General features: G+C 49.9%; 1 protein-coding gene and 2 long non-coding RNA genes across 14 annotated transcripts; 2 read left to right on the top strand and 1 right to left on the bottom strand.

The window, feature by feature from the left end:
• Positions 1-8,938: 8,938 nt before the first annotated feature.
• Positions 8,939-190,964, top strand: CDK5RAP2 (CDK5 regulatory subunit associated protein 2). 12 transcript variants are annotated; one of them, XM_044940525.2, is made up of 38 exons: positions 8,940-9,161; positions 18,952-19,019; positions 22,380-22,447; positions 38,579-38,689; positions 42,518-42,594; positions 52,987-53,110; positions 55,975-56,129; positions 61,547-61,709; positions 62,821-62,874; positions 63,699-63,818; positions 66,522-66,614; positions 74,725-74,943; positions 97,010-97,180; positions 97,737-97,877; positions 108,155-108,252; positions 113,951-114,081; positions 115,986-116,095; positions 118,205-118,333; positions 124,239-124,334; positions 126,133-126,320; positions 132,591-133,023; positions 138,420-138,651; positions 141,648-141,836; positions 145,326-145,902; positions 148,244-148,476; positions 154,892-154,940; positions 157,515-157,687; positions 161,699-161,818; positions 166,192-166,308; positions 168,739-168,928; positions 169,815-169,936; positions 170,973-171,221; positions 173,724-173,801; positions 174,836-175,101; positions 177,520-177,663; positions 187,263-187,389; positions 190,414-190,460; positions 190,874-190,964. In XM_044940525.2, exons 1-38 carry the CDS (start codon positions 9,106-9,108, stop codon positions 190,943-190,945), a joined length of 5,790 nt encoding a protein of 1,929 aa, XP_044796460.2. In that variant the 5' UTR covers positions 8,940-9,105; the 3' UTR covers positions 190,946-190,964. The 12 variants fall into 12 exon arrangements, with proteins under 12 accessions (XP_044796463.2, XP_044796469.2, XP_044796460.2 ...); XM_025282332.3 differs by having other exon boundaries at positions 190,869-190,964; XM_044940528.2 differs by lacking the exon at positions 177,520-177,663 and having other exon boundaries at positions 8,939-9,161.
• Positions 90,848-94,233, bottom strand: LOC123332969. The gene is made up of 2 exons (XR_006550192.2): positions 94,107-94,233; positions 90,848-91,068 (listed from the first exon to the last, which is right to left on the bottom strand). It is a non-coding gene; the product is annotated as an uncharacterized LOC123332969 (long non-coding RNA).
• Positions 190,965-230,436: 39,472 nt separating the features above from the next.
• On the top strand, positions 230,437-232,797 carry LOC123332447. The gene is made up of 3 exons (XR_006549238.1): positions 230,437-230,572; positions 232,206-232,342; positions 232,427-232,797. It is a non-coding gene; the product is annotated as an uncharacterized LOC123332447 (long non-coding RNA).
• The last annotated feature ends 7,214 nt before the right edge of the window (positions 232,798-240,011 follow it).

Below are 240,011 nucleotides of genomic sequence, written 5' to 3'. Positions count from 1 at the left end.
TGAATGCTGGGTCCTGTCCTCTCTCCCTTTTATTTAGAAGGCCTTCAATTAAGGCATTACCCACTCCCCCAAAATGCAGTGTTCTTCTTTCACCGTTGAGTAGTACCAGGTGGCTTATTCTCTGAACAGAAAACCAACCCATAGACCAGTATTGGAGGAAGGCCACTCCTAGGTTTTAGGTATCTTTGGAATGAAAGGAGATACTTCTCTGAGCTGAATCGCTGCTGTTTCTGTGCTGTGGTGGGTGACCCGGGACCAGGGGGCCATCCACAGGGGGCTGGAGCAGGCAGCGTGGCATCTTGCAGCATTCCTGTGCTTCAAGGGGGATTCATGGAGTTGGTATGTTTGCCTGCGGGAAAGAGATGGGAAGTGAGTGCTGGGGAGTGGGGAGAGTTCAGGCCTTGGAGTCTGCTCCTAACAGGCTGTAATCTGTGCTCTGATTTTACACAGTGAACCAGGGCAGGCCATGGATCCCACCAGTTCTCAATATTTCCATCGATACATCCTAGAGATTGAGTTAAATGGTTTCTGTGAGAGCCTTTTTTCATTCCTCTATTCTGTTAGGTAGAGAAAAAAGTGTTTGGGACAAGATCACTAATTCTGATAAAGATTTATAATTCATTCTTTCACCAACATTTATTAAACACCTATTATTTGCCATGCACTATAAGAGATCTTTAAAATCCCCCTTCTCCAGAGGATCTTCCCAGCCCAGAGATTGAGCCCTGGTCTCCTGCATTGCAGAGTAGTTGGACAAAAAAAGAAGAAGAATCTAAATTGGAAAGGAAGAAGTAAAATTGTCACCATCTGCAGATGACATGATGTTTTACATAGAAAATTCTAAAGATACCAGCAAAAACCTACTGGAGCTCATCAGTGAGTTCAGTAAAGTTGCAAGATACAAAATAAATACAGAGAGACCCCTTGCACTTTCTGTACAGTAAGAGTGAGCTGTCAGAGAAATTAAGAAAACAAGCCCATTTACAGCCACACCAAAAAGAGTAAAGTACGCCGGAATGAGTCTAAATATGGGGGAAAATACCTGTATTCAGAAAACTATAAGACCCCCTGGAGTAGGGAATGGCAGCCCACTCCAGTATTCTTGCCTGGAGAATCCCAGGGATGGAGGAGCCTGGCGGCTACAGTCCACGGGATCGCAAGGAGCCGGACACGACTGAGCGACTAAGTGCATGTAATAGACCTTAGGGTATAGAATTAAAAGTTCCCATTTTCAAAGGAAGCCAGGCACAAAAAGTGTACATACTATAATGCCTGGTACATGAAGCTCTAGAAAAGGCAAATCTTTAATGCTAGAAAGCACACCATGGTTTCCTACATGAAAAAACAAACTTATGGTCTCCTTAGGGAGAGAGAGGGGGAGGGCCAAATTAGGAGTATGGGATTAACACATTCAGACTGAATATAGAAAATAGATAAGCCGCAAGGACCTACTGAATGGCACAGGGACTTACACCCAGTATCTTGTAGCAACCTATAAAGGGATATAATCTGAGAAACAAAACAAAAGTGAATCACTCTGTTGTACACCTGAAACTGTAAGTCGACTGTACTTCAAAAAAAAGATAAAAAATTTAAAGATTAAATTCTTCATTCCCATAACCACATCACCAGGGTTCAATAGCCACACATGGCCTGTGGCTGCTCCGTTGGACAGTGCTAATTCAGAACATTTCCATCGTCTGAGTTCTTTTTCAGAGCACTGTTCTGTATCTTGGTTGTGGTGGTGGTTACCTGGGCATATACATTTGCCAAAGCAGGTCAGAATGTATACTTAAATCATCTGTGTGTTACTGTATGTAGATATATCTCGGTGAAATTGATGGACAGGGAGGTCTGGTGTGCTGCGGTTCATGGGGTCGCAAAGAGTCGGACACGACTGAGCGACTGAACTGAACTGAAAACTGATGTAAAATAACATCCTGTTCTCAAGGAGCTCAGTCTAATTGAGGAGACAGGCAAGTTAGTGGATGAGTATAGAGCTGTGTTAGTGCCATAAGTAAGACCAGGGTACCCTGGAAGTTCAGAGGCGCGGCAACTATAGAGAAGGTGGCCCAGAGCATTCTCTTAAACTGTGGGTGGGGAAACTGGGAATTGGGCCGAGAAGGGGAAGGAGAGGGATTCTAGGTTCTTCAGAAGCACTAGCACACCGAGCCCCTTTGGGAGTTAGGAAAAGATGCCCCTTCTTTGGAGTGGACTCAGCGTGGGAAGTGGAGCCCCCAGCCTGGCAAGCAGAGCGTGGGCTGGGCTTCAAGTCTCTGCCCGTCCTTGGCTGGGCGTCCTCAACAGGGCGCCCGCTGTGCAGTCAAGGGGAGAGGCATATGCAGGGACACAGGTCCTTCACATTCATCCCTTTGAGGAATCGGGTCCTACAGCCCTTCCTTGTGGTCCTCCTTCATAGGTCCTGCCTGTTCTCTTATTAGGAATTCACCACATTTAAGGGAGAAGCGACGTGTACCACCCCATCCTGCAAATCGTGATCAAGACATTGAGATTCTTTTAATCTGCAAAATGTCCAGAAGATTGATTAGCTCAGTTTCCCATCTTTGCCTACAGCTGTTGCTGTTTTACATATTCAAGTGTGCAGCTGGGAAGAATGCTTGGAAGCTCTCCCTGGTACCTTAGGACAGTTTTCCCAGAAGTCTTTGACTCGCTTATAGTCAGACTCTGGCTTTGGCTGCATGGGGATCTGGCCATGGTACTGAGCATGATCAATTTAGGCAGGGAGATCTTGATTTGAGATGCCTTCTGTAAGTTTCACACACACACACACACACACACACACACACCATGAGCACCAGCTTTTGGCAACGAGAAAACTTGAGGTCCAAGTTTCTTCCTCTGTGACTAGCTTACCGTGTGACCTGGGAAAAATGAGTTCTTGTCTCTTGGGACTCAGTTTCCTTATTCATAAAGGACAGCAAACTTGTTAGAATTATGAGACAGCATCAAGGAAACTGACATGGGCTTGGTAAATGGTGCTGCATCAAACAGCGGTCTTCTTTTATTTCTGGCAAGTGCCAGTTTCTCCTCTGCCTTTGCAGGGCACACATCTTGCTTATAAAACACCTTTACCTCTACCTCTCAGTCCGAATGACTCATCTGTTCTCTCTGTGCTCCTAGAATCTTACTCTTATTAATCTTATACCAACGAAGTATTCAAGATGTTTTATTTTGGTTTATAATACTTATCTGCATTTTAACCAGCTTAGTGACTGCAGAGATAACAGCAATTCAGTGAAAGGCACAGTGGCATGGTTTCCAAAAGCCTGGGCTGTAGAATAAAATCTGGGTTCAGCTCCCAGCTCCACCACTTGGCTGCTGAGTGACCAGACAAACCCCTCTCCTTTCTAAGCCTCAGTTGTGTCAGCTGTAAACTGGAGCATAATCGGTCCCTGTTTCACGTGGTTACTGCGAGGATTGAACGTAAAGTTTTAACATAGTGCCTGGCAAAGAACTCAATGCATGTTAATCATGCATTGGTGTTAATCAATGGTGATTAACATTCATCATTTATGGAAGGGTAGAGCTGAGGGGAGCCTCAACGTTTAATGCACTGAATTTACAGATGAGAAAAGAAGCCCAGAGAGGTGCATTGGCAGATCTAAGGCCATATGATGCTGGTATGTGTTACCCTCTGGAGCCCAATAATCGACATGCTATCCCCTCGATACTGAGTGTTTCTCACCCCTCTCCCCATCTGGAGAAGAAAATCAACTGGAGTTAATTTGACAGACTGGCACTGAGCACAGCGCACAGCGTGGGGCCAGGCATCCGTCCTGGAGGACAGCACTGGTGAGGAACCCAGCATCCTGTGGGGAGACGGGGGGCACTGACCGGGGACTGGTCAAGGACTGCCGCTGGCGAGGGCTGGCTGGGAAGAGAGCTGTGAGCAAGGGGGCAGGTCACGGGCCAGGAGTACTGCGGACCTGGGGACCAGACAGACCTGGGTTCGAATCTTGGCACGCCTCTGTGTTCAAAGGGCGACCTGGTCAAATCTAGGACAATTTGTGTAACAGAAGAAAGAACGACGGTGATATGTTCTAACCCACAAGGTAAAACAAAGATCCACGAGTCCATCCTGATTTAAAGAAACAAACTGGATAAATGCGGGAGGAGAGAAAGCTCTCCCTCACAGTGGAACTCCAACGAGTAAAGAGAGAAGGGATGATGAAAACGTGACGGCATCGATGGACGAAGCACGCTGTGAGATTCTCAGTAAGAATTATCAATGGGCGCTGAAATAAGCGGGTGAAAATCTGATGAAAAATGGGGTATTTATGTAGTTTCAAATATCACTATGATTTTTATTAATTTTAAAAAATAGCAATTTTATCACAGAGAATCCTCGCAGACATCACCTTACTCAAGAAAACAGAGTTAACAGCACCAACTGAAGGGACATATTAACATCATCTACCTCCTGGGCTTCCCAGGCAGTGCAGTAAAGAATCCATCTTTACTGGTGCAGATGATAAAGAATCCATCTGCCAATGCAGAAGATGCAGGAAATGCAAGCTCAACCCTGGGTCGGGAAGACCCCCTGGAGAAGGAAATGGCAACCCACTCCAGTATTTTTGCCGGGAAAATCCCATGGACAGAGGAGCCTGATGGGCTACAGTCCGTGGAGTCGTAAAGAGTCGGACACAACTGAGCGACTGAGAACACGCACATGCCTCCTGGTACCCGAGGAAGGCACAGCATCACTTGTGTGGCACTTTTGCTGAAAGTGCACGGCCTCAATGTTATCATGAGGAAACACCACATGAGCCCAGATCACTAGCAGGAACTTTCCTCAAGTGTCAACATCATGAAAGACATGGACAGAGCAACATGGAATCCTGGATGGCTCCTGGGCCAAAAAAATGGCATTCATGGGAAAACTGATTAAATGTAAATAAAGTCTGTGGTGAATCATATCATATCAATGTAATTTCTTATTTTTGACAATTGTGTTATGGTTAGGTAAAATATTAGTGTTTTAAGAAGCTGGGTGAAGGTTATATAAGTAAATCTCTGTACTCGTTTTGCAACTTTTTCTAAGATTGAAATTATTTCTAAATGAAAAGCTAAGAAAGAGAGAGAGAAAGGAAGAAAGTGTGGCTGTTGGCAACTCTCTTCCCTTCCCTGAGCCTTACTTTCCTAACCTGAAGAGCAAGACAGCATCCTAACCTTCTTCACAGTGTTGCAGGGATAAAATGCAACAGAGCAAAGTAGCCGTGTGCGTGAACTGACGCTGTGAGACTTATTTTCACTGCTAGTAATGGCAGTGCCTGTGTCTTGAGGGCTCACCCTAATGAGAAACATCTGGCTGCAAGCGACTTCCTCCCAGCCATTCGATATGGCCTTGCCCAAGGAAATAATAATGCCAGCTTTGTGGCCGGGTGGCTGTCGTCAAGGAGATGGCGCCAGATAGCCCAAACAGCTGGTGCTAGTGACGTCACCTCCAGGCTTGGCAGAAAGAAAGGCCATGGTGAGACAGAGACGGGGCAAAGGGCTTCGTCCCTGACCATGAAAACAGGAAAAACAACTTTCCAAATAGTCCATCTTTTGTGCAATTGATTCTATTTTCAGTTTCCAGGTTCACTATCTCTTTAGCACACAAGCCAGGGATATGGCCATTTGCTGAACAGGCAGGAGATTCATCATAAGGAGAACCCCTCCGGCTCTTTCTTCTTTAGCGTTTCCAACGTATCTAACGTAACCGTGTCAGCTCAGCTGGCCTGTCCCATTTTACACACAGGAAAATCAAGGAGGAGCCAGAGAAAGAGACCCAGGTCCCAGGATAAGTTGCACAACCTTCCAGAGTCAGGATCCCGGCACCTAGACTTCCGGTCCTGAGTTGCCCACATCTAGATTCATCTCGGGGCCGCCTGGAAGCAGGTGTCTAGGTTGTAGAGTCTGGTGGACATATCTCTGAAATACTACTGTCTAAATGTAGACCTCACCTCTCAGTCCCAAATTCTAAAGTGGAGAGAAGCAAATCAAGGGGACAGGCTTCCTGAAACCATTAGAGCCTTCAGGAAGGGTCAGAGGGACCTGGGCTCAAGTCCCAGCTTTACCACTTACCAGCAGGGAGACCTCAAGAAGGTTAATTTTATCTCTTTCAGCCTCAGTCTTCCCATCTGTAAGTGAAACGGGGATAACAGTAGCACCGTATCCGGAGGGTGGTTGTGTTGGATGCAGTAGCGTTTGTGATGTCCCTAGCACAAGTGTCGTGTAAGCAGCATCAAAATGTACACAACCCCTGCCTTCTTTCCCTTCTCAAGAGCTTTCATCTGCTGGATGGAAAGTTAGTCCCTTCATTCGGGAAGTAATGATTTGTAACTCAGCCCTCCACACCGGAACAGAGCTGGCTGTGCATTAGAAGCTTTGAAATCAACACAAAGAAATCTCCTCTAGATCTGTGAGGTCTTGAGACAGCCATCCAGTCCAATCCTCCCATTTAACAGCTGTAGGAACTGAGGCCCAGAAGAGGAGCGGTCTGCCGAAGATCACAGGGAGTCAGTGGCGGAATCACGGCAGGAATCCTGACACCCCAGCTTCCCTGCTTTTGGACATGCTCATCTTATTGAACTGTTGGTTCCAGGGAATCGAGGACTGCCCCTTCCCTGTGTGCCCACTGGTTCCTGCCCACTCTCTTTCAGGCTGTTATTTTATTGCTGATTCTGGAGGTGGGTGAAGATCTGGGGATGGGAGAGGGACAGGGGCAGTGATCTGTCGCCTTCACTAAGGGGTGTGTGTGTGTGTGAGAGAGAGAGAGTTGGTGGGGGGTGTGGGAGGGAGAGAGATGGGATTACCATTGACTAGGTAGTAAAGGAATCTGAGGTCATCTCCAGATTGTTACAAAAACCTTGCGGGATAAGATGCAAACTATTGTATATAGAATGGATAAACAACAAGGTCCTCCCATATAGCACTGGGGACTATTCAATATCCTGTGATAAACCATATGGAAAAGAATCTGAGAAAGAATATTATAAGCGCACGCGCGCGCACACACACACACACACACACACACACACACACACACACAAACACGCATGCTCAGCTGTGTCCAACTCTTTGTGACTCCAGGCTCCTCTGTCCCTGGAATTTTCCAGGCAAGAATACTGGAGTGGGTTTCCATGTCCTCCTCCAGGGCATCTTCCCGACCCTGGGATTGAACCGTGTCTCTTGTGTCTCCTGCATTCGCAGATGGATTCTTGACCACTGGACCACCAGGGAAGCCCATATACATACATACATATATATATATAGTGTTTGACTCTTTGTGATCCCATAGACGACAGCCCACCCGGCTCTCCCATCCCTGGGATTCTCCAGGCAAGAATACTGGAGTGGGTTGCCATTTCCTTCTCCAAAGCATGAAAGTGAAAAGTGAAAGTGAAGTCTCTCATTCGTGTCCGACTCCTAGCGATCCCATGGACTGCAGCCTACCAGGCTCCTCCATCCATGGGACCTTCCCGGCAGGAGTACTGGAGTGAGTTGCCATTGCCTTCTCTCTCTCTCTCTCATATATATATATAGGCTTCCCTGGTAGCTTAGATGGTAAAGAATCCACCTGCAATGCAGGAGACCTGGGTTCGATCCCTGGGTTGGGAAGACCCCCTGGAGAAGGGGACAGATACACACATACATACATATATTCAACTGAATCACTTTGCTGTACAACAGAAACTAACACAGCATTCTAAGTCAATGATACTTCAATAAAATAACTTGAAGAAACCTCACAGGATAATATTAGCCCCATTTTCCATATTGAGTGAACTATTCATCAACATATATATTTAAACCCCTGCTGGGTGGCAGGCAAAGTGCTGGGTGTTGGAGATACAGCCCTGAACAATTCTGAACAGTCTCTGCTCTCACAGAACTTCGAGTCTAGTGCCGAAGACATAAAAAAAAATTATATACAGAAGTATGGAATTGCAAAATGTGGTAAGTGCCACAAAGGGGAAAAAAATAGATTGCTAAGAATACATAAAGGGTTTGATGTAGATCAGAGTATTAAAGAGGCCTCTTTTGGAAAGAATGAGGAAACTGAGGCTGAAGGAGGATGGGTACATCTACCCAGTTATTCATCTTTTCAAGTTATTTTTACCCGGCTCTCTGAACTCTCCTGACAGTCTGCAGAGGAGGGTAGGAACACCAAGATGAGGAGAAGGTTGCTTTCACAGGTCAAGCTCTGCCAAAATGATCTAGTGATTGCTGTGTGCTTTAAGAAAGGCGGCCAGGGCTAGCAGAGAGCTCGGATATACTGATAGTCCGCAGGATCCACGGGATCTGTCCTGTCCACAGCCTTCCGGTGCATGGGGTTAGGCGAGTCTTTCCCCTCATTTCGCCTCAGTATAGTGATCCCAGGTGCATAATTCGAGCCCTACAGGTAATAAAAGTTCACTAAGTGAGAGGCTGGAGAGGGAGTGTCCCTGACCACTAGGCTTATAGGGATGCGCTTATCTATTTCAAACCAAGTGTGCAAATTACTCGAGTTGGGAATATGTAGGTAGGATTTTTCTAAAGCGAGTCCCGCAACCGATTAACGGAGTTTCAGTTCAAGACGGAAGCCTTTGGAATGCCCAGACCCTCAGGTTCGGAGTATACACTTGATTAGGAGTTATGCGGATCCCAAGAAGTTGGTGCTGAATTCCCATCTCCCGCTTAAATTAACGGCCCAAATCTGGTTCAGCCCTCAACAAAGATGGCACCTGCGCTAGCCTCGGCCCGCGTGCCCTCACTAAAAATGGCAGCCCAGCTCTCTTTCCTTTGGTCTTTCTGGTACAAGTGCAGGCGCTCTGCCCTTAGTTAAGATGGCGTCCCGCCAGCGCTTCCCTGCCCGGTCTCCTGTCCAGTCCGGTTGGCTTCACCGCGCGCGCTTCGGCGACCCCGCCTCGTTTCCGTAGGAAGAGGCTCCGGGAAAGATGGCGGCCGCTGCGGTTTGAATTCCAGCGGCGCCGCCGGAGTCCGAACAAGAGCTGGGTTGGAGGGGGCGGGGACCTGGGGAGCCGGGCGGGTCGCGATCCCGTGGGGGAAGCAGTGGCGCCGTCGCTAGACACCAGCGCCACCACCTCCTTTGTGTCCACGATGGACTCGGTGTTGGAAGAAGACGTCACCCTCCCCGGGACGCGTAGCGGCTGCAGGTGCGGCCCGGGCTTTGTGGGTTCGCGGTAACCGGGCCGGGGTTCCCACGGATGGGGGTTCGCTCCATCCGAGACTCGAGGTTTGCTCCTGATGGGGTTTGAGGGTTCCTGACGTGGGGAGTGTGTGAGATGGATTTCTTCGGGGGCGATCTCTTTGGGGACCCGCCCACTGATAACTGAGTGTAGGTGGTTGAGGGTCCCTACCTGCATCGCCCCCTTGTCTCGTTTTGGGACATACTTTGAAGAGGAGATGAGGGACAAGTAAGGGGTTCTCTGAAAGAGAGGGAGATGGAACGTCTTGGAGTGTGCAGTTAGTGAGGGCTGGTTGAGGGACGGGGACCTTGAGGGTACTTGATGCCTCTTTGTGGTTTGGGGGTTTGCTTTCCTTGTCGGGAGTGTAGTTGGTCTGTCCAGACTTTGCTTATGATTCACATAGTGGCCACCAAGACTCAGGCCATGGGGTGCAGTGGTTAAGAACCTCGGCTGGAGTTGAACAGAACAGATTCAAGTCCAGTTCTTTAACTAACTAGCTGTGTGACTTGGATGAAATGACTTAATCTACTTTCCCATCTGTTAAATGGGGCTGGTAGTAATATCCACCCAACAGAGTTGGGGTGAGGATTAGATGAGAAGATGCTTGCCCAGCAATTTGCTTGGCAGGTGTAGTGCCTGGCGTATTGCTGCTGCTGCTAAGTCGCTTCAGTCGTGTCCGACTCTGTGCGACCCCATAGACGGCAGCTCACCAGGCTCCCCTGGTCCCTGGGATTCTCCAGGCAAGAATACTGGAGCGGGTTGCCATTTCCTTCTCCAATGCATGAAAGTGAAAAGTGAAAGTGAAGTTGCTCAGTCGTGTCCGACTCTTAGTGACTCCATGGTCTGCAGCCTACCAGGCTCCTCCGTCCGTGGGATTTTCCAGGCAAGAGTACTGGAGTGGGGTGCCATTGCCTCCTCCGGCCTGGCATATTATCAGTGCTTTAAAAATGATTTGGTCCCGCCATTATCACCACCACCATCGTTGTGGTCATCAACGACAGTAGTACAAATTGGGGGATAATGGCCGAATGAACCTGTCCCAAGAGGCAGTTGGAGTCCACTGCCGGTGGGTTGGGGTCTCTCTTGGGAGGAAGGCCTGAAAAGGTCCCGCACTGCTATGGAGTTGGGCCCCTTTGCTTGTCCTGGGCTCCCGGTTGGGGAGAGGGTAGAAGGACTCAGAGGACAGCCCAGAGAATCTGTGGCATTTGTCCAGTTCTGCCAGGAACATGCTGCCTCTTTTGGTCAACAGATCCTAGCTGAAAGGGTGACATGTTATTTGTTGTGTGCATATCTGGATGCTTTTAAGAGTCAAATGGACACAATTCCTGAACAGCAGACATAAACAGGTCCTATCTTGGCCAAACCTGGACAAATGGTTGCTCTGTTTATTGAGAGCCTAACAGAGAAACCATTTATATGGATGACAGAGGATGAGATGGTTGGATGGTATCATCGACTCAATGAACATGAGTGTGAGCAAACTCTGGGAGGTGGCGAAGGAATGGGAAGCCTGGTGTGCTGCAGTCCATGGGGTCCTGAAGAGTCGGACCTGACTTAGCGACTGAACAATTTTATCAGACACAGAGTAAGGCCCTTTGAAGCTCCTGCTAGTTGAATCCAGAGGTGATTTGTCATGTTCCTTTCTCATCGTCTTTCTGCCACTGCCTGGGTGTATTGTGGGTTTCCCTGGTAGCTCAGTCGGTAAGTGGTATATCACCCCTCACCTGGATTGTCCTGGTTGCCTTCACACCTCTGATAGCCTTTTATACTACAGCTCAAAAGCGCATTTTAAAAGTACAAATCTGATCATCACAGTCTGCCACTTTATATGTTTAATGCCTTTCACTGCCATTAAGGTAAAGTCTGCTATTACTCAGGGCTTCCCAGGTGGCTCAGTAGCAAAGAATCTGCCGGCCAATGCAGGAGACTCAAGAGCTATGGGTTTGATCCCTGGGTGGGGAAGATCTCCTGGAGTAGGAAATGGTTAACGCACTCTAGTTTTCTTGCCTATGAAAATTCCATGGACAGAGGAGCCTGGAGGCCTGCAGTCCACAGGGTTGCAAAGAGTCAGGCACATCACTCTCTCAGGCAGCTTTTCACATCTCAGTACCAGTTTTGGAACCTTGTTCAGTTGCTCAGTTGTGTCCTACTCTTTGAGACCCCGTGGACTGCAGCACACCAAGCTTCCCTGTCCATCACCACCTCCTGGAGCTTGCTCAAACTCATGTCCAGTGAGTCGGTGATGAAATCCAACCATCTCGTCCTCTGTTGTCCCCTTCTCCTCCTGCCCTCAGTCTTTCCCAGCATCAGGGTCTTTTCCGATGAGTTGGCTCTTTGCATCAGGTGGCCAAAGTATTGGAGCTTCAGCCTAGACCTAGCTGGGTTTCCATCCCAATTCTGACACTTAACAATCATGTGACCTTGGGCAAGTCACCCTCTGTGAGCCTCAGTTTTCATCATCTGTAAAATGGATGAGTCTAAAATAGTTTAGCCCAATGTCTGACCCAGGATAGCAACTGAACAAAACATCAAATATTTTCCTTGCACTCCTTTCCCTGCCTTTGCTGGTAACCCTGGTGCTGCATACATTCCTGAGCTAATCTCTTACCTGCTTAAGACTCTCCCTGGCTCCCTTCTGCCCTCAGGATCAAGTTCTTTAATGTGGCTTCTGAGCTCCTTTGTACTGTGGCCCCATCCACCTCACTAGGCTCCTGTCTTCCCTCTCCCTTCCCTGTCTCCTCTCCAAGCCTGTCACCCCGCTGGCTGCCAAACTGTTATGAATGATCTGCCTTGTTCTTTCTGCTGCTGGGCCTGGGTGCTTGCTGTGCCTGCCGCCTGAATTGCCCTCTCTCTTCTGCTTTGCTGCCTTATTTTTCACGTCTCGGTTTAGATGTCACTGCTAGGAATCCTTCACTGACATCCCCTCTCCCCACCTGGGCCCTCTATTCTCCTTTAGTCCCCCATCACTGATGTATTCACAGCCCTTATTGACATCACTGAATTTTCTCTTTTTTTGACTACATCATGCCAGATCTTAGTTCACTGGCCAAAGATCAAACCCAAGTCCCCTGCAGTGGAAGCTCGGAGTCTTAACCACTGGACTGCCAGGGAAGTCCCATGACTTCACTGAATTTTATCGACTAATGCAGTCCAATCAGTATATAATTTGAGCCATGTATGTAATTTAAAGTTTTCTAATAGCCACATTAAAAGCATAAAAAGCAACCGCTGAAATTAATGTTAATAATGTTTGTTTAACCTAATATTTCCATATATTATCATTCTAACTTGTAAACAAATAAATATCAGTGAGCTATTTTGCTTTCTATCTGATCCTACTGAGTCTCTGAAGCCCGGGATGTGTTTCACAGTTACCGCCCTTCTCGATTTAGAGGAGCCGCGCCTCAGGCCGCAGCTGCTGCGTGCACTGGCCGCCGCAGGCGCAGCTGTCCACTTGTCTTTCCCCAGACTCGACTCTGACCTGCGTGAGAACAGGGGCTGCATCGTGACCATCTTTGTGATGCCGCCTCCTAACGTGGTCTCTGGTCATGGTAGGGGCTCAGTACCTGTCTGTTAATTCCCTGAATGAACAGTGGTCCGGTGAGGTGACGATTTTATTCACTTTTTCCAGGTGAGGACACTGAGGTTCAGAGAGGTGAAGTGAGCACCCCGAGATCCCACCAAAAAGTATGTGATCAAGCCAGGATTTAAAATCCAGCTACATATTCCAAAGCCTGGCTCTTGGTGCCCTATCCTGCCTTCCAGCTAGTTCTCTGAACCGATTCTGAGAGGATTCTGGGAGGATTTTGTGGAACTGCTGTGGGCTGGAACTGGCCCTCAAAGAGTCAGCTTCTCCATCAGGTGGTCCGAGTGGAGGAGAGAAACCCCTGGAACATGAGGAATCTTTTTATGCTGATATGGATACTCTCCTGCTTGGTAATCTCCAGGCCCCGGTTGTAGAGACTGAACTGAAGTCCGATTGTCCTCGGCCTTCTGTTGCGTTAGGGCAGCGTGCCCTCTCGAGGCTTGATCACCGGTGGGTGCCCCAGGAGCTCCGGCTCTGTGAGGTTTAGGCCTGGATCCTGGTCCCTGAGGCCCCTTCATTAGGTCCCACCCGATGGTGTCGAAAGGACTGGCTTTGTACGCAGGACGCCTGCGTCAGAATCCTGCCTCAGCGGGGTACTAGCCATGTTGCTGGAGTTTTTCACATAACTCTCTTAATCCTTAATTTCTCTTCAGTGACAGTTTCTGTTTTGTTGGGTGACTTTTTGGATGAAGCAAAGTTGTATGTTTTAAGCACCTAGAACCGATGGGGGAGTACGTTCAGTGTCGGCTGGTTTTTGTTGAGCGATTACCGTGTTGTACCGTTTTCTGGACAAAGTCCTCTGTGCCCACTCCCCCGGGTTCACCCCTTCGGTTTCATGCCCAGGATTCTGCCTCTGCCTGTGAGTTTCCGAAGGCCTGGCTCAGGCCTGCTCATCTATGGGTTCCTTAAGCATATGGCCATTGAGTGCCTCCTGCCTGGTTAGGGGCAGACCAAAAAAAATGTCTCCTGTAAGTTTGTACACAGTTTGTACTTTCTTAGGCAAAGGATACCTTCGTGGATTTTGTAGAAGGAGATTGAGAAAGAGGATGGCGGGATGAAATTTCTGGTGAAGGCTTGAAAGCTTGATCCAAGGCCGACCTCGGACTAGAGGTACCCCTGGGCTGTGAGGTTTGGGGAGACGCTCCCGGTCGCCAGGGTTAGCTCAGCAAGGGCAGGGAGCTGTGTGTGGCTTCTTCCCGATTGGATCTTTAGAAAGAACGATGTCTGGTACATAGTATAGGCTCAACAGTTATTTGTTGAATGAATCAATTTTGTTCAATCTCTATTTGAAAAGATAAATACCGTGAATATAGGCTCCCTATTTTGTAGTGAAATGCTGCTTTATAATCACTGCGTGAAAAAGTGCACAGCAGAGTGTAAATGGTACAACTTGTTGGAACACAGTTTGGCATTAAAAATGTGCCTTGTGTTTTTTTAACAGCTTTACTGAAATGTGATTTATATGCCATAAAGTTTACCCATTTGAAATATACTATTCAGTGTTTTTTTTCCCAGTATATCTACAGAGTTGTGCAATCATCACCATAATCTTAATTTTAGAACATTTTCATCATCCAAAAAAACCCTGTGCCCATTAGCATTTACTTCCAGTCTTAGCTTGGGCTGCTGTAACAAAAAACTGTAGACTAGGTAACTTACTGACTACCTGCGTGCATGCTCAGTGGTGTCCAACTCTTCACACCCCCATGGACTGCAGCCCGCCAGGCTTCTCTGTCCTTGGAGTTTTCCAGGCAAGAGTACTGGAGTGGGTTGCCATTTTCTACGCCAGGGGATCTTCCTGACCCAGGGATTGAAGCCATGTCTCCTGCGCCTCCTGCTTGGCAGACGGATTCTTTACCACTAGCACCGCCTGGGAAGCCCATTATTGACAACAGAAATTGGTTTCTCACAGTTCCTGCGTCTGCAAGTCTGAGGTCAGGGTGCCAGTGTGGTCAGGTTCTGGTGAGGACCTCCTTCTCACTGTACCCTCACATGGTGGAGAGCAAAGAGAGGAGGCAGGAGCTCTGGAAACGCTTAAAGGCGCCAGTGCCATTCCTGAGGGCTCCGCCGTCTCCAGCGCATCTGGTCTTAATCACCTCCCCAAGGCTCACCTCCTAATACATCCCGCAGGTGGGGGCTGGGTTTTATCACATGAATTCCAGGGGGCTCGTTCAGTCTACCACACTCCCCGTTTCCACTCTCTGCCCCCTTCCTGCACCCTGCTGCTGCTGCTTAGTCACATCAGTCGTGTCCGACTCTGTGCGACCCCATAGACGGCAGCCCACCAGGCTCCCCCGGCCCTGGGATTCTCCAGGCGAGAACACCTAGGCAACCACAATCTACTCTTTGTCTATTGGTTTGCCTGTTCTGGCAATGAGACACTACAATATGTGGACTCTTGTGAGATCCCTCTGTGTTGTAGCCTGTGTTAGTACTTCATTCCTCTCTGTGACTGAGTATTCTGTTATAAACATGTACCCGTTTTTGTTTGTTCATTGGTTGCTGATATTTAGGTTGTTTCTGCTTTTCTGGCTCTTTTGCTATATAAACATTTATGTGTGTACAAGTTTTTGTGTGGACATAAATTTTCATTTCTCTGGGAGTAGGGTTGCTGAGTCGTGTGGTCTCTGTGTATTTAGCATTTGGAGGAACTGCTCAGCTCTTTTCCACAGTGGCGGCACCATCTCACACTCAGCATCCTACGCTGTGTGAGGACCCTCATTTCTCCATTGCCTTGTCGGCACGTATCACTGTCTGGCTTCTATTGTAGCCATCCTGTGGGATGTGGCATGGCATCTCACTGCGGTACTGATTTGCATTTCCCTAACAGCTGACCACGTGGGACATTTTTTCATGTGCTTGTTAGCCACTTGTATATTTTCAGATCCTTTGCCCATTGAAAAAATGTAAATGTATTTAGATACGGCAATTCCACTTGTTATCTATCGAAAAATCCTCCTGCTTGTGGACAATGAGACCCATATAAGGAGATACAGCATTGTTTGTGAAAGGAACAATTTGGAAAGAAATTGAGTTTCCTACACGGTACCTGGTAAATAGACATCCTTTTGAGAGGTCTCTTTCAGACTGTGACCCGTGTCAACTTGTGAAATTCGATTTAGTAGGTTGGAACCAGAATTAAGCAAAAAAGAAGAAAGGAACAGAACAGGAGGCACTTGAAGAATGAAGGCTAATGTGTTTCCTTCTATTGGTTGGGGTCAGTGAAGTTTGAAAAACGCTGCTGTAGAATGCTCTGCAGGAGTTAAGAACGCTGCTGTGGATCTGTTTGTACTGTCATGAAAACATCTTGACACATTCAGCGAAGACGCTGCAGAATAGTGTGCACTTACACACGCAGAGAAAGGTCGGGAATCTTACTGACGAGAGTGGTTCCTTCTTCTGGGAGACCAAGATGCGAGTAGTAGTCAAGAAGAACTCGTCCGTCTCTTGCATTTATATGTAGTTTTGTCTCATTAGGAACAGATGACCTAGAGTGAAAAGCAAGCTGTTGAGAGACAGACCGGCGTGTACTTGGTGTGCGTTTTCTGAATGGGACGTGCGGTCTGATCCAGGGCGCTCACAGCCCTTCGTCGGTTAAACGCTTTGGGGCCCTCTCGTGGACGGCCGCTGGTTGGTGCCGCCAGGGCAGGCCCCGTTGGCAGCGGCTGAGCGAGGCGGGGCGGCGGCGAGGTGCAGGGGTGTCGGTTCACTTGCCCGCGGGGCTGAAGGCCCTGCCTCGGGGCGCTGGGCCCTCACCGCGGCCCTTTAGCCCGCGTGGGGCCGGGGTGGTACGCAGGCGAAGAGCATGGGCTGTGCAACCAGGCCGGCTGGGGTCTTTCAGCGTAGTCACTCTGCCCCGCCTCCCTTTTCCTAACTTGAGAAAACGGCAGCACTGAAAAAGGACCGCGGAGCCCAGGAGAGCTGTGGTGAGGAGGCGGCGCCAGGCCGCCCGTCCCTGGGCGCGGGGACCGTCTGTGCAGGCGCCCCTGTGGGTGGCGGCCGTGGTTACGCTGGCCCTGACCAGGTGCCCTCTGAGTAGGAGCTGAGTGCCTGGACTGGGCCCTGAGACGCCTGGATTTTGGCCTCAACTTTGCTACCCAGCCCCGTGTGATTTGGAGCAAATAAGTTCCTTCCCTTCCCGGAACTTGGTCTCCTCCATCCACACCATGATAAAGTCTCATCTCAGCCCTCTTCCTTTGCCTGGGTTTGATTTCGGATGGGGACCCAGAAAGCCCCAACCTAGGCCCAGAGTGAGGGATCGGAATGGATACCTAAAGCTGAAGGCTTGAAGCTGGAGGTGTGGCTGGAACCGACAGAGAGCCCTGATGCCCGAGGGTCACGACGTTTCAAAGGGGGCGCAGGTAAAGCCCACATGGAGGTTTGATGGGAGCCAGGCCGGAATTTCTGCGTTAAAGAGCGGTTTCTTCTAAGAGTTGCAGTGTCAAATGGCATTTTTCATATTTTGCCTCTTGGAAACTTGTCTAAGACCAGATTCGTTGGCTTTGCCTGCCACGTGGCTTTCAGCCGTGATTGGTCTTGGCTTGAGTCACTGATGGGCCATTTCCTCCAATGGTAGCGAATTAATGGCTGTGATGGAGAGAAGCCTAGACTTGGGGATGTGGAGACCAGAGTCGGCTGAGCTTCCCAGTAAGCTGTGTGTGTAGTTTTGGGGCCACTGAGCCACCAACTGCAAAGAGTGGTGGCAAACTTTTACAGTTTGTTTAGAAAATGGAGTTTGTCCTAGTGATACTGGAGGGAGTTAAGAATTATAAAGAGTTAAAAAGGAAAATATTGAATATCTCTCCTTTTCCTACAAATTATGCTTTTTAATACTTCACTTGTTATGTGTACTTTATAGCCCCCTAGTTTGCAGGAAGGATTTGAGGTGACTTTAGTATACATGTGTTTTTTTTGTCTTTCAGTAATTGAAGGCATATCCTACTTAAGTTTGCTTTTTTTTTTCCCTCTGGATATCCTCATAGCAGACACATTTTAAGTAATCATTTTCCTGATGCTGAAATTTTATGATATCTAATTTTTTTGCTTGATTCTGATGTTGAAGTTTCATTCCAACTGCAGAGTTTGATGATCAGACAACACTGTCCTAGGAACAGGATGGATCTGTATTTAGAGGCCTGGAAAGAGCAAATTGCCAAGAAGTCAAGCTGAACTGCCATCAGCTCCTAGTTTACAGCTTGGGACAGGGAGGCATTGTTGGGTTTTAGACATTAAATACTTGGATTCTGGACTTGGTTCTCTGACTAACTGCCCTGCGACTGGCTAGGCCACTGAAATTATCTTCCTTTGTAAAATGCATAGACCCTCAGGGAATTGGCCAGTTCTCGTGAAGGTAGATCATTTACAAGTTATAGAGCATCGTATGTTTCATGGTGACGAGGGCACTTTGCTCCCAGTTATGGAACACTCACAGTGTGCAGGGCACCTGCTAGATCCTAGGTGTCTTGTTTAATCACCAATTACTCCATGAAGTAGCTGCTGTTCTTTTGCAGATGAAGGAAGCGGGGCCGGGAACAGGTACATGGCGGAGTTTAGAACAGGATTCAGGGAACTGCGTTTTGTGTTGAACCACACCTCCTATCATGGTTTAGTTCTTAGTGCCTCCAGACCTCCCTGAACCTGCTTGTATAATTTAGCCAGTAAAACTTCTGGAATCAGTGAATTTTGCATTTTTGTCTGATGTTCTTAAAGCATCCAAATTAGTACCTGATACTTTTAAGCTTATAGGCATATTGATAATGATAATCGTAGCATTGACAAAAACAACGGTCGATGCCTCTGCTGGTCGCTTCCTGTGTGCTAAGTGTTTATATGCACTAGTTTATTTAATCTTTACAGGTCGAGGGGTGGTGTCCCTGTGTACTGAATTAATACGAAAGTATAACTCAAGAGCATCAGGAGCTTATGTTTGGCCTGGTGCCTCCGCACCCGGCCCCTCGATGGCACACGGAACACTTGCTGTGTGAATGAATCCCTGACTGAGCACCCTTACTCGGGTGTGAGCCACAGCCCAGCCCCAGAGCCTGGGTTCCTCACTTGCGCACTGCCTGCCCTCGGGCTGGTTCCAATGCCGGTCGGGTGCAGTGCAGGGGGTCCGGCAGGCTCTGCTGTTCACATGGTGATTCTTCTTTTGTCACCCGTGTTCTCTCCTAGTGGCCTTGCTCTCGGTGTGCCAGATGACCCGGAAGGCATCAGCCCTGATCCTGGTTCGGGAAACGGTGGTAAGTACACAGAATAAGACCAGGGGAAGTGGATGCTTGGCCGTGAGGGCCGTGAGCCCTTGAGCTGGGAGCCTGGGCCTGAGCTTCAGTGGGTCCAAGGCCCAGCGCTCCCCTGGCGTGGCTTGGTGCTCCCAAGAAGGGCGTGGTGTTTAATGTAAATGTTGACGCGCTCCTCACCTCCTTTCATAAGCACCAAGCTAGGGGACTGGATGTCCTTTGGGCCACACTTCGTGAGTTTCATTTCTCTCTACCACGCTTGCATAGGGGGTTCAGCCAGTGTTTGCTGAACTGAATGACCAAGGGAGGTTGGGTGTTGAGTCGGTGACTTGGTCAGGTTCAAAGGCTCTGTTGGGTCCTGCTCCCGGATGGCTGGAGGCCCTGGAGGGCTGCTGTCCAAACCTGAGCGTGCCAAGGCCTTCCTGGCAGGCTGCTGGGTTCCGTGTGCTGGCTGGGGCCTGGCATTCCTACACGGGCCTGCCCTTCGGAGACACATAGTTGGGTAGACCACAGGAGACGGCGCTGAGCAAATAAGCAGTCTGCTGGGTTGAAGCTGGATTATGAGGAAACTTTCTGTTCTGCAGTTCGAGCCTTCCTCATAATTTTTGTTTCTGAAAGAAAGTGGATGCTCTCATCAGTATCTGTGGGAAGTGCTAATAATTTGCCTTGTTGAAATATCTTAGAGATATTTCCCCCATCTCCAGAGTAATGAGATTACGGGCAGAAAGAAGGAGTTTTTAGAGCAGATAACCTAAGTTTCATACGGTGAGAATATGTTAATTCTCCCTCAGGTTTTCCTTTAGAACCTGGCAACTTTTACTTTAAGCATGCAGTGCAACAGTTCTGGTTTTTCTGCCTTCTGCCCTGAGGCCGTTGGGACCAGAGACTTGATCGGCCTGCTCCTTAATTCAGCCCTGGTGTGCTTCCTGCCAGGCTCGGGGCTCCGCTCCGCACTGGGGTTCAGCTTGGATCATGGCTCCGATCATGCCTGGAAGGCAGGCAAAGAATGGTCGCGCAGCCAGCTGGGGGTTGAGGAGCTGGGCGATGGGCTGAGAAGCAGGTTTCCCCTCAGGAAGGAGTGGGGCGGCCGGAGTGTCCCTGGCAGGGGACCTGGCCTGGAGACCTGGAGGGTGAGGGGCCCTGGGCGGGGGCACGTGGGTGATAGAGCCCGCCTGTCTGAGCAGCAGGCAGGCAGCCGTGTGCCCCCGGCCTGGCGTGCGGGGCCTGCTGGCCGCCCCTGCCAGCTCCCAAGCCTCTTCTCTGCTGAGCCCCGAGCGCCATGCCCTTGCCATCCTATGGCTTTCGCTCCCCTCTACCGGCCACCCCCTGAAGACTCAGCTGCAGCCCACGCTTCCCCGGCTCTCCCCAGGCTGCCGTCCCTGCGCTCTCCTCTCCGAACCTTGCATTTTCACTGCAGTTCATCGCTTTTCTTCGTGTTGGCCACTTTAGGAGTATCCCGAATCGGACTGCTCCTCACCCGCCTTCCTTGGCCTAAGCACCGTGACCTCTGGCCTGGATTCTCCCGGCTTTCTCCTACCTGGTCTCCTCGTTTCTCTTTCAGCGCCTTTCATAAAGATCTGTTCTTAGCAAGGCAGCCAGAGGGAGCCTGTGGAAACCGAAGTCCCCCACGCTACCCATGAGCTCGTGTTCTGAGAGGCCCTACTCAGCCTGTCTCCCAGCACCTGCTCCCCCCTCTTCTGCTGTCCCCCCCTTTATTGCTCTCCCATCCATTGGCCTCTTGGCTGGTCCTCAGGTCCCCTAGGTCCCTGCCACCCCAGGCCTCTCTCTGGGCCCTGTCCGAGTCTGCCCAGAGGTCAGCCCTTCCTCAGTTTAACCCCCTTATTTGTTTGTGTTCTTTTTTTTTTTTTTTTGCCATGGTGTGCAGGATGCAGAATCTTAGTTCCCTGACCAGGAATCCAACTCGTGCCCCCTGCATCTTGCCCTTGCACTGGGAGCGTGGAGTCTTAACCACTGGACTGCTAGGGAAGTCCTTAACCACCTCATTTCAAACTGCAGCCCTCACCCCTCCCTTGCTATTGGCGCGTCCTGTCCTCAGCCACGGTATTGTTCTCCATAGCATTTATCACCCTTGGATATGCTCTGTAATCGCCCTCGTTTATCGTCGGTCCCTTCTTTCTGGACTGTTGGCTCCTTCTATTTGTTTTGTTTCTACACTGGCACTGGGCAGAGAGTAGGCCGCCAGCGCCCACTTGGGGGAGGAGTGAATTCATCCATTCACTCAGCACACACCTTGTCAGCGCCTGAGCACTGCCCGGCACTTGGGCCACGCGGAACCGCCGCTCACGCGTCCCCGTCTTGCCTGCTGGGCGCACGATCGCCGTTGCTTTCACCGTCGCCACTCTTCCGCCACTGCTTCCCCAGCACCTCACCTGGCGCTTGGCACGGTGGAGTGGTCTAATAAATGTTTGTCGAATTAGAGATGCTGTGGAATGATTTGGGTTTTGGCTGAGTCTGGAATCGCCCTGAAGCAGCGATCGGCAGTTTCCGACCGCGGCCTGCTTTTGAAAGAAAACTTCTGTTGGAACACAGCTGCTCGGCTTTTGAAGCGTCGGTGGCTGTTTTGTGTTGAGTGGTTATGACAGCGGGGGGCTTTGTGTCGTCTGGCCAACAGAACCTGAAATATTTATTGTCTCGCATTTTAAGAAAAAACGTGCCAACCCCTGCTGCCAAGTCAGACAGGCTTTGTTTTAATTGCCGACGTATGAAGATGCCATCCCAGCCGACCAGCAGGAGGCGTAGGTGTCGTGGCGGTTCTGCTTTGCTGGCTGCCTGCCCCTTTGGGTCCATCTTCTGATGCTTAACGGGGGGAGTCCCTGGTGGTCAGACAGTAAAGAATCTGCCTGCAATGTGGGAGGACGTGGGTTGGATTCCTGGGTCGGGAAGATCCCCTGGAGGAGGACATGGCACCCCACTCCAATATTCTTGCCTGGAAAATCCCATGGACAGAGGAGCCTGGCGGGGTACAGTCCATGGGGTTGCAAAGAGTCAGACATGACTCAACAACCCACACCTTTTTACATTCTTCTGACATTTACATGGTTACATTGGGGCCAGTTTAAGTAATTTTTAAATATTTGAAATATAATGACTTAACGGAGAAGGCAATGGCATCCCACTCCAGCACTCTTGCCTGGAAAATCCCATGGACGGAGGAGCCTGGTGGGCTGCAGTCCATGGGGTCGCACAGAGTCGGACACGACTAAAGCGACTTAGCAGCAGCAGCAGCAGACTCAAATCACAAGACAGAATATAATGTGGAAGCTATCCTTTTTCCCCCTTGTAGGGGTGTGGGGCCGTTTGCCTGTTGTGATGTTTTCCTGTGTCTGTTTTGCTTTTTTATAGTGCTCCCAAACGTGTCGGAAGAAAAGGTGTCTCCCACCAGAGCGCGGAACATGAAGGACTTTGAAAACGTAAGTATAGACACTGTATTAGCATCCTTTACAGCTCATGTCTGTGCCCGCTGTCCAGCAGACCCACAGGGAGCCTGGGTTTTCGAGAAGCATTCAAGCAGGATGAGGCAGAGTCTGGAGGAGTGCTGGGGCTTGTGGGCTCTCTCTGGAGCACTGTGGCATTCCTGCACGGCTGCCCCTTGGCACACAGGCCAGTTACGGGTTCTGACGGTATCAGTGATTTGCAGCCTCGGGGAGTTTGGTGTATTTCTGGCGTCCTGAAGGTGAAGATGTCACCATGGAGCACAGTTGAGAGGCGCTAAGGTGTTTCACGGGCTTCCCCGGTAGCTCAGCTGGTAAAGAATCCACCTGCAATGGAGGAGACCCCAGTTTGATTGATTCCTGGGTTGGGAAGATCCCCTGGAGAAGGGATAGGCACTCCAGTATTCTTGGGCTTTGCTGGTGGCTCAGGTGATAAAGAATCTGCCTGCGGTGAGGGAGACATGGGTTTGATCTGTGGGTCGGGAAGATCCCCTGGAGGAGGGCATGGCAACCCACTCCAGGATTCTTACCTGGGGAATCCCATGGACAGAGGAGCCTGGCGGGCTACAGTCCAGGGGATCGCAAAGAGTCAGATACGACTAAGTGACTAAGCACAGCACAGCAGCAACATGTGTCAGGAGCTTCCCTGTGATGGAGGGCGTGCTGTTCGTGGTCCCCTCTGAAGCTGTCCTGTGACTGAGGTTTTCTGAATTAGCCGCATTTTACAGGTCAGGAGTCTTCAGACCAGGAGAGCCTCACTCACGGCCACATAGTGCATGAGCAACAGAGCTGGAATCTGAGTTCGGGTTTCTAATGACTCTAAAGCTGTTTGTTCTCTCTACCACGTGGTGCGGCCTCTTTGCGTCTTGCAGGCTGCATCTCTGTTGAATGAAACGTGAGCGATGTGTTCCCAGGTTGCTGTGGTAATTGTCTGAGAATGGATTGCTCGGCGATGGATTTGACTTCAGTGCTTTCTGTCTGCCAGCATCTGCGTTTCATTTGTTAGTGGATGGGGTCTGTTGTCAAGTAACAGGAAAATAAGGTTATTTCCCCAATTCCAATTCTGCTTAACACGTTACCTGCTCAGCATGCTCATTTATCATGGGAAGAATTAGACCCTTCTTCATTTGTAACCAAATGAAATCCATACTATGCAAGACATGGGAGGTATTTATCAGGGAGAGGGCGCAGGACGCAGAGGGAAGGACGTTCCTCAACCATGTTTCTCTCTCCCCAGTGGTCTTTCCCGAACAGGACGGGACTGTCTCTGGATTTAATTTAGAACACTCATTACTGCTAATAGTTATCTGTAAACCACCAGTGACCAATTGAAGAAATGACTTGTCAGATCTCTAATGGAAACAAGTAATTCTGGAGCATTGAGTTGTTATAATTTCAACTGTACAACCTGATATATGCTGTGGGGTCTGGGGCCTCAAACAAATGAGATTTGATTATTCCACATCGTGTATAATTAAAATGTGCTCCACTATTAAATGGTTGTTCGTGTTTTATCATAAGAGTAATAATAGCTACTGTTTATTGAGCTCTTGCTCTGAGCTGGGAACTATAAGTGTTAAGCTCTTCGTATATATTACTTTAATATTGAAGCAGCTCTGCGAGATACAGAGTTATTTAATTTTTGAAAGGCACAGCTTTGATTTTTGTTTCTAGATGGAAAAACCTAACAATCTTAGAGATTTAGCTTCACGTGTTGTCACTGCCTTTTGAACTGGGAGAGATCTGAGAATTGAATCCAGCTCCCTTTTATGGACTGTAGCCCACCAGGCTCCTTCATCCATGGAGTTTTCCAGGCAAGAGTACCGGAGTGGGTTGCCATTTCCTTCTCCTGAGGACCTTCCTGACCCAGGGATCGAACCCGGGTCTCCCGCATTGCGGACAGACGCCTTACCGTCTGAGCCACCAGGGAAGCCCCTCAGGAGAGAGGAGAAACGGAGGCCGAGAGACGAGATGGCAAGGCCGTCCTCAGGCGCGGTTTGTGCCCAGGGCCATGGCCTCGGAAGCCAGACCGCCTGCCCATCCGCTTCTGCTGGGTGACCTTGGGTGACCTTACCCTCCCTGCACTTTCTTTGTCTTTAAAATGGGCATGTTATAGTTTCTGCCTGCCAGGGCTATTGTGCAGGTTCCTGAGGGAAGCTGTGTGAAGCGACATGCCTGGCACTGAGTCCGTCCTGTGTGTTAGGCGTTTCTCCTCACGGTTATGGTTATATTTATTGTTACTGTTTTTCTACTCTGTCACGTGACTCACATTTCCCTTTCTCAGGTGTGTTCTTGATGACCCAAATACTGATTTTCATAAAGGCAAGGAAGAGCCTTCTATGCCAGCATGTTTTAGGATTTATGTTTTGGCTTTATGACTGTGCTCCTTTGGCTGCTGTTAGGGTTTTTTATTTTTTATGACATTAATATTTTTTATTGTAGCACTTTCAAGAACAAATTCTGCAGTTGAAATTGAAATGACAGCATGGTTCTCGTTGTCTCCCTTTCAGGTCTTTATAAGTCACTGAAAATCCTCATCTGGCCTGAACTACTAAATGCAGCGTCTCTGTGTTGGGATGCTTATAGGAAATGCTCTTGGCATCTAATGCTGATTTTAAAGTTCACATACATATTAAAGAGAGGGCCACAATACTGTGGACTTAAAGGGGAAACTCGTGATTTCTTTTATCCTAGTCTTGGATTACGGATATCTGAACATCAGAGTCTGGTAACGACGGTCTAGCAAAATACAGGCCTCTTGGTTTTGCTTGGAGTTTAGCCATTCATCAGTGAATCTTTTCAAATCCATGTCCTGTGACAGGGGCTAGGGAATTTGCAGCAGATTAAGTGCCCATCAGGAGACTCACAGTCTGTTTAGGGAGATGGATAGGAAAATCATGCAGTAATTGAGGTTAAGTCCAGGGCGCTGTGGGGCGTAGAGCGGGGGCCTGGTCCTGGCCCAGGGGACTCTGGGCAGCCTCCCTGGAGTGGGTGTTCTTGAGTTGGGTCACCAAGACTAGTAGGGATTAGCCAAGGTGGGAAGACTGGGAGATGACCCTAGGTAGAGGGACTCACACGTGCCAAAGACATAGAGAGAGCATGACAGGGCATGACGAGGCTGGGAATCCAAGTGCCCTTTGGTTGGAAGAAGGCTTAGGGGGTGCTTGAGAGAAGTGGGGCTGTTGAAGCAGGCGGGGGTCAGATTCTGCAGGCTCTTGTGTTACACTGCTTTGAGTTTTGTGCTGAAGATGAAGGGGCGTCAGTGGTAAGTTTTAATCTGGGGAGGGAAGTGACTGGAGTCACTTCACAGATGAGCCAGGCTGGGTGCCCTGAGGCCGGTGGTGCTGTGATCAGTAAGGAGGTGCAGTGAGTGGTGGGGTCTGGAGGCGTGGAGAAGAGAGTCAGAACTGCAGTGCTAAAAGAGCTCCCGGGATCGCCTCATCCAGGCCCTGCATCTGGCACAGGGGCCTCGAGTCCAGAGACGGGCAGGGACTTACATGGTCTTTGAACCCAGGCCTCTGTCTTTCTGCTGCACTCGGCGTTCTGTGTCCCTTCTCACACCTTCTTGTGAGTCTGTCATCTGGGGATCTGCTGTCTGATCCCTTCCTCAGCTGGGCTGTCGTCATCTGAATGGCCGGCCTTGTGGTAGGAGGCTGGCAGATCAGTGTGGTCTTCAGCGGGAGCCTGCCTCGTCGGTCCTTCTGGGTGAGAACGTCATGGGGAGTGCCCCGGACCAGAGGAGGCTGGGCTGAGCAGCGTTCTGTAAAGGACTCTGCTTCTCTGGTGTGACTGGTTCCAGGGACTACTCTCTGTCTCTCCCTTTGTCTCTCTCAAAATGCTGTGAGTGAGTGGGGAGACCCAGAATCTGGTTCAGCGTGTCCAGTCCGGGTAGCTGTTCTTTATTCACAGATAGAAGCGTTTACTTCTGGCTTTTACTGTGACATGTGTAGCTTTCTGTCTCTGTTGATACAGGTGGATAGTATTATTTAATGGCCATCTTAAGTTCATAAAGACGTGTGCTAAAAGGGGTGGGTTGAACCGAAATTTACGTAACCTCTTCCTGTGCGACGTTCAGACTGTGTCTAATTCCTCACTGTGATAAACAAAGCAGTGATGAGTGTCCTGGTCCCGTGTCTTTGTACACTTACGTGTTTTTTTCCCCTTGGGACAGGTTCTGCTGCTCTTGTCTCCAGCCCAGCTGCCCTGAGGTTCTGGTGTTTGTATCGGGCGCTTATTCCGTTTTGTTGAAAAGTCTTGGTCTCAGCGAGGCAGTTGGTCAGCTTTGATGTTTTATCTGTGCCACGGCTAGGAGTTTGCCTCTCCAGGTTTGCCCTGTGGCCTCTGTGTGCTGGGTGTCTTCCTGCCAGAGGTGGTTCCCCTGCCCCCGACCGCACCCGGTGTGCGTGGCCCTGAAGCTCTGAGGTAGCGGCGTGCGCGGATGTGGCGCGCACCTGGAAGTGACCAGAGGTGGCTGTTAGGTCTGGCGCTGCCACATTGGCAGGCCTGCGACCCCGTTTGTCCAGGCTGCTTCCAGAGCCTTCTCTGTAACGCGGGGCTGGATGCGGTCTTCCACTGAGAACTGGTGGCGAGGGCTCCGTGAGTCCTGGTGTGGAAGGCCCCTCGCTCGGTGCCTGGCGCGGCCCTCAGTGCCCGCTCCGCTCTGTCCCGAGGACCCTGCTGCAGCCAGCTCCCCCGCCTTCTCCTCGTCCGTTGTCAGTCTCCGCTGACCCTGCTGTGATGTTTCTTTGACCTTGGAGCAAAATCCCTAACTGCTTGCCGTGGCCCGTGTGGCCCTGCCCTGTGTCACCGGCTGCGGCCGTCTCCCATCACGGCCTGCTCTCCAGCATCTGGGCTGACCTTCCTCAGCCACGTGGTCGGGCCTTCAGCGTGCTCCTCCCTCTGCTGGCACTGTCCTTTCTCTTCCTCCTGAGCGTCAGGATCCTTGAGCTCCATGGCTTAGTCTTTGCGTGACTTTGTAGAGAGGCCGTCCGTAACTCCCTTCCCAGGTTTGCTAGGGACCCAGCACTCGGCATGCAGTGTTTTCCTCCGTGAGTCTTATGACTGTTTGCAATTATGTATTTTATTGGTGTGATTGCTTAACTTTGTCTCCTCTACTGTGTCCTTCGTGCTCAACAGCCAGCTGAACAAGATGGTAGTCGATAAATTCTTATTGATAAAAATAAATGTGTTACCTTGTAAGCTGTAAATTTTGGTTGCCTTACCTGTGAAATGGGAAAAGTAATATTTAACGCCTAGGGTTGTGGTGAGGATTAAGTAACACATGCCAGGACAGTGCGTGGTATGCCGGGTCTTAAGCCGATGGGGGTGGCTGCTATGTTCTTGTGAATCAGGTGGCTGGAGCAGTGTAGCAGGAGGGAGGGGCATGCAGATTCCCCCCAGAGTCAGGAGAGCAGGCAGTGATGAGGGTCAGGGGAGGCTGAGAAGGAGAACGGGGCGCCTTTAGAACCAGGCAGGAGAGCAAGAATCATATGGGGCGCAGGTGGGCAGAAGTGGAGGAGGACACTCTGGAGCTGCAGAGTGACTGTTACCGGAGCTCTGTGGTTCTGGCTCTGCAGGAGATGGGGCCCATCAGGGCCAGAGGTCTTGGAATCAAGTCTGTAAGTGTTCAGCGCAGAGGCTCATCTGTGTAGTAGGCTGGTCTCTTGCACGCTGGGTCAAATGCTCTGAGTGCTCAGGCCTTTGAGTGTCCTGGCCATGCCCTCTGCAGACCTGGCCAGGTGGCGGCCTGGGCAGTGTAAATTTTTACAATCTTTTTAAAGGCCATTTGGAAAGAGATTTTGATGGTCATAAAAATAATATTACTCTTGAGCCCGATAATCCATCTTGGGGAAATTCATCCTGAGGAAAGAACCAGCAGAAGAGAAAAGCTGCGCGCCTGAAGGTGTTGTCACACTGCGTGTGATTGTGAAAACTCGGGAACGACGGAGTTCTGGTTTACATCTGTCATCTCTCTGGCTTATTGCAACAAGCGTGTGACGAAGGTGTTTCCCAGGTGAGGAAGCTGAGCTTGAGATTCGGTGATTCACTCAGGAGTTTAGTGTGGTCGAGAAACAAAAAGAAGGCCAAATGCACAGCTGGTCTTTCTGGTCAGAAAGCCCGCAGGCATTCTTCCGGAGCACACTGAATGCGTGCGTGCTCAGCAGGGAAACGGTTAAGCAATTGACTGTGAATCAATTCAGTGGAGTTCAGTGCAGTCATTTTAAGTGATAATTATGGGAATTCTGTAGCAACATGAAAATATTTAAGACATGTTAAGGGAAGCAATGGATTATACAAATTCACTTATGTTACAATTTTACCAAAAATGTGTATTCATGAGCAAAGGCTGAAAAGAATATATAGAGAGTAGATTTCGTAAGACAGTTGCATTCCGGGTGTTGTTTGGGTTCACTTTTAAAATCCTGTTGTTACTCCAGTATTGTTGGTTGATGAATAGATGTTTGCCTAGCAACAGTTTTCTGGGTGTTTTGAGGACACTGGGAGCGTACTGGAATCAGAAGCGAATCCCAGGGTGTCTTCTTCGTCTTCCTAACCCCACTTAGTTGCTGCTGGCAGAACTATCTTACGTGCGGTGTTATTTACCAGAAATGAACTCTGGGCAGCAGGATTTCGTGGTTTTTGTGATGTCTGGGTGAATGGTCTAACAGTTTTTGGACTTTCAAAGACGATAAAAAAAATTACCGGTCGCTCCAAGGTCTGCGTATTGAGGCTTGAGTGAGGAGTGGATTCGTTCTGAAAGTGCTCCTGTGTTTTCTGCTCGCTCGGTGCCAGGCTCTGCCAGGCTCTGCCAGGTCCTGTAGGTCATGTGGTTGTCACAACGCCTCCGTGACTTTGATCCTCTTTTTATTGATGAGCAGACAGGGACTCAAAGACACGCAGTGGTTCCCCAAGGTCACGTGGCTCACAGGTGACAGCGTTGGGAGTTGAGTCCACTTCCGGCTCCGCTGACCTCGGGGCCCCTACCCTCGGTCCTCGTTGCCTGCAGTCCAGACGTGCCCTGGTGGCTGAGCCTCCTCTGTGGAGTCCCAGGCCCTCGAAAGCCGCTGAAACTGATGGCCAGGTCACCAGAAGCTCGGCTCCTGGCTGAGAGTTTGGTTGGTTGGAGTTGCCCCGATTCTTTTTTATGTTGTTGGCTTTCGTCTTTCTTCCCTTTCTGATGGTGCCCTAGGTGCGGAAGGCCTTTGACAGGGAGTGGGAGGAAGTCACGATGACCAAATAGAAGCCTCAGAGAGTGTCCTGCCACTGAGCTGGGACCGAGCTGGGATGGTTCCTCTTTCAGAGGCTCCAGCTCCGTGGTCCCACTCGGGTTGCCAGGGCTGGAGCCTGGCGAGTACAGCTCTCGTGTTCACCTACTTTTGAGTGCTGAGTTTCTGAGTCATATTTGGTGGATTTTCAGGTATTTATTCCTATTGTATGGTAAGCTATTTTCAGTGTTTCCACTTTTTTTTTCATTTCTTGAACTTCAAGTGTAGATGAAAAGTACAAATGAAAAGAATATTAGTGTTTTCAGTTCTTACTCTGTGTCAGGCACAATACTGAACATCCCCATTCATTTCTTTTAATCCTCGTAATAGCTCTCTGCAAGGGGCATTATTATAATCCCATTTTTATAGATAAAGGAGCTGAGGCACACAGAATAAGGAACTTGACTAAACTCACTCAGCTCGTAAGGTAGCTTGGACCGGCTGACTCATTCATTCAACACATGTTGACGGAGTGTCCCGTGTCCCAGATACTGTGCTACAGATCTCAGGGGAAACAGCCATGAGCAGATAGATTGCAAAGGTCCCTGCCCTCCACAAGTGGATGATCTTTGTATAGCAGGCGTGATAGCAAATAGTACATGTGTAAGGATCGAAGGTGGAGGCAGGTTGTGGCAGCTTCTAATAAGAAAGTAAGAGTTCTGCGTGAGAGAGCGACTCGGTGGAGGTAGTGGAGGTGGCCCTCTTTGGAGCCAGTAGTTAGGAAGGGCCTTTTGAAGGCTCTGACGTTTAAGCTGAGATGGAAGCCTGAGATGGAACCTCCCTGGCAAGGGCTGCAGGAAGAGCTGTGCGCGCAGACAAGGCCCGGCTTATGTGAGGACTGGGGAGGTTGGAGCATTGCCAACGAGGGGTAGGGCACTTTACGGCCGAGCGTAGAGCCAGATCACACAAATCTGCGGCCACGGCACCAAGCTTTTTTAAACTTTTGCAGCCCCGTGGACTGTAGCCTGCCAGGCTTCTCTGCCCATGGAATTTTCCAGACAAGAATACTGGAGTGGGTTGCCTTTTTCTCTCCAGAAGGTCTTTCTGAACCAGGGATCAAACCTGCGTCTCCTACATTCCAGGTGGATTCTTTACCATTGAGCCACCGGGGAAGCCCAAGAAGTTTTGTTCTAAGAGTGATGGAGGAACTTCCTTGGTAGTTCAGTGGGAAAAACTTTGCTTTTCAATGCAGGGGTTGCGGGTTTGATCCCTGTTGGGGGAGTTAAGATCCCCCATGCCTTGGGGCCAAAACTTAAAAACAGAACAAAATCGATCAAAGACTTTAAGAATGGTCCACATTTTAAAAAATCTTAAAAAAGTGATAGAAAAAAGCAATGTCTGTCTGACTCTGAGGCCTGTGGGTCTCTCCTTGCATCACGTGGCCTTCGAGAAATTGGTAAATACGCCCTGCCTTCTGACCGTTCCGTTGTTATTGTGTATTAACGACTATCTCTTCATGTTGTAGACTAAAATACAAAAGAGGATATGGTTCCCCATCTCTTAGAGACGGATTGGGTAGAAAGGAAATCACCCGGCTGGTAGACTGCAGTGTGGTAGGCTGCTGTGTAAAGAAATGAAAGGGTGTGTGGGAACATCCAGGAGGACCCCAGGCCAGCTTGGTGATGAGGGCTCCGGCGTTACGCAGAGAACGAGACTGGCATTGTTGCAGAACAGTTGGTGCCTGCATTTCATTTTATTCATTGGGGCTTGGCTGGCGTTTGCAATGACCTTCTGAAGGCTTATTTACCTTTTCTCATTAAAAAAAGTTCTTCACCTATAAATAGAACAAGTATTCTTTCAAGTGTTGCTGAGAATTTTAGCAGCATGCACAATGTGGGCATTCTCAGCAACCTCCATAAATAATTTATTGGTAGCCGAGTAATGGAATAAGGTTTCTCTTTATAGGAAGCATCTGGCGGGGTAGACTTTTTGTTTGAATGAATGTTTTATGTGCTGTTTCCTGAAAACATTTAAAAGGGAGGCTTTAATGAATCTATCAATAGCTCGTTGCTCTGTTCTTCTTAGCCACAAAATTGAAACTTTAAGTGTTAACAAGGGGCCAGGGCTGGAAAATTTGGAATGTACTTGATGTAGAGTATGCTTATCATTTTCTTTTATCAGTTGTAAAAGTATTCAAAAATTTATTAAAAGGAGTATTATGTGCTATTACCAATTATTTTTTAAAATGTTGAAGAAAAGCCCCAATGAATATGTATTTATGGTGATGTAGTAACATTCAAGGACAGCTATTAATATTTTGCTATATTTTATTTTTGTTGTCGTTGCTCAATCTCTAAGTTGTGTAACCTCAGGGACTGTAGCACGCCAGGCTCCCCTGGAGTTTGGTCAGATTCGTGTCCATTGGATTGGTGATGCTGTCTAACCATCTCATCCTCTGCCACCCCCTTCTCCTTTTGCATAAAATAAACCCCTGCAATTTTAAGTGTTGGCTAAGTTTTGACATACGTATACTCCCTTGTAACTTTTGTCATAATCAAGAAATTATTTATTTGATTTTTTTTTTTTTTTTTGGTATATGTGTATATAGTTGTAGGCTCGTGTGACTGTCAACCACAATCAGAATGTTCCAAAAGGCCAGAAATCCCCGAGTGTTCCCTGTCTGTGGTCAGACTCTTCACCCAGACCTCTGGCAGCTGTCCCTCTATTCCCAGGCCCTGTAATTTTGCTTTTTCCAGAGATCATATCCACGGAATCATACAACTTGTAATCTTTTGAGGGTAACTTCTTTCCCTCACCGTAATATCTTTGAAATTCATTCACGTGTCGTGAGCCCCAGTGGCTGATGCTTCTCCACCGTGTGGACGTGCGCTTCATTCATTCACCTTTTGAAGAGCCTTTGAGTTCTCTCTCTGTTTTGGTGATTATTCATAAAGCTGCACTAAGCATTCCTGTATAAGTTTTTTTGTGTTTATGTGTGTGGGCATGGGTTTTCACTTCTCTAGGGTAAACACCTCGAACTGGAGTCGCTGAGTCATGTGGTAAATGTAGTTTTTTTTGGTAAGAAACTGCCAAACTATTATTCAGAGTGATTGTACCATTTTGCACTCCCATAAGCAGAATATGAGAGTTTCATTTGTTCCACATCTTCATCAGCATTTGGTATTATCAATTAAAAAAATTTTTTTTGGCCATTTTAATAGATGTGTAGTGGTATCGCATTATAGTTTTAATTCACTTTTTCCTAATGGCTAAAGATGCTTAAAAATCTTTTCTTGTGCTTATTTGTCATCTGTGTATCTTCTCCTGTGAAGTGTTTTTTCAAATCTTTTGCATGTTTTGTTTTTTTTTTACATTGAGTCGCTTCCTAGCAATGACATTTTGAGAGATATTTATGTATTCTAGATACAGTTCCTTGGAAAAGGAAATGGCAACCCACTCCAGTGTTCTTGCCTGGAGAATCCCGGGGACGGGGGAGCCTGGTGGGCTGCCGTCTATGGGGTCGCACAGAGTCGGACACGACTGAAGTGATTTGGCGGCGGCAGCAGCAACAGATACAGTTCCTATGTTGAATTTGTGATTTGCAAATGTTTTCTCTCACTGTGTAGCTTGTCTTTTCATTCTCTCAGCTCTGTGTTTTTCTAAAGCAAACTTTTAAAATTTTGATGAAGCTCAATTTATTGATTTAAAAGAAAGGTTTCCAATTCATGAATTTGGTAAGTCTCCTCACTTATTTAGGTTCTTGATTCCATCAGACATACATAATGTCTTACTAGATTTGTTCTTAAAAAATTTCCTTTTTGGAGATATTGTAAATGGTATTTAAAAATTTTTCAGTTTTCGATTGTTTATTGCTAGTATATTGAAATACAGTTGATACCTGTATGCTGACTTTGCTAAACTCACTTAATGAATTCTGGGAGCTTTTTTGGGTAGATTCCTTGGAATTTTTTGTTTTCATGTTGTCTGCACATAAGGGTGGTTTTACTTCTTCCTTTCCAATCTGGAAGCCTTTTATTTTTTTCCCTTGTTTTATCACACTGTCTGGAACTTCAAATACATTTTGAATAGGAATCATAAGAGCCAATAGCCTTTCTTTATTACTGATGTTAGGGGAATAGCATTTCGTTCTTCATCTGTAGTAAATATGTTTTTTGTAGATGTGTGATTTTTTTGTATATGTCTTTAGCAGATAAAGGATGTTTTCTTGAGTTCCTGGTGTGCTGAATTTTTGTCTTGAATGATTGTTGAGTATCTAATGGATTTTCTGCACGTTTTGCTATGATCATATGTGTCTTTTTCTTCTTTGGTCTTTTAGTTTGGTGAATTACATAGACTGACTCTGGAATATTGAAGTAGGGTTAGATTCCTGGGATGAATCCCACTCATGATGTGTGACTATGTTTCCAGTTTTCCAAAGAAAGGCAGCACCAAGGAGTGTGCAAACCACTGCAGGACGGCACTCATCTCACATGCTCACAAGCAATGCTCAAAATTCTCCAAGCCAGGCTTCAACAGTATGTGAACTTCCAGATGTTCAAGCTGGATTTAGAAAAGGCAGAGGAACCAGAGATCAGATTGCCAACATCCATTGGATCATAGAAAAAGAAAGAGAATTCCCAGAAAAACATCTACTTCTGCTTCATTGACTACACGAAAGCCTTTGACTGTGTGGATCACAATAAACTGTGGAAAATTCTGAAAGAGATAGGAATACAGACCACCTGACCTGCCTCCTGAGGAATCTGTATGCAGGTCAGGAAGCAACAGGTAGAACTGGACATGGAACAACAAGGAAACATGGAACAATAGGGAAAGGAGTACGTCAAGGCTGTATATTGTCACCCTGCTTATTTAACTTATATATAGAGTACATCATGCGAAATGCTGGGCTGGATGAAGCACAAGTTGGAATCAAGATTGCTGGGAGAAATATCAGTAACCTCAGTTATGCAGATGACACCACCCTTATGGCAGAAAGTGAACAACTAAAGAGCCTCTTGATGAAAGTGAAAGAGGAGAGTGAAAAAGCTGGCTTATAATTCAGCATTCAGAAAACAAAGATCATGGCATCCGGTCCTATCACTTCATGGAAAATAGATGAGGAAACAATGGAAACAGTGAGAGACTTTATTTTCTTGGGCTGCAAAGTCACTGCAGTTGGTGACTGCAGCCATGAAATTAAAAGATGCTCATTCCTTGGAAGAAAAGCTATGACAGACCTAGACAGCATATTAAAAAACAGAGACATCACTTAACTGACAAAAGTCTGTATAGTCTAAGCTATAGTTTTTCCAGTAGTCATGTATGGATGTGAGAGTTGGACCATAAAGAAAGCTGAGCGCCGAAGAATTGATGCTTTTGAACTGTGGTGTTGAAGATCTTGAGAGTCCCTTGGACTGCAAGGAGATCCAACCAGTCCATCCTAAAGGAGATCAGTCCTAAATATTCATTGGAGGACTGATGTTGAAGCTGAAGCTCTGCATCTGATGCGAAGAACTGACTCATTTGAAAAGACTCTGATGGTGGGAAAGATTGAAGGCAGGAGGAGAAGGGAACGACAGAGGATGAGATGGTTGGATGGCATCACAGACTCAATGGACGTGAGTTTGAGCAAGCTCTGGGAGTTGGTGATGGACTGGGAAGCCTGGCGTGCTGCAGTCCATGGGATCACAAAGAGTTGGACACGACTGAACAACTGAACTGAACCGAATTTTATAAAATTTAGTTGAGGATTTTGAGTCTATCATTTAGAGGATTGTCTGTAGTTTTCTTATAATATTTTTGTCTGGTTTTGTGAGGGTAATGCTGCCCTCCTAAAATGAAGTGGGAAAGTTCCCTCATTTTCTATTTTCTGGAAGAGATTGTATAAAATTGGTAGAAATTTAAATATTTGGTAGAAATTGCTACTGAAATCATCCTGGAATTTTCTTTCTTGGAAGGTTTTAATTACAAATTTAAGTTTTTAAATAGCTATAGGAGTGTTCAGTTTCTCTTAATTTCTTCTTTGGTGAATTTTGATAATTTGTGGCTTTGAAGGAATTGTGTGATTTCATCTAAGCTCTCCAGTTTACATGTATAGATTTGTATCCATTATTCTCATATTATCTTTTTAGTAACTATGGGATCTGTAATAATTCCTGTTTCATTCTTGATATGGGTAAGTTATGTCGTCTCTTTCATTTTATTTATTTTTTTACCACTTTGGCTAGAGGTATAATTAGTTTCATTAATCACTTGAAAGAGCCATCTTTTAAAAGTGATTTTTCTTTGTTGTTTTTCTCTTTTCCTTTTCACTGATTTCTGCTCTTATGTTTATTATATTCTTCATTCTTTTTGCTTTGGATTTATTTTGCTCTTTTCATGGTTTCTTAAAATAGAAGCTTAGATTATCGATTTGAAATATTCTTTTTTAAAAAGTTATTTTTATTGGAGTGTAGTTGATTTACAGTGTTGTGTTAGTTTCCGCTGTACAGCAAAGGGAATCACACACATATACACAGAGAACACATATAGTGATTCTACGTGGGGAAAGAATCACTGAGGTTCATTACAGTGCTGAGTGGAGTTCCCTGTGCTGCACAGTAGGTCCTTGTGAGTGAAGTCACTCAGTGGTGTCTGACTCTTTGCAACCCCATGGACTATACAGTCTATGGAATTCTCCAGACCGAAATACTGGAGTGGGTAGCCTGTCCCTTCTCCAGCGGATCTTCCCAACCCAGTTATCGAACCAGGTAACCCACCTGCAGTGCAGGTGGGTTCTTTATCAACTGAGCTATCATATATAAAGTGTATATTTTTTTTTTCTAAAGCATTTAATAGTATAAGTTTCCCTCTAAATATTACTCTAACTGCATCCAACAAATTTTGATTTATTTTCATTTTCATTTATTCAAAATGTCTTTTTTTCCTCTAGTATCTATAGATTGTTCAGAGATGTGCTGCGATTCATGGGGTCGCAAAGAGTTGGACACGCCTGAGCGACTGATCTGATCTGATTTCAATTCTAAGTACTTGGGAATTTCCCAGTTTTATTTCCGTTACTGATTTCTAAGTTTATGTCCATTATGGTCAGGGAATATAGTTTGATTTCAGTTCTTTTAAATTTGTTACATCTACTTTGTCTCTTTTCCTCTCCCTTCGCCCTCATTAGGGCGCTAATTGCAGATACTATGCCCGCAGCCTTGAGAACGCCAGCACGAGTCTCTTGCTTAGCACATTCTCTTACAAACTCATAATACCATTGCCTGCTGGAAAGCTGTTACTCAGAGTCCCCCAGCTGTCTCCATATAGCGTAAAAGGATTTCAGGAGTCACTGTATGATTTTATTGTACTTCGTAGTCAGGCCTCTGTTACTTCCATTCATTTAGGAAAGTCCCCCAGCCCTTTTTGTCTTGAGAGTGTCATGAAGATTTCTGAAGAGTCCGACTCTGTTGTTTGTAGAGCGCCCTTCATTTTGGATTTGTTTGATTGATGACTCTTGATTAAACATTTTAAGAAAAGCTGTATTCATTTGTGGTTATTTCTGGCTGCCCTGGGTCTTCCTTGCTGCGTGCAGGCTTTTTTCTCTGGTTGGCGGCGAGCAGGGGCTGGTCCTTGTGGAGGTGCGAGGGCTCCTCACTGCTGTGGCTTCTCCCGGCGCGGAGCACAGGCCCTGGGTTCATGGGCTTCAGCTGCTGCCGGCTCAGGCTCAGTAGGCGTGGGCTTAGTTGCTCCATGGAGGGTGGAAGCTTGCTGCACTAGGGATAGAGCCCGTGTTCCCTGCACTGGCAGGCGCATTTTATCCACTACGCCACCAGAGAAGTCTGACAACTCTTGACTAGTTGTAGGTTAAGGGTTGTAGGTGTTTGGGGAATTCCTTGGCAGTCCAGTGGTTGGGACTTGGTGCTTTCACTGCCAGGGTCCAGGTTCAGTTCCCTGGTTGGGGAACTAAGATCTCACAAGCCGTTAAGTTGCCCCCCCCCCCCCCCAAAAAAAAGAGAGAGACAGAGAGAGAGAAGATTATAGGTATTTTAGCATTTTTAAATGAAATTCTTACTTTCAGTGACTTAGTTCAGGAGGCACAGCATGTCGGTCTGTCCTACCAGGGGTAGTAGTAATATATTTTGTTGATTAGGGTGATGTCTGCTAGGCTTCTAAATCGTGACGATATGTTTCCCAAATGATAAGCCATCTATGGGGTGACCATCGTGAGACGGTGGGAATGCACTCTTCCCCCAGTGCGTTTGTGTGCTGATCTCGGCCCGAGTCATTTATTTCTACGTGTGTGTGTGCGTGTTAGTTGAGTCTAGCAGTTGTATAATGGTGGGTTTCTCTTCCTGCTACTCTCTACATTTATTAACTTGATTTCTTTTGTAAAGAAGAGCTTCCCTTTTTCCTTTCCTTTCCTTTACTAACTTGCTTTCAGTGTGGAGTCATGAATTCTCTCTCTGCACTCAGTCATCATTCATTTCCGTGCTCAGACTGTCCTGCATCTGGCTCTTAATCCTGGGTTTGTGCGGTTGTAGCAAAGCTGAGCGCACCCCACTCCAGTACTCTTGCCTGGAAAATCCCATGGATGGAGGAGCCTGGGAGGCTGTAGTCCACGGGGTCGCTAAGAGTCGGACACAACTGAGTGACTTCACTTTCACTTTTCCCTTTCATGCATTGGAGAAGGAAATGGCACCCACTCCAGTGTTCTTGCCTGGAGAATCCCAAGGACTGGGGAGCCTGGTGGTATTCCGTCTATGGGGTTGCACAGAGTCCGACACAACTGAAGCGACTTAGCAGCAGCAGCAGCAATAAAGCTGAGCTCTTACTCCCTTTGTAGCCCTGGAAGCTATGGGTGTCACGCAGGTCTTGTCCCTCAGACCTTATTTTCGATAACCCATCTTTGCTTATTTTCTAGCAAATCACTGAACTGAAGAAAGAAAACTTTAACCTAAAGCTCCGCATCTATTTCCTCGAGGAAAGCCTGCAGCGGGAGCGTGGCGGCCGCACGGAGCGTGCCTGCAAAACTGTGAGTGCCCCGCTCGGCGCTGCCGCGCCTGGCGTCTTTCCTCGTGGCCATTCGAAGCAGCAGTTCGATTAACGTTTGTTCTCAGACTTGGCACGAATAGATAGCACTGCTTTCCTTTTATTGGATTGATTACAGGGAGTGTAAAGATAATAGAATGACCTTAATACTAAGCAAAGCGATACAAGATTAATTTTAAGGGAGTCTTTCTCTCTTCTTACAATGGAATTCTGACTTACCATATCTCAGTTGCCGTTTTCTCATTATTTAGAATTGAGACAAAGGGTGAAATGGTGGCATGTCTTTGGAATTGAATCCTGTTGTCGCTCACTAGCTTGTGTAACTGTAGGCAGGCAAGTCCCTTCCGCTGTCTGGGCTTGCTTCCAGAGTTAAGTGATAACCCCTCTGTCCTGGGGTTATTTGTGTGGATTAAAATGAGTTGGTAGATGGAAAGCCTCAGCACACAGTCAGCCCTCGCCAGTGATCGTCACTGTCTTGTTGCCCAGAGTTAGGGTTGTCATTTTTTTCTGTGATAACGACTCTCCTGTATTCCTTGCGTGCTTGCTTATAACTGTCAGGAAAAAAGCCTATTCCTATCTCAAGTCTTGACCCAGAGGCCTCTGCCTGAAAACAAACCGTGGTTCTGGGAATTGAAAAAAGAACTTGGCTCTCTTGAAAAGGCAGGAGTACAAACAATATTTTAGTGCCCCTTTCTTGACTTCCTCTAGGAGATTAGCCCTTGGCCTGAGACTTATTCCATTTTTTTTCCTCTTCTGAAGTTTGCACCAGTGGAAACTTTTGAAGGAGGAAAACGAACCCTCCTTGAGTTTTAGTGGGTGGACTTAAATGGACTTGTCTTAAAGATTGATTGTATTGTACTTCTGAGCCTTCTCAAGAATTAAAAAGCTCCCTTGTCCCTCAAGACCCAAATTTTTTTTCCCTTTATTGTGGGAGAGAAAGATGATGAGGATTTTTGGGAAAGAAGTGGTGATGCAATCAAAATTTTAAAGAAAAGCCTGCCACCTAAAATATTTCCTACTTATGTATGATTGTCATGTACCTCAGGACAAATATGGGTGTTAGGAAATCTAAAAGAAGGTAACTACCTCCTCTTGGTCAGGCACCTGTCTTGGGTGTTTGTACCTTCATCATCTTCTTTTAATTCTCACCACAGTCTTGTCCCGTGGAAATGATCCTTATCTTGCAGGAGAGGAAACTGAAGCTCAGGAGAGATCAGTAGCGCGCTTGATGTCGTGTAGCTGCACCGTGAGGTGGGCTTTGAGCCTGGGTCTGCCTGCCTCACTGTGCCATGTGGTTTCAGCTCCTCTTTTTCCACTGCTTGGCTAGATGGCTTGATTGGATTGTACTTTTATTTAAATTTTAAGTTTTTGGATAGATGTACATGGTTCAGAATCAAAAAGTGTAGAAGATATACGCTGGAAAGACTTTCTTCCATCCTTGTCCCCTGGTTCCCTAGATCTAACCAATATGATTAATTCTTCAGGCAGAGAAGTTTTATGTGTATGCGAGCAGCCATCGCGCGTGTGTATATTATGAATCAGAGCCCTTTTCACATAAACGTGAGCATGTTCTGCTTTGATGTTAACAATATCTTGCATATGTTTCCTTAATAGTGGTTTAAGAGCTTCTTCATTCTTTTTTATAATGATATTCCATTTGATACTTAAATGGTCTCTTGATTTTCGGTTTAGAAAATTTGATCACCATATATATAAGTTTATAGCTTGAAGTATCAGGCTTGCAAAGAATAATCTCGCAGACATGTTGGCCATGTAGTCTTGTAAATTCGCTGGTCTGGGGCTGCCAGTTGGTTCATCAGAAAGCAGACCACTTAGAACATATGATGTCACCTGTTATGTAGAAGCTCTCTGCCCTTTGGAGCGCTGGAAGAGGACTCTGCTCTTTGAAGGGGTTTCTACAGTTTTCCCAAAACCACAGTTGAGGACGTTGTGCGCTGACACCCAGTGTGCTTTATGCAGAGATCAGTTTTCTAGGAAAAGTTCTGCAGACATGGCTTCCTGAGTCTCCGTTGTTTGGTGGTGAGGAAAACAGCGCCGCCTGAGCCCTGTCTCCTGCCTCAGCTCGTTTGTTAGCTCATCCAGCCCTTGAATCCAGCAGGGCAGCTGGGCCTCGTGTTTGCCGTGTGACCCCCTGAGGGATCTGAGAGGGCAGTAGGGACTGTTTCTTCCTTTTCTTTTCTAAGATTTCCCCCCACCCGCTTTGTGATGAGAGCTCTTTTTTTTTCTTTTAACGTTTATTTATTAGTCTGCGTCTTGCGGCACACGGGCCTTCACTGTTGCGCGGGGGATCTGTATAGTTGCAGCATCCAAGATCTTTCATTGTAGCTTGCAGGCTCGAGTTCCCTGCGTTGGGAGTGAGGACTCTTAGCCACTGGACCACCAGGGAAGTCCCTTGGGCTTATGTTTCTGAGGTCAGTTCCAGGCTCCCTCTGCTGCCTTCGTGTTGGATATGAGCAGGAAGGCAGGGGCTGTGTCTGCCTCGCCTGCCACGGCGGCCTCGACGCTTAGCCGGTGCTCGGTCTGTCACAGGGGTCGGTGTGTGTCTGCCATGTGAAGGAACGAGTGGACGAGCATCCGCTGACTCAGCACGGTTTCTGCCCAGTAAAGAGTGGAGACAGAATTTGAAGCCAGGTCTGGCATCGTTGACTCAATGGACATGAGTTTGAGCAAACTCTGGGGCATAGTAAAGGACAGGGAGGCCTGGCTCCCCGTGCTGCAGTTCACGGGGTTGCAAAACGTGAGACATGACCGAGTGACTGAATAGTCGTCGAGTCCCAAGGCCTTCCCATTCTGGCAGACTTCTCAGTCAGGGGTGCTCTCCCCTTTGGGGCCGTTTGGCTGAAAGGAGGGAGGCATGTCCTCTGAGATTGTAAATCGTACTGGACATGTTATTTTTATTTACAATGATACACATGTATTAGGGAATAGAATGTCGGTTGGCATACGTTATTAGAATAAAGCAGGCGCAGGATTAGGGAAATCTGGGATTTGCAGCAGCCCTCCGCAGACCACACACTTGGACCCGCCTCTGTGCTGGGTGAATTCGTCTAGTCCGTCTAAGGGCACTGGTTCTCAAAGCCCACCCCTGCCCCACAGCCTCATGCTGTGATCCATGTGCCAAAGGTCCTGCCTTTGGGTTGTCACAGGAGTTGCAAGCCCAAGGCCCTGTGGGTCTCCTTTCGTTTCGGTCACTTAAGAGTAAGCAGGCGGGAGAGCCCTGTGGCGCCCCCTCCAGGCAGCGGGCCCCGTGCAGTCGCGGCTCTTTGGGAAGGGGGTACCCCGAAATCTCACACTGAAATGAGACAGGCAGTGATGTGGCTTCCCATCCGCATGTTTTTTTGAAGCAGCAGCACGTTCCCACTGCTCCAACCACCACATGCGTGATTGTAAACAACCAGAAGTAATTGCCTCGGAATGGGAAAAACAAACTGCAGAATTGCTTGTGAATTTGCTTGGCGGAGGGCAAACAATTGTTAAATCAGCCTCACTTGTATGACATTTATGCCTCAATGTTTGAGTGCTCTGGCTGTTAGGTGCTTGGAAAATTTACATAATTGTTCCAAGCCTTGAGAAATCCAGGGCTTTCTTCGGAGCCCACCAGTGTTTAATAACCCCCTTTTCCCTGTGCCCCGAGGCTAATGAGGGTTTGAATCTAACATCTGCCCATTAAGAGCATCGTCTCCGTTAAGAGCATCGGAGCCAGTTCATGAGGAAGGTGGGTTCCCCACTGAAGGCATTCGGATGGCCTGTGTTTCACACGTTTCTTTTCTCTCCTGATCTTGTCCCGAAGAACATCGAGCTCAAGGTGGAAGTAGAGAGCCTGAAGCGGGAGCTGCAGGAGAGAGAGCGGCTGCTCATCAAAGCCTCGTGAGTACCTGTCCTCATCACCCGGGCTTGGTGGTGGCGGTGGCTGGTCGAGCTAGGAGGAGAGAGCCTTGTGTTTCTAAGCCAGTTGCTCTCAGTACCCTGAGGAGGTTTTCATTTTTATTTATTTTTCAACAAACTTTTAAAATGTGATATTGTTGTTGTTCAGTCTGCCAAGTCCTGTCCAACTCTTTGCAGCTTCATGGACTGCAGCATGGCAGGCTTCCCTGTCCTTCACCATCTCCAGAGTTTGCTCAAACTCATGTCCATCAAGTTGGCAATGCTCTCTAAGTATCTCATCTATCTAACCATTTCCTATAAGTATGTTACAAAAATGTGACATAGGAAAATGCGCCGATGGTAAGTGTACAGTGTGATGCTGTTCATGGAGCGAGCACGACTGGGGCCACCGTCCAGACCACAGACCGGAAGGTCGTCAGGTGCCTGGGCGTTGCCTTTGTGCTCTGGGAACTTACACTCCTTCACAGAGATCACCTCTGCGCTCACCGCTAGCACCCGCATCGCTCAGTCCTGCCTGTTTTTGAACTTAGAGAACAGGAGTTGTCTGCTGCGCTCGTGCTTTTGTGTCTGGCCTCTCTCCTTAGGGATGTGTCTGTGCGATCCAGCTATATTGTCAGTTACCTCCGCAGCTCGTTCATCTTCATCACTGTGAAAGGCCAAGGGCCTTGGAGTCTTAGAGGGACCCCCTGGGTGGGTGAGGCTCGGGGGCGGAGTGTGGGGCTTGACCCCCGGGGTGGGCGAGGCTCGGGGGCGGAGTGTGGGGCTTGACCCCCGGGGTGGGCGAGGCTCGGGGGCGGAGTGTGGGGCTTGACCCCTGAGGTGGGTGAGGCTTGGGGGCGGAGAGGGGGCTTCAGCCAGAGTCACTAGTTTCTGTGTGTGTTTTCTGTACTAGGTTCCCTTGTAGTATTTCATAAAGGAAGGGCTCTACTGCATTAAACAAATCGAAAACTATTATTTTAATCAATTAATCAGTTAATTAATTTAAATATTTATTGACCAGCAGTCACAGTTCAGAGAAGAGTCTGTGTCTCAATTGGTTATTCATTCATTCATAAGCATTTCTTAGGTAAATGTGCTGCGGATTTGAAAAGAGACTTCCCTTTACTCAGCGCATGGGCAGTGGTGAGCATGTAAGCGGTTGTGCTGGGGGCGCATTTATGAGTACGGGCCGACACGAGAGTGCGCTGAGTTTCACTTGAGAGATGCTGAAGACTTCCTGGAGCTGACCCACCGAGGGCCCGGCTGGAAGTTCGTGTGGTCATGCTTTGGCGGTCCTGGCGGCGGAGCTCCACGGCGGCCTGGGGCACAGCTGCACTGCGAGGGCTTCCGCAGTGGCTCAGTGGTGAAGAATATGCCTGCAAGGCGGGAGTGCAGGTTCGATCCCCATGTTGGGAAGATCCTCTGGAAAAAGAAATGGCAACCCGCTCCAGCATTCTTGTCTGGGAAATCCCATGGACAGAGGGTCCTGCTGTCCATGGGTCACGGAGAGTTGGACATGACGAGCGGCTGAAACACGCCCACAGCTGCGCTGCGCTGGGCCGGGCTCCACGGTCCCTGTTGCTGTGTCCCAGACAGCAGCCAGCGTGGACGGCTGTGGGCTCGGGGGAGGCTAGAGGGCCCCGGTCCAGGCTTCTCGGGGCTGCACTGACCTTTTGCACACGTGCTGTCTTCTCAGTGGATGAGTGATGGATGAATGAGTGAACCAGACTAACCCATTGGTGGTGGCGTTTGTTTCTGCCTGTTCTCTGCCGTGTGGCTTGCGGGATCTTGGTTTCTCATGGAACCCGGGCCCACGGCACTGAAAGCACCGAGCCCTAAGCACTGGGCTGCCAGGGGCTCCCTAATACGTTGTTTTCGTTGGTTGCTTTTGTCATTGTTTGGAAGCAACATTGTTCTCTGGGCAGGGAGTCAAATCGACTTTACCAAGCCGGGAAACCAGTAGTAGAATTCGGTCTGTTGCATGCTCAGCACCCTGCCTGCTGCGGATCTTGGCCAGGACTTGTTTCTAGCCAGGCGTGTGTACATGGAGACCCAGATTCACAAAGGCTACATGCATGCCTCCATACCAGCACACCGGGCTGAGCGTTCCATGGCTGGTGCCCGCGTTTGTACGCATCGATTCCCCAAGTGCCTAGACTGGAGTTGGGGCCCTTTCTTCATCTGATCAGCTTAATTAATTTATTCAGAAAATATTTCTCAAGCAGTTGTTATGTGCCGTACTGGCCTAGGTTCCTGAGAATAGAGCGGTGATCCAGACAGACAGGTGGGGCTTACATTCTGGAAGCAGTGATGGGGATCAAGTACTTGGAAATATAGATCTGTAAATACAAATTGGGAAAAGAGCTCAGAGAACAAAGGGCGCCATGAGAGTAAGCTCGGCGGCCGTACGTGTGTAACTAGAGGTCTGTGGCTGGGAAGGCAGCATTTGCAATGAGACCTGGGGATAAGTAGGCCTTAACCAGGGGAAAGAGGGGAGAGTCTTGAAGGAGACGGGAGTGTGTGTGTCTCAGGTGATCCAGAGTGCCTCGGGGCTCAGGCTCGTCTTTCAGGGTCTTGAGGCCACGCCAGAGATTTTGGTCTTTTTATCCTGAGATCCCATGAAAACAGTCATGAGTTTTAAGCTGCTGATACAATCAGGGCTTTGTTTTTGTTTTTAAAAAGATCACTCTGGAGGCCGAGTGGGGAATGTTCTGTGGGGGGAGCCGGGGTGGAGGCAGGGAGGCGAGTTCAGTAGTTGAGCTGAGAGACTCGTGATGAGCTGTTGGCGGGGATTGGGTGGACGTTTGGGAAGCACAGTCCACAGGGCTGGGTAAGGGGTGGACAGGGTGATGTCAGGGAAGCCTCCCAGGGCAGAGTTTCTACGTAAGGATATTCACAGTGAGTCCACTGCGCCAGCCTGCTCTCCACCAGCGCCTCGTCCCAAATGGCGCGCAGATACTAAGCATGCCCTGCCCCTGCGGCTCTGCTTTGCCCTGGCAGGACTCTCTGCTTCCCCATTCGCTGCCGGCCCCGGTGACTCTGCTCTCGCCTCCCCGCCGTAGAGGCCCAGGCTGAGTCCCGTGGCTGCCTACGGGCCCCATATCAGCCCCTCCGCAAACTCCTCTGGCGACCGTGATGAGCCCATATGCACGTCACACGTCACCGTTGATAAGATGCTTTCAGGCTCATTCACCTTCCATCATTATCCTGGGAGCTAGGCAGCTTTCTTGGAAAAACCTCCTTTTCCTCGAGGAGGGGAATTCAGGTCTGGAGAAGGGAAAGAGCGCAGCAAAACTGCTTAGAAAGACCAGAGCTGGAATTAGGACTCGAGTCCCTGACTTGTATCCCAGCGCTAGGTTTTGGGTACTTGATTTTCCTGCGTGTGATTCTCGCTTCTCCAGCATGACTGTACACCTGGTGAGGCCCCGAGGCTGCTCCCCTACCTGAGTGGAGGCGGGGCCCGTGGAAAGGGCAGGGGCCCTGGCCAGCGGCCGGGTCTTTGGCTTCTGAGTCTTAGCTTCTCCGCTGTTCTTGCTTCCTGGGGCCTTTGTGTGGATCAGATCAGATTAGTCGCTCAGTCGTGTCCGACTCTTTGCGACCCCATGAATCGCAGCACGCCAGGCCTCCCTGTCCATCACCAACTCCCGGAGTTCACTCAGACTCACGTCCATCGAGTCAGTGATGCCATCCAGCCATCTCATCCTCTGTCGTCCCCTTCTCCTCTTGCCCCCAATCCTCCCAGCATCAGAGTCTTTTCCAATGAGTCAACTCTTCGCATGAGGTGGCCAAAGTACTGGAGTTTCAGCTTCAGCATCATTCCTTCTAAAGAAATCCCAGGACTGATCTCCTTCAGAATGGACTGGTTGGATCTCCTTGCAGTTAGAGGGACTCTCGAGAGTCTTCTCCAACACCCCAGTTCAAAAGCATCAATTCTTCGGCACTCAGCCTTCTTCACAGTCCAACTCTCACATCCATACATGACCACAGGAAAAACCATAGCCTTGACTAGACAGGGCTTTGTTGGCAGAGTAATGTCTCTGCTTTTGAATATGCTATCTAGGTTGGTCATAACTTTCCTTCCAAGGAGTAAGCGTCTTTTAATTTCATGGCTGCAGTCACCATCTGCAGTGATTTTGGAGCCCAGAAAAATAAAGTCTGACACTGTTTCCACTGTTTACCCATCTAGTTCCCATGAAGTGATGGGACCGGATGCCATGATCTTCGTTTTCTGAATGTTGAGCTTTAAGCCAACTTTTTCACTCTCCTCTTTCACCTTCATCAAGAGGCTTTTTAGTTCCTCTTCACTTTCTGCCATAAGGGTGGTGTCATCTGCATATCTGAGGTGATTGATATTTCTCCCAGCAATCTTGATTCCAGCTTGTGTTTCTTCCAGTCCAGCGTTTCTCATGATGTATTCTGCATATAAGTTAAATAAACAGGGTGACAATATACAGCCTTGACGTACTCCTTTTCCTATTTGGAACCAGTCTGTTGTTCCATGTCCAGTTCGAACTGTTGCTTCCTGACCTGCATACAGATTTCTCAAGAGGCAGATCAGGTGGTCTGGTATTCCCATCTCTTTCAGAATTTTCCACAGTTTATTGTGATCCACACAGTCGAAGGCTTTGGCATAGTCAATAAAGCAGATTTTGAAATAGATGTTTTTCTGGAACTCTCTTGCTTTTTCCATGATCCAGCAGATGTTGGCAATTTAATCTCTGGTTCCTCTTCCTTTTCTAAAACCAGCTTGAACATCTGGAAGTTCATGGTTCATGTATTGCTGAAGCCTGGCTTGGAGAATTTTGAGCATTACTTTACTAGCGTGTGAGATGAGTGCAATTGTGCGGTAGTTTGAGCATTCTTTGGCATTGCCTTTCTTTGGGATTGGAATGAAAACTGACCTTTTCCAGTCCTGTAGCCACTGCTGAGTTTTCCACATTTGCTGGCATATTGAGTGCAGCACTTTCACAGCATCATCTTTCAGGATTTGGAATAGCTCAACTGGAATTCTGTCACCTCCACTAGCTTTGTTCGTAGTGATGCTTTCTAAGGCCCACTTGACTTCACATTCCAGGATGTCTGGCTCTAGGTCAGTGATCACACTATCGTGATTATCTGGGTCGTGAAGATCTTTTTTGTACAGTTCTTCTGTGTATTCTTGCCATCTCTTCTTAATATCTTCTGCTTCTGTTAGGTCCATACCATTTCTGTCCTTTATCGAGCCCATCTTTGCATGAAACGTTCCTTTGGTATCTCTGATTTTCTTGAAGAGATCTCTAGTCTTTCCCATTCTGTTGTTTTCCTCTATTCCTTTGCATTGATCGCTGAAGAAGGCTTTCTTATCTCTTCTTGCTATTCTTTGGAACTCTGCATTCAGATGTTTATATCTTTCCTTTTCTCCTTTGCTTTTTGCTTCTCTTCTTTTCACAGCTATTTGTAAGGCCTCCCCAGACAGCCATTTTGCTTTTTTGCATTTCTTTTCCATGGGGATGGTCTTGATCCCTGTCTCCTGTACAGTGTCACAAACCTCATTCCATAGTTGATCAGGCATTCTATCTATCAGATCTAGGCCTTAACAGGCACTCTATCTATCAGATCTAGGCCCTTAAATCTATTTCTCACTTCCACTGTATAATCATAAGGGATTTGATTTAGGTCATACCAGAATGGTCTAGTTTTCCCTACTTTCTTCAATTTCAGTCTGAATTTGGCAATAAGGAGTTCATGGTCTGAGCCATACTCAGCTCCCAGTCTTGTTTTTGCTGACTGTATAGAGGTTCTCCATCTTTGGCTGCAAAGAATATAATCAATCTGATTTCGGTGTTGACCATCTGGTGATGTCCATGTGTAGAGTCTTCTCTTGTGTTGTTGGAAGAGGGTGTTTGCTATGACCAGTGCATTCTCTTGGCAAAACTCTATTAGTCTTTGCCCTGCTTCATTCCGTATTCCAAGGCCAAATTTGCCCGTTACTCCAGGTGTTTCTTGACTTCCTACTTTTACATTCCAGTCCCCTATAATGAAAAGGACATCTTTTTTGGGTGTTAGTTCTAAAACGTGTTGTAGGTCTTCATAGAACCGTTCAACTTCAGCTTCTTCAGCGTTGTTGGTTGGGGCATAGACTTGGATTACTGTGATATTGAATGGTTTGCCTTGGAAACGAACAGAGATCGTTCTGTCGTTTTTGAGATTGCATCCAAGTACTGCATTTCAGACTCTTTTGTTGACCATGATGGCCACTCCATTTCTTCTGAGGGATTCCTGCCCACAGTAGTAGATATAATGGTCATCTGAGTTAAATTCACCCATTCCAGTCCATTTCAGCTCGCTGATTCCTAGAATGTCGACATTCACTCTTGCCATCTCAAACTTGTTTGACCACTTCCAATTTGCCTTGATTCGTGGACCTGACATTCCAGGTTCCTATGCAATATTGCTCTGTACAGCATCGGACCTTGCTTCTATCACCAGTCACATCCACAGCTAGATATTCTTTTTGCTTTGGCTCCATCCCTTCATTCTTTCTGGAGTTATTTCTCCACTGATCTCCAGTAGCATATTGGGCACCTACTGACCTGGGGAGTTTCTCTTTAAGTATGCTATCATTTTGCCTTTTCATACTGTTCATGGGGTTCTCAAGGCAAGAATACTGAAGTGGTTTGCCATTCCCGTCTCCAGTGGACCACATTCTGTCAGATCTCTCCACCATGACCCGCCCATCTTGGGTTGCCCCTCGGGCATGGCTTAGTTTCATTGAGTTAGACAAGGCTGTGGTCCTAGTGTGATAAGATTGACTAGTTTTCTTTGAGTATGGTTTCAGTGTGTCTGCCCTCTGATGCCCTCTTGCAACACCTACCGTCTTACTTGGGTTTCTCTTACTTTGGGTGTGGAGTATCTCTTCACCCCTGCTCCAGCAAAGCGCAGTCATTGCTCCTTACCTTGGACGAGGGGTATCTCCTCACCACCGCCCTTCCTGACCTTCAACGTGGGATAGCTCCTCTAGGCCCTCCTGCGCATGCGCAAGCGCCTTGGATGCGGAGTTGGTCTTCCCGCCCCCGCCCCTGGCCTCGGGCTTAAGGGCGTGGGGTATCTCCTCCCTGCTGCCGCCCCTGACCTCGGACTCGGGTAACTCCTCTCGTCGCCGCCCCTGACCTCGGGCGCTGGGTATCTCTGCTCGGCGGCCCCCCCCCCCCCCCCGACCTCGGACGCGGGGCAGCTCCTCTCCGCCGTTCCTGTGCCGTTGCAGTCTGGCAGTCTCGGCCGCTGCCCGACCTCGGACGTGGGGTAACTCCTCTTGGCCGCCACCCTTAGGGCATGGGGTCCTCCTGGCTTCTGCCCCTGACCTCGGACGTGGGGTAGCTCCTCTCGGCTGCGCTTGGCGCGCTGGTCGCAGCCCTGCCGTGGCTCTGTGCTGCGTCCACTGAGCACCTGCTGAAGGTACCTGTCCTGGCCCTGAACTGCGCAGCATCTGTTACAGGAAGAGGCCTTGCTTTTCCTAAAGAACCATAACTAGGATAGAAAGAATCAAGAGGAAATGTTGAGGATTAAAAAGGATAGGGAGGGTGGTGTTCCCAGAAAAATTCTTTCTTGTATTGGGTGGAAAGCTGGGTTAGAGCCGCTTCTCTAAACCCTTTCTCTCCTTTGGTCTTGGTGTCTGTCTCATCTCTTGCACCAGATTCTGTAAGGAGAAGTTTCTATAAAGAAAGGAGAGAACTAACATTTTTTTAAAAAGTGTATTTTTAATTGGAAGATAATTGCTTTAAAGTGTTTTTGGTTTCTGCTGTACAGCAGTGTGAATCAGCTGTAAGTTTACATGTAACCCCTCCCTCTAGAGCTTCCCTTCTACCTTCCAAGAAGTAACATTTATTGAGGTCCTACTGTGGCCCAGATCCTGGCACTTGACATGGGTCTGGCACTTGACATGCTTTATCGCATCGGATTTTATAACAGCTATTTGAGGCAGCCAGTATTCCCATTTGAGTGAAGAGAAAACTGAGGCTCAGTGGATGGGAGGACTTGCCCAGTTCTTCTGGCAGCAGAACTGGGGCTGATCATCTCTGGAGCTTGCTCCACCTTGCCATGCAGTAAACATATATGTTTTCTGGCTTTCTATTATTATATTTCTCAGTTACAATAAGAGAGCATTAAGAGCAAAAGCAGACATATTGTCAAGAGTAAATTTTATCTCTGTGGCTTTAAAACACAAACAAAAATAATAATTCCATTAGTAGGGGAAAATTGCACCATACTGCCGAGTATAAATTTTATTGCTATAGTAACTGTAAAATACAAAGATGATAAATGAAAAGTTGGAACATTTATTATTGGGAATACATTTTAGTGGCATAACTAAAATGCACCCAAATTGAATAATGCCAGTACTTGTTAAAAATTGTAGTCAGCCTCTTGACCACGTGTATGATGCAGACTGCAAAACACAGACATTTGATCGTGGCTGGTATTTGCACTTGCTGGCTGTCGGGGGAGGTGGCGCAGGGTGGAGGGGAGGCTGGTGGAGCCAGCGGTTTTCTAGAGAAGTTCCTGTAAAACTGAAGGGGTAAAACATTTGTGGTAGTCAGTGGAAGTTGGGGACTGGAAAAATACTGTGTTCAAGGCTCAGGAGGGGAAAGCTTTTAAAACAGAAATCTTTCAGCCGTGTATAATGCCTCTTGAGGAGTGAATCCCAGACAGTCCTGATCAGGAAATGATGGAGGGGATTGGGCGGGGTCTGAGGACATCTCATGGCATTAATTGGGAGGTGGCCATGGTGGCCTTAGTCCCAGCCCTCGAGGATCTGTTCTTAGCTCAGACACCCGCCGAGGCGGGCAGCGAGGCCGCTCGGAGCCGCTCAGCAGGGGCCAGCACCGCCGTCCTCAGGGACATGGGCTAGCAGGCAGCACTCAGATCAGAGGAGCGACACGCGTGTTAGCACGTTTGTTCTAAGAGGTAATCATTTCATTTGTCAAATGAGGAAACCGAGATGTAAGAGGTAGTTTAACCAGAGTCACACTGAGGACATAATAGAGTCAAAATTTGGAAGCAGATCTGTTCAGCCCCAGACCCCCTGCTGTTTCTTTGCAGTTGTTCACATTGAATTCCATTAAAATGATGTCATGACACGGGGTGGGGGGCTTCCGAAGGCCTGTTGGTAACAGGGAACAAGATAGGAATGGAGTCTGTATTTGCAGCGACTCGTGTCTGAGACGTGGATGGCAAGCATGGCCCTGTTGACTCTCCATTGTTCTCAGTCAGAAACGCACGTGGCCTGTGCATGAGAGTGTCTGCTCACGTGGCTCCTGGTTGGAAAAATGTTATATACCCTTAAAGTAGGGCATGGGAGGCTGGCGATGAATAGATTTATTCTTTTGTCGTTTTTCTGAAAAACGAGCTTTAGGTGGAGCCGTTTCCTTTATTATTCTGCCTTCCGGAAATCTGCAGTCACTTTGGAAATCCGAAGAGAACTGCTCTGAGTCTGTGTCTCAGAAATTCACATCTGACCCTGTTTTTCTCTTTTGAGAACCAAAAGGAAAGGCCATCAGTGGTGGCGGCCCCGTGTCCGGTTCTGGAGCGCCAGCCCCACCGCCGCTGGTCAGGCCGAGCGGGCACCCCGTGATGCCCAGCGGCACGAGCTCGGGGCTTTGTGTTGGAGGTGGGGGGGGCGCGAGGAGCGGGTGACCCCCTCCCCTTGGGCCCGCAGTCACTGCTGGTGCTCACAGAATGGTCGTGCTGGGTTTGAGACGCTTTCCCTCCAGTGGCCGACCTTTGCCCTCAGGTTTGTTTTCTTTGCTTCCTGACCCCTTTTCTTTCTTTTCTCTGTGGCTGCACCAGGCGGCATGTTCGGTCCCTGACCAGGGTCTGAGTCTGTGCCCCCTGCAGTGGCCGTGCAGTGTCTCAAGCACTGGGCCGCCGCAGGAGTCCCCTGCATCCTGCTCCTTGCACGCTGGTTCTCACACCTGCTCTCCGCCTTTCCTGCCAGTGGTGGAGGTGTGCTTTATCGGAAGTTCTGTGGTGGGGAATTTGGCAGTAGCTGTCAGATGTCTTGAAAATGCGCTTATCCTTTAACTTAGTAATTCCGTGTTTAGGAATTGACCCTAAGGAAATCACTGGATAGTATACAAACCACATATAAACACATACACAGATACCACATATAGGTGTTTTAATTGAAACATAGTTGGCATGTGACATTGTGTAGGTTGAAGGTGTACTGCATGACTGGTTTAATACATTTATGTATTACATTATTTCTGCTTGTGAATTACAAATATTAAAGAAAAAAAGCTCAGCACAGGTCTGTGGGAGAAGGGACCAGCAAATACTCTTTGTCTCTTTGGAGCCACTGGAATCACCATCTGACCGTCACGCTTGTGCATTTTACGCCTTTGCTTCTTTTCACAGCAAAGCAGTTGAGAGCCTCGCCGGAGGGGGCGGCTCTGAAGTTCAGCGGGTGAAGGAAGATGCTCAGAAGAAGGTCCGCCAGGTCGAAGATGTCCTAACCAAGAGGATACACCTCTTAGAAGAGGCGAGTCTGTGAGCCCTGAGGAGACTGTTCGTTACAGTGGGTTCATAACAGAGGGAGCAGAATCTTGTTCCTTTTCCTCTTCTCTGTAACCTGTCAGGGTGTCAGCAGAAGCAAGAGCCACCTCCTGCGTGCCTCCTGGCTGCAGCCCTGCTCTGGGCGCTGTGTGTATGGAATCCGTACCTGAGCACCTTGCCCGCCGCCCTTGACCGTCTGTGTCCTGTAGATGAGGGCACGGAGGGACAGAGAGAAACGCGAGTCCAACCTTAATCCCCGGTTGGACGTTCTTGTTGTTGAGTCTCTAAGTGGTGTCCGTCTCTTTGTGACCCCCTAGACTGTAGCCCGCCAGGCTCCTCTGTCCATGGGATTTCCCAGGTAAGAAGACTGGAGCAGGTTGCCATTTTTTCCCACTCCATGGGATCTTCCCGACCCAGGAGTCAAACCCGTCTCTCCTGTGTCTCCTACATTGGCAGATGGATTCTTGACCACTGAGCCACCAGGGAAGCCCATTTAAACTTACAGCTGCTGGTTCTAAAGCCTGTGTTCTGGCTGCCACACTACCCTTCTTCTCCTCTAGTTCAGTCTCTTTGCAGAAGGGGAAGCTGAGGCCCAGCGAGGGGAGGGCCCACCTAACACAGCTCAGCCCAGAGCTGGGCTTCCTGACTCGCGTGGCCGCATGGCCCCAGCCCCCAGAGCCCAGCCTCCGGCCCCTACTCTGCCTATGCTCCCTGACCCCTCTTCTCGGGGAGCCGCTCGTGTGGCCCCTTCTCCCACCAACTCTCAGCCAAGTGCTGCCTGTGACTGGTGGGAGGCAGGAAGCTTCTTGGCCAAAATATATTGTCTCCTAGATGTTAGAAAGTTTTCCTCCATGTTAAGCTAGTACTGAGAAATAATAGCAGTTCCTTCATTCTTGGTCTTTGAAGTCTGTCGTTTCATCTCACTTTCTCTCCCTGTAACCTTGATTCTTCTGAGCAGGTAAGAGGGGAGATGACACCTGGATGGAAACAGCAGATCCGCTTGCTCTGTGCTTTGCGGTCGATAACGGTCTTTTCCGTTCTTCCTGTTCACAGCAGCCCCAGGGGGGTGTGTAGGTCCAAAATACAGATGAGGAGACTGGCTCAGAAGGGTGGGGAACCTAGTCTGGATCATAAGCAGCTGAGCTGAAAGCAGAAGGAGAGTCTTTCGAGCACGAATTCTGAAGTTAAAACGTAATTCTGAGACTTCGGGAAACTTCACCTCTTGGCTCAGTTGTCTTGGGTTTCCCAGTTTTGTGCTCCGTTTTAGGGAAACAGCGTGCCTGGCGTGCGGGGTTGAATTCCTGCTCAGTCACTGCTTTGTCACCATGGAGAAGACACGTGCCCCTTGAGGCTCATCTGCCTCGTTTGTGAAATGAGGCCGAAGGCGCCTGCCCTGCAGTGATTGTAATAAACAGCAGTGAACCAGCGATTTATGGGGGGCTTACCATGTCTGAGATACCACATGTCACACCTAAGAAGGGTTTCTTAGCCTTTTCATACACGGATTTCGTTCATCCCTTCAGTAGATGTACGAGGTAACTCCCTCTTTGAGAACGAAGCCCGGGGCCGCGGGCGCAGAGCGGGTGCCGGGCGGGTGCCGGGCGCTCTGGCTGCGGCGCTTCCGGCTGAGCTGCCCCAGCCTGTCTCTCAGGCTGTAATTCCTGGAGTTGAGTGAGGATCACAGGTGATACAAATGAAGCTCCTTGCTCAAAGCCCGGCATCAGTAGGCACTCAGCAAATAATAGATTCTGCTGTTTTTTGTCTCAGAACATTGGTAAGTTTTCCCCAGCTGCCATCGAGATCGCCAGGCTCTCACCCTCTTGGGAAGGCGGTGGTGGAGGACACGCTGTGGGGGGAGGCAGGGAGGAGAGCCAGCATGTGTGGTCTCCTGGGATGCAGCAGGCATGTGACAGAGTCTCCAGCAACTCTGGAGAGATGGTGCTTATTTGTTTTCTGTTTTTTGTTTATTGTTTATTTGGCTGCACCAGGCCCTAGTTGAGGCGCGTGGGGTCTTCAGTTGTGGATGTGGGCTCTGGTTCCCTGCCCAGGGATTGAACCCCGGCCCCTGCACTGGGAGCTCGCAGTCTTAGTCCCTGGACTGCCAGCGAGGTTCCTGTCCCTGTCTTATAGGTTGGGAAACAGGCTCAGGGAGGTTAAGGGGCTACATGAGGTCACCCAGTGAGTAAGTGGGAGAGCTGGGTTTTGAGCCCGGTTTGATCTGACTTTCCTCTGTGGCGCAGTCAGAGGCTGCTGGCCGAGGGCTTGCAGATTGAGACCCACCGTCAGGCCACTTGCCTCAGCACCAGGACCTTTTCCCTCACACAGACGCTGCCCACGCCATCTAGACAGTTTCTCTCTGGCTTCTCTGAGCTCTCAGGAAGAACATAGAGTTTCTCACCACCTAAATCACCTTGGAGGTTTAGAAAATGTACTTTCGAGTCGTATAGTCATTATCCTAAAAAAAAAAATAGTGAGGGGGCAGTGGGGGTGGGATGAACGTGTATGGGGCTGATGGTGACTCTTAGGAATTATGTATGTTTAGGTATTGAGAAGCACATTTCTCTTCGTACTCATTGAAGCTGTAAATATTGATCCGATTTTTCAAAACCCCAAATACGGTTCTTGTAGAGTCTTTTCCACTGGAAATGCCTATTACTCTTCAGGATATAAGAGGGGGAAAATGGCTGGTGAATGTATTTATTACTGATTCTCCCCATGTGTAGTACAATTCAGGGAGGGGAAATGTGCCGGAGAAAAAGTCATAAATATTTATGTTTTAATCCAATTTCCTTTCAAAATGTTCCCAATTGTATTGAAAAATTGCATCAAATGCATTTAATTTAACTCTAGGATGTGAAAGCCGCCCAAGCAGAAATGGAAAAGGCCTTTGCTGGGACAGAATCAGAGAAGGCTCTGCGACTGAGCTTGGAAAGCAAGCTTTCAGAGATGAAGAAGATGCGCGAGGGGGACCTGGAGATGGCTGCGGTCCTGGAAGGGAAGGACAGGTGGGCTCGCACCCCCGTGAGGCTCCGATGTCCATTTGTCTGGCCGCGTGATCCACTACCGGGCCTCCCAGCTGGTGCTAGTGGCAAAGAACCCACCTGCCAGGGCAGGAGACACGACACATGGGTTCCATCCCTGGGCTGGGAAGGTCCCCTGGGGAAGGAAATGGCAGCCCACTCCAGTGTTCTTGCCTGGGGAATCCCATGGACGGAGGAGCCTGCTGCGCTGCAGTCCATGGGGTCACAAAGAGTCGGACACGACTGCAGTGTCTTAGCATAGCACGGCATGATCCAAAACAAGGGAAGGAGTTACCCCCTTCCTATCCTTGTTCCCTTCTTTTTCTACTTGGTCCCCACAGTGAGAAAACCAGGGATAAAATTAGGATGAAAGGGAAAGGAATAGGGTAGTGATATGAGGACAGAGGTGGGGTTAGTAGACAGAAATCCATGCTGAAAAGTTCTGCTTATACTAAATTTAGCATCCAGGTTTTGGCCATAAGCTTCCTGGTAGCCAAAGGAAAAAGGGAAAAACAATCTTGGAGGGCATAGACATATTGCTCACGAGATGAAACAACCTAGTGACTCAGGAGACGCAGGTGCAGCTGTCTCTGGGGGAGGGGCCGCCCTGATTTCCGCTGGCCCTGCTGCGGCGCTCCCTGTGGCCTCTCCTGGGGCTGGAGCCAGTGTGTTCCCTCCCCGGAGGTGGGCCTGCCCAGGAAGCTACGCTGAGGTCAGAGGTGAGTTCCAAAGCACAGAGCTGGATGAACAGGGCTCTGTGGTCCTGCCCTGGTGAGGTGGGTCCAGATCTGTCACGTGACCGGCCGCCACTGAGCAGAGCCCTCCCTGGGAGGACCTCGCTTGTGTCCTGGGTTCCCACCACCCTTCTCAAAGGTAGGTGATCTAGCCACTTGATTTCCTTCAATCTGACCTTACGTCTAGTCTGTGTCTCTAAGGTAGTGGGCCTGGAGGAGCCCTGCAGGTCAAATACGGCCCACAGACACTTACACTTGGCCTACACAGTATTTTGATAACTTTCAATTTGTTGCTAACATTAGGAAGAAAAAGTCTAATTTCATGTGAAAGTCTAGATTTCCAGTTTCTCTTAAAAACCTGCAAGGCGTGGCAGCAAAACTTCACACCTCTGAGCGCGACTTTACTCAAACCCAGCTAAAACCTAGTCTGGGATCTGAACCCACCCTCTTTCAATTAGAATCACTCACCTGGTGTCTGGACTTACTGAGGCTCAGGTTCTTTGTGTCTCAGCTCAGAAGGGGTTCAGCGAGAGGCAAAGTGATAGGCAAGAAGTAGATTTATTAATATAAGACACTTGTGAGAGATGCAAGTGGTCAGGCAAGAGGGCTCTGTCCCGAGGAATAAGTGGGCTACAGTTTTGTAATCAAAAGAGAGTTGGAGGCGGGGGAGGGGAAAGATCGCTTTCCTCCTCATTCCTCCAGTAAAGGTCAGGCTGACATCACTAGGCCCTCCTTTGTTTTGGGGAGGAGAGTGTCTGACCCTGTGAGGTCAAACCAGGACTGTCATCACTGACTTTTCAATCAGCAGAAGGATGGCGCTGTTTTTCCTCTCTGGGTGGCCTGGGGCGTATTTTGCGCTTCTATTTTGGCAAGCAGGCCTGTGCTGCGGTAGCTCCCTTGAGCTGCTGTCAGCTGCAGTGGCCTCCGAAGCTTCCCTAGGCTTCTCTGTCTGTGTTCCCTAGTGGCTCAGTCAGTAAAGAATTCGCCTGCAACGTGGGACACCTGGGTTTGATCCTTGGGTTGGGAAGGTCCCTTAGAGGAGGACATGGCGACCCACTCTACTATTCTTGCCTGGAGAATCCCATGGACAGGGGAGCCTGCGGGCTGCAGTCCATGGGGTCGCGTGGAGTCGGACGCGACTGAGTGACTAAGCACAGCACAGCACATAACCCCCTACTGGGACTTCTACAACTGCCTGTATAATCATCCTGTTCTGTCCCGAGCAGCAGGGCTGGGCCAGGACCTTGCTGGACTGAGGCTGCCCCCTTAACGGGGCGGGGGCTCCGGGTTGGCCGCAGTCTGCTCCTTTTCCGTCCCGGTCTGGAACTTACTTTAAGGTAACTAGAAGGTGACGTCGAATCCGACTCTTGGTGACCCCGTGGACTGTAGCCCACCAGCCTCTTCTGTCCAGGGGCTTCTCCAGGCAAGAATACTGGAGTGGGTTGCCATTTCCTTCTCCAGGGATCTTCCCAGTTCAGTTCAGTTCAGTTGCTCAGTCGTGTCTGACTCTTTGCGACCCCATGAATTGCAGCACGCCAGGCTTCCCTGTCCATCACCAGCTCCCGGAGTTCGCCCAAACCCACGTCCATCGAGTTGGTGATGCCATCCAGCCATCTCATCCTCTGTCGTCCCCTTTTCCTCCTTGAGTGCAGCACTTTCACAGCATCATCTTCCAGGATTTGAAATAGCTCAACTGGAATTCCATCACCTCCACTAGCTTTGTTTGTAGTGATGCTTTCTAAGGCCCACTTGACTTCACATTCCAGGATGTCTGGCTCTAGGTCAGTGATCACACCATCGTGATGATCTGGGTCTGAAGATCTTTTTTGTGTAGTTCTTCTGTGTATTCTTGCCACCTCTTCTTAATATCTCCTGCTTCTGTTAGGTCTATAGCATTTCTGTCCTTTATCGAGCCCATCTTTGCATGAAATGTTCCCTTGGTATTTCTAATTTTCTTGAAGAGATGTCTAGTCTTTCCCATTCTGTTGTTGTCCTCTATTTCTTTGCATTGATCGCTGAAGAAGGCTTTCTTATCTCTCCTTGCTATTCTTTGGAACTCTGCATTCAGATGCTTATATCTTTCCTTTTCTCCTTTACTTTTCGCTTCTCTTCTTTTCACAGCTATTTGTAAGGCCTCCCCAGACAGCCATTTTGCTTTTTTGCATTTCTTGTCCATGGGAATGGTCTTGATCCCTGTCTCCTGTACAATGTCACGAACCTCCATCCATAGTTCATCAGGCACTCTATCAGATCTAGGCCCTTAAATCTATTTCTCACTTCCACTGTATAATCATAAGGGATTTGATTTAGGTCATATCTGAATGGTCTAGTGGTTTTCCCTACTTTCTTCAATTTCAGTCTGAATTTGGCAATAAGGAGTTCATGATCTGAGCCATACTCAGCTCCCAGTCTTGTTTTTGCTGATTGTATAGAGCTTCTCCATCTTTGGCTGCAAAGAATATAATCAATCTGATTTCAGTGTTGACCATCTGGTGATGTCCATGTGTAGAGTCTTCTCTTGTGTTGTTGGAAGAGGGTGTTTGCTATGACCAGTGCATTCTCTTGGCAAAACTCTATTAGTCTTTGCCCTGCTTCATTCCGTATTCCAAGGCCAAATTTGCCCGTTACTCCAGGTGTTTCTTGACTTCCTACTTTTACATTCCAGTCCCCTATAACGAAAAGGACATCTTTTTTGGGTGTTAGCTCTAAAACGTCTTGTAGGTCTTCATAGAACTGTTCAACTTCAGCTTCTTCAGCGTTATTGGTTGGGGTATAGACTTGGATTACTGTGATATTGAATGGTTTGCCTTGGAAACGAACAGAGATCGTTCTGTCATTTTTGAGATTGCATCCAAGTACTGCATTTCGGACTCTTTTGTGGACCATGATGGCTACTCCATTTCTTCTAAGGGATTCCTGCCCACAGGAGTCTTCCCAACCCAGGGATTAAACCCTGGTCCCCCACATTGCAGGCAGACGCTTTACTGTCTGAGCCTCCGGGGAAGTCACCTTAAGGCAGCTAAAGCAGGTCAGTTTTATTGAAGTATAAGTTACATGCGGCACAATAAGTCCGTTTTAAGTGCAGTTTGATGACTTTTTGCCTCTCCAGTTGACTGTGTGATAATTTCAGGTTGGAACCCCTAGAGAGCAGTCTTACTCCTCTTTCCAAGTTTTGGGGGGCATTGCCCCCAAGCTGCCAGTTCCCGCTGTGCTCAATTATTTTAGTCCTTTTGGGGTGCCATAACAAAACATCACAGATTGGGCAGCTTACGAACAATAGAAACTCACTTCTTAGAGTTCTGGAGGCTGGGAGTCCGAGAGCCAGGTGCCACCATGGTTGGACCAGGGTCCTCGTCGGGGTCTCAGGCTTCTCGTTGTGTCCCCTGGCTCCCCGGCCTACGGGGTCTTTCTGCAGCTCCATTCATGTTGCCGCTCAGGAAGGTTCCAACCTCATGACTTCAGCTCTTCCCAAAGGCCCCACTTCCTAATCCCATCACCTTTGGGGTTAGGATTTCGGTACAGGACTCGTATAGGTGGACATGAATTTTCAGATGCTCCAATCCGCATTGCTAGGTGCTTCAGCTGCGTTTACTCATGCCTCCCCTTTACCTCCGGCGCTCAGGAAGCTCTGAGACTTCCAAGCCGTTGTTCTTTTATCCTACCGAGGTGCTTTCTAGGCTTAGCTAGAAAGACTCTTCTGAGGGTCCGCCAACAAAATGATAATTGCTGAATGTTTTTTTTTTTTTTAAAGTAATCATAGCCACTGTTGTTTGTCGAGGTCTGCTGTGTGCCTGGGGTCATGGAGCATTTAAATAGCTTATTTCATTCCACAGAAGCGAGTTGTCCCCACTTTATAGCCGAGGGAATGCAGACTCAAAGGTTAAATAGCTTGGCTGAGGTCAGGGAGCAGTTCCTACAGGGTAAGGGGTAATTCGGTGACCCAAAGAGGGATGTGCTCAGCTCTACCTGAGGGGGCCTGGCTGACCATGGGCGGTGAATGGGTGGGCGTCCATCAGGTGGGGGTGGGACCAGAGCTGTGAGGGGGTTCCAGGTAGACGGAGTGTGGTGGGGCCTTGAGCCGCAGGACAGAGGTCCCTGGAGAGGCCCCGGGGCGGAGAGGGTGGCCGTCAGCAGGGCCGCCGGCTGCCTTGGCCCTTAAGCCAGGGCCTCGAGTGCCTTGTTGAGGAGCTGGCCCTTTGCCTTGGCAGCCAGTCTGTTCACACGTTGCCCTGAGAAGCCTTGGAAGACGCCCTCCTTGTGTTCATGATCACTGCAGCAGCTGAGCTCTGTTGCTCCTGTTTCTTTAGCCTCACTGCCAGATTTCCTTGGGAGAGATTTCCCGCTCCACCCCCCGCCCCGACCTGGCCCAAATTCATAATCCATGGCCGTCGCTAGTGGGGGCTGATGAAAGTCTTTGAGGAGGAGGGTGACTCGATCTGGCCATAGTCTGGCTGCTCAGGGGGTGGATTGGCCATGACTGGGCTGGAGGAGAGGGCACCGCTGATGCCCTGTGAATTCTGGCCCTTAGTCTCCCACCTGCAAAACGCAACTCTTCAGTCCTGGGACATATCTCCTTTGAAGGTGTCTGGCCCCATTTCCTACCTCCTCCTGCTCCACTGAGCTGAGGGAACAGCTTAGAATTAATATTTAACTTGTGTTCTCTTTCAGACTGATTGAGGAGTTGAAGCTGTCTTTGAAGAGCAAAGATGCTTTAATTCAGTGCCTTAAAGAGGAGAAATCTCAGATGGCATCTCCTGATGAAACTGTGTCGTCTGGAGAACTCCAAGGACTTTCTGCTGCTCTGAGGGGAGACGGGGAGGGCGAGGCTGAGGTGAGGCACGGTGGGGTGGGGGCTTTAATTACCCGACCGGACCCCCCGTGGGATGAGTGCATATTCAATCCCCACAGTCACATACTCTGGCCTTCAAAATACCAGGTCCCTGTCGTGAGCTGAGGAATTAGCAGAAATCCTCCTTTGCCAGCGGCCCTGGCGGTTTTTTTCTTTCTAGTCTCGGGTGTTTGTAGAGTTGGTTAAAAATACAGTCCATACCCGAACGCCTCTGTTTTACCATATGTTAATATGCTGTTGCCTGGGAACTTTGTTTTCATCTATCAGGTTTTTTGTAGGGTGGTGTCATGGTATGTACCTGTTTTGTCGCTGGCGTCAGAGGCGGGCTTGAGGCCAGGTCTGGTCTGAAGCTTCAGAGGCGGTGGGGAAAGGAAGTAACTTGCCTCAGGGCCTGGCTGTACTCAGAGTGGGGGTGGTCAGCGTTCCACCTTGGTTAATCTTGGCACCTTGTGAGGCGCAGCTCATGGTCCCCTCGCTGAGTGTAGAGACACACTCAGAGAGTTGTTCTGTTCTCCCCGGCTCCAAGAGGTGGGTCGCTGGTACAGACCCTGCAGCCCCCGGACCCCCTGCCCTATGCCTGGGGCTCCCACGGCCGCAGGTGGGCAGGCCCGACGGTGCAGGCAGCCCCGGCGGAAATCTTCTGGTTCTGGTTGGACCCAGGGCGGCTGCGGGTCCGTTCATGCCCGGGGACGCTTTGGAGTGCATGGAGCGTCTCAGTCTTTCTGTGGAGCAGGCTCGTCTTTGTCCCGACCCAGCCGTGAGCCCTGTAGCCTCCCTGGCTGCCTTTGGCCGTGATGGGCCTGCGTCCGCCCCTCCCTCTGGCCCCTCTTGCTCCCTGCGAGCTGTGCGGTAGTGGCTTTTGCCCCTCCCTGCACTCCTTGGTTCGTGCTCCGGTCGTCAGCCGGTGGGGGTTACTTGTCTTTGCGTTCTTCCCTTGGGTGGACTTCAGGTGAGACGTAAGGAGTGGATGCTTGGGTTCATGAGAGCTTCAGCAGCGGGAGACAGAAAGTAAATGGAGCACTCATTCTCACTGTTCTGGGGGAGCTCCTGGTTCGTGGGTTCCTTCTGGGCACCAATGAACGCCTTTTCTTAGGCTGCACAGATGGAGCGGGAAAAGGAGAGAAGTCGCTTTGAAGAGAGAATCCAGGTATGTTGATGCCGTTTTTGAAAGTGTCTTGAGGATGTCCTTCGGCTTTTTCCCGGGTGCAGCAGGTAATGCTGTGTGACAGCGGGTTAGTCACTGAGCGCCACCGCCTGCCAGTTATGCCTTAGGCGTGTGAGAGAGGGTTTGGTAACCTTGGCGATGACTTGGTGGAGTGGACCTTCCCATTTTGCAGATGGAACCCATGAGGCTCAGAGAGGCGAGGTCCCATCCCCAGGTGCAGCGAGGATTCAGACCCACCAGTCTGGCTGCAGAGCCCCTGCTCCGGGGTCCCCCAGTCGCAGCTGCCCGCATCCGAGTCCTGCCTGCAGCAGAGAAAGCGCTTTCATGTCCATCATCTCATTTGATCCTCATAACAGCCCGGGAGGGAGGCAGTGGTGATTAGAAATGAACTCAGACTCTAAATGCATATATTCAGTCTCCATCAAACTAAATTCTCTGCTAGCTTTTGAGGCATTAAGGAGTGAAATTAATGATCTGTTATTTCCCCCAAATAACCCGGTACGGTTTCCGAGGCTCTGCTGTGACTGAATTCAGGCTCCAGAAGACACTGGAGTCCTTCCCATGGGACTAGCTGTCACCATCCTAACTGATTTGATCCCCTTTCTCCACCCATCCCCGTCGCCGTGAGCGGCAACGCGGTAACTGGGAGCTGATGCCGCGACGCTCAGCGCTGCTTGGAAACATTAATCACAGGTTGACAGGAGGAAGACGGAGCAGCTGCGTTTGAGTTGCTCTTAGAGATGTATTTACAGTGCGTTTTGGTTAGAACACGTCAACTTAGTGAGTCTGTTTCTAATCTAATTTAGGCACTTCGGGAGGACCTGAGGGAGAAGGAAAGAGAAATCGCTACGGAAAAGAAAAATAGTTTAAAGAGGGATAAAGCCATTCAGGGTCTAACCATGGCATTAAAGGCGAAGGAAAAAGAGGTATGTCGGATACACCCGAAGTGAGATTTTTCTTTGTTAGCTTCTGTGACTGGCCTGTCTTACCCTAAATTTTTAGCTTTAGGTAAAAAGTTTATAAGAGAGCTGAGATGAGTGTGGAAAGTAGGGGAAGGGTTGTATTGTCCGTTAGAAGTTCTTCTGTAGAGGCTAATCCAGGGGTGTCCAGTATGAATATAATGTGAGTTACAGATGCAATTTAAAATTTTCTAGTAGCCACATTAAAAGTAGTAAAAAGAAACAAGTGAAGTTCGAACGTTATCCTTTGACCATGTAAGCCAGAAAACAAAAATAATAATGAGGTAGTTACCATTTTTAAACTCCGACTTTTGTCTTTGAAGTCCGAATAGGCTTAGCACATCTCAAGTCAGACAGACCACATTTCAAGTCTCCAAGAGCCCAAGTGGCTAGTGGCTACCATGTTGGAGAGTAGGTCCAATCCTCTGAAAGACAATAGAAAATTGAGATAACGGTGTTTTGGGAGACAAGGCCGTGGCTGTGACGCCTCACCTGGATGGTTCACAGGCTCCTCCGCCGTGGTCCTTTCTAATCAGACTCAGCCCCTCCCTCGCCGCCGCTCACCCACCGTGATGCTGCGTTTTCTCTTGCTTTTGTCTGCGTCCGTGGCACCACCGTATCCCCAGTCACACCAGCTGGAAGTCTCCCTTGACTTTCGCTGCCTGGCTCGCTGCCCTGGGGATCCAAGGTGGTGCCTGTGTTCTTCCTGTTGTGAGGATCGTGATCTCTTATGTCTCAGTCACTGCTGGGCACAGATAGTGGAGACAAAGTCTAGTGGAGACAAAAGGCAGCATGAGGGGTTGTGACTGAGGGGCGCGCAGGCGGCTGTGACGTGGAGGGAAGGGGGCCTGGTCCCGCTTAGAGTGGATGTGGGAGCACCACCGCGCTCACCCTCAGTGACTTCTGGAGCTTCTGAGCAGCTCGGTGGAGCGCTTCCTCTGGGAGCAGGTGTCCGGGCTGAATCTTAGAGGGGGACCAAGAGTTAGCTGGGGGGCAGGTGGAGACGTGGAGCCGCCTTATGCAGGGAAGAGAATGCTGGCCGGAGCATTCAGTTAGGAAAGAGCTCCTTGTGTGTTTGCAGAAGCAAAACAGTTGAAGCCTGTCAGAGCGTCACGTACAGAGCTTAAGTGAGGCAAGAGAAGGAGCCAGCGAGGCTGCGTATGGCAGCGGTGGTGGAAGTGAGTTTAGCTGCTTGGGTAGCAGGCTCTGGACCAGGAGGGGTGTGATTGTACTCACCTTCCGAGGGATGAGACTGTATCCAGATGGGATGGCGGGAGGGAGAGGATGGAGGCAGGGAGGCCAGTGCTGAGGTGAGCCCCCAGCCCCCCTATTCAGACAGCCCGAGTCAGCAGTGATCACAGCAAGTAGGAGGGGAGGGCTGGGGCTTATTCAGGAAGTCAAATTGGAAATAATGAAAAATGAGAAATGAATCTGGGGGATTTGGTGATCAGATGCAGGACTTGAGAGGAGGAGCAGCGCGGGGCGGCTTCTGGCCGCACGCCCGGGGCTGTGGGGCTCCCACCAGCCCCTTTACAAGCGCGGGTCGCGGAGGGCCACGGAGAGGCGGGGCGGCCCTGGGGGTGGTGAGCCTATCTGTGGTGCTGCAGTCATTAGGTCGTGTCTGCCTCTTTGCGACCCCGTGGACTGTAGCCCGCCAGGCTCCTGTGTCCATGGGATTTCCTAGGCAAGAATACCGTTTACAAGGTACCAACTCGGAGGAGCCCCTGGACTGTTCAGGTGAGAAGTCCAGGAGGCAGTCGACATGCCAGTCCCAAACTTGGAGAAGGCCCGGGCCTGAAGGTGTGGATCTGGGAGTCAGTCTTCTACACGTGTGAGTGAAATTCTGAGAGCTGGTCTCCTTACCCAAGGAGAGCATAGGGTGGGCAAGAAGGCGGAGCCTTGGGCTGCAGGGGTTGACAGTTCCACAAATAAGCAGAGGAAGGTGGCCGCAGGGGCAGGATGCTAATAACCAGGAATCCGGGGTTGGGGCAGCCAAGGAGGCAGGAGTGTGAGTAACCACTGGTGGCAGCCGCAGCGGAGGCTTGGCTCATAATTGCAGTCCGTGTCCGTGTTGCGTGTTGGGAGCGTGGGACCCAGCTGAAGGCAGAGCTCGCCGCTGTGCAGGGCCCCGGGTGGTGGAGCAGGTGCCTTCTCGCAGAGGCCAGGGGCCGGCTGGGGAGTTCGTGGCTGAGTCTGGGCCGTAGGAGAAGGTCACTGGAGGCGGTGGAGTTCTGGGAGGAGCCAGGCTGGGTGGTGTGGTGGGTCATCTCTGTGAACAGTGCTATCGGGTTGGCTGAAAAGTTCGTTTGGGTTTTCTGTAGGATGGTTAGAAAACCCGAAGGAACATTTTGGCTAACCCAATAGTAACCCTCAGCGTGAGCGGGACATTACGTTAGCACCTGTACACATCACATGGTTCAAGCCTAACAGTGCTTCGGTGGGGTGAGTGTGGCATCCTCGTGTTGCCGTTGAGGGGGTGAAGTCTCAGAGAGGTGAAGTGCCTGTCCTAACGTCGTCCAGCTAGTGGCCAGTCGCACGAGAAGTCCCACTGTTCTGACTACAGAGCCCTCGGTGATAAGGGCTCCCAGTTCAGCGGGAGTGGTGTCTGGGCCATGCACAGAGAGGAGACCCCAGTTGCACACTTGGCTACTCTTCTTTATTTTTACCCAGGTTGAAGAACTTAACTCTGAAATCGAAGAGCTCAGTGCTGCCTTTGCTAAAGCCAAAGAAGCCCCCCAGAAAGCACAGACCCAGAAATTCCAGGTAAGTGTTGGCTTTGTTTGAAGTGGTCCTCCCTGTGAGCCTTACCCCTGCGAGGTCAGGACCGTGCCGCTAGAAGGAGCCCAGGGAGCTCCGAGAGGTCGTGAGAACAGAGTTGGCTCAGCCGATTAGAGGAGCTTCTCCCGCAGCTGTGGGCCGCTCGCCAGCCCCCTCGTCAGTCTGACATGAACGGTGACAGCTGCGGCCAGCGGTGCGAGCGGCGGGCTCAGGGCCGGGCTCAGGGCCGGGCGGCGGGCTCAGGGCCGGGCTCAGGGCCGGGCTCAGGGCCGGGCGGCGGGCTCAGGGCCGGGCGGTGGGCTCAGGGTCGGGTGCCGGGCTCAGGGCCGGGTTCCGGGCTCAGGGCCGGGCAGCGGGCTCAGGGCCGGGTTCCGGGCTCAGGGCCGGGCAGCGGGCTCAGGGCCGGGCTCAGGGCCGAGCGGCGGGCTCAGGGTCGGGTGCCGGGCTCAGGGCCGCGGGCCGGGCTCAGGGCCGAGGGCCGGGCTCAGGGCCGGGCGCCGGGCTCAGGGCCGAGGGCCGGGCTCAGGGCCTGGCGGTGGGCTCAGGGCCGGGCGCCGGGCTCAGGGCCGGGCTCAGGGCCGAGTGCCGGCTCAGGGCCGGGCGGCGGGCTCAGGGCCGGGTGCCGGGCTCAGGGCCGGGCTCAGGGCCGGGCAGCGGGCTCAGGGCCGGGCGGCGGGCTCAGGGCCGAGTGCAGGCTCAGGGCCGGGCGGCGGGCTCAGGGCCGAGTGCAGGCTCAGGGCCGGGCGGCGGGCTCAGGGCCGGGCTCAGGGCCGAGTGCCGGCTCAGGGCCGGGCGGCGGGCTCAGGGCCGGGCTCAGGGCCGAGTGCAGGCTCAGGGCCGGGCGGCGGGCTCAGGGCCGAGTGCAGGCTCAGGGCCGGGCTCAGGGCCGGGCTCAGGGCCGAGTGCCGGCTCAGGGCCGAGTCTCAGGGCCAGGTGCCGGGCTCAGGGCTGAGCGCGGGCTCAGGGCCGGGTGCCGGGCTCAGGGCCGGGTGCAGGCTCAGGGCCGGGCTCAGGGCTGAGCGTGGGCTCAGGGCCGGGCGGCGGGCTCAGGGCCGGGCGGCGGGCTCAGGGCCGGCGTGCGGGCTCAGGGCCGGGCGCCGGGCTCAGGGCCGAGTCTCAGGGCCAGGTGCCGGGCTCAGGGCCGAGTGCCGGGCTCAGGGCTGGGTGCCCGGCTCAGGGCCGAGTCTCAGGGCCGGGTGCCGGGCTCAGGGCCGAGCGCCGGGCTCAGGGCCGGGTGCCGGGCTCAGGGCCGAGTGCCGGGCTCAGGGCCGAGTGCCGGGCTCAGGGCCGAGTGCCGGCTTAGGGCTGAGCGCCGGGCTTAGGGCCTAGTGCCCTAGCTTGGGAGTTGGAGTAGACTGTGAGATGTGTGGATTATCTCATCTAACCTTCACAACCCGGTGGGGAAGCCAGTTTTCACCCCCCACCCCGCTTGTATTTGAGGGGTTTTTGAAGTTTCAGCAAGGGTACGCAGCTGATTCACTGTCACACAGCCTTGCGAGGGCCAGGACTTACATGCAGTACTTGCTGATCCTAACAGCTGGCCTCTGTTGAACATGCTCTATGTGCCAAGCACTGCGCCATGTGGATCAGCTCAGTGAGTCTGCCCAGCAGCCCCCTGAGGGGGGCACCGTTCCTATCCCTGTTCTCTGCTGAGGACATCCAGGTTTAGAGGATCAAGTAGCTTGCTCAGGGTCACCGTAGTGGAAGGAGCTATGATGTGACCCCAGAGTCGGTCTCACGCCCCAGCCTGTGCTCTTCCCTGTCCCTCCCTACCTCCCCTCTGAGCCTGGCTGTTCTGGGCTTCCTGCTCCTGGGCAGATATCTGTTCCAAGCCTTGGTTAGTTGACCTGCCTGTCCTCTTTTTTCTCTCCAACATGGGCCTGCAAGGACTCGTGCTGGTCTTCCCCTGGTCGCCCGTCTCTCTTGTTAATTACGCTTCTGTATTTGGAATTAGCATTTTCTTTCCATGTTATACAGTGTTTACCTGTTACTAATAACTGGTTAATCGATAAAGGTCCATCATCTGATGAAGCCCATACCACCTTAAAACTCTCCCCTCCCACGTCTCCCGCTTACGTTGTTTTTAGTTATAAAGTAGAAGTTAGGAGTTAAATCTAATTTAAGACTGCTTGGTCCCTAAGATTCATATCCCATGCCTTATCTTTTCAGAGCCTTGGTTCACAGTAAGAGTAACTGAAGTAATTTGGTTTCAATCCTGGTGTATTGCAAGGAGAGATACATTTCTGTTTTGGGACTTTCAGCCTTGCCTTCCCAACTATTTTGGTGGCGGTTGATGAAATGGAGCCAAGATTATACTTTGCACTGAGTTTTTCGTTTTTTTTTACTTGCTTAGAAATTAACAGGCCTTAAAAGCTGAATTCTCAGGAAAACCATCCATATTACCCATTCCTTAGGGAAAAAAAATATATGTTGGCAATTGATAAGCAAAGACCAGATATCCTTATGAGAGCTGTGATATTTTACTTGCTATTGGCCCTCGATGGGTAGAAAAGTCTTATCCATTTAAATGTTACCCTGACTTTTTACGCGTAGTTGTTAGTTTCATAACCCTCAGTCCTAAGGACTGTCAGAGTGATTTTTGAGGTCTTGTAGTTTGGTGTCAGCCAGGTTTCTCATCTTGAGAAGTGTGAAGAGCAGACACTGTTGAAACGCCTCAGGTTCTGCCTGGCTTGTTGGCTGTTCAGAGAGCATTCGTTTAATCCTTAGCCATTAAGGTAGAGTGTTCCCCTGTTTGACAGGTTGCTAGTACTTCAACTCGAGTCTGACTTCCAAATCTGTGCTCTTTCCATTCTGATCATATGTGTGAATAAACGCATACCAGACCCCTGTATTGGCTCATTAATTACAAGGTGTATACAATGTGAATATTGCACAGACCCTTGAAAATGCATTGTCTTTGACATTTGGGGACCTTTGGGGATGTTACATGATTTGAACTAACGGTAGCGTCAGAGCCAGAGCTCACAAGGCTGGCGTTGAGCCTGGCCGTGGCGTGGCGGGTAGCGGTGTTCAGGCTCTGGGTTCTGGCCACAGTGCAGGGACGAGAGTCCTAATCACAGGGTGACTGAGGGCTGCGGCGCAGCCTGGCTGTGCCGCCTCTGAAGCCGTGTGAACAGCGTATCTTCAGATTGGAAGCAGTGTTATGTCTCCTCCACCCCCTGCATGGCTTTATAAAAGTAATATTGCACATCACAAGAAATTCATAAAATATTTAAAATGGTGGAAAGAGGTTGATAAAAGTCACCAGTAAACTCACATCTGAAGATATTCACTGTTAACACCTTAACTCTTTCAAAGCGCATATATATATATATATGTATCATCTTTGAAAAATTAAATAGCATTATCATGTATTTTGTTCTATAATCTTGTTTTCATTTAACATTCTTGCCATAGCAGTATATATAGATCAACGAATCCTGATTTTTTTTTTTAGATCTAGCCAATCTTTAAAAAAAACCAATATTTTGAGATAATTGTAGATTCACATGCAGTAAATTTCTGCCTGCTCTTTACCTAGTTCCCCTGCAGCAAGCGTCTTGTGTGACCGCAGGACTGTGTCATGACCAGAATATTGGTGCTGTCTGCTGACCTCACTCAGATTTCAGCAGTTTGACATCACTCGTTTGTGAGTGGGTGCGTGTGTGTGTGTGTGCTTTTTATACAGTCTTTTTAAACAGCTGCATATAGTACATTGTATGTATCATATTATTTTCATTGGGAAGAACCTGGGGTGGGACATGGACTTGCGTCTGACTCTGCCTCGCCAGCTGGTCTCATCTTGGTGAAGGTATTTGCACTCTGCAGTCTGCCTACACATCATAAAATCCAGATAGTCACACTTACGTCCCCTAATCCTTATCAGGGTTAAATAGAATGTGTATCTGGGCCCAGGTAGTGACTCAGTAAACGTTAACTCATTCTTAAGTTGGGTGATGTAGTTCTGGCGTAAAAATATAGTAGTGTTTATTTTGGTCTGTTTTCAGATTCTGTTAATGACATACACGTAGCTTTTAGCTTGAGGGAAGTCTCCATATTATCTGTTGATTGAAAGATAGTAGAGTAAGTGACGGCAGAGGGGGCCTGGATTTATTTATCCTGCCCCAGCTGAAACAAGACTGTATGTTATCATCTTTTACCTTTACAACAATCCTGTGAAATAGTGATCAGTCTCACAGGTAAGATAACGAACTTTACAGAAATTAACTTCTCCCTGGTCACACAGTCAGAACTGGCCTTGGAACTCTGAGCCTTCTGCTCTTTTTAGCGAACTCATCATTTTTACACTGTGGAGAACAATTCGTGTGATATCATTTGGGCTGTAGTTTCTGGCCATGTCTCACTGGGCCCGATGTTGCCACCTGCTCATTAGGCGCTTGAGTGATGAAATGGAATCCAGAAGTCAGGCTGTCCTGCAGGAGGACGTTAAGAAAACAAAGACAAAAAGCAACCTCTCCAGGGAAGCTTTCCACAGGGCCATCTAAGAGGAAATTAGCATGGGAAGTATTTTCATGGAGTGAATTGGTTGTATGAATTTGATTTCTTTGAACTTAGATTTTTTAAAGAGGCTTTGTGTTGTTATTTACATGGTTTTCCCACAGGACTTTGATCACTTTATTAATATCTATTATTTAAATAAGAACCATTGCTGCGCTATATTTAACAAACTCTGAACTGGTATTCTTGTCTCTAGCCTTCCCCCATTGAATTCAGTCTTCTTGTTTCAATTTTTTGTAGTTTATTGGTGTTAATTGGAAACTTCCCTGGAATGGGTGAGGTGGAAAATGCCCTGGAAAGAGCAAAGGCCCTGGAGTCATTTGAATCCCAGGTTTAATCCCTTATGGTCTGAAGACAGGCCAGTCATTTAACAGTCTGAGCCTTAGTGACTTAAAGAGGGATGATAACGTGTATTTTGTAGGGTTGGTGTGCTGCTGCTGCTAAGTCGCTTCAGTCGTGTCCGACTCTGTGAGACCCCATAGATGGCAGCCCACCAGGCTCCCCCGTCCCTGGGATTCTCCAGGCAAGAACACTGGAGTGGGTTGCCATTTCCTTCTCCAATGCATGAAAGTGAAAAGTGGAAGTAAAGTCGCTCAGTTGTGTCCTACTCTTCCTGACCCCATGGACTGTAGCCCACCAGGCTCCTCCATCCATGGGATTTTCCAGGCAAGAGTACTGGAGTGGGGTGCCATTGCCTTCTCCAGCGTTGGTATGAGAGACAGAGATACAATACTTGTAAAAGCGCCTGGTTTAGATATTCATGTATTACCAGTGCTTACTTAATAAAAGGTAACTGTGAAAATTGTTCAAGGTGAGCATTTCCCCAAATCATTGTTTATCTTCTTTTTTGAGTTTATTTAGATAAGCATTGCCCCAGTTCCTTTTTGGGGTGAGGTGGAATGTGGTCTAGGTTTTCGCATTTCTCTCATTTATTTCAGTTTTAAAGGAAACGGAAAACAAAAGCCTCTGAAGCCCACGCTGGAGTCTGACTGGCGCTCTCCCTCCGTCTGTGGCGCCGCGTCCTCGAGAATAGTTGGGGAAACGTGGGACCAGGCGGCTTGGCTGCAGGGGCCCACGAACAGCAGAGCCCCTGCACCTCCAGAGTGAGTGGCTGCAGGCCACCTCTGTGAACAGCTGGGCTTTTCTGTGGACGGAGGCGGAGCTGGGTTTCTTGGGAAGGCCCAGAGGCTGGGGCTCATACCTCTGTGCTACAGTGTTGAGACCTTGACAGCTCAAGTGTCCCTTGCTCTAAAATTTTTAATCTTGTCCTCAGTCTAATTCAAAAGACACATTTTAGAAAGAAGTTTATTTTCTTCCATTACAAGTAGTATATAATTTTATTCCCAAAGATTAGAAAGAAGGAAAAAAAGGGAAATCACGTAATCACCCAACCACTATTAATACTTTAATGATTCTCCTCCTTGGTTTTCTTCTGGCATAGCTTTTATTTTTTAGCTCGTTTGCAGTTTGATTTTGGGGTTGTCTTTTTTTATATAACATCATGACTTAGAAATATTCATATATTATCAGTTCAGTTGCTCAGTCGTGTCTGACTCTTTGCAACCCCATGGACTGCAGCACGCCAGGCCTCCCTGTCCATCACCAGCTCCCGGAGCCTACTCAGACTCATGTCTGTCAAGTCGGTGATGCCATCCAACCATGTCATCTTCTGTCATCCCCTTTTCCTCCTGCCTTCAATCTTTCCCAGAATCAGGGTCTTTTCAAATGAGTCAGTTCTTGGCATCAGGTGGCCAAAGGATTGGTGTTTCAGCTTCAGCATCAGTCCTTTCAGTGAATATTCAGGACTGATTGCCTTTAGGACAGACTGGTTGGATCTCCTTGCAGTCCAAGGGACCCTCAAGAGCCTTCTCCAACACCACAGTTCAAAAGCATCAATTCTTCAGCACTCAGCTTTCTTTATAGTCCAACTCTCACATCCATACATGACTACTGGAAAAACAACAGCTTTGACTAGACAGACCATTGTCGGCAAAGTAATGTCTCTGCTTTTTAATATGCTGTCTAGGTTGGTCATAGCTTTTCTTTCAAGGAGTAAGTGTCGTTTAGTTTCATGGCTACAGTCACCACCTGCAGTGATTTTGGAGCCCAAGAAAATAAAGTCTGTTACTGTTTCCACTGTTTCTCCATCTGTTTGCCATGGATTGATGTGACTGATGCCATGATCTTTGTTTTTTGAATGTTGAGTTTTAAGGCAGCTTTTTCACTCTCCTTTTTCACTTTCATCAGGAGACTCATTAGTTCCTCTTCACTTTCTGCCGTAAGGGTGGTGTCATCTGCATATCTGAGGTTATTGATATTTCTCCCGCCAATCTTGATTCCAGCTTGTGCTTCATCCAACCCAGCGTTTCTCATGATGTACTCTGCATATAAGTTAAATAAGCAGGGTGACAATATCCAGTCTTGATGTATTCCTTTCCCAGTTTGGAACCAGTGTATCTACCAGTTCCATGTCCAGTTCTAACTGTTGCTTCACATGTTATCAGCTCTTTGTAAATAATGGTTTTAAGGTTTTATTGTGTGGCTTTGTCATATTTTATTCATTTTCATATTTTGCACACTTAGGTTGTTTCTTATTTTTTATTCTGTGTAATTCTGTGATGAATGACTGTATATAAAGCTTCCCCCCCCAGTATATTTTGAATTCTCCTCCTGAGATTGAATCCTAGGAATGGAATTGCGGGGCTGGTTGTGAGCCTCTTTGCACGGTGTGCTCGCGCGTGGTGTCGGGGACCTGTCCTCAGGGAGTCCTGTCCGTGTACAGTCCTGTCAGTGCATCCTCGGCTTCTGGACGCTTGGCCAGTCTGGAGAGGTGAACGTTGATCGTATCGTTTCACAGTGAGCTCGCCAGCACTGGGTAGTCTCATTAAAACAATCTCCCTTGTTATATGAAAGGTCGTTTTTAATTTGCTCTTTTTGATTATTGGTGAGTTACGACATTTTTTCGTATGCTTGATAGTCACATATGTATTTTCTCTGCTGAACTGCATTAATGAGATAAACCTGTTCTTGATGCGTATAGCCATCTGACTCTGCTGAAGCTAAAGCCTCCCATTCCCTTTTCTCTGGATGACTCTGGATTGGAGCCATCCTAACAGAGATGAGCATTGCTTGTACTTGACTCCATCTCTGCCTTTTAAATAAAATTCTTTATCTTCTTTTAAAAATAACAATTTTTAAAGCTATTATAGAAATAACATGCTCGGTAACCCTATATTTGAAAATACAGAGAAGTAAAGAAAAAAATCATGTGTTCACATCCCACTTGAGAGTTATGAACATTTGTGCTTTTCTTTATCATCTTAAAAAAAAAAGTTCTTTTACACAATAACTGTAGTCTTCCCCCCCTTAATACCAACATCAGATCATAAAGGATGCCCTGTGTTATTTAAAAACATTCATATAATTTTTCTTTGGGTCCTGAATGTTGTTTATGTTTGTTTCCATGCCCCCCACCCCCCACCCCCCAGCCTGAGGGTGACCGAGGAGCACCTGTTTCTTGGTTTGTTCACTGAGCTGTGATAATCAACCCAGCTCCCCTCCTCTCCTCTTCTTCTAGGGGTCTGAAGATTACGAGGCCGCTCTGTTAGAAAAGGCAACCCTTTTGGCTGAGCTGCACTCAGAAAACCTCAGCAAGAGCACAGAGAACCACAGACTGCGAAGGAGCATTAAGAAGGTCACCCAGGAGCTGAGCAACCTGCAGCAGGAACGGGAGAGGCTGGAGAAGGCGCTGGAGACAGCCCGCCAAGAGAGGAGCAAGGGAGACCACACCATCCACGTGAGTACTGCCGCTGGCCCTCTGGAATAGGGGGCAGCAAGCCTGGAGGCTATGTGGCTGGTCTTGGTTTTAGGGAGATAGATATTCATCGCTGAAAACGTAGAAAAACACCCAAAATAGAAAATATTTCACTTGTCTTCTCATCACCTAGAAATGACTGGTCTTAACTGTTTGACGTTCTAGTCCTTTTATCTCTGTCTCTCACAGACACGGACACGCACGTGCACGTTATTAGTATCGAGCTGAAAATGCATTTTTAAAGTTTTTTGGCCATGCGGCAAAAAAAGTTAGTTCTCTGACCAGGGATTGAGCACGTGCCCCCTACATGGGAAGCACAGAGTCCTAACCGCGGGATCACCAGGAAAGTCCCTGAAAATGCATTTTTGTATTCTGTTTTGCTTTTTATTCTTTTATTTTGGTGTGTGGCCATTAAGAGTTTTCTTGAGAAACTTTTTTTTTTTTAAAATATGTGAACACAGTAGTTCATCGCTTGAATGCGCTTATTTAACTAGTCCTTACTGTAGGATGTATAGTTTTTCATTTTGTAACAAGTCCTGTAAGAAACATCATTGTACATAAATACTTATCAACTGATTATTTACTGATAGAGGTGTAATTACTCGGTCAAAGACTATGCATGTTTTTAATGCTATTTTATAGATTCAAATTGTTCTCCAGAAAGATTATACCATGCTCCCTAGAGGAGAGTGATCTTTTTAAAAGACTGCTCTATTTAGCATTGAGTGTTAGTATTTTAAAAAATTCTCTCTGAATTTGGTAGACAAAAATTATCTCTTACAGTTTCTATTGTATTTATTTTTTTGAGAGATGTACTCACCTGGTGTTATATAGCCGTGTTTTGTTTATTTTCACTGCTGTGTACTGCTTTAGTATGTGAGTTTATGGTTACTTATCCATTTACTGTTGATGGAAATTTGGGCTGGACCTTGTCTTTGGCCATCGTAACTGACAGCCTGTTGAGGCAAACACATGTGTTTTCTATTGTGATTTCTATTACATCTAAACTTCAGTATTCAGCATCCTTGGAGCAGGACATGGCAACCCACTCCAGTATTGCTGGGAAAATTGCACGGACAGAGATGCCTAGCAAGGGACAGTCCATGTGGTCGCAGAGTCGCACACGACTGAGCACGCACACGTCATATTTCACATTCAGCATCCCGAGAGTCACATCCAGTTACAAAGCCTTGGTGCGGTCGGGTAGGATGGGGTCTGAGGCAGACTGATCACTGACACTTAGGTTCAGTGAGTTCCCTGCATGGGGGCCTGGGAAGGTCGAGTCATGGGAGGGCTCCAGGGAGAGCCCACAGGTTCCAGGGTCCTCTGGTGGCTGCCCTTAGCCGGGATGGGATGTCAGGATCCATAGTTTGAAGTCCTAATGCTGACACCAACAAGGGGAGTGAAATACCAGCCTTGTCTATTTTAACAGAAATCCCAGGAGAGGGCAAGAGAGCAGTGATGGAAACGTGAAAGTGAAGTCGCTCAGTCATGTCCGACTCTTTGCGGCCCCATGGACTGCAGCCTATCAGGCTCCTCCGTCCATGGGATTTTCCAGGCAAGAGTGCTGGAGTGGATTGCCATTTCCTTCTCCAGCGGATCTTCCCGACCCAGGGATTGAACCCTGGTCTCCCGCATTGCAGGCAGACGCTTTACTGTCTGAGCCACCAGGGAGTGGAAACTTAGGAAAATAAAAAATTTCACAACCCTCCTGAAGTATCACCCTTCAGCCCTGCTGCATGGGGGCCTGGCTGACTCAGACTGCGTGTTGTTTGGTCGCCTGCTTCACCGTGAGCGTCTCCCCTGTGCCTTTCTCTCTCATGGCCATTTCAGCGTGTTGTTTAGGCTCCAGAGCAATCCTGCTGAAGGGTGCATACACTTCATGAAGTAGATTTCACATGATTTACTTGATAATTTCCTGCTCTCTTGGACAGTTTGCCTGTTTCAGTAATACTGCAGTGCATGTCTTTGGGCTGTAGGGCATTGTTTTCTTGAAATGCCAAGGATCTGAGGAGTGAGATCACTGGGCCAGATGATACAAATATCTGACACTAGTTAATCATGCTGCCAAGTTATTTGTTCAAAGGGCCGGATTAATTTATGCTTCACCGGCAGTATTGGAGTCTACCAGTTTATTGCATGTTATTAAAAAACCTTTTTCTCATATCTATGCAGTGTTATTGAGCAGCAAATGTATCTGGGCTAGATGCTGATGGAAATATGTGGCATGACCTCTGAATGTTTTAATTTTTTCTTAAGGGAGATGAAAATGTTATACATGGCAAAATGCGAAGCAGTGGAGGCCCAGCGCTAATTCATGCAGCTTATGTATTCAGCGCAGAAGATCCTTGTGGGAGAGAGCAGTCAGGAAAACTTCCTAGGACAGCGGTCCCCAAACTTTTTGGCACCAGGGACCAATTTTCCTGGAAGACAGTTCTTCCGTGGACCAGGGGTAGGGAGGATAGTTTGGGGATGAGTCAAGCTCACTACATTTATCGTGGACTTTATTTTTATTATTGTAACATCAGGTCTGCCTCAGGTCATCTGACATCAGATTGAAGGGGTTGGGGACCCGTGCTCTCAGAGGAGATGACACTCAGGTTGAGTGAGCAGTGTGAGATTTGAGTCGTGTGGCTTTATAGATGAGTGAAGAAAAAACTGGCCAGAAAGGGTCCTTCTGTAGAGGTCAGTTTCCATCATCAATTCTTAGATCCTTCACTGTCAGATAATTCTTTCCCCCTTAGTTAGTTTATCCCTTCTGTTTCTCACTATCATTATAAAAATGTTTATTCAGTAGAAATTGGATTTGGGGGCTACATAGGCATGCATGTGTACGTGAGTGCGCACACACACACACAAACCTATAAAATACATAATTGTTTCTTTACCTTATAACTTACTCTTGGTAAACATTTGAAATGGCTGTATAACTTTATATCACGGTGGAACGCTGTAATTTATTCACCTATCCTTGTATTGTTAGACCTTGTTGGTTCCATAATTCACTTATTCATGAAAACCCTGATGCTTCCTAAAGGAATTTTGGACTGCAGTTGATAAGAAGATTTCTAAATAATATGCATACATCTTCATAAGGAGGCAGGGAATGCTTGGCAGGAAGTGGAAGGGGCATATGACGGGGAGAGGGAGGGATTGGATCAAAGTCTACTCTGGGTGGGAGGTTTTCTATTTTTGCAGGGCTAGAAATTCCATTCCTTAGGAAACTTAGGCAGAAAAAGGAGTGTATTACTTTGGATAACTGAACACCTGGAAGGACAGGGCTGGCAGGAACTCTGCCAGGACCGAGCCTGTGTCTTAAGAGCTGCCTTCTGTTTCTGGCGTCCACTCGACTCCAGCTCCGGGTGGTGGACCCACCACTGCCAGGCCTGCTGGAACGGCCACTGCTCAGTTCATTGCAAGAGAGGAAGGAGGACTCGCGCACTCAGCCCTGGTCAGGAGGCCCGAGGGCTGAGCTGGCGAGAGGCTCAGCCCGGGTCACAGGCTCGTTCTTCGTCAGAAGTGCGTGCAGGTGTGAGCCCGTGCTCACTGGCGGCTCCCTCAGAACCCCGAGCTGGGAAGGGATCAGCGCTTCCCCAGAGAGAGCGCGGCTGTCTTTCCGGGCCCTGGGCTCCAGCACCTCTGTGTTCACCTCCGATGCGCATGGCTGTGACGCAGCATCCTTGCATCTCATCTCGGCTGCTTTGCTAAATTAAGTCGTGCTTGTCTCTTACAGGACAGTCTGGCCGTGTTTTTTTTTGTGCTGCATGTATTGCGTCACAGTCGCATCTCCACTTAACTTCTGGCTTCATCCCGGGAATTTGCTGAGTCCGTCTCATCAGTGTGTTCTGTACCCGATCTTGGGGGCACTGGCTTGTTCAGGGTCTGGGAAAATGTGCTGGGCTGACTTTACCTTATGGTGCAAAGATGCATGCAGAGGTAGAGCGTGGCCACCAGCCTCGTGTGTCTTATCAGCTGGTTCTGTTAACTAAGCTCTTCATTAACTAGAGCCTCCCACTCAGCAGCTTCTATTGCCATTGCTTTTGGAGTGAAGCAAACAAACCCAGGCCTTTTGGTGGCCTCTGTGTCTGGCTTGGCAAAGGAGGAGTCCATTCATGCGTTCAGCCACACTGAGCGCTTTGTGCAGGCTCTCTGCTTGGCCTGGGGACAGCTCCCAAAAGGAGACAGGAGCAGAGAAGCATGGGAGCATGGAGCAGGGTCAGAGAAGGTTCCCAGGGAAAGGGACCTTTGAACTAGTTCTGAAGTTTGAGTTGAAGGTTATGATGTAGGCAAGGAAGAGGAGGGCTTTGTACAGGAGACGAAGGTACACCGGTGTGAGAGAGTGGTGTTTGGTGGAGGAAGAGTTTGGAGTGGTAGTGGACGGTGCTTTAACCTGGAGAGAGGTTGAATTGTAGAGGGCCATGTCACAGTTTGGGGGAGTGGACGTGACCTCTACGGAGTGCGGCCCCCATTGAGGGGGACTTAAGGAGAGGGTTGTTAGGATCAGGTGTGCAGTTCAGAGAGCCTTGTCTGGTGGACGTCTGGAGAATGGATTGTCTGCAGAGAGCCCCGAGACAGGAAGATGAGAACAGGTGCGAGGCCTGAGAGAAGAAGCCTGTTCCTCTGCAACGGGCCGCTCAGGTGTGGCTTCTGGGCTGTCCGGGTGCATATTCAAAGCTTTCCCCACCAGGACTCTTGAGTATTCAGCATGTACTTGAACTCCCCTGCCTCCCACAGGTGGAGCTGAAAAACACTGGTAAGAAGATATGTTCCAGAGTAGACAGCCAGGGGGACCTGCTGTTCTAGCACAGGGAGCTCAGCTCGGTGCTCTGTGATAACCCAGAGGGGTGGCGGGGGTGGGTGGGAGCGGGGCTCCAGAGAGAGGGGATATATGTGTACAGAGGGGTCTCCCTGGGGGCTCAGCTGGTAAAGAGCCCGCCTGCAGTGTGGGAGACCTGGTTCGATCCCTGGGCTGGGAAGCTCCCTGGGACAAGGGACCTCTACCCACTCCAGTATTCTGGGCTGGAGAATCCCATGGACCACAGTTCACGGGGTCGCAAAGAGTCAGACACGACTGAGCGACTGCCACTTGCTTTCACAGCTGAATCACTTTGTCGTGCGGCAGAAGCTAACCCAGCAGTAAAACAGCTGCGTGCTCAGCCGCGCAGTCGCACGCCGATGAAAAAGCACGAAAACACGCTCCAAACATTGGTCTTTTTCTCGGTTCACATTCAGCTCCGTCTTCAACATCCTTTTTGGTAGTGAAAATTGGTATCGGAGTGGTAGAAATAAAGCAAATATGATTTCTTAGGTGTGGGTTTCTTTGGTGTACTTTGCAGTTAATAAAAGGACTGCCTGTCTTTCCCTTGGCGCTCACAGCCCTGCGATTGGGCATAGAACAGGTTATTCCCATTTTACAGATAACCGGAGCCTCAGAAATTAAATGTATTTTTAAAAAAAGAATTTAAATGGCTTGATCATGGTCATGTAGAAGAGGATAAATAATGTGATGTGGATCCAGGACTGTGGACTCTTTAGTTTCAGGACTTTGCTAAGATACTATGCTGAGGCTATGCCAGACCGTCCGTATTTATGTTAAGAATACTGTGCTTTTGGCAAAAAGGAAGACTGATAATTTCAGCTTTTCAGTGGACAACAGTAATCTGTTTTCAAGACCACCCAACTTGTGTCTGGGTTATTTGAAGCTTTCAAACTTGTCATTGTTTCTGTGTTTCAGAAACATTTTCAGAGGTTTATGGACAGTCATAAAATTAAGTGCATTAGGGTTACAGAAAAATGAGGGTGACGAGTGAAATGGAAGCAGGTGAGGCAGGAGAGAGGCCCGCTGTGATCGTGGTCACAGTGCTAGAGATGGGACTTAACACCCGGCTGGTCGTTCCTGGCAGCGACGGTAACAAGGGAAATTTAGTTACAAGGTCTCCAGTGTCTGTAAAGATGAAGACATGAAGATAAAGGGACAGCCTTTGCTGGCACTGAGGCCTAAGGGAAGAATTGCCTCTGGTGGGTTTCTATAAAGAGTTCTCTGAGCAGTATACAGAGCTCTCGACAATACCCCATTCAATAAAAGCAATTTTGCCCAGGGCCAGATCAATGTCATCCAAGTTGGGTAAGCCTGTAAGTATTTAGGCTTTCAGTCCCCGGGACTGTCTCGCTGTTTCCCAGTATTCTCGTTTCTTGGACAAGAATCACAAAGTCAGCAGGAAATTATACTGCAGCTCTGTCTTGAGACGATCCTTCACTCGAAGCCTTTGCAGTGGTCCCCTGTCGAGCAGCACGGGTCGAGCCAGCCTCTCCTGGATGTGATCGAACCATCCTGTGCTCGTGCCAAAACCATGTCCTGCCGCCTCATTGTTCCCCCTGCTAAGCATTTTGGAAGGAGACAGCGCCTGTCTGAAGACGCAGCTTGGATCCGAGGCGTCTGAATTCACGGAGTCTGATGGTGCGTGAACACCGAGGCGTTTGGCCGGAGAGTCCGTTCACTGTCGGTAGCTTTGTTTTAATCGCCTGTGGTTGCAGTTGCCCACGCGGGCTCCCGGCCTGTGTCGTCAGCGCAGCTTGCTCTTTGGTTTGTTGAGGGGACCGTTGCTGAGCATTTGCAGTGTGCAGGCACTGTGGGTAGGCTCGCGTGAATCCAAGCTTCAGCCTCTACCTCGCGAGTGCTATTCACGAAAAAGAAAGAACAAGGTCAAAAAGTGAGGGTCTCACAGATAGATCCCCTTTATTGTATTATACCTCCTCACCAGCAGAGGGACCCAGAACTCTTTAAAGAAATTCAGGAGGCCTTTACAAAAAACAATCAGACCCCCACCCCCAGTATTCCTAAGTCGATGTTCTGACTGTGATGTTTAAAATGTCCTAGCTTCTGTGGTCTGGGGCTTCCCTGGTGGCTCAGATGGTAAAGAATCTGACTGCTGTGTGGGAGAGCAGCGTCTGATCCCTGGGTCGGGAAGATCCTCTGGAGAAGGGCATGGCTACCCACTCCAGTGTTCTTGCCTGGAGGATCCCATGGACAGAGGAGCGTGGTGGGCTGCAGTCCGTGGGGTCACGAGAGTCAGACACGACTGAGTGGCTTTGCTGGGACTTTGTGCTCTAACAGGAGCTGCTTGGTTTCTTACATCCTTGCTCTCACGTTTCTGGCTTTGACAGCCTTGTTTGGCTCCAGAGACTCAAGGTGCTGCTGCGTGTGCGTGTGTGTGTGCGCGTGTGTGCGTGTGTGTAGTGGAGGACAGCACAGGCACGTCTCGGTTTTGCGTTTGCTGCCTCTGGTTCAGGCGCTCTGTGCTGCTCCAGGTGAGCAGGGGACGGAGAGGAGCAAGTCACAGGCTCTTCCTTCCCCTCTGAGGGCCCGGGTCCTTAGACGTTGGTTTAGCCTGTTCCCCAGACTGTCTGCTAACGCTCTCGCCTGTTATGAGACCTGTCTCCTGCTACTCTGACTACTGTGTGCTTCAGAACCTGGGCCCTCAGCTCTGCGGGGATGCATTTACCGGCTACAGCCCCAAATCTAATTAAAGCTGAATCCGTCACCCAGCTGGCTGATCCCGTGTGCTTTGACAGGGGCAGGTTTGATTCCGGGGCGGTTCAGCCTCAGCCTGTCTGGGCTCCTCACGTGTTTGAGGCTGGGTGACCCGGGGGGTTGCAGCAGCGTCCAGGACATCTCTTGGTGAGCTGTCATTCAAAGCTGGCGCTTGGAGACGGTGTCTGTAGGCTGCTTGGTTAGGGCTGAGGCCACAGACCTGAGGTAGCGTGACTTGCTGTTGTTCAGTCGCTAAGTCCTGCCCGACTCTGCAACTGCAGCGTTCCAGCCTTGTCTCTCCTCCACTATTTTCTGGAGTGATTTTTACCAAGGGTCAAAGCTCCTCTTCCCCCAACCCCTAGCCTTTGTTTTTAAGGTCAGGTGTGAAGAGTTTGAATCGGTGTCCTTGTCGGATGTGCAGTTTAAATGACCTGTGAGAGAAGTTTAGTCTTTGCAAATCCCAGCTCCTCCTAAGAGAGGCAAAATGCACAGACTGGGAGTCAGGCCGGATTTGAACCCCGGCTCTGTTGCTTGCCAGTGGTGGGTCTGGGAACCAGCTACTTTGCCGCTGCTGCTGCTAAGTCGCTTCAGTCGTGTCCGACTCTGTGCGACCCCATAGACGGCAGCCCACTAGGCTCCCCCGTCCCTGGGATTCTCCAGGCAGGAACACTGGAGTGGGTTGCCATTTCCTTCTCCAATGCATGAAAGTGAAAAGTGAAAGGGAAGTCACTCAGTCATGTCTGACTCTTAGCGACCCCATGGACTGCAGCCTACCAGGCTCCTTCGTCCATGGGATTTTCCAGGCAAGAGTACTGGAGTGGGGTGCCATTGCCTTCTCTGTGATGTCCACCTCTTGTTAGAAAACCAGGCGTTAGTTGTGAGGGTCCTATGAGAAAAGATAGAGCACTTAGAGTAACACCTGGCACATCACCAGTAATGAGTCAGTAGTAACTCTTTTGTTGTTGATGGTCTTGGGTGCTAGAAATGCAGCAATTTAGTGGGTATCTTTGGGACACGGGGAAATGGTGGCAAACTCAGGTTGGAATCTCAGCATCAGTAGGTGCTTAACTCTAAGCTTCTAAGCCAGTTACTTAATTCTTCTAAACTTACGTTTACTCCCCTAAAATGGTGTTGATGACGTCTAATTTGGAATTAAATAATGGATAATAAAATTTGAGGCAGGAGAAAATGCCTCCTGTGTTCCCAGCACACAGAGGGTGCTGCTCAGCACCTCAGGTTCCTTCTCTTCGTCTTTCGCTGCCTTTTAATTGTGTGGCAGGTGCTGGCTCAGGGCTTGGGGTGACGAAGCGCGGCCCCCGAGACTCTCTGCCAGACCCTGCTGGCTAATAAGTGTGGTCTGCCCTTTCACCAGTCAAGGCAACAAAGCCGTACATTCCTTCTTTGATCAACAGTCATCTCTCCTCTGGAGAAAGTGCTTGTGTGTTCCTTTCCAACCCATTGATTCCTCTAGGAGGGGCATCAGAACCCTTTTCAGTGACAGACTCTGGGGTGTGAGTGGCTCACGTGGAGCTGCTGGCTTTGAAGGCCGTTTCCATCACTTCTCATTGGAAATTGCTATTGTCTCTCTGGGGTGTAAACAGAGACTTTCCTTTATCTCTGGCTTTTCCTGTATAATTTTTGTGCCAGGCCCTGTCCTGGGCGCTGAGGAGACAGGACTGAATCAAGTCAGACGCAGTCTCTGAAGGAATCTAGTAGAGAAATACAATGGAAACGCCGACAAGAGCTACAGTCGAGCGTGATGAGTGCTCTTAGAGGGCTGGCCCGAGTGCTTTGGGAGCACGGAGAACAGAATCGTGCTGAGAGGAGGGGAAGCGGGGGCTTCACAGAGGAGGTGGGTGTGAGCTGAGACCCGAAGGATAAGCCCCTGTTTGAGGCCGGGGGTGGGGACGGGTTTCCGGTAGAGGGAAGGCCTGGGTCGAGGCTGGGGTGTCGTGAATAAGCCCAGCATGGGGCACAGGCTGCAGGGAGGGCGGGTGTGCCCCGTTGCATCGCTGGGGTGCCTCGCCCGGTGCCCAGCACCTCGAGGGGTGCGCCCCAACCCCTGCTCAGTTTGAACTTCCCCGCCTTTGTCCGTTTGTCCGCCCCTGGCTTCCTGGTGAAGCCCACACGGAGCTCCCTGCTCAGAATCACACTGCTCACATGGTTACTGGTCTCTGTGGCATGGACTGTCTCATTTCAGTGGTCTCTGTTTATTTTTTGAGCACATGAATTCTTTGTTCGTCTTCCCTGGAGGCTCAGACAGTAAAGCGTCTGCCTGCAATGCGGTAGACCTGGGTTCGATCCCTGGGTCGGGAAGATCCCCTGGAGAAGGAAATGGCAACCCATTCCAGTATTCTTGCCTGGAGAATCCCATGGACAGAGGAGCCTGTTGGGTTACAGTCTATGGGGTCGCAAAGAGTCGGACACGACTGAGCGACTTCACTTCACTCATTCTTTGTCCAAATAACTCTTCTGGAGAGAAAACACAGAGGCAGAGCTGCTCAGGGAGAGTCGCGGTAAGAAGCCGGGCGGCTCCTCTCTCCCCACCTCGTCCGCCTCCTGCCTCAGTCCCCAGGAGCCACGAGGCTCTGCAGAGTGGGACTGGAGCACCAGTATCTCCTGCTCTTTCTGAAAGTTCTTACATCACTGAGTTTCTATACCTCATTAAGATTTTAGTGAAGTTTCCTCTGTATGTTTAAAGGTAACCACTGACAAGCTTTCTCATAGTGAAGCCTCCTGATAAGATGGAAATTTGATGGATGAGAACCTTCTCATTCTCCACCTGGCTGGTGATAAAACAAACTAGCTGCCTGGCGAAGAAGTGTGAGGGCCTGGCTTTTCATTTCTAATGTGATTCTAAGATTATAGGGATATTTTATTTTTCATATAATCCACTTTAAAAAAAAAAAAAAAAAAACACCTGCTGTAAGAGAGCCTCTGATATGCAAAGACAGTGCTCAGCTCGGTGCTAGGAATCTTCGAGTCAAGGAGTGTGGCCCATGTGGGTGGAAATTGAGGCTGCTCTGTTGATGGCATCATGAAGGCTTGCTGGGGCCACTCATCGTGAAGGGTGGTGGTCTGGTGTAGGGTAGGGGGTCTTCAGATTTTTTCCCCGTGTCTCTTTGTTTAGAAGCAGGTAAACAGATGTATCTGCAGATTCCTGCATTAAAACCCATTATGAACTTGCGTGCTTTCCTCCAGCCAACTGACTCAATTTCTGGAGGAAGGCCTGGGAACATGCGGTTACATGATGCGGACAGCCGGCCAGGCTTCGGCACTGCTCATTCGAGGGCTTCGTTTGCGAGCTCAGTTTGAAAAACCACTTGTTTAGTGAAAAGGACACAGATAAACCTGGTTTTGAATCTGGACTCCACCACTTTTCTCCTTTGGTTAAATTGCTGGAGCTCTCTGAACTGCAGTTTCGTGGTTGGTGGAGTGGGTATCGTCAGAGCCTCTGCTTCGCAGCCCGGTTGCTGTGAGGATTGGAGGAGGTGCGATGGATGTGAGGTGCCCAGTACTTTCCAAAGTGCTGTGAAGGTTCGTAGGAAAAAGTGGGGGGTAGTATTTTGGGAGGACGATTGCAGAGGGGCAGAGGAATCAGGGAGGGCTTTGTGGAAAGTGTGGCCCTGGGATTGGCCCTTGTCAGATAAGCGTGCTGTCTCCAGGCAGAACTGGAGAGGTTTTTATTATTTTCTTTCCTGGGGGGGATGGATGGAGACAGGCGGGGGCCTGGAGGGCTGATGGAGCAGTTGGGTGAGATAAAGCAAGGAGGGAGCCCCCCCCGCCCCCCCCCCAAAGTTAGCCCAGAGTGACTGCTTGTTAGGGCAGTTTCGTCCAGCAGTTCACTCGGAGCTGCTGAAGGTTCGGGGCAGAGATGCAAGGATCAGAGGAGGGCGTGTGTTTTGGCGGGTGAACCAGAGTCCGGAGGGCACTTAGCGGCTGCAGCTGAGCAGACGGGGCCACAGCTGTGGCCGTGTGCTGGGCTGCGGGACCAGGGGCTGAGCTGCGGGAGGAGTCGGGGGGTCGTTCTTCTCTTTCTGCCCTGAGTGCTTCAGCTTCATCCTGCCCCTTTTTAACGCCTCCTCCAGGAAGGAGGAGGGACTCTTCCGGTTAATCAGAGACCAGGTTCTTCATGGGGCTGTGCTTTGCTCACGGGTGAGTTACTATACCCTAAGTTAAAAACCCAGGTTTCAGATCCTGTGGCTTTCCTGTTGCTGGCTTAGCTGGCCCTGGCCCTGGCTGGGTGGCCCGACGTCCTCACTTCTTCTTTTTCCACTTCTGCCACTACTTGAGTAAGAGGACTCAGGCAGTGGTACTGGTACCGAGTCTGCACTCCTCATCTCTCAGGGGCTCTGTGTGGAGGATGTGCTGGGCTTCAGGCCCAGGTTTCCTGTGGGGTGGGGAGGTGTGTGCAGGGGCGAGCGGGGAGAGCTGCACCTTGGATGCGGTTCAGCTGGGCCCACACAAGGAAGCCTGGGAGGAGAGGTCAGCCTGGAGGGGCTGGCGCGGGGAGGGGCGGAGGCGACACAGCATCACTTCCTGGGCAACTGCTTCTGTGCTGGGCACCCACCTCTCCATTAAGGGTGCTAGGAATCTATATGAATATCTCCATTTACTGGAAAGACAACACTCACAAAGATTCATGTTCTCTATCTCTGGCCTCACAGCTAGTTAGCAGTAGAGCCAGGATTCAAGGCTAGGTTTGCCTGTCTTCACAGCCCAGGAATATTGAAGGAGGTTTGGGGAAGCCACCCAAGTTTATCAATTTTCAGTTCTGATTGTTTTGCTCAGGCGAGACATGCCGTCTCCATGCCTCCCCTAAACATTGATTATAATTCCGCTGGGGCCGAGCCCGCGAGCCCGTGGGCTGTCTCTCTGTTGCCATGGCAGCCGCTCCTCCTCAAGGCCACCTCGGCACACGTTTTCCCCTTCCCACAGTGGTCGTTTGACTTCGAGCCTTCTCCAGCTGCTCTTCATATGAGGTCCAAGATCCTTGGTCCTGCCTCGTTCATTACCAGGGGGCAGGGGGCAGCCGTGTCTGAGGCTGGTTATTCCGTCCACCCCAAGTCCTTGAGAAGCTATAATGCCAGCCCCAGGGGGTGGATTGCTGCCCAGGGCGGGCCCGTGTCACAGGGCAGTTTTCCGCTTTCTTTGGCTTCAGCAGTAGCGCAGTTGAGTTGGAAGAGCACAGAGTTTGGAGTCAAACCGACTTGGGTTTGAATTTCAGCACCTGATTTTCTGCGAAAATCTCTCAACCTCCACAAGCCCTAGGTTTGTCTTTGTAAACACAGGACTAATAATACTTACCCTGTAGGCAGTCTTATGGGTTAGAGATGTTGTAATAAATGCCTTGGCCTTGGTAAATAGTAGCTCTGTTACCAACGCTTATGAGAGAAATAGTTTGTGCTCATTGATGTTCTGACTTTCCTTGAGCTCCTGATACATGCTGAGGCTGCTGTACCCAAAAAACATTCAGATGCACACGTTTCTGTGGACTCGGAACCCCCCAATCTGGAAGCGTGACAAAACTCTGTGTCCTTTGTGGGATCCTGGAACAGGGGGGTCATTTTCGTGTGGTCAGCCCTGTTGAGGGGGGAAAGCAACAGCATTAATTAGTAGCTTTTATCACTTAAAACAGGTAAGAAGTTGTTAACCTAGGGAGCTGAATTTAAAAAAGAATTAGAGAATGCAGTAAATGATGGCCGAACACACACACAGACGTGTGACCAGACATCCAAATACGGGTCTGATAAGTGTTTTATGAGCAGGGAGCCGAATCTGGGCAACGGTGTAAGTGGGCCTGTGACTGCTATGCGCGTGAGCAGCGTGTCCTTTCTCCCTGGCCATAACACATACATATTTTAGAATGGAAGACCAGATAGGTTCTTTCTAGGATGGCAGGCAAGTTTATTGTGAATTTAAAGATGCACCTACCTCAGTGGCTTAACAGCAGGTTTTATGGTCCCTTTCTCAGTAATTTTCGGGGGCAGGGTTTCTTTAAAAGCAAATGTCAGATGACCATTTGAGTGGGTTGGAATCATTGCATTAGCGCTGATACCGAAGAAATCCAGCCCTCGTCCTTGTGTGGACGTGAGCCGAGAGGTTCGGAGTCAGGTAGCTGCTGTCCCTCGGTGGCTGGTCTTGAGTGAATTGCTTTAATTATCTGGACCGGTCTGCTCATTGAATAAAATGGGAAGAATCCCATCTGCTTCGTTCATTATTTAGTCATCCAACAGATACTTATTGAGTGCTGTTTTGGTTATCTGTTGCTCTGTAACAAATTATCCCTAAACTTGGTGTCTTAAGAGATTATCATTTGATTATATTTCATGGTTGTGTGGGTTAAGGGTTTGGGCGGGGCTTAGCTGGGTGATTTCTGCTCTCTGCTCTCCACGGCCCAGGTCCCTCGTGGCACCAGCTGGTGGATGGGCTGGCCTGGAGGGTCCCTAGCGCTTCATTCACACCTCTGCTGCCGTTTTGGAGGGTGGCCGGAAAGCTGATGCGGCTGGAATTGTCACCTGGAGCCCTTGTGTGTGGCCACGGCAGCATTAAGGCAGTCACGCGTTTTGGATGGTGAATCATAATTCCGAGAGGCATGAGTTGGAAGCTGCCAGTTTCTTAAAGCCTGGACCCAGAAACTGGGTTAGTGTCACTTCTGCCATATTCCTTTGGTCGTGGTAGTCACCCCGCGGCCCAGACTTAATAGGAGGCGACAGAGATGGCACGTCTTTCGGGGGGAAGGTGTGGAGAAATTAACTGACAGCACGGCACCAGTCAGCCTCTCCTGCCCCCCTCTCTCACGGCCTCTTGTGTTTTGTAAACAACGGTGTTGCTGGCCTTGGTAGCGCTGCGCCTGCGTGCCCACTTGGCCACGGGCCGCCTTTGTCCTGTCTTAGTATGTCTGGTCTTTGAAGACTCCTGGCTGCTGCCGCCTGGAGAGAACACACATGTCTGCAGTCCCTGTGGCTCCTCAAGTCTTCTCCCAGCTTTCCCAGTCCTGCCGTACCTGCCCTGGGTTCAGTGAACCGTGCGAGCAGCAAGACAGAGGTCAAAGAATTCACAGCTATCTTAAATCTGCCACGAGTGCCGACTCTGTGCCCGGTGCCGTTCTAGGTGCTGGAGATAAACAACAGGAAACAGAATATGCGGAAACTCCTGCCCTCATGGAGCTTACATTCTGGTGCAGGAGACTGTAACCAAAACATACACATAATTAAACGCCGTGTTAGCAGATGCTGTGAGGAAGACTAGAGAAAGGAAGGGATTTGGGGAGTGAGGCTGTGGTGGGACTCGTGGGGGTTCTTTTAGGCAGGATGGGCTGGGAACACTGGATTAGAAGTGACATTTGAGCTCAGACTCGATGGGAGTGGGGGAGCAGCCTCGGGGGATTTTCCAGACAGAGGTGCAAGCAGACGAGTCTTGGGCTGGGAATTTAGGTGGTATGTAAGAGAGATGGCAAGAAAGCTGGGGTTGCCTGGACAGAAGAGTAAGGGGGGAGCAGGAGGAGGGGAGGCCAGAGGGAACGGGGGTGCAGGCGGGAAGAGTGTGGGGGCCGCCGTGGGTTGTGCAGGTCACGTGGGATCCTGGGACTCGACGCACAGTAGCTTTTCTTACCAGTGGAGCCAGGTGTGGCTGGTCCCAGATGTGGGCAATTCTGGGGCCCCTTCATGCTCCTGCCCACCAGCCAGGGCCCCCCCCTGCCGCTCTGGTGCATGTTCTCACCCTGATTGGGACAGCTCGCTGAGCACTCAGGAAGGCAGGTGATCACGAAACATCATCAACTGCCTGTGCCCTGGTAGCAGCAGTAAGACAGATGGACTCTGTCCTGGTGGCCTTTCTGACGTCTGTGAGCGTGTAAGTGTGTGCGTGTGCGCACGAGTGTGTGTGTGTGTGTGCTTGGGTATGCGCTCTGTGGGCGATTCTGGTTTTTTTAGATTTTTAGTTGGAGGATGCCTGCTTTACGATGCTGTGTTGGTTTCTGCTGTACAGCGTGAATCAGCTATAAGTATACATACATCTTTATATATGTATAAATAAGTATACATACATCCTCTCCCTCCTGAGCCTCCCTTCCACCCCCAGTGACCTCATCTTGCTTTTCCCCTGGATTCAGAGGTTGAGAGGTTGTAAGCTCAGGTGCCACATGCTGTGGACCTCACTCTTTTTTCTATTTTTTAAAAAAATATTCACAGGACATTATACTCTTAAACGTTTAAATTTTTAAGATTTTTTTTTTTTTCTTCATGTTTCATCGTGTGCTCTTTGTAGGTTGTGGTGTAGTGGAATAAAGTACAATGGGGAAAAAAAGCCAAACCAAAGTTAAAATTGTTTAAAAATTGTGAGTCCAGAAATGTCTGCAGTGGGAAAATGGTTTAATTTGTTGGCACAAGTGTAAGGTGGGAGAATGTTTTTATTCTTTAACTTTAGAATTCTGTTACTGTTGCTTTAGTATTATTTGTGCATTAGAAATCTTCTTTCTCTAGAGTTGAATTTCTCTTTACATTGATAATTCACGATAGGTTCTTGGCCTGCTTGTTTTGTATTAAAGGTTCAGGACAACCTTATCATCTGTTTGCCTAAGAAAAAAAAAAATCAACATTTAATTTTTAAAGTGGTTTCTGTTTTTAAAAAGTGTTATTTTAAAAATGTTTATCCCCCATTATGAATGTAGTCTATACTTAGTATAAAACATTTTAAAAATTGAGAAAAAATAATTTAAAAAATCATCTATAATCATTCATTTTGGTATGTCTTTTGGATTTTTAATCATTGCTTTAAAAAAGGTACTTATTAAAGAAAAACTCAAATACACAGAAAAGGAGAGCGAACAGTACACTACCCCTCCGGTGCTCGTCACCCACCTCAGCGCTTGTAAGCTCTTAGTCACCCACCTCAGCGCTCGTAAGCTCTTAGCCAGCCTTCCTTTACCTATGCCTTCCTCCCATCTCCCTCTCTTTCAATACTCAAGTATTTTAAGCAATTTCCAGGCATATTATTTCATCAGATTTTCAGTATTTTTTTTTTAAAACAAAACCCAAAATATTTTCATTTCAAAAAGGTTAATTCTTAATATTATCAAATAGCCAATTAATGTTCAGATTTCCCTAATTTAAAAATTGTTTTAAATAGTTTGTTCAAATCGTGATCAAGACATTGCATTGATTGATAAGTCTCCTTTTAAAAGGTTTTATTTTGGAATGATTTTAGATGTAGAGGACAGATTTGAAACAGTATTAATCGCAGAGTTCCTGTATATCCTTTGTTCTGCTTCCCCAGCGCTCATGTCCTGCATGACTGTAGGACCCTCATCAGAAGCAGGAAGTAGACGCTGGTACAATCCCGATATGTGCGGCCTGCGTCTGAATGTTGCCAGGTCTCCCATTAACGCCATTTCTGGTCCAGGGCCCACGTAGCCCTTAACCATCACGCCTCTCATCTCATCTAATCTAGGACGGTCGCTCAGCAACTGTCCGCTGTGACCTTGACCCCTTTGAAGAGTGCTGATGATTATTTTGTTACTGTCCTTCCATTTGGGCTCGTCTGATATTTCTCTCGTGAATGGATTGGGGTTATACATTTTTGGTAAGAACAGCACAGACAAGCTGGGTGCATAATGTCAGCTTGTTGTGGTGAATTTGGTGCTGGTCCCTTGGTTAAGGCGGGGGTCTCCTGGCTTCTCCACGGTCAAGTTACTCTTCTCCATCTATGATAGTGTTTTGGGGGAAAATACTTTGAGACTACGTAAGGGTCTTGTTTTTCATCATACCTTTAAGACTGTCACTGGTGATTCGTACCCACGGCGGTTCCTTCCCTGGAGCTTGCTTAGTGGTGGCTCCCGTCGTTCCTGCTGCACTTAGAGTTGTAATTCTCCTGTAAGAAAGGGCTCTCCCTTCTGCTTATTATTCAGCTGTTTATACCCGTATGAACTCATGGATTTTTGTTTCATTCTATAGGTTGTTCAGCCATTATTATCATGATTTCTTTTCTTGTTCAGATTGACTCAGATTTGGCTTTGGGGAACTCCTCCAGATTGATTCCTGTGTCTTTAACATTCCCGAGCACTTCCACACTTGTTAGGGTCACAAGATGTCCTGGGCTCTTGAATTTTCCCTCATCCAGTTCTGGAATCAACCATTTCTTTAAGGATCCCTGGTTTCTTTTATTGGAGAATGGTATTTAGGAACCAAGGTCTGAATGACGGGCATCATCACTACTACTTGGCCTTGGCAGTAGACAGTTTGAAATGTGTGTTTACATATTTTTATATATGCATGCAAAATGTATACAGGCATATACTTATCTGTATTTACTTCTATTCATACAAAAGTCCATGGGGTCACAAAGAGTTGGACATGACTGAAGTGACTTAGCACTTACCCATACAAAATATATACACACATATATACATGTATACACCCAAGTAAACTATGGCCAGCTCTGTGTGTGAGCAAGTATGTCTGTGAATGAAGGAAGGAAAGTTCAAATGAACTCAGAATCTGTAGAATCTATATGAATTTGTGAATTCACACTGGCCTTCCCTAACTTTCCTAATTATTACTTATTCTACAAGTTCTCTCTCCTTTTTTTTTTTCTTTGTAATTTATTTGTTGAATAAGTTGGGTCATTTGTCCTTTATTTCCACATTTTAGATTTTGTCGATTGTATTTTTGTAATGTCATTCAACTTGTTTCTCTGCTGACTTTATTTTGAGTAAATTGCTAGTTAGATAAGGTACATGATCAAATTCAGGTTTAACTTTTTGGCAAGATTACATCATAGGTGGCCTAACAGCAGGTATGTAGTGTTTGATAGTCCCTGTTTTTATGATTTACTCAGTCGGTCAGTTCAGTCGCTCAGTCGTGTCTGACTCTTTGCGACCCCATGAATTGCAGCACGCCAGGCCTCCCTGTCCATCACCAACTCCCAGAGTTCACTCAGACTCATGTCCATCGAGTCGGTGATACCATCCAACCATCTCATCCTATGTTGTCCCCTTCTCCTTCTGCCCCCAATCCCTCCCAGCATCAGGGTCTTTTCCAGTGAGTCAACTCTTCGCATGAGGTGGCCAAAGTACTGGAGTTTCAGCTTCAGCATCAGTCCTACCAGTGCACACCCAGGACTGATCTCCTTTAGGATGGACTGGTTGGATCTCCTTGCAGTCCAAGGGACTGTCAAGAGTCTTCTCCAACACCACAGTTCAAAAGCATCAATTCTTTGGTGCTCAGCCTTCTTCACAGTCCAACTCTCACATCCATACATGACCACAGGAAAAACCATAGCCTTGACTAGACGGACGTTTGTTGGCAAAGTAATGTCTCTGCTTTTTAATATGCTACTAGCCATTGATAATTGCAAAATGATGATAATTTAATTTCATCAATCCTTTTATGTAATAGCTATATACTTCTATTAAGGAAAACATGTTTTTCATATCTATACAGTTACTCTGGGGTGTAGTTCTTACAGAAAAGACAAAATAAGAGTCCCCTGAAATCTTCCACAGGTGGCTGTATTAGTTTCTTTCTGCTGCCGTGACGAATCACCACGACTGGCTGCTTAGCAGCACAAACTTAGCCTGTGGTTCTGGAAGTCAGAAGTTTAAAGTGGGTCTTACCGTGGCAGGGCTGTATTCTTCCTGAAGGCTTTAGGAGAGAATCCATTTCCTTGTCTTTTCCAGCTTCTAGAGGCTGTCTGCATTTCTCTAACTGTGACTCCCATCCATCTTCAAAGCCAGAGCTGGCTGATGGGATCTTTTTTGTGCTCCCCTCTCTCCCTTTTAAGGATCTTTGTGATTATGTTGGGGGCATCTGAATAATCTGTCTGTTTCAAGGTCAGCTGATTAGCAACCTCAGTTCCATTGGCAACTTTTTGCCATGTAATCAGCATAGTCAGAGGTTTTGGGGATTCGGGTGTGAACATCTTTGGGGGGCCATTATTCTGTCTATCATAGTGACCAAAGGGTTTTTGTTTTTTTTCAGTCATTATGAACTCATGGATTTAAAAAAAAAACAACAAAACATTTTTGACATATATTAATTCATTGTCATTATCTTTGATATCCTAATTGTCCTATCTTCTGACAATGAAAAATCTTATTCAAGTTGATTCCTGAGTTCTTTGGACGTGAACATGGAGTCTTTGATAGAGTCTTTCTTTCTGACATGATGAGATGCCTGAGCTCGTATTATATATTCCTGGCCCAGGTCTGGAATCATCCCTTTGTATAAAGCACACTCTACTGTGATTTGGAGTCACCTGGAGGGCTTATTAAGGGCTTCCCAGGTGGCTCAGTGGTAAAGAGTCTGCCTGCCAATGCGGGAGACACAGGAGATGTGGGTTCAATCCCTGGGTTGGGAAGATCCCCTGGAGAAGGAAATGGCAACCCACTCCAGTGTTCTTGCCTGCAGAATCTCCATGGACTGACGAGCCAGTGGGCTACAGCCCATGGGGTCGCAAAGAGTTGGATGTGACTTGGCAACTGAACACACGTGCACAGAGGGCTTATGGAGACGGATTGATGGGTGCGCCCTCTTTCTAGAGTTTCTGATGTAACAGGTGTGGGTTGGGGCCCAGTGATTGGTGGTGCTGATAACGCTGTTCTAGGGACTACACTTTGAGAACAACTGTTTTAAAGGGTGATGGAAGTTTTTTTTTTTTTTTTTCCGTGAGTGATGGTATTTATCGACTATAGCCTGCATGCTAGGGAGGGTATTGATTCTAGGGTTTTTTAGTGAAAGGAAAGAAATAATTGAATGTAAGTACCTATTCATGTTTCCAATTCAAGTTTAGAATTACAGGTTTTAACTTATCTTATATTTGTGTTTGTTTTCTGAGGCTTGGTTCTTATGATCGTAGTAATTAGTTATTTAATAAGTATGCATGTATTTTGGAGAAGGAAATGGCAACCCACTCCAGTGTCCTTGCCTGGAGAATCCCAGGGACAGGGGAGCCTGCTGGGCTGCCGTCTATGGGGTCGCACAGAGTCGGACACGACTGAAGTGACTTAGCAGCAGCATGCATGTATTTATATACACACAGTTTCAGAATAACAATACAAATATTATTTCCTGCAACACGATTACTGAAAGCAGTTGAGGGTTTCTGCAGCAGCTCCTTTGTCGTTGGAGAAAGATCCCACTAGGGGTGTAGAGATTACTCGACTTTTTCGTTATTGAAATCATTCCTCTCTGTTTGGTTAGCCAGTCAGCTTGATGCACAGTTAAATTCTTTTCCTGTGTCTTGTGCTTTTAGTTTTAGGAGACTCTCATTTAATTTTAAAATACTTATCTAAACATTTAAATGCTTTCACCGTCACATCTGTAAAATGAATCTGCTCTTTCCTCTGTCTTGCTCTCTCCTTTTCCTTGTCGGCAGCCATTCCTTGTGATTGAATAAGTGGCAGGGTGCTGTGCATCCTGTTTTTTCTCTTGGGGTCCACACTGCCCTCCACCCCGCACCCCCTCCTGAGCAGTATATTTGAAGGATTCCTTGAGGGCGGGATATGGATGCAGTCCTCATTCCTGTTCCTTTACGGCTTCTGAGCGCTCCGCTGTGAGGAGGCACAAGCGTGGATCCCTCTGCCACAGACATTTGCTATTTCCAGCCTCTTGCTATTAGGAATAGTGGTTCCGTGTTACAAATAGTGCACATTTTGAGATAGTTAAGATTCACACTGTGTACTGTTTGATTTCTGTGTTTTTCCTTAACATTATAACTTGAGCATTTTCCATGTATTGTAAATGTCATTTAAGACAGTTTATTTTTATGATTGTGAAAGTAATACAGACTTAGAGCTTTTAAGAAGCTCAGGAAGATCAATATCAATACAAAGTCACCCGTAATCCTTCTACTTAGGGATACTGTATTATTTTGATGTGTTTCCTCCGAGCCTTAAAACTATTTTATGTGAGCAGTTAGAAGACCATCAGCATCGTGTTACACAGTCTCCTGCTTTGTTTTTCTCTTAACTGTGATGTTTTTATACTGTATGCTTTTTCTAAAAAAATACTTTTAATTGGAGGATAGTTTACAATATTGTGATGGTTTCTGTCGCACATCAGCATGAATCAACTGTAGCTATGCATATATCCTCTCCCTCTTGAACTGCCCTCCCATCCGCCTCCCCGTCCCACCCGACTAGGTGGTCACAGAGCACCAGCTCTGGGTTCCCTGCACGTATAGCAAATTCCCACTGGCTATATCTTTTACATATGTCATGTTTATGTTTCCATACTACCGTATGCTTTTTATAATTCTGTGTTGTTAGACATTTAATTTCTTTCCAGTTGTTTCAGTGTTGTAAATAATTTTGTGATAAATGTATGCACCTGAAGCTTTCCCCAAAATTTCAGATTATTTCTAAAGTTGGTTTTCCTAAGACCTTAAATAAGGAGGAAGCTCATGTTTGTCAATTATATCTGTTTGGTGTGCTTTCTTACAGCAATAAGGTAAACAGGTGAAAGATTGTTACCTCGAGACTTGTCAAGCAACTTCCGTTTTTTCTTTTTCTTCTGGTAGGACCTTAGAAATGAAGTTGAGAAATTACGCAATGAAGTGAATGAAAGAGAGAAAGCAGTGGAGAATTGTTACAAGAGTCTGTTGAGTGAAAGCAATAAAAAATTGCAGAGTCAAGAGCAAGTGATCAGAAGCCTCAGAGAAAGCGCCGCTCAGAAGGACTTGTTGCTTCAGGTGCCACGTGCCCCTTTTTGTGTTTACAGGTTCTTACTTCAGTGTAGGTTTTCTTTGTTGTTGTTATTGTGCTCTAAAAGCTCTTTTCCAAGGATGCTTATAAAAAGGTGAGTCTGGCAAAAAAAGAGGGTGGTCTTCAGTGCTGTCTATCAGCACTTTGGAGCTTTCTTTACGCCATTTGGACCCCAGCCACCATGGAGGTAAGCTTGGAAGAAAGAGAAGGTCCAGGACGAGAAGGGCCTATCTTGGGTCACACGACTAGTATCTTGGGTCACATGACTAGTATTAACCATTCATTTGGTTTTCCGTAAGTTCCTGTGGGCAGACGTGGCTGAGCTTTCCGGCCAGTCCAGTGCGCGGCCGGCTGAGTGCTGCTCTCGCGGTTGTAACAGCGCATGAATGGATTTGTAATTGCCTGATACTGGCGGCTGATGGAAACTATTTAGAGGATATCTGGGTATTGTGAAAAAAGTAAATCTTCCCTTAAAGAGTTTGGGACCATCTCTTAGTATTTTTTTTCTCGATGAAAACTCATATGATTTCTTTGTTTCCTTAGAAGTTCAATGGAAGAGATCTGGAAGCAGCACGGCAGAACTGTGGCTTAGTGCCAATGGAGGAGCCCGAGTCCGGGAGTGAAGACGTGATAACAGAAAAGTGCTCTTCTCAGTCACCAGGCGGCAAAAGCATCTTCTCAGAGGTGAGCTCGACTGAAACTGGACATTCACGTGCAAATTCGTATTCTTTCCTGACACATATTTGTTGGCTCCTCTGATCTGAAGATCCTCCCAGGCCTCCTTGCTGATAATTGAGCTGACAACAGGTAGGAGGAGGCCTTCTGTGTCTTTCCTCCTTACACACTGGTATCCTTCAGCCACGTGTTAGTATTTGCGCTGTGCAGGAAACCTAGAAACCACAGCTCGTTAAAAGACAAGCCTCATATTTGCCTCCTAGGGTCCACCTCTCAAGAGCTGTGTAATCTCGAGGTGAGAACATTTTCCAGTTGGCGTGAATACAAGCAGTGACTCTGCAGGCCCTTCCTGATCTGGCCCCGGGCTAGCTTTCCGGTCTCCTTTTTCCGTTCCCTGTCATCTCTGACACCTCCCGCGGATGTGCGGAGGCGCCGTGTCTGTGTGCGCTGCCTCGTCAGCCTGGGATGCCTTGTCCTTCCCCCTGACCTGGCGGCTCCTGCACACTCCCGGGCTGCCGCTGAGTGTCGCGGCTCTGATGCCTTGTCCTTCCCCGCTGACCTGGCGGCTCCTGCACACTCTCGGGCTGCCGCTGAGTGTCGCGGCTCGGGAGCTCCTCCCCTCCCTTGAGACCGAGCACCCCGGCAGGCCCCCCAGCGGAAGGGAACGGCATCCGTGTCTGAATCGCAGCGCCTGCCCTGTGCCTGGCCCAGTGGATGTTTGTTGAGTGAATGACTGATGGTACAGGTTTGTGGAGATGCATACAGAGCGTTCTGACCCGAAGCTTGCCTGTAATGCAACGAGGGAGCCAGAGATGGGAAAGGAAAGGAGTTTATTATAGGCCAGGTTTTTTTTTTAAGCTTGCCTTTGATTAAGTTCAGGCATTCAGAAAACAAGGAATTCTTACACAAACTCGTTCTCTGGTGAATGACTCTGATCATGACTTGTGGTTTTTGTGAAGGATGATTCTTAGAATAACAGCTGGTATAGCCGGGGCACGCCATCAGAACAGACTCGGGCGCTCGGGCTGGAGTGGGCTGCTAGAGGCCTGCTCTTGTGCAGGCACCAACCCCATGGCTGCTGGTCTTGGGGAGGGGCTGGGGTGGTCGGGTGCACGCAGCAGGGGCTGTTCTGTAGCTGGTGCAGAAGTGGTTTCACTGTGTTGGCTCCAGTCCCGGCCGTGGCACTGCGTGTCCACTCTGTCAGCCCTGGTCGTGGAGGGCGCTGTTGCCGAGCCCTGGGAGTTCTTTCTTCACTCTGAGCACTCCTGAATCTGCCATTGCTTGAATAAGAGTGTCAGTGTGGACTTGGCCTTTGTACGGGGCCAGGCATCTGGAGGCCTGGGTTCCTCTGTTTGCTCTGTGTCTTCCTGTGAGTGGCCATGGGCAGGCACGGTAACTGGATCTCAGAGGCCTAACGTGTGATTCTGAGTGGCTTACCGTTCCTTGACATTGACCAAATTTAATGGGATATTAAGATGCACAGTAACCCATAATCAGGCACAGTCTGTTTTTCTAAAACTTTTAAAAATGTTAAAGTGCAGTTAATTCACCCTCGTGTGCTAGCTTCAGGTGTCCAGCGGAGTGACTCAGCTCTGCGTGTGCGTGTGTGTATGCATGCGTGTGTGCGGGGGCCCCTCATTGCAGTGACTTCTCTCATCCTGGCTGGCGGGCTCTGGAGCGCAGCCTCGGCAGAGGTGGCCCTCGGGCTTAGTAGCTCTGAGCTGCGTGGGGTCTTCCCAGACCAGGAGTTGAACCCATTACCCCTACATTGGCAGGCAGATGCTTAACCGCTGAGCCACTACGTAAGTCCCTATATACTATTCTTTTTGAGATTCTTTTTCAACATAGGTTATTACAAGATATGAAACCTAGTTCCTTGTGTACACAGCTGCTGCTGCTGCTAAGTTGCTTCAGTCATGTCCAACTCTGTGCTACCCTATAGACGGCAGCCCACCAGGTTTTGCCGTCCCTGGGATTCTCCAGGCAAGAATGCTGGAGGGGGTTGCCATGTCCTTCTCCAATGCATGAAGGTGAAAAGTGAAAGTGAAGTCGCTCAGTCGTGTCCGACTCTTAGCGACCCCATGGACTGCAGCCTCTAGGCTCCTCCGTCCCTGGGGTTCTCCAGGCGAGAGTCCTGGAGTGGGTGCCGCTGCCTTCTCCGGTGTGTACAGCAGGTCCTTGTTTGTCTGTTTTGTATATAGTGGTGTGTATGTGTCTGTCCATCCCAGATCCCAGCTTCTCTTCTCTCCTCTGCCCCTTTGGTAGCCACAGCTTTGTTGTTCTGTGAGTCTATTCCTGTTTCTTAAATAAGTTCATTTGTATCATTTTTTTTTAGATTCTACACATAAAGGTTATCATATGATATTTGTTTTTGACTTCACTTAGAATGATAATTTCTAGGTCCATCCATGTTGCTGCAAATGGCATTATTTCATTCTTTTTTATGGCCAAGTAATATTCTATTACATATACATATGCATCAGTCAGTTCACTTCAGTCGCCCAGTCATGTCCGATTCTTTGTGACCCCATGAATTGCAGCATGCTAGGCCTCCCTGTCCATCACCAACTCCCGGAGTTCACTCAAACTCACGTCCATCGAGTTGTTGATGCCATCCAGCCATCTCATCCTCTGTCGCTTCGCTTCCTGCCCCCAGTCCCTCCCAGCATCAGGGTCTTTTCCAATGAGTCAACTCTTCACATTAGGTGGCCAAAGTATTGGAATTTCAGCTTCAGCGTCAGTCCTTCCAATGAACAACCCAGGACGGATCTCCTTTAGGATGGACTGATTGGACCTCCTTGCAGTCCAAGGGACTCTTAAGAGTCTTCTCCAACACCACAGTTCAAAAGCATCAATTCTTCGGCGCTCAGCTTTCTTCGAAGTCCAACTCTCACATCCATACATGACCACAGGAAAAACCATAGCCTTGACTAGACGGACGTTTGTTGGCAAAGTAATGTCTCTGCTTTTGAATATGCTATCTAGGTTGGTCATAACTTTCCTTCCAAGGAGTAAGCGTCTTTTAATTTCATGGCTGCAGTCACCATCTGCAATGATTTTGGAGCCCCCAAAAATAAAGTCTGACACTGTTTCCACTGCTTCCCCATCTATTTCCCATGAAGTGATGGGACCAGATGCCATGATCTTCGTTTTCTGAATGTTGAGCTTTAAGCCAACTTTTTCACTCTCCTCTTGCACTTTGATCAAGAGGCTTTTTAGTTCCTCTTCACTTTCTGCCATAAGGGTGGTGTCATCTGCACATCTGAGGTTATTGATATTTCTCCTGGCAATCTTGATTCCAGCTTGTGCTTCTTCCAGCCCAGCATTTCTCATAACGTACTCTGCATATAAGTTAAATAAGCAGGGTGACAATAGACAGCCTTGGCGGACTCCTTTTCCTGTTTGGAACCTGTCTTTTGTTCCGTGTCCAGTTGTAACTGTTGGTTCCTGACCTGCATATAGGTTTCTCAAGGGGCAGGTCAGGTGGTCTGGTATTCCCATCTCTTTCAGAATTTTCCAGTTTATTGTGATTCACACAGTTGAAGGCTTTGGCATAGTCAATAAAGCAGAAGAAGATGTTTTTCTGGAAGCTACACACACACACACACACACACACACACACACACACATATATATATATATATATATATATATATATATATATATGGGGTGCATGTGTCCTTTCAGGTTAGAATTTTCTCTGGACGTTTGTCCAGGAGTGGGAGTGCTGGATCGCATGGCAGCTCTGTTTTTGGTTTTTAAAGTGTCTCCATACCTTTCTCATACCCCTTGGAAGAAAAGTTATGACCAACCTAGATAGCATATTCAAAAGCAGAGACATTACTTTGCCAACAAAGGTCTGTCTAGTCAAGGCTATGGTTTTTCTAGTGGTCAAGTGTGGATGTGAGAGTTGGACTGTGAAGAAAGCTGAGTGCCAAAGAATTGATGCTTTTGAACTGTGGTGTTGGAGAAGACTCTTGAGAGTCCCTTGGACTGCAAGGAGATGCAACCAGTCCATTCTGAAGGAGATCAGCCCTGGGATTTCTTTGGAAGAAATGATGCTAAAGCTGAAACTCCAGTACTTTGGCCACCTCATGCGAAGTTGACTCATTGGAAAAGACTCTGATGCTGGGAGGGATTGGGGGCAGGAGGAGAAGGGGATGACAGAGGATGAGATGGCTGGATGGCATCACTGACTTGATGGACGTGAGTCTGAGTGAACTCCTGGAGTTGGTGATGGACAGGAAGGCCTGGCGTGCTGCGGTTCATGGGGTCACAAAGAGTTGGACAGGACTGAGCAACTGAACTGAACTGATACCTTTTTCCCCAGTGCCTGCACCAATTTTATACCCCCGATAACAATGTAGGAGGGTTTTTTTTTCCCCTCCACACTCTCTCCAGCATTTATTATCTGTAGACCTTGTAATGGTGGCCATTCTGATTGGTTTGAGGTCATACCTTATTGTAGTTTTGATTTGCATTTTTCTAATAATTAGTGATATTGAGCATCTTTTCAGGAGGCACAGTTTGTTTTGAAATAAGATAGCAGCCCATCAGGTTTTTAAAAATTTTTTTTTAATTTATTTTTTATTTATTTTTTTTAAATTTATTTTATTTTTTAACTTTACAATATTGCATCAGGTTTTTTAGATGGACAGATCGTCACTAATTTGAATATATTTAGTTAAACTTTACTATTTTGAATCATATTTTAGACATGTAAAAAGTGGTGTAAATGTTGAACAAAATATTTCTAAATTTATTGGACAGTTGAGTGATTTAAAATTTCATGTCTGTAGTCTGATCATCGGTATCATCACCGTGTTTTCAGTCTTTTGGGCTAATGTTTTCTATACTTCTTAGAACCACAAGTATAAAGTCATCCCGTGGGCATTTCCGTTATATTTTAGATCCTGATGATGTTTAAATGACTGCAAAAATACTTACGTATTTTAGCAAAGGTTTTAATTCTGTTCTGCAAGAGTAATTGCAAATTGAGGATAAAAGATTATAAATGATCTTTTAGGAATTGGAAATTTCTAGGTGTCAGTTTAAGAAATCCCAGCTGTTGCAGTCTACAGTATTTTTCCTCCTGAGAAAGGTGTTTTTTTTCAGATTGTAGTTCTTTCTTTGTAGAAAACGTGGATTTTTTTTTTTTTTTTTTTTTCCGTGCTCTGCCCTTGGCTGTTTTGTGTTGATTTTAGAGTTTATTCTCTACCCATTTCTATGAAGAACTCGAGGCTGTCACGATGTCTCCACTGACTCTGGGCAGTCTGTTTTCCTTCTAATCGTGTGTGATCCTGTGAATTGATGCTGGATGGTCAGGGAATTGAAGGACAGGGAGTAAAACACAATGAGCATGTTTAACTTGCTGCAGCCAGAGATTTATAGGTTGGCTGTGGACATGGTTGGGACATCACTGCTCAATTTCCCGAGTAGTAAAATAAATGTCTTTGTTGCAGAGCTGTGACATAGCTCCTGAAATCGACCAGCCTCTATCTACCAGGCTACTGAATTGCCCTGATTACCAAGAAGTGAGCCATTAAGCTTGCTCTTCACGTGTCTGCGCCTCTCCAGATTGAGGTCTGGGCATTCCACGTGTTTCCTTCGGTCTCTGAGGAAACTGGTGGAGCAGACGGTGCCTCGGCTTTGGTGTCGGCATGTCAGTTCTGCTGCTTGTTAACTCTGTGACCTTGGGCAAGTCACCTCCTCTCTGAACTCACCTTCCTTATCTGTAAAATGGGGAGTTACATGCCTACCTCCTGAGACGATTAGAAATAACGTACAGGTATCAGTTAAACTTCTTTTGACGGCAGGCTATAGGATCCAAGGGTGAAGAGTTTGAGCAAAACAGCAATGAAAGGGAGTGTGTATTGGGAACATCCTGGAGACTCACAGGTGCCAAGGGGCGTGGACTCCAGGGCTCTGCGTGGTGTGGAGGGGCAGGGTGGAGGGTGGGGGGCAGGGGCTCCTTGTGATCCCCCTCGGGCCACCTGGCCCTCTGCTTCTGTGCCAAGGAGATCCAGGGGTGTTCAGCTCTGACCAGGGAGCCAGATGACTTCACTCTAATCGGGCATGATTCAACACCGGGGAGTAGGTGATAGATGAAATGGGACCCAGACGGCTCCAAAGAGTTCATTTGTTTAACATGGGTGATCGATTTGCTTCTAGGAAGACACTGACTCACTCTGACTTCCATTATGCAAAATATCCACAGGGGTCTCTCCTCTTAAGACTCATATTGGTCCCTATATTCTCCTTGTACCTTTGTAATCAGCATTTCAGCATCTGCGGCGGCATTTGACCTGTGCCAAGCAGTGTGCCTGGCTCGGGATGACCCCTTGCCCCCAAGGGGTCCGCAGGCCTGTGAACACGCGGTTGGTCCACGGGCTCTGGGTGAAGGTGAAGGTGAATTGGGTGCCTCGGGGCTGGGGGAGGGTCTCTCTCTGTAAGGTGTGAGGAGGGTATCCCTGGAGAGGGCTGCCTGCTGGAGTGTGGTCTCCAAGGAGGAGGGGCTGTTCCCCCTGGGGAGCCCAGGTGGAGGGGTTTCCTGACTCTGTTGGGACGGAAGGGCAGGAAAGGGAGCGCAGGTGTGGCCAGCTGGCAGGTGGAGGGTGGGGGCCGAGGCGAGCAGTGGCCTGGGAAACCCGGGGGAGGCTTGCAGTGGCTGCGGGAAGGAGGGGAAGGGATCCAGCCGGGCCCCCGGGCCCCGCACCGCAGCCGGCGGTCTTCTGGGGCTTCCACCCCGGCTCAGGGCGATCCAGGTAAGACCCCCAGGGTCGGGATTCTTTCCCTGGGTGCGTCTGTCCTACAGCTGGAATCTACACCATCCACCCACCCAAGGTCCGTATTTACTCATCTTTCTTCCTAGTCCTTCTTGGTTAATTATGTACCTAAGCACACATTCTGACTGCAGCTTAATAGCTGAGTGGACTCAAAGATGTGACCTGTCCTCTCGGAGAATCAGTGTATTCATCTGCGCAGTGGGAAGGCTGATACACCTGCTGGGGTGGTTGTCGCCGTGAGAGATGACCTGTGTGATGCGCCCGGCCTAGGGCGTGGTAGTGGTGACTGCGGCTGGCGCTCATCAAGGCTTTACTCCATGCTGGGCACCAGCGCGAGGGTCTAGTGCGGGTTAGCTCAGCTCAGCTCTTTCACAGCCCTGTGAACTATGTAGAATTATTACCTCTGTTTATAGGTGAGGATATTGAAGTGCAGAGAAGTTGAGTGACTTGTTCAAGTTCACACAGCTAATAAGGAAGGTCACATGCTCTTAACCATCCCCGCCTCTCATGGTGGACGCTCAAGGCGTAGTGGGTTTCCTGATTTCCTCGTCAGTGTTGGCTGACCTTTAATGCGGCTGACAGTGACCGTGTCCCCAAGCTCCCGGGCTTTGCATCCTTCGTGGGTCATTCATGGGTGGATTGAAGAGCTCAGGTCCTGGATCCTGGCTGCCTGGGTCCACACTCTGCCTCCGTACCGTGACTCCATGCTCCGGTTCCCTCATCACCAAAATGGGGAGAGTGTAAGGCCTGAGCCCACTGGCTTGTGAGGATTACATGAGAAAATGCTAGAGAGCACTTGGCACCATGGCTGACGGCCTCTTCGTCTGGATACCCTGGCGAGTTCCTCCAGGCGCTGCCCGGGGGTCCTCTGTCTGCGTGCACGGTGTGTACGCGTGAGAGCTGGTGCTGGGGACCGTGTACGGAGGCAGCTGGGCACGCCTTGAGCCACTGACCTGTGACATGAATTACAAAAGGGCCTGACGTTTCTAGCGCTGTGGGTGGCTGACTTCTCATGACCAAACAAGCGGGTTAGCATTTGAAACCTTTCGTTGGCAGGGTTGCCTTGACCTTGGTGGTAGCAGCGTTCTTCCAGGTAACGGGCTTCTAACCTTTTTGCCCTCTGTATCCCTTTGGTAATCTGCTGGAGCCAAGGCCTTCCCTGGAAAAGTATTTATATGCAGAAAATATGTGTACAGGTTTATAAAGGAAACCAGTTATTTTGAAATTTGATTGTCAAAATATAAAAAGTTGGCTCTAAATGTAAAAAACTGGTGCTGCTTTAGAGTGCTGAGCAGTGACTGCCGTAGTTTTGAAGTAGTGGTAAGAATAAACATTTTGAGATACCTGCAGCGTGCACCAAGTACCTCCGTGTCCTCTGCGGACCAAACCTCAGGAAAACACTGGCACTGAACTGCTGGGGTTTGTGGCCGTAGCAGCGTTCCTTCAGCTCCTGAATGAAGAAAATGCTAAACTTCAGGTGGAGGTTAGTGGGAATGAAGACGTAACTTTTCCCCTCCTGCGTGTTTGAGTGTCCATCAGCGTCGGAAGCGCTGTCTCAGGACGTAACCCGAGCTTTAGGGGCCAGGCTGAGGCCACGTGAAACGTGAGGACTGTTTGCAGCCCCTCTCTGCACAGACCAGGTGTCTTCCTGGCATTCAGGAGCACCTGATCTGTGCCAGGGGTTGTGCACACATTAACTTTCCTTCTTTATTTTTACTTTTTCTTCTTATTTTGAAATAATTTCAGATTTATAAGCAGATTACGAGAATAAAGGGTTTTGCTTGTCCTGAGCCGTCTGAGAGTCAGCTGCTCGTGGGGAGCCCGTCGCCCCGAGTACTGGAGTGTGCCCTCCTGTAGGGGGACGCGGTCCCGTGTGACGCCGCACGGCCGTCACACCAGGGGCGGGCAGGGACCCGCACCGCCGCCGACCCTCCGGCTCATCCGCGTCTCACCCGCTGGCCCGCTAACGCCCTTCCTCATCGCAGGAGCCAGTCCAGGGTCACGTGTCGCATTTCACAGTCTTTGGCCTTTGGTCTTTTTGACGTTCATGGCCCTGAGACTTCCGAAGTGTCCAGGCCAGGCCCCTTGTGGTGCATCCTTCAGGTGGGTCTGCGCAACGCTTCCTGGTGACAGGATTCAGTCAAGGCCTCTCTGGCAGGGTGTCCCAGGAGCGAGGCTGAGTTCTCAGCGTGTCCTCTCCGGCGGCACGTGGCTTACATGTGTCCCATTCCCGGCCCTGCTGACTTGGGTAACTCTGTGAGGGTGGTGTCTGCCTGGTCTCTCGACTACGCAGTTGCTCTTTTTCCCTTTGTAATTAGTATTTGACGGGAGGTATTCTAAGTTAGGTAAACACTCTGATCTTCAGACTTTTGCCCATCAGTTTTAGTCTCCTTTTATGGAGGCTGAACTATTTATTACCATGATGGTTGGCAAATGGTGATTCTTCTAACTGTATTATTCCTTCTACATTTATTAGTTGTTGTACTGTAAGGAAAAGCCTGCTCTTCTTCCCGTGTACTAACTTACTCATGGCCTTGTGGACATGAACTTCGGTTTTCCTCAGCGGGTTGTATCTTTTACTGTTGTTATTTTGATGCTCAGATTGGCCCAGGTTTGGCCTTTTCAAACTGGCTCCTGTGTCCTTTTGACAATGCTCCATTATTTAAGCACTTCCTTGTTTTCTGACGTGGCAGAGTGCTGTAGACATGCATTGTTTTTGACTTTTCTTGCATCAGTACTTGAATTGGCCTTTTCCCCTGGGATCCTTGGTTCTTCCAGCACACAATTGAACTTCTATCTGCTTATAGCTCTATAAAGTGGTGACGCTTTCCCACCATTTTTCAGGTGGCTCTAGTAAGTAGCTTCTTGCGGCCCCAGAACTGGTAAGTGCCAGAGCCAAGGTCTGAACTGTAAAAAAAGCGTCACATTTGTGGAATTCATAGAATTACATACGCCTTCATAAACGAGGAGCCTGCATCTCATAGAGGTCTGCTGAGCTGGTTAGCTGAGGTCACATAGCCGGCAAGGGGCAGAGGCCCCCTCAGGTCTCTCTGTCACCAGTCTGCTCACAGAGCCTGGGAAGCACGCTTCACCTGACCTATTAAGTCCCTTGTCCCTAATGTTGTCGGGTTTTGTTTGAGGAATGTCTTTTTTTGGGAGGAAGAACACATGTGGAAAGGCCACCTTCGTAGTGTTGTGAAAATGACGGCCTGCAGCTCTGAGGGGGTGCGGTCTCACAGAGGGCAGCCAGGCAGCAAGGTGCCCCTTCCGCAGCAGCTGGGTAACGTGTCCACTGTGGGTGAGACCTGCGCGCCGTGGGCGGTCGTTCCCCACTCCGCCTGCAGGTGGCGCCCTCCGACCGCGGCCTGGCACGGGGCCTGGCACGGGGCATCACCTTTGTTGGGATTTGCACACCAGAAGCGTCCAGATATGTTTGCATAGTGTGAGGATGCGCTCTTTCAGAATTCTCTCTTAATGTCAGATGCCCCTTGTCATTTTCAGGAAAAGCAACAATTAAGCTATGAAGAGCTGATTCAGGTCGTAAAGAAAGAACGGGACATCTATACACGCCTGGTAAAATCTCTGCAGGACTCAGACAGGTAAGGGCTTCTGTTGGACTGACACATAAACAGAACACGCACGTATTTTGAATAAATGCTGCTGGTTTCTGAGGCAGCAAAGACTTCCCACTTTGCTTAGGAAGCTAAAGATACTTGGACGGTGATTGCCTTTTTAAAATCAGGTATTCCTACTTCCTAGCAAGAGTGGTATGATTTTTTTGGCAGCAAATATAGGAAAAGTGCTTCCCAGGTGGTGCTAGTGGTAGGGAACTCACCTGGCACTGCAGGAGATGTACGGGTTTGATCGCTGGGTCGGGGGGATCCCCTGGAGAAGGAAATGGCAACCCACTCCAGTATTCCTGCCTGGAGAATCCCATGGACAGAGGACGCTGGTGGGCTACAGTTCATAGGGTTGCACAGAGTCGGACACGACTGAAACGACATAGCACGTACATTGGATAAAAATATCACTAATACTAATTACTCAGGTTTTTACCAAACCTTATTATAGATACAGAAAGCACCTCCACGTGTATTACCTCTCGTACCCCCCACTGCCGCTCTGAGAGGTAAATGACATTACTGGCCCTGTTTTCCATAAATAAGGCCATGGAAACTTGGAGAGGTGAAGTGACCTGTCTGAAGTCTCGCAGGTGATGAGTGGCGGCAGCGTGTCTCTGTCCTGGCGTGGCCTGTGTCCTCACAGCACTGCCGCGGCGGGGTGGTGCCAAGAGGCATGGCGAGGACGCTGATGGTCGGCTGGCGGCCTGGCTCCCACCCTGGCCGGGTCCAGGCAGCTGACGCCCCTGGGTCCCTCTGGGCCCAGCCCTGGGCTGGCCTCAGTGATTCTCCAGTGCAGAGGTCACCTCTCTGCATGGTGGGATGGTGACAGGTGGAAGGGTATCAACCTCTGGGCTTCGTTTCACGGCTGCACAGAAGTGGACGCGGTGGGCGGGCACGCCGACGGAGGACAGTCGGCCTCGGCCCCCGGCTGTCAGGGCAGGCTGCGGTGGGTGGGGGCTCATGACGTCAGCTTGTCTTCATCTGTTTATGTCTAAAGTTTTCCGTCATAAAAGGTTGAGGAAACTCACCCTTCACCGCTCCTTGTCTTCTGCTACAAGGGAAGCCCAAGAATACTGGAGTGGGCAGCCTATGCCTTCTCCAGTGGATCTTCCCAACCCAGGAGTTGAACCAGGGTCTCCTGCAGTGCAGGTGGATTCTTTACCAGCTGAGCTGTCATATGTAGAATCCTTGTTGTCCCTGGGGCCGGGTTCCCTGCCTCTGCCTTCAGTGGGCTTCTGCACTCTGCTCTGCCCCCAACTCATCCTTGAGCATTCGAGGAGCCCCCTTGTCGGGAGGCCTGCACGAGCCCCCAGGACAGGCGCCCCTCCACTGTTCTGCCCTCGCGACGGCCCTCCCCTCCCTCCATCACCGCCCTGCGGCGGCTGGCCGCCTCTCCTGGCCATCAGCGCCTTGTGGACCAGCGCCCTGTCTGCCGTCCGCATGTCCCAGTGCTTGTCACAGGGGCTGGCATGCAGTGGGCCCTCGGGAGATACTCAGTGGATGAATTCCCTCTTTAAAGTCCCCCCTTCTCCCGCCCCCAACTCTTCTACGTTGAGATGATGTTCAGGATTTTTAGTCTGAAGTGAGTTTTAAGGAAAATGAAAGCATGCTGATGAAGTCCTGGAGTTGGCCTCACTCTGAAAGGGAGCTTCCTTAAGAAGCGTCTGGGGCTCGTCACTTTCACCTGGGGCGGGGTTGAGTAGTCTGGGGACCTCAGATGGGGAGTGGGCGCAGCGGGCTTGATCGTGGCGCCCACCCTGATGCGGCACCCACCCTGACGCGGTGCCCAGAGGTTCTGTGGGCAGAAGCGACCGCTGTCACCCTCCTCAGCCTCACGGGTGGTGGCTCTGAGTCCCGCAGGCTCTTCCTTAATGAATAAAAGCATGCATGGCACAAGGGCGGGCCAGGACCGCGTCTGATGCTTAAAAGTTCTACTGTCCATGTTCAGAGTCAAAATGCATTCAGCAGCTCTCAGCTCCTGGATAAGGCACTTTTCACCCTGAGCCTCAAGATACATGTCAGTATTTGTGCATTGAGCTTGCCCTGCCTACAGACCTACCTGTTTACCTACCGCCCTACCTACCTTAGAGGGTTGTTTAAAACATGATGCTAATATGTGAAGTCCTGATTCCTGGCACAAAGAAAACGCTCAATAAATGAAACACTTGTTGAGACTAACAGCGACGTGAGCAGTCTCGTGTGCCCCAGTGTCCCATTGTCCACACACTCAGCTTGCAGGGGGCTTTGAGCTCTCAGACCTTGCTGTAGCCAGAGGGCAGAGCTGTGGGCTCGGGGGGCTCAGCCACCCTCCAGGGCTGCTCACCCCCTGCAAACTGGCAGCGAAAGGTGGGTGACGTACTTGTAACTAAAGTTGGTAAGAGCAGGTGGGGAGAGAGCAGCTGGCCACGGACAGCTTTATGATTCATTCCTCACAGCGACACTTCAGCCCCATGTCACAGAAATGGACATCTGCTCTCGGGGATGTTAGGGTATTCCTAAGCTCCTGCGCTTAGGACTTTCAGAGCCCAGGTCCCCGGCTCTGGGGCGCTTAGGACTCTCAGAGCCCAGGTCCCCAACTCTGGGGCGCTTAGGACTCTCAGAGCCCAGGTCCCCGGCTCTGGGGCGCTTAGGACTCTCAGAGCCCAGGCCCCCGGCTCTGGGGCGCTTAGGACTCTCAGAGCGCAGGCCCCCGGCTCTGGGGCGCTTAGGACTCTCAGAGCCCAGGTCCCCGGCTCTGGTGTGCTTAGGACTCTCAGAGCCCAGGTCCCCGGCTCTGGGGCGCTTAGAACTCTCAGAGCCCAGGTCCCCGGCTCTGAGGCCTAGGCCCTTACCGCACAGCTGTCAAGAGGACGGGGCACAGTTTGTATTTGCCTGTGACTCAGACTTTCTATTCTCAGCACTGTTGGGATTTGGGGCTAGATAAATATTTGTCAAGGGCTTCCCAGGTGACTCAGCGGTAAAAGAATCCATCTGCAATGCAGGAGACGTGGGTTCGATCCCTGGGATGGAGAGTCCCATGGAGAAGGAAATGGCAGCCCACTCCAGTATTCTTGCCTGGGAAAACCCATGGACAGAGGAGCCTGGTGGGCTATAGTTCACGGGGTCACAAAAGGATCGGATACAACTTAGTGACTAAAGAACAACAACAACTTTTTGCCTTGAGAGGCTGTCCTGTACATCGTAGAACGTTTAATGATGTCTCTGGCTTTTGCCACCACGTGGCAATGACACCCTCCCCTGCCCCGATTGTGACAACCAGCGCTGTCTCCAGATGCGGCCACATGTGCCCTGGGGGTTTAAATCCTCTCCAGATGAAGATCATGGCTGTGACTCACGAGTTGCAGAAGGTTGGGCTTGTTTGGGAGTCGTTAACTTACGTGGAAGAAAGGAGGTGATGTTTATCGAGCGCCTCGTGTTTGTCAGGCACTGTGCTGAACTCTTCCCCTTATAACATCTCACTGACTCCTCGAAACACCTGAAGGAAAGGCACCATGCCCGCTTTACGGAGGAGGGCAGCAGGGCAGGCGGGTGAGCTGACCGCCAAGGTCCTGGAGCCGATGAGTGCTGGTGCCCTGGGGGCAGGCGTCCTCTAGCTCCTGCCCGACTCCTCCCCGGAAGGAGGAAGGCGCAGGGCTGTCCTTTCTCTCTGAGTGAAGAAGCTCCTTTTGTTCCCCCGACTCCTCAGGCCGTGCAGGGATCCTGGGGTTCGGGAAACAGGGATGACCGACGCAGGAGCAGCAGCTGTGTACTTTTCACCCTGTCAGAAAGTGGAGAAGGAGTGAAACAGTCAGCTCTCCCCAGCTCTCATCGCAGAAGCTTCGCTGGAGCATTCTTTCTATTTTTCCCCCTGGTTAAATGTGTCTGCAGCACGACCGCATCGAGCGAGTGCTGTGCTGTAACACCTCTGTGAGGTTTTCCATCAGCCTTGCAAATCGATCATTATGATTGTCTTGAAATGGAACTAGGTACAAGTTGCTGGGAGGGCCCCTTCCCTGGCAAGGAGGCTGCCTCACAATGAACCATCTTCAAAGCAGCGCGCATAGAAGATTAGACATAATGGTTTATTTTCCTTCCAATAGACGTTGATTTCTTTGTGCAGTTCGATGGACGGAGCTGGAGGGAGTCGCTGGAGGAGAAGAGGGACTTGAGTCTGTGGCACTCGTATCTTAGAGCAACGTCTCCTTAGCTTTTGGGGCTGTGGACCCCTCTAGAACAACCCGATGAAAGCTGATGGGCCCTCTCCCTAAAAAAAAACCCACACGTTGATAAACTCTTTCCTACATTTTCTAAGTGTTGATGGGCCTTCTCGGGGGAATAAAGGTCACGTGCGAGACAGAGTGACGCATTTCTTGGTATTTAAGACAAGCTTTCCGACTCGCTAAGGCGTTTTGGGAGTTGCAAAGCGTATTCGTTTGCTTTGACCCAGTCGTCGTGCTGCGGGGAATCTGTCTTCAGAAGCTAACCTGGGTGAGAAGCAAGCCTCTCGGCGCAGGGGCTTTGAGGGGAATAGTGTGTATGTTACGCAGGTGTCTGCTGGAGTCCGTGTCCCTGCAGGAGCCTGTGGGGTTGGTTCAGACCCCTGCCGCGTGCTCACCCACAGAGCCCCGCCTGGAAGCACAAGCAGTCCGGCAGCCGCTGGCCGTGTGACTGCACACGTTTCAGTTAACACACTGGGCATTCGGTGCCTCGGGGTGTAGCCCCTTTCAGATGCTCAGCAGGCGCGACCCACCGGTGGGTGTACTGTGCTCATCAGTGCGGATACAAGGCGTTCCCATCACCAGAGGGAACTCGGTGGGCCGGCCCTCCCCCCAGTCAGTGTGGATTCTGGGAGGTGGGCTTTCTCAGGGCCTCCCCTGAGTTCATGCAAGCCCTCTGCGCAGGTCAGCACCGTATTGTTACATCGTCCCACCCCTCAAACAAAAGTCCATTTGGCTCTTCATCTGTGCGTGGCTAACCCACCGCTTTAGTCTTTTGTTGAACCTTAGATCTATCCTTCAGTCCCTCCTGTTATCAGCTCTCACTCTTCTCCTTTTCTTTTTCTTGTCTCTCTTGCCCCTCACCCTTAACCTCCAGAGCCACCTCTTTTTGGGGTGACACAGCAGACCTTCTAGAGCCTTCCTTCCATACCCAAGCCTGTGCAAGACAGTATTCCAGAGAAACATTCCAAGGAATTAAATGATTTCTACCTAGCAACATCTGGAGCAGAAACTTGGGAAAGGACCCAAATGTTCACTGATAGGGGAAGATTTAAAGTAAACGTTGGGTCGTTTACCCAGTTTAATTTACATAATCATTAAAAGTGATGCTTGTAAATTATTTCTGAAAATGGAGGGAGATATTTAAACGAGCAATGCACAATGTAGTTTTTTATGTCCAGTATTATTTCAACCTTATAACAATACTCAGGGAGAAAGATTAGAGGAAATATAGTCTGCCATATGTTTTTTGATATTGGGGTTATAGTAATTTTTGCTTTTTTCATACTTATATTTAAAAACATTTTTTTCACTTTTATATTTTAAATGTTCTATGAACCTGTATTTACTTTTATAGCCAGAAAAAGAAAAAAAGACAAACATCTCACAAATAACATAAAAATCAAAGGAAGGCTGGCTGGGTTTTTTTACAGCACAAGTAGATCTTTTATAAATTCCGGTATCTTGTTTTACCAAAGTGTCAGCGCCCTGCAGGCTGAGTTGAGCAGTGTCTTTGCCCTGCGGAAGCGGCTGGAGTGGGACGTGCTCTCGTACCAGCACCTGCGGAAGGCCCTGGAGGAGCAGATCAGCGAGATCCGGCGGCGGGAAGGTACTCGCTCCCTTGCACGCGTTTGCACGTGGAGGGCCATGGCGGAGCTTGGCAGGAGTCCTCAGGCTTCAGTAGGAGACGGAGCACCCTGGGGCTTTCGTCTGGGGAGCCTTTTGGCAGGGACAGTGTTCCTGCTGCTCTTCTGGTCTGGACTCGGGTGGCTGCGGCCGGTGGCGTCTGGGGCCCAGCACGTTGCGTTGGCTCCCTGAGGGCTAGCTGCAGGGCCGCTTGCTCGCTGCCGCCGCTCTGTTCTACATCATTTGACTTCTAGCTCCAGATAACCTCGGGGCCTCGTCATCCCCTTTCTCGGATCAACAGTACTCATTGCCCCAAACATCTGGGTCCGGCCTCCCCAGGCACCCACTGCGTAGACGTGTGGGGGTGAAACTGTTGTTTCCTGCTGGAATACTGCTTTTCCAACTGTCATGACCATAAGGGGCTGTGATTAGGGAGGGTCCCATGATGCCTGCTTTTCGAATTGCCCTGGGAGGTCCCATGGTACCTTCCCTGCTGTGCTCAGGACAGCAGCATTTGGACCCCTCGCTGGCTAGAGCCAGGCTTCCCTGGTGGCTCAGACGATAAAGAGTTCACCTGCAGTGCAGAAGACCCGGGTTTGATCCCTGGGTTGGGAAGATCTCCTGGAGAAGGGAATGACAACCAACTCCAGTATTCTTTCTTGGAGAATCCCATGGACAAAGGGGCCTGGCGGGCTACAGTCCATAGGGTTGCAAAGAGTCAGACACAACTGAAGCGACTAGGCCTGCATGCATTGGCTAGAACCTGAGTCCTGTAGACTCCGGATTGGTATCTTCATCCTTTCCGTGTCTCTAGCCTTGTGCTGGCATGTGTGCTTAAAGTCAGTCATCGCAGTGATGGGTTTGACAGGTCTTGAGTACCTGCTGTGTACAAGGCACAGTGGGAGGCCCTTAACATCTCACCCCGATCCTGGCCATCGACCCATCGGGTAGAGTAGGCACTGACATCACATCACAGATGAAGACACCCAGATTTGAGCCAGGACACCTTCCTCTGAAGTCCAGCTCTTTACAGCATGCTAAGCGTATAAGCTCTTCCCCATGTGTGCTAAACGAGGTCCTGCTTCACTCAGTGCATAGCCTGGCCCCTCTCTGCCCCCGCGCTCCTAGCCTGGCCCCACTCTGCCCCCGCGCTCCTAGCCTGGCCCCGCTCTGCCCCCGCGCTCCTAGCCTGGCCCCTCTCTGCCCCCGCGCTCCTAGCCTGGCCCCACTCTGCCCCCGCGCTCCTAGCCCGGCCCCTCTCTGCCCTCACGCTCCTAGCCTGGCCCCGCTCTGCCCTCGTGCTCCCTGCATAGCCTTGCCCCTCTCTGCCCTCGCGTTCCCTGTGAGAGTGTGAGCTTTGCTGCAGAGAAAGCAGACCCTTCCATGGGTGACCCAAGACTCCCCATCATAGATCTCACAGGCAGTTTCTCCTCTCAGTGTGGACTTGCTGCCATGGTGGACTCTGGAGCCGGAAAAAAAAACACATCAGGCACTTTTTATTTCCCTTGAGTTCTACCCCTGAGGGTCACATCTGATTTTTCTAAACAGAATCACTCCCTTATTTAAACTGAAAAATCACCACTTACTTGTGCCGCTCAGAATGGTCTGCAGACAACACTCGATACGCAAATTATAATTCAGAATTGGCCGCAGGGAAAGCCTGCGGCCCATGATGAACCCGTGCATTGAGTATCAGCCTGTAGAGACCCAGGAAAATGGCTCCTGCCCCAGAGGAGGGGCCCTGAACCCCCTAGGAGTGCTCACGCCCCCCCACCCCTCCCGCAGCTCAGGGTGCCTTAGGTGGACCGCACTGGGCTGGGTCTGGCAGGATCTTCTGACGTTCTGTTGCTCTCCTCCTTTCTTTCTTTTTTTTTTTTCTTGGTGCAGAAGAAACATTTTCATTTTATAGTGATCAAACATCTTACCTGAGTATTTGCCTTGAAGAACACAATCGGCTTCACGTGGAACATTTTTCTCAAGAAGAGCTTAAGAAAAAGGTATTGACTTTATTATCTTTCAGTGCTTTGTTAGTTATTTGTTGTCTCTTGGGTTCCTGATCAGAGGTGTGAGGTTCCGAAAGCCCTTCTCCCTGCCTCTGCTGCCTCTCTCCCTGCCCGTCTCTCCACGTACATTCCCTGGAGACCCCGCCCCCACCCCCCCCCGTGTCTGATGCACTCTTTCTCAGGCTTGAGGACCCCCACCCAGGCCCCAACTCCTCCAGGAAGCACCCTATCCCCCCTGGAATTAGCCCTCTTTCCTTCTGGTCATCTTCCTCTCTTCTTGTACCTGATTTCATTGATGCCCTTGCTATACTGATCTATAATTATCTGATTATTCTTCTATATCCCCAGTAGGCCACTCGCCTTAAAGTGAGTGTATCTTATTTATTTCTGATTTCCCAGTGCCTGCCTGGCACATATAGTGGGAGTTAATAGATGGTTTTTGAAAGAATAAAGGTTCAGGTTTGGTCAATACATCTTTTCTAAAACTTGGAAAGGTCTTTCCATCTGTTATCATTGATGTGGTTAGGGCGGTTGAGTATTTCAAGGCTCTAAGAGCCATTGATAAGAAGAGGAAGTGTGAACTCAGAGGACACTGTGGTTTATTGTAAAATGATCATCTGTGTGTGACAGGTTCAGATTCTGTCTTGGAATAAGTCGCATCCTGGTAGAGCAGACGGACGTGTGCCCGAGCCGTGTCACTGCAGAGCGCACGGAGGGCTGTGCCAGGCAGAGATGCGAGGTGCAGGCGCAACGGAGAAAGAGAGGTTGTCTGTCTGGTGGGGGTGGGCGGTGGGGGAGGCCCTTCCGGGATCAGAGGAAGTGTCTCAACAGAAATGAGGCCTGAGGTGGGTTTTGGACAATGAGTAGGAGCTTATCTAACTAGAAAACTTTCTCGGCAGAGAGGGAGAGGAAAAAAGGTACAGAAAAGATAAAAAGCAGGAGTGTAGAAGTTTAGTTATGTTCAGAGGAATGCAGCAGGAAGCACTGAGGCATCTGTTCGTGTTCTGAGGGTGAGGAAGCTGGAGGTGGTGGTAGCCACGGCTGGTCCCTATGTGGCTGCGTCACGGGCGGGAGCTAGTCTCCTTGGCTGGCACGCCGTGGCTGTTTGCGGGATCAGACTGTCTTGTTCTTCCCTCTGTAACCTCCTTTAGGGTTGGGTCTGATTGGTGTTACGTTTGGGTGCAGGGGACACCTGCTCTGTGTGCTGAGGTGGGATTTCCCGCTTATTTCAGGGGCGAATGATTACCCCTTGAAGAAGGGTTTGGAAAGTCACTGGCCACTGGAATTTGAAGTTTGCAGGAAATAAAGGTGGTGTCTGATCAGCTGCTTATGTACCTGTCCTTGCGAGACCTGTGCCTTAAGGAGGGGCCTTGGACCGGGAGTCCAGGCCTGACTTGGCTTTGTGCGGGCAGCTGCCCTTGCCCACTTGACCTGGCATTTTGGCCAGTGTTGTACGTCACTGAATTCTCCAGGAACCCCAGCTCTGGGACCTCAGGAGTGAGCTGCTTTATACCTCGGGTTTTTCCTTGTCAAATGGGGACAGTCACACCGGCCTGTGCACCTCCGTGGGATTTTTGTAAGGAATGATTGACTAAAGCTCGAGGGAGTGTTTCAGTTACCATGCATTGCTTTGGAACTGAAGACTGCTGTTATTCTGGACAGTGGTAGATAGGCATAGAGAGAGGAAGGTGGAGGCCACAGAATAAGCCTCCGACACAGCCTCAGAAGTGTCAGTCTTGGGGATTTTCCACTGGAGGCTCTCAAGTGCAAGACAGAGGTCCTGTACCCTGCCATGGATGGGGTACTTAGACTGCGCGCGGGGCGTTAGTGCACTGTGGCCATGATCACCTTCCGTTCTCGTGGTAGCCCATTCTACAGAAGCGGAAACGGAGGCTTAGACCAGGCGGCTTGCCCAGGATCTCTGGGGCTACAACAGAGAGATGCTGGTGTTTTTCTCACTGTACCTGGGGTGAGCCTGAAGCCTGGAGTCAGGCCGCCTGGCTCTCTGTGACTGTGATGCTGGGAGGTTTGCTCAGTAACCGTGGCCCCAAGAGGCAGAAGTGTGCCTGTGGGTAGCCGGGCCCCTCCTGCTCTATCTCCCAGGTCAGCGACCTTATCCAGCTGGTGAAGGAGCTGTACGCGGACAACCAGCACCTGAAGAAAACCATTTTTGATCTCTCCTGCGTGGGTTTCCCAGGAGACAACAAGCCTGAGTCAGTAGATCAAACAGAGGTAAGAAGGAATGCTCTTATCATCACGAGCTCATCACAAAGAGTAACAGCCCCGCACACGTGTCAAGGCTGCATCTGTTCTGGGGGGTCTCTGTGGAAATTCCCTTTGCTGTGGACGGGCTTTGGAGGCCTTCTTAGGTCAACAGGTCTGCCTGTAGGCTTCCGCAAGTTTGGGTTGTTTCTGGGAGGATGCACTTGATGTTTTGTGATGCCCGCACTCCATGCCTGGCCCTGGGATCTGGGCTGCAGGTCACGGGCATCTGGGCACATCTGGAGGACTGGTAAGGTCCCAGGGGTCGGAGAGTTGTCCCGTCACCAGTCACTCCGGTAGTATAGATGGAACCTTAATGAACCCATTACCTTGGAAAAACAAACGAGTAAACACTCTTTCCATCTCCTTCCTGAGTTAACCCCCTAAACGCGCCTTCTCACTGCCACGCATCTTCCCCTGGCTTTGGCCGGATGCATGTTCTTTCTTCCCGCACTTACCCGGGACCCCCTGCACCCTGCCCCCACGGAGGACCCGATAAGGAATAGACGGTCAGTGTCCCCAGACCCCACGTGTCCAGCTTCCTGCCTCTGAAGTTCTCTCCTGGTGGCATTTGAGAGTCTGAAAGGGCCAGGAAAGGTTAAGTCCTGGCGTCTGTGCTGCAGAGCGTGTGGCTCCTGGGCGTGCGGGCCACTCTGGCAGCCCACCCTGGGGGCAGCAGGGGAGCCCTCTTGGCACGTTGACTCTGGCTCTCTCCTGACGCGTCACATGGGCTTTCCTCAGTTGGTGGCCTGACCACACACGGTGGGGGGAGGCGGGTCCTGCTGTGGCTCAGGAGGAGCTTGTTTCCTGAGTCCTTGCCTGGGCCTGACGCTCCCATGGGGGTGCCTCGCTCCAGGCCGGTGTTGGGCTAGTTAGTTTCAGAACTCTGGACCTGTGCTTCCATGAAATGCACCCGGGCCCCTTGCACTTGGGTCCCCCACACTGTCCCTGGTTGGCCTTGTCTTGAACCCAGCCTGGTGTGCCACGTAAAGGGAGAGCCCGTTGCTACACCATTTCTAGGGAAAGATCTGTTGGCCTGAAGTGGTCTCCCACCTTCAAAGTGGGAGGCTCTCACAGGTGTTTATGCTGTGCTCTGGCCATCTGCTCCCTTGGAGAGACAGAATATTATTGATCTTAGTCTTCAGGGCTCCAGATAATTTTGAGAAGCAAGAATATTTGTGGTCCATTTAGGGAGAAACAAGTCTCTTGGTTTGTTTTCTCCAAGGCGGCGTTTTTAATAAGCCACCCATTCTTTATCTGCTTCATCTGAGTCGCAAATGGCGAGAGTGTGTTTGTTCATTTGCTCTTTGAAAGAAATCTGTTAAACATCCTCTCATGTCCTCTGGAGGACAGAGAGTTTTTTCCTCTTCCCACTCTGAGGTCTTAATAGCAACCAGTTCAGACCTGAATTGTTGGTCAGGTTGCATGGCAATTTTATGATCCCTATGAATAGCCGTGTCCTTTGCTGCCCCAGCCCCCGTCTTCCCCCGGAATGCGATGGGAAGATCCGCGCGGCAAGGGCGGCGTTCTCACAGGCATCCTGAGCTGGGAGAGGAAGGAGAGGTTGTGAGGGCCGAGGGGAGGCTGCTGTCCCCTGGGAGGGCGTGTGTCTCTCTCCTTTGATGAGCAACACGGCAGAGACAAACGGGAAATGGCTACGTGGGCCACAGCCTTGTCGGGGCAGCGGGCTTGTGAAGCAGCGACGGGCACCGCTCCAGCTCTCTGGGAGCCTACGAGTCAGAAAAGGAAAAAAAAAAAGACAGCAAATATATTGTGTATTTTTAAGTATACTCAGTCTTTTTTTCCTCCAGTATTTAATTAACCCACAGCATTGCCTAAATTTGGAAAATTCAGAAATGACCCCTGACCCTGGCACTTCCCGGAGCCTCTCCCCCCTCCCTGTGTGCGCTGTGTGGACACGTGCCCGTGCGGCCCTGCTTCCCATGTGCCTCCAGCGGCTGCCGCGTTAGCACGTCTTACTCCATCTTGGGGGCGCGCTGGCTTTAACTCGCTGCCTCGCGACTGTCAGGCGTGGAGGTTGTTTCTAGGGCTTCACTATCTTAAATGACCTGATGAATGTCTTTGGACACAAATCATTTTCTGGGCTTACACTTCTTTTTTTTTCCCTTAGACTGTGTTCCTGGATGAGTAATTACTAGGTCAAAACTACACATACAGATATGTATACGTATATGTGTATATATATAAAATAAGCATATAATTTATTTTCATATTACACCCCTGCACACACACGGCTTTTAACTTGACAAAGGCTACAAAGAGCAGGAGGCCCTGATGCAGTTTGCCAGGTGTGTCTTTAGAACAGAGGCCCTGGGCTGGATTCCCCCCGAGCTGGGCACACAGTGCTTCTTCCCTGCATGTGGGCAGGTCACAGAAGAACCAGCCAAACTAGCAGAAAGCCAAGAGCAGGCATCCTTGTGTTCTAAAGCATATTAAAAAAAAAAAAAAAGTCTCTCGTGGGCTTGCTCTGATTTCCCTGTATTTTTTTGCGGACTATAGTTTATGTATTCTGGGAGACGTGGTTGAGGATGGGCGTGCGGGAGTGATTTGAACGGCCCGCGGTCAGGGTGGTGAGCATGGCAGCCTCGGGTGTGTGGCACGCAGCTGTAACCTCTGGGGCCAGATCACGCGTGCGAGCAGCCAGGAAGGGCTGCTCGCTGTCGTTATTTACTCAACGTCATTTTTTTAGGGATGGTTAGAAAACTAAGGGTTTTTATTTTTTTGGCATGGAGAGGAAACATGGATTAGGGGGCATAATTTAATTGACTCATGTGTAGGGCTGTCATCTTGAATAAGAAACAGACCTAGTGTGACTTCAGAGGACAGAAGTGGTGCTCAGAAGTACAAGCTTGTTAACATCTGTTATTAGCAACAGAGTAGAATTTGGTTTGTCAGAAGCAGATTGAATTTCATCGAAAGGAGAATGCGTCTAACAATTTGACTTCGTAAGTTGTTACGAGTTGTAGCCGAGTTGTGAAGCCCTTGGCACGGTGCCTGGCATGTAGAGGGCAGTCACTGTGTAACACAGCTATTTCAGTGTTGCTTTTTAGTGAAGGGTGCCGAGCTGGGACTCCGAGCCTTTTCTGACTCTGTTCAGTGCCGTTTCCCGTGTGCGTGAATTCCCTGGGGCCCTTGTTAACGTGAGGATTCTGGTCCATTGAGCCTGGCACGGGGCCCGAGAGTCTGCGTTTCTCACGAGCTTCCATTGCTCCAAAGAACACACTTGAGCAGTAAGGTCAGAAGCAATGGTTCCAGCTCTTTGTTTTGGGAAAAAAAAAAAAAAAATTGGGAAAAAAAAAAATTGTCCTTTTAGCAGGGTTTCCTGAGCACAGGGCACTGGCGTTAAAACTGAGCCAGACACGGTCCCTGCCCCCTGGCGAACGTGATGCGGGGAAGCAGAGCTGGGGGAGGGCCTGGGGGCCCTGGGACAGTCCCGCCTCCTCTTCTGAGGTCAAGAGCTTCTCTGTGGAAGGACAAGGGGCATCTGCAGAGGCCCGAGAAGGAATAGCCCAAGAGGTGGCGGCAGATCCAGGCCACGCGTTTGTTCAGGAGAGACGTCTAGGGAAGGCCTGCTGATTTGTGTCAGACACTCGAGCAGACGAGAAAAAAAGACAGCGGGGAAGTCGCTGGGGACCTGAGCAGTGGAGCAGTGAGGGGAACGGAGGCTGCGTGGCAGTGGATGGAGAAGCAGCAACGGGGAAGAGACGAAGGGCGAGCGGGGCCCGTGGGGGTGTGTAGGGCTCCTCTCCTGCGGGTGGTGGGGCCAGAAACACCTGCCTGCCGCGACGCGCTGGTCTCTCTGGGCCCTTGCCTTTGAAAACCGATCAGTCACATATGGCATGGGCGACATTTCTCTGTGTCACGGTATTTAATTTCTTGATCAGTGCTGGAGACTGACATCTGACTTAATTTTAACCAAGTCAGCAGAGGTAAAAGGAAACGAAAGCAGGTTTTTAGTAATGGTGTGGTTGTGGTTCTGGAAATGAAGAATAGCTCCAAGCTTTTGCAATGTCATTTTGGAATGATAAGAGTTAACAATACTTTTTGCTCAGCTAGACCTGCGGGAAGACCCTTCTCCTGACCCTCAGGGCGGGGGCAGCGCCTCTCTGCTCCTTCCTATTCCCAGGAGGGTTCACGCTCCTGCCATAGAAGGTCTTGGGGACCTTTCCTGAGGAGTTTCTGGAGGGTGTTGGCAGCAACAGCCACGTTGCAGAAGGTGAGGGTGCAGAGTCCTTTCAGGAAGCCTGCAGAGAGCAGGAGCACTCGTGACCAGAGCTGTCCGGGGACCCGAGAGGAAAACGCCATTACTTGGCTTTTTTCTTTTTAAGACGAGAGAGGCTCCCCCGCAGTGTTTTATTGTGAAAAAACTCAAAACATAGCAAAGTGAAAAGAACTTCAGAGTGGACAACCATATACTCACCCCCTAGATTCTATTATTAATCTTTTCCATCAGCCATCATCCTTCCACCTTATCTTTTTGATAAATTTTCATGTAAATCACAACCAGCATGTTGTTACGTTCAGTCATGTCTGACTCTGCAGCCCCATGGATTGTAGCCCACCAGGCTCCTGTCCATGGGATTCTCCAGGCAAGAATACTAGAGTGGGTTGCCATTCCCTTCTCCAGGGGATCTTCCTGACCAAGGGATTAAACACAGGTGCCCTGCCTTGCAGGCAGATTCTTAACCATCTGAGCCACACATGTAAGATTCTGACCCTGGGAAGTTTTCTATAAGAGACTTTCAGAAGTCACTTTGCTTTGTTTTTCTTCTTCCAAAACAAGGGTTTCCTTTAGAAGGAAGATCAGGAAAGTTTGAGTTGGGCTGGGGAAGTTATGGGGTGAGGGACTCAATATAAGAATTCCTGAAATCGCAGCATGGAGACAACCTCGGATGCATCATATGTACAGCACGACAGCCGGTGGTGGAGGCTCAGCTCGTGGTTTTAATGCCATGGTGCGAAGCGCACTCCTCCATGGGTGAGATGAGCTTTAGTCCAGTTTTTGAAATGGCATTGGCCACCTCCCCTCTCACTTTTTCTCTGGATGATCTGAGTGTCTCATGACTGGAGTTTTTGCTCTTCCAGAGAGCTGGGATCTGGCCCCGTTGACAACTGCTGTCCCTTCTGTAGATACAGACTGCAGAAGCTGTGGGATTTACACCACTTTAGCGCATTGGGGATTTAGGCCATCTTCCTAAATAACTCTCCTTCATTTTCAAAAGCAGAAAGTTATTGTCAGGCAGGCTTGATACTCTGCTCATTAGCCATGAGGACTTTTTTGTCGGCGAAATGACCATGTGGCTGAGACCGTCCGTCGCAGATGCATGACTGTCCAGAAAGAGGTTCAGCCCCTGTGCTAAACAGGGGTAGGTTTGCAGAACCTGGGTCCACCATAACTTTCATTTACTGCTTTCTTGCTGTTTGATATTTTCAATTCCATCAATAGCTATTTTCCAAAATCTGGTTACTTTTCTATAATCTGAAAGCAAATTCAGCAACGGCAGAAATGGGAACAGCACATTGGACAGCACACTCAGCTTCCAGTCGGTCAGGAAGGCTGTGCAAGGGCAGAGGGAGATGGCTGTCCTTATTTCTCGGGGAATTTGTCCTTAAATTTTGCCTGACTCCAGGCAGCTGTGTGTGATTTGCCAACACTAGCAACTCTGACTTTGGCTAATTTTTATTTCTTGGCTTTGGCATTTGTCTCTGCCTCTTTTTTCGGTTTTTGGTTTTTTTTTTGTTGTTGTTGTTCGTTCTGCATCTTTTAAAAAAAGACATCACCGACTTCTTCATACATATTCATGCTGCACACATTTTTGGGTTGCGTTTTCACACCATGCCATGCTCCATGTAGCTTCTGGCTAGCAAGGAGGACGAGGACTCAACCAGAACTGGAGAGGAGGACGAGAGTAATTTGCTGAGTGACGAGTGTCTGGAGCAGCGTCACAAGGTAGGAACACGCCCCTGTCTGTGCCCAAGCCCGTCTCCCATCTGGAATGAGTCCGATGGGTTACTGTTCCCTCCACCTGTGTGGGGTGCCTGTGTGTGCCTGTGAGGAGCAAAGAGAGGAGCTCTCTCCCTTTGCAGAAGCTACAGGTGTGGTGGTAGAGCCACTCAGGAGACAAGAGAGCAAACATAGAGTTGTAAATAAAAAATGTGGCTCTTATAGCAGTGTCTTGGACACTGGGCCTACACAGCTCTTTAGAACTCTAACCCAACCCATTCATTTTATGCATTGGAATCGGAGGCCTGGGAGAGGAGATGGTTCGTCTGGGGCTCAGAGTAGGTCAGTGACACAGTCGGGACCCGTGGCCTTGTCTCGGGGATGACTGTGGACCCCCAGGTCGTTTGCTTGCTGTGTAAGGAGCCACCGATAGAGCCACACTTTCCTTCCCTGGGCCCGTCTGCAAGCTCCTGATCTGAGACCCGGATTAGTGCTGCCCGGGGGTTGTGAAGAGCTTTGCTCCAGGCGTGTGGAGACTGAACACTTGGAGCAAATGTTCTCCAGGTTGAAAGAACTGTAGACCAGTGTGTGGTGGGAGCTAGGAGGCCGCAGATTTGACGTTTGTGGCTTTCAAGGTGTTCAGGTTCATGGAGTCATGAAGGCGAGATCATCCTTATGAGAGTTTTGGAGGACAAAGCAGTTAAAAGTCGGGGCTCTGGAATCAGATGTGATTTTGAGTCTTGGTCACTATCTCTGTGACTTTGGTTACTCGTTGCTTAACCCCTAAGCCTGTGTTTCCCCATCAATGAAGATAATAATACTCCCTTGTTAGAACTGTTGTGATATTTAAATAGAAGGTATGTACTAATTGCTCAGTGAATGGCAGCAACCTTTCTTTTTATTATTATATTCTAGACTTTTCCTTCTGTGGAGCTTGCTTATTTAGATGGATTTAATAACTAGATCGGTGGCAAACAAGACCCTATAAATAACAGCTCATATGTGTGGGTCTTGTCTTCTGTTTAAAAACCTTAAGCATTTTACATGTGTGGAGAGAGGGGTGTGGTGGCCAGTGTGTATATTACCAGCCGTGAAGCCAAGGGGAGTTACTTATAGACCAGTGGAAGAAATTTACAGCTCTGGAAATGGGGAGGAAGAATGCTAATTGCGGCGCCTCAGGACATGCCCGGCACAGGCTTTAACTAGGTGTTTCCTTGGCACCACTCCTCTGGGACCCTCAGTGACCCAAGAAGGCGGTTCCGTAAACATCTCATCTCCATGGGAATTAGGAGCTCTCCATGGTCCTGATGAGACAAATCAAAGTCACGATAATTAGGATGTGTCTGTAAAGAGGCTGGCTTTCTGATATATAATGAGGAAGATACATTGCAAGAGGTGTATAATAAATGTCTGCAGCATTGTGGATAGCAATTAACAATGTTCTGGATTCTTCTTAGAAGGGAAATGTAGAAAGTAGGCCGTGGGGTAGGGGAACACAGCTAGAGCGGGTAAGACACCGCGGCACGAAATGAAGTGGGCCCGCCATCTCGTTTTGTTCTTGTCGATACCTTGGCAGGTGGTGTTACTGTGCCCATTTACAGATGAGGAAACTGAGGCTGTGGACAAGTAAACATCTCTGCGCCATGGGCAGAGTGAGCGTGTGTGGACCACAGGCCTGCGCCCCGCCCTTTGTTTTCTCTCTGGTGTTTGTACTTGCTCATCACCGCCTGTCTCCATCCTTTCTCTGCCCACCCCCTGCCCCCTCCTCTGTGTCCATTATCTGACCAGATACTTTGATTTGCAGACTATGGAGGACAGTTCCAAAGGGGGCTGCAAAAATGGATATTTAAGGCACGCTGATTCCAGTATCTTAGACTACGGTGGAGCACACACGTCCGGCGGCCCTGGAGACCAGGGTCTGGAAGAAGGCGAGCTCGTGAGCCTGCTCGCCCCGCTCTTCGGCGAGAAGGCTGTGTGGTTCCTGGAATCCAGGTAGACACGGGGCCCAGGCGGTGCGCTGTCTGCAGTTAGAGGGGAGGACAAGCTCATTGTGTTAAATGGCTTTAGATGGTGGTGCTCTGCAATTTACCTGAGAGAGCTCCTGAAATGGCTTGGAAGGAACCTTGCCAGTCATGCAATTAAGTAATTAGGCTGCGTGCTCATGGCTGCAAGGGGACTGCATTCAGCAGAGCCACGTGCACACCCGGCACAAAGAGCTGAGAAAGACCCTTCAGAGTCGTTCCTGGGAGCTCGGGAAGGGCTGCCCGGCTGTCCGCGTGAGGGCTCGCCCTCCTGAAACCCCTCCCGGTGTCTCCAGCAGCATCACCACTTCCGTTGTAGCTGCGACTCTGCTGTCTTACATGGAGCTTGAACCACAATCCCCTTCTCATTGTATCTGCTGGGAGTCGTTCCTCTACGAGGAAACACTCCAGAGTGTTTTCCTGAAAACAAAAAAGAAGTCTTCAGTACATATGTATTATCAAAACTAGTCCTTAAGGAGCAGATTTCTCCTCTTGCCCATTCTTTTCACTCCACCGTAGCAGCTGCTCTGGGCTTGGGAGCCAGAGCGAGCTGCGCCTTCCTCTCTCACGTCCTCCATTTCTCCGACCACTTCTCGGGGTCGCACGAGGAGCGGGAAAACGCTGTTCGAGGAGAATGGCTGGCGTGTGCCGGGTGTTGAGTGAACGCTTGGTCCTCCTCCAGCACAGGTGGACAGATGGAGCTGGTGCCACGCCCGGCACTGCTGGCACGGCCAGGAGCCTGGTAGTGCTCGTGTCCTTGGTGGGCTCAGCCTGGTGGGCACTTCTTCAGGTGAAAGATGGCAGTGTTCTGTGAGCTCAGAGGGCGGCCTCCCCAGCCCCTGGCGTCTGCTGAGCATTTTCTAGCGTGAGTCCTCTAGGGCAGCGGGCCCCAGCCTTTCTGGCCTCAAGGACCGGTTTCCTGGAAGACCGGTTTTCCCCGGATCGGGTAGGGCGTGGTCCTCCCCTCCCCACCCCCCCATCGGGGTAGGGGCGTGGTTTGGGCGTGGTTTGGGATGATTCAAGTGCACTACATTTATTGTGCACTTTATTTCCATTATTGTTACGTCAGCTCCACCTCAGATCATCAGGGGGTAGGTTTTGGAGCTTGGGGACCCCATTCTGGTGTATTATCACAGGGAGTTAGGCGGCCATAAGCGTGAAACGGGTTTCCTCAGCATCAGCTGCTCCTGTGTTAAGAGTTAAAAGATGCACCGTGCTCTCTGAGGACCACCTGGGAATGCACTTGGGTGACATGAGCTGGGGAGAGAACGGCAGATGGCGGGGTGCAGGGACTCAGGGCCTGGGTGCTCCCTCCTGGCAGGTCGCAGCTCTTCAGCCCCAAACCCTTGCTGTCATGAAAGCACGTGGACTCAGAGCTTCCATCAGTAAAAACCCAAAATTTGTATTCCCAGTCTCCTGATGTTTGAAAATTTAAACTTCATTTGTAAAGAAAGCGCTTTATGGACTGACTCGTTAAAAACTTACATGAGATTATATTTTTTCTATGCTTAAACCCTCTCGTGGGTTCCTGTCGCCTTTGGAGTGAGCTTAGCGCCTCTTGGCTTGGCTTCAGCCTGTCTCTGTCTTCTCAGTGCCCGCTCTTGCTCACATGGGTCTTTCTGTCCTCGGTCATGCCGCTTGTCCCCCGCTCAGGGCGTTGGCAGCGCTGTTCCCTCCTCCTGCAGTGCTCTTTTCCAGGACGAGGCGGTGTCTCAGCTCCGCAGAGAGGCCTCTCCCGCCCACTCTTAACGAGAATCCCTGCGTCTCACTCCGTCTGGGGACTGGTGCCCTCCGCCCCCCTTACCGGCCCTTCTTCCTTGTACTTCTCCTTGCTGTGCGTTGTGCGTTGTCTTATTTAGACATCAGTGTCTGTATGACTGTTTCCGTAATGAAGCGTCAGCGTCATGCTTCTCTCTTTCAGCTAATCTGCCGTCGGCTGCACTGGGTCTTCGTGCGTGGGCTTTCTCCAGTGCCGTGAGCAGGGGCCCCTCTCCCGTTGTGCTGTGCAGGCTTCCCACCGCGGTGCCTCTCTTACTGCAGAGCGTGGGCTCGCGGGCGTGTGGCTGCACTGGTGTGGCTCACGGGCTTAGTTGCCCCGTGGTTGTGGTATCTTCGTTCCTGGACTGGGGATTGAACCCGTGTCCCCTGCATTGGCAAGCTGACTCTTAACCATCGGACCACCAGGGAAGTCCCAGCGCAGTGATTCTTTTACACCGTGCGTTTCAGGGCTTTATGTGACAGATGGGAGGGGCTCGATGAATATTTGAGTGAACATACTGGCAGCTAGAAGTTCAGCATCAAAGCAGAAGGTTTACGTTTAGAGGAGAAAGAGCGCAGTGCCTCTTTGGAGTCAGAGAGGCCCGTGTTCTGCAGTCTCTGGCTGCCACTTTTGCTTGGAGATCTTGAATCTTCGTCTGTAAGATGGGTTAGTAATCCATCGTAGTCGCACTGTGAGGACTGAAGGTGCTGAGTGTCAAGGATCTCGCGCACCATAAGTGCTTAGTGAGCGTCAGCTCCTTTGCCCGTGTGCCTCTGCATGGCAGAGATGCTCAGGGTGAATAAACAGCGTCTGGGCCTCTGACAAGACCCTCGAACTGAACCATTAGAAAGGTCCTGATTGTGGCGACAGCTTAGTGAATCTGCTGTTCAGATTTCTAGCAGAGCAACACTTGAAATGTTTTATTTCACAGCACTCCCTCTTGAGTGTATTCTAATGGCCTCTTTCACCACCTTTTTTACTCCCCTTTGTAAGTCTTTCTTTCTTGGATTTTATTGTGTGTTGTTTACTTGTGAGTAATGGTCCTCCTCTGGCTAGCTCAGTAGCAATTGTCATTATTTTTAATCTAAATTAAGGGAAGGAGAGGAAAGGAAAATTTAGTTTAACATGCTTGAAATACCAGAAATATTTTTGAAGTCTGAGTTTACTGAATTTTAAGATGGTTGGTGTCGTCTAGATGACTCCATATTAGAAGTGAAAAATGTACCACCCATTTTAATTCTGTTTTCCATACTTTCAGTTGTTGCCCTATTTCAGCGTGCTGTGACTGTTTAATTTGAATTGAGCTGACTCTGCCCCAGAGCTGGGTGTTAGGAATCCAGATATGAGTCAGCTGTCGGTTCTGCCCTTACAGGGCCCAGTGGGAAGGTAGCAGCAGGGTGCCTGTCACTTCCAGTGGCAGCAAAGGTCCAGAGGACGGGGAGGCTAGAGTGCGCTGAAGGACCTGGTAGCTCCGGTCTGTCTGGCCGGGTGTTTTGAAGTGAGGAGACACTGCAGCAGCAGGAAGGGCCTGGTCCGGGTGAGGCCTCTCCGGCTCTCTCCTGGCCACACTGCCCCCCACCCCTCATCCTGACTGCATCTTCCTTCTCCCGCTGGCCCCCTCCCTCATTGCTTCCCCCCTTCCTATCCTTCTTATTTTTTTCATAATTTTCTGCCCCCGTTTCATAAGTTCCTTTCATTTTTATGAATCTTTTTTCCTCCCTTTATTTTTCAGATGATGGAGACGTACTTCTTTTAAGCCTTCTTCAGACTGCTTTAGCTTCTTTATCTCCTTGAGCGTGGATGCTCCTTTGCAGCTTGCTGGCGGTGTTTAGTAATGGTGGACCCTGTCTGCAGGAGCAGCTTGTCTGCGTCCGCGGCCCCGCTCTGCCCTTCTCCCCACCCTGGCTCCTCCCTATGCTGTGGTTTTGAAGTTGCCTTGACTTGTCTCTGGGTCTTACTTTCGGGGCATGACGTTTGCCTGACTCTTCTTCCAGCCATGGGAGTTGAATGCCTTCTGTGGGTGCCTCCGCTCTGGGTCTCCCCTGTCTCTGGCCTGTGGACGTGTCTAACTGGATTTTGAGTCCTGTGGTGCACCTTGGACACTTTTGTCTTTCCGCTTTGCTGTCATTTACATATGTTTAGTCGCTCAGTCGTGCCCGACTCTTGGGCCCCCATGGACTGTAGCCCGCCAGACTGCGCTGTCCGTGGAATTCTTCAGGCAAGAATACTGGAGTGGTTTGCCCTGATTGCTCAGATGGTAGAGTCTACCTATAATGTGGAAAACCCCTTTTCGATCCCTGGGTTGGGAAGATCGCCTAGAGAAGGGAATGGCTACCCACTCCAGTATTCTTGCCTGGAGAATCCCATGGACAGAGGAGCCTGGCGGGCTACAGTTGACGGGGTTGCAAAGAGTCGGACACGACTGAGCGGCTAACACTGACCTCACTTTCACACGTGTCTAGGGCAGAACGGAAGGGCTCTGCGTGCAGTCACCCTGTGCTCGCAGCTGATGGAGTCTCTCCGTTCGTTCTCTGCGCACAGCCAGTCCCTCCCTGAGCAGGCATGCCCCGTGTCACACAGGCCGCGTATGGCTCCCCTGCCCGTGAGAGGGCTTGTCCTCCCCGCCTGACTCCCCAGCCTCCTCTGCCTGTTCTTCACAGTATGTCTTGACTCCATTCATGTTGTTTTGTCTGCTTAGAAGAAGGTTCCACTTCCTTTTCCTCAGCTAACCTCTCGTCAACTCTGGAGGCCCCTTCCTGGTGCTCTTCCTGCCACCCCCAGTGTAGACGCTCTGGGCTGCTTGCTCGTAAGCCTGCTGGCCTCCCACAGAGCCCGAGCCTCACTGTGCAGCCTGTGGAGTGGTGGCTGGTGTGTGTATCTGCCCCAGCATGTCCTGCAGGCAGCTCTGCAGCCCCAGCGCCCAGCACAGCATCTTGCTCACGAAACAACTCAGGAGCGAGTCTTTTGGAACTGCTCCAGAATCTTCTACACGCTGAACTGGTTTGGTTCCTGGGAGAGCAACGTCTTGAGATACGGACCTGGGTACAAGGGATTGATTTAGGATGTGGCTGCAGGCGGCAGGAAGGAGGGATGCAGAGAGTGAGGGAGGGAGGGAGGCAAGGCGGGAGGGCTGCAGTATGGTCTGGTTCCTGCCATGGGCAGCTGGGCCGCTGTCCTGCCAGCTTTGCAGGGACGGTGTCAACCCGTGTCAGGGCTAATCCTCTGAAGCTCGGGGGACTGGGATATTCACCCGAAGGCTCTTTTCCTCCCCTGGTCGAGAGTGTCCCCTGGAGCCGTGAATGAGCTCAGAGGGCCCTGGGAAAGGGCCCAGGGCCGCAGGGAGACGCCAGGGGCACTGGAGGAGGGATCTTTGTCCACAGGAGCTAACCCGCAGTTGCAGCTGAAACCCCAGGGAGGCCTGGGCTGGGCGGCAGGGGACGAAAGAGGCACCTGCTGTCCATGCATGCTTTGGTTCAATCCTTGCAGCGTGTGTGGAGGGAGACTCGGCTTTTGTTGTGTTTCTGTGTCGTGTTCAGTCTCTACCGTTACTCAGTCCCTGTGGCTGTTCAGTTGGACTCATGTCCAGGTTCTTGCGATTCCACGGACTGCAGCCCGCCAGGCTTTCCTGTCCTTCACTGTCTCCTGGGGTTTGCTCAAATTCATGTCCATTGAGTCAGTGATGCCATCTAACCATCTCATCTTCTGTCGCCCCCTTCTCCTCCTGCTTTCAATCTGTCCCAGCATCAAGGTCTTTTCCAATGAGTTGGCTCTCTGTATCAGGTGGTCAAAGACTCGCTGCACTTTCCTAGAATTGCAGTTAGAACTTGAAGCCATCTTTTCTGACTTCAGAGCCACGGCTGTTTCTGTCCGCAGTGGTTCCCAGCACCCCTCCATCCAGCAGCTTTACTGAGCACTGATCATGCACCCTAGCGGACCAGGTCACTCATGGACCCGCCAGGTTGGCCATATTCATGCAAAGCCGTCCTTTCCCCTGGATGCAGAAACGGGTGGATCTTGCAGTTGTCATGGACACTTGCCCCCGTTTGCTTGTCCTAAGCCCGGCCTGCGTCCAGGTGGTTGTGCGGCCCCTCGCGTGCTGGGCACCCCCATTTGTTTGTCCTAAGCCCGGCCTGCATCCAGGTGGCCGTGCGGCCCCTCGCGTGCTGGGCACCCCCATTTGCTTATCCTAAGCCCGGCCTGCATCCAGGTGGCCGTGCGGCCCCTCGCGTGCTGGGCGCCTGTGTCAAAGCAGCTCTCTTCTCATCCGTGAAGCAGACGTGAGGTGCCTCCTGGTGTGGCTATTCGGAGGTGACCTGGGTAGCCTTCTTGGCGTGGGTCCTGGCACGTGGCTGGTGCTCACGGTGTTTAGATTCAGCAGAATCCGGGCCAGAATCAAGGGGGAAAACTTGGGAAACTGGGTGGGGGCCAAGGCCATAGAAGAAAACTGAGTCCTCCCATTTCCTTTCCCTTTTGGAAAAACAGGCCAGATCTTCTGAAAGTGCTCCGTGAACTGCTTCTGGAGCAGATGCGCTTGACGGAACAGGAGGCTACGGGAGAACACCTTGATGGTAAAACGGAGAAGATGCTGAGGCAGGTGGCCATTCAGCTAAGAGGTGAATTTGGACATTTCATCCAAGCCAGCTCGTCTCCCATGCCACCTGATGAGCTGCAGTGGCCTCGGGCAGTCCAGCTGGCACAGGGGGCTGAGGCGTCCAAAGCGGAGCAGAAAGATGCCTCCGTGCAGACCTCGGCCGTGGAGGGCGACACCCTCAGATGCGGACACGAGGGCCCGAGAGAGGCTTGGGAGGAGCAACTGGCAGACGCCGTGTTCAGTGCTGGACGTCGGCCGGAAGAGCCGTGCAGGATGCTGGGGCGGCAGGCCCCCGCCCCCGCCTTCCCCAGGAGGACCGAGAGAGTAAGCCCTCCCACCCGCTCCTTACTTAGCTACCTACTGCATACAGACAAAACACTTACACATGACCTCCGATCCCACTACCTTAGAATATTTATATAGTCTGGTGTCTCCCTCTGCCTGTACTTATCTTGACCTCCACCTAGAGGTGTGTGTCCTTGCTCACCTCCCCCAAAATGTTGCCAACAGCTCTTTCCTCCCTCCCTCTCTCCTCCCATCCCAGCCCTCTCCTATTTATCTGTATGCCACGATATGTATAGGGCTTCCCTGGTGGCTCAGATGGTAAGGAATCCACCTGCAATGCAGGAGACCCAGGTTCAATCCCTGGATAGGGAATATCCCCTAGAGAAGGAAATTGGCTATCCACTCCAGCATTCTTGTCTGGAGAATTCTATGGACAGAGAAGCCTGGCAGGCCGTAGTCAATGCGGTCCCAAAGAGTTGGACACAACTGAGTGGCTAATATACTTTCATGATATGTTTATGTTTTCATTATAAAAAGCAGAGTCACATTTATACATCTGCCTGTAGCTTTTTCTTTCATGTTACGTATCAGGAACTTCTTTCCTTGTAATGGCTGCTAAGATTTCCATTGTGGGACACCAAAATTTACATGATTTTCCCCTGTTGATGGACTTACTTTGCAGGTTGCAGTAAAACTGATAACCTGACTTGACCTGCAGTAAAATAATAAAATTTTAACCTGCAGTTAAACTGTAGTAACCTGACTTGAGCGACAGGGCCGAGAACCTAGGTTTTCCTTTGTACAGACTTCGTGTCTCAGAGGCAGCGTTCTGTGGGCGTCGTCTCTGTGCTCTTATGCTTACAGCACCCGTTGGAGCTGAGGAAGCCAGGTCCCAAGTGCCCATGGTCAAGGTCAGCTGTTAGGGGGCTGCGCTGGGCCCCTCACTGCCTGGCTGCACAGCTGATCACTTTCCCTGGGTCACCCTCCTCCCCAGCCCATGCTGGCCTGAGTGCTAGGCTCGGGTTTTGGTGGCCAAATGTTTGCAGTTTGCTTCACTCGAGATGCTTTCTCTAAGCATCTTCTCTCACACCGTCGAATATGCCAGATTATTAAAAGCCAGACTCTCCTGGCAGTGTTTGAAATCCTTCTAAGGAGGAGGGGTTGGGGTTGAGGACCCCCGTAGCAGGGACATGGGAGTGGCCTGGTAGAGGAGGAGCGAGGTCGTGTTTGTGACGGGGCTCCAGTGACGGCTGCTGGTCCCCTTGTTTCTGAGGGGTGTTTTGTATCTGAGAAATAACTGTATACACTGCTTCATAGCATCAGAATGGAGAATTAAGTTTATTTTCTGACCACTAAATTACTGCTTTTGTGCCTACCAAAGAGAGTTAGATATATCATTAGCAAAATTGCTTTTGATTGTTTTAAATTATGCACCAAAACTGTAATTTCTGGAAAAGGATTTTCTAAAGATATCAGTAGAGACCAAAAAAAGAGATGTTGCCATTATATTAACAGTACTCGAGATGCAAATGTGTGCAGTTTGGCTGGAATAGAAATGCTCTCATCTGCCCCAGCTACTTTAGTTTGTACCTGCGTGTTAGGAAAATGAGATTTCGTGTGTGCGTGCCTGAGTTTTTCCCCACTATTTGTGTGGGAGATAGCATCTTATATTCAGGAAAATTGGATAATCAAATGAACTTAATTTCCCTAAATATATTGAAAAAATTTTCCATTTGGAATGATCTTCTCGGTGTCTTCAGAAGGAAGTCCACTGTGTTTGTGTGTTTTGCATCTGCTATATATACCTGCAGTGCGAGATTTCCTGTCCCTGTAGCGTCACGTTTAATCTTCTCACCAAGCACATGAGTGAGGTAGGCATCACCTCCATTTTGCACGGAAAGAAATGCAAGCTCTGGAAGGCTCAGAAAATTGTCCCCAGTGACTCAGCTGTTGAGAGGAGCAGCAGGCGTGCCCCATAGAGTCTGGCTTTAGAGGCAGACAGGGATGTGATAACCCCACCTTTCTCAGGAACGGGGCAGCCTCATATCAGCAGTGTGGCCTCCCATCTGTGCAAAGTAGAAGAAAATTTAATGGTTTTCTTTGTGGCTTGTGGTTAGTCAAGGAGTCAGTAATCCTCAAACTGAAGCTGGAGCTCTGGCACCCTGTTAAGAAGAACATCTTTGCAGCCCAGGGGCGAAACAGGGAAACGAGACCTACTTCTGGTTCAGTGACAGAGCGAGATGCTGTATAGATACACCCGCGATTCCGCTGGGCCTGGCTGCTCACCTGCTTTGAGTCCTCGCGGCAGTCACCTGACTCTCAGGGGCTCCAAGGGGATCCTGTGACCTGGCGCCCGGGGCTGGCGTGCTGGCTCAGAGAGGCAGTACGTGGTCGTGCCTCGCGCCGTGCCCGTGGCGGGAGCTCAGGGTATGTGTGCCCCGCCTCCGTTCCCTCCCCAAGTGAGGGATCCAGGATGACATCGTTAATAAGGTGGTAGGTGGGACTCTGTTCAGCGTCCATAAGGTAGCATTTCGGGTGGTGTTATTTTGGAAGCAGCGTTAGGGTGACTGACGGCTGCCTCCTAGCCTGAAATTGACTTTGGCATTTGTGCACTTGGAGCCGTCTTCTCTGCTGCCAGATGACACACAGATTCAGCTCCAGGAATAAAGGTCGGTGGAGATGGAGGCCGAACCAATGATTGCCATTTCCAATCGGTGGAGATGGAGGCCGAACCAATGATTGCCATTTCCAATCGGTGGAGATGGAGGCCGAACCAGTGATTGCCATTTCCAGTCCTCTTTGGTGAGGCGTCCACCCCCTCCCACGTGTCCCCGTCACCACTGCACACTGTTCTTGTCCTTGAACCTCTTCTCTCCTCTTGCCTGGAATGTCAGGGTAGAAAGGGTCTCACTTTCTTTAACTGGGCAGTAATGTCTGAAGAGCTTGTTTGAGGTTCAGCTCTGCAACCTTCTTATTGTTCGATACTGGTCTGGTTGGTTGATGTCTCAGTTCTCTGTCCAGAAAATAGGCATAATAACTTCTCTTACCCTGTGAGCTCCAGAAATGCAGACTTGAGCTGAGGATGATGGGAGAAAACGCTGGAAAGCGTAGGACGTCCTCGAGTGTGCAGGAAGAGAGAGGCTTGGCTGGTTTCCTCCTTCCCGAGTTTCCCAACCTTTAGCAGCCACAGTGAAGTTTAGACCAGGCGGAAGCCCTGAACCCCTTAGCAGTCACTTCCTGTTTTCTCTACCTGTGCACCCCTAGCTGTAGGCAACCACCAAGCTTTATTCTGTCTCTATAAATTTGTCTGTTCTGGATGTTTCATGTAAATGGAATCACGTGGTCTGCGATCTTTGGTGACAGGCTTCTTCCACTTAGCATAACTTTTTCAAGAGTCGTTCATGTTGTAGGAGGTGTCAGTGGTTCATTTCTCTTTATGGCCTAATGATAGTCCTGTGTGGATATACCACGGCTTATTCATTCGATCATTAGTTGATGGACATTTAGACATTATGGGTAATGTTGCTGTTGACATTCATGTACGAGTTTTTGGGTATACATGTGTTTTTATTTTTCTGGGGTATCTATCTAGGAGTGGAATTGCTAGGTCACGTAGTAACTCTGTTTAATGGTTTGAGGAACTGCCAGACTCTCTCTAAAGTGGCTGTAGCTAGTTTACAGAAGTTTTCACCAGGATGTGGGGGCTCTAATTCCGCCACATTCTCACTAACGATCATTGTTATCTTTCTGATTTTAACCATCCTAAGGGATTGGGGGGGGGGTGGTATTTTGCTGTGATTTGATATGCAGTTTCCTGATGACAGATGAGTTGAGCTTCTTTTCACCTGCTTACTGGCCTTTATGTTTCTCCTTTTGAGCAATGTCTTTCAGGTGGTTTGCCCATCTTTTAATTAACTCACTTGTGTTTTTATTGAGTTGTCGTAGTTCTTTCTGAATTCTAGATTCACATCTTTCTTCTCAGCTTTTGAGTTTGTTTAAACTTCCTCCACTTGAAAGGCACCCCTCTTGGCCTCTTGGGTAGCGTTGCAGGCTCATTCCACCTAGTTGTTGAGCACCTGCCATATTTGAGTTCTTACGCTGGAAGCTGCGGAGCGAGTACAGCTTCTGGTGCAGAAGACGGACGGAAACGCATAGGCACTTACCATAATGGTCCTAATATTTTCCGAGGAGAATTCCAAGGGAGCAGTGAGTACATAGCAGAGGAACCAAGTCCCATTCTCTTGAGGAAGGCATGTTTGAGCTGAATCCTAATGAATGTACCGGGATTAGTGGGAGAGATGGGGGTGGGCAAGAAAGAGTGTTCTAGGCAGAGGAGACGGCCTGTGCCAAGGCCCCAAGTGGAAGGACCTGAGCACTCTGAGGAAGCGGTAGGAGGTCCCTGTGGCCAGGGAGTGGGGGGCGTGGGGGAGCCGTGGTGGGTCACTCTGTCTGCGGTCATGCACAGCATGTGGGTTGTGCTGTAAAGACGTTGACCTTTGTCATAAGGGAACTGGGGAATGATTAAGTTAGTTTTAAGCAGGAGGAGGGGTTGCCTGCTTCGGTACAGTATGGCCAGTGGGTTAGAAGGGCAGGAATGAGAGTGGGGAGGTTGCTGGGGAGGCCGTTGCGGTGGCCTGGGTGAGCGCTTACAGCGTCTTGGAGGTGGGTGGGGGCCACAGAGGATGAGAAGAGGCAAAAGAATTCAGAGACAGCCTGGGAGTTGGAATCAGTGGAACCTGGCGCGTGATGAAGGTGGGTGATGCCCGTAAAGGGAATTTTAAAAGTGACGCCCGGGTTCGGGGCCGTGCAGCACGTGGAGGCTGCCGTGACTCCGCAGGCAGAGGCTGTCGGAGTGGGTCGGGGGGTGGGGGCCCGGGGTGATGGAATCAGAGAGCTGAGCTTTCGGTTGACTTGGGAGGGCACATATAGGGTGGGCAGGTCAGGAGCCGCGGACCTGAGAAATAGCCATGGGGCTAGGGCCATGTAGCCCCGAAAACCTTAGTAGGGGTGGTTCTCATGGCCTGGAGTGGGAGGCAGGTTGTCTTGGGTTGAAGAAAGGATGGGAAATGAGGACACAGATAAGGAGCTTTCCCAGATGCTCCTTCTGGGAAGGAGCTCCTTCTGGGGAATGTTGCCCAGAAGGTTGCGTTGGGAAAAGGTTGCCATACGGAGAGCGTCTGGAACATGCAGAGATGGCAGGCTGGGGCCAGAGGGTGTTGAGGGGGAAGAGCTTGGCCTTTGTCAGTCAGAGGGGGGCCCTCTGGAGGCTGGGGGCTTCAGAAGGGGACCTGCTGAGACACAAGCTCTGTGGGCCGGGGGTAAGCAGAGAGGCTGTGGCCCAATGGCCGCTTTGAGTCCTGTTGTCTGAGGTCGACTCGAAGCGGGTTGACTGCGGCCTGGGGAGGGTGGTCATTGTTCTCCCGGTGTGTTTACAGGATGCGAAGAAGTCGCGCCTGCCTGTCCTGATAAAACCGTCGCAATCGCTGGGAGGCGTGTGCCGGCTCCCTGCCTCCCAGGAGGCGGTGGCCCACCTGCAGGCCCAGGTCCTGAAGCTGCAGGGGGAGCTGAAGGAGTTGAAAATCCGCAACAAGCAGCTTCACCAAAAGTTAATTCTGGCGGAAACAATGACAGAGGGGCGGCCTGCGCCAGAGGAAGTGCTCCCGAAAGGTAAGCACCAAGGAAAGCGTGTCCTCCGTGGGAAGATGGACGGCCTGACCGCGCGGCCCGACATGGCAGCCGTGGTGTTTGGAATTAGGTTGGAGGATAAATTTCCTGAATTGCTGTGACTAATCTTAACTTGACAAATACACAATCAAGGGGACACAGTCAGCAAAGCGCATCCTTTGTTTTCATTCTGTTCTGGAGGGGCAGAGGGGGACGGGTCGTGCGCTCAGGCCTTGCAAAGTCACGCTCCCTTCACTTGCGATGGTCTCCAGGCGCGGCGTGACTTGAATCTGGGTTGTTTCCCCCCCACCCCACCCCCGGCACCATCCGTGGAGGCCTCAGTCGTCTTGGCAGCATTCTCTGGAAGGCTGGGCCTAATGGTTTGGGTTCTTCAGGGCTGATTGCAAACCCTGCTGACCTTATGGCTTCTAGAATTGACCTGCCTCCCTACTCCCTTGGAACCTGCTGTCTCTGCTCTCCTGGGAGGTCCCCAGATAGCCCTTGGGGTCCAGAGTCTCTGGCTGAGACCTCAGTGCGGTCCCCAGCCCAAGACATGGACACGGTGGTGCTTGGACATGTGGCCTCTTTGAGAGTAAGGAAAGCTGAGGGCCCTCACGGAGCAGGCAGGGGAGCATGCGTGTAGCAGCGTCCGTCATCTTCAGCGTGCTCCTGAGTCCACGGGAGCACTTTGGTGGCTCCTGGTGTTGGCCTTCAGCTGTGAGCGGATGCCACCAGCACACAATGGCAAGAACAGGGATCGTGTGTGTGGTTATTCAGAGAGGGTGCGTCAGATCCTCCTGCGTGCCGGGCACCGGCGAGACAGGGAGCATAAGACACCAAGTCTGCGTCCAGCTTGTGTGTCACAAGGGGAGGAAGAAAGTACACTGTGAGCAGCACTTGCTCCTTGGAAGGAAAGCTGTGACCAACCTAGACAGCATATTCAGAAGCAGAGACGTTACTTTGCCAACAAAGGTCCGTCTAGTCAAGGCTATGGCTTTTCCCGTGGTCATGTATGGATGTGAGAGTTGGACCATAAAGGCTGAGCGCTGAAGAATTGATGCTTTCGAACTATGGTGTTGGAGAAGACTCTTGAGAGTCCGTTGGACTGTGAGGAGATCCAACCAGTCCATCCTAAAGGAAATCAACCCTGAATATTCATTGGAAAGACTGATGCTGAAGCTGAAACTCCAATCCTTTGGCCACCTGATGTGAAGAGCTGACTCATTGGAAAAGCCCCTGATGCTGGGAAAGATTGAAAGCAGGAGGAGAAGGGGACGACAGAGGATGAGATGGCTGGATCACTGACTCGATGGACATGAGTTTGAATGAACTCTGGGAGATGGTGAAGGACAGGGAGGCCAGAAGTGCTGCAGTCCATGGGGTCACAGAGAGTCGGACACGACTGACTGACTGACTGAATAGCAGCAACCTCTGCGGGAAGGCGGGGTCGGCGGTGGGGTGATCTTATAGCGTGAGCCACAAAACCAGAGTTCTTAAAGAAGAGAGACGGTCTGGAAGCTTCAGAGATGAGCAAAGGCACTCAGCATTTCTAGGCCCATCGTACAAGGGAGGAAGGGAAGATGCACCCACTCCTGGGGAGGCTGCTGGAGAAGCAGTGTTTGCCGAGGAACGGCTGCAGGCCAACGTGGACGGCTGCATCCGAGCAGTTCGGGGCTGGGAAGGGGCTGGGGGCCTCTGCCTGCCTGTGGCAGTAAATATAGTCAAACGAGTGCCTGTTACCTCCAGAGCTGCGCTGCCCACTTTACACACGTGGTCTCCCTGAAGCCTCCTCCCAGTCCTGCGAGCAGGTACATTAGTTATTCCCACTTGATGGCTGAGGCAGCAGTTTCAGAGATAAAGGGACTTGGCTACGGTCACACTGTGGGCTGACATCCCAGCTTGAACCAGCTGCCTGGTTTCAGAGCCTTTACTTTACTTCTGGTGTTTCCCAGAGCCTAGTGTACGATTCTGCGTGTGCAGATTTTATGATGATCTGTAGCCAAGAGTATCTTCCATTTGATTTTAGTTTCTCTTGGGTTTGAGGCTTCCCAGGTAGCTCAGTGGTAAAGAATCCACCTCCCAATGCAGGAGACTGGATTTGACCCCTGGGTTGGGAAGATCCCCTGGAGAAGGCAATGGCAACCCACTCTAGTATTTTTGCCTGGAGAGTCCCATGGACAGAGGAGCCTGGCGGGCTATAGTCCATGGGGTCGCAAAAAATGTGACTTAGTGACAAAACAGCAGTGTCTTGGCTTTAGCACAGTTGAAGTTTTAAGATTGGCCTCTGTTGAAGTAGGCCTTCGGTAGGATGGCTCTTCCTTTCCTCCTTCCTTTCCCAGAGTCCTTCATCCATCCATCTGTCCATCCATCCACCCACCCATCCACCCAGGCATCTATTCACAGTCAATGAACGTTCTCCGGGCACCTGCGATGCTCCTGGCCTCCTGCACACAGTGGAGGAGAGAAGGGAAGGAGACGCAGTCCCTGCCTTCTGAGGGGAACCTGTCCGGTGGAGCAGGGACAGATAATTAAGTACATCAGGGCGGCAGGAGTGGGGCTGCCCTGGGGAGAAAGGAGACACGCTGAGTCGCACTGGGGCCCTGGCACCTTGCCCGGGGCTTGCCATTGCACTGAACAATGTTGTGATTTCTTGCTGAGGCCCAGGGGTGCCTTGGCCAGGTGCTACTTCAGCAGCTGCCTGGCGGGCCCCGGGGGCCTCTCTTCTTGGGAAGGGTGGGCATAAGTCTGTAGAATTCATTTTCTCACTCACGGTTTTTCGAGAGCCCGGGCTTAAACCATTTCAGACAAGCTGCAGTATATTTATGCTTTTTATGTCCTGTTATGGCAGCTCGATAGATTAATTTTATCTTATAAATTGCATTTTGCCTCCCCAGTGTTTTTATTCTCCCTGTTATATCTTTGTGTTCTTCTTAGTTGCTTGGCTAAGTTTCAAGTCAAGGGTTTTACTTACTTTGCTCTCTCTCTGCGGATGCCTGTAGCCCAGAACCTCGTGGGAACAGCCTACCAGGACGGGCCGGGAAAGCAGGGAGGCCTGGAAGCCACGCCCCGCGTCTGGAGAGACAGGGAAGGGGACGAGGAGCAGCAGGCCGCCCACAAGCCCAGCCAGCATTCACCCCCTGTGCCTGCCGACCAGCTGCTGTGTGCCGGGCACCATTTGGGGGTTTCATGTAAGAACCAGGACTGAGCCCCGCAGCGGGCATCTTAGGATGTCTTTGCCGTCCCTGTTAACACAGGGGGAGGGAGGTTGGGGTTTTGAAAGAGAACTGGTCCAGGGCCACCCGGCTAGTAGGTAGGTGGACGAGTCACGGCCCGCTGGGACGAGTCACGGCCTGCTGGGTGTCTGTCCGAGCGGACAGTCCGTTTGTCTGACACTTTTCTACCAGGCAGTGGGCTGGGTTCTGGCGGTTTGGCCTCAGAGGACACAGCCCTGCCCAGGCTCTGGGGAGACCCTGGGCTGTGGGCCCTGTTCCCAGTGGCGTACGCTTCCCGAGGCCTCCAGTCGGGGTGTCGACGACATGCTCACAGGCTGCCAGGGGCCCTGGGCTTCGAGGCGAAAGCCACTCTCCCGGGTAATTGAGCCCCCTTAGCTGCACTGTAGGGATGTCCAGAACTTCCGTGTTTCCTATAATGTAAATCAGTGGCCCTGGGGACCTCTCCTGTGCAGCAAGGAGATTCTGTTACGCACAGAAACATCCTTTTCTACATTCTTTTCCATCGTGGTTTATCACAGAACTGGACACAGTTCCCTGTGCTGTAGGCAGGACCTTGTGTTTATCTATTCTGAATGTAACAGTTTGCATCCGCCAGCCCCGAACTCCCCGTCCAGCCCTCGCCCTGCCGCTCCTCCCTGTTCTCTATGCCTGAGTCTGTTCCTGTTTCACAGATAGGTTCATTTGTGCTGTATTTTAGGTTCCACTTACAAGTGATGTCACAGGGTGTGTGTCTGTCTCTTTGTGACTCACTTCAACTAGTGTGAGAATCTCTAGCTGTGTCCATGTTGCCACAAGTTGCGGCATTTCGTTCTTTTTACGGCTGAGTAGTATTCCATTGTATATACGCACCACATCTTCTTTATCTATCTGCCGATAGACATTTAGGATTTTTCCATGCTTTGGCTATTGTGAATAGTGCTATGCAGTGATTTTTAAATGGAAAAAAAAAAAAATTCTGCTTTGGAACCTTACGAAGGGCTACAGAGCAGAGACTGCAGAGCCGCGTGGCCGTGCTGACGCTGAGCTGTGAGACTCGCTATGTACTGGCCCAGGTGCCCAGAAGTCGGTCCTTGCCTCTGTGAGGTCACAAATTGCTGTAGATGAGGGACATTTCTGAAGTCAAAATTTTGAGTGTCAGGTGTCTAAAGGAGCTGAAGGAGCAGAGTTTAAACTGGCTGTGCAAGTGGGAGTGTGAGCAGGGTGCCTGCTAGCTGTACTGAGCGTGTGTGTACGTGTGCGTGTAAACAGCAGAGGCGGCCAGTCTGGATCACAGAAGGACATTTGTACGGGCCTTCCATTTGTCTTTGCCTCACGATTACTTACCGAAAGTCATCAGAACTGATCTTTATTCCCATGAGTGAACATCACTTCCTGCCATGAAATTCCATTATCAGGAGGTTGTTAGAGCAAAGCTATTTTCCTTGCCTTGGAGTGTGACTCATAGGAAAAAAGCCTTGTTGAGCTTTCTCCTTCTGTATCTTTCATTCATGTTCAGCCAGCAGGACTCCCTGAGCCCCTTCTCTGCCCCAGGCCCTGGGCCAGACCCTGGAGAAGCACAGGTGAATGACATGGTCTCCGCCCTGAAGGCCCTTGGAGCTAGTGATTGTAACACATTTTGTTCAGTAAAAATGCTCTGTTAGGAATGCTTTCCTGAGGTCACGTAGCAGTGGCTTTCTAAAATTCAGAAGTTTATTTTATGGTATTTGCATCGTGAGCAAGGACAAGAATGGGCTTAAAGCCACGAGGAGCAGCTGCAGAACCCAGAAATTGGAATAGACAGCCTGACAAGGGTGTGTGTACGCCTTTCCTTCTGCGTGGTCTCCTCGGTCATCTCAACCAACATACCCCGCTGCCTTGCCCACGTTTCCCCAAGTCCACAAGGCTTTGCTCACGTGTCTCCTGGAATAGGCGTCCTCTCCCATCTTTGAACACCTCAGGAAAGCAAAGCATATTCATACTGGCTGGTCTCCTTCACTACTGTGTGCCAGACATTGTTAGCCTTTTTGCAGATACTGTCCCATTGGATACTAAAGACAAAAGCAGAATACAAGGTGCTCTCTCCCTTTTGCAGATGAAGCTTCTGAGGCTCAGAGAGGCTAAGGCACTTGCCTAAGGTCACACAGCCATTAAGCAGTTAGAGCCTTAGTGTGAAACCAGATCTGTTGACTTTCAGAGATGGATTTTTCTCCTGTGTTCTGCTGCCTCTTATGTATTCAGACAGCTGCTTGTGCTGAGCTGAGCTTTCCCTCGGACAGCGGGCAGTGTGGCGTGTGGTTAAGGACAGATGCTCTAGACTCAGGCCTGAGCTTGAAGCCTTACAACAACAAATAAGATGCTGCTTTGGGAAGACCGGTGCTCTGGGAAGTGAGGTCTTACCCGAGTCTGTGCAGCCAGCAAGTAGCACAGCTGGGGGTGAGCCCTCTCCGCTTTGTCTTCAAAGCTGTGTGTTCTTCCTGCAGCACCACCCTGCCTTCCACAGGAGTTTGGCAGCAAACATGGGGATTGAAACTAGCTGTAAGGAGATGTTTCCTGGCAGGGTTATGAGTCAGCCAAATAACTCCTCGCTGTAGGGACATCATGGCGTCTCCCAGAAGCTGGCAGACTTGGAGATGAGGTGACCTCTCACCTGCCGTAGATTTCAGAATTGCTCGTCTTTGGTGTCACTTCACTCTCTCCAACGTTTGTCCGCCCTTCATTCACATCTGGTCTGGGCTGGGTGCTGTACGAGGCGCTGAGCATGTGAAGATGAAAGGCCAGTTCCTGCTGGGAAGGAACATGCAGTCCAGTGAGGGAGAGGAATCCAGTAAGTAACTGCTGTGTAAATAAATGAATGAGCCAGATGTCTGTCCTGTGCCGGCACCCACAAGTGATCATGTCTGTTGTGGGTGTTACATATCAGGTGCCGTGGAAGTGCAGTGGGGAGTGACTGTTGTGCATAGTTTGAACATGGGTTCACAGAGGAAGGGCAATCAGATTTGGGTGTTGAAGGATGAGTAGGAGCTTGTTGAGAGGGAGTAAAGTAGGCGGCCAAGGAGGAACAGCACATGCAGAAGCAGGGAGGCATGAGCAGCCTGCTGTATGCAGGGAATGATGGTTACTTTAGTAGGGAGTCTGCGTAGGTGGTGGCTGAACGTGTCCCTGCAAAGGTTGCCTGGAACTCGATCATGGAGGGTCTCAGATACTGTGAGAAGTTTAGACTTAATTCTCAAGATGATAGGGGGTGGGTGAGTTGTAGGTGGGGGTGGGTGGTTATCAGGGTGGAATCACTTTTCAGCACAGTCGCTCTGAGGAGGAGGCTGGATTGAGAAGGAAGAGGGAAGGACTCGAGCCAGAGGGGCTTGGCAGGAGGCTCCCACAGTGTTTGCTCGGCGGGGGCTGTGAGCCAGGGCAGAGGGCTAGATTTCAGCAGTGGAGAGACTGATGGAAACGTGGTTTGATTTCCAGACTCTGAAGTTTACCAGCCAGATGACCCAGGCGTCTTGCCACCAGGCGACAAAGATCCCTCTGAAGACTTCCCAGGCCCACCTTCAGCAGCTACACACTTGAGTTCCAACAGTCAGTTTTCCACTAAAGTCAGTGTGGTTGGGACCAACCCACTGGAGAACACCGATACCTCAAATGATAAAGAAAACTTAGAACGGAAAATCTGTGACCTGGAAACGGAGCTCGAGGGCTACCGGAGCTTCATCCTGCAGCTGCAGAAGCACTCCGGGTTCAGCGAGGCCATCATTACGGTCTTGTGTGGGACAGAAGGGGCCCAGGGCGGCCTGAGCAAGTCCAAGGGCAGAGCCGACGAGGAAGAAATGGCCTTCTCGAGTTTGCGCCAGGTCCGTTACGTGAAACACATGGAGATCCTGCACCCTCTGGCACCAAAGATGATGGACGGTGGGGCGCTGGGGAGCCTCGGCCAGCAGTTGGTGGGCCAGGAGTACGAGCTGCAGAAGGAGCAGAATTTGAACATGGAGCTTTTTGGTGGAATCCGTAACCTGCGGAATAAGATCAGAGACCTCTCACCCTCCAGGTACGTCCCACCTCTGCCTTCTCCCACGGGTGAGCCTGCAGTTCCCCCACGTGGCCGCTAGGTGGGCGCCCCTGACCTGGGAAGGGGTGCTGCCCTGCAGGGGCGTTGAGCATGTGCCAGGGAAGCCGTCATGGCCCGGCTGAGGCAGTTCCTCCTTGGAAAAGACGCTGATGCTGGGAAGGATTGAAGGCAAAGGGAGAAGGGGGTGGCAGAGAACGAGGTGGTTAGATTGCATCACCAACTCAATGGACCTGAATTGAAGCAAACTCTAGGAGATACTGGAGGACAGGGGAGCCTGGTGTGCTGCAGTCCACGGGGTCTCAAAGAGTCGGACACGACCTAGCGACTGCACAGCAACAGTTACAATAAGGCTGCTGTGCCTTTGGGGGAGTGACGTGTGAGGCCACAGACCCTGGCAGTGGACACACTCGGCCTGTGCCTTCTGAAATTGGCCGAGCAGGTCTTGTCCGCCTCAGGTCGGGGAGGCAGGCTGAAGGTTTTAGACCAGCCACTTGGTGAGTCATAGCGCGGTTGCTGAATGGCAGCGTCTACCCCTGACCCTGTTAACGGCTCTTACTGTCCTGCAGGGAGGGGGTGGACGACACTGAAACCGCTGTCCTAGGCAGGGTGGGGAGAAAATAAATATTGTCTGTATCTCTACCCTTTAAGGTCATCTCAGAGAAATAAGCCTGTGTTGAAAGAGAAGAATTCTTGGGTCGTGAAGATAATGTTTGTTTTTGTTTTTTTTTTTTTTGAAGATAATATTTTATGGGCATAGAGATACACAGTTTTGCTTCATGAGATCTGACAAACATGGGATCATTTGTAAAGCTGACCTTCATTCGTCACTAATTTGAGACAGACACATTGTTCAGAATTGTCAGGAGCCAGAGTGCATTTTTCAAGGCTTCCCATACAGTGTGATTGAAGGCTGCTGCTGCTGCTAAGTCGCTTCAGTCGTGTCCGACTCTGTGCGACCCCATAGACGTCAGCCCACCAGGCTCCCCCGTCCCTGGGATTCTCCAGGCAAGAACACTGGAGTGGGTTGCCATTCCCTTCTCCAATGCATGAAAGTGAAAAGTGAAAGTGAAGTCGCTCAGTCGTGTCCGACCCTTCGCGACCCCATGGACTGCAGCCTACCAGGCTCCTCCATCCATTGGATTTTCTAGGCAAGAGTACTGGAGTGGGGTGCCATCACCTTCTCCGTTGATTGAAGGGCAGCGGTGTCAGACCCCAGGTTAGGCCCTGTTCTAACTGAATCCTCACAGTCATCTGAAAAGGAGGTGTTCTTAAACCCTGTGTTTGTAGACGAGGAAATGGAGCCTCAGAGAGGCTGCTGTGCCTGAGAAGGCGGCCCGGGAGGGCTCGCGGAGTGGGCTGGTCCGATCTACTGAATGCCGCCCTGATGCCCAGGTTTTTTCTCATTCGTTAAACTGGCCCCGTTTGCAGTGTTGTGGTCACGTGACCTCTCTGCTCACTTGGGCTCGAAGGTGGTCACTGGTCATCATTTCAAGAGATGTAGTGAAGCGAAGGATCAGGGTCTCTGCCAAGCCACTCTGGGGCCAGCTTCCCGCACCCCGTCAGTAAGAAAGACAGAGCCACGCTTCCCTCAACTTGTGCTTTTCTCAGGGTTGATGGATCCTCATGGGCTCGCACGGGCAGACAAATAGGGTGCCCGGAGGCTGTGATGCCTGGTTTAGTTAGGCTTTGAAGTCAGAACCCTATTTGAGTCACAAACCTTCACCATTTAACCGACTTTGCCATCTCTAAGAGGCAGTTTTCTCTCCCGTAAAGGGAGATATTCATGCATTGTTAGGAGACCGCGAGGGATAGATGAGTTATAGAAACGCCTGCTTCCGTGGCTGACAGGTCACAGTTCCTCTGTGCATGGCAGTCAGGGTTAGGGTCGTCCTGTGGCCCATCCCTCGAGAGCACAGTCCTGGGCTTGTTTTCCCGCCGTCAGTTTCCTTTTTGCTCTTCTGAGGATGTGTGCCGGCTCCCCTGCCCATTGGCGCGCTCCTTTCTACAAATTTCGAGTAGTGTTTTTAAAGAGTGAGTGGAAACTAATTGTCCTCCCGAGTCCTTGCCAATCTGTACTTTAATTGGGGGCTTCATAAAGGTTAAAAGTGTTGCAGAAGCACCTCTGTTCCAGCGTTTGTTGGCTGTTTTGAAATTGAAAGAGTCAGGACCTTACGTAGTCGCAGTTGTTCCAAAAGTATAGATACTTGTACAGCTGCAGGCTTTTCAAAATCCAGCTTTGTCAGTTTTCCAATTAGTGTTAAGGTCACAGAAATTCGGTTCTAACATGGGTGCCAGCGTTTCCTTTTCTCTCCTGTATCAGGTACGATTCATTAGTTCAGGCCCAAGCCAGGGAACTCTCCCTCCAACGACAGCAGATCAAGGACAGCCACAGCATCTGCGTCGTCTATCGTCAGCACGTGAACACCATGATCAAGGCGTTTGAGGAGCTGCTGCAGGCCAGCGACGTGGACCTCTGCGTGGCCGAGGGCTTCCGGGAGCAGCTGCACCAGTGCGCGGCGCTGCTGGGGCAGCTGGAGCAGCTGTTTCTCAAGGGTGAGTGAGGTGCCGGCCTGTGAGTCCTCAGATGGATCAGGCACTGGTCCAGGACTTCCCGGAGGGGCCCAGGGGGAACCAGCTCCTTGGCCTCCCTTTCCGCCCCTGCCCTGACGAGGTGACGGCAGAGCCCCACTGGCCGCTTCCTTCCGGTGCCTGCTGTCCCGTGGTTGGCATTCTGCCCTGTTCCGTACCCGGGGTCCAGTGGAGGGGCCTCAGGGGCCAGGCTGGGAAGGCATGGCCACGTGGTTGCCAGTTCCTCCGAGTTTTCAAGAGAGGATAGAAACCCAGGTTTGGCAGGTAAAGACTCACGGATGTTAAATGCTGGCAGCAGCAAACAAACGGAACAAACGAGAAAACCCAAACTCTTGTTGTGGCTAAAACAGGTTAAGCATCAGAGATGGTCTGAGGAAGGATGCAAGAAAGCCTTTGCCAAACATTTGCTAAGTGCTAGGTACTTTAATGGATGTTCTTACATTACCATTCAAAAATAATAATTTGCATTTTTATGAGACTACAGCAGACATCTTCCATATAGTTCAGTTCAGTCACTCAGTTGTGTCCGCCTCTCTGCGACCCCATGGACTGCAGCACTCCAGGCCTCCCTGTCCATCACCAACTGCCGGAGTCCACCCAGACCCATGTCTGTTGAGTCAGTGATGCCATCCACCCATCTCATCCTCTGTCATCCCCTTCTCCTCCCACCCTCTATCTTTCCCAGCATCAGGGTCTTTTCCAGTGAGTCAGCTCTTTGCATCAGATGGCCAAAGTATTGGAGTTTCAGCTTCAGCATCAGTCCTTCCAATGAACACCCAGGACTGATCTCCTTTAGGATGGACTGGTTGGATCTCCTTGCAGTCCAAGGAACCCTCAAGAGTCTTCTCCAAGACCACAGTTCAAAAGCATCAATTCTTCGGCGCTTAGCTTTCTTTATAGTCCAACTCTCACATCCATACATGACCAATGGAAAAACCATAGCCTTGACTAGACGGACCTTTGTTGGCAAAGTAGCATCTCTGCTTTTTAATATGCTGTCTAGGTTGATGATAGCTTTTTTTCCAAGGAGTAAGTGTCTTTTTATTTCAAGGCTGCAGTCGCCATCTGCAGTGATTTTGGAGCCCAGAAAAATAAAGTCTGACACTGTTCCCACTGTTTCCCTATCTATCTCCCATGAAGTTCTGCCGTGTGTAGTCTGTCATTCTCTCTCTCAGCAGATGCATACACGTAAACGTACACGGGCACCTTACGATAGTCCCGAGAGGAGAGTGGGTGTGGTTGGCCCCTCCTCCTTGGGGGACTCTCCTCCCTGACTCCAAGGAAACACCATTCAGAGTCAGTTCTCCCGCCCACCCCCTGGTGCCCCTCTGAATCCCTGCCTTCAGTGGTATTCCAGATCAGCCGGTCCTGCCTCCTCACTGCCGCCATGGCTCCCGCTGACCGCCTGCTGCTCTTTGGGGTGGGTGCGGTCCCCTCTTCCCTGGCCTCTGTGCATCCACCTTGGGCCCGAAGGAGTCCGTTTCTACTGTGGTCACAGTGGTCTTCACCAAGTCTAAGTCAGGTCATGACTGCTCTCTGCCCCAAATCAGAGGCTTTCCTTTGTGAGTCATAAGGGTCAAGTTAAATCACGGAGGCCAGGCCTTGGACAGAGCTCGTGGTGCCTCACCTGGAGTCCTGAGCGCTCGAGTCCTGTCCTTGTCAGGAGCCGGGGGCTTCACTCTCAGGACAAGTGGTTTTACGTGAGGAACTCGGCCTTAACCGGGAAGAACCTCGGTTTGACGCAGTCCTTGTGCCTTCGTGCAGACACACAGATGATTCACAAGGGTCCACGTGTTGAGTGTGATGCTGAGATAGAACGTGGGGTGGTTTGCCTTCTGGGCCCAGGAAATGGTGTTTTCTCCATTTTTAAAAAGGGCCCAACACCTTAGGCACGTCACAGGCCCGTTGTCTAGCGCCAGCTCTCGGGACCCCAGAGGGCCGGAGCGCAGGAACACTTGACTTTTCCCAGCTTACACGAAATCCCCTGTCCTCTGGCCAAGATTTTGCAAATAAGCTAGCTTCCGTTTTGCTGTAGAAGGGATCAGTGGGTCCTCAAGATGGAGCTGTGTCTGCCTGGCCCGAGGCACTTTCTGTCTGTCTCTCTCCTTCCTCCCATCCCTCTGCCTGGGAGCGGGAGGCCGAGAGAGACTGCCTCTGGCACCAGACGCCCACCCACCCTCAACTTTCGCCTCCCCCTGATTTATTTTTTAGTTATTTACCTTGACAAGCCCAAGGAGATCTCACTTCTTGTTTCCTGTGGGTTCTGGAAGCAGAAACATTTCGGGCTTAACAGACAGCACAAACACAGACCTTAATTCTCCTCTACAAAAGGCAGAAAGGTCTCAGGAACGTCTCTGCAGCTCTTTTTCTTAGAGAATAATATGTAGCCAAGATGGGTGTTTCTGGGCTGCCATCTGAAGAGTCTGGCTCCTGAATTATGAAACGAGCCCACCATAAAGTAATTTTATGTTTGAAGTAGTTGCATAGCATGAGTTCTTAAAAAATTTAAATCTAGTCTTTTTTTTTTATTATTAATACAAAGCAGTACCCGTTTATTTTGGAATAACAGATAAGCGAATATTCCTGTAATTGCATCATTTATACAGCAAAACATGAACACCCTGGAGTGTATACTTTCCAGACCTTTTTATCCATGTGTGTATTTTGGGTGGAAGTAGGACAGTTTGCAGCCTCCCTTTGTTCAATTATAGACGATAAATGTTAGGCTACGTTGTAAGTTTTAGGGGCTGTGGAGCATTCTTTCGTGTGAAGGTGCTGTAATTAATCATCCCCACTCGGTGCACATTTAGGTTGTCAAAGCTTAGGGCTGTGATGAAGGACCAGTGGATTGGAATCTTTGTGCGTATGCTTGCTCTTTCTTTTCTGATATTTAACTGGTAGCACCCAAGAAGGAGGGTGGTAGTGTGCTTTCTTAGAGCTCTGCGAGGATGCAAGGTCACCGAAGCGGCTGGCGTCCGCCCGGCCAGTAGAGGGAGCCCGGCAGGTGACGGCAGTGACTTGTGGGGGCGTATTTTGCTTCTTCAGAGCATGAGCTCCTGGAACTTAGGGGGCGGGGGCGTGGGGGGCGGTCTCTGTCCTGGCCTCCCGACCTAGGAAAGGGCCAGACGTGCAGTGCCCAGTCAGGATCTGATGCTGCTGCTGGGAGTCCTGACCCTGGGTACCCGTGGGTGAAAGGCCCCCCGCCTCTGTCTGGCGCGCGTCCTTGAGCTTGAGGGGGCACCTGTGGACTCTGAAGGGGAGGCTTCCAGGAGGAAAGGACATGGGAGCTCAGCCTGCCACGTCGGGAGGATTCATGGCTGGTGGGGAAGGTTATTTCCCGAATGTTGGGGGGAGGGGGGCGTCGTGCAAGCTCTGGTTAGCTTCGTGAGCCAGGCTATCCGATAAAGTGGAGTATCCACAGAATGCTCCTGAGTAGCCCTGAAATCTGCCCTCTGCCTGGCCCCTGAGCCTCTCCTTACCTTCATAAAACAGCTCTCTCCTGCCTTGGAGATCTAGACTAGTCGTCACCTCCTCTGAACTCTGATGGTCCAGGCTGGGTGGTGCTTGGCCCCCCACACACACAGCATCCCACGTGCCTCGTCACGGTGCTATTGTGGAATCATCTTTTGGCTCCACGGTCCCCACTCAGCTGTGAACCTGTTGGGATCTGTGTCCTCAGCGTCGGGCACAGGCAACCTGGGAGGAGAACCGTAAATATTTACTATGAATTACCCGTGAGACAGAAAGGAAGATGCGTTTGGGTCACGTAGGAGATGCTAGACTCTGATGTTTGAGCTTAAACTTGTACGATCGATGGGTGTGGAGCTAGGGAGGACTGTTCTCCCAAGCGGCTTCTTATGTGGTGACCAGTGACCGCATACAGGGGGTCAGTGCAAGGAGGAGACTGCAGGTGGGGCCGCCCGTTACAAGCCGGTCCTGCATCGTGCTCCTCACCCTTGTTGAGATGTGTTAGCGGATAACTAGATGTCTCTCTATGTGGAAAGATGGGACCCTTCCACCGCCACATACGCTATAGCTTTTCATGTGTAGTTGTGAGATTTGCCTGAGAGATGGGAGCAGTTTTCCATGACATGCTTCCTAAGCTTCTAGAAGAGCCAGACAGATGGTAGTGAAGGCAGATTGCACCAAGAATTCAGTGCATCATACCGGCCATCTCCTTGTGAGTCCCACCAAAACAGTCTGTCATTTGGTGTTAAAGAACTCTGCGGTGGAAGGGAAGTGAGTGGAATACAACTGTTGAGTTGTTACAAGCTCCCCGAAGGGTCTCTGATCTGCAGAAGGGAACCTAGGGTTGCTGGCGGCATCCAGGTCACGGCTCCTTCTGTGGTTGTGGGCTTTGTTAGGGATCAAGGAGAGTTTTCTGCTGGTTTTGAGATGAGTTTACTGTCGGGCAACCCAGAATGCTTACAGCCTGCCCTGGAGCAGGCCCATGCTGCCCTGCGAAGTCCCTGTTCTTCTGAAGAAGGTGGTAGCTGTGAAGCACATGTCATGATGCTGTTCGGCTGGCTGGCACCTGTAGAGTGGGCAGGCGGCTGTGAGAGCGTCTCCATCTCCCTGGCTTACCTGAGTGTGCGGTGAAGTAAATGCAGTATGAACCAGAAGGGTGGAAACAGTCTACCCCCAGGATTTCTCCTCGTCACCTTGAAACAGAGCCTGACCCTGGCTCACGGGGTTGTCTTGGGGCCCGAGGGAGACATGGGTGCCAAGGAACTGCCTGCAGGGCCCATTCTGGGAGCCTGAGCGTCCTGCCCCACGTGGTGCTGGCACTCAGAGGCCAGCCTGGTGGGCGCAGAGGGAGCTGCGGGTCGAGGAGCAAGTGTGTGTCTCTCCTGTGATCTCCTCCTCCGCGCCGTGGTGTTCGAGAACGTTTCCTTTTAGGAGTAGTCTTGGAAATGGTACATGTGGGTACTGTTTAATTATAGTCTCATTTTTCCAGTACAGCTACCGAAGGTTTGTTTTTTCTCTTTAGCCACCCATTCGTTTCTTCAAAGAGTTCCTCCCAGGCTTCAATTTCCAGAGTTCGGAAATATTTTAAAAATACAGTTGTTCGTTTCTGAAATGTGGGCTCACGTGCTCCTTTGCGATGGCGTGTGGTGGCACACGGGGCAGCAGAGCGCCGTCCCCAGCTGTGTCCCCAGCCTGGTTTTGTTTCCTTTGTCATTTCTTCCGGTCACCCCCCTGCTGCAGACAGCGGCTTTTTCAGCTGCACGCACAGCCTCCTTTTCCTGGGAATCCCGCTTCTCCAAGCCTTTCTGGAGGAGATAATTTCAGTGCAGATAGAGCTGTATGCACAAAGATGTTTCTTTTATAAAATGAAAAATAGGAGAGGACCTCGATGTCAGCTAGGGAACTGGCAGAAACTGGTCCACGTCCACCTCCAAGGGAATATTCTGTTCTCGTTGAACATGACAAGTTTCTAAAGCAAACTTGGTAAGAGAAGTGCTCATGATAAAGGCCAAAGTGAGGGTCTCCCCTGGTGGCTCAGTGGTAAGGAATCCACTTGCCAGTGTAGGAGACATGGTTTCCATCCCTGACCCGGGAGGATCGCACATGCTACGGAGCAACTAAGCCTGGGCACTGCAACCACTGAGCCCGTGCTCTGGAGCCCGGGAGCAGCTCCTGAAGTCCCAGTCCCCCAGAGCCTGTGCACCGCGACCACTGAGCCCGTGCTCCGGAGCCCGGGAGCAGCTCCTGAAGTCCCAGTCCCCCGGAGCCTGTGCTCCACACCGAGGAGCCGGCGCAGTGAGAAGCCCACGTGCTGCAGCTGGGGAGTAGCCCCCTGCTCACCACGGCTGGAGAAAAGCTCACGCAGCACCCAAGACCCAGCGCAGCACAAAATAGATAAGGTTAAAAAAAAAAAATCACCATTAGTGTGCTAAAAAAAATAAAGGCCAAAGTGAGAGATTAAGTCACAATAACTAGCATCTGTGTTAGAATGTGTGGAGGAAAGAACAGAAGGGAAGCCAGGAGCAAGTCTGCGGTGAGAAGACTCTGGAATTTCGGACCCGGAGGGGAGTGACCTGCTTTCTGTGGGTTCTGTTCGCCGTCTCCTGCAACAGGCCTGTCTTCTGCTGGAATCCGAATTGTGGGGAAGGAAGAAGAGCCTGTATCCAGCCGTGCCTTTGTGATTGCTTTTTAGATTCAGGCCTGTCGCCTTCCTATGGAACCAGCACTGGAGCTGGAGTCTGCAGTCTGAGCGGTATTCTTGGTAATCCAACTTTAAATACCCAGGACTGTTACAGAGGAATGTTTAAACAAATGGGATAGTGCCTCTGCAAATGGATGAGCAAGGGATTATTAGGGAGCACTTCTTCTTTTCTTTTAATGTTTTCCTTCTTGATGTTGTTTCTGCTTCCAGGAAATTCAGCTGAAGTGGAAATGAAAACCCAGAGAGAAGCGAGAGAGTGGTGAGTGTGCAGCACTGGGTAAGAGGCCGCGGCGGGTCAGCTTCGTGTGCCAGCGTTTGGCATTCTGGGCTGCCTCCTGACCTGTTAGTTCCCTGCATCTGGGGAATAAAGCGGAAACACGTAGGAAACGGACACTGGCCACACAAAACCAGGAGTCGAGGCGGGTGTCCCGCAGCCTCCCTGCAGCCCTGTGAGGTGCTCCTGGCGTTGCTCTCAGGCGATCTGACTCGGGTGACGCGGCCCTTCTGTTGGCCCGAGTCCCCAGAGCGTGAGTTCCAGGCTTGCGCCTGGCCTGTGTGTCCTTCCATCATGGACCCCGCGCTGCAGTCTTAAGTCTGACTGCTGGTGGTTCTCCAGAGCGTGTGAGTGCACAGGCAGCGGGCCCTGCCTTCCTCCTATGATTTAAAAACCCTTCTTCAGAGTTGGCTCGCCGGAAGCGGCCCGTGCTCTCCCCGACCCCCTCGCCTCTGCCCTCACCCCAGGGCCACTGGCCCTTCTCGTAGCGCTGGCCATGTGGTTTCCAGGACTCCCTGAACGGCAAGGAGGCAGCACTAACTGGGTGTTAGCGTGTGCCCGCTGCTGCCCTTGGCATCCGTGTCATTGTTTCTGACCCTACAAGGTGAGCATTCTTGTTCCCAGTTTAGGATGAGGAGCCTGAGGGGTCAGAGTTGCCTACGTGTCAAGGAGAGGCAGCACTGGGGTTTGAACTTGAATCTGTTGTTACTCCCACACCTGGATGCTTCTTGTTATTCCCTCTTGCCTTTTGAGGGCAAAGACTGTCTTAAATATCTGTACACCTGCTCCAGCCCCAGGTTTCTGGCATGTGATTGGAATTTTTAAAAATGTTTGTGGTATAAGTGGATCGTTTACACCCTTAGCTTGCCTCTGTAGCCAACTGGAAACATCAAGCTCGTGGCTTCCTCTGTTAACTTGTTCAAGGTTCTCACTGTTGTTAACGCTATTGATGTTTCGCTCCTCTTGGGAGCTGTGACCCTTTGGATCCCTGGGGCCAAAATAAAGAAATAGAGACCGGTCTGGGATGCAGCATTTTAGATTTTCTTGGCATCGTGAAGGCCACCAGCATCATTAGAGGGAGCAGGCAGGGAAGCGGCACAGCTCACTGGAGCACATTTCAATCAGGGCTCCTGTAAGGTTAGAAGAAACACTCCTCTCCCACTGCAGTATTCTCAAGGATCCCTGCCAGTGCGACCTTCCACTTCCGCCCTGATGATGATGGTTCTCGTCCCATCGGCATGCGTGGAGGGGGCAGTAAGGACCTCCCCGCTAGAGCTGTCTTAGCTGAGATCTGAAGGGTGAGGCTTGGGGTGGGGCTTTTGGGAGCGTGTCCACCCTTGAGGGGTAGGAGATGTGGCCCCTTGGAGCCACGTGGCTGGTGGGCAGAGCACGGAGCTGGGGAGGCAGTAGGGGTGGGGGGCCGGTGGTTCTTGGCCTGGTCCTCACATCCTGAATTAAGAGCCCAGATCCTGTTCTACAGGAAGAGGGGCGTCTCCGAAGGAGGGCAGGCTGGGACTAGACAGGAGCAGACTTGCCGATCTGAAAACCAGCTGTGGTTGACTGGAGAATGGGCTGCGAGAAGGCAGGGAACCAGCCGTGGTTGACTGGAGAATGGGCTGCGAGACGGCAGGGAGGCTCGGTGGCCCCCCTCAGCCACCCGTCTCATCTCTGACAGGCTTTCTTCTGTCCCTTCTGTTCTCCCATCTTCGGCTGCAGGCTTAGCACTCGCATGGGTCACTCCTAAGCTAATTAAACGGGTGCCCTCGGCCCCTTCCTCCCTTTGCAGGGCGGCAGCGAGCCTGAGCATCCATCACGCTGTCTGAGTGAAGTCGCATCTGGTGTTTACCTGTTAATGAATGTGTTGCCGCTTTGGAGTCCTTTGCTCCTGTCTGAGCCTGTGAATAATGAGACACAAAGTAATAGGAAAAAGTGGGAGAAAAAAGAGTTTAAATTAAGGTGCTTATCTATAATGCAGATTCACGTGGGTTTCTCACAAAGTTCAGGGTGTTTTTTCTCCTGCCGGAGGTGGCCTTTGGGAAACACAGGTTAATGACCAGGTGATTGCCTGAATGGTGATATTGGAACCAGTTTGGGGACCATGAGGGTTTTGAGATTTGTAGACCCACAAGTCCACCTGTGGGTTTGGGTTGTCCCCACCCCCCCATTCTCCTGGGGGCTTGGAACCAGTCAGACGAGGGTTCAGATGGTTGCCCTGCCACGTACAAGCGGGCGAGGTTCTGATGTCCCACCGACTCCCAGCTCTGCCTGCGGATGGTCCTCCCAGCGAGGACAGAGAGTGTGAGACGCCTGGTGCAGAGCGGCCTCTCTCAGGGCACGCCCTGCCAGCCAGACAGTGGGCCCCCCTATTTCACTGACTCCAAGTCGAGCCCACTGAGCCCTTTTTTGGTTTGTTTTTAGAATGTCTTTGCTAAAAAATGTTCTAGGGGTACAAAAAGACCAACGTCGCAAATACAGGTAAATGATAAAGGGCCAGTGTCCTTATCCTGGTGTGGGGTCTTAGTGAGGAACACGATTTCTCTTTCAATCCCAATGGTCAAGGGCTGAAGAAGATGGCTTCACACACCAGCACGTTCTCCCCGAGTCTCCCGCGCCCTCGGCCTGTTGCGTGGCGTCCGACTGTGGACTGTCCGAGAAGTCCTGCTCCTCACAAGACCAGAAGCAAGACAGCGAGGCGGAGAAGGCATCGGGCCTGGCAAACAACTTTTCGCAAGGTAAGCCGTGCTTTCCCAAGCGTCGTAAACCTAGCTGAGAATGGTAATTCACCCTCCTGCCTTCGTAGTGGAGGAGAATGTAGCGACCTCTGACTGGTTACTGGATGAGAGGACCTCCCGGGAGGGCCCAAGCCCGTCGTTCAGACATCCGTTTATTGATGGAGAAACCTGCGGTTGTTGAAGGTGCTGGAGATTAGGGAAAAGTCGCCTTTGTTTTTGATGATGACTTGCCGTTTCCTTGCTTATCTGGCAGTGGCGGTCTGGAAAGTGCTGGGGTCACGGATCAGTCTGGTCAATTTCCTGTTATTTCTCTCAAGCTCTTCCTGAGGCGATGTCGCTTTAAGACCCTTGGTTTGAATTGTACGGGTGCCCAAAAGTATCTCACCCCCTGTTTGGAGATTTTTGAATTTGATAAATCGGCTGTGTTTCTCTTTAGTGTGACCTTTGACCTTTGGGTCAGCCCTTTGCCCTGCCTCTGACCGTGGAGCTGTGGGCTCAGCTGGCGGAATCATCCTCATGAGGTCGCCCACCCTGAGCTCCCCTTACATCAGTCCTGATACCTCCTGCTGGGCCTCAGGTAGGGCTCACTATTCATCATAAGTTCCAGGGATTGTTCAGACCCGAACAGAGAGCTCTTCCCCAGTGAAAGGCCAGTAGTGTGTATCACAGGCTTTGCAGAGCGCATGTTCTCTGTTGCAGTGACTCAGTTGTTCTCTTGCAGCAGAAAGCAGCTGTAAAAATGCGTAAATGAATGAGTGTGGGGATGTTCCAGTATAACCGTATTTACCTTTAAGACAGGTGGGGGCGCTTTGAGGCAGGTGCTGGCGTTTCCTGACCCTTGCTCTAGACTCCGGACCTCAGCTGACGTCCTCTGGTCCCTCACGTTTCCCGCGGCTTCTTTGCAGGGTGCCCAGAATGGACCCAGAGAACAAGTCAGACACTTCCCTGCTAAAAGCTCTTTGTTGACACCTGATCATGTAGAACAAGAGTTTCAAAATTTTAAAACCTTTTTCTGGCAACAGAAACCCCCCCTCCCTTTTTTTTTTTTTTTTTTTTAGATGAAACTGATTATATAAGAAATATATGAAATACATAAAAGCTAAAACTTTCCAGAGGAGTAGAGCCTTTATCCCCAGTGGATGCCTCTGAGACTCCCAGGAGGATACTCAGGGCGCGGAGGAGCACAGTTTGAAAACAGACCTAGAGCGTGATGTAGGCAGGCTTGGTACAACGCAGGTGTCAGCTGGGCTCCTCCAGTAACCAGTTACCTGGATGTGTTTTCTTTGGATTTCTGGCCGTGACCCTCTGCAGTTTGTGAGTTTCTGCTCTTGGTTTTTCTGTGATTTCTGGCCGCACTATCTGCCTTTCGACTTAGGTCGGATCGTAAATTGTTTCCCTGTTCGTATCGCTCTCCTCCTGCCCGAGATCCCTCCGAAGACGGAATCTTTGTGGGAGGAGCTGACGGAGGTGTGGGGCCTAGAGAGGGCGGGGTTTACAGGGCAGCAAGTCTGATCCTTGCCACTGGAATATCCCTGTTCTTTAAAATCCGCCCGCTAAGGTGGCACCAGGCACTTCCTCTTCCTCTCCCAGCCTGCCCCTCTTGTTTTCACTTTCCACCCCCTCCGTCACTCCAGCCTTGGTTTATTTCCAGTGTAGAGCCATTCAGTTATCTCTTTCACCCCTTATTCCTCCTGAGGACACATGACCTTGGGCCTCTCAAGTGGGTTTTCAGGCACTTTGCTGAATGCGGACAGTGCTCTCTGGAGCCGTCCTAAGTAACCCACGGTTAGCTTCTTGGGGTCTGTTTCTCTTCTGTCTCTGCATCCGTTTTTCCTTTTGTCGTGTTCGTAGTCGAGCAGAGGGATAATTTAGCCCTTGTGCTTTTTTCGCTGGGCATTGTATCATAAGGTTTCCAACACGTTACATAGCATCGTTTTCGGTGGCTTTGCAGTCATCCGCTGAACGGCTGAACTGCCGTTTTCCTTTTGTTCCCCTGTTGCTGAACATTTAAGTCATTTTCTAAAATTTCACAATTGTGAAAAGTGCTGCGGGGAATGTCTTTGAACATGAAGCTTTCCCCTTATTTCGGGACACTTTCTTGACCTAGATTCTATAAATTGGAACTACTTGGCAGAAGATATGTATACTGTTGTTTTTGGTGCTTGCTTCTTGCAGGATGGGTTTTAAAGAATCAGCATTTGTCAGAAGGGTATTATTGTAAGAGGGACAGATAATTTTCTCCAGTGTTGTTAAGACAAGTATAGTGTTTCCTTCTGCCCAGTTAAGGCTGCATAATTAACAAGTGGTGTCCAATTCGACTCGGAATGTGTCCTTAAGCTGAAGGGATGATTGCAGCTTCCAGCCAGACTCAGAAGATGTGTTCTACCGATCGTTGCTGAGCGTTTTTGCCCCAGAAGCTGGCAGTGTGTGGCATGGATAAACCAGCAAGGAAGATAAGTTCCTGACTCACTCAGACCTGACCGGCTGCTGAGAGCTTTGGGGGGCAGCGAGGCAGGAGCGGAGGTGTGGTGCCGTGACACCCGGTGTGCTGCAGGCCGAGTCCTCAGTCGGCCGAATGACTTGCCACACTGCTGGCATTAATAGGAGATAGCTGAGGATCTGGGGATTAAGTCATCCCATAAACATTCAAATTCATGGCAAAATTACTGTTTAATTAGGAAAAGATCTGTAACATTGTGCTACTTGTAAATGAAAGTCATTTTGGAGGAATTAAAACTGGGTCGTAACATTAGTATAATGTTTTTAAAGCAAACGTTATCAAGACATACTGAGTATATCCTAATTGATGAATTAAAGGCATTAGTTTTGCCTTTGTATACTTAATGTGATTATGTTGTAAACACTAATTCTAGAGACCTACCTTTGGACTGGAACTTTGCTTCCTTCATTCTTTCTTAAAGTGAGACGTGGCAGAGGCTGAGAATATAATGCATTCTCATTTTAGAAAATTCAGAAAATTTAAATTTTTATATATTGTTAAATATTATATTAAGATATAAAAGTTTTGAGAAGCCTAAGATCTACCACCTAAAGGCAACCTCTGTTAATATTTAGATGTATTTCCTTCTTTTGCGCATATATATATATATATATATCTATCCTGTCTGCAAGTTTTTAAACAGAGTTGTGATTATGCCAAATAACGCATTTTGTATTTATATTTTCCCATCATATTTTATGGTCTTCAAAATATAATTTTAATGGCTGTGTAGTACTGTATCATATTGGATATAATGCTGTTAATTTAATAATTTGAGTTATTTTCAATTCTGACTATTATCAAAAGTGCTAAGATGAACATTTCCATACATTCTGGTAAATGATTGTCAGCATCTCTGGTGATCTCTTTAAATAGATTGCTGAAAATAGAATTATTTGGTAAAAGATATTGTAAAGAACCTCTCTAATGATTATTAATAAGATGGTCCCCAGAGTCATATACATTTATACCCACACTAACAGGATATACTTCTTGAGAGAGCTCTTCTTAACCATTCTCACTAGTGTTGGGGTTACTGTTTTGCCTTATTTTTAAGTCTTAAATTAATACGTGATAAATGGTTAACATAGTCCTTTCAAAGAATCAGTCTCAAAAATATCTGAATTTGTTATGAAAGTGGCTTAATCAACTCTTCAGCAATTCAGGCAAACTTGAAAGCAATCTTTTAGTTTCACCGAAAGGAAGATTTTAAATTAATATTTGATATTTAGAAGAATAAAAGGCTGTATTAGTGTTAGCATTAAAATTGTATGAAGTGTAATTTTTCCATGTGATGTAAAGTATCTTCTTCATGGAGCGCTGCAGAAAGTCATCACAGACAGGCTGTGGGCTGTGGGCTGTGGGCAACAGCTCAGCATGCGCATGCCCGGGGAGGACTCTCTTAACACAGCCAGTATTTCTTAGAATTTCAGGATCACTGCATAGTCCATAAATTATTCAGTTTGTTGGGGGCTTCAGACTTTAAATTAAAAATACCCTCCTTCCTGTAGACTTACTGATGGAACATATACAAGAAATTCGAAGTTTGAGAAGACGTTTAGAGGAATCTATTAAAACAAATGAGAAGCTACGGAAACAGCTGGAACGACAAGGGACTGAATGTGACCAAGGTAAGGTGAACGTTCCCACAGGGCCGTGAGGGGTTCCTTTGTGACACTTCTGCCTGGATAAGCACGCAGTGTATCGGGAAGAGCCTTGAACTTGTGGTCAGAGAATTTCAGTTCAGATCCTGACTTCACTGCTTACTTAACCTTACTGACTCTCAGTTAGCAGTAATTTATCTGTTAAGTGGGGGTAACAGTTTATTACCAGTTTATTAAACTGGTAATAAAATTCCCAGTTTATTCTGGTGGTGATGAGAATTACGGGCGCTAACACCAGTGGAGTGCCCTGCAGCCCCCGGCACACAGTGCGTACCTGATATGTGTTTATTTCTCGGTCGCTGGGACATCTGCTATCTTCCAGTGTCCTGAACCGCGAGTGGCTCCTCATTGGATTCCAGAAGCTATAGTGAGACAGATTTTGTTGTTGTTTAGTCATTCGTGTCTCTCTTGTGACCCCCATCACCTGTAGCCCACCAGGCTATTCTGTCCATGGGATTTCCCAGGCAAGAATATTGGAGTGAGTTGCCATTTCCTGCTCCAGGAGATCTTCCTGACCCAGAGATCGAACCTGCGTCTCCTGCATTGACAGGCAGATTCTTTACCACTGAGCCATTGGGGAAACACACCCTCCCCGCCCCCCTAGTGAGATAAGATAGATATGTTAAAATAACACAGCAGAATTTTGTCTTTTGTCAATAACAGATTCTAAAAGTATGAGCACTTTAGCAATCTGATAACTCCCACATGCCAATCATGAGGGCGTACCTCCATAACCACAATTAGCCCTGTGTGGAATATTCTTCCATGATAAACTTTAAAAATGCATATTTCTCCCATAGGTGAGACATTCACGTGGTTCAAACATTAACATCCCCATCCTTTACCATCAATCCTATGCTGCCTTCTCTCCTCCCATCTTTGTTAGTTTTCTCTCCACCCTTAGAGTGTTAGCACAAGTACAGATGTGTGTTCTTATTCTCCTCATCACCTACCTAAAAAGCAGAATACTTTATATCACTGTTGTGTTCCTCTTATCACTGAATACTCTGTTTTGGGATCTTTCCTTTTTTGCTCCAAAGGGAGTGTTCTCACCCTGGGAAGAATGTGTCTTGAGAGCAGCTTTGGGCACAGCCTTGTCTGCGAGCTGGCCTGGCCTGGCCTGGGACCCACCTCTTCTATTAGCATCATGACTTTGGGCATTTCTCCCCTCCTCCCCCATCTTCATTATCTTATAAAATGGGGTCTTCGTGAGATTAAATGAGATGCTATAAATAGGGCCTTGCTCAGCACCTCACTCAATAGATGGTGGTTTTCTTCATTACCATCAGTTTTATTTTACTGTTTTATTCTGTATAACATGATTAGTGTAACATTACAAAGCTCTGCAGTGGGGAGGACCCCTCATGTCATTGCCATTGATAGTGATGAGATAAGCGGGTTTGGAAAGATGGAGTCCGTGGCAGCACCCGCATCTTTGGTCCCCAAGTCCGCTCTCTAGTCTAGCATAACCATCAGCATGGAAGGACATCTTTGCAAAGTGCTGTGTGTGGGGTGGTGCGCAAGGCAGAGAGACTGCTTCCATCTCTCTCTCTCCCCCCGCTGCCCCTCTCTCCAGACCGCCCTTCTCGCCGCAATCCTGCATCCTCCCCTCCTCCCCATCTCACTTCCAGGGAAATTGATTAATCTGAGTTATTAGTCGCATCACACACAGGAAAGAGACACACGCCTGGGCCCAGCGCAGTCACTCGTGGTGATGCCTGAGTTAGATTCGGTCTGTTTTACATTTTCCCAGGCAAATCCAATTGTAGAATTATTTGGGGGGCTCAAATGGCCACCAGCTACAATGGAGCGGGCCATTGCTCTGGAGAGTAATTCGCTCTGATGGGAAGGTTTACAGAAAGACATTCATGAAGTATTTATGCTGGCGGAAAGACATGCTGTTCTCACCGTGTTGCCACAGCCCCTGAAAAGACAAAGAAATAATAGTGCTTCGGCCTCCCCTGCTGTGAAATGGTCGTCCTGGGAGCAGGTTTGAGAAAGGCACAGCTCCTTGTAATGATGAGGTGGAAAATCGCTACACCTGTCACCTTAGGTGTCAGGTCTTCCGGCTTGTCGCCAGTTACACAAGCTTCCACTGATGATGCTCAGAAGCAAGACGGGGCTCAGCATCAGAAGTGGCCCCGCTAGCTCAGGCTTCGTCAGAAACTGTTCCTTGGCCCCAATACCTCTTTGAAAAGTGACCACCTTAGCCGTGGTCATGGAAGACTTCTGGAGAAGCTCACCTGCTCATCCAGGTCGTTCTTTGGTCCTCTTTTGGCTCCAGCCTGTCATCGGTCGTGTGTTAACATGGTAATAGCGAGTAATATTAGCATCGATCATTTTTATTGAGTTCATAGAGGGGTAGGGAAGTTATGTGACTTGCCTGAGATCGTGCAGCTATTAAGAAGCCAGAGCCAAGGTTCAAACCCAAGTGTCTCTAAGAGGACACCAGAGTTTATAGGGGAGCGTGGAGGAAGATGGTGGGGAGAGAGGGATGTCAGTGAGAAAAGATGATGCTGTAACTAGGGAATCATTCCCATGATAAAGAGGCAGTGCTTCTGCAGCAGAGAGAGCGAGCTCTGGCTGCTGGCAGACGCAGAGCCGAGCCTTCCTTCCAGGGAGTTTGAGTGCTGCGTTGCTGTTGTTTGTTCGCTAAGTTGAGTCAGACTCTTTTGTGACCCCACGGACTGTAGCCCTCCAGGCTCCTCTGTCCATGGGGTTTCCCAAGTAAGAATACTGGAGTGGGTTACCACACAGGTAATCAATTGTGTATCAGGATGTTTTCAGCTGCAGGTAACAGAATAGGAGTAAAAAGCTGGTATAAACAATGGGGATTTTGGTTTTCTTATATAGCAGGCAATCCAGGGGCAGGCAGTTGTAAGCAGGTCTTACTGCTGATTGACTGGGAGCAGAGCGTGGGGTTAATACCTGTGGAGGCTGCCGCCTCCCCTCCTCTCAGGACGGAATCCAGAGGAGGGAATGGAGCAGGTGGGGCTTGCTCCTCCCCGTCCTTCTCTCTTCATCCGGGTGGAAAATCTTTCCCAGAAGTTCCCAGCAGGCTTCCTGTCAAATCTCATCGACCAGAAGTGGCATAGGACTGTGCTCTAGCCGCCCCGGAGGCTGGGAGAGCAGGTGTCTGGCCCTCGGGCTCTGCAGTGTGGTCGACTCCATCAGTAAGGACAGCAAGGGGAGGCATCTGTCTGCCACGTGCAGAAAGCACCTTGCGCGCAGCGGGTGCTCTGCAGGGTGTGGCCACGGACGGGAACGTTACACGTGGTGCAGACGTGGACGGTTCAGTGCGCAGGGAGTGCTGACGCAGAGCGTCAGGGGAGCTGTCTGGCCAGAGGAAGGGCTAGGATTTCAGGAGACAGACTCGAGCCCGGGCAGGTGTCTAGGGATGAGGGAACTGATCAGAGTGCGTGAGGGACCTCAGACCCAGTCTGTCTAGCTTTAGAGCCTGGTGTTTTTAGTCTGCACGTTGGGGCAGTGAGCTTGAGCTATGAGTTGAAGAATGAGTGTGATTTCAGCAGTTGAGCAAGGTGGCAGGCTCTCTAGACAAAGGGAATACGTTGTCCCGTAAAGCTAGGGTGGTGTGTTTAACCATGCGGTGTGTTTGGAGCATGGGGTTGCTCGGTTGGGCTGAGGGTCTAGTGTGAGAAGGAGTGGGCTGGGCTGTGAGGTTCGAGCTAATAATAGAGACTTGGCGTTTGGACCTTGCGTTTGGTTGTGTGATTATCTTTCACAGTGGTGGTGCCATCAAATGGTTTTGAGCAGAAAAAAATAAAGAAGAAACCACGAACGGGCTGCCTTTAGGACGATCATTTTGTTAGCCGAGGCCATAGGGCCAAAATACGGCTAAACCACAGGGCAGAACAGAGCGGGCCAGGGTGCATGGCCTGACTGTGGAGCGGAAGAAGGCGCTTTTGGGCCGGCTCCCAGGGTTTCAGCTCGGGTTGGGGTAGTGGTGAGACCGTCTACACAGGCAGGAAACGGGAGGGAGGGCTGGGAAAGGTGAGGCGTGGACCGGAGCCTCAGTGGAGAGGTCCCCAGAGGGCTCGGCCCTCAGGAGAGAAGTCATGGAGGCTGAGATCACCACCTGCCTCCTGCCCGGCTCCTCCTCTGTCCTGCCCGAGGGCAGGTAAGATGCGGGGAGTCCCCTCCGTCTTCTTTTTCAAACTCACTCTCCTTTCCCTGTGGGCTCTGGTAACATCTTACGTAGTTCACAGGAGTACTTTTCATGATGTGTTGTGTTTCCTCATTATTTAAAACTTTTCTAGAACGTTCCATGCACTCGGGCCTGAAGACCATCCATAAATTGTGACTTCTTTGTGTTTTTATAGGTTCTTCAAACATTTTGGGTTATGGTCCAGAGGTCCACAATTCTCTGACATCAGAAGTACGTTTCCTGAGGAAGCAGAACCAGGCCCTCAATACGATGCTCGCTAAAGGATCCAGAGGTAAAAACTGGAGGCGCGGTCTGCAGCCGGGAGCCCACAGGCCCCTGTGGCGTGGGGAGGATGCGGATGCTGGAGTTGGACCAACCTGCGTTCAAGTCCCGTGGCTCTGTGCCTTCGGGCCGGTCACTCAGCCTCTGAACCTAAATACCGTTAGCTGTGAAATAGGAGCTCTTCATCGGGCTGTTGCAACAGCCAAGCTGTAGAAGCCTACAGCGCGTTGCCGTGGGGCTGAGTGAATGTTTCTTCACTTGTCACCCTCCCCTCTGTGCAGCCGCCTCTCACTCAGTTCACAGCGGGAGAGAGAGGGCTGGAAATACGTTACTCCCCAAATTTCAGAGACTTTCTACTACCAGGAAAGCTTTTCCAGGATTTCTTTTGTGGTGGTTTAGTCACTAAGTCGTGTCCAGCTCTTGTGACCCCATGGACAGTTAGCCCACCAGGCTCCTGTCCCTGGGATTCTCCAGGCAAGAATACTGGAGTGGGTTGCCATTTCCCTCTCCAGGGGATCTTCCTGACCCAGGGATCAAACCCAGGTCTCCTGCATTGCAGGCGGATTCTTTACTGAGCCACCAGGGAAAAGGACAGTGTTTCTCTTAAAGGACAGTGTTTCTCTTCTTTTCATTCCTTCTGTGTGGAGCTTAGCCCTCAAAGAGGTTTCAGTTGTATTTTCTGACAATACATAAAATGCTTCCGGAATGACGTGATTATTAGTCCTACCTTACAGGTGAGCACCTGAGCCTGGGGAATTGACTGGCCTGCGGTCACAGGGCCAGAGGTGGTGGAACCGGAACTCAGGCCAGCTTATCCCATTTTCACTAGAGATACTGACTTAAGAGATGAAACTGGGGCTTCCGCAGATCATTCATTCATTCGGCAAACACCTCCTGGCGCCTCTTCTGTATCGCAGACCATGTAGGTTCTGATTCAGAGTTGAGTGGGACCTGATCCCTTCCTGCAGGGGCGCTCACGATCTGACGGGAGAGAGAGCCAGGTGACTGTGTCAGACCAAGGTGAGGATCAGCCATGATAAAGCCTCCGGGAGAGCGGGACCCTGGGGAAGGCATCCTGACCCAGGAGGAGCTGGCCTTCAAGAGCTGAGTCTGGGATGTGAGTAGGGATTAGCAGAGGTGCCTGAGGTTTAGAGGGCTTCCCCGGGTGGCTCAGTGGTAAAGAATCTGTTTGCCAATGCAGGAGATGCTGGTTCAATCCCTGGGTCAGGAAGCTTCCCTGGAGAAGGAAATGGCAACCCACTCCAGTAATTCTTGCCTGGGAAATCACAGGGACAGAGGAGCCTTGCAGGCTGCAGTCCATGGGGTTGCAAAGAGTCAGACGAGACTTAACAACTTAAACAACAGCTAAGGTTCAGAAGAGCCGGGGCATTTTAAATAGAAAGAAGAGGGTGGACGGAGGCCCAGGGGTTAGAGGTGGGGGTGGAGTCTGGACTGGTCTGGAGTTGTAGGAAGCTCGGTGTGGTTGCAGCCTGCGGGGAGAGGAGAAAGCTTGCTGAGAGATGATCGAGTCATGGTTAAGAGTGGAATCAGAAAAGCTGGATCTGAATCCTGGCTCTGCCAGTTACTGGCTGTGTGACCTCGGCAAAGCCTTAGTCTCTCTGATCCTTAACATCCTGTCTGGAAAATAGAGAGTAAGCCAAGTGCCTCCATGGAGGTCTACTCTGAAGAGTAAGCAGGATGGTACCCAGGAAGATCTCAGGGTAACAGTGAGCTCTGTGGTGACGTCAGCCGCTGGCAGCACCGGCACAGCCCGCAGCCGCCGGCGCGCTGGCAGCCGCCAGAGTGCTGTGAGGCCCTGAATGGAGCCTGTGCCTGCAGCTCAGTTACTACTCCTGGCCACGCACATGAGGAAACAGGCGCAGAGAAGTAGAGTCTGGCTGAAGCTGCTGGGGTCAGTAAGCGGAGGAGCCACACCCGAGCACGCCCCTCGTCTGCAGGCCTTGTGGGGGCCGTGTATCCCTGAGCCCGGTGCTGCTCATCCCTCGGGAGCGCTGGCCTCCGGGCCTGGCGGTGGTGGCCGAGGGGCCGTCTGCACAGCCCCTGGCCTCCCAGCAGGCCTCTCAGACTTGCCCAGGACCCGTCGCCAGAGTCTTGAGCCCCGTTTCCTGCCTCTGTCTCTAACGTCTGCCCAGTTTTTGCTCTGTGAAGGCACAGTAACTAGGTTGGCACAGCCCATTATTTAATAGAAAATTAAACGGGCTCATCTCATCCCAGTGACGTTTAATCTGCAGCCTTGATGTTGACAGATTTATCTGCCCAAAATGCATGAGATAATTGGAATGCCACAATCACAAATACCAGATGAAATCTCCTCTCCTTTGTATTCTTGGCGCGCTCCGGCTAAAGTGCTGTATTTGCGTAATGAGGTTGGGAAAAACAAACGGTGTCTCCTCTCAGCGGCGCTTCTCTGTGCGTGCAGATAAACAGAAGGAGAACGAGAAGCTGCGCGAGGCCCTCTCCAGGAAGGCCGCCAGCCTGGAGCACCTCCAGGGGGAGCTGGCCGCTGTGCAGGCGGAGAAGGAGCGGCTGCAGAGAGAGGCAGACGGGAAGGAGAGTGAGAACCAGCGGCTGCTTCAGGAGGCATGCCACGGCCGCAGGGCGCTGAGCAGGTGGGGCCAGGGTCCTCTGCCCGGGGATGGGCGCAGTAGGCACACGACACATGGCATGGCAGGTGGGAATGAAGTAAGAGGAGGAAGGTCATCTGAGTCAGGGGACAGGGCCTGGGGGCCAGGTGGCTCTGTTTCATCCCGGGAGCGTCAAGGCTGGCCTCTGCAAAGGTGCTGTTGAGCAGCCACTGGAGGCAGTGAGCACGTACACCCTGTGGAGCCTCTGGAAGATCCTTCTCTTTGGAAAGGATGAGGGCCCGGGGCGGAGTGTCCTTGGCCTGTGCAGGGCAGAGCAGGGGGCCCTGCTAGAGGAGGGGCCGGGATGGAGGAGGGCCCTGGGGCTGGGGAGGACCTTGGCTTTCATGCTGAGTGACTGGGAAGCCACGGGCGATTCCGCACACAGGGTTGACGTGCGTCTGGCTCGGACTCTGAGCTGGTCATGCTGACTGCTCCTCCGCAGGCCCCTCTGTCCCTGTGGTCTCTGTCTCGTCCCGTGTGTCTCAGCAGCCCCGTCAGCTCTCCTGATTCCCCCCGACCTTTAGTTCCTGAGGTCGCCCTGCTTCCCCAGCACAGTGCAGTGATCCATAAGCTCACGGTTTGTGCCTTCACAGCTCTGCTTCTCTCCTGAGCTGGGCACCCCTGGGTGAGATATAACCATTCTGCGTTTCACTTCCTCACATTCCTGAGTTGGGCATTCGTAGCGCGTCCCTCTTGGGGTGTCTGTGAGGATGACCCAAGACCTCAGATGTTAAGGGCTGGGCCCGGAGGGGCCCTCAGGATGCTCCTCAGCACGCCAACAGTCTCGGCCACACTCCCCGGGTCATGGCGGGACTGCCTGCCCCCCACGTGAGACTAACCTCTCCTCCCCCTGCCGGCGGGGCCTTTCCAGGCTGCAGGAGGAGTCGGCGTTGAGGCAGCAGCTGCTCTTGCAGAGCGACAAGCTCCTGAGGGCCCTGCGGGCAGAGCTGAAGGTGTATGAGAAGCTGGACCAAGAGCAACGGAGGCCGCGAGGTACTGGGCACTCTGGCCGGGCATGCTCTCCTCTCCACCAACAGCAGGCTGGCCCTCTGTCCTCAAACCCCAGGCCTGCCTCCCTGGTGGAGCAGGTCGACTCTGAGCAGGCTCTCCAGCCCACCCTCCTTCTGAAGCGGCAGCAGGAAGCAGGGAAGGACTGAGGCTCGGGAGCCCAGCTGGCTGAGGTCTGGGTTCTCACAGCCTCGCATCCCGCAGTCAGCTCGCCACTTTGGGCCTCTTCCTTCCGCTGCAACACACGTCTGCTCATCTTGGTTCTATGCAGTCATAAAAATTAGATGCGATCATTTATTAAACACCCTAGCACAGTACCTGGCACATAGTACACACCTGAGAAATAACAATTTTCCTGCGAGTGTATTTTTTTTTTGGCCCATTCATTTAGCAGATAATCATGGAGCACCTGCTGTGCGCTGAGCATTGCTCTGGAGATGGTTGCTGGTCCGCGCTCTGTCCTAGAGAGATACCGGATCAGAGTGACTTGACTGTAAACTCTTAACATTTTAGAATCAATTTTGAGGTGTGATGGGGGTTTTTGTTGTTGTTGTTGTTTTCTTTTCAACTAATTTTCCAGATGGTTTCTCCCTATTGAAAGTTTATCTAGAAAAGGGTCACCTCTCAGCTTTCATTTTCTCCTCAAGTTGCTCTTCTTATTCCCGCTGTTGTGCCTTTTTAATACACTGCAGCTCTGAAAATCATCCCCTTTCATTCTATAATTCTGGCCCAAATAGATTTTATTACTACTAGACATAATTTCGGGGTTTGGTGTGCAATTTGCTAGGCCTTAATGGCCAGAAGTGAAGATTAATTTCCAACTCTTACTTAGCCTGTGGAATAGCAGCAATTAAGTCTGCCGATATTTTTGTTTTTAAAGTCGAGTTGTTATTTTCAACTGTTCCCAGCCCTTGGGCAGGGGAGGAATGTGGTGGTGGTGGCAGGTGGCAAGCACCGTCAGCTTATGGCTGACCCTTTGGCAGTGGACGGTGTTGAGGTTTCCCTTTGCTCATGTTCGCAGAGGCTGGTGTGGAGGCGTCAAGAGAAGGCTGGAGGGGCCAGGACCTCCTGGACCACCTGCACAGCCTCCTGGCCGAGGTCCAGGCTCTGCAGGCGTTGCTGGAGAAAAGCATCAAGACCAACATGACGCTGCAGAGCTGGGTGGAGGAGCGGCTGGTGCAGGATGGGGAAAAGGCCCGGGAAGCTGCTCTCGCTTTGGCTCTGCAGAGCCTGTCCTCCCCTGAGCAGCCCCTGCCGCTGGATGAGCCGGGTACTGTCCTGCCTCCCCCTGCCGTCTGAGACACAGCCCTGCGCATCTGTGCGGGACACGTGAGCTTCTGAATCCCACCCTCGCCCCACAGGGGTGTCCGCCCACCGACAGCAGACTTGCTAGACCCCGGGAGCCTGGGGCCTGACCGCTAAGTAGCTGTAACCCTTGGCAAAATGCCATCATCTCTACCTGGGGCCTGTGGATTCTCAGGGCAGCCAGGTTATGGCTTCCAGCCACCCTTGTTGCCTCCCGCCCCTCCACTTAGTCCTGTCCACATCACCCGCTGCTGGAAATCCATTTTAGTCCCTTTTACCACCTTTAAAAGAGGTTCTACAGCTCTTCCTCCAGCTGTCAGTGTCTCAGGATCTGAAAAGCTTCCTGGCAGTTTTGAACGCTGGTTCTGTTTGGCGTTTTCTTGTGGGTTTTTTGTCTGGCCTTGCAGAGGCTGTAAAGGGGGCAGGGAGAGGATAAACTGGGCTCCCAGACCCTCTGTCCCCCTCCCACACAGGTCCGGAAGACACCAGCAAGGGCTGAGGCTCAAAGCGGTCAGCCAGGCCAGCCTCCTTGCTCTTTTTATGAAGGAACTAAAACTCAGAGAGGGCAAGAGGCTTTTCCAGAGTTACTGACGCAAGTCGGTGGCAGAGCTGGAGCTAGAAATCATTCCCAGCTCTAAGTCCACTGTTTCTGAAGCACCGCCTGGAGGGCCTCGGGGGTCTGGGGTCACCGTGCTCATGCCTGCAGGGTGGGTGTGTGCATCGGGGGTGGGGGAGTAAGGAGTTTATACTTACACTTGACTTAGATTGGGACTTACACCTGTCGCCTTTAATTTAGAAAGTTACAATCTCTCAGAGACCACCCAGGCACCCAGCCTTGGAACTTGCAGTGACTGATTCATGGGTTTCTCCTTGGGAAGGGTTTTAAAATTTGAACCAAAAAGGTGCTGTGACAATGTGGAAAAGAAAAAGGAAAAGGTCCTTCATGTTACAAAACGTTCATTTTTTGTGCTTTGTGCTTTGCGTTGCTTCATCTGGGGATCGGGTATAGGTGTGAATTCGTAAGGTTCAGATCGGTTTTTGTGTCTTGCTTTGTTTTTGCCCAATATTACATCATCAGTGTTACCCCTTCCTTCACATGGGCTTCCTAATTAACTGTTTTCAGAGGATTGTCAGTCACCAAACCATTGCAGGGGTGGTGGTTAGCGTGGTCTCTGAGTCGGCGCTTTAGTGAACATCAGCATCAGCATGATGGTTCTGTTGAGCAGCGTTCTTCAGATAAGACCCTGCAAGGGGAACCTTGCCGGGCTGGGGGCGCCCCTGCCGCCGCCTTCTGCAGGGGTGATGCATCAGCAGCAGGCCTGGCCAGAGGGGCCCTTAAGTAGAGGTCTGCTCCTGGCCCTTCTAGAACTTTGTGGAGATGGGACCAAGGAGACTGTTGGTGTAAGCGAGGGAGACTGAACCAGGGAGGCCAGCTTGGGGCTTGGGGTGCCCAGGATGGACTCTGGGGCAGGTGAAGTGAGGCCGTTGAACAGCCTTTGCCTGTTTTGGAGATTTGTCCAGGGTCAGCCCTGGAGTGCCCTCCACAGAGACATGTGGGAGCATTCTCCCGCCTCCCCCAGTGAAGATGAGAATTATACTGTAAGCAGCAGCGTTTCCTCCTTTGCAAAAGACTTTCCAGGATGGTAGCAAAGAGCCGCTGTCTGAAAGGTCTGCTCTAAAGACTGCTGTTGTTATAGGAAGTGATCTCTCTTGGGCCAGCTCCCCGGAGCAGACCCCCGGGGCTCCTTGGCCCCCTGATATCAAAGCGCACTCTCAGGAGATGCCTGGGTGGGAATGAGCTGAGCGGAACCCTGCGAGGCGGGGACACAGTGCTTGCTACATCCCCGACGCTCCAGGTCATGCCAGGCAGATCCCTTCCCATCTTGGTCCCTTGGCCTCCTCTCCCAGGAAATCTGAACTAGAAGCCACGCTGTCCCTGAGCTCCTGGGAGCTCGGAGGTGCCCCGTAGAACACGGCTCGGCATCTTGTCCAGCTCCTGACTGGTTTTGCCCGCTTCCCTTGTTCCAGTGCATCCCCTCCCAGGTCCTACTTGGGGTGATGCTTCCATCCCGTGTGGGTACCATGGCCACCTCCAGGCTCGGGCCGCCAGCCGTTCCTCCTGAAGCCCCTGCTTCACGCTCTCTGAGGTGTCTCAAGGACCCCGGCATTTCTGCCTCCTTGGGTCACCCCCCCGACCTGGGCTCCCACCGCCCCTTAGCCCTGACTCCTCGGGGGACGTGGTCTGCTTACTTGTCTGGACAAAGAGGGTCCTTCCGGGGAGGGGGCCAGGCCTTCTCACTCTGTGTCCCGCAAGGCCTGGCGGGAGAGAGGCCCAGTGAGGATTTGAATGAACGATAGTGTTCGTGTCCAGAACTTGACTATATTTTCATGCAGTTCTTTCTCTCAAATGCTGATGAGAATGAAACTAGAACTTGATGGTTTATGTCCCGTATTTTGCCTTGTGCAGATGGTGACAAGTGTCCCGTGGCAACTGACAATTCATGTGATCTGTTTGATCCCACCCCAGCAACGCCCCCAAGATCAGGTACAAAGCTAAAGTCTGGGTAACTGTGGCACCGTTGGGTTTCTCGGTGGGACTTGTTCAGTTGGGGGCAAGGGGGTCCCTGGTTCCAACTCAGAAAAGTATTTGGCAGGATTTAGGGTTTCATGTTCTCAGCATTTCTAGCTGGCGATCTCATCCTCCAAGCTGGTTCCTGTGTTCCTAGGTGTTACCAGCCTTAGCGACATCATTGGGTGGGGTCCCTGTTGCTCTGGATTAGAGCGACCACCTTAGCGTGGCTTTCGAGGGCCTGCAGCATCCTCCAGGCGGGCCTGCCCAGCCACACCGCTTTGCCCACCCGGTGGCACACAGATGGGTCACCATCCTGCAGGCGGGCCTGCGTTTTCCTCCCACGGGGACTGTGCCGCCTGGCTCCTGCCTTTGCCAGATCAACCTTGCCCGCTTCTCTGCTAGTGAAAATCCTGCTGCTTCAAGACTCCTCCTGAATGCAAATGGCTCAGAGAAATGTCTCTCCTGATGGCCCCTGTCAGAATCATCCATCTGTGCTTCTGTTGATGCAAAGGTAGAAAGCGGCAGGCTTTTTCCTCTGTGAAGCATCATTCTTGCTACCCTTTCACCCCAGCGCAGTCGTTGCTTCTTCCAGGAAGCTGTCTCTGGTCTCCCTTCCTGCACACAGGCTTGACTGTCCTGTCCTCTGAGATCTGGCTCTCTGATGTCGGGCTCCTACCCCTTCCGCGTGGCGTCTGTTGTCCGATCAGACTCAGACCCCTGAGGCGCAGGCCTGGCCTCGGTTCCTCTGTGTAGACCAGGCTCTTCTGCATTGCAAGGCTCTGATGAGTGCTGGTTGGGTTGAAATAAGGTGACTAATCCCGGAGCTTACTCATTAGGTGGCGCACACACTGGCATCCTGGATCCCAGCCTCTGTCCTCTTTGGGTGGTCAGCTGGCATTTGGACCTGAGGGCTCTCGCCTCCCAGCTGGCTTCACGTCCTTACACACAGCTCATCGAAGGCTGGTGCTGCTCCTGGGAGATCTCATGTCTCTGCTCTCGTTGTGCAGCTTCAGAGATGCCTGCGCTCTCCGGAAGTGACGTGGACGCCCTGTCCTGCGACAGCGGCAGGTCCGTTGTCAGCGCCTCCTGCGCGTCCTCCCTGGTCCCCAGCCACCACCTCTGGGCCAGCAGGAGCGGCCGTCACGTGCTGGGCCTGGCCGAGGACTACGATGCCCTGTGTGAGCAGATTGGCCAGGGCCAGACGCTCCTCGCCGAGGTGGACCTTCGGATCCGAGAGGCTCCTGGCCCCATCAGTCAGGAGCTGGTAACCAAGGTAACTTCAGCGATGGTGCCGGAGGGAGAGGGACGCATGGGGGAGCAGGAGGCGGAGGCAGGAGGCAGAGGCAGGAGGCAAGGGGGCCGTGGGGCCTCTTCCGCTGGGAGGAGGGGCAGGAAAGGTGGCCCCGAGGCTCGGGGGCAGGTCCGCTCTGCAGGCTGTGCGTTGTTCTGGGGGCCGCCTGCTGAGGGGGGCCCTGTGCTGCTGCGCTGCCCTGCCCCACGCCGGCCTCTGTCTGTCTGGCTCGCATCCGTCCCTCTGTCCTGCAGTCCTGTCACGTGTCCGTCTGTTCTTCCCCCCCGGTCACCGGTCCGCCCCCCTCCCAGCCTCCACGCTCAGCATGGCTGAGGTCCTGATCCTCGCGTGGCGTGGAGGGATCGCACAGTCCCTTGGGACGTGCTTGCCGACACGAGCTGCCCCGCGCCCCCTCTGACAGGTGGCAGCTGCCTTCCCAGCACGTGGCTGGTTAGCAGCCTTCACGATGGGTGGCGTTGTGCCCACTGTACAGACGCCGAGTGGAAGGAACTCGGCGCCTCCAGGGCTGGAACCCCGCTGCATGTCCTCCAGAGCGCTCTGGTGTCCTGCCCCGCAGCCGTGTGACACCTCCCGCTCCCCGTGCTGTGCAGACTTTCTCACGCTGGGGTCTGCTCCTGCCCGCCCGCCATCTCTGCCCGCTCCCCAGTGCTGCCCCAGCCAGGCGTGGCTGCTTTTCTTCTGCTTCCCAGGGCTGTGCAGACTTTCTCACGCCGGGGTCTGCTCCTGGCCGCCCATGGTCTCTCCTCGCTCCCCAGTGCTGGCCCAGCCGGGTGCGGCTGCTTTTCCTCCAGCCCCGTCCCCTTGCACCCTCTGGCTGGGAAGACCACCTACCCCTTCTTCCTGCAGCATCCTGCCAGAATCCTCATTTTAAAGTCAAGGACCCCTGTGTGCTTGACATAAAGTTTCTCATTGACTTCCTCCAAAACTTGGGGTCAAATTTCCTTCCTCCCCGGGATTGGACTCAACCTTTGAGCTTCTGTGGGTCACGTTTTCTGATCCTTCTTTTTGGGTTCTCATTGAGGACACTTAAGCCCCCTACTTCATAATAGCTGTTTTGCCTCTTTGTTTTGTTTTACAATATTGTAAAAGCCAGCTTTGGTTTTTTTATCCCATTAATAAGAGTAGGGAGAGCGTGTGTTTGTTCACTCTCATATACCCACTGTGTCACCCGGGGCCTGGCAGGGAGTAGGTGCCTGGTAAATACTCGTTGAATGAATTCATAAATATAAGTAAGAGTATTGTTCTTTTCTGATTATGATCTGTATTTTACAGAAACTAGAAACTATAGAGAAACATAAAAGCATCTATAAAAATACCACACGGTGCTCAACGCTTAGAATTTTCATACGTGTGTACTTGTGTCTCATTCGTAAAGTCTGTAAAACTGACTCATTACATATGAGTTTTGTATTTGACTTTCAGTTAACATTATATTAACATTTCAATCTCGTTCAGTATTTTTCTAAAAGCTTGACTTTTCGTGGCTGAAAAGTAAGCCAGCGTGGATACAGCGCCATCTATTTACTCTCTCTCCTGTTTGCTGGACATTTAAGCTGTCACGGGCATCCTTGTAACTGGATCTCTGGTGATATCTTAGGGCCGTTCGTTAGGGACAAGTTTCTGGACGTGAACTCACGTGCTCCACGGCCGCGTGGCCTCCGTCGCTCTTGTTGGAAGCCACTGCTGTGTTGCTTCCCACAAGTTTGTGTCCATGTCTCCATTTACGAGTGGGGGTGCCTCTGCGCCTATGTCTTCAGTATTTTTATTTATAAATTTTTTTTTGCCAATTTGATAGCTAAACAGGGTGTGTCATATTGTTTTGTCTTTATCTGACTACTTGTGAAAACAATACTCTTCATTTCTTTCTTTTAAAAAAATCTATTTCGTACTTTCCCTTCTGGGGTTCATATTCTTCACTTTCTTGTGCCCTTGAGAAACTCCCCAGTTTGACTTGCTCCTGCCTGCTCGAGGGGTGATGGAGACTTGACGGCACAAGTCCCGCTGGCGGCAGGCAGAGCGGAGGAGCCGGGGATGCAGGGGACAGAAACAATCATGCTGCATTGCTGGCCGTGAAGAGGCTCCGGAGCTGCGGGGCAGGGTGGGGGCCGGCCATGGACCCTCTTGTGGCCGAAATAAATATAGTGCCCTCAGGTGGCCACTGATCATGCTTGTTGATGGGCCTAATATCACCAACGAAGTTCCCTCATAATCTGTAATTCACCAGCTTTAACCGTACATTGATGTCGTCCGCGCCAGGCTCTGGCTCAGAGTGTGGAACGCAGGCCCCGTGGTCTGGCGATTTATGCTGCCCGTGAGAGCCAGCTTGTCCATGATCCTTCTCCAGACTGCACCCAACAGCCTTCACATTCCCCGACACAGGGTCCACACGCGGCGCCCCCGAGCTGCTCTGTCACCGGCGTGAGCTCTGCCAGGCGGATGCTGGACGAGGCCGCGAGGTTGCTGGTGCGTTTCTGGAAGGTCTCGCTGCCCACCGACGGCCAGTGCACGCTCCACTGCGAACAGGTGGGTGGCGGCACGCGCACGCAGAGGCTCCAGGGGCCGCCGGGCCTGGGCCCCGCCGCCGCCGTGTCCAGCCCAGCACCGGGCCCGCAGCGGTTGTGCCTCCATTGGGGGAACGCGGAGGGTGGCAGGGAAGCCTCCGTGGTTGTTGAGCGACACCGCACTGGCTGCTGCAGGCCTGTTCTTCCTGGGTCCCCTGGTGCCCTGCAAACTCGGCCTACAGCCGGGACCCGACCCCGGCCCCACGCTGAGCACGTCTGTTTTGGGAGGACCCAGTCCACATTGCACACATGAGGAAACAGCGGCTCGGGCAGTGAGGTGTGCGCTCACGGATGCAGAGCCGGGCTGGAAGCACCAGTGTGGAATCCCAAGGCAGGCTTGTATTTGATAAGCTTTTAAGTCCCAGGTTGTCCTCATGGACTAGCTCGTTCCGTTCTGTTCAAGATCTCTTTCATTTCTGATGCCTTTTCTCTGGACTGTCTTGATTGCTTTTGATAGCTTTCAGCATCATATTTTAGTGGGCTTTGTAAATCTATTTTAACTACTTAGAAACTAGTTGTGCCTTTTTTTTTTTTAAGCCAATGAAAATCATTTATTACAAAGCCACTGAAATTTCCCTTAAAAGCTGCACTTGGCAGTAACTTCAACGTGACTGAATTAAGAACAGTTGCTCCCACCCCATCCTCATTTGCATCTGCCCTGGCACAGCTCAGGAGCCAGGCAGAGCAGATGCCGTCCCTGGGTTTGTGTGTGTGAGTTCAGTTCGGTTCGGTCGCTCAATAGTGTCCCACTCTTTGCGACCCCATGAACCGCAGCACGCCAGGACTGCCTGTCCATCACCAACGCCCAGAGTTTACCCAAACCCATGTCCATCGAGTCGGTGATACCATCCAACCATCTCATCCTCTGTTGTCCCCTTCTCGTCAATCTTTCCCAGCATCAGGGTCTTTTCAAATGAGTCAGTTCTTCCCATCAGGTGGCCAAAGTATTGGAGCCCCTTCTTGTCAATCTTTCCCAGCATCAGGGTCTTTTCAAATGAGTCAGTTCTTCGCATCAGGTGGCCAAAGTATTGGAGCTTCAGCTTCAGCATCAGTCCTTCCAATGAACACCCAGGACTGATCTCCTTCAGAATGGACTAGTTGGATCTCCTCGCAGTCCAAGGGACTCTCAAGAGTCTTCTTTTAATATCATAGTTCAAAAGCATCCATTCTTTGGCACTCAGCTTTCTTTACGGTCCAACTCTCACATCCGTACATGACCACTGGAAAAACCATAGCCCTAACTAGACGGACCTTTGTTGGCAAAGTAATGTCTCTGCTTTTTAATAAGCTGTCTAGGTTGGTCATAACTTTCCTTCCAAGGAGGAAGCGTCTTTTAATTTCATGGCTGCAGTCACCACCTGCAGTGATTTTGGAGCCCAAGAAAATAAAATCAGCCACTGTTTCCTCATCTATTTGCCATGAAGTGATGGGACCGGATGCCATTATCTTCGTTTTCTGAATGTTGAGCTTTAAGCCAACTTTTTCACTCTCCTCTTTCACTTTCATCAAGAGGCTCTTTAGTTCTCTTCAGTTTCTGCCATAAGGGTGGTGTCATCTGCATATCTGAGGTTATTGACATTTCTCCTGGCAATCTTGATTCCAGCTTGTGCTTCCTCCAGCCCAGCATTTCTCATGATGTACTCTGCATATAAGTTAAATAAGCAGGGTGACAATATACAGCCTTGACGTACTCCTTTTCCTATTTGGAACCAGTCTGTTGTTCCATGTCCAGTTCTAACTGTTGCTTCCTGACCTGCATACAGATTTCTCAAGAGGCAGGTCAGGTGGTCTGGTATTCCCATCTCTTTCAGAATTTTCCAGTCTATTGTGATCCACATAGTCAAAGGCTTTGGCATAGTCGATAAAGCAGAAATAGATGGTTTTCTGGAACTCTCTTGCTTTTTCCATGATCCAGCGGATGTTGGCAATTTGATCTCTGGTTCCTCTGCCTTTTCTAAAACCAGCTTGAACATTTGGAATTTTACGGTTCATGTATTGCTGAAGCCTGGCTTGGAGAATTTTGAGTATTACTTTGCTAGCGTGTGAGATGAGTGCAGTTGTGCAGTAGTTTGAGCCTTCTTTGGCATTACTTTTCTTTGGGATTGGAATGAAAACTGACCTTTTCCAGTCCTGTGGCCACTGCTGTTTTCCAAATTTGCTGGCATATTGAGTGCAACACTTTTACAGCATCATCTTTCAGGATTTGAAATAGCTCAACTGGAATTCCATCACCTCCACTAGCTTTGTTCGTAGTGATGCTTTCTAAGGCCCACTTGACTTCACATTCCCGGATGTCTGGCTCTAGGTGAGTGATCACACCATCGTGATTATCTTGGTCGTGAAGATCTTTTTTGTACAGTTCTTCTGTGTATTCTTGCCACCTCTTCTTGGTATCTTCTCCTTCTGTTAGGTCCCTACCATTTCTGTCCTTTATTGAGCCCATCTTTGCATGAAGTGTTCCCTTGGTGTCTCTGATCATCTTGAAGAGATCTCTAGTCTTTCCCATTCTGTTGTTTTCCTCTATTTCTTTGCACTGATCACTGAGGAAGGCTTTCTTATCTCTCCTTGCTGTTCTTTGTAATTATGCATTCAAATAGGTATATCTTTCCTTTTCTCCTTTGCTTTTCGCTTCTCTTCTTTTCACAGCTATTTTTAAGCCCTCCTCAGACAGCCATTTTGCTTTTTTGCATTTCTTTTTCTTGAGGATGATCTTGCTCCCTTCTCCTGTACAATGTCATGAACCTCCATCCATGGTTCATCAGGTACTCTGTCTGTCAGATCTGGGCCCTTAAATCTATTTCTCACTTCCACTGTATAAGGAATTTGATTTAGGTCATATCTGAATTATCTAGTGGTTTTCCCCACTTTCTTCAATTTAAGTCTGAATTTGGTAATAAGGAGTTCATGATCTGAGCCACAGTCAGCTCCCGGTCTTGTTTTTGCTGACTGTATAGAGCTTCTCCATCTTTGGCTGCAAAGAATATAATCCATCTGATTTCAGTGTGTGTGAGTACCATGTCATATTAGGTCCAGGCAAGTACCCACTCCGGTAATCAAAGAAGCCTCCCTGGAAGAAGCAGCCTTTCAGTTAAGGGAGAGTTCAAGCTGTCTCCTTGGTAGTCTGAGAGATATTCCCTCCTTTATGTAACCTGTAAATTTTTGGCCAAGTCCAGCAGGAAGGCAGAAGGGAAATGTGCATTCCACATTATCACCTATCTAGTTACCTTCTAACAGACCTCAGAGCTCCCAGCCATGCCAGGGAAGTAGCAGTGAAGCAGCTCTTGGTCGGAAGGTTCTGCTGGGCCTGTCCTTGGACGTCCCTCTTGGGATCCTGGGGAGGAACCTGGGTGCACCGGGCTCGGGGAAGTGCATGTCCCGTCATCATGCGAGGAAATCTGTGTGTGGAGTGGAGATGCATGTTGGAGAGGACCCCACTGAGCTCTAGCTCCACACTGGCCTTGCCTTTCCTCCTAACCCTCCAAGCTTGTTTCCATCTCAGGCCCAGAAAACAGAAGTGCTCCCTCCCTCCAGCTGGCTTTTTCTCACCTTAAGGCAATGGCACCCCACTCCAGTATTCTTGACTGGAAAATCCCAGGGACGGGGGAGCCTGGTGGGCTGCAGTCCATGGGGTCGCTAAGAGTCGGACACGACTGAGCGACTTCACTTTCACTTTTCACTTTCCTGCATTGGAGAAGGAAATGGCAACCCACTCCAGTGTTCTTGCCTGGAGAATCCCAGGGACGGGGGAGCCTGGTGGGCTGCCATCTCTGGGGTCGCACAGAGTCGGACACGATTGAAGCGACTCAGCAGCAGCAGGTCTCAGCTTAAATGTTACTTCAAGGTCAGAGAGGCTTCCGATCAGTTCGTCACAGCACCCTCTTCAGTTTCATGCTAACCTTTATCGTAGGTCACAGTTACACACTTGTTTAATGTCTGTGTCTCTGTTTCCCATGAGGGGCCATGTCTATTTTGTTCATATTTTTGAATGAATTGAATAATTTCCTCTTATCCTTCTAAGCCAGTGTTTGCTCACGTGATTTTTACAGCACGTGTCTAAGCTAAATATTTCACCCTTGATACAACGTTTTTGTCCTCAGTACAGAGTAATGTCGGTTAAATAGATGGAATGCAGTTCTTGTTTCTCTTCTGTGTGTGTGTGTGTGTATCCGTGTGTATAAACACAGATTTTCGGCACGTTGATCTCCCCGACTAGCAAATTAGTCTAGGGACTAGTCAGTGCTTGTGAGGGCTTGCACCTTATTTCCGAGGGTTCCTCAGGTAACTGATTATGCTCACTTTAGCATCACAGAATTTTAGAGCCAGAAAGAGGCCCTCGGAGATGCTCCGAGATGGCTGCTGGCGCACAGACCCTCGCGTGGTGCTGAACCGCCTCCAGCCGCTTTTCTGTCCCTGCCTGGGTTTCGTGCAGCGCCTCTTTCTTGGTGTGAAATCCGTGTGAAGCAGATTCCAAGTTCCCACAGCAGCTCCAGTGGTTTTTTTTTTTACTACCTGGTGTTTTCTCTGAGTGTCATTAAATTGCCTTTCACGTCTCCTACAGTCCCTAGGACTGCTCTGGAAAGTGTATATCACATGTATAAGTTTATCTAAGAAAGTTGTGGGGAGAGATACAAATATGTACACGTATTTGTTTATAAAAATATTTATAGGGTGGGAGGAATTGAAAGAGTAGCACTGAAACGTTGACATCACCATATGTAAACAGATAGCAGTGAGAAGTTGCTTGGTGACGGGAGCTCAGCCCGGTGCTCTGTGACAGCCTAGTGGGGTGGGGGGCCGGGGTGCAGAGAAGGAGGGGACATATGTATACTTATGGCTGAGTCACATTTTTGTGGCCGAAGCCAACACAATATTATAAGGCAATTATCCCCCAATTGAAAATAGTTTTTTTTTAAACATAAAAAATAAAAGACTATTCACTCTGGTCAACTAAATTGTCCGGGGGAATAGCCACCCAGACCATCTAGTTCCAGAGTTATTTTATGCTTTCAATCCCAGAATAGCCCTCCTCCCAGCAGGAAAATCACTCTCATTCTTGAAGTTTGATAAGAGATGCTGAAAACTAAAACATAATTTGTATGGACTAAAAAAATGTTTTTAAGAGAAAGGATAAACAGGAATAGAAGAGTTTACATATAGGGGTAGGAAGGAAGAGGATGGAGGAACAAGGATAGAAGGTAGATTTCTCTGAATTGATCTTGTTTCATAAATTTGACTTTGAAACTCTATAAATGCTTTATGTAATTATAAATAAAAATTAAAATGGGGGGGGAAAGCAATTTTAAAATATTCAAGATAAAACAAACCAACTTTCCTGTACATAATTGAAGGCATAACCACTCAAAGAGGAAACATTTCACAAATTCCCTGGTGGTCCAGTGGTTTGGACTTGGAACTTCCACTTCAAGGGGCACAAATTCGATCCCTGGTCAGGGAACTAGATCAGGGATCATAGAGGCCACATGGCCAAACAGTGGTAACATTTCAATGACAAACACAGTGATTTGATTATATTTTCTTAGTGGAAATACTGAAAGAGCAGGAACAAACTGTCAAAAAATTTAAATTTTTTAGTAAATATATTGTTAATATTTATATTGATGTTTTGAAATTACTCTATTTTATCATAGGATAAAACAAATAACTTATGTTGAAATTTTTACTATCAGGGAAGAGAAATGCATATATATGAACTCCTGATGTATTTTCTATTTTAAAAATTTAGTAGTTTTATTTACTTTTAAAAGACTCTGAAAATGTCCAAGCCAGTACCAGGGGGCACCCCTGGCGCCAAACTGGTTTCTAATTACTTTTTATTTTCCTAAAGGCAGTTAGAACTCCTTGGTGAAATGGCTTGATTCCAGGTCTGGGGCAGGATTTGTACAACATGAGCTTAGACCCTCTTTTCATCCTAAGAAAACAGGGAGAGGAGAGAGAGCGAAAGTTGCAGATGGTGCAGCGGTTCTCGGATCACGGCCCCTGGACAGGCAGCACCAACACTGTCTGGGCACTGGTTGGAAAGGCAGATTTTCAGGCCTCACCCAAGACCTACTGAATCACAAAGTCTGGGGGTGGCCCCAGTGATCTGTCTTTACGAGGCTTCTTGTTAACTCTGAGAGCCACTGGATTAAAAGAAACTGGAGATATAACAGTCAGATACAAAACATGAAGTTTATTTGGATGCTGAATCAAGTCAGTTGTTTTAAAAAAATAATAAAAATTATGATGCAATCAGGAACATATCTACCAACATCTGTTTGGTGATACTAAGCAGTCATGCTCATTGTTTTAGATGTGATAATGACATTGTGGTTTTTTTAAAAAGAATCTTTTTCTTCTAGAGCTGTATACTGAAATATTTTGGGGTGAAACATGATTGGATTCTAGCATTGATTTTTTTAAAATAATTTTAGACTGAGGACGGGCAGGGTGTAGATGAAACGAGTCTGGCCGTTCGTTGATCGCTGTAGCTGCTGCAGCTGGATGGGCATCTAGTGGTTCATTCTCCTGTTCTTTCTACTTCTGTAAATGTTTTGAGATTTTTCATTTTAAAAAAAGAATAACAACCAACGGGAAAAAAAAACAAAGCAGTTAGAGAAGTCAGGCAGCACACTCGTTAAGTCTCAGCTCTGATCTCAGCGCTGTGGCCCGGAGAAGAGTGGCTCTGTTGCCGTCCTGCTGGGGGTCAGGGACTCTGCTGTACAGTAGCATCGCGTCTTATCCCTTCCAGGAGCCTCCAGAGGGTTAAGGATTATTAGTCCTGTTTTTCAGAAGGAAGAACTGAAGGGAATCCCTGGTGGTCAGTGGTAAAGAATCCGCATGCAATGCAGGACATGCAGGTTCGATCCCTGGGTTGGGAAGATCCCCTGGAAGAGATGGCAGCCCACTCCAGTGTTCTTGCCTGGAAAATCCTCTGGACAGAGGAACCTGGTGGGCCACAGTCCATGAGGTTGCAAGAGTCGGTCACGACTGAGCGACTAAATCACCACGAGAACTGAAACTCGCTTGCTCCATCATCTTAGCATCTGGAAGCGATGGAGCTCTGGAGCCCTGCTGCTTTCACCCTGGCGTCTTCATCCTGTGAAAATGAAGATTTTTAGTTCAGAGAGACAGCAGACACTTGTATATAATGCCTTGTCTTCAGTGCTGGATAGAATTCAGGGCGTTCAGGGTGTTTTGAGAGTGCAGGTGAACCCACCGGTTGGCATATGGTCTCACAGCACCTACTTTGAGCCAGTCGCTGGGGAGTCAGAGGGAAGAATTGAGTTCTGCCCTCAGGGAGCTTATAGTGTAGGTGGGGAAGCGAACAAGTAATGACCTGTTACAATCCGCCATGAAGTGGGAAATGTTAGGGAAAGCCCTGGCACCCAGAGGAGCAGTAAGCAGCTGAGGCTGTGGTGGAGAAGCTTCTCAAGAGGGCTTCCTGGAGAAGATGCTGTCTAAGCTGACTTGAGAAGGAGAGGTAAGGTTGGGCAGGCAAGTAACCGTCCTCCCTGTCTTCAGGGAGCCTCTCCTCTGAGTCTCTGTCCTCTGCCGTGTGACAGGAGGGTCAGGCATCATCCTGTTTACAGATGTGGACCCAGGGCTCCGAGTGGAGAGTGACCTTGTCCCAGAATGTGTGGCCTGCGAAGCCACGGTCAGAGCAGAAGTCTCCAGGCTCTCAGCTTGAGGAGGAATCAAAGAAAACCTCGTGTTTTAATTAGGATCTGTTTTGGAAGCACTGTCGAAGTCCTTGTAGCTGACACGATTGGTTAATCTTAAAAGTAGGTTAAAGCAGGGAATCAAAAAATGATACATACCTTAAACATCTCAGTTTAACTTAAAAACAGTGCAGTGTACATTCATTTACCATTCTTTTGATGTCAGGCCAGGGCCTTTTCTTTGAGTATGGGTCTGCTGATTGAAGTTCCCCGTCTCCTTTCTTTCATAAACTACATCCATAATGTATGTCTGTCACTTCCAATTTCTGTTTCTTGAAGATGAAGAAAAAACTTAGGTACTTGGAAGCAATTTGAATGTAGAATTCTCCTAGACCGTGTTCCTCCCACATCTTTTAGAGTTGACTCACCCACAGCTAATTTGGCAGAAATGTGGGTTTTTTTAGTGACTTGCCTTTATCAGGTCTTCTCTGAAACATATGCAGGTTTTCTTTCAACCGGTTCTGTCTTTTCATACACATATTTCATAAGCTTACTTAAAAATTAAATCACATAACTGATTATAAGAGCCTAAACAAGTTTGGGGACAAACTAAAGCGATTCTCCGTAAGTCGGCAGCAGAGGTGTTTCAGTGGAGCACAGGGTGGCCGGTGCCAGGCATCTTACAGTCCTGGTGTTTTATGAGGAAGGGAGTGCGCTTCACCCCACGCACCAGTTCAGTGGAGGCTAGGCAGGAGGGCTGCTCCGTGCGTGCGTGCTAAGCCTCTTAAGTCGTGTCCGACTCTTTGCGACCCCTTGGACTGTAGCCCACCAGGCCCCTCTGTCCTTGGGATTCTCCAGGCAAGAATACTGGAGTGGGTTGCCTTGCCTGCCTCCAGAGGATCTTCCCGACCCAGGGATCGAACCCTGGCCTCATCATGCCTCCCGCATTGCAGGCGGGCTCTTCACCTCTAGTGCCATCAGGGAGGCCCGAGAGAGCCCCACGGGGCACGTTTCACTCCAGGGCCGGCAACTGTGGGCTTGTCACCATCTACTCTCGCCCCGTCTCTGAAAAAATCAAAGCAGGCTCTCCGAACAGATCATAGTCCCCCTAATAATATCTTTATATCCTCTTTGTAAGATGTAAGCATTAAAAATAAGTCAGCATTATAGTTTTTTTGGGGAAAAACTCAATTCAGATAAATTAAAAAAATGAAAAACAAAATATTCCAAATCCCATCTCTCAGAAATGGAACACTGTAAACATTTTCCTGATGTCTCTGTTGTCAGATGGTTTAGACATCTTGATATACACGCCTATGGATAGAGATACATGCATTCAATTTTATGAAACCGGCGTGCCCTGGCACACAGGAGCTGTTCTGGGCTCTTTTGTCACTAATTACCATCATCTCTCAATGTCAGTAAATGAAGTCCTACAACATCATTTTTAATAGCTGCGAAATTGCTCCGTTGTATGTAAGTACCATAATTAAGTTACCTAAATCCCTATCGAAACAAACCAGGTTGTTTATTTCGTCCTGCCGTGAGCAGTGCTGAGGTGAACATCCTGGAGCCAAGGCATCTTCTCGGGGCTGCACCGCCCCTCCTCGGGGGTATATGTCCAAGCATAGACTCACTGGTCGGAGGGTTAAGCGCATCCTAACACCCGCTGCGTCTCGGGGCCTGGGTGCACCCTGGGCTGCCCCGGTTCACAGCTCCGCCAGCGGTCCTGAGGCCGCTGTGCCTGCCTCCATCTGGCCGGCAGCACGTGGCTTCTAGCTTTTACTCAAATACCTTTGTTTGGAAGGTTGAGTGCTTTTTATATGGTTTTGCAGTTCTTCCTATATGATCTGACGTTTCTGTTCTTTGTTCTTTTTTTTTTTCTAAATCCCCTCCTCTTTAGATGGGAGAACTGAAGGCAGAGATCAGCAAACTCCACAAAAAACTGTTTGAACAAGAAAAGAAGTTGCATAACACCCTGAAGCTGTTGCAACTGAGCAAGAACCAGGAGAAGGTCATCTTTGACCAGTGTGAGTGGCGGTGGGGTGGTTGCCATGTCTGGGCCCTACCTCTGGGCGGACTAAACCTGGCCCTGGGTTGTCCTGACGCCTCCTGCATTTGGGTTTCCTTACATCCTTCACCCGGGGTCCTCCAAGAGCCTCTGGATGGCACAGCCCCCGCTGGACCGTGGGCTGGTGGCCCATCAACATCCTTAACTTACAAGGGGCCTTGTGGGCCAGACCCAGGCAGAAGCATCAATGACCACAGGGTCCCTCGTGTGTTAGGTCCCCGTGGCTGAGCACAGAACGGCTGGGAGGTGGGGATACCTCTTTGGGGGCTGTACAGGGCCGTGGAGGGGCGAGGATGGTGTTGAAAGCTAGTAGGGAGGTAGCCCTTGCAGACTAGCAGATGTGTGTGGGGCTCTGGCCTAGGAGATCAAGTCTCTTGTAGAGAAGAGGGGCGCTAGGAGGGGGGTCCGCGTGGGGGCAGTGCCACCGAGGTTGTGTCTGCGGTGGCGGCGGGCCGTTTGGCTGGGTCAGGTGCCTGCAGCTGCAAGTAAGAGGGAGCGCGCTTTGTGCAGCCCTGAGTCCAGGGAACACTGGGGTTCACGGCGCCAGCAGAGCCGTGTGGCTGTTGCCCCAGGCAGTCCCAGGCACAGGAAGTGAACCCTGCCTCCAGGAGAGCAGGTTCCGGAAGTGGGTTCAGATGGCTGAGTCACCGTGGCGGACCCAGGGCCCAGAACCCAGCGCCGAGTCCTGGGTTGCGGAGCCGTGGCTCAGATCGCCCCTTTCCTGTAAGACCGGGAATAAATGACTTTAGCTCTCCAAGCTGTAGAGTCCTCACCTCTAACCGGAGACGGTAATTCCAGGGGACTCAGACTGGCTGCATGAGCCTGGGTTCTCATCACAACTTCATAAAGAAGTGCCCCTGTTTTCTCCTCTGTAAGGGATGGGAGTGATGTCTCAGCTCTGTTGTACGTCTTCCTGGGACAGAACAGATGCTCCATGAGCGTTAGTCCTTTGCCTCCTTTATTCCACGAGGTCAGACTGAGCTCTGTGGATGGAGGTGGTGGCAAACCATCAGCCTCCGATGCGCCATAGAGTCTGCCCCGCTAGGACGGCGTCACCGTCTCCGTATTTCTCCCCATGGCCCGACCTGGGGTCCGTCTCAGCTGCGGGTAGGGCCTGCCCAAGGTCGTACAGCGAGCGGGCGGCTTGGCCACGCTTGTGAGTCCCCCCAGGACCCCAGGCCCGCCGGCCTCTCCCAGGGCTGCTCCAGCTCTCAGGGACTAGGTGGAAGTTGGGGAAATGTCCCCACCTCTCCCTTCTCCGCTTGGGTCAAGGTGGACACGCCAGCTCTGCTCAGAATCTGCCGGGAAAGGAGGGGACAGACAGAGTGACTGCAAGAGCCTCCCGTGTGGCCTGGGGCTGCCCACTCCACATCCCGCCTCTAGTGGGCAGGAGCCCCTGGGGGTGCTCTCTGAAGTCGCAGCTGACAGACTGCCTGTCGCCGCTGGACGCCACTCAGGCTGGGGTCTTCAGGGGAAGGGGTCCGGTGCCGTCAGGCAGACCTGGGCTCTAGGCATGCCTCTGCCTGGGGCCAGCCCTTCCCCACTCTGCCCCTCGGGCTTCTCATCTCAGTGGGGGCTTCTTGCTCGGAGGGTGGGCGGTGCTGTTCAGATGCGGGGGCCCCTTCAGACTTGGGCCAGGTGAGACGTGACTCGTTTGATACTTTTAGTGCCACGATACTTACTCTTCTCTGGGTCCCAGGCCCCTTGGCGAATCTCAGGAGAGGTGCTCTCCCTCCCCAGAAAGATGCACACAGCTGCGTACACACAGATTTGCACATGGTTTCCGGGGATTTAGGACGCCCGGAAGCATGACCCTGGACCCAAGTTAAGAACTTCTGCCCTGCGGCATGGGGCTGTGGTGTCACGGGTGGCAGCGGGCACCTCTGAGATTCACTGCGCCCAGTTAAAAACAAGGCCACGGCATCTGTGCCCGCCCCGTGTCACAGAGTGCGTGCAGACTCCGTTACCTCCAGATGGAAGCTTTTGTGAGGCAACAAATAAGTATTTTCTCGAGGCCACCGCATGGCACCTCTTCGGAATAAGCCAGCATGGAGTTGGTCTCAGCCTCACTGGCCAAGGACCCAGTCCAGAAGCCTGTGTGTCCTCCCCGGGGGGTAGATGGAGTCCCTGGCCATCTGGGAGGCCCGTTGAGGGCGTGTCCTGATCCGGCGCATCTCCGTCAGTGGTGGCCTTCCCCCTTCTCCTGGCGTCTGGGGGACAGACAGGGGCTGCGGGGAGAAGCTGTCTTCCTTTACAGCTGTGCCCCGAGGTGGGCCCTCCACCTGCCCGTGGGTTCCCATGCGCTGGGCCTCTGCCCGCAGCCACGGAGCCCAGGGAGCTGCGAGGTGGTCCCGCCCCAGCCGCTCCTCCAGGTGGAGTATGCTGCCGGCACAGAGAGCCGCCCCGTGTCCATCCGTCCATCCTCCCTGTGGTCAGGCGCCCACCCCGGGACTGCACTGCCCTCCCGCCTGGCCCTGGCCTGCACAGCTGCGTTTTCTTGGAGCGGGCACTCCCCATTCCCAGAGTGGCTTCTCCGGGGGATGAGGGCTCCAAGACGGGCGCAGGCCTCTCCCCTCCCCGCACCGCAGCCCAGCCCACAGAGGTGGGCTCGGGGGTCCCCCTGGCCCTGCCGGGCCTCAGTTTTATCTGTAATGTGGTGTCGCATGCCCTGCCTTCTGGTGTCACAGAGCTGGTGGCTTAGACTTGAGGAGGGGTCTCTGGCCCACCCTCTCTGACGGGTTACTTGGTCCTGGGTGTGTGATGAGGTAGACACCTCTGGGTCTGGATGCTGCGGGGCCGTCCGCAGGCCTGAGCCACTCGCGGCTGGAGGCCTCCTCCCTGCCCGTGGCTGGTGCGCCGTCTCGCGGGGCATCCGTGTCTGATGGCCCCGTTCTTTCCTCGAGGCCTCCTCCCTGCCCGTGGCTGGTGCGCCGTCTCGCGGGGCATCCGTGTCTGATCGCCCTGTTCTTTCCTCTCTCCTCAGTGGTCGTGACACACGAGGTCCTTCGGAAGGCCAGAGGGAACCTGGAGGTAATGTCGCTTTGAGGCCGTCGTGCGGAGGACGGGCGTGGGGTGGGGCTGGCAGTGGCTTCCTTTTCAAAGATGAAGGTGGACCGGGCACCTGTTCTCCGCCAGCTGTGTTTTTCTGCCAGCAGTGCGTGGAAAGTTTGGTTCTGTCATGCCTCGTTTTTGATGGTGGCTCTAGTTATTGGTGCTGTTTTTTAACCGGTGAGAAATGCAGCAAACGGTGCCTGACACATAGTGGGCATTTGATAAATATTCCATTATCACCTAGTTCTATAAATATTTACTGATCAAACAGCATGTCTCTGAAAGTAGTTTCAGAACTACTCACCTTTAACCCTGTCAGGGATCGTACTCCAGAAACCCTCCATGTGACCTAAAATTCTCATTTTTCTCCCCCCTCCCTTCTCCTAGCTCAGGCCTGGGAGTGCCCACCCTGGAACGTCCAGTCCCAGCCGACCAGGCTCCTGAGGAGAACTTTGAGCCAATAAAGCTTGGGGTTCCCGCTGAGCTTGTCCTGCCTCTCTGTCACGGGTGGAGCTCCTGCTTTGGAGGGGAGAGGGGTTGTCTGGTCTCTTCCAATGCCCACCCACCATCTATCTCCTTTTCTCGCTGGCGTCCAGCGGTCCTTCAGAAACCCACCCCACCCTGGGCCTGCAGAGCGACGCTCCATTGCTCCGTCCAGCGCTCACCCCGAGGCCTCCGTGGGGGTGGGGACTCTGGGGTGGTCCAGGCCGCTCGTGTGGCCGCAGGACAGCTGAGCGACCAGCCCAGGTCCTCTGCGCCCTCCTGTCCTTCCAGACCCCGAACTGGGCCCTCCACCGCTACCCCATCAGCTCCCGAGACGACGGTGGTGGAGGCGACAGGACTGCATCCACTGGAGGCCTGGGGCTCAGGGAGGCAGAAGCCTGGGCTACAAGTAGGCCTGGGCCCCCACCTCTGCTTCTCACCAAGGGATGGGCAGGTCGGTGGTCAGGAAGGACCGTCTCTGCTTGGCTTCCTGTCATCTGAGCACTCATCTTAAGAAATACTTGCACACAAGTACCTGAGTCCGTCCCAGTGCAGGAAAACTGAGATTTAGTCGTAATGTGGCAGCTCCTTTTTCTAGAAGTCTCACAGCCGAGTTCCTCAAAGGAAGCTCCAAACAGCCCACAGGAGGGCTAGGCACCACAGTGTGGAAGGAAAAGGAGTCCTGGTTCTAGACCTGAGTGGTACGCTTTTGTCCTCAGTCAATACACCTGTAAAATGGGAATTGCCCTTCTTTAGCCCAGACCTGCTCACACAGGTGATCCTGTGCCATTTGGAAGCCACCGAACAGCGAGAGCCTTTCCAAAAACCAGTGTCTCTCAGTGGCGGTTCTCAAGCAAGTTACGGAAGCCCTGCTTTAAGGTTCCGTGGTGACGTGCACAAAAGCGGGCGTGTTGGTGGGAATGGGGGCGGGGGCGGGGATGGGCGTGTTGGTGGGGATGGGGGCGGGGAGGCGGGTGGAGGCAGGAATGGGGGCGGGCGTGTGGTACAGCGGTCAGGACTCGCGCTAGGATCGGGCGCAAGCCTCGGATTCATATAGAAACACAGGGCAACAGTCAGTGCCTGCTTTATCGCTAGTTCTGAGTATGTGGCCTGGCACGTGGATGGTGCTCAGCCTGTGGGAGCTTTCTGGAAAGTCCGTGAGTGGAGGTCGTGGTCCGTCCCTGACCCATTGGGTGGCACACACTGGGCACCTGAGAGCAGGGGCCTCTGGGAGCCCAGCTGGCCATTGGCTTCAGTCGTCTACAGCTTCTCAGGAGCACAGTAATCCAAAGCAGAGCATCTTTGTATCCCCCAGTTGAGAATCGTGTAAAATATTTCCAACCTTGGGCTAGTGAAGGCCCGCCCCCCTCCCCGGGGAGGTGGAGGAACAGCCCCATGAGCTTGGACTGGATTTGGGCCAAGAACATCCTCGGCAAATAGGGATGATTTGGACCTCAGGGAAAGCCCCCTTGTCCCTGGCGAGTTCATTTTACCAGCAGCTGGATTCAGAGGCTGTGAAGCCTCTCCTCTCTCACAGGAGAGGCGCCTGTTTCCCCGCTCGGGGCAAGGAATCACCACGTGTGGCTGAGGAGCTGCCCCTGAGAGACGCACCTGCAGGGAGCAAATAGAGAGGAGCGGCCGAGACGCCGGCTCTGCCCGCGGGCCCCCAGGCTGGCGCCCACCTGATGAGCAGAGCCACGCTGGGCGTCGTCTCTTTCGTCTGGCGCCCACCTGATGAGCAGAGCCACGCTGGGCATCGTCTCTTTCATCTGCAACGCCTGCCTCTTTTACAGGCAAGAAAAACGGGTGGGCCGTCACCAGGGCAAGTGCTGGAGCCAGAATTTGAGCCTGGATCTGTCGAGACCTGTTCCCATAACGGTCCTGGTCTCTGGACTATACCCTGTCTCCCCGAAATGCCAGCTCTTCCAAAAAACTGCAGCCCTCCCCAGCATCAAGGCCCAAGTAGTCTCCTCTCCCTCTGCCCTTTCCAAGAAGACGTCTCTGGCTGGCCGGAGCCGGGCCTCAGAGACGCACAATTGAATTCCTCAGACCCAGCGGCCGCGAGACCTGCTTGTGAACGGGGCTGTGCACGGGAGAAAGAGTGATGTTGTTAATAAGGCCTCTGAACGGTGGGGGTAGGGTACCCTGCCTGGGGGCTCTCGACCCTGCCAAATTGCCTCTTCAATCTTGGCCATATTTTAAGCCTTAACTCAAAAATTCAGTTATCACAATGACTCGTCCCGTCCCCAGAGAAGCCCGGTCGCTGTCCTAGGGCCTGGTCGTGTTTACATCTTGCCGCAGATGGGGCCTTCCCAGCTTGCTCTACTGGGCGCCAGGTGGGGTGGGCCTGCCTGGGGCCCTGGAGGCCCAGGGTCCTGCTGTGGCCTTCGGGGCTCTTCATAGAACCTGCTGCCGTTCCTGCCCGGTGATGGCGGGAAAGGGTAAAGGTTTGTGATGGCCATCTGTGAGGCCCACGGGACCTCGGCCAGGTCGCTGGGCTTTGCCTGTTCCTTCCTCCCTCAAGGCTCTGCTCGGCGGGCAGCATGTGCCGGAGGCGTCCTGGACGCCTTGCGCTCCCCCGCCCTCTGTGACCTGTCCCACCCCCGACCCCAGCCTCTCTCTCCACGCTGCCTCCCAAGACCACGCCTCACTCACTTCCAGATGGGCCACCTTGGACCCTCCTCTGTCCCCTGGACCACACGCTGCAGTAGCTTCCCAGCCGGCCTCCCCACGTGCACCCACACCGGAGCTAGAACAGTCTTTGACATGCGGAGGTGACCCTGTTGTCTTCCTGGTGTGAAATGCGGCAGGCTTCCCTTCGCGGCTGGCGTCCCTCGTGGTCCTAGGTGTGCTGAGTCTGCCTTCCTGAACGGCAGCCGCCTGCCTGCCTCTCAGCCCCCATGCTTCAGCCTCACAGGCTCCCGTCTCCTCAGCCACAGGATCTTTGCACATGCTGTCCCCTGCCTGCGGCTCCCATCCACCTGCTAGCTTCTCTTGTTTCTCTTGCTGGTTGCCTCAGAGCCTGTGCAGAGGGTACTTTCTCACCAGGAGCCCGTACTGTGTGCTGTCCCAGGTGATGAGTCCTGTTACTGGCTCTTGGCCACGCTTGTGGCTTTGGCTTGTGTAAGTGTGATTCGGGGTGGGGGGGGGTTATGTCTCCCCCATCCCTAGCTGGCAGGCCGTGAAGGCACGGAACGCATGTGATACTTCTTCACCACTCCAGCCCCCAGGGCCAGCCACAGGCCAGCAAATATATTCAGTCACCAGACACTCCCAAGGCTTCTCTCACCTCCTTCTGGAAGGACTCAGACTGGTGGGAAGAACAAGGCCAATAGGGAGGGCTTGTTCAGGAGGTCCTGTGGCCCGGGCGGGCAGTGTAGCACAATCACAGGTGATCACGTGAAGCCTCGTGGGGGAGATGTTGCTTTTCTCAGGGGAAGGACCGACTGGGTCACAGATTGGCCTGCCCAGGGTCACACGGCCAGTTGGCCGCGGGGCTGGATTCAGACGGAGGCCCGCAGGCTGCAGGGCCGTGGCCTCCCCCACCACACTGCCCGCGAGCACAGTTAAGTACGGTAAGCGTGAGGAGGTGCGGGGGGGCTGGGATGTGGCCCCCCGGCAAGGTACAGGAGGTTCCTCCATGTCAAGGCCCAGTCTTGTCCACGGCTTGGCCTCAGTCTCTCCATCCCGAACGGGAGACAGGGCGCTGGAGCCGCCTCCAGCCTCTGCTTCCATTCAGGTTTCCCAGAGCTCTTCTAGCGCGTTCATTTCAACCCAGTCTTTGGGGAAGCGGCCGCCCCCACCTTACCCCAGAGGGCAGCCCTGGGCCTGGGGAGCCCCTCTCCTGCTGGATCGCGCCGTTAATAAATCCACCCCGTGGTTACCGGCCACCCTCCACGGTCCTCTCTCGAACGCCGGCATCGGCGTGGTCTTTAACAGGCATTCACACGAGAGCTTAATTGCAGGTTTTCAGCTTTTAAAAGAGCCTCTGTTTGTATTAGTGCTGGTTTTCCTCTTAACAAACCAAACAGCGAGTGGCCCCAGCTCCTCTGTGGCGCCGGACGGTGGTGATGGCCGGCGGCAGGGAAGGAGGAGAAAGGGCCGCCCTGACTCTGACTCCAGCAGGGCCGGGGAGCCAAGTCCTGAGGCTCCGTGGCTGCAGAGACCGATGGCTGGGAGCCCAAGGGTGTGAAGTGTGTGTGTGTGTGTTTTCTTTTTTTGTTCTTCTCTTGAAGCCTCAGTTTTCTCTGCAAAATGGGCAAACTATGATTTTGGCTTCCGTTTCACCACAGTTCTCTCAGCGAGGGTCACTTCATTTTGATGACGCTGGTGTCTCTGGGAATTCAGGTTCTCCTACTCTTCTCCCTCAAGTGTCTTTTTAAAAGAGCCAGACTTCCTCTTTCAGCCTCGTATTTTTAAGAGATTTGTGTATTTACGTGGCTGCACTGTGGCCTGTGGGATCTTCTTTGCAGCGTGCACCCTCTTAGTTGCGGTGTGTGGGATCAGTTCCCTGACCAGGGACTGTGAGCTCCCTGCACTGGGTGTGCAGCCTTAGCCACTGGACCACCAGGGGAGTCCCCAACCCCCGTGTCTTTGGACGGTACCCCTACCCCCAACCAGACTTGCTGCACTTCTCATAGGCCCTGAAGGTACCTCCTGTTCTCTGCAGCCCTGGACTTTGCACATGTGTCTCCCCCATCCTCAGCCTGACACACTCTACTCATCCTTAAAGACACATCTCAGGGGTCGTCTCTGGGCCTCCACGCTTTAAGCCTCAGTTTATCCCCCTATAAAATGGGCATGATCATATTTCATATTTCCCCTTGGAACTGGAGACAGACAGGATTTTAACTGACTACAAGCACTTAAGTTAACGGATACCAAAGAAGGGATCCCAAACCCTAACGGTACCTTGGCTGCATTAATAGAGATATAGAGTCCAGACAAAGGAGGTGAATAGTCTCACTCTGCCCGTGGCCTGCCGTACTGCACCGAGAGCCTTGTGGTTGTTTCCCGGGACTTGCTTTTGGAGGGCTGTTGACAGTGGATTGTATCACCGATGCTCTGAGCATTTTTCTCCATTCATCAAGCATGTGTGTCACGTGGCACACACATTGTCACAATAAACCATTCTGTCCTTTAACAGGAGCTCACAGTCTGTTGGTATTGTAATAATAAAAGAAGGCCCCTGGTAGGCAGAACTGTGTCCCTCAGAGATGTGTAATCCCTAATCCCCGAACCTGTGAAGACTAACACGGCAAAGGGGAATTTACAGATGCGCTGATGATAAAACCTTGAGCGGGGCAAGTTATCCTGCGTTATCCAGGTGGGACACGCTAATTACACGAGTCCTTAAAAGAGAAGGACTTTTCCCCAGCCACGGGGTCAGAGAGACAGCAGAAAGATTCAGAGAGGCAGGGGCCGGCTTTGAAGACAGAGGGAAGGCGCCAGGGGTCAAGGAGTGCAGGTGACTTGGAGGAGCTGGAAAAGGCAAGGAAGTAGACGCCCTCCCAGAAACTGCAGAAAGGAGCACTGTTCTGCCGGTCCCTTGATCTTGGCTCAGTGGGACCCATGTCAGACTCCCGACCTGTAGAGCCGCAGGGTGATGGTTAGGGCGCTACGTTTGTGGTGACAGCGGCAGTGGGCACCTGTCACATTAAGCACGTATTAAGCACGTATTCACTTGGCTGCGCTGGGCCTCTGCTTACGGTGCTCAGTCTTAGGCTTGTATCTCAGGGCCTTGGTTGCTCTGCGGCACCTGGCATCCTAGCTCCCTGACCAAAGATTCAGCCTGCATCCCCGGCACTGCAGGGCGGATTCTTAGCCACTGAGCCACGAGGGGTGCCCCACGATGCTTTAAATGGTACAGATACAATCAGACCCCATGGTGTGTGCCTGCAGTGGAGCAATTTCTTAATGACAGGACCCACCCAGTAGGTAGCCTGGGGTGAGCTCCTGGTCCCTGGAAGTGTGATTGCGGAAGTGCCACTGGGGATGTCGGAGAAGGGGTTCCTGCCTCCCTGGGCAGGTGCTGGGACAAAGGGCCTCCTCCGAAGAGCCTCTGGAAAGCGGAGTCTGAGCTGAATGGCCCTGGGCTGGGGAGACAGTGGTTGTCCCTGCCAGCTGGGAGACCTGTTCGTCACCCCATCACCACCCGCTGCGCCCTCCCCTTTGGCGAGTTATTATATATGGTCCCAGGGCTCCATTACTTCAGAACACGTCTGTGGGATGCATTGAAGGAATTATTGAAATGTGTAATTACAGTGTGCATTGTAATATAAAACAAATCTATTATATTCATTTGATGGAACTGTGCTCCATAACGTCTCAGGTCTAACATAAAAGATCCCGCCATTAGAGTGTTACATAGCGTGGTGATAATTGTCCTTCTGCACCCAGTTCCGTGCTTCCTTCATGATGGTTCTGCCGGTGTGAAATCAGGGTGCCTGAGCTCCTGAGTTGGGAGGGCACTTTGAGGCCCTTTGGTCCAACCCGACTTTAGACAGATGGAGAAGGTGAATCCTTGAGGGGTGAGGTGGTCCATTCAAGGCCCAGACCTGCTAACTGCCCGTGGTCCCTCCCCCCACACCCCTTCGGGAATTGGAACCCTTCCTTCTGAGAGAATCTTATATACAAGCAGAGGGAAGAGTCAGCTCTGCGGGAAGCTGGAGCAGGCTACCCAGGGCCCTGGCCATTTGGCGCCCACTACACCTCCACCCCCACTTCCCCGAGGCCCCTCCTCAAGGTACTGGCGCTCCAGGGGACCCCCTTTGAAAACCAGCGGCCCCATACCTCCTTTGGTCCAGATGGGGAAGCAGTGCTTGCTGGAGCTCACAGCCCCAACTGGGTGCAGCTGGGATCAGCCCCCTTCTCATCCGCGGTGCTCAGAATCACGGGCCTTTGCTAGTTATCCCGATGGCAGGCCCAGCCACAGAGGCTGAGCTGCAGTGTGTCTGCGGGGAGAAGGAACCCCTAAAGGCGGCCCCGGGTCCCTGTGGTTATCACCCTTTCACAGATACACAGAGCTCCTTCTAGCCAGCAAGCCCCAGTCTGGGCCCTTGGGACACACAGTGGGCAAAACCACGACCCCTGCTTAGATTCTAGTGGTGAGAGAATGGCATAGATGAGTGAGCAAAGCCGCCCCCATGTCCCGGGGTGACCATGCTCCATCTAGAGGGAGGGGGCGCGGAGTGGGGAGGGGCAGGGGGCTCATGGAGAGGGTCTGTGAGCAAGGCTGGAGGGGGAGGGAGCGCGTCTTGGGGCAAGGGTGTCCCAGGCCGGCTGGGGTGGCAGCTCTGGGGTGAAGACCTGAAGGTGCCCAGAGGTTCCCGGGGAGCAGTGAGGAGGCCTCGGGTTGGGGGGCGATGGCAGGAGATGAGCTCAGAGGATGAGGTGGGCACGGGGTGCAGGCTCTGGGGTGGAGGAGAGTGTGATCTGACTCGGGTTTTTGCAGCATCACTCTGGCCCCAAGCCTGGAGGCCTGGGCCCTGCCTTTGGTCCCACTCTCTGGGACGGGAGGGAGCACCTGGTCTGCTGCGAGCTGGATGGCAGCGTTTGCCCTTCTTCCTTCAGCACGTCCCCGTCGTGATCACCGTCGTTCCTGTCACCGTCAGCCTTGTTGCCCAAGCCTCCCTGTCTGAGGTGTTTTAAGCATCTTCTGTCCCCTTTAAGTCCCCAGCAACAGTCCTGTGAATTAAGCTTCATCTTTTATTTTGTACTCAAAGAAGTCGTTCAGAGAGGGGAGGGGAACAGCCCGAGGTCACACAGCAGGGTCAGTGGGAGCCAGAACTCCTCACTAACGGGGGTCCCTGGGAGAGTCACCCTCGGGCCACTGGAGTCTAGCAGTGCGAGGACATCAGTCCCAGGCACACACATGTTGCGGTGTGACCCAGGGAGGATCACACACAGTCACCTTGTCACGTCTTTCCACTGGAGCTGCCAAGGGAATCTCTCCTACTCCCAGGATTATGAGGGCAGAGAAATGCGCGGGTCATGGTATCAGGTGTTTGCTGAGCTCACTGTGAAGGTGCAGAAGTCAGCTCACTCCTGCCTTGCCCAGACCTGAGCAGCAGCACGCTGGAAACAGAGAAAGGGGACAGTGCAGCTTCCCAGCTCCCTGGGTATCGGCCTTGTCGCTGGGGTCTGAAGCCTCTGGTCTTCGGCTGGGGTCTCGAGCGGGGTCCCCCCACCTCTACCTGCAGCTTTGAGGTGTGCAGTGGTCAGACCCTTGGGGCGAGCGTGGCCTGACTGCCCTGGGCGTCTCCCTTCACCAAAGCCCTCCTGGCCCCGTGATTAACTCCTCAGATTCATTGGAAGAAACAGATGCTAAAGCTCACTTTGCAAACCTCTACACTTCCCCAGGTGCCTCAGACGGAAAAGAACCCGCCTGCAATGGGGGAGACCTGGATTAGATCCCTGTGTCAAGATTCCCTGGAGAAGAAAATGGCTACCCACCCCAGTATTCTTGCCTGGAGAATCCCATGGACAGAGGAGCTTGGTGGGCTACAGTCCTTAGGCTTGCAAGAGTCAGACGTGACTGAGTGACTAACACTTTCACTTTCTACACATACAATCTCAGTTCTTACATCTATATGTAGTTAGTTTTAATCCCTGCCCCCCCCCCCATTTTGCAGAGAAGGAAATAAATCTGAGAGATTAATTCACTTGCACGGGGTCGCATAACCCAGGGGATCAAAGAGCTGGTCACATGCCGTGTTTAGAATGTTGGCTGAACTGCGTATGGCAGGTGTGGGGTGTTGGGCTGGCTGAGGCAGAACCCCCGACAGGCAATCAGAGCCTGTTATTCAAATCCAGCGATTCCTGCTTTACACTAACCATCATCAAAGCCTGCTGTTAAGAGGAGCCTGCATCTTCCTCTGCATTTGAAAAAGTTCCATCTCAAAGCCATCACGTCTGGGCAGGACCATGGAGGAGTCAGTTGGAATTAAATCAGGAGCCGGGAACAGGGAGAAGGAGAGGAAGGTCATCTTTTGAAATGACAAAGAGGTGCTGTTTTCTCAGGCGGGTAGGTGCGGCTTTGGTAGCACCAACTGGGTTGCAAATTTTAATTCTAATCTCTGCAGCTGCTAATGTGCTTGTTGCTCGAAGAATAGACACTAATTGACAAGCAGCTAAATAAATAACGTGTAGCATGAAAGCAGACACAGGCTTTAAAGGAGGAGGAAAAACAGCAAAAAGGATCAAATTAAAAGCGCCAAGGAGGGGAGTTGGAGGGTGTTTTCCGCACTCCATTCGGGTGACATCAAAAGGCTTTCTGCGACATTTGTTTTAGGTGAAGATCCAGCTTGGAGTCATCTAAACGCCTGTCCACACGCTGCCTTGCTCGTGCTGAAGATCAGAGGCGGTGCAGTGAGGGGAGGGGCCGGGTCTTCAAAAGGACCTGGAGAAACAGGCAGAGCCAGAGGGATGATGCCAGCCCCTGTCTTACAGGAGGACAGCCTGGGGCCAGACAGCGCGTCCCTAGGAGGTGTGGCCTCTGGGGTGGGTGGCACTGTGTCCCCCAGAAAGATACCTTGAGGTCCTAACCCCCAGTATCTCAGGATGGGACCTTCTTGGAAACAGAGTCCCTGCAGATGTAAGACAAGGTCATCCCTGGTGGGGGGGGGGGGTACCTTAAACCAAGGTAACTGCTGTCCTGATAAGGAGAGGCGAGAGGCACATTTGGAGAAGCACCAGGTAAGGACTCAGGACACGCGGAGGAAGCGAGTGAGACAGGCAGAGGCTGGATGAGACAGGCAGAGGCTGGAGGGAGGCCGTTGCAAGTAAGGGAGGCTGAGAAGTGCCGGCCACACCGGGAGCTGGGAGGGGTTCTACCCAGAGTCTGGGATGGAGCCTGGCTCTCGTGACTCCTTGGTTTTGGCCATCTAACCTCCAGAATTGTGAGAGAATTTCTGCTGTTTTAAGACACCCAGTTGGGGGTGTCTTGTTACAGCAGCCCTAGGAATCACACACCCACAGCCTCTGGGGGCTCTGGGTACACTCTGCACGGGGCGGCTGAAAGGAGACATGGCTCCCAGGCCTGGTTCAAGTGTGGCCTCCAAGACTGCCCGGCTTCTTCCGTCCAGCCGGCCCCTGATCACCATGGAGCTGAGTCATTCATCCGCCTTCCCTTGGTTATAATTATTTACCTAGTTCATACTACTAGACTAGAAGAACCTTCTCAAATCCCATTCCAGTGTGTTTGAGCACTCCCTGAGCTTTGTAACTGGATAGGGGATCTTCAGCCTCCCAGGTGGCTGCTCTCTGCCCACACTGGCTTCCCATCGCCCCCTCCAGCCCCGCCACCCTGCTCTCCTGCTTTTCTCCTGAACGTGCTCCACATGCTCCTGCCTCAAAGTTTGGGTGCTCCCTCTGCCTGGAAGGCCCTTCCCCGGACTCTGTGAATCACTTCCTCTCCTCTCGGGAGACTTTGCTCAGATGGCCCCTGTCAATAAAGCCTGTGTGACCCCCTATTTAGAATCACAACCTGCTTGAGTTGAGCCGTGGGGTTACCCCATGACTGAAGGGGAGGGTCCTGGAGGTCGCCAGCTCCTCTATTAGGGCTTCTGGGCAGAGTGCAGGGTGAGAGGCGCAGATTCCCATACAAAGGATCCAGTTCACCAGGAGACGGGAGGAAGGCTAAGGGCAGACTGAAGCGGGAATCCTGTCGGACCTGTCCTGCCGGCCTCGGTCTCAGTCGCAGGTCTGCAGGTGGAAATTTCTAACCAGCCCCTCTGAGGTTCCAGGGTGAAGCAGAAGAGTCATCAGATTTTGGAGCCCTTTTTTCCAACATGTCCTAGTTATGACACCTCTGTGAGCCTCAGTGGCCTCACCTGTAAAATGGGATGACAAGCTCTGCTTCAAAAGGGCGTTTGCAGGATCAGTGAGACAGGCAGGGAGAAGCACTTGATGCGTTTCAAGGCCAGCTCCTCAGCCTCGCTCCCTCCGTCCATCCTAGGACAAGGGAGGCACGAGCCTGTGGAACCACGGACAGGGAGGAGGGCCAGGGCCCTTAGGATGGGTCCATGGGGCACGTTCACCTCTCAGCAGGGGCCTGAGGCCCTGGTGCCGGGGCGCTCTCGGGCTGATGAGCCCCCAAAAGCGAGAGCTGAAGTGACAAATTGGTGCTGAGGCGAGCGAGCGCCCGGCATAAAACGAAATTGCTTATCAGAGAAATAATGCTAAAAGTCAAATAAATTAGACTTCGCACTGACGTCGTAATTTTAAAAATTAATTAAGAATAAAAAGAAGATGCATCTCGAAGGAAAGGAGAAGTCTAATTTCGACAGGCGGTAATTAATTCCTCCGTTCAGGGATTCATGAGTGGCCTGCAGTACAGACGGCGTCTTCATAGGACCTGGGACTCCCTGGGGGCCTGCTCGAGGCACTGCCAGGCCACTTCGAGGGGCCAGTGTCTGGGACCCCAAGACTGACTCCTGAACGCGCTGCCTTGACTGATGGAGTGCTGGCTGAGGGTGGGGGTGACTGGGGGATCACGTCTGGGGCAGGAGCAGCACAGCCCTGAGCGCTCTCTGTGCGCTGGGGCCAGGCCCCAGGCTCGCAGGGAATCAACAGAGCCTCTGCTCTCGCTGAGCTGACAGTCCGATGGAGGAGGCTGACCCTTCTTAGAACAGCGGCTACATGCTGTGCTATGATTGGGGAGGGAGGGGGCTGGCGTTCACTAAGGAGGGAGGAGGGGACTTCTGAAATGAGTCCCCGGTTTTTAGGAGGGGCTGTGTAGGAAAGAAGGGGAGTCATCCCAGTGCACCAGCCCTGAGCGCCCTGTCTCATACATTGAACCTGGACTGGTGATCTGTTTCACATATGATAATATACATGTTTCAATGCTATTCTCTCAAATCATTCCACCCTTGCATTCTCCCATAGAGTCCGAAAGTCTGTTCTTTACATCTGTGTCTTTTTTGCTGTCTTGCATATAGGGTCATCGTTACCATCTTTCTAAATTCCATATATATGCATTAATATACTGTATTGGTGTTTTTCTTTCTGGCTTACTTCACTCTGTATAATAGGCTCCAATTTCATCCACCTCATTAGAACTGATTCAAGTCCATTCTTTTTAATAGCTGAGTAATATTCCATTGTGTATATGTACCAGGTGGGAGGGAGGTTTGGGATGGGGAACACATGTACACCCATGGCTGATTCATGTCAATGTATGGCAAAACCGACTACAATATTGTAAGTAATTAGCCTCCAATTAAAATAAATTAATTAAAAAATATTTTTAAAAAAGAAGGGGAGTGAGATGGCCCAGGGGGAGGAAGAGCATGGCCTCTGAGAGTAGCTAGATCGTGAGTGGAGGTCACGCATTGACACAGCATGCAGGCGGCAGGGCTGCGGCTGGAGCCCAGGCCCCTCTCCCAGTCAGACCCTGGAACAGCGAGCTGTAGTGAGCAAGTCCACCTGAACGGGGTGCCAGGAGGAGATAGAAGTTGGGAATGTGGGGCGGTGCCACCTGCCTCCTGGCTTGTAGGATATGGCACCAGCTCCGGGGTCTCTCCAGTGGGTCCTCTCCACCCCTCTGATCTCCTCTCGAGCCCCCTCCCCCTGCAAGGGGACAGATGGGGGACCTCAATTATGCAGATGCAGGGTTGGAAATCACCTGTTGCTTGGGAGTGAGGGTACAAAGCAGCCGTTTGTTTTGGGGAGTTTCGAAAACTGCATATTCACCTTCTGGGGTCAGGGGCTGAGGTGGGGGACTTACTCACACAAGGAGCCTGGAGTCTTCTAGAAGGACGTGGCTGAGAATCTCTGCTTCCAGAGACCCAAACATGGGAGATCAGTCAGGGAACTCTGCCATGGCCCTGGGGAGGATCAGGAGCAAGGAAGGGGAGGAGGCCCGAGAAATAACACTCCCTTTGGGGAAGAGGGCCTGTTGGGTGTGTGGGTGGTGGAGACAGCCCTCAGGATCCTATACGTAGCATCCTGGATGTAGTCCCAGGAACCAGGAGAGCTGCAAGTCTAAACCCATCAGTTATGACAACACATACAAATGAACAGATTATAAAAAATGTTAGGCTGAGTGATGAAAAGCTAGAAGATCTAAAATATCCAATAATAAACAGATTGTGGTACCCTGGAGTATTATGCCGGTAAAAAAATTTTTTTTAATAATTTTTAATGAAATGAGGATAGACTCATCATATAATGGAAAAAGCAGGGTACAATATATGACATGATTTCGGGAGTGTTAGTAAAACAGCATGAAAGAAAATCTCCTGAAATGTTAACAGGGTTTATATCTGGATTGTGGGATTATGGGTGACTTTTATTTCCTTCTTTATCTTTCAGTGTTTTCTGTGATAAACAATATTACTTCTATTACTTACCATTAAAAATTACAGTAAACAGTATTACTCTTAAAATAAGAAAAAACCACAGAAGTTGACAAAAGGAAATCAACATTACATGGTTTGTAAATGACACCATCTCGGGGAAAAGCCATTGCAGGCCCTCCTGCAGGGGTTTCCTTACTGTCTCCAGAGGCACAGGTCACCTGAATTTATATCCTGCTAGCCTAAAAAGCGCCCGGACAGTAAAGAATCTGCCTGAAAGGCAGGAGACCCAGGTTCGATCCCTGGGTCGGGAAGAACCCCTGGAGAAGGGAATGGTAACTTACTCCAGTATTCTTGCCTGGAGAAATCCCAGGACAGAGGAGCCTGGCGGGCTACAGTCTACGGAGTCACAAAGAGTGAGCGCGACTAACACTTGCACTTTTTTCACATCCTAAAGAGTCCCCTTTGTCACTCAATGAAGATGGTGTTTATAAAATAAAATAAAAAAAAATTTTTTTATAAAACAGTAGAGTTAAAAGAAGAACCAGCCAGAAGGGAGCCGTACCTTGTAGAAAGAGGAAGGAGAGGCAGGCTTAGATCACCATGACACCTTCGGTGGAGTTACCCAGTGATTGCTGGGGTAGTTTTTCTCCCCAGGAGCTGGAAGAGGACACAGTGAATCCTTCATGCTTTCTCACGCTCACCACCTGGGAATACAACCTAACCTTTGTAGGGTGGTTGGGGTAGAATTCGGGTTTCAGACTGTGGTCAGAGAACAAAACCAGTTTACAGTTCAACCAACCAACCCAGGGACCAAACCAGTCATCGTAAAAAGGAAAACCAGGTGTGGTTTGTGAGGCACCTTTTCACCAGTTATGTCACCGTCTTGGCCGCCCCGTGGGCATTCTTCTCTTTGGGGTACCAGGGAAACTGAGGTCAGGGTGGTTGAGAGTCGCACCCACGTTTCGTGGCTCCCGGATGGCAGGGTGTGGACTGATCATTACCTCACAGCATGATGTTCTGGCCGTTGAACGGCCATCTGTGCCCCATGCTGAGAGCCTCATGTAGTCATCTGGGTGGTGGATCCAACTCCGTTTTGATGCTGATGGACACCATTTTCTCCTGGGAGATTCCCAGAGTCAGTACCACCCATCAGCACAGCACATGAGCCCAGTGGCTGCCCAGGGCACTTTATTTTTAAGTGAAAGGAGAATTCATTGGGTAGGATAACAGAAGTCTGCAGGCAGCATAAGCTTCAGCACGTCTAGGGACTCACTAATGTTGTTTGCCCTGGTTTGCTTCAGCCTTATGGGGACGCATGCCAAGGAGCAAGAAGACGGACGCAGACAGGCCCAGATTCACATTCCCAGAACCTGACAAGCCCGGCTGAGAGTCGGTGTCGTCCCCAGGGATGCTGGCCAGAAAGTCCCAGGGGAGTTTCTGATTGACCAGGCTGTCAGGGGACCACCCCCATGGCCAAAAAGACAGATCAGCCCTGCCTTATCCACACGAGCGGGTAATCACCAAGTAAAGGACGTGTCTGAAACCAGACAAAAACAGACATCTACCAACAACTGAAGTTTTAAGTATTTTAATTCTGTTTCTTGACGTATGTCCTTTGGTCGCCATCTATTTCCCCTCCCCCGAGAAAGAGGAGAAACTGACCAGAATTTACTATCTTCCATTGCTCCTTTCCTTTACTGAGTTTCGTATTACAGTCATGGTATTGTTGTGAGTTCTTCTACTGATTGCCTGTGTAACTTTTAATACTGTACTAAGTCTATTTCTTGATTTATTCCTTTTGAAGCATGAGTATTGATCTCTGGTGTGAAAAACAGAGAAATCATTCCCTTCTTTGTCGTGGGCTTATTCTGTGACAGCCGTGCCCCTCGCAATTCTTGTTAAGCAACTTTTCTTACCTGGTCGAGCTTCATAACATTTCCATTCTCTCTGTTAACGTATTGGTCTTTCAAGATTTCTCTATAGGTCGTTTCTAAAACTTTAAACCCAATAAAATACCACGTATGCACTTTGGACTATGGAACTATTCACTGAAGAACTAAATGATGTGATTAGATCTGCAGGGAAGGTAATGGAATCCTATGTCTTGAAAACTTTGCTGCTCAAAGGGAATGTTCTAAACACTGGGGCCAGTGGAATTTCCTGTAATTTGGTTTGTATTTTTCTCAATTCTAACTTATCCTTAGCTACCGTTTTCCATATTTACTCTTTTTCTCTTCCCTAAGTGTCAACAAGTGTAGCTCAAATGGTAAAGAGCCTGCCTGTGAGGCAGGAGACCAGGGTTTGATCCTTGGCTTGGGAAGTTCCTCTGGAGAAGAAGTGAAGTGAAGTCGCTCCATTGTGTCTGACTCTTTGTGACCCCGTGGACTGTAGCCCACCAGGCTCCTCCGTCCATGGAATTTTCCAGGCAAGATTGCTGGAGTGGGTTGCCATTTCCTTCTCCAGGGGATCTTCCTGACCCAGGGATCGAAGCTGGGTCTCCCACATGGCAGGCAGATGCTTTACCGTCTCAGCCACCAGGGAAGCCTGGACGCCCTCTGGAGAAGGGAATGGCAACCCACTCCAGTACTCTTGCCTGGAGAATTCCATGGACAGAGAAGCCTGGTGGGCTACAGTCCATGGGGTCGCAAAGAGTCAGACATAACTGAGCGACTAAAGCACACACACAAGTTTCTTTAACATAAAATTTACTGTATCAGTGATTTTTTTATGGAGGAGGAGGAAAGAATGGCTTTGTTTCTTTTCCAGGCAAAGGGGGAACACAGTAGGCTAGAGACTCACAAACTGTGCCCCCACTGTTTTAATGATTTTAAAGTGTGCAACTAAATACATTCACAAAATCCCTGGTGGCTTAGTGGTAAAGAATCTGTCTGCAGTACAGGGGACGTGGGTTCGATCCCTGGGTTGAAAAGATCCCCTGGAGAAGGAAATGGCAACACATTCCAATATTCTTGCCTGGGGAATCCCATGGACAGAGGAGCCTGGTGGGCTACAGTCCATGGGTTTGTAAGTGCCAGACACAGCTGAGCGACTAAACCACCACCACCACACATCCAATACCACCATCTAGAACTCTTTCATTGCTTCAAAAAAAGGAAACCCTGTACCCAGTAATGGCACCCCACTCCAGTGCTCTTGCCTGGAAAATCCCATGGACAGAGGAGCCTGGTAGGCTGCAGTCCATGGGGTCGGGAAGAGTCAGACACAACTGAGTGACTTCACTTTGACTTTTCACTTTCATGCACTGGAGAAGGAAATGGCAACCCACTCCAGTGTTCTTGCCTGGAGAATCCCAGGGACGGGGGAGCCTGGTGGGCTGCTGTCTATGGGGTCACACAGAGTCGGACACGACTGAAGCGACTTAGCAAGAGTACCCAGTAAGCAATTACTCCTCATGTCTCTCTCCCACCAGCCCCTGGCAACTACTAATCTTTCTCCCTATGTGGATTGGTCTATTGTGTGTATTGAATGTAAATGGACTCATATGATATGTGGCTTTTTAACACCTGGCTTCTTTCATTTAATCTAATGTTTTCAAGGTTCATCCATTTTGTAGCATGTTACACAGTTTCTTTCCTTGTTTGTGACTGATTGATATTCTTTTTTTTTTAATTTATCTTTATTGAAGGATAATTGCCTTACGGAATTTTATTGTTTTCTGTCAAACCTCAACCTGAATCAGCCATAGGTATACATATATCCCCTCTCTTTTGAGCCTCCCTCCCATCTCCCTCCCCTTCCCACCCCTCTAGGTTGATACAGAGCCCCTGTTTGGGTTTCCTGAGCCATACAACAAATTCCTGTTGGCTGTCTATCTTACACATGGTAATGTAAGTTTCCATGCTACTCTTTCCCTGCATCTCACCCTCTCCTCCCCTCTCCCCGTGTCCATAAGTCTATTCTCTATGTCTGTTTCTCCACTGCTGCCCTGTGAATAATTCTTCGGTACCATTTTTCTAGATTCCGTGTATGTGCTTTAGAATACAATATTTATCTTTCTCTTTCTGACTTACTTCACTCTGTATAATAGGTTCTAGGTTCATCCACCTCATCAGAACTGACTCAAATGCATTCCTTTTTATGGTTGAGTAATATTCCACTGTGTATATGTGCCACAACTTCTTTATCCATTCACCTGTCGATGGACATCAAGGTTGCTTCCATGTTGTAGCTATTGTAAATACTGCTTCAATGAACAATGGGATACATGTCTCTTTTTAAATTTTGCTTTCTTCGGGGTATATGCCCAGGAGAGGGATTGCTGGGTCCTATGGTGGTTTTATTTCTAGTTGTTTAAGGAATCTCCATACCCTCTTCCATAGTGGCTGTATCCATTTACATTCCCACCAGCAGTGCAAGAGCGCTCCCTTTTCTCCACACCCTCTCCAGTACTTATTGTTTGTAGACTTTTTCATGATGGCCATTATGACCAGTGTGAGATGGTATCTCATGGTGGTTTTGATTTGCATTTCTCTAATACTGAGCGATGTTGAGCATCTTTTCATGTGTTTGTTAGCCATCTGTAGGTCTTTGGAGAAATGTCTGTTTAGGTCTTTTTCCCATTTTTTGATTGGGTTGTTGGTTTTTCTGGCATTGAGTTGTATGAGCTGCTTGTATATTTTTGGAAATAAATCCTTTGTCAGTTGTTTCATTTGCTACTATTTTCTCCCATTCTAAGGGTTGTCTTTTCACCTTGCTTAGAGTTTCTTTTGCTGTGCAAGAGCTTTTAAGCTTAATCAGGTCCCACTTGTTTACTTCTGTTTTTATTTCCATTACTCTAGGAGGTGGGTCATAGAGGATCTTGCTTTGATTTATGTCATCGAGTGTTCTGCCTATGGTTTTCTCTAAGAGTTTTATAGTTTCTGGTCTTACATTTAGGTCTTTAATCCATTTTTAGTTTATCTTTGTGTATGGTGTTAGGAAGTGTTCTAATTTCATTCTTTTACACATAGCTGTCCAGTTTTCCCAGCACCATTTATTAAAGAGGCTGTCTTTGCCCCATTGTATATTCTTGCCTCCTTTGTAAAAAAATAAGGTACCATAGGTGCATGGGTTTATTTATGGGCTTTCTATCTTGTTCCATTGGTCTATATTTCTGTTTTCTGCCAGTACCATATTGTCTTGATGACTGTAGCTTTGTAGTATAATCTGAAGTCACGAAGGTTGATTCCTCCAGTTCCATTCTTCATTCTCAAGACTGCTTTGGCTATGTGGAGTCTTCTGTGTTTCCATATGAATTTTGACATTTTTTGTTTTAGTTCTGTGAAAAATGCTATTGGTAATTTGACATGGATCACATTGAATCTGTAGATTGCATTTGGTAGTATAGTCATTTTCACAATATTGATTCTTCCTACTCAGGAACATGGAATATCTCTCCATCTGTTTATGTCATCTTTGATTTCTTTCATCACTGTCTTATAATTTTCTGTGTACAGTTCTTTTGTCTCCTTAGGTAAGTTTATTCCTAGATGTTTAATTCTTTTAGTTCCAATGGTGACTGGGATTGATTCCTTAATTTCTCTTTCTGATTTTTCATTGTTAGTATATAGAAATGCAAGTGATTTCTGTGTATTGATTTTGTGTCCTGCAACTTTGCTAAATTCATTGATTAGCTTTAGTAATTTTCTGATTCTATCTTTAAGGTTTTCTATGTATGATATCATGTCATCTGCAAATAGTGAGAGCTTTACTTCTTCTTTTCCAATCTGGATTCCTTTTACCTCTTTTTCCTTTCTGATTGCTGTAGCTAGGACTTCCAGAACTATGTTGAATAATAGTGGGGAAAGTGGACACCCTTGTCTCATTCCTGATCTTAGGGGAATGCTTTCAGTTCTTCACCATTGAGAGTAATGTTTACTGTAGGCTTATTGTATATGGCATTTACTATGTTGAGGTAGGTTCCTTTTATGCCCATTTATTTGAAGAAGTTTAATCATAAATGGGTGCTGAATTTTTGTCAAAGGCTTTTTCGGCATCTATTGAGATTATCATATGGTTTTTATCTTTCAATTTGTTAATATGCTGTATTACATTGTTTGATTTTCATATATTAAGGAATCCTTGCATATCTGGAACAAACCCAATTTGATCATGGTGTATGAACTTTTTGATGTGTTGCTGAATTCTGTTTGCTGAAATTTTGTTGAGGAATTTTGCATCTATGTTCATCAGTGATATTGGCCTGTAGTTTTCTTTTCTTGTATTGTCTTTGTCTGGTTTTGGTATTAGCATGATGGTGGCCTCATAGAATGAGTTTGGAAGTGTTCCTTCCTCTGCTATTGTTTGAAAGAGCTTTAGAAGGCTAGGCATTAGCTCTTCTCTAAATGTTTGATAGAATTCTCCTGTGAAGCCATTTGGTCCTGAGCTTTTGTTTTTTGGGAGATTTTTTTTTATCACAGCTTCAATTTCAGTGCTTAATTAGAATGTTCGTAATTTCTATTTCTTCCTGGTTCAGTTATGGAAGATTGAACTTTCTAAGAATCTGTCCATTTCTTCCAGGTTATCCATTTTATTGCCATATAGTTGTTCATAATAGTCTCTTACGATCTTTTGTATTTCTGCATTGTCTGTTGTAACTTCTCCTTTTTCATTTCTAATTTTGTTGATTTGAGTCTTCTCTCTTTTTTTCTTGATGAGTCTGGCTAAAGGCTTGTCAATTTTGTTTATCTTGTCAAAGAACCAGCTTTTAGTTTTATTAATCATTTTTATTGTTTCTTTCATTTATTTCTGCTTGGGTCTTTATCATTTCTTTCCTTCTACTAATTTTGGGTTTTTTCTTCTTTTTCCAGTTGTTTTAGGTGTAGAGTTAGGTTGTCCATTCGATGTTTTTATTGTTTCTTAAGGTAGGATTGTATTGCTATAAAGTTTCCTCTTAGAACTGCTTTTGCTACATCCCATAGGTTTTGAGTTGTCCTGTTTCATTGTCATTTGTTTCTAGAAATTTTTTTATTTCCCTTTGATCTCTTCAGTCACCTGCTGGTGATTTAGAAATGTGTTTAATCTCCATGTGTTTGTGTTTCTTACAGTTTTTTTCTTGTAATTGATATCTAGTCTCATAGCATTGAGGTCAGAGAAGAGGCTTGGTATGATTTCAATTTTCTTAAATTTACTGAGGTTTGACTTGTGACCCAAGATATGCTCCATCCTGGAGAATGTTCCACGTGCACTTGAGAAGAAGGTGTATTCTTCTGCATTTGGATGGAATGTCCTGAGGATATCAATGAGATCCGTCTCATCTAATGGAGCATTTAAGACTTGTGTTTCCTTATTAATTTTCTGTGTTGATGATCTTTCAATTGGTGTGAATGGGGTGTTAAATTCTTCTACTATTATTGTGTTGCCGTCAATTTCTCCTTTTATGCCTGTTAGTGTTTGTCTTATGTATTGAGGTGCTCCTATGTTGGGTGCATAGATATTTACAATCATTATGTCTTCCTCTTGGATTGATCCCCTGATCATTATGGAGTGTCCTTCCTTATCTCTTGTAATCTTCTTTATTTTAAGGTCTATTTTGTCTGATACGAGGATTGCTACTCCAGCTTTCTTTTGCTTCCCATGTGCATGGAATGTATTTTTCCATCCTTTCACTTTCAGTCTATATGTGTCTTTAGGTCTGAAGTGGGTTTCTTGTAGATAGCTGAAATATGGGTCTTGTTTTTGTATCCATTCAGCCAGTCTGTGTCTTTTGGCTGGAGCATTTAATCCATTTAAATTAAAAGTAATTATTGATATATATGTTCCTATTGCCATTTTCTTAATTGTTTGGGGTTGATTTTGTGGATCTTTTTTCTTCTCTTATATTTCTTGACTATATAAGTCCCTTTAACATTTGTTGTAAAGCTGGTTTGGTGGCACTGAATTCTCCTAACTTTTGCTTGTCTGAAAAGCTTTTTATATCTCCATCAGTTTTGAATGAGATCCTTACTGAGTACAGTAATCTTGGTTGTAGATTTTCCCCTTTCAGTTAAATATATCCTGCCATTCCCTTCTGGCCTGCAGAATTTCCACTGAAAGGTTAGCTGTTAAGCATACGGGGTTTCCCTTGTATGTTACTTGTTGCTTCTCCCTTGCTGCTTTTAATATTCTTTCTTTGTGTTTAGTCTTTGTTAGTTTGATTAGTATGTGTCTTGGCAGGTTTCTCCTTGGGTTTATCCTGTATGGGACTCTTTGTGCCTCTTGGACTTGATTGACTGTTTCCTTTTCCACGTTGGGGAAATTTTCAACTCTAATCTCTTCAAAGCATTTCTCATACCCTTTTTCTCTTCTTCTGGGACCCCTATAATTTGAATGTTGGTGTGTTTGATATTGTCCCAGAGGTCTCTGAGACTATCCTCAGTTCTTTTCATTCTTTTTACTTTATTCTGCTCTTCAGAAGTTATTTCCACCACTTTATCTTCCAGATCACTGATTCATTGTTCTGCTTTAGATATTCTGCTATTGATTCCTTCTAGAGTTTTTTAATTTTGGTAATTGTGTTGTTTATCTCTGTATGTTTATTCTTTAATTCTTCTAGGTCTTTGTTAATTGATTCTTGCATTTTCTCCATTTTGTTTTCAATTTTTTGATCATCTTTACTATATTATTCTGAATTCTTTTTCAGGTAGTTTGCCTATTTCCTCTTCATTTATTTGGACTTCTGTGTTTTTAGTTTGTTCCTTCATTTGTGTAGTATTTCTTTGCCTTTTCATTATTTATTATTTTTAAAAATTATTGTATTTGAGGTCTCCTTTTCCCAGGCTTCAAGGCTGAATTATTTCTTCCTTTTGGTTTCTGCCCTCCTAAGTTTGGCCCAGTGGTTTGTGTAAGCTTCGTATAGGGTAAGATTTATGCTGAGTTTTTGTTTGTTTGTTTTTCCTCTGATGGGCAAGGCTGGGTGAGGTGGTAATCCTGTCTGCTGATGACTGGGTTTGTATTTTTGTTTTTGTTTGTTGGCTGCTGTGGTCTCAAACTGGTTTGACACAGTTAGTTCTTCATCTTCGAGAATGATGGGGTTTCAAGTATTCCAGTTAAAAGTCTGCAGGTCTGAAGCAATGTCCTAGAGCGATACTCCAGGGTCAGCAGCAGGCAGGGCAGAATATCCTGATGGATCTTCTAATGTATGGATAGACTACATTTTGTTTACTCAAAAACTGATGGACAGCTGAGTTGTATGAGATGGTTGGATGGCATCACCAACTCAACGGACATGAGTTTGAATGAGCTCCAGGAGTTGGTGATGGACAGGGAAGCCTGGCATGCTGCTGTTCATGGGGTCACTAAGAGTCAGACACGGCTGAGTGACTTCACTTTCACTTTTCACTTTCATGCATTGGAGAAGGAAATGGCAACCCACTCCAGTGTTCTTGCCTGGAGAATCCCAGGGGTGGGGGGCCTGGTGGGCTGCCGTCTCTGGGGTCGCACAGAGTCGGACATGACTGAATCAACTTAGCAGCAGCAGCTAATTCTATCTTTAATTTGTTGATAAACTGCCAAACTGTTTTCCATAGTGGCGGTACTGGTCTACCTTTCCACCAGCAGTGTAGGAAGATTCCAACTTCTCCACATTTTCTATCCTTGCTAACACTTGCTCTTTTCTGGTTTTTGATGTTAGCTCTGGGTTGGGAAGATCCCCTGGAGGAGGGCAAGACAACCCACTCCAGTATTCTTGCCTGGAGAACCCCATGGACAGAGGAGCCTGGTGGGCTATGGTCCACAGGGTTGTAGAGAGTCGGACACGACCTAAGTCACTTAGCATGCAATGACTCATGATGCTGAGCCTCCCCAGCAGTTTATTGGTCAGCGTGTATCTTCTTTGTGGTAGTATCAAGTCTTTTGTGCACTTTTTAATTGGGTTGCTTGTCTTTCTTCTATGGAAACACTTTGAAAAATATTATTCTGAGTAGAAGCATGTTAATATACATGTTTTTAATTTTGGGGCAGAGTGGTAAAATTCTGACTTCTTGGGAATCATAAAAATATCTTTATTTTGCCCTCCCCCTATTTGACAGTTTGTATAGAACCTTGGAGAAAAACACTTTTCCTTGGGACCTGAAAGGTGTGACAGACTGAGTAATGCCCTCCTCCCCCCAGTATCCAGATTACCATGGACCCCATGATCATTACCTTGTATGACAAAAGGGACATTGCAGACGTGACCAATGATATTGATATTGTCCTAGGTTATCTAGTGGGGCCTTCAATGTAACCACAAGTGTGCCGATGAGAAAGAGGCAGAGGGAGATTTACTTCCAGAGGGAAACGGCAATGTGGCCACTGAAGCAAGATGCTACCTGCTGGCTTTGAAGATGCAGGACGGGGCCCCGAGCCAGGGCATGTGGGCAGTGCAGCTCTGGAAGCTGGAATGGGCACGATGAGGAAAGAGGGAGGGAGCAAGCTCAGGCACCCTGATTTCCACCCTGTGATGCTGATTTCAGACCTCTGACCTTGAGCCTGTAAGAGAGCGCAGCTGTGCGGGCTTAGCCACCACGGGCGTGGGGGCTTGTCAGCACGGCCACAGGATCACGCACAGGCCGGGTCTATGCCTGAGGCATCCAGTGGGCCGTGGACATCAGTGGGTTCTGCGCGTTTGCTCTCTGAAGCCTTTGAAATGTTCTCCACGCCTGAGGAGCGCCGGAACCTCGCCAGGAAGCGTCCGTGTCTGTCTTGCTCATTCATCGCGCGTGGCCTTGGTGCTCTGTTCTTTGCGGCCACAGCTACCCTCGGCTTCCAAGTGCAGCCCTTTGCCATGTCACCTGGGGATGCTTCAGTGCCTGGGGCCGGCGCAGCTGTTTGCATTTGTGACGTGGCCCCCTGGAGCTTCTCTCTTGAGGCCCCTGCTGTTTTCTCTGACCACGGTTTCCTTTGTCACTCCATCAATGTGCTGTTGTTGTTTTTAACGCCAAACATTTTCAAATAAATGCAAAGGTAGTGAATAATACGAGCTCTCATATATCCAGATCTGGACCCAACCCTTATCCATAATTATCTGTTTGCTTCACTTGCCCTTTTCTTTTCCCTACTCTTTTTAAAATCAGTGTTATTTTCCTTTTAAATAAGGGCTTTTCAATATTTAATGTGCTAAGAACTCACCTGGGTATCTTGTTAAATTCCAGATTCTGATTTAGTAGGCCTGTGACTGGGCCTGAGAATTTGCATTTTTGACAAGTTCCCAGGTTAAGCGGCCCCAGGGTTGTACTTGACGCAGACACCATGGTTTCAGTGCTCTATAGCTTACTCAGTAGATGTGCTAAGAGGCACGGAGCTGGTGTGTCTCTGAAATAATCAAACATGCATGTGTGTATTTGCCTGATTCACACATTCTGGCTTCCGTGATAGCTCAGCGGTTAAAGAATCTGCCTACAATGCAGGAGATGCAGCAGGAACCACAGGTTCAATCCCTGGGTCGGGAAGATGCCCTGAGAAGGAAATGACAACCCACTCCAGTATTCTTGACTGGGAAATCCCACGGACAGAGGAGCTTGTGGGCGTAGTCCACGGGTCGCAAAAGAGTCAGACATGACTTAGTGACTAAGCAACATGTTCTCCTATCCTTTTTTCCGTTTCTTTTCTCCTACTAAATTATATCTGTTCCTTAATAGCATGGATAGCACCCACTCTTTCCTGTGAAGCTTGTAAGGAGCTTCTTCCCTTGTCATTTCTCCCACAGGACCTTCCCATTGATGTGGGAAGATTAAGAAACACTTTATCTCTTTAACTGCACCCCCATGTACCTTGCAGCAGTATTCACAATAGCCAACATGTAGAAATAACCCAAATGTCTACTGACAGATAAATAGGAAAAAAAAAATGTGGCCTATACATAAAGTGAAATATTATCCAGCCTTAAAAATAGAAGGAAATTCTGCCATTTTCAATGTGGATGAAACTCGAGGACATCTTGCTCAGTGAAATAAGCCAGTCACAGAGGAATAAAATACTGCTTGATTCCATGTATGTGAGGTATTTAAAATGGTCAAGCTCATAGAAGCAGAGAATAGAGGGGTGGTTACCAAGGGTCGGGGAGGAGGGCGAAATGGGGGGTATATTATTCCATTGGTATGAACTCCAATACTTTGGCCACTTCATGCGAAGAGCTGACTCTTTGGAAAAGACTCTGATGCTGGGAGGGATTGGGGGCAGGAGGAGAAGGGGACGACAGAGGATGAGATGGCTGGACGGCATCACTGACTCGATGGACCTGAGTCTGGGTAAACTCCGGGAGTTGGTGATGGACAGGGAGGCCTGGCATGCTGCGATTCATGGGGTCGCAAAGAGTCGGATACGACTGAGCGACTGAACTGAAGTCTCAGCTATGCGGGATGAATAAGTTCTGGAAATCTCCTGTGTGGCATAGTGCCGGCGTAAACAGTACCACAGTGCGCACTTCAACGCTGAGGAGGTTAGATGTCCTCTCAGGTGTTCTTACCACAGAAAACAGAAACAGGCAAAGAAAGAAAGCGACGCATGGAGGCTTATGGAGGTGAGGGTCTATGTACTGTCTTCCTTATGGTGATGTATCACGGGTGCATGCAGACTTCCAAACTCATCAAATCGTATGCATCAAAGATGTGCAGTTTTTTAACCTAAATTCAGCTATTAAAAAAAAGAAAACAAAACCAAACAACAAACTACTTCTCTTGTGAGTAACAAAACCTTTCTCTCTCCTCGTGATTGCTTTACCCAAGCCGCTGCTTTTGTTTTCTGAGATGGCAAGCACCGAATCTCAGCGGGGTGGGAGGGGGCGTGGTTTAGGTGGGGTGGAGCCTGATTTAGGCGTTAGAGCCGAGACCGGCTGTCAGGAGCCACGCCTTTTAGCTGTTATTGCTTTGGTGTCTCCCGCGCTCAGCTTGGAGAAGGCAATGGCACCCCACTCCAGCACTCTTGCCTGGAAAATCCCATGGATGGAGGAGCCTGGTGGGCTACAGTCCATGGGGTTGCTAAGAGTCGCACACGACTGAGCGACTTCACTTTCATTTTTCACTTTCATGCATTGGAGAAGGAAATGGCAACTCACTCCAGTGTTCTTGCCTGGAGAATCCCAGGGACGGGGGAGCCTGGTGGTCTGCCGTCTATGGGGTCCCACAGAGTCGGACACGACTGAAGCGACTTAGTTGCTGCTGTGCTCAGTTTGGACTATAAAGAAAGTTAAGCGCCAAAGAATTGATGCTTTTGACCTGTGGTGTTGGAGAAAACTCTTGAGAGTCCCTTGGACTGCAAGGAGATCAAACCAGTCCATCCTAAAGGAAATCAGTCCTGAATATTCATTGGAAGGACTGATGTTGAAGCTGAAACTCCAGTACTTTGGCCACCTAATGCAAAGAACAGACTCCTTGGAAAAGATCCTGATGCTGCGGAAGATTGAAGGCAGGAGGAGAAGGGGACAACAGAGGATGCGATGGTTGGATGGCATCACTGACTCATGGTGATGAGTCCATCATGGATGGACATGAGTTTGAGCAAGCTCCGGGAGTTGGTGATGGACAGAGAAGCCTGGCATGCTGCAGTCCATGAAGTCACAAAGAGTCGGACATGACTGAGCGACTGAACTGAACTGTGCTCAACTTTGGAGCCGGTTGGTCTCAGTTCCCCTCTGCACTGTAGGATCTGGGCTCCCCCTCTGCCGTTGGTCTCTGTTTCAATAGGCAAAGAAAGCAAAGACTCAGGAAGAAATCTGGCCCCACATGGAAGATGAAATGATCTCGTGGGAACTGGCTGTGCAAATCCAGACCTGAGAAAGGACAGCAAGGGTCACCCCTTCCCTCTATTGAATGATTAGCACCTGCAGATCCAGCGACGCTTCCACATTGCTCTGCTGGGCAGTGGTGGAAGACAGCTCTGTCCTCAGCCCTTGCCGAGTTTCCCCCTGGGCTGGGGAGAAACACATTTCCTGTTTCTCTGGACCACCAGGTAGCACGGAGCTTTCTTTGTAGTGCTTGGGACAGAAACACACATAGGAAATATTTGGTGAATACACGAGTGTGCTTTTTATGTATTCTTCTTCAAGAAATGGTCTGGGGCCTCTGGAAAAAAACTGCTGAATAATTGAATGATAACATTGTTTAAAATTCAGAGGATGACTGGATCTCTGAAAAGTGTTTTCTTTTGATCCAGAAGAAAATTTTGGAATCTTGTGAGGACCCACATGTGAATGCAAGTAGAGGGTGGTTTTTATGAAAATAGAGCAGAAAGTCATAAGGAGGGGAAGCTGCGATGAACAGATACCTTGATGAAATATATATAAAGAGAGATGGATGAGATGAGGAAGATTTACAAGGGACCCAAAAGGCGATAGAATCGTTACAATGTCCCAGGAAATATTGACAGCCGAATCGACCTGATGGAAAATCAAATCAGTGATGTGGAGGACAATCTTAAGCGGTTCCCTTAAGAAGTCAGAAGAAAAGTATAAACTCAGAAAAGATGGAGCAATGGTGATATGATGGCGGTTCTTGAGGAAAGAGCAGGGCCCCTCCTTCCTGACTACGCCAGTGGAAGAGCCACACTTGGGCGGAACCTGGATAATGTGTTGAATTACAAGGAAAAAGATCAAAGTCACTAACACACAAGAATCCTGACAGGTAAAAGCCACACATCTAAGAGGCCTCCCAGCAAGGAACAAGTCAGACTGGCTTCTATTCTTCCAAAGAATCTCACGTATAGAAAGGCAAAATGTTTCTGCATCTCTGAGACAGGGCTAGCAGCAGTCCTTCCAGGGCTGTTGCAAAGCTAAATGAAATATGCATGGATTTAGACACTCAGAAGGGTGCCTGGCCTTGAGTTTTCCTTCATCCTGATTGGTCTTGGTGCTCTCGGTAGCTCCCAATAAATGAAGATGCTGACTTCACTGGGGCCATGTGGAGCTGGAGACATCTTGGATATCCCCAGATGTCCAGATGGTTACTGCATCCCTGGTTTTGAAGCTCAAGACAGAGGTCTGGGGTGGAGGGGGTAATGCAAACTGAAGGAGCAGATGAAACCACCAAGAAAGCAAGTCTGAGGCATGAAGAGGTTGCAGGAGGGCCACCACTGTGATAAGCAGAGGAGGACCTGGGGAGAGTATGAGGCCGATCTGAGGTTTAATAGGGGTTCCGTTCTTGGCGGTGGAGCCCACCAGGCAGTTAAGGTTGTTACTTGACCTGCAATGATTATCTCCTGTGGAAGTACCTCTGCCAGATGGAAAGGCCCAGGAACTGCCCCAAATCCTTGCCCACGGCAGGTGGACTTCCCCACAGCCTATCCCTGCCTGGAGGGGAGCTTACCTGCTGGTACCCGGGAAGGCCCTGGCTTTTATTTGGGATAAGTCACTGATAACTCCCCTTTTTGTCGATAAGGATGTCTCCCCGTGACTTCCAGATCAGGGCAGACTAATTGGGGCTGCAATGTTCAGTGTTTGAAGATTGTATGATTAGGGAGATTGTACAAATTCGATTTTGCCTCGCCAGATTCAATTCTACTCTAATCAGAGAGAGAGAGAAAACTCCAGTATAATGATGATGGGAAGAAATGTTTCCTGCCGTTTAAGTGACTTACACTGTAAATACCTCCTGGGAACTGAGACCTCTGGCCTGGCCTCGCGAGGCTGTGGAAGGGCGAGGGTTTGGTGGAGCTTCCTTATCTGATTGTGACATATCACTCTCTTCTTTTCCTGGACGGCCCTTGAATGATGCCTCTGCAGAGCTTGGAGCATGGTGGCAAATAGTGTTACAGGAAGAACTCATCCCTCCGCCTGGCCCAGTTTTGCATCCTGCCAGCCCCTCTGGGCCCAAGTGGGAGGCCGAGCACCTGTGGGCTGAGGGGGATCTGGGACCAGAAACATCGCACAAGCAGTGATGACCGAATCCAGTGGACGGTACCTTGACCTCCAGCCCATGTTCTATGCACCTGCCTCTCTTTGCCTTGCTGTTTTCTCCATTAGCAATGCCCTTTCTCCCCTCCTCCACCTGGTGAATTCTTATGCATCCTTCAAAGCCCACTTAAAATGTCCTTTCTAAAGATCAAGCCATCAGTTCCCCCTGGGAAAGAAGGTCACTCTGCTTTGTCCCACTGACACCATATCTCTTGCCCTGAATCTGCTTTTCTCAAGGGAGCACTAGTTAGACTGAACTCAGGATGTTTCTGTCCCTTCTAGCTGGAGCCAAGCTCAGTCTTAGAAAGAAACTGAGGCAGACACCATTCTGCCATTTTGGCCATGCCGGGGACCAGGGAGACTCTCAGGCCAGCTCCTTTGTGTCACATGATCATGGTCCCCTCCAGCTGCAGGCCTGACCAGCCAGGACATTGGGGTATCGATGAGAGGGGGTTGATGGACATAAAGGCTTTGGCTTATGGAGAGGAGTGGGCTCCTATTTTTGTGTTCAGGCCACTAAGAAAGGACAGCCAGGTTGACCATGCAGTGTGGCTGGGGTGGGTGGCATCTCATAGGGTGAAGGCTGGAGCCAGACCACTGGTGTGAGCCCTACTGCCACCTACACTTGGGGGCTGCCTTAAACTCTGGGTCTCAGTGTCCTCATCTGTGAGCTGGGGGTGCCAATACCCTTTCCTTGCAGGAAGGCTAGAGGGTTAAATGAAGCCTCCACATAAAGCGTTCAGGATGGCTCACAGGTCAGCTCGGCAGCAGGGCATGTTTGGCTTTCTTTCTGCGGAGGGATCAGTGCCAGAAGCTGTAGGAACCGTCTTCAGGAAGGAGCGTGTGAGACTCTGGGGTCAAGCAGTGGACCTCTGGGCCCAGAGATGCAGTGTGCTCTGGGCCTGGGGAGCAGGCTGAGGCACATGGCTGGTCTCTGTTTGGGAGTATGCGGGAGCAGCTTGGCATTCGGAATCAACCCCCAGGAAGCACTTACTCTCTGCACAGTGCCTAACATTCCTCCCGAGAACCTTAGGATATCTCGATAGTGCCGGGGACCCATTTTGCAGATTGGAAAACTCAGGAGATCCGATCTCCAGTAGGGGTGGGCATTGACACCAAGATTTCAGCGCTGACTCCAAAGTGCCTCAGGCATTAGCCTCCAAATCTTTCATCACATTTCGTATTCCCAGGGGTCCTGACTGTTGGTGAGATTCTGTGTACTTACTGTTGAGGAGGTGGAGGCTAGAGACGGCCCAGTGTCATTCAGTCCATGAGCTGCAGGACCACGATTTGGTCCTAGGCTCCCTGATTTATTTGGGGGGCCACCAGGCAGCTTAAGGGGAAAGGCCATGGTGCTGATGGTGACCCATCTCTCCATCTTGCTTGGGGACCCAGGAGCCTGACTCAGGTGTGACCGAAGCACCTTGCCTGTGGTGAGTCATGCATCTGGATAAGCATTAGCCTCATTTAATGCTGGCCCTGGGATCACCACTCTGGCGCCTCTATTTATGTCTTTTGAAATTTAATGACCTATGAATGATACCGGATAATTCGCAAGTTTGATACAATCAGCACTGGCCAATTCCATCCAATTATTTGTTAATAAACACCAGGACCCCCAGCTGGAACTGATGCTTCCAAATTTGAAATAAAAAAGCTGAGGAGTGTGAATAGAATGCAATAGCTGCATGTTTATAACGAACTTCATTTTGGCGGGCTGGGTGACACCCAGGGTTTACTTGCTGTTCATTTGCGTTGTGAAGATTTTAAAAAATAGTAATTATCTGAAAAAGGTCAAATATTTGATTTATCTATCTAATTCAATTTCTCAAAGGCCTTTGGGATTCAAATTAACGCCCTTGTAATATCTTCATTGAAAAAGAAGATTAATTATGCTTACATGGAACTTAATTTGGCTTATCAGACCTTTAATATGGCTGTGATCATGAATGCATTTAAATTTAGGATTACGCGGGTGATCCTGGTGCCTTATTTGGGAGAACTTTTAATATTTGTCATTATTTTTATGCATATCATTTTTCCCGCCTGCTCAGGAAAATTAAAATGTCGGTTCTGAAAGAAATAAGCATTATGTATTGACATTGGTAATTACGTTTTAGTATTTAAGGGTGCATAAAAAACTGCACGCGGGCCTCAAATATAAATTTGCAGTTAATGTCCTCAGAAGAAAACTGGTGCACTTTGGCTGGACTCACTAAATTGGAAACAGGCTCTCTCTGAGGTTGCCGGGATCTAGGCACAGTTTTTACTGGCATTTGGAGATGCTCAAGGGTTCGAGGGGCCCCAGGAACTCTGTTTTAGGGTTAGGAGGCCTGGGGTTTCTCTTTATCACTAAAGTGTTGTGTGACCATAGTCATTCCTAAGCCCCCTCTGAGCCCCGTGTTCCTAACTGTGAACAGTAATCATTTGCTTAGGGGTTCTTGCTCACTGGACTGTCGGGTCCTCGATGGCAGAGCGATATCTTATTGAACCTCCAGACCCATCAGCAGAGTGCCTGTTACATATAGATGATATATCGGGCTTTGACCCCTAACGAAGGCAGTGGGGTCTTGGAGATAGTGGGTATGATAGTTCCGAGTTTGGCTCTGTATCTCTGTATCAGTTAGCTACTGCTGCATAACAAATCATACCAAAATGTAGGTGCTTAAAATAAGAGCTCTTCATTGTTTTTCAAGACTCTGCAGGTCACCTATGCTATTCTGCTGATCTGGGCTGGATTGCCTAATCTTGGCAGGGCTTGTTCATATATCTTGGGTCAACTGGCAGATGGGGCTGGAGGCTGGCTGGTCTAGAATGACTTTGAATGTGATACTTCATGCATTTGCTCATTCCCTGGTGGACTAGTCCAGGCTTGTTCTCATGGCAGAACAGGAGTTTGAGGGAGGAAGCAGAACCATGCAGGATTCAGCTTGCATCTGGTTTGCTTTTGTCTCATTGGCTTAAGTAAATGATGTGGCCACGCCTAGAGTCAGCTTGGGAGCAACCTGCAAAAGGGGAGGGACCCAGGGAGGCAGCAAAGCTTGGGGCCAGCAATGCGATCAGCCTACCGCAGGCTCCACCTCAGTCCTGCCGCTCCATGGCAGGCAGTGTGAGCAGCGCAGGGACCTCGAGTTCCGTCTCAGTCTTCTCCTCTGTTCGGTCTGGCAGAGATGCGATGAGGTTGAAATGTGACAAGTGTATTTTAGGTCTTTGGCACCACGTTTGTGGTGACGGCCCAGCATCGCTTACCCGGTGCCTGAAGGAGGGATACCCAAAGACAGGCCCTGCAGGTGTGTTTGTAAGGGTGGAAAATCAGAAACCACCTAAATGCTCATAAAAAAGGGCCAGTGAAATAAATCACGGTATGCTCATGGAATGGCACACTTTTTAGCCTTCAATTCAATAAATCAGTGTCCTGCCGTGAAAGGGGAAGAAAGCACAACGTGCGGTGTATTATATGAAGCCGCTTCTGTGTGTGTGACGCCAGCCGTATGTTTACCCTGGCTTATGGAGAAATATCTGGAAAACTATGTTGCAAACTGTAAGTAGTGGGATTTAACACTTTTCGATGTCTTGAATTTTTGCACTGAACATGCATTGCTGAGAAAGCCTGCATTTCTTGAACGAAAGAAGAAAAAAATGGAAAAAGATTTTAGGCAAATAACATTAAAAAATGATGGCCTTTAGGAGCTTCCTGGTGGCTTGGTGGTAAAGAATCTGCCTGCCAGTGTAGGAGACACAGGTTCCATCCCTGGGTTCAGAAAGATCCAACATGCCGTGAAGCACCTAAGCCCATGTGCCACAGCATTGAGCCCATGCACCCCAGAGCCCATGCTCAACAAACGAGAAGCCCATGCTTCTGCAAGTAGAGAGTAGCTCCCGCTCGCCGCAGCTAGAGAAAACCAGCGCAGCAGCAGAGACCAGGACAGCCATAGAGAGATAGATACGTAAATAGAAAATTTAAAAAAAATGATGACTTTTAGGTTCTAAGTTATCTGAATGGTTGATAATAGTATTCAATAATAAATAATAAAATAGCAGGTACCATTTACTGAGGACTCATTACTCAGTCTTCCCTGGTGGCTCAGACAGTAAAAGCGTTTGCCTGCAATGCGGGAGACCTGGGTTCGATTCCTGGGTCGGGAAGATCCCCCTGGAGAAGGAAATGGCTATCCACTCCAGCACTCTTGCCTGGAAAATCCCATGGACGGAGGTGCCTGATAGGCTACAGTCCATGGGGTCGCAGAGTCAGACACGACTGAATGACTTCACTTTCACTTTTATTATATGCTGAGTACTTTACATCCTGACAGGTAGGTGGATTTCCATTTTACAGGTGAGGAAACTGAGGCTCAGAGCAGGGTGAGAGCTGCCCCCCTGGGGTTCACCGTCAGACCCTCTCTCTGCACAGAGAGGTCACACTGTGTCAGTTTGTATGGCAGAGGCTCTCCTGCCTCCCCGCCCATCAGGAGGGCCGTGTGGCTCTCCCAGATACAGGTTCCTGGGCCCCACCCCGTATCCAAAGAGCCATTCCTCTTTTGAGAGGGGACTCGGGTCTCTGTGGTTTACTCTGTGCCCCCAGGGATCCTGGGGCAGTCAGGCTGGCATTCAAGAGCTGAGGCCTTCATTCCTTTTATCTTGTCCAGTGACTCAACTTCTTCACAACCCAAGGAGATGAGCGGAAGGTGGACTGTGGCCCTCACTGTCCATGCTGCAGATGAGGAAACAGGCTCAGAGAGCGAAAGTCATTTGCTCAGGGTCCTGAAACTGCAATGAGGGAGACCTGGGTTCAATCCCTGGGTTGGGAAGATCTGCTGAAGAAGGGAAAGGCTACCCACTACAGTGTTCTCGGGCTTCCCTTGTGACTCATCTGGTAAAGAATCCACCTGCAATGCAGGAGACCTGGGTTCGATCCCTGAGTTGGGAAGTTCCTCTGGAGAAGGGAACGGCTACCCACTCCAGTATTCTGGCTTGGAGAACTCCATGGACTGCGTAGTCCGTGGGGTTGTAAAGAGTCAGTCATGACTGAGCTGCTTTCACTTTCCCTTTCTGGCTCTAAGGCTGTGTACCACCCAGTGGATGGGCTGGTAGGTGGAGAAGGCCTTTCGGAAGGTAGCGGGGAGGAGAGACATTTTTGGATGTTAGGGTCCCCCTGGTAGTTTGTGGAGGCCACCTGCCCTTCCCCTGGCCCTGGCTGCTGGAGTAGAGATGGCAGAACTGGAGTAGAGATGGCAGAATCTTGGTGGCCCGTTTCTCTGCCAGGGATTTGGAGGCTGATACTGTCGTGGAGCTGTGGTGAGATTATTGGCTTTACTTGCAGTTGACTGGGGGGACTTGCCCCCCAGATGATCCCAAAGATCCAGCCCAATAAAGTGGGAATGAGAAATAGGTGCTAACTGGTCCGATGCCTCCTGCCTCCCTTCCCGGCTTTTGGAACTCTGATGGCTCTTTCTCTCTTCCTCCTTTCGGTTTCTCGCTTCTTGGCTTTTATTAGCACATTTCAGGGGAATAGGTTTGCTGGGAAAAAGTGGTTGTAATCAGAGCGCTTCGAGCCGTCTATCATCAGTGATGTGGGCACCTGAGGGGTCTCCGCCTGCCTTCCTGGCCTTTGTAGCTGCTGGGCCAACTGCTTGGGGACATGGGGCTGGGGACACAGGTAGGACAGTTAGGAGGCCCTGCAGGCCTGGGAATGTCTCCTGTGTCCCCCTCAACCTCAGAGGGAGTCTTCTGCCATCACTATCTCTGTGTTGGCTTCCTTGGTGGCTCAGATGGTCAAGAATCTGCCTGACAAGCAAGAGATGCAGGCCTGATCCCTGGGTTGGGAAGATCCCCTGGAGGAGGAAATGGCAACCCACTTCAGTGTACTTGCCAGGATAATCCCGTGGACAGAGGAGCCTGGAGGGCTACCGACCAGGGGTCGCAGAGTCAGACACGACTTAGTGGCTGAGTGCACAGGCATCTCTGTCTTAGGTCTGGGGGCCAGGACATGCCTCCTGGTTTCTTCCCCAGGACAAGGAGCCCCATGGTGGCATCTTTTTGTCCCCTGTCCTCCAGCTGAATTTTTGCTTCCCCTCAGGCCCTAAAGGGTCTGTTCACAGTCATTTCGTGTATTTTATTTTAGTTCTTGTAACAGCTTTATTGAGATATACACCACACAATCTAGCCAATTAAACTGTATAATCAATGGTACAATTGAATGGTGTTCACCAAGTTGTGCAAACATCACCCTGTTAATTTTTGAATATTTTCATCTTCTCTAAAGAAAGCCCATTACCCTTTAGGTGTCACCCTCCAACCCACCATCCCTCCCAGCCCAAGCAACCACTAACCTATGTTGTCTTTATAGATTTTCCTCCTGTGGGCATTTTGTGTCAATGGAATCATACGGGACATGGTTTCTGGGGACAAGCTTCTTTCACTTGGCGTAACGTTCGCAAGGTTCCCTCGCGTTGTGGCTGTGTCAGTGCCCATTCCTTTTCATGGCTAAATAATATTCCATTGTTTTCGATAAATGGATAAATATGCCATCATTAATTTTACGAGTATTTTTTTCTTTTTGTTCCTCAAAAGATTTACCAATAAATGCAAAGAATACTGTCAGATTAAAAACAAAAGTAAGAGATCATTTCTGAGAATTTTTCATCAGAAGAATATTGCAGAAATGGGAAAAATAATTGCACCAGGAATTCCATGGCAGCTTGCCTTGTAATTGCCAACATGAGATATAACCTAAATGTACAGAAATAGGGATCCGGCTAAATAAATTATGATAATCCATATGTCATGTGGATTTATAGTCATCGACACGGAAAGCTATATCCATGACATGTAGTTGAGTCAATTAGGCAACCCCATTTTTGTAAAATTACACTTTCATTTCATGCCCATCTGGAGGAATGTTCACCACAATGTTCACAGGAACATTATCTCTGAAGGACAGAATGTCAAGTGCTCTGTGCGTATTTTTATTTGGGGGAGAAAAAGAGTGAGGAAATTGGAACTAGGAGTAAATACATGTAGCAACGTAAGATATGCCCCAGGGAACGTTTGTTCTCCTAAGTGTGTGCCCGTAAGCCACCTGCATTGGTGGAAAGGCCCTCCACACTCTCCCCCTCAGAGCGCACTAGGAAACAGGCGGGCTGGATGATCCAATTTATTCATGGCTCTGAGCTTCCCAGCAGCCAAAGCAAAGAGGGAAAGGAGCACCCACAACTCACTGGCCTTTGTCCAGAGGACCCTATTCCTGAGTGAGGCTGAGCGAGCCATTCCTCTTGGGTCTCAAGGAGAGGCTCCTTCCTGTCACGACGAACAGCATCTTCTACGTGTCTTCTCGGTACACACAAAAGTGAGACTCCTAAGCACGAGCCACGAGGGCAGTGAAGTGAGCCTACGAGGGAGCAACAGGGCAGGGCAGGGGTTGCTATCCACTGTCAGTGCCTGACATTTGGGTTGGTGCCCTGAAGCAGGGACGGGAGGGGGACCCTCATGGGTGCCTACCCCTTCTCTGGCTCATCCTCAAGGGTCTCATCATGCCCACTTTGCAGCTGAGGAGGTCGAGAGGAGGTATCAGTTGTCTCAACTTACGGAGTTGAATGAGCAGAACAGAAAAGCCTTCCCAGGACCTGCAGTTCTGGAGCCAGGGTTCTTGGGACCCTACCCCTGGCCTCGAGGGGTGGAACCCTGGTTCCAAGCAGCCTGTCTCCAAAGCCCTGGCATGCTCTCTGTTCATTCAGGCCAGCTGGTCTTCTCCCCGCGGCCTGCCTCCTTACTGCTGTGTGACCCTGGCCTCAGCTTCTTCATCTGCAAAGTGGGGATAACAAGAGTTCCTCTTCCATTCCTTCTGGGGAGAAGGAAATGTAACAGTCAGGTAAGGAGCTGAGGACCGTGCCTGGCCCACAGGAAACACTCTGTCTTCCCGAGTCTGGTTTAGTCCCCTCCCATTCATCCTCCTCTGTGTATCGACTGGACTTTTCTGCCCCTCTGAGGGTGCCAGTTCCCATCTCCTTCACAGAAACCCACCAGCATCAGCAGGGCGTCTGTGCCCGGAGTCTGGCCAGCCTTCCCAGTGCCCTCTCTCCTCAGCACCCCATCCCCCCACCCCGGGTCCATCCTCCATCAGTTTCCTCAGCTAAGCTTCTCCCTTTATCACCTGTGCCCTCTGCTTGGCCCTTTCTCCTTCCTCCCTTCACCCAGCGGATGCCTCCTTACCTTTTGGGTTATGGCTTAGATAACACCTCCTACAGGAAGGCTTCCCTGATCCTCCGACTACCCACAGCACCCCCACACTTTCCGCCTTCATGGCACAAGCATTCCCTGCTCCCTTTCGGCATCTCTTCACACCTGGAGTTCAGAGGGGAGTGACCCTCAGCTTGTTCATGACTCACAGAGTGTTGGCCTCACGGGGTAGTTGAATGCTTGATGAATGGCTGGAGAAAGAGTAGGCTTTGGCAGGCAGAGGCCAAGCCATGCTGATGGACTCCATGAATGAGTAAAATCCTGACATGTTCGGGCTTGGAATAGAGCAGATGTGCTGTGCACGTGGGCTGATAACCTGTGTCATGGGCTTGACCATCAACCCATTTGATAGCTGAGTACACTGAGTACTGAGTGGTTAACCCGCGTGCCTAAGGTCACCAGCTAGTGAGAGGCGAGCCGACTGCAGGCCCTGAACCAGCCGCGGGGCCCTGCTCCCAGGCCGCACATGGAGAGACGGGTGGGCCTTCCCAGAAATGAAGGCGAGCAGAGGATGCTGGGGTCAGATAAGCATTTTAATAAGTTTGCCTGGGTGCCTGCGGGAGAGATAATGAACCCACAGTGGACTCTCGCCTGCGCACTTCCTGCTGCTGGCGTGGATCCTGACATGGCCGCCCCAGGTGGACCAATGTAACCCCACGTTTGAATGTCAAGTAGAGTGTACCATAAAGGGATACACAGAAGAGCCCCAAAACATTGAAAGACAAACACACACAGTATTCTCCAACATAGCCATGTACAGACTCATGAAGGCAGGCATAACACACACACACACACACACACACGTCTCAGAAATTTGCAAATAGAAGGCAAACTCTCAGGAGTGAAGTTTCAAGGGCTCAGGAGGTGGATGAAGCCAGGAAGCTGCCTCTGGGATGTCCATTGTGTGTGTGCGCGCCTAGTCGCTCAGCTGTATCTGACTCTTTTACTGCCCCCCACCCAAGTTGCCTGTCACATCAAGGGGTGCCCCCTGGTACCGTGGCCATTGACCCTGAGGCAGAGGACTTTTTCTCAGAGTAATCTGACCACATGACTTTCTGTTTAAAACTTGCCTGAGGCTCTGACTGCTCTCACCTGTGGAGTCTTGTGTGTGATTTGGCTCCTCTGCCTTCTTGCCTTTCGCCATCTCAGCCCAGCCACATGGACTCTTAAGGTCCCTCCCACCCTGAGGTCATTTCCTATATCAGTGGAGCTTTCCTGCCAACTGTCATGGCCCTTCTGGCCTATTCACACTGGTCCTCCGTTTCTCCGTTCAGATGTCACCTCTTCCAGGAAGCCTTCTCTGACTTCCCAAACTGGCTCAAGGGCCCCACTCTCCACCCAGTCCTCATCCATCTGAACTGCCATCCTCATGGCTTTGTCTCCTTCACTAGCCAAAAGCTTTTTAGAGCATCTGGGTGTCTCTGGTGGCCAGCACAGAGTTGGGCATCAGGATTCCAGGCTCAACTCTGCCTCTCTGTTTCTGATGGCCACTCTCCTTCACCGGGGCCAAGGTGTGAGACAAAACCTCCGTGCGATGCAGGACAGAGCATGGCACAAACCACCATAACCGAGGCAACCTGGTACCTTCTTAACATGTCCCAAAGCTCTCTATCTCATTATATCTCAGTGCCTATCATAGGTGGGTTTCCTAGGTGGCGCTAGTGGTAAAGAACCCGCCTGCCAATGCAGGAGACATAAGGGACGTTGGTTCAATCCCTGGGTCGGGAAGAACACCTGGAGGAGGGCAAGGCAGCCCACTCCAGTATTCTTGCCTGGAGAATCCCGTGAACGGAGGAGCCTGGTGGGCTACAGTCCATAGGGTCGCAAAAGAGTCGGATACGACTGAAGCAAATGAGCACACACAGGCGCGCACCTATTCTAGGAGTTACAGAAGGCCGGAGTGAGTACCTCCAGATGGTAAAGAATCCACCTGCAATGCGGGAGACCTGAGTTCAATCCCTGGGTTGGAAAGGTCCCCTGGAGGAGGGCATGGTAACCTATTCCAGTATTCTTGCCTGGAGAATCCCATGGGCAGAGGAGCCTGGCGTGTCACAAAGGGTCAGACACAACTGAGCAACTAAGCACAGCACAGCTGAGAAAACCGAGGCTCAGGGAGGGGAAGAGGCAGGAGCAGGTGCAAACCCAGGTCTCTGGCCTCCTTCTCCTGCAGGAGCTGGCATGATCAGGGAAGGCTGGAGAGGAGGAAGAGCTTCTGGGCTCCTGTCTGGGTGAGGTTTGGACACGCTGGGGAGGCTGGGGGAGGCCTTCGGGAGGAGCGGCAGCCTGGACCAAGGTTTCGGCAGGCAAACTGTGGGATGTAGGCATGCTTCTATGCTCCTGACCTCGCCGAGCCCGGGTGAGGAGGCTGGAGAGGCAGGCCAGCACTGGATCCTAGGGAGCCTTGCAAGTCAGGCTAAGGACTGAACTGCGTCCTGGGGTGCTACAAGGCCCTGGGGAAGAGTTCGGAGCAGGAAAGAGGCTTCGCTCCGGAGCTGGGAGCCTACTGAGAAGTCTGGAGCCACATCCCAGCTCCAGCGACAGAGGCTGGAGCGGCCTGCACGCCCCCTCCCTTTGCCCTCTGTCCGACCTTGGCGGGGTTCCCTGGGATACGGTCCGATTTGCCCCGTGGTCTCTGCTTCAGAGGTGGCCGCTGCTGAACGGCCCTCCCTGAGAGCATCCGGGCTGCTGTCGGAGGGCCTGGCTGGGAGCACGGGGCGGGGGCCGGAGGTGCGGGTTTGCGGGGAGAGGGGCGCGCGAGGTGGGAGGCGTGGCCGCCGCCTCTGACTTCCACAGGGGGTCAGTGTAGCATTAAAGTTTCTCCCGCCGGCTCTGCCCCCGCCGCCTGCACACACCCTGACGGAGGCGCTTAGGTTCAGAAATCTGGGTCAGCTAGTTATATTTGGAACCCCTGGTGGGCAGGCGGCAGGCCCGGTGGGCTGGGGGAGGCAGAGCCACTTGAGAATGAAGTGTGTGTTTGTTTTCTGTGTGGATCTTAGAGTTGCAGAAGGAACTTCCTGAGAAAGCCACATTTCTGTAGCAGGGAGAGGATTCCGCCCTTGCCTCCTGGAGGTCCCCAGTGGGTTGGCAGAGACCCCTCTGTCTCTGCTTTCACTGGGAAGGTGGGGTCCACCCAGAGGGCTGTTCTGACAGACTTCAGAGCCCTAGGGAGTCTCAGCAATGACCCAGATCTCCAATAATCTGGTACATCATTCAACTTTCTGCTTGGTTGTTGAGAAAGTTGAGAAACAGACCAGAGAGGGGCTCAGATTTGCCTAAAGTCCTGCAGTAGGTGGAGGTCAGGTTTCCCCATTTCAAGCTCGGATTCTTCCTTCTGCCTGTGCTCCACAGAGTCTTGGGGGGCTTCTTTGAACTGTGGGTCCTTAAGCCTTACCTCCAAGGATTCTGTTTCGCTTGGTTTGGGAGAGGGTCTGGGGGTTCACTCTCTATAAACAGACTGCCCAAGGAGTTTTGAAACAGGTTGGGGGCAGATCACACTGGGGGCTCACCCAGCCAAGTTCTTGAGCTTCTCAGACTTGAATGTACATACGAATCACCTGGGCCTGGTGTTCAAATGCCCGTTCCGATTGGGTACATCCAAGAGAGGGGGCCTGAGAATCTGTATTACGTCTAATAGACTCCTTGGTGATGCCGACCAACACCCAGAGACTTGTGGTGGTTGAGAGCACACTCGCATACTCTGAGCATGCACGAGGGGCAGATAAGTTGCAAAGCTAACAGACACCCACTCTGCTGTCCCCTCCCAGGGGAGCCTGATGTTTTACGGAATCACGTCACTTTCTGAAATTTCTTCTGAACCTCAAATCTAACCACTCACCCCTCCTCTGAATTACCTAAAATCAGAGACGAGGGAATCCCAAAGAAGAAGGAAAAGGCAGAACTCTTACCAGACTCCACTGCTTAGAGGAATCCTGCAAAGCTGCAACTATTGGCAAAATCTCTACTCTGTTTCCTGGGGGGCTTCCCAGGTGGTGCTAATGGTAAGGAATTGCGAGGGTTTGATCCCTGGGTCAAGAAGATCCCCTGGAGGAGGAAGTAACAACTCACTCTACTATTCTTGCCAGGATAATACTATGGACAGAAGAACCTGGTGGGCCATGGGGTTGCAGCAAGCCAGACGTGAAAGAGCACACACACTCCTCTGTGTCCCCAGAGCCCCAGAGGGACAGGAGTGCTTGGGGAAACTTAGGTGACCCTAACTCCCCCATGACACTTGTCCTGGGTCTCTTTTCCACACCTTCCCAATATTATTTCTGCCCCTTCCCTGAATCTTGTGTTATGTTAATAGTCCCTAAGTATTTTTAATTAGATTTTCCAAGCAAAAGAAAGTTTCCAAAGTTAATTAAAAGTTGCCTCGCTGTAATTGTATGAAAGCAGCTTTTGCTTCTGAAAATTAAATTCTCATAATTAAACTCCTCTATCCGTTTAAAGATTTCGGTGAAGTGTTTATTGTTCGTTTATTATGAGGAAACCTTTGGTGGGTTGCTGCTCGTCCAGCCAGGCAGATGCCGTGTCATGGACTCAAGTTTCTGCTTCCTTTGGTGACTGCGTGCCCCTGGGAAAGGAAGATCACATCTCGCCTGGATTACGTGGTTGTGGGAAACGCAGGCTTGAGCTTGTCGCCGAATCCTGTTGCGCTTTGTACGGCCGACCATACACATCCTGACTCGCTTGTATGTGTGGCCCCGCCCCGTTCACCCTTCATTTGCATCAGCATGGGCCACGTGACTTCCGCTGCCAATAAGTGGAGGATACGTGATGCGTGTGACCCTAAGCCAGAAACTTCAGGACCCACATACAGTTTGCCACGATCATCTCCTGTGTCTCTGCCGTTATGAGTGGCAACGTCATAGACAGACAGAGGCGGTCCCGCCAGTCTGGGATCTGGAGGAAGGTAACGTGGAGCAGAGATGCAGTCACCGACCTCTGCACTGGTGTGTGTCTAGCTAATTCTCATGACTCAAGCGTGCTATGCTATGCTAAGTCACTTCAGTCGTGTCCGACTCTGTGTGACCCCATAGACAGCAGCCACCAGGCTCCCCGTCCCTGGGATTCTCTAGGCAAGAACACTGGAGTGGGTTGCCATTTCCTTCTCCAGTGCATGAAAGTGAAAAGTGAAAGCGAAGTCGCTCAGTCGTGTCCGACTCTTAGCGACCCCATGGACTGCAGCCCACCAGGCTCCTCCATCCGTGGGATTTTCCAGGCAAAAGTACTGGAGTGGGGTGCCATTGCCTTCTCCGTGACTCAGCGTAGAGGCCCCTTTTTAAAAACATAAAACCAACAAGGCAGGATTAGTCGTCCTTCCTATTAGCTTCCACAGCTCCTGAGTCTTTCTGATCTACAAACACCTATGCTTCTGTGTCTAAATGAATAAATGAAATGGCAGGGTCTGCTGAAAATTGAATCCATTGAAAACAGACACTGAGCATCTTTACACCTCTCTCCTACTCTGACTTCCCGTGTGCCTCCTTCCACTTTTGGACACACACACAGTTGGACACGACTGAAGTGACTTAGCAGCAGCAGCAGCCTCAGCAGCGCTAATTACGCCATGTATGGTTCCCCTGTGGGAACCAGAATAAATGCTTTCCCCAAAAGTCCATGTCCTCATTCCACAAGCTGAATATGTTGTGTTACATGGCAGGGAGGAATTAAGATTGCAGATGGAATTAGCTTTGCTACTCAGATGACCTTCAAAGAGGAGGGCTATTCAGGGGGCCCCAGTAGGATCACTGGGTCCTAAACAGTGGAGGAGGCACACGGGAAGTCAGAGGAGGAGAGAGGTGTAGAGATGCTCTGCAGATGGAGGAGGGGGCCACGAGCCGAAGGACACAGGTGGCTTCTAGAGCTGGAAAAGGCAAGGACACAGATGCTCTCCCACAGCCTCTGGAAGAAATGCTGTCCTGCAAACACTTTGGTTTTAGCCCGGTGAAAGGCCATTTCAGACATTTGACCTCCAGAACTGCAGGACAGTAAAGACGTTTGTGTGCTTTCCAGGTGACTCAGTGATAAAGAAAGTGACCGTCACTCAGTCATGTCCAACTCTGCGAGCCCATGGACTACACAGTCCATGGAATTCTGCAGGCCAGAATACTGGAGTGGGTAGCGGTTCCCTTCTCCAGGGGATCGTCCCAATCCAGGGATTGAACCCAAGTCTCCCGTGTTGCAGGCAGATTCTTCACCAGCTGAGCCACCAGGGAAGCCCGAGTGGTAAAGAATCTACCTGTCAATACAGGAAATTCAGGAGATGCAGTTTCAGTCCCTGGGGTGGGAAGATTCTACTGGAGAAGGAAATGGCAACCCACTCCAGTATGCTTACCTGGAAAATTCCATGGACAGAAGTCTGGTGGGCTACAGTCCATGGGGTCACACAGAGCTGGACACAACTGAGCACGCACACACACACAAATTCATGGTACTTTGTTAAAGAGGTGAAAGGAAACGAACGTACCCCACATGTACTGTTTCTTCATTTCTAAATGTTCTGTTATATAACGTCATTAGTATAAAGTGGGTTTTCTATTTTCAGGGCACCAGGCAGTGAAGTATTAGTGGGTGGCTTTGATGAAGACTTTTGTCTTTCCCAAGTGGCCTTCCCTCTTCCGATTAAAAAAATAAAATGTAACTACCCCCCAGCTCTGCCTGTTTCTCCCCTGGTTGCATCCCTCTACTGCAACAAGGTCTAAGTAGTCTGCAGTTTCCTCTGAATTTACCAACTACTGTTTTGGCTTTTTCCTAGCTACCCTGACCCTTATCCATCCTCCTAAACCATAGATTCCCTCGAATCAGTACTTTACATTTAATATTATTTCACTTTTCCCAAGTGTCCTTTTGCATTTTTTATCTCCTTGTTGAAAGGAACTAATTTGTGATTTTCTTCATTTAGTTCCTTCCTCCTTCCATCCTTCCCTTCCTCCTTTTTAATGCTGTGCTACTATTATGGATGAATATAGATACTCTGCAACATTATAATTCTGTATACTAAGCAATGAAAAATACCAACTGTCCCAATACCCAACCCTGGCTCGCTGTTTGCCAGACCCAGAAGCAGCATCCTTCGGCCACTGTGTACAGCTCTGACCTACTTTACCTCATTGTTCCAAGTGTTGCTACCCTTCAGTGTATTTTTAACTATTGTGTCATGTCCTCTAAATTTAAACTTTCTCACCACTCGGCTACCCAGAGGCTGACAAACATTTCCTTGTTTCTTGTTTCATTTCATTGCACTCTGAATTCAGGACCAAGAGTAAAGTTCTGATCCAAACAGTCCAAAAAGGTCTGTATTCTGGGAGGGAAAAGAGACCACCCGCACTGGCTCCTTTCATTTTAATTTCAATTCTTCTTGTACTAAACACTCCCCATACTGCATAGTTTCACAAAAGCTACATTCCAGGGGAGCAGAGAATGGGGACAGCTTGCCCTTGGGTTTAAGGTCAGATGTGGAATATACCCTGTCAGTATCACAGACCCTCTGAAGGCCTCATACAGATGACAGTCAGAGGCAGAGGGTGCACAAACACAGGCATGAAGGCTTTGTTTAAAATCCTCTCCTAACTTTTCTTTACTGGAACTGCAAACATTATTTTATTTTATTTTGGAGAGTTGGAAAAGAAAGTCTTAATGCTTTAATGAGACAGAAATGGATACTCTCTAATCACTAGTGTTATTTATGTACCACGAACATATTGCAAATGCGCAGGCGGTTGAACAATGAAATCAATCAAGAGCCCCCCCCAAACATTTCCCAGTCAGTTCAGTCTCACAGATGTCTATATGGGTCTCTTTCATTTTCTTCCTCTCTGTTCTCTACTTTAAAAAAAATTGTGGTGCAGTATGTATACCATAAAAGTTGCCCTTTAAATCATGTTAAATCAATTCAATGGCGTTAATTGCATGCACAATGTCGTGCGGCCAGTGTGCCGTTAAGCAGTATCTCCCCACCCCCATCTCCTGCCTGCCTCTAGTTTGCTTTCTGTCTCTGTAAGTCTGCTTGTTCTAGAGATTTCATATAATAGAATCACACAACATTCACACTTTTTATGACTGAATAGTATTCCCTTGTGTGTGCATACCGCATGTTACTTATCCATTCATCTGTTGACGGACACTTGGGCTGTACCCGCCTTTTGGTTATTGTCATAATGCTGCCGTCAACATTGTGTACAAGTGCCTGTTTGCATCTCTGTTTTCAATTCTTTTTGGTGGTGTCCCGAGGAGCGGAACTACTGGTATAACTAGGAGTGGACATGGTAATCCTTCATTTAACTTTTTGAAGAATCACCAAATGGTTTTCCACAATGGCTGCACCATTTACATCCCTACCAGCCACGTACAAGGTGGCGGGGGCCACAGCTGTCTGCCAATTTCCTTTCCCGCTGTCTTTCCTTTTACTAGATCCATTGTTAATTCTTTTCTCCCTCACCTCCTACTTTCTTAGAGGCCTTCAGGTATATATTTTTAAAATCAGAGTTCTATGTTCTCAGTTTTATTCACTCACCAAATTATCCACCAAGATTGACCCAAAACATGGAAACTTACAAACCCCCTCCCCCCGTGGAAGGAGCAACGTTCCTGGTACCATGACGCTCCCACACTATGGACTGAGCTGGGCTCCATGAACAGTTCCTTACTGGGCACCTACCACCTCCCCAGAACCCAGGACAGTGCCCTGGGGGAGGAGCGGGACTCGGTAATGAGCTGCCTGTCTCATATCCCGCCCTCACCTGCTACGAGCTGTGGGACCCCGGGCAAGTTAACTTGTTGCTCATTATCGTGGGGTGGGTCTGGTGGGATGTTTGTGTAGATTCAGTGAAAATGGGTGCGAAGGACTTAATATACATGAGTCATTCAGGAAATGCTCATTACTTTAAAATCCCAGCAGGAATCCTCATGTACACAGTAACGGCTCACTTTATCCGCTGTTCTTTATCATTGTAGCTCACCTGGAGGAGTTGGAACTGAGATAGCATTTTATTATTTATTTGTATTTATTAAAAAAAATCTTTATTGACTTTCTTGGTCACACTGAGTCTTAGTTGCGGCATGTGGAACCTTCCCTGTGGCAGGTGGGACCTTTAGTGGTGGCGTGTGGGATCTAGTTCCCCCACCAGGAGTTGAACCTGGGCCCCCTGCATTGGGAGTGTGCCGTCTTAGCTGCTGGACCACCAGAGAAGTCCCTGAGGTAGTGTTTTAAAGGAGAGAATGGAGTGAGTGCAGGTATAGTGCAGGAATGCGTAAGGAAGGGGGACTTGGCTGGAATGAGGTGTGTGATCGAGTGTTGCAGTTGTTTAGTCTCTGAGTCGTGTTTGACTCTTTGTGACTCCAGGGACTGTAGCCTGCAAGGGTCCTCTGTCCATGCATGGGATATCCCAGGCAAGAATACAGGAGTGGGTTGCCATTTCTTTCTCCAAGAGATCTTCCTGACCTGGGGGGTCAACCCCTCGTCTCCTGCATTGGCAGGTGGATTCTTGACCACTGAGCCACCAGGGAAGCTAGCGATAGGGTGTAGCAGGAGTCAATTTTCAGAAGTAGGTAGGGCGGACAGACTTCAGAGGCCCTGAGGACAACCCTACTCTCAGCGAGTCTTTGAATGAGATCCTTGGTCTTAGTCTTGGAAGTTCCAGAGCCCAGGGGCGGAGGTTACGGACACCGGAGTGAGAGTAGTTCAGCGCTCCTGCCTGAACCCACAGGAACCCCTCGGTGATCGCAGCTTTGCTCCCATATTTTGTGAAATGGAAGGTTGACAGTTATACTCCAAATTTTCAAAATTTGTGGAACAGAAGAGATCGGTTTAAGGTAGAGCTCCTTAGAACAGACCCAGAAAAATGTGCCTGTAACTTCATGATAATTTATGGAAAGGCCACTCTGTAAGCACTTTGCCAAGTCTTGCAAAAATAATAAAACAGAGGAGAATGTGAACAAAAAAAGGAAGAAAAGGAAAAAAAAAGACATCACTTTGTAAACCAGGGCCAGCATGAAAAAAGGGGCATAGTTGTCATAAAGGAAAAAAATTTTTTGACTCCTAAAGAAGGTAATTCAGAAGTAAAGTTAGTTTCTATACAGATATTTTTTAAAAATCAGTTTTTTGTGAAGCCATTTTTATTCAAGTACCTGATTACATTTTGTCTTGAAATTAAGACTCTCCAAGTGACTATGATATATATATTTAACCACATAGAATATATTATATATCAATATACATTTAATGTATAATAAATATATAACCATTGATATATAGTATTTATTAATGTTATTTTAAAAATTAAATGTTTTAATAAATAAAACACAGGCATGTGCTTTGAAAATGAAATGATGTGATTGAAAAAGAAAATAATTGAAAAAGGAAAGCAATGGGGCTTCCTGAATTGTACTCACCAGAGGCGATTGCTTTTCATCCTTACTGAGACGGTTTTTAATATTGACAAATCTGGTTCATGTTGGGAGCGTGCGTCTCTCAGAGTTTGTATTTATTGTATTGAAATGGTATGTCAAACATTTACTATTTTTTTCTATCAGTATCCTATTTTAGGTCCCGCCAACACCAGCGCATTCCAGGCAGGTAATGGTGGGGCTGGCAGGGGATTTCTGGGAGGAAGAAACAGCTTTAAGCCTAATTTTTCTTGGCAGCATGCAGTGCCAATGTATACAGCTTTTTCTAAATTAAGAAAAGATGCCTCCAGACCAACAGTCATTGTCTGAAGTAAGCCCTGGTTGTTGGTACAACACTCCCTAGTGTTCACCTTCTCTCTGTCCCTGGAGTCAGGAGGAAAGAGCAGAGAATCGGAGTAAGAAGTCCTGGGACACGTGTAGTACTTTGCAGGAAGACCCTCTGGGATTCTGCAGCTGAACTCCAGCCAATATAAACATCTCTCCTGACTTCCTTATCCAAACATGCTAAACTGAGAAGGCAAGGGACTCAGTCAAGTGACCCGAGCTGGTGACGACTTCCAATTGCACAATATTGACACCTGGGCCCTCAACTTCCTTCTTTCTGGTGTCCAGCATGGACACTGGCTGATAGAGATGGGGCGGGGAGGTGGGGAGGGTGGTCTTTGGGCAGACAGGGAGGGCCTGAGAGGCTTTGGTCAAAAGTCACATGTGGCCACAAAATACCTTTAGGAGGCTCCTGATGTGCAGAGCTGACTCACTGGAAAATTCTGTGATGCTGGGAGAGACCGAAGGCAGGAGGAGGAGGGGCGGCAGAGGGTGAGAGGAGTGCATGGCATCACCGATTCAATGGGCATGAACCTGGGTGAACCTGGGAGACGGTGAGGGATGGGGAGGCCTGGCGTGCTGCAGTCCATGGGGGCGCACAGCACAGGACACGACCTGGCAAATGAGCGACACGAACGTGTGGCATGTTCACGAACATGTGGACCTGAGACTCCAGCCAGAGGCTGTGAGGCCAGATGCTGGGTAGAGCTCTGTAGACCTGAGACTCCAGCCAGAGGGTGTGAGGCGAGATGCTGGGTAGAGCTTTCTGGATTGGGGAACTGGAAATTCGAGAGGTGACAGTGGAGACTTGGCATGTGGATAGTTGAGTCTTAGATTCTAAGGGCCAGAAGGGGCCTCAAGAGTCTTCTTACTCAATCCCTTCTTCAAGATTTGACCCCTCTCCGTAACTCTACCTCTGCAGGCATGTTCAGACTT

This window comes from Bubalus bubalis, chromosome 3, assembly GCF_019923935.1.
Source record: "Bubalus bubalis isolate 160015118507 breed Murrah chromosome 3, NDDB_SH_1, whole genome shotgun sequence".
NCBI classification, from domain to species: Eukaryota; Metazoa; Chordata; class Mammalia; order Artiodactyla; family Bovidae; genus Bubalus; species Bubalus bubalis.
The sequence above is the reverse complement of the archived record's forward strand: the minus strand, read 5'-3'. Positions and strand labels throughout refer to the sequence as shown.

Excerpts from the sequence above, each read along its gene's own strand:
- CDK5RAP2 (XM_044940525.2), top strand. The coding sequence starts at position 9,106 with ATGGACTCGGTGTTGGAAGAAGACGTCACCCTCCCCGGGACGCGTAGC. Across the intron at positions 56,130-61,546 it reads GTCCTGGAAGGGAAGGACAG|ACTGATTGAGGAGTTGAAGC; the intron begins GTGGGCTCGCAC and ends GTTCTCTTTCAG. Across the intron at positions 171,222-173,723 it reads CCTGCCGCTGGATGAGCCGG|ATGGTGACAAGTGTCCCGTG; the intron begins GTACTGTCCTGC and ends TGCCTTGTGCAG.